Source organism: Grampus griseus, assembly GCF_964374135.1.
Source record: "Grampus griseus genome assembly, chromosome: 9".
In the NCBI taxonomy this organism is placed as follows: Eukaryota; Metazoa; Chordata; class Mammalia; order Artiodactyla; family Delphinidae; genus Grampus; species Grampus griseus.
The window spans coordinates 82038888-82327245 of record NC_139003.1 but is presented as its reverse complement, the minus strand read 5'-3'; the positions used below and the strand labels follow the sequence as shown (position 1 = coordinate 82327245).

The 288358-nt window shown below is 35.5% G+C and overlaps 2 protein-coding genes and 1 pseudogene across 13 annotated transcripts; all 3 read left to right on the top strand.

Moving 5' to 3' along the window:
• The first annotated feature begins 47386 nt into the window (after window positions 1-47386).
• Window positions 47387-133381, top strand: LOC309827046 (platelet glycoprotein 4). Of its 10 annotated transcripts, none has more exons than XM_082661534.1 (16): window positions 47446-47509; window positions 97216-97347; window positions 102169-102257; window positions 102742-102950; window positions 113635-113795; window positions 117903-118050; window positions 118816-118995; window positions 120438-120529; window positions 122620-122666; window positions 125011-125080; window positions 125954-126141; window positions 127164-127282; window positions 128240-128313; window positions 128887-128941; window positions 129761-129925; window positions 132452-133381. In XM_082661534.1, the coding sequence occupies exons 4-15, from the start codon at window positions 102831-102833 to the stop codon at window positions 129923-129925; spliced, it is 1419 nt and encodes a 472-aa protein (XP_082517660.1). In that variant the 5' UTR covers window positions 47446-47509; window positions 97216-97347; window positions 102169-102257; window positions 102742-102830; the 3' UTR covers window positions 132452-133381. The 10 variants fall into 10 exon arrangements, with proteins under 10 accessions (XP_082517658.1, XP_082517660.1, XP_082517659.1 ...); XM_082661533.1 differs by lacking the exon at window positions 47446-47509 and adding an exon at window positions 54885-55106; XM_082661531.1 differs by lacking the exons at window positions 47446-47509; window positions 97216-97347 and adding exons at window positions 87213-87497; window positions 88587-88735.
• A 15773-nt stretch (window positions 133382-149154) lies between these two features.
• Window positions 149155-203563, top strand: LOC309827048 (platelet glycoprotein 4-like). Of its 2 annotated transcripts, XM_082661538.1 has the most exons (14): window positions 149155-149226; window positions 170712-170920; window positions 176907-177067; window positions 183429-183576; window positions 184023-184202; window positions 185491-185582; window positions 187563-187609; window positions 190563-190632; window positions 195838-196025; window positions 197041-197159; window positions 198383-198456; window positions 199022-199076; window positions 199937-200101; window positions 202630-202759. In XM_082661538.1, the coding sequence occupies exons 2-13, from the start codon at window positions 170801-170803 to the stop codon at window positions 200099-200101; spliced, it is 1419 nt and encodes a 472-aa protein (XP_082517664.1). In that variant the 5' UTR covers window positions 149155-149226; window positions 170712-170800; the 3' UTR covers window positions 202630-202759. The 2 variants fall into 2 exon arrangements, with proteins under 2 accessions (XP_082517664.1, XP_082517665.1); XM_082661539.1 differs by lacking the exon at window positions 199937-200101 and having other exon boundaries at window positions 202630-203563.
• Window positions 203564-242048: 38485 nt separating this feature from the next.
• On the top strand, window positions 242049-266971 carry LOC309827171 (platelet glycoprotein 4-like; annotated as a pseudogene). The gene is made up of 9 exons: window positions 242049-242053; window positions 246256-246262; window positions 247269-247429; window positions 251734-251875; window positions 252125-252308; window positions 253560-253650; window positions 264608-264795; window positions 265813-265931; window positions 266951-266971. The product of its transcript is annotated as a platelet glycoprotein 4-like (transcript).
• Window positions 266972-288358: the final 21387 nt, after the last annotated feature.

The window sequence follows — 288358 nt, the reverse complement described above, 5'->3', positions numbered from 1 at the left end:
TTCTCCAGTTTGTGAGTCACCCACCCAGCAGTTATGGCATTTGATTTTATTTTGATTGTGCCCCTCCTACCATCTCATTGTGGCTTCTGCTTTGTCTTTGTATATGGGGCATCTCTTTTGGTGAGTTCCAGTGTCTTCCTGTCAATGATTGTTCAGGAGTTCATTGTGATTATGCTGCTCTCGCAAGAGGGAGTGTGAGCACATGTCCTCGTACTCCACCATCTTCCATAAGAATTATTAATCAAGGCAACATCAGAAAGGGTCAAGGAAAACTATCCTTCTGTGACTTACGAATACATCTTTTCTTCTGTTAAAGAGGATGCATATATTTTTTTTTTCAAGAAGATGTTGGGGGTAGGAGTTTATTAATTAGTTTATTTATTTTTGCTGTGTTGGGTCTTCATTTCTGTGCAAGGGCTTTCTCTAGTTGTGGCAAGTGGAGGCCACTCTTCATCGCGGTGCACGGGCCTCTCACTATCGCGGCCTCTCTTGTTGCGGAGCACAGGCTCCAGACGCGCAGGCTCAGTACTTGTGGCTCACGGGCCTAGTTGCTCCGCGGCATGTGGGATCCTCCCAGACCAGGGCTCGAACCCATGTCCCCTGCATTAGCAGACAGATTCTCAACCACTGCGCCACCAGGGAAGCCCCAGATGCATATATTTCTTAATCCTCATTTTATTCACTTATTTCAAAATCCTCCAGAGATTTTTTTTTCTCTAATTAAGTTGAAGGGTAAGTGGTAGTGGAAGCCACCCAATTCCATTATAATTATTCCCACAGTCTTGCTTAGGAAAGGTTTACTCTCTTGGAGGCAGTGTAAGTATAGAGGAGGATACGGGGCATCAATGTATTGATAAGAATCTCTAACAGAATTTACTTCCTTGATTACATCTGCACTTTGCCTAGAGCCTGATTTTGAGGCTTTCTACCTACTGACTCATCTTGACAACCAGCCAAAAGGAATTTCAAGGCACACACAGGATGTGTGGCGGCTCATTCAGCCTTTTCTGCACTCAGGAGAAACCATTTCCATGCACAAAGTTATTCGGGTTAAAGTCCCACCTAGAAAAGTGCATGGAGTAGAAAATTTGGGGATTTAAAATTTTTGAAAACTTATTATGTTGTCCTGAGGCTCTCTAATCCTTATTTGAACCTCCCCTGCCCCACCTCCTCCTGTCTCCCCATAGACCCCGAAAATTTACTGCTTCCTCCTCAGTTTCCTGGAGGACAAACTATGGAAATCGGGAACTTACCTAGAAGATCTTTCTGACCCGGGGACATGTTTTATTTATCCTTTTATTTTTGTCTCCCTTAGAGTACCTGAGGCATAGAAGACCCTTAAAACTTATGTATTGATTTTCTGACTGCTGTACTGACTAAACGTCTGTGTAAATGAAAGAAAAGCAGTGAATAATCATATTTATCAATACAGATACTTTACTACCTTCCTTGCCCTTCCTCTATTCTTTCAAGTTATTTTAAGAGGACGGTCATTGTAATTAGCTTATTCTTCATTATATTTTGCCTTTTTAAAAATACTTCTTAACACTGTTTTGGTTTATAGCCTGCTAGACTTGTTATTTTAAAGGCCTCAAATTTAAGATGAAAACAAAACAACATGTAAAACTAGTGTGCCTTTGTAAATATTAGAAACCAATATATTTGTTTTTTTCTTGTTTTCTCTCCTTTTGTTTGTGTTTTGGAAACACTAAGCCCAAAGAAAGCACAATTTGTTCAGGTCAAGGAGGTATTCCTCAGAGGGAATATAGTCTGCTTTCTTGTGGTTCTTTATCTTTTCCTGTAAGGCTTTCAAAAAGGTAACGTCAAGAACCTGTAATCCTTAACGACAATTGGGCAAATGCTTTATTTTGCCTGCTGTCTCATACCAGTTCTATGACTCTGTGATAATAAGAAGAAATTAAAGGAGTAAAAATATACCTGTCAGAGGTACAAAAAATAAAAAAGAAAGTGAAAAGGAAGTAGTAAGCAAAATGGAACTCAAAGAGAGTAAGCAAAATGCAAATACAGAGTAATGTAAAGTAGGATATTAATAAATTATTGACATAAAAATCGGAGAAAAGTATGGGAGTTTATGAAATCTGGGTGAAAACAGAATCTGGGAATTTCATGGTGGGTGATATGTAGAGATTATATAATAAAAAGTTTTTATGTCATGAAATAGAGCCCTGGATATTTTTCTCAAAGTAATTCCGCCAGTTCAGGGCCAAGACAAAGTTACGGTACAGTTTTTTCTGCTTGAAGCCATTAAAAAAGTTATTCATGTTATTAATATAAACTCTTTGAGAACAGAGATTTTTATCTGCTTCATTGTGGTGTCTCTATGGTCAAAAACAATGCCTGTCGATATTAGGCACTCAACTAGTATTTGTGGGACACATGAATGTGTACTGAATACATTGATTCATTAAGACAATTTTTGAAGGGTTTGTGAGATAGCTTCTATATTAATAAGGTCCAAGATATGTAAGCCCTGAAATATTTGATATTATTTTCTTAAATACTCTTGAAATTTTAGTAAATAGGTGGAATTATATGTAACTACTGATATTTGAACATTTTTCACCTATAGAGATAGCAATTTCGTGTTTCAATTGAAAAATCACTGACATAAATTCAATAATGTATCATTCTAAGACTATGAAAAAATAATAATTGTATATAGTGTTGGAAAAATAATATATCAGCTATGTTAATGATCTCTGATAATGGCAGAAAGGTTATTTATCTGATTAGGCTGGATGATTTAGGAAGAATCGTCCTGGAAGCTTGTTAAAATGTACATTTCTGAGTCCCTACCAATTGAGATTCTGGACTAGAAAATCAAGCCTAAACTCTTCAGCCTGGCATTCAAGGCCCTCTGAATCAGGTCGTAGCTCTCGTGTGGTGACCATCACCAACTCTTCAGCAGCTCTCTGCTACCCTCTTCACTCTCAGTCACACGTCTTTGCCGTCTGCTCTCTCTATGTAGAATGCTGCACTAGTTGGTCAAATTAATACATTTCCTGACCATTTCTTCACAGATTTACTTAACTGTTTGTTTATCGTCTGTCTCCCTCAGTAGCCAGTAAAATCCCCAGTGGCAGGACCATTCACCAGCATTTACCAAGACCTTGGGAAATTTCTCTGGTAACTAGAATGTGATCAATGAATATTTGTGATATCTATAGTTGAGTGGCATGTGTACACTTTCCTATAGTACAAGGCATAATGCCATAAATATGAAATACAACTATACCAGCCATGCAGTAAGACTGCAGTGGGTGGGTTTATTAGTTCTCCTGGGATTGGGGAGTAGTTTTTGGAATGGCTTCATCAAATTGATGGCAAGTCAGAGTTGCATTTATGATTGAAGGCTAGGGATTTTCTCCATAGGCAAGGACCGACTGGGGGTCTTAGTTCTCTCTGTCTCTCTCTCTTTCTCTAGCTCTCGCTCTTTTTCTTGCTCTCCCTCAAAATGGCACATGTCGTAAGTATTTTTTCATTAATTTCTCATCTGTTGTTTTTTACTATCTACTCCTTATCATAGTTTGAGTATCTTAATTAGTGGCTTTGTCTTTTGTTTAACTGGTTTATTGTTATACTATGAGTGTTTCTCTCTTTCATGGTGAATTCCTATTATTTTTGTATAATTCTGTTGGTATTTGTGCTCAGTGTAAAAGGGAGTTGGCTTTTGGAAGCATTCCAGAAACTTTGACCTATGATTTACAACATTTACTTAATGAGACAAAAGAAAACAAACAAAAGAACATTTTTGAACATCCCCAGAGACTTTCCCCATTAACATATAATTTTAGATTGTTTCAGTTCCTGCTATTGGCAGTCTTAGGAACTGCCAGTTCACACAGTGCCTTCAAATTTACATGAGAAGGCAATGAGAACATATGGGAACAAAGTTCTGTTTTTCATATTCTCCACTTTAACCTTTCCCTTTAAAATTAAGTCAGCATGAGAGGAAATAAACACTTTTTGTCTCCATTGTACAATGGGAGTGATATCCTCCTCCATTTCCCCAATTATAATCAGGTTCCAGATGGCTGCCTTAACATGCGAATTTTCAATCAGGTTGACTCCAAAGAGCAGTTTAGCAAGTATTTTTACCAGGTGGAGGCGAACTGTTTCTACGATTGGAGCCAAAGGGCCAAATAGTAATCCAAAACTGTTCACAGACTTACAACTCAAATTTGGAGCAAGATATCTTGTGTTAAAGAACTATTTGACATTTCACCTGAGAAACGAAAAACAATTATGAGAAGACAACTTAGAATTGATGCAGCACTATGTAGCTGTCAAAAAAACTGGGACTTGTTTTGCAAAATATTTTATGAACAATTATCAAGATGTACAAGTTAAAGGGGAAGTAGAAAGAATGATTAAAAACCACTGCTTTTTCTGAGCTATTTCTCCTGCTTCATGGAAGAAGAAAAGAAAGAAACAAGTGCTTGTGAAAATCCATAGATCTAAGAATTTTACCCATTTTTGTTTTTATAAAAGGGAAACCAAAAAGCATTAAATATCAACTGCTTCAGCCTGGTCATATGTGAAATGGAATTGCATAGATAGATATTTATTCCCTGTAGTGTTCACACTTAATGATTTGACATTTTATTGACTTCAGAATTAAAAACCAAAATTCTCAGTCTTAAACCTTAGAGGGGAAAAATATTCTAAATCTGAAGTTTTACCTTTCCACAATGGTTATACTATTTTATTGAATAACTGAGTCTCTCTCTCTCTTTCTTTTAAGGAAGACTTGACAAATTTATATCAACTTCTAATTCATTAACTCCTCAGGTAGATATCATTATAGTTTTCCTTAATTACTTGTTGAGATATTTCCTTTCTATCAAATATTTTTGTTACGGGTTACATTCTCTTTCTAGATAGTTTCAGCAATTACGAAACTTTGTCATTTAAGAAACTGGTTTTTTCCCCCACAATATAAAATACGTTGGTGATATTTTAAGTAGCAATGATTTTTGTTTATTGAGCTCCATTTGTGTATGAAACATTGGGGCAAGAAATGTGCACATGTTATCTCTAATTTATTAGCATTTTCTCATGTATAACAGAGGGTAGTAATGGTGTTTACCTCTTTGTGCTGTTGTGAAGAGCTGGTAAATGAAAGCACTTAGAATAATGCTGGCCACATGGTAATATCTGTATGTGTTAAGTATTATTTAATATAATACCTATAAAATATAATGTTTATATTTACATGTTACCTAATAGAATTGTCCCATAAGGTTAATATTTAAATGTTGAGAAAATTGAAGCTTAGGAGTTTAAGTAACTGGCCCAATTTTAAGAAGTATAGAAGACAAAATTTCGAACTCCAAAGCCCAAGTTTGTAAGCTCCCTCTCCTGAAGTTGCTTCAGTATTTCCCACACCACATGGAGTTCCCAGTGTATGGAATATAAATGTGAGGGAGAACTGAGACTTAGCACACGTGCCAAGTTATAGAGGTGCCTACCATGTTTATGGGAGAAGCACTTGCCTGAATTCTGCTCTACACATGGGGTCTTTCATTCCATTTTGTGTTTACTGGATGCTACTCCTTTTTTCAAGTCCTACTTTTGTCTTAGGTTTGTTACCTTCTGGCTCTCCCTCTGATTCCATCTTTCATCTCCATGCTAAGAGGAGGAAGGTTACTCTAGTTTAAAGTAAAACCATCCAATCTTTCCTAGTGAAAACCAGAAAGTTTTTCCCCAGCAGCTTCTCAGTAATCAGTAGGCATGGCACATTTGTCTCAATTAGTCCCAAAGACTTTCTTAATTTTAGTTTGCAGTTTTTAATGGTGGCTAGGAATATCTCAAATGACTCTGAAAGGATTAAGGTAGGCTCTCTTAAGTGACTGTGTGGATTTGTATTGAAGAAATGCATTTTTTGGTGAATATGATGCTAGAACCAAACAACGTGATTGCTGTGAGGAAGGAAAGCTTATCTCTCCATAAAAAAAAAAGTCTGACAGAAAATAATTTCATTTCCTTTTTTGATGTATCACATGATCTTTGTAAAAGCAAAACCAGATGGAAATAAAGATGTTTTAGGCAAGAATCCGTAAGTCAGGAAGAAATTGAGAGGGGGAACTACTTTGAGATTTCATTTTCATCTTTGCTAGTATACATATACATGCTTATCTAGGTCAAGAGACCCCTGTGCCTCTTTAATTTATGAATTATAAACATGTAATTACTGGAGTAAAAGTCAAGAAGAAAAGTCATCCTGCAACTTCCTGCCTTTCAGTCAGTAGTATAGGCAGAGCTTCCGTCACTGTTCCTGTCTCTCAGTGTTAGCCTTCATCCTAATGACCCAGAGGTAACCTTTCCTGATTATAAGATTTTCCAGCAAGAATAAATCAATTAGAATTTCTCCTGCAGAGTTGCTGTGGAAATTGGGACTACTTACAATGATATTTCTCAAGATACTACTCTAAAATGGTTACTTTGAATAGTTGCATGCTTTAAGTCTGGCTAAGTAATTTATCAGGACATAGAACTTACATTTATAATTTATGAGACATCCAGAAAATATAGTAAGGTTTCTGTTTTTCTTGCTTTTACTATCTCTGGGCTGCAAATCCTTGAATGAAGGTAGCTGTCACGGCATGTCTAACTTGAGAATAACTGAAGGAGTCAAAATTATCTGTTGAGAATGACTAAACACTTAGTGTGAAGTAAGATATTTGAGAACTAACTTAGGAATACTTATCATGCATACTGAGAAACTGGAAAGTTCTAACAACTTCCAGGTGCTCATCTCTCAATGATAACATTTATTTATGAGACTAAATATATTCTTATATACTTAGTAATTCATTCCTTTTTTGATGAATCAGTATCTCTTCTGTTTAGCCAATTTCCACATCTCTAAAAAACATTTTCTGTTTTGCTTAATTTACCAAATGTTATGACCTTTAATTTTCCTCTTATGACTCAGAATCCTATGACATGCACAAGTTTGAACATGTAATATGTGTGTCTATGGAGGGTGGGGATAAATAAATGTTGATTTCACTTGACTGAAACTCAGGTTCAAGTCTTAATAGATACGTTTTGGATGTAAAAAATGATCTGGTAGGGAATGATCCTAATCATCAGAATTTTTTTGATCATCTAAAAAATTGTCAGTAATTTATGGGGAATTTTAATTTTCTTTTCCAAATTTTTCACTAGTTTATAATGTTGAAAATATTCATTTAAAGTGTTTTATTGTTGCTTTTGCTGTTTATTTGTTTTATTTTTCTTCACTAATTTTTTATGAAGCCAGTTCTACTCACCAAATACATGTACTAGATACATATCTCTCTTTTTAATTCAATTAAAGTATGCGAGACATTAGGTGCTATGGACTGAATGTGTCCTACCAAAATTCAATATGTAGAAGCATTAATTCCCAATGTGTTGGTATTTAGTGATGGGACCTTGGGGAGGTAATTAGGTTTAGATGAGATCATGAGGGCAGAGCCCCTGTGATGGGATTAATACCCTTAAAAGAAGATGGAGGGACCAGAGCTTGTTTTCCTTGCAAGAAGGGAGCTGTCTATAAACCAGGAAGAGAGGCCTCACCAAGAACCTGACCATGCTGATCTTGACTTCCAGCATCCAAAACTGTGAGAAATAACTGTTGTTTAAACCACCCAGTCTGTGATATTTTTATAGCATTATGAACTAAGATATTAGGGTTTATCTCCTGAGTGTTCTTTTTTTGAGTTGTTTATATTGTATGCATAGATGAGTGAGGTGTGCACTAAGCCCACATGGAACTTACAACCTAGAGCAGAAATCAGAATACATATACCAGCTGCTACAATACAAACTGAAAATTAAGTGATAGTATGAGAGCCACATCCCATCTGCCATATAAAGAAGAAAAGAAAAGAAAAGAGAAAGAATATTTCCAGCTTGAGGAGTTGTTTTACCCTTGAGGAACAAATTAGATTAAAATTTTTTTTTTAACATTTATTATCAAAATTTCAAAATTAGGGCTTCCCTGGTGGCGCAGTGGTTCAGAGTCCGCCTGCCGATGCAGGGGACGCGGGTTCGTGCCCCGGTCCAGGAAGATCCCACATGCCGCGGAGCGGCTGGGCCCGTGAGCCATGGCCGCTGAGCCTGCGCGTCCGGAGCCTGTGCTCCGCAACGGGAGAGGCTACAGCAGTGGGAGGCCCGCGTACCGGGAAAAAAAAAAAAAAAATTTCAAAATTATGGAAATGAGAAAGGACAGTATAGTGAAACCTATATACCCAATCCCTTCGATTCAACTGTTATTAACATTTTGCCATATTTGCTTCAAAAAATTAGATTTTGATGGTGGAAAAGCCAGGGTAGACATTTTAGTTAAAAGAAACTTTATAAAGAAAAGCACTGGAGTAAAGTCACTCAGGGATTGCTTAAGAAGAAGACATAAGAGGATAAGAGACAAAAGAGAAACCAAGGTTATCATATAATTTGCATTTGGATCATATGAACATCAAGCTCAAGAACATGTGTAATGGGATGCTGGGGAGAGAAGGGGTCTAACTTCTTTTGTGTAAAGCCCTATGCTGCACGTTCTCATCTGTATTATTTTATATAAGATGTTCTGAACTTTTTCTGTAGATAACGGAGATTTTTTTTTCTTCAGAGGTACTATTTGGAAAGAATTTCTAACGTGTTGAGTTGAATGGCTTTCAGGGAAGAAAGAATGGAAGCATGGAGGTCAGTTTAGAGGGCTAGGTATGTGAGTACTAATGAAAGAAAACTGAGTACAGGACACGGCGAAGGACAAGGAGCACATTTGCTAATACAATTTTAGTTAACTTTCAAGGATGTGGCAACTGACTTGGTGTGGATCATGAAGGGAAAGAAGAGGCAGAATTAAGAAGGGAATAATAATAAGCTGATATTTAATGAAAACTTACTCTGTGTCAAGCACAATGCTAAATATCTTAAATTATATGTTTGTGATTCTCAAAGTCACATGCCATTGGTTTTCCTAGTTTTGAAAAGAAGAAATTGAGGCAGAAAGAAGTTAGAACACTTTTATGGATAAAAAGAACTTGCAAGTAGAGGACTATCTTGCAAGTCCAGTCCTATAGTTTGATTCTACAAGCTCTCACTTTTCTACTTTACCTCCCTAAAATGCAGTTACAAGGAGATTTTGAGTCTTAATGAAGGAAAAAGGGATGATGCTATTAATAATGACAATAGGAAAAACTAGCCACGGAGAATGATAATGAGTTTGGTTTGGATACTGAAGCAGAAACTCGGGCTGTCATGTCCATTTTCCTCTCCTTCCACAATCAGTTTCCTTGCAATTTTTAACTATTACCTGGTTGTCTAGAGTAAAGAATACATTTTCCAGCTTCTCTTGCAAACAGGTGTTGAAATGTGACAAAATTCAGGCCAGTAGGAAGTAAATGAAATGCTACGTTTAGTTTCCAAGAAATGTCATTAAGGAACAAATTTATGCTTCTCTTCCACCCCTTCACCCTGATAGATGGAAGGCAGGGGCCATGGCTGAAGCTTCAGCAGGAATTCTGAAAGATTTATTGTTCGGGTCATGAGACCGGAAGCCACAACCAAACATTAATAAGATAGAAGTCTCCTGGATCCCTGCTACTGTGATATTAGAGGGAGAATAAACTTGTTTAAATTATGATCACTCTAGTATTTTTCCCATGTGAAAAGCATAATCTTGTCCTACCAGACACAAACATACTGATTTTGATTTATGTTGCTTCCTCATTCTTTTTTCCTATTGTGTAAAAGTAATAAGTACCTTCAATGTCTAAATGCCTGTATTTTTATTTACATGTTGTTCTCATTTACCATCTTAGACACACTGAATTGCTATTTTTAGCAATGTGGTTTTGGTTATTATTCCTTTCTTCTGTGAAAACATTTTGTGTAGCTGGAAAGAACTTAGAAGTCAGATATGATTTAGGGCTAAATCTCACCTATGCCATATATTAGCTATATATTCGTGAAAAATTCCTCAATCTTGCCGAAAATTATTTTTCTCAGCTGTAAAAACAAAGATAAGAATATCTGCCACAAAATTTGCTGTATAGATTAAATAAACTAATATATAGAAAATGTTAAGTAAAAACTTAGTTGTCCTCTAGTTCATGAACAGTGCCTGGCACACAATGAGTGATATTTGTTGAGTGAATTCTAGTTTTACAGATGGAAACCCCCAAATAAATGTAGTCCAAGTATTGAACTGAAAACCATATTGTGAAAACTCTGGTCAAGAAAGGCTGAGGAGCTATTACCGTTTTTTTTTTCCTCTTAGAGTTGACTGTTAACAGAATGCCTTATGTAACTTTTTTTTTTTAACATCTTTATTGGGTATAATTGCTTTACAATGGTCTTATGTAACTTTTGATTTAAATTTTTATGAAAGAAAAGAGTTCACAGAGAAGTAAGTTCCTGGATGAAAAAGGGCTTAAATTTGCATGTCAATTTCTCAAAATTTACAGAGTACTTAGGTAATACAAAAGTAATGCGAACATTTGATTTTCATAACATATAGTATCCCTTAATTCTGATTCTTAGTTGAACTCTGGTGACCTAGTCATATAAATTTACGAACTATTCATATGAATTTATCACATTTAAAAGGCAGTAGATGCTAATATTAGAATTGTTTATATAATTATTATCATCATCAAATAAATACTACTACTAATAAATGCATAAATATGGTAATAGTTGGAAAACCTTCAGTGAAAAAGAAATGTTTCTAGAATCAGTCAGGAGTTTTATATGGAGCATCTTCTTTGGTTATCAAATGAATGTTTGATTTCCAAGAAAATTGTGGGAACCTTAAGAAAATATGTGTCTCTTTAGAATGAACTGTTAAGCATCTATCTAGTCCTTATGGGGCTTTGGCTTGTTCCAAGTTACTTCCCTAAATAACTGATAAATGTATAATATAAGATAAATAATTGAAGAAGGGTCTATGTAGTCTGGAATTCAAGGAGAATTTTGGTGTGGGAAAGAAGGGTTTAAGCACAAAAACAGGAAGGGGAATGACTTACTAAGGAATGGCACACCTCAGTGTTGGGAATTATGGATTGGATCTACCTTTGATGTTTTGGGAGATGCAGTTATAGATACGCATATCTTTAAATGACTTGAGTTTTTGGAGTGCGTTCCGTTGAACGTGGCACTTGGTGGAGTTGGAGATAGTGCTTGGCCTGTTATTTATGTCACCTGGTGGTTGTAATATGAAAAGGCTTTCAATTTTTATTTCCTAATAGGTGTCGTTCTAACTGGATATAAAGAGATAATGGAGATATTGAGACGATTCGACTCTTTGGCTCAGATATGCATCTGAAACTGTGTGAAGCAGTCATTCTGGGTGACACAATGTTGGTGTATTAGATGCAGGAACTCTGGAGCTAAGCATAAAGTAGTGATTGATTCTTAGTAACTAATCTCAAACTGGGGCATGTATGTTTTGTATGCATTCCGAATATCCTTTGGAAGAGGAAAAGTAAAAGTACAATAAAAGATGAAATCATGAGGATGCTTATAGGTATAGTTATGCTTCTTCCTTGTTCTGAAATAGAAGGTAGGCTCATTTAGGTGGAGACCAGGTCTGGTTTATTCCTAGCCTTAGGACAGCAGTTATTTATTAAATGAATACAAGTGGAGAATTTAAATGACCATCCCACATTATGCTAAAACAATCTCTCCTTTTGAGTGTGTGTGTTTGTATGCGTATATTATAGACTACAAGTGAGAGTTCATATATATGTATATATGTCATATATATACAAATATGTCATAAAATGTGTATATGTGTATATATATGCAAGATAATAATAGTAATGATAATTATAGTTAACATGTGTTAAACTTTTATTATGTTCTAGACACAGTGCTAGTCACTGAAGTGTTCTGTTTAAGAATAACATAATTCCATTAACTATAAAATTTCTATAAACATTGTACTATTAGGAAAATGAATATGAATAAAATATCGAATGGTTAGTGGTAGTGCAAAATATAAACCCACATATATTTGACTTCAGAGACAATGCTCTTAAGCAGTGTGTGTACATTTGTAAAGATGTCTAAAAGATCAGATGGACAACAAGTATGCTTTTACTGACTTTTTTACTGAATTAAGTATAATTCACTTCTAACAAAATGTTTAAAAATGTTTTCACTTCTATATGCAGTCTCATATACATGCACAGAATAAAGAAAATGCTATTCCAGTTATATCATTCTCTTATTTTTAAGATGATAGTCTAAAGTGGTAAAGTGAACCAGTGAAGCTAGTTAATTGTGAATGTATTCACAGTAAACTATATTATTACTTGCTCTTTTTGAATAAAGCAGGAATCTGATTCATAGTGGTATTCATTACCTACATCTATATAAGCACAAAACAGAATACTATTGATATATAGAACATAATTGTATTATATAAATTATGAAATCAGAATTATTTTTATCTCTACTCTTTTTATTGGTTTGGAATCATAGGTTTGACCTCTGGATAAGCCTTTAGTCTGTGAACCTCTTTGCAGGTTCCTCAGCTCTTAGCCTGGACATTCTCCAGAGCTCTCTCATGTCCTGGACTCTACTCAACGTTGGCAGCCTTCTAAGTCACCTGATAAATTCGTTGGAGCAGTATTCTCAAATGTCATATATGCTGCTTCCGAAATCCAAATAGACTAACCAAACTATGTACTTCTTTCTTAGAGGTAGCATATACAAGGTATAATAACCTGCTCTTTTCCTTTGAGGGGATATCCTAAAAATCACCAGGCTCCTAAGACCCTTTCTGATGATCTGGCCCATGAATCTTGGTAGGTTTATCTTCCACCCTCTAGTTCAAAAGTGTGTAACAAGGCCATCCAGAGTACTTGGGCTTTATATTCACCAGTTCCAATTTGTATGTCATTTTCTATATATATATAGAACCAGAGTGACATTGTGCAGAATATGAAGCATCCTGTGTGCTGTATTACAACAGAGAGCAAGCACTTTAACAAAGCCTAGGACCATGACTGTAAATGCTTATTGATGCCATTCCCATGTAAAGGCAGACTGATTTTTAAAATTCTCTTTATTGATGGGGATGGAAAAAATATATTTGTGAGATCAATGGATACATACTAAGTGCTGTAGGTAGCGTTGATGTGTTCCAGTAAAAATAACACATCCACATTGCAGCTGTAAACGGAGCCACTTTAGTAAGTCCAAGGTATTCCATTGTCATCCATGTGGTTTTTGCAAAATACGGCTGTAATGTATGACAGTAGAGAAGGACCAGGTTAATAACCACATATTTTTGTTTTGTTTGAGGAAATATTCTGAAGACACTCGTTAATGCATATTCCGTTTGTCCTCTTTGGTGCTTTATTTCCCTTGGAATTGATGGGAATAACAAAAATAAAGAGAATTCCTGGCCCCAATTATCCTTAACTATTTTTGGCTGGATAATCCATTTTTTCTGTGTTTAGGATAGATTGTTTCCAGCTGAGTCACAAGATTATTTCAAATGGAAGTAATCTATCCTAAACATAGATATTCTATTAACTAGCTCAGAGCTTTTAGCATCTGGCTGTGGACATGTTGTGTTTTTTTGTTTGTTTTTTCCAGTATCTCTGCTGCACATTTACCCAAGTAAACAGAATTTGCAAGCATTGGTCCAGCCATCTGAACTTTTAGTAAACTCCACAGCTGATTTTTGCACTATTGGGTTGAAAACTTGTTAAAGTCAATTAAGTTTCTCTTTGTCTTAAACCATCTCTTTCAAAGCTCTATTTTGATTATATTTTTCTGCTTTACTCATGCTCACGAGATATATATTGAGATGATGGCCTAGGACCTAAGAAAATACTATACATCTCAATTAACTAATTATTCTTATTTTTAAATAATTATGGGGCTTCTCTGGTGGCGCTGTGGTTGAGAGTCCGCCTGCCGATGCAGGGGACACGGGTTCGTGCCCTGGTCCGGGAAGATCCCACATGCCGCGGAGCGGCTGGGCCCGTGAGCCATGGCCGCTGAGCCTGCGTGTCCGGAGCCTGTGCTCTGCAACGAGAGAGGCAAATAGTGAGAGGCCTGCGCACCGCCAAAAAAAAAAAAGGAAAAAAAATTCATAAATAATTATGGTCTCTCTTTCTAGGACTCTGTGGCCTTCAGTTCCTGGTGTTGGTTATCTTATGTAATGGACTTTTTTCCAAATTTCATTCTTAGAATCTAAGTTCATATGGGAAAAATAAATAACTCTTATGGAGGGTTTGGATTATATCGACTCTGTATTAGTAAGTTATGGCTCTTTAGGCTTAGGCTTTTTCTTCCTTGTACACTTTTATTCATTTATTTAAAAAAAATTTTATTGGTATTATAGTTGATTTAAAATGTTGTGTTAGTTTCAGGTGTACAGCAAAGTGAATCTGTTATACATATACATATATCCACTCTTTTTTAGATTCTTCTCCCATATAGGCTCTTATATAGTATTGAGTAGACTTCCCTGTGCTATATACAGTAGGTCCTTGTACACTTTTAAATATTACAGGGGTGGCCATAGAACTATTTGAAGTTTGAAAATATGAGTCTCTTGATATATGAAGTTGTTGTTGTTGTTGTTGATCCTTAGGATCCTAGCATGGAAACTGAAAAACAGAGAAAACTCTTCATGTGCTCTATGTTAGGGCAATCTGAATATATTCACATTACTCAATACGACTTAATGCTTTTAGAACCCTTGGTTTTAGTTCTTTTTTAAAAATTTTGTTTCTTTACTTTTAAGTAATATTTGCAAATGTTTAAAGATATAGAACCTCTAAAAAGAAAGAGTGCAATCTATGTCCCATTTCTGCCTGGCCCCAGTCCCATTTTTCTGAAATAACCTCTTTAAACTATTTCTAGTTTTAGTTTTTATTGCAGTTCCTCCACAATTGTACGTGCAGTGAGCATAATGTTGTGGCTAAAAGTGTAGAGTCTGGGTTCAAATCCTTGCTTCACCACTTATTAGCTGGATGAGCTTTGGCTTATTAACCTTCAGTGCCTCTGTAAAATAGAGATGGAAGTATCAACTTTATAAGTTGTAATACCTTGAAGTATTTTAGAATAGTGTATGGCATGTAATATCATCTATTCTTTTTTTGAATTTTATTTATTTTTTTATACAGCAGGTTTTTAATAGTTACCCATTTCATACATATTAGTGTGTATATGTCAATCCCAATCTCCCAGTTCATCACACCACCCCCCTGCCGCTTTCCCCCCTTGGGGTCCATACGTTTGTTCTCTACATCTGTGTCTCAATTTCTGCCCTGCAAACCAGTTCATCTGTACTATTTTTCTAGGTTCCATATATATGCGTTAATACACAATATTTGTTTTTCTCTTTCTGACTTACTTCACTCTGTATGACAGTCTCTAGATTCATCCATTTCTCTACAAATGATCCAATTTCGTTCCTTCTCATGGCTGAGTAATATTTCATTGTATATACATACCACATCTTCTTTATCCATTCATGTGTCGATGGGCATTTAGGTTGCTTCCATGACCTGGCTATTGTAAATAGGGCTTCAATGAACATTGGGGTGCATGTGTTTTTTTGAATTATGGTTTTCTCTGGGTATATGTCCAGTAGTGGAATTGCTAAATCATATGGTAATTCTATTTTTAGTTTTTTTAAGGAACCTCCATACTGTTCTCCATAGTGGCTGTATCAATTTACATTCCCACCAATAGTGCAAGAGGGTTCCCTTTTCTCCGCACCCTCTCCAGCATTTGTTGTTTCTAGATTTTGTAATGATGCCAATTCTAACTGGTGTGAGGTAATACCTCATTGTAGTTTTGATTTCCATTTCTCTAATAATTAGTGATGTTGAGCAGCTTTCCATGTGCCTCTTGGCCATCTGTATGTCTTCTTTGGAGAAATGTCTATTTAGGTCTTGTGCTCATTTTTGGATGGGATTGTTTTTTAATATTGAGCTGCATGAGCTGCTTGTAAATTTTGGAGATTAATCCTTTGTCAGTTGTTTCATTTGCAACTATTTTCTCCCATTCTGAGCGTTGTCTTTTCATCTTGTTTTGGTTTCATTTGCTGTGCAAAAGCTTTGAAGTTTCATTAGGTCCCATTTGTTTATTTTTGTTTTTATTTTCATTACTCTAGAAGGTGGATCAAAAAAGTTCTTGCTGTGATTTATGTCAAAGAGTGTTCTTCCTATGTTTTCCTCTAACAGTTTTATAGTGTCCAGTCTTACATTTAGGTCTCGAATCCATTTTGAGTTTATTTTTGTGTATGGTGTTAGGGAGTGTTCTAATCTCATTCTTTTACATGTAGCTGTCCAGTTTTCCCAGCACCACTTACTGAAGAGACTTTCTTTTCTGCATTGTATATCCTTGCCCCCTTTGTCATAGATTAGTTGACCATAGGTGCGTGGGTTTTTCTCTGGGCTTTCTATCCTAGTCCATTGATCTATATTTCTCTTTTTGTGCCAGTACCATATTGTCTTGATTACTGTAGCTTTGTAGTATAGTCTGAAGTCACAGAGCCTGCTTCCTCCAACTCCATATTTTTCCCCCAAGACTGCTTTGGCCATTTGGGGTCTTTTGTGTTTCCATACAAATTGTGAATTTTTTTGTTCTAGTTCTGTGAAAAATGCCAGTGGTAGTTTGATAGGGATTGCATTGAATCTGTAGATTGCTTTGGGTAGTAGACTCATTTTCACAATGTTGATTCTTCCAATCCAAGGACATGGTATATTTCTCAATCTGTTTGTATCATTTTAAATTTCTTTCATCAGTGTCTTATGGTTTTCTGCATTCAGGTCTTTTGTGTCCCTAGATAGGTTTATTCCTAGGTATTTTATTCTGTTTGTTGCAATGGTAAATGGGAGTGTTTGCTTAATTTCTCTTCAAGATTTTTCATCATTAGTGTATAGGAATGCAAGAGATTTCTGTGCATTAATATTGGATCCTGCAACTTTACCAAATTCATTGATTAGGTCTAGTAGTTTTCTGGAGGCCTCTTTAGCATTATCTATATATAGTATCATGTCATCTGCAAACAGTGACAGTTTTACTTATTCTTTTCCAATTTGGATTCCTTTTATTTCTTTTTCTTCTCTGATTGCCATGGCTAGGACTTCCAAAACTATGTTGAATAATAGTGGTGAGAGTGGCCATCCTTGTCTTCTTCCTGATCTTAGAGGAAATGCGTTCAGTTTTTCACCATTGAGAGTGATGTTTGCTGTGGGTTTTGTCATATATGGTCTTTATTATGTTTAGGTAGGTTCCCTCTATGCCTACTTTCTGGAGAGTTTTTGTAATAAATGGGTGTTGAATTTTGTCAAAAGCTTTTTCTGCATCTATTGAGATGATCATATGGTTTTTATTCTTCAATTTGTTCATATGGTGTATCACGTTGATTGATTTGCATATATTGAAGAATCCTTGCATCCTTGGGATAAACCCCACTTGATCATGGTGTATGATCCTTTTAATGTGTTGTTGGATTCTGTTTGCTAGTATTTTGTTGAGGATATTTGTATCTATATTCATCAGGGATATTGGTCTGTAATTTTCTTTTTTTGTAGTATCTTTGTCTGGTTTTGGAATCAGGGTGATGGTGGCCTCATAGAATGAGGTTGGGAGTGTTCCTTCCCCTGCATTTTTTGGGAAGAGCTTGAGAAGGATGGGTGTTAGCTCTTCTCTAATGTTGGAGAGAATTCACCTGTGAAGTGAGCTGGTCCTGGACTTTTGTTTGTTGGAAGTTTTTAAATCACAGTATCAATTTCATTACTTGTGATTGGTCTGTTCAGATTTTCTATTTCTTCATGGTTCAGTCTTGGAAGGGTATACTTTTCTAAGAATTTGTCCATTTCTTCCAGGTTGTCCATTTTATTGGCATAGAGTCACTTGTTTTAGTCTCTCAGGATACTTTGTATTTCTGTGGTGTCTGTTGTAACTTCTCCTTTTTCATTTCTAATTTTATTGATTTGAGTCCTCTCCCTCTTTTTCTTGAGTCTGGCTAATGGTTTATCAATTTTGTTTATCTTCTGAAAGAACCAACTTTTAGTTTTATTGACCTTTGCTCTTGTTTGCTTTGTTTCTATTTCATTTATTTCTGCTCCGACCTTTATGATTTCTTTCCCTCTGCTAACTTTGGGTTTTGTTTTTTCTTCTTTCTCTAGTTCCTTTAGGTGTAAGGTGAGATTGTTTATTTGAGATTTTTCTTCTTTCTTGGGGTAGGATCATATTGCTATAAAATTCCCTCTTAGAACTGCTTTTGGTGCATCCCATAGGTTTGGGATCGTCATGTTTTCATTGTCATTTGTCTCTAGGTATTTTTAGATTTCCTCTCTGATTTCTTCAGTTATCTCTTGGTTATTTAGTAACGTATTGTTTAGCCTCCATGTGTTTGTGTGTTTTACGTTTTTTTCCCTGTATTTGATTTCTAATCTCATAGCATTGTGGTCAGAAAAGATGCTTGATATGATTTCAGTTTTCTTAAATTCACCGAGCCTTGATTTGTGACCCAAGATGTGATCTATCCTGGAGAATGTTCCGTGCACACTTGAGAAGAAAGTGTAATCTGCTGTTTTTGGATGGAATGTCCTATAAATATCAATTAAACCTGTGTGGACTGTTGTGTCATTTAAAGCTTGTGTTTCCTTCCTCTTTGGATGATCTGTCCATTGGTGTAAGTGAGGTGTTAAAGTCCCCCACTATTTTTGTGTTACTGTCGATTTCCTCATTTATAGCCGTTAGCAGTTTCTTTATGTATTGAGGTGCTTCTATGTTGGATGCATATATATTTATAATTGTTATGTCTTCTTCTTGGATTGATCCCTTGATCATTATGTAGTGTCCTTCCTTGTCTCTTATAACATTTTTTGTTTTAAAGTCTATTTCATCTCATATGAGTATTGCTACTCCAGCTTTCTTTTGATTTCCATTTGCATGGAATATCTTTTTTCCATTCCCTTACTTTCTGTCTGTATGTGTCCCTAGGTATGAAGTGGGTCTCTTGTAGACAGCATATATATAGGTCTTGTTTTTGTATCCATTCAGCAAGCCTCTGTCTTTTCATTAGAGCATTTAATCCATTCACGTTTAAGGTAATTATCGATATGTATATTCCTATTACCATTTTCCTAATTGTTCTGGGTTTGTTTTTGTGGTCTTTTCTTCTCTTGTATTTCCCACTTAAAGAAGTTCCTTTAGCATTTGTTGTAGAGCTGGTTTGGCGGTACTGAATTCTCTTAGGTTTTGCTTGTCTGTAAAGCTTTTGGTTTCTCCAACGAATATGAATGAGATCTTTTCTGGGTAGAGTAATCTTGGTTGTAGGTTCTTCCCTTTCATTACTTTAACTATATCGTGCCACTCCCTTCTGGCTTGTAGAGTTTCTGCTGAGAAATCAGCTGTTATCCTTATGGGAGTTCCCTTGTATGTTATTTGTCATTTTTCCCTTGCTACTTTCAATAATTTTTGTCTTTAATTTTTGCCAATTTGATTACTATGTGTCTTGGCGTGTTTCTCCTTGGGTTTATCCTGTATGGGACTCTCTGTGCTTCCTGGACTTGGGTGACTATTTCGTTTCCCATGTTAGGGAAATTTTCGAGTATAACCTCTTCAAATATTTTCTTGGGTCCTTTCTCTCTCCTCCTTCTGGGACCCCTATAATGCACATGTTGTAGAGTTTAATGTTGTCCAAGTGATCTCCTAGGCTGTCTTCATTTATTTTCATTCTTTTTTCTTTATTCTGTTCCACAGCAGTGAATTCCACCATTCTGTCTTCCAGGTCACTTATCCATTCTTCTGCCTCAGTTATTCTGCCATTGATTCCTTCTAGTGTATTTTTTATTTCAGTTATTGTATTGCTCATCTCTGTTTGTTTGTTCTTTAATTCTTCTAGGTCTTTGTTAAACATTTTTTGCATCTTCTTGATCTTTCCTCCATTCTTTTTCTGAAGTCCTGGATCATCTTCACTATCATTATTCTGAATTCTTTTTCTGGAAGGTTGCCTATCTTCACTTCATTTAGTTGTTTTTCCTGGGTTTTATTTTGTTCTTTCATCTGGTACATAGCCCTCTGCCTTTTCATATTGTCTGTCTTTCTGTGAATGTGTTTTTTCCCCCACAAACTGCAGGATTGTAGTTCTTCTTGCCTCTGCTCTCTGCCCTCTGGTGGATGAGGCTTTCTAAGAGGCTTGTGTAAGTTGCATGCTGGGAGGGACTGGTGGTGGGTAGAGCTGACTCTTGCTCTGGAGGGGAGAGCTCAGTAAACTTTAATCTGTTTCTCTGCTCATGGGTGGGATTGGGTTCCCTCCCTGTTGGTTGTTTGGCCTGAGGCAACGCAACACTGTAGCCTACCTGGGCTCTTTGGTGAGGCTAATGACAGTCTCCGGGAGGGCTCACACCAAGGAGTACCTCCCAGAACCTCCGCTGCAAGTGTCCCTGTCCCCATGGTGAGCTATAGCCACCCCCACCTCCGCAGGAGACCCTCCAGCACTAGTAGGTAGGTCTGGTTCAGTCTCTTATGCGGTCACTGCTCCTTCTCCTGAGTCCCAATGCGCACACTACTTTGTGTGTGCCCTCCAAGAGTGGAGTCTTTGTTTCCCCCAGCATGTTGAAGTCCTGCAATCAAATCCCAGTAGCCTTCAAAGTCTGATTCTCTAGGAATTCCTCCTCCTGTTGCCAGACTCCCAGGTTGCGAAGCCTGAGTGGGATTCAGAACCTTCACTCCAGTGTGTGGGCTTCTGTGGTATAAGTGTTCTGCAGTTTGTGAGTCACCCACCTAGCAGTTATAGGATTTGATTTTTTTGTGATTTCACCCCTCCTACCATCTCATTGTGACTTCTCCTTTGTCTTTGGATATGGGATATCTTTTTTGGTGAGTTCCAGAGTCTTCATGTCGATGATTGTTCAACAGTTAATTGTGATTCCAGTGCTCTCGCAAGAGGGAGTGACAGCATGTCCTTCTACTCCGCCATTTTGAACCAATTCAATTCTGTAGGTCAGAAATCCAGCACCGCCTGGCTAGGTTCTTTCCTCAGAGTATCACAAGGCTAAAATCAAGGTATAAGCCAAGCTGAGTTCTTGCGTGTGAGATCTGGGAAAAGCCAATTCATTCTTGGAGCAGACAAAATTCACCTTCTTGCTATGGTAGGCCAAAGCCCTATTTCCTTGATTGCTATCAGCCAGAACCACTCTTAGCTCTTAGAGGCTGCCCACATTCCTTGCCATCCCATCTATTCTTAATACCTCCAAATTTCTAAATACTTTAGTTATATAATTAAAGTATATATATATATATATATATATATATAACTATATATTTAGTTATAAATATCTTAAATATTTTCTGTTGATGAGACAAAGATCTAACTCACAAAAACCAGTTTGTCTGGCTGCTCCTCTGCAACCATTTCTGTTTGTATTTTAGGGCATGACTTCCTTGTTTTTATTTCACCTTTCAGTGATTTTTTTTTTATCCCCTTAGCCTTTTTCAGATATGTGTTGGAATCTCCTGTACTCAAAGTTCTCCTTGCATTCATTTTATTAGTTTATACATTTATTATGTGTTTACTATTATTTGAGTGGAGTTTTGGAGGAAAGGAGGTAAACAGCATGAGCTTAGTTTGTCATATTGTAAGATTAGACAGCTTCTTGAGTTTAAGAATCATATGTATTAAGAAATCAAGAGGGGTATAGAAGAAGGCTAAATGATAGGTACTTTCATGTAAATAGGAAAGACAGAAACTTGTGCAAAATTACTTTGAGTTACCTAATATTTCTGATACTTGATTTCCCATCTGGAAAATAAAGTGGTTGAATAAGATGATTTCTAAGTTCCTTCCAACTTGAACATTTTATTCTTATATTGATTTTCTCTTATGCTGGCTTAATCTGTTTCAATAAAACATAATCTACACATACTGCCTTTCTGTTTGTATCCCCAATATGTTCATGATTGGACACGAGCAGTGAAATTTGATAGATATCATAGAACATTCTGCCACCCTTCATTAATGATCACCTTCTTTCAAGGTTAGCAATTAAAAGGAAAGAATTTATAAACCTTTTATCTTAATTTTTATTGAAATTTACACTCAGTAATGCCCATTTTAGTTAATGTAGTTGGGTAATACTTATTTGTGTATTTGGGGAACATATGCATAATTTGACCAAATAAATCTGGCAGACTATTATGGTCTTCAGGAATGCTTACTTGTTCTCCAATGCTGAGTTTGTTAGCCCTTCAAAGGGAAACATCCAGGATTCATCATGATTTTTCCTGTTCCTCCATATTCAACATCTAATCAATTCATTAGCAAGTATGCTTTACTTCTAATACATATTTATCTAGTCTTTTCTTATCAACTACACCAATACCACCCTCTCTTGGGTCACCCCTATAATTCTAGCCTCCTGTCCCAGTCTCCTAACTGGTTCCCTTGCTTCCACTCTTTCCCCTACATTCCACTATTTTGAAAGGGTTTTCCAACACACATAGAATCAAATCAAAACTCCTACCATGACCTATAAACCTTTCCTAATCTGACGTGACTTCCTCCCATCTCATCTTCTTTTAATCTCTCTCACTCCTTTACTCCATTTGCACAATACTGGCTCTGGTGCTTCTCTAACTGTCAAACCCTTTCCATCTTTTGGCCATTGCACTTGTGGTATCCTCTGCTTAGAATGGTCTCCCAGATCTTTCTATGGCTGATCTACTTCCCATTTACTTCTTTGCTCCAATGCATCACCTCAGAGAGGACTTTGAAAAGAGCCATGCTTGTTGTTCAGACCCAGGCACTCTGTTCGCTTTGCCCTAACTTATTTTCTTCATAGCTTATCATTTTGTGGTATCACATGAATTATTTATGAATATATATTTATTTATATTTTACTTCTCTTTATCTCCACCCCTCTGTCTCTCCATCTCTCTCTCTCTCTTTTTCTTTCTCTTCCTCTTCTTTCCTTCCATAGAAGGGTAGAGGAGAGGTTTTGCCTGCCTCCTTTGCTGATGTACAGCTTTTTCTAGCAGCTTTTTCAGGATAGTGCCTGACAAATAATAGGGACTTACAATATTTTTATTTTGAGAGGGGGCAGAGTCAAGATGGTAGACTAGGAAGACTCTGAGCTCACATCCTCCTGTGAACGTATCAAAACTACAACTAAATACTAAGCAACTCTCACTGAGAATAACCTGAACTAGCAGAATCACTCTTCTGTAAACAAGACTGTAAAGAATGAATCAAATGGAGTCTAGTAGGAGGTGAGAAGATATTTAGTAATGTACAATATATAGCAAATATATAGTAAAGGCAGTGGATTAATCACTTAAATAAGCTAGTATGGGGGATAAAAGACAAAAATTATAAAGTCAACTATAACTACAATAAATGGTTCAGGGACAGACATGAAAATGTAAAAATATGGCATCAAACACACAAAACGTGGGGGAGAGGTGAGTAAAAAATGTAGATCTTTTAGAATGTGTTTGAACTTACATGACTATCAGTTTAAAACACATAGGTACAATTATAGGTAAGCATATATGAACTTCATGGTACTACAAATCCAAAACCTACAAGAGATACACAAAAATTAAAAAGAAAGGAACCCAAACATAACACTAAAGAAAAGCATCAAACCATAATGAGAGTCTAAATGAGCCTAAAAGAAGAAGGAAAGGAAAGAACAGAGAAGAACTACAAAAACACCTACAAAACAAGTAACAAAATGACAGTAAGTACCTGACTATCAGTAATCACTTTAAATGTCAATGGACTAAATGCCCCAATCAAGAGACATAGTGTGGCTGACTGGATAAGAAAAGAAGACCGGTCTATATGCTGCTCACAAGAGACTCACTTAGGAGCTAAAGACAAAGACTGAAAGAGAGAGAATGGAAAAAGATATTCCATGGAAGTGAAAACTAAAAGAAATTGGCTGTAGCAGTACTCATATCAAAAAAGTAGAATTTAGGGGCTTCTCTGGTGGCGCAGTGGTTAAGAATCTGCCTGCCAATGCAGGAGACACGGGTTCGAGCCCTGGTCTGGGAAGATCCCACATGCCGCGGAGCAACTAAGCCCGTGAGCCACAACTACTGATCCTGCGTGTCTGGAGCCTGTGCTCCACAACGGTAGAGGCCATGACAGTGAGAAGCCCGCGCACCGTGATGAAGAGTGGCCTCTGCTCGCCACAACTGGAGAAAGCCCTCGCACAGAAATGAAGACCCAACACAGCCAAAAATAAATTTATTAAAAAAAAATAGGATTTAAACCAAAGTCTATAATAAAAGACAAAGAAGGGCATTATTTAATAATAAAGGGGGTCACTCCATGTAGAGGATATAACATTCATAAACACATATGCACCTGATATAAGAGCACCTAAATATATAAAGTAAATATTAACAGACATAAAGTGAGAAATTGACAGAAATACAATAGTAATAGGTGACTTTAAAACCCACTTCCGTCAATAGATAGATCATTCGGACAGAAAATCAGTAAGGAAAATGTGAACTTATATGTTAAACCAGATGAACTTAAAATATTTCTACAGGACATTCCATCCAGAATCAGAATGTACATTCTCTTCAAGTGCATATTGAATATTCTCCCAGATAGATCTCATGCTAGGCCACAAAACAAGTTTCAGTAAATTTAAGAAGACTGAAATTATATCAGGCATCTTTTTTTGACCACAACAGTATGAAAGTAGAAATCAATTACAGGAAGAAAATTGGGAAAAATACAAACATGTGGAGACTAAATATTTGCTACTAAAATACAAATGGGTCAATGTAGAAATCAAAGAGCAAATGAGAAAATACCTTGAGACAAATGAAAATAATAACACAAACTTCCAAAATCTATGGGATGCAGAAAAAGCAGTTCTAGGAGAGATACCAGCCTACCTCAAAAAATAAGAAAAATGTCAACCTACTTTTCCTTGTAAAGGAATTAAAAATATAAGAACAAACCAACCCCAAAGTCAGTAAAAGGAAGATCAGAGCAGAAATAAATAAAAGAGACCAAAAAAAAAATTAATGAAACTAAGAACTGGTTTTCTGAAAAGATAAACAAAATTGTTAAACCTCTAGCAAAACTAATTTAAAAAAAGAAGTTACAAACAATATCACAGAAATATAAACAATCATAAGACTATACCACTAACACTTATATGCCGACAAATTAGACAACCTGAAAGAAATGGATAAATTCCTAGAAACATACAGTCTTCCAAGACTGAGTCAAGAAGAAATAGATCATCTGAAGACTAATTATTAGTATTGAAATGGAATCAGGAATCAAAATTCTCCAAACTTTTTGTTGGGAGTCTAGGGCTAGATGCTTTCACAGGGGAATTCTACCAAACATATAAAGAAGAACTAATAATTATCCTTCTAAAACTACTCCAAAAAATTGAAGAGGAAGGAACACTTAAAAAGTCACTTTACCAGGTCAGCATTAAATGATACCAAAACCTGACAAAGACGTTACAAAAAAAGAAAGTTACAGGCTAATATCACTGATGAACATAGATACAAAAATTGTCCACAAAATATTAGCAAACCAAGTTCAACAAACACAAAAAGGATCTCACATTGTGAGATCAGGAACAAGACAAGGATGCCCACTATCATAATTTCTATTTAACATAGAATTGGAAGTCCTAGCCACAGCAATATGACAAGATAGAGAAATAAAACACATCCAAATTGGAAAGGAAGAAATAAAATTGCCACTATTTGCAGCTGACATGATACTGCATAGAAAACCCTGAAGACTCCCCCTGAAAAATCTATTAGAATAAACGAATTCAGTAAAGTTGCAGAATACAAGATTAATATACAGAAATCTCTTGCATTTCTACACACTAAAAACAAACTATCATAAAGATAAAACAATCCTATTTACAACCACATAAAAAAATAAAATGTCTAAGAATAAATTTAGGAGATGAAAAGAGGAGATGAAAGACCTATACTCTGAAAACTATAAGATATTGATAAAGAAAACTGAAGATTGTTGAAGGAAATTGAACAAACAAATGGAAAGATATCCATGTTCATGGATTGGAAGAATTAATATTGATAAAATCCGTACTACCCAAAACAGATTTAACGCAATCCCTGTCAAAATACCTATGACATTTTTCACAGAACTAGAACAGATAATCCTAAAATTTGTATGGAACCACAAAAGACCTTGAATAGCCAAAACAATCCTGAGAAAAATGAACAAAGCTGGAGATATCACACTCCCTTACTTCAGACTATACTACAAAGTCATAGTAATCAAAACAGCATGAGACTGGCACAAAAACAGACATGTAGATCAATGAACAGAATAGAGAGCCCAGAAATAAACCCATGCACTTATGGTCACTTAATCTACAACAAACAAGGCAAAAATTTACAATGGGGAAAAGACAGTCTCTTCAATAAGTGGTGATGGGAAAACTGGACAGCTACACATGAAAAATCAAAGTTAGAACAGTTTCTCATACCATATAAAAAAATCAACTTAAAATGGATAAAAGACGTAAATGTAAGACCAGAAACCATAAAACTCCTAGAAGAAAACAGGCAGTATTCTCCTTGACAAAGGTCTTAGCAATATTTCTTTGGATCAAAACACAAAAATAAACAAATGGGACCTAATTAAATGTAAAAGCTTTGCACAGAGAAGGAAACTATCAACCAAACAAAAAGGCAACCTACTGAATGGGAGGAGATATTTGCAAGTGATATGTCTAATAAGGGGTTAATACCCAAAATATATAAAGAGCTCATACAATTCAATATCAAAAAAAGGAAAAAAACCAACTTGATTAAAAATTGGATAGAGGACATGAATAGGCGTTTTTCCAAAGAAGACATACAGATGGTCAACAGGTACATGAAAAGATGCTCAATATCACTTATCATCAGGGTAATGCAAATCGAAACCAAAATGAGATATTACCTCATGCCTGTCAGAATAGCTATTGTCAAAAGGACAAGAAATAGCAAGTGTTGGCAAGGATGTGGAGAAAAGGGAACTCTAGTACTTTGCTGATGGGAATGTAAATTGGTACAGCCACTATCAAAATCAGTTTGGAGGTTCCTCAAAAAATTAAAAATAGAACTACCATATGATCCAGCAATTCCACTCCTGTGTTATATTTGAAGAAAATGAAAACACTAATTGAAAAAGATATATGCACTGGAGTGTTCATAGTGGAATTATTTATAATAGCCAAGATATAGAAGCTACCTAAGTGTCCATTAACAGATGAGTGGATAAAGAAGATGCGGTGTATATACACAATGGAATATTACTCAGCCATAAAAAGAATGAAATTTTGCCATTTGCAACAACATGGATGGACCTGGGGGATATTATGTTCAGTGAAATAAGTCAGACAGAAAAAGACAAATACTGAATACTTTAACATATATGTGGAATCTAAAATATAAAACAAAAAATGAATATAATAAAACCAAACAGACTCTCAGATACAGAGAACAAACTAGTGGTTACCAGTGGGGAGGCAGGGGAGGGGTAAGATAGGTGAAGAGGATTAAGAGTTACAAACTACTAGGTTTAAAATAAATAAAATATAAGCATGTAATGTACAACCCAGAGAGTATAGCCAACATTTTATACTAATTTATATGGAGTATAACCTATAAAAATATTGAATCTCTATGTTATACACCTGAAACTAATATTATACTGTAAGTTAACTATATTTCAAATAAAACAAAAAGGTTTTTACTTTGATTCTAATTGCTTGTTTAATTGCTTCAGATCCCCACTAGTCTTCAAGCAATTACAGAGCAGGAAACATGTCTGCCTTGCCATTTTATCCCCAGTGCTGACTAGAGTGCTTGCAAAAATAACGGTGTTAAAAAAAAAAAAAAAAAAAGAATAATATTTTCTGAACTCAATGGCAAATCTTATTTGGAAGCTACACCCTATGACATTTTTATGAAAGTCTAAAAATTATAATAAATTATTGGCTTCAAGACATTTCTAGGCTGATGAGCTCTTTGAATAATTTTAAAAATGACAGTAAATTTAAAAACCTTTAAATGCATTCAAATTTTATTTATGATGGTCACCTTGCTAGTGTTTGTGGTTTTCTATCTATTCCACATATGCTCCTTGAATCTATCAGTGTCCTACATAGCAACTGGACACTATATTAGAAATGAGGACACCTCCAACTCTATTAAATAACAATATGTATTTATGCAAGTCACTGAATCCTAGGGTATTCCATTTGCTTTGTTTGTAAGCTGAAAAGAATGGTGTACGTGATCTCCAAAATGCTGTTGTTCTTGTCATACCATATATTTTATGTCATATCAATAATACTGGCTTTCCATAAAAGAGTAGATGAGTCATCACTAAACATACAGTCACATTTTAGTATTACTGGAAGATGGGTTTAGTTCTGAATAACTGTTTCAAGAACATTGTTTTAGTGTGCAGGCAATAGTTAACTAGTAGAACGTCCTTTCTTGCTGACCTTTGAGTTTATTTGCCTATTGGATTGTGATGATTTATTAAGGTAGATGATTTTCTTTGAAATGAAAAAAAAAACTAAAACAATTTTAAAAACCATGTTCAATGCTTCATAGTGTTGCTTACCAATGTTTAAGGTAAAACAAATCTATTTGTTTTTTTAGATTAACAAATCATATGTTCATTGATGGTTTCCACTCAACTATGTGGCCTTATGTACTATATTCATATTAGTTCTTTATTCCAACTTTTTTTTTTTTTTTTTGCTTCTCTTTATACCACTAGTCTTCTAGTCATTTTTAGGTCTTTCTCTTGAACTACTTTATGTTCTTCAAATTTCACTTAATGTAGAAGCCAAACTGCAAAGGTGGGACAATGAATATGGTTAATAGGGGCCATAAAGGAATTCCTTTACAATTCATTAATTTTCTGTTCACTAACATTTTAATGTCGTTTAAATTTTTTTTAGAAATAACAAAACATTGGTGATTTAAATCAATTTGAGCTCTATCAGGAGCTTATTAGTAGGCAGAAATAGATGTGATTGGCTACACATGATTAGGGGCATGCACTTTGCTTTAAAACAAATAAAACAAGAAAAAAGGGAGAAATCAATAAAAACAAATACCACCATTATTTTTATATCTTTAAAGTGTTTTGGTTTTATAGAGTCACCAATTAAGTTGAAAACATCCTCATGTCACACTGAGTAATAGGCAGTATGAGGATGTTAGGAAGAGTTGGTGTTTAGTTGTAGTTTCCAAGTTTAGAAAAGAAGACAGAATATGCTGTAGGTCAGTATGAAGGAGATCAGACTGAGTCAAGAGCAAAACACTAGAAAAGACTGGAGAAATGGTAGATTAGACTTACAGTGTTCTCTGTAGGTATAAATCAAGATATGTAAATGAAAATCCTGGCAGCAGAGTAGATTAGGCTCTCAAAAATTGTATAAAGAACAGAACAAGGTAGAGACGGAAGAAAATAGTAAAATTCAGGAAAGGGTAAAGAAGAGGAGTTTTTCTTAGAAACATGAAGTTGAGGAGCTGGGACCCCATCATCAAGAGGCAGAGCCAATGACTAATGTGAGCGGGAGCCTTTATTTCTCTAAGGAAAGGAACTGAGTTCAAAGGGGTAAGAAAGCAGAAGTATTTAAGTTATGAGTGACTGGTGAATGTTCTATCACTCCCTGGCAAGTTCACTTAGTGAATTCTTATCACCAAACCACACGGTAGGAGTTATCAGAAATAGGGCTCGGGGAAATCACCTTCAATATTTGTAGGCATGGTTTGTAGTGGATATGGCTTTAATAGCCACAAGCTGAAGAGTGAGAAATATGTCATATACCTATGCCTTCTTCTTATAAACTTTGAGAACCCAATCAACTGGGAGAATTGAGTCTTTGTTGACTTTGGAGATTCTCTTTCTTCCTGTCAAGGTCATGGATAAATTCTAGAAGGTTAATCTGCATAAAAGCCTCAGAGGCTGTTCATGTACTTTGTTCTCACTGATTATTACTAAAATGTCCAATGACCAAGTCTTCATGGTACCCTGGGTTTCTGGGACTCTGTTGTTTCTGTGTTATGTTTTGGGTACAAAAAACCTTTATGGAAAGTGGGAGATCTGGAGATGCTAGATGCTTCCTCAGGCTCTGCTTACAGCCACTGAAATCCTACCACTCCCCCTGGGGTAATGAAAATGGAGAAAAATCCTCTTTTTTTTTTTTGCCTTTTAGAGTCCTGCCTATCCACCCTCTACCAAAGTCAATTCTTCTCCATGATATCAAGCATAATCTCTTCAAATGTGTTTGAACACTTAAAAAGCTGTAACGTGGAGTTAACTTCAAGTGAGTTCTATTTTCTGCTCTACAGAAATCTTTATGGTAAGAACATTCAAATGGCGCAACAATATGCTTAGAAATAAGGGAAGGAAAAAATGGAGGTCAGTCACATATACATAACTCAATAATTTATCTAGTCACTTTGTACCACTAGAAAACCTTTGTGTCCTCTCAAAGAACACTTGTTTCCCATTCCTGTGTGAACACATACCATTATCACAGTCACCATCTCTACCACCACCAGAAAGCTGAAACATGTACACGTCATCCTGTATGGAGATGTTACCCCAGAGTGTGACATGTACACAAAACAGTGCCTGTCGACATCTCAAGAACTAGGAAGGTGAGCTTGGGTGCCAGGATAATGTTTGACGACCCCTTTCAGGAGCTCACTTTTCTTAATCTTCCTTCTCCCACCACCAGTTCCATCCCACCCAGGGTTTCAGTCTTAGAAGGGTTCTAGGGCCCCACTTATTCTCACGGGTGTTTGTCCTAAACATAAGCACATCTGACCTAAATGCAGTTATATAAAGCTTATATTTATTACTGGCAATTATAGCATTGAATCTTATCTCCACCAATACAATGTCATCTTCCTAATCATCCCTTTTCTTCCGCCATACCTGTATCACGATCTCCTGCTGATGTTTTCCTAGATTAAGTTAGTTTGGCCTCTTTATCTCACCCATTTGAGGATCAGACTTTAAAGGGTGAGAGAAGAATGAAAAGTTATGGTGCAAAATTGCTTAGGAGCAGAGTGGTCTCGCTCTAGCTTACCTGAAAATGTCAGTTGCTCAAAGCAGTATTATGGCTTTATTCCATCAGTGTCAGCTGAGTGTTGTTTTTTTGGGTGGGTGTGGTTCACCCTGACGTTCTTCTTTCCCACAAAGAGTTGTGTATGCTTGCAAAAACTCCTTGCGGTTGCTCTTGGGGGTGTTTCCTCTTTGAGAAGGGCAGGAAAAGAGAGAATATCTTGTTTCCTGACCAAGTGGGAAGGCTGATCACGCAAGGACCCAGCTTCTCAGGTCTGAAGGGAGAGTGCAGAGAGTTTTAAGAGTGTCTTTCACACCACTGTGCTTGGTGCCAGAGGGCAAATATCAAAAAATCAGCCAGGGTGATTTACAAGGACAAGGTATTTGTGCGTGTCTGACTCTAAAGATTAAGGCTAGTGCTCTTAAGAAAAGAATTTGGAGTTGAGGAACCAAGTCAAACGAGGTTAGAATATGGACAGAATAGTGTGATTGGGTGGATCAGAACAATTCTAGAGATGCTGGTTAATGGTCAAGTCTAGATACTTAGATATTTCCCAGTTTCCACAGTAATGCTGATGAAGGCACCAATCCCCATTTAAAAAATTTTTATCATAAAAAAGAAAAAAAAGCCCAAGAATAAGAATACTCTAGATACACTCAGTGCTGATGACATAATTCGGAGTTAAAATAGAGAGTATAAACCATTTGGAGGGCTTCCCTAGTGGTGCAGTGGTTAAGAATCCGCCTGCCAAGGGTCGGCGGAATCCGTCAAGCCCTGGTCCGGGAAGATCCCACATGCCACGGAGCAATTAAGCCCCTGCGCCACAGGAACTGATCCTGTGCTCTAGAGTCCGCGAGCCACAACTACTAAGCCCTTGTGCCACGACAGCTGAAGCCTGCGTGCCTAGAGCCCGTGCTTCGCAACGAGAGAAGCCACTGCAATGAGAAGCCCACGCACCGCAACGAAGAGTAGCCCCCGCTCGCGGCAACTTAGAGAAAGCCCGCATGCAGCAACGAAGACCCAATACAGCCAAAAATAAATAAATAAAAATTTAAAAAAAAAACAACATTTGGATGCCCATGAAGCTATAAGTTCCTCGATGGGACATGTCAAAGAGGAAGGGAGATCAGACTGGTAAATATCAGACTTGAGCCTTGCTGTCTCATGTGTGCGTCTAACACTGACCCCCACCACAAGAGGCCACAAGAAACACTCATTTAGGCTTTGAATGGCATTCAGTGGATAATATCAAGTTTTCTAAATGAAGTGGCCTATGTAAGCACCTTCGTGTCTGGTGCAAATAGATAATCAATATTCTTATATTAAGTACAATAATGTATCAGGGGATAACCATAGCAGCTGCCCAAGGCCCAATTAGGAGAAAACAAGTTTGGGGACTTTAGTTCATTCAAAGCGATTTTTGTGGTTAAAAAATCTAATCCCTAAAAGGATTTATGAAGACAAAATTATGGAGTCAATTATTCAAGAACCAGGGAGCCACAGTATATACTATTCCTGTCTTCCTTACCAGACTTTGAACTTCTTAAGGGCCTGGAATATATATATTGCATCTTCCATGCCTGGAATGTAGAATGTACTAAATAAGTGTTTCTAGAATAAATGTACGATTTCTTTTTCACTTCGCTTATTGCAGTAATGTTCTCCATTTATCTCCATTTCCCCCTATTTCCCAAGCACCTTTTGCCCCTTGGCCTAGATATTGAATATGTTTCATCATATTTTAAATAGACCTAGTCAGAGGTTCCCATGATAATCTCTGCCACAAGCATGTTGGCCAACGTGCCAGGGCGTTAGGAGGTGTGCCAGCACATTGCATAAGTGTCTGGATCATGTAATCAGATACTGTGACATGGAACAAAGTGAGCAGGGGAAGCCAAAGAAGTAAGACAGAGTGAAAGGGGAAAGGAGAAAACCAGAGAACTGCTACCACAATGCACTAGAAGCAGGGGAGGCTGTCGGATTCTTCCGCAGCCATGCTGTCAGGGAGTTTACTGATAGAGAAAGGTTGAAATAAAATCCAGAATCTAACTGTGAGAAGAGTTATTAGACCACTTGATCGAAGATCAAAGACAAGAAATAGACATTTCCTTTTGTGGCACAGAGCTTGTGATCGCCCTAGTATAGCTGGGACACACAAAGCTATGGTAGAGGCCGGGATCACTCACTAATACTGTTTGTACTTCATTTTTCTCTGAAATTTATTACAGATTTTGTTCCAAGGGATTATAGGAGAAATAAGAAAAGTTTTAGAATGTATTTGAATGCAATCTATGAAATGTCATTTGTTTTAAAAATCTGAAAGGAAAGGGATTTCACTTCATAGCGCATTTTCCCCATTTTAGGCACTATTGTTTTCTGCTTACCCTCAAGTGATTGTTTTCTAATACTCTTGCATATTTGGCAAAAAATGGATAACCAATACACTGTAATTTTATATACAGTAAAGATTAGAAAATGATTGTGGTAAGGGCTTCCTGGTGAAGACACTAACATCTCTACATGTTCCTGTAAAAGAGCCTTGAGATGATATTTTTTCAAATCATCTTGTTCAAACTTTGCTCTCAGGAACCTTAATGTCACCACTTAACTGTACCCAAGATTTTCGAAATAGTTTTAACATTACAGAAAGAAATGTTCTGGGAGCAGGTATGTAAGAGATGTCTGGATGTCAGATAATTTAGGATCTGAGCTCATTCTGTTTATTTACAGCTTGATAACTCTAGGGAGGAAATGTATTCCCTTTTTATTTACAGGATCTCCCAGGTGAAAGACAATTGTTCTTAGATCATTCTCCCAGCTCTTTCAATCAAAGTTCTTGGACTTAAAACTGATTTTTTTTTCCCAAAGCTGTATATATCTTGGAGGAGGTAGATGATTTTGGAGAAGAAGGTACAAGATAGAAAAAAGAGTACACAGGCTATGAAGTGATTTGACATGCTATTTCTTGTAAAAGTCCTTAAGGAATCTTCACTTGCATGATCAACTTCCCCAAACTGAATGAATACTAATTTTACACTGAATTAATACTCATAAAGTAGTTATAAAAAACCATAGAATATTGTTTATGAGGCACTGTTGGTTCTATTTCTTATTCTACTATAAGTAAATAAACATTTATATTTTTATTTCTTAGACTCTTACATAAACTAAGAATATAAGTGTAATTCTGGCAGGTAGCATAAAGTGACATTTCCTTGGAAAAATATTTAAACCATAGCCTTCATACTGGTTTTTCATATTTTTTATTTTTTAAAACTAATATTTTGGGGGTTTTTTTGTGTTAAAGATGAACATGTTCCTTAAATGTAATTAGGGAAATACTTAAAAATGAAAAACATATGTATCTATTATTTGTTCCACTAACTAAAGTTGACCACTCTAAAGGTTTTGTATATTTTCTTCCAATGAAAAGCCTATTTCTTATTGCTTAAGAGTAGCACTTAATGATGATCAATTATTGTAAAGTATCAAAAAATTAAGAAATCCAGTATTATTAATTAGGATTTGAAAGAAATGATAGAAATAAAATAGTCATACATATCATGACAACTTAGTTCTCATTCATTTAGGCTTTGCATCTATTGGATTCATTTTTTTCTTCTGATTGTAGTATTTTCTGATGTTCTAAATATCTGTTATTATGGTTCATTTTGACCACTATTCCTAGATATTATAGCAAATATCTATAGAGCATAGTAAAACAAAACAAAACAAGACAAAAAAACACCCTTGATTCTGATTTCAGGCCCTTCACACATCTCAATTTCAAATTTATATAGTGATAAGTCCAAGGCCAAATTTAGAATCCATGTAACCCACAATCTAACCTTCAAGGGCCTAGGATTCATAGCTCTTGCTCAGAGCTGAGGAAAAGTGGTCCTTGGTTTTAAAAGAAGGTGGGTTGGGGCAGCTGAGTATTGGGAAATCACCCAAGTGACAGTGTTTGGAAAACATAGACTCATGGGTGATCCATTAAAAATTCATTTCCTGTTCCAAAACTGTAGTTGTAAGGGTAAAGACAATAAGAACTGACTACTAGCATAAGGATGTTATTATCAAAGTAGATTTTGACACCTGATGAGAGGCTCTTCTAATAGCAATGGTAATGAGCAATGTCTGGCTAATATATAGGATAGTTTCCTCATCTCATAGATTACCTGCACTATAGTGTTCTTTTCAAAGGAGACGTCATGAGGCTTAAGTGAGATGGTTAATGAGTTAGTTCTGTGACTGCTAAGTAGCTTTAAGGTGGGGTGTAGCAGCAGGGGCAGGAGTGGTAAAAGAGTGGTTATAAACTGCACATTGAAGGAACATCAGTCATAAGTTATACCTTGAGACCTAAACTCAGTGTAGTATAGAGACCAGGAGTTAGTGATGGAGTTGTTCACTCATAGCTGTGGAACCTTGAGGAAGGCATTTAAGTTTCCTCCTCTGCCATATGTGACTTGAGTTTGCACTATTAATATGCATTCACCATGAATAAATTGCTTTACGTATATGTGTCCGCCAGTCTGGATTTTATGGTCACAAGTCATCAGAAGAGTTTTTCTTAAAATTCAGCCTTACTCTGCAAAGTGCAAACATAAGAAGTCACTAAGAATGGCTTGACATTGGAGAGAATTCTGAGATCCAAGAGGAGGGATCGTTTAGCTTGATCTTAAAACTAAACTTTAAAATTGCTTGATTGTGCAATAGGAAATCTTTATACATGAGGGAGACTCACTGTGCAGGATTCTGATAGAACAGATGATCAGGATTCAATCAAAGTATTGATTGATAATTGATTATTCCCTTAAAGTATTGATGAATCCATATATTCAAAAATATCATTGAGCATCCACTATGTTCTAGACACAGTGACGACTATGAAGCCACAATCACGTCCTTCCAGAGGCTTCTAATTTAGTGGATAATGATAATTAATAACACAAAACAGCATTCATTAATTTTGAAATGAGTGTCACTGACAGTAAATTCTCCAGGAGTTCATCAGAAGAAACAATCTCTTTGAATAGAGGGGCTCATAAAGTTTCTCTGCTTCTTGACAGTATTTTGTCCAGCCTCATGGGAAGCGAAATGTTCAGCTAAATGTAATTCTTCCCCAAGGAAAACCAGCTGGTGTTTATATAGAATTCCTTTTAGCTTTATTATTGCCATAAGCAACTTCTTCTTTATTTGTGTTTTATAACATGGCTGGGAGCAGCAACAAACAAATGAAGACATTAGTAATATTCCCTGAACATATTTCATTTGTGTCTTTTAAAAACATATTTTTTAGGCCATGATGCAAAATTACCAGAAGTTTCTATTACCTGACTAAATGTGAAAATTTTTCTTGAAAAGGAAACTCTTACATCTCATAATAAATACAGAAAAACATCAAGCCTACTGATAAACTAAATAATGTGAAGGTTTATCTAGGACCTAGGTTCTTGGTGAAAGAAAAACGAAGTTGCTTTGATAATACGTCTTGATCATTCTCTTACATTGCAGTTGTATAAATACATTAAAAAAAAATTTTAAGCCACCAGAACAGATAACCTAACTGTCCTTCCTGAGGGAAACCATGATAGAAAAGCATATGTGTCATGCTGTTTGTAAGGTAGTTATTCAAAGAACTGCAAAAGAAAGTTTTTGAATTCATAGAATGATGAATGGAAAGTTAGATGATGGCAGTAATGTTCATTGACTCCATGAAATCATTCAGAGGCCTACACTGAGATACCTCACATAATGTAGGGATATAATATCTTTTCTAATTTTTATGTACCATATCTAAATGCTTCTTATAGTTTCTAGAGGATATCTAAGTTTTGATCAGTGATTCAAGACAAGTGACATGAGTGTTGATACTCTCCTCAGGATATTTGCAAGCTCCTTACAGATTAGATTGCTGTGCAAGTTACTGATTTTCTCCAGTTTCTTCCTGTGAAGTTGGGAATGAAATCCTGATCATGGGAAAGGAGGAAGGGGATCTAGAAATCTGATTTAGTTGTATGGTCTGGAAAGATTTTCAAAGATGGGGAAGGGAGGCTGGGTTTAGGTAGGAGAAAAGGAAGATGGAGCGGCACTGGTCACATACACCTTTTGTTCTTAGGGCTTCTATAATGCTCATTGGAGCGTGGGAAGGTTTGCTAATGTCATCGGGTGAGCTCAGCTAGTTCACTCATAGAGCCAGTGCTGACATGGCTCAAAGATGTAAAGTGGGTGACTTTTGTCCTCAGAGTATGGCAAGCCTTCCCTTTAATGGCTCTTGTCACCTTGGTAGCACACTAATCTCTCAATTGCCTATTCTGGTCCCCAGGAACACGTATTCTTACATGGCTCATTGAACTAATTTGTGCAGTAAATTTTCATGGAAAGCTTTCAGTGTGACAGGCTCTGTGCTAAACAAGGGTAAACTCACTAACGCTGGCAAAAAAAACTGAACCAAACCTCCAAGGCAATTGTATTACAATGTGACAAACCCCTAGGTGACATTAAGGCAATGGAATAGAATTCTCATTTGAGGTATCATCAAGAAGAGTAGAGTTGACATTTTTAGGTTCAGTGATTTATATCATCTCTCTGATCTTACAGATTCTTAACACTATAGCATACTATTGTGAAATAGATCTACAGTGGCTTCTGGCTTGTGGATTGGCATGCGTACAAAACCAACATACAGTTCATAACTGTTTTTTCCTGGTGACCCCAGACCTTGGTCTTTGTGACTTTAATCTAATCTCTGACTTGGGGTCCAACTCCCAGTATTTACATAACCATTTATTTTGTATGAGTCTTCTATGTTTCCCTTTGTTTTCATCAAGGCCTTTAGGACTGAAGATCCAAAATTATTTGCTGTCCAAATGGCAAAATGGTGATAAACATTGAAGCTGGGGGATGGTCATACAAGGTCGTTATACCCTTATTTCCACTTTTGAAAAGTTCAAGAGAAAGTCAAAAGACAAAGAAAACCATAATAGAAGTGACTTTCAGATATTGTGTATGAGAACCAGATGAGTATGAAATTGATGTTTAACTTTACAGGAAGAGAGAAGTTTAGAGAAAGACTCACAGGCCTAACTGTGCTACCTCTGTCTATCAAAAACCGCAAGGATTTCTGCTTTAAGAAGTTGTGTGCAGTCAAGTCTTTATATGAAAGACTGTCAGTCTCTAATCGTTTCTAAGTTTCCTTGATGGAGTGGTGTCATATAAATCTTGGTCAACAGGCCTTGGAATCTTAACTGCTAAATTCACCAGTTTCTATGTTGTGGTCATTGTTGTTAACTTACATTTAAAATTCTACAGGTCTGCATTTCTTTTTTAACATATCACTAATGTTAGGGACCAGATGTTTCCTCTAGATCAGGGTAGGGCTTCTTAGTTGCTTCCCTTGTTTTTCTTATAATATACGTCTTCCACGAGGTTGTTTTAGAGACATTACAGCGTAGAGTCCTTGAGCTGGAAGCTTGGAATAGTGTCTCAGGGACAAGGAAGGAAGCTCTAAGAGAAAAGTATGGTGGAAAAGGAAGGAAAAAAATGGAAGCAAGCACAGTGTATGGATGTACCAGATGAAGCTAAAAAAAAAAAAAAAAAAAATTCTCACAACTTGTTGAACTGTGATCTTAATGTAGAAGGAAAAAAAAACCTTACGGGGAAACATTCCAATCTGCTTTCTTAGGTTCCTTTAATATTCAGATAAACTTTTAATAATTTTCTTTTAGAATATGACTATTTCCATGGCTTAATGTTCTCATTGTGTCATTAAATTTTATATTATATATCATTTAGTGGGAAAAACAAAATACTGACAATGTCATTCACTATGCTTCTTTTGATGTAACTTTTGTTCCATGTGATCAAATAGAATATATGCACCATCAAAAGGCATTCAGGATTATACTGGCTGCTACAAAAACCAAGTTCCTCAGGTCCTGTAAGTTATTATCTTTCTGTTGCATTTTACAGTTGATAAAATTAACATTTAGAGAGGGTAAGTAGCCTATGCTCACACATCTCGAAGTGGGAGAACTGTACTCCCCTTATAAGCACTCCCAGATCTCCTGATTCAGAACTGTTTAATTTTCAAGGGATCCCATTAGTGAAAAGCACTTTTGTTTCCTTTGACAATAAAAGAAACATAGCAGTTAAAAATATATATTCCAGGTTTTTTTCCCCAGCTTTTCAAAAGTCTTCCACAGAAGATGTAAGTGAATCTCAACCTGGTTGTCATTTGATTTTCAAATGTGTTGAATGGTTGAGTGCTGAATTTTATCTAATCTCATTAGATAAAATTCAGTGGTGGTTACATAATGTTTTTGCCTAAAAAACTACGTTATTTCTTAAGAACCTATTAGATTTAGAAACAGGATATTTCCAAAAGAAAAAAATGACAAGACAGTATCTTTTTTTTTCTTTTTTAAAGTAGGTCTCATTGAAACTGTGATGAGGAACCATGTCACTAGGGAAAAAGAGTCATTAAATTTTGTTTGTTTTGCATACATGCCAGTTCACAACTCAGAGGAAACTGGATTTATTTTGCTATCAAGTAACTTTATAGACATATACACAGTATATAAACAGATTCTTAAAACGACTTTAAATACTCAAATATCTCTTTTGAAATGCATTTTAATAGGTGATAAATGAATTCAGGAGACCTATCTAGACTTCATTTTTAACCCCCAAACTGTACACAAGCTGATCATTTGAAGCACCATCTGAGTGTCGAGAAAGAAGAATGATTTTTCCAAGGTCCAAGACCTCATTGAAAGTATCCCACTCAGAAATCTGGGAAACCCTATTTGCCAATGGCATGAGCCTAAGCAAAGCATAAGATAAAGCTGAGATCAATATTCCAGGCAAAGCACCTATGAACACTACATCCAGTGATGAAGCTTAAAGTTAAAATCAGAGAAGTGTTCAGAGCTGGATGAGAGAACGTCATGAACACAGACTGGAAATGAGCAATGTCATGAACACAGACTAGAAATGAGGAAACAGACTGGAAATGAGCAATGTCATGAACACAGACTGGAAATGAGCAAACAGACTGGAAATGAGCAATGTCGAACACAGGTTGGAAAGGAGCCAACAGGTCTGAGTTTCACAGGCTGTCTGAGCTGAGCAGCAGAGTTCAGGTGCCAGTGATGCAGACTAATTTCTCCCATATTCTGAATGGAAATCTATGCTAGTGATTAGATGCAGTGATTTAGCAAAATTCTCTTTGGTGGGCTTCCCTGGTGGCGCAGTGGTTGAGAGTCCGCCTGGCGATGCAGGATACACGGGTTCGTGCCCCGGTCCGGAAGATCCCACATGCTACGGAGAGGCTGGGCCCGTGGGCCATGGCCGCTGGGCCTGCGCGTCCGGAGCCTGTGCTCCGCAGTGCGAGAGGCCACAGCAGTGAGAGGCCCGCGTACCACACACAAATTCTCTTTGCTTTCTGCTGTGCTCTTTTTCCATCAGAAATAATAACCTATGTTCTCAATGAAGGCCTCAGACCTCCTAACTGCCCCCCCACCTCCACCCCACACACAAATCAGACTATTTAAACTGGAAGTAAAAGGAAAGAAATTACATTATTGCATGTTCAACAATTTCTTAGCAGCTGCCTGCTGGAAGGTTTGTGGCAGTTACATCAGGCGTATCACATAAAGTTTATATTCAATAACTTCTAGTGTCTTCAGTCACTGAAAAATGCATGGTAGGTCCCCACTGAGTGTATTGCCACTCTCTGTGCTAGCTGTTGAAATATTATTTAGGGGAACATTAAAGAAAAAATATTCTCAGGTTTCAGAGTCATGTTGGGTGACAAAAAGTCACCCAAGGAAAAGTTGCAGGGATCCAGGGTTAAAAAACATACTAGTGATTCACATCCAATGCACAGCAGAATGAGCCATCATGGGAAGGATACATTAAGAAAACTGATAGGATCACAAAAAAATGGTTCCACAGTTCCATGGCTACAGGGGATCCATTTAGTTTTCAGACCTTTGACCTTTGCTCAAAAGATGACCTAGTTAGTCTTCTATGCTTTGGCCTTTATATTTTGTCTCTTTGGACTAACAGCCATGTAGTAAATCTACAGTCATTCCATAAAGTTTCCCATTTATATCTGTGCACTTTCAAATATAATTTGATGTGGCCTCCGTTCCGGCAGAATGATCACTGCTTCATTATGCCATTTTAACCACGATCAGCAATTGTAGACAACAGTGTCCTTTGAGTACTGTGTATAAGTTAGTCAATCTATCTATTTGTACTTGAAAAGGCAAAAATAAAAAAAAGCAAATAACTTCTAGAAAAAAAGCAAAATAAAAACCTCATCAGAGATACATGAAATAAAGAACAGAAAGCTGTTGCTGGTGTCATATACCCTTAAAGGTATCTTATCTACAAATGAACAGGCAAAAGTTAAAACTGAATTTAGCTCACGTCTTTCAGGAATGTATTACTGGAGTGCCGAAATTCGATAATAAACAAGTATGATCAGCAAACATACAGGCTTTCATTATCATCTAATAAAAGAGACTATTGTGATATGTTATGTAATTTTTAAACAGTTACTTGAACTTTACCTCATACAAAAATATAAAAACATCCTCTTATATAATATTATTATTAGGTCTTTAGGCTTTATGGCAAAACTGTTTCTTATACCCTTATAGTTATGACTGATTTCTGGCTACTTGTTGAGTCTCCAGCTGAATCATGGACAGGACCAGTGATATGACCTGAACTCAGTAATAAGGTACATAAACTTGACCTGGCTATCCCTTATCTCCCTCTAGTAGTAAGTTGTTACAAACTATTTACTAAAATAAAAATACTCTTTACATGTATGTAGGTGATACTCAGGAAATGGTGTGGCAAAGAATATTCAATTTATATGCTTAGAGTTCTAAGGTAAAAAACAGAAATTTGGTACTTGAATGCCAATATGTGATTAAGGAAATAGAATATCATGGAGAGTAATGGATCGCAAAATTTAGGATAATAATAACAGCAATATCAGGCCAGAAGGTAGTACAGGCATCTTGAATATCATTCTAATGTTCTTTATTACTGTCCTGAGATACTTATAATTTTCAAGGAGAATAATGGGAGTTAAAAATAGCAAAGAAAAAAAAAAGGAAAGCAAAGGGAATGTATGAGCCAAGATAATACAGAGATTAAATTCTACCAACTTCTTTCATAAATCTTTGATATCTCCACAGTCCCTGAATGGATACTTTGGCCAAGCATTGAACTGCTTCTGTGATCAGCAAACATACAGACTTTCTTTTCCTTTTTTTCCCCATTTAAAAATTATCTCCTACTTCTTGAGTTGGCAGAACGTCAGGCAAATTGATTGCCCGTCTATTTTCTGTACACAGCCCACATCTTTAAGGACCTCAGAATTTTTCTTAACACTGTGTGCCCTACCTAGAAGCCATTTTTTCCGCCTTTTCCACTTGTTCAAATCCTACTCATTTTCCAAAGCTTAACATAATGTGCTATCTCTGCATTTCCTTATCTCTCTCTGAGGTCTCAAAGCAAATTAGTTATGCATATCCTATGATTGTAAAACTAGCTACCTATCTATTACTGTAAAGCAGTTTTTCCAACCACTGATTTAAAATATTCATGGATTAACAATGATAAAGATGGTAAATGTGTCTATTTCTATTTCAATTTTAAAATCAAATTGAAATATAACTGCTTAAAAGAGGAAAAAAAAAGTTTGAGGTCTCAAACACTGTCAAATGAATACCCATTCAGTTTATCAAAACTGAACAATGCCAGCTGAAAGGAAGAGCTTTAAACTCTATTCAGTTTTAAACTACCATTATTCTTATTTTTAAAACTATTTTATAAATCATTGATTAAAGATATTGAGAGACCTAAGGGTATTGAAAACCAGAGGTGAAAGGAGAAGTAAGGAAGTTTGTATATCTGCAAATTTGCACCAACACCATCTTTATCAGGTTTGAAAAGTGCATTCAGGCAATTCACATTTCGATAAAGAAGAAAGAGTTGTGTCTGGAAATTCAAGATCAGTAACCAAAGAAAATATATGTGTCACATATATTTAATCTTTTACTTGTTAGGTACAAAAGCAAGACACGTCCAAATAGTGTTATTGATGTAGAAGTGTTTTCATAAAGCAGCCTCTAACCTCCTTTCTTATCTCATAATTAAGAAATTAAATAATTAATATAAATATAAAAAATAGTATGATATATTTAAAAAGTATGAAATACAAAAAGTCAAATATCAATTAAGGAAACCTTGTTTTTGTCCATATTTGATGACAAAAAATTGTTAAATTTCAGGTCATCTTTCACTATATATTTGGTACTGAAATACAATACATTAAAACTTTATGCATTAACAAATTAAGCTTCTTATTAATTATTTGGAGGTAAAATTTCCTTTTTTAGTAGGAAAAATCAAATTTAGTTTTCTATTATGGCTATATTAAAGAATACACAATCCTTAATAATTTCCTAATATAATTAGAAATCTGACTCTTCATTTCATTAAAAATGAATAAAATTTTTTAACATGACAGGCTATAGATATAACTATGAAAATGGGTCACAGGTCTGAAAAGGTTTGGAAATGTTAGTTGATAAATAAAAATAATTAAAAATTGAATATAACAAATTAATACTTTATATTCACTTAGAAATGTGATATATAAATAAATCAATAGATGAATAAATACATGAATTAGAAGGAGGAGGGAAGAGCAAGATTTGTTAGAGAAGAAATTGATTGTAAAGCCAGATAGACCTGGTTTGAATTTTTTAAACTGCCACTTATGAGCTATAGGTCCTTAGGAAAGATATCCCACCAAAAGTCTTTGAGCACAAGTTAATTATAAAAATAATAGATATGGCAGTTCCAGTAATATACCTACCTATGCAGTAGTCCTTATGCAAAGTTTTTATCCCATTCTTTTCTTGCTCTAGTTTGAGTGTAGTTTCAGCCTGCATGTGGTATACACATGGCTTCAACCTGTGTTGAAATGTTCAGGAGAAAGACACAAATCCTAGAAGTTAGTATTTCTTCCCAGCTTTCTTTTGTGTAATCCTCATTTATCCAAATTCAATTGCATTTTTTCCCACTGTTCTTTGATATCATCCATTACTTTCCTAGATGAGATGGAGGACTAAAAGACTAAGACTAATCTTTTAGTCCTCCATCTCATCTACCTTTTATAATACATTGTAACAAATAAAAAATTTATAAAATTCTATCTAATAAACAATAATCATTCATCTAATTAAGGGAGGGAATTAGATATTATCACCTAGATATTTTTCATAAGCTCAGATAATCTTCTTAATTTTCTCATGCCTAAACCTCAAAGTCAGCAGCACCATTCTAGTTTCTTCTGTTATATTTGGCTGGATAGATCTATGGATTGGCCAAGAGATAGTAGAAGTCTCAGTTCTCTCTGTTCTTCTCCATTATTTCCCACAAACATATCTGAGAATGCTGTTCTAAAAAGAGGAAATGGATTGAAGTTACATTTAAATGTTGACTATCAAATAACAAAATATATCTATAATGACTGGAATTTTAGGATCAAAAGTTTCATTAGAATAAGAACGTATGTCTTAAAATTATGCAGTATGAGAGACTCTACTGCTGGCTTTCACGTAGTCATCTGCCATGTTTTGAGAGGATCACATATAGCTAGGACCTGAAGGCAGCCTCTAGTAGCTGTGGACAACACCTAGTCAACAGTAAGCAAGGAAGCAGGAATCTCAGTCCTACAACCACAAGGAACTCACTTTCTCCAGCAAACATACGAGTGTAGAAGATGACCTCAAGCCTCAAATGAGAAAGTAGCCCAGCAGAAACTGTGTGAAACTGTGAGAAGAGAATTCAGCCACTCTATGCTCGAACTACATACAGAACTGTGAGATAATAAATGGGTGTTGCTTTAAGCCACTAAGTTTGTTATGAAGCAATAGAAAATTAATATGATAGCGTTTTTTGTTTTGTTTTTTTTTGTTGTTGCATTAATTCCCATTGTTTCTTATATCAAAACAAATAACCTGAAAGCTATTTCTGGGACTAAAGACTTTCCATTCCCCACAGAAATTCTTTCATGGAATTAAGGGTTCCATGTTAAATCTTAAACATTTTAGTTGCAGGTTAATGCCATAAATAAATATATAAAAATAGTTTATTCAGCTAGTCAGCAAATATTTCTGGTATGCCTTCTACATGTTGGGTACTCTTTTAAGCAATGTGGAATATGGCAGTGAACAAGAGAGTGAAAATTCCCTGGCCCCAAGGGCTTTACATCTTCATATAATATATATTAAAGATTTTAAAAATACCAAAGAAATATATGATAAAATCAAGTAGCATAATAAATGCAACAAAGTGGAGTTAGAAGATAGAGTATGATGAGAGATTGCTGTTTTAAATACATTGGACACTAGAGAGATAACATTTGAGCAGAGAAGCTGAATAAAGAGGGGGAACAGAACCAACACACAAATATCTGGGAGAAGAGGGTTTCAGGTCAAGGGAACAGCCGGTGGAAGGTCCAGAGGTAGGATGTGTTTTGACGTGTTCCAGAAAGGCCAGAGTGGTGTGAGCAGAGTGAATGAAGTAGAAGATAGTAAGAGATAAAGGTGGAGGAGAAGTCAATGGCCAACCATATGAGGTCTTTTAGATTCTGAACCTTTGAAGATATTTTCTACTTCTGAACCTTTTGTTAGAACTCTTTGATGACACTGTCCATTTTAATGTATATCTCTTTTAAAGATCTAGTAATCAAGTTATCTTAAAATTTGGTTCATGAAGAAATTTGATGCCTTCTGAAGGACTGCTAAGTTTTCTTTTATGATGAGAGTTTTAAAACACATAACAGTACCCTTGTGGTCATGGCTGCCAGGAGACACCAAGCTTGGGCTTGAGTGAACGAATGTTCCTCAGCTAAGGTTTTGGGTAAACTCATCTCCGCTCCTTCACGATTTTTTTTATTTGTCTCACATCTTCATTAATTTTCTGTCATTTATTGTTGCTTTAAATACCTTTTGGAAATAGGTATAATACAAAAAAGACCAAATCTGCCAATCAGAGATCTTTCTATCTAAAACTATGATTCATATGACATCCATTTATTAAACAATTGGTTAGTATTTAGAGACTATGGACTAAATTAAATGAATAAGCCCTCGATTCCATCAAAGAGATAAATTTGTATGCTAAGTATAATAAAATAAGATTTAAACTTACAGGGAATTAAAGTCTCATATATAACACTCTGGGCGGTCAGTTCATGAAGAGCTTTTGTTGGCTAAGGGGAATTGAAGAAGAAATCACAGAGAGGAGGAGCTTAAAGGAAGACTCCTGCTGAATATGGTAAGACTCATTATACACTGAACAGTACTAAATGGTGTCATTCACATTGTATACGTGATATATATATATGTGATGTATTATATATGATATAATATATGTACATATATAATGGCAATTTTCTTGTAGGGTACTTCAAAGTATTTTGAAGAAGTGGTTCCTTTCATTTGCACAAAGTAACCACATAGGCCAATAGTAGCACAAACAGTAATTTTTAAACATGAAAGTATCCATTAATTCCAGTTCAATTTGTCTGGGATGAAGAATGAACATGTTATGTTTTTTAAAGCTTTCAGTGTCCACACCATGTTAAGGATCATTGAATTTGGAGAGTAACATTTAGGTAGAGAATTGAAAATTCTAGATAGAGGAAATATTTAAAGCAGTGGAAAATGCAAGAAAAAATGCAGAGAATATTTCATTGAAGAATAGACTTCATGCAGGAATAGGAATAATAGTTGAGAAACTTCTGTGCTGGTCTAAGGAGTTTAAAGTTCATTCTCTAGGAAATGGGTACTATTAATGTTTTATTTTAAATAAATAAATCATAAAATCAAATTTGGGTTTTAGAAAGATTACCCTGAAAGCAGTGAGAAGGATAAATGAGAGGGGAGTATTTCTGCATGCAGAAAAATCGATCAGGAGACCATGGTAATGGTTAAAGGTAGGTGGTGATTGAAACCTGACTTAAGTAGAGGCAGTGAAAACAAAACACAGGAGACAAATGGAAAATATATGGTGAGGTTAGAGTTGTTAGGAATTGGAAGATGATTGGGTGTATGGGGAACAGTTTTAGGCTGGGTAACAGGAGGTATGGTGATGTAATTTTACAGAGATGAAGAACACAGATGTAGAGGTAGGAAAGGGGAGTTGTGTTTACGGCAGCAGGGTAGAGATGTGCACGGAAGGTTGACGTGCAGTTATATCACAGTGAGTCAATCAAAACACGGTGTTTAAGAGCTTAAGACCTGGAGCCATGGAGATCTGGGCCCAAATCTGGCTACTTGGAGCACTGTAACAGTGAAGTAAGTTATTTAGCTTTACTAAACTTTCATTTGAATGTGTAAAATGGTAAATGTTAGTTTTATATCCAGAATTTTGAAAAAGTGAGTTAATAGAGACACTTTACTGGTGTATAGAGAATTCTCAAAAATGCTAAGTAAATTTACTATTAGGGTAGAATTTAGGGGTAAAAAATAGATTTGGGGATTAACTGTGCAGAGGTGCTAAATTGAGCCCATAGAGTAGCATACATTGCCCAGGAAGAGAAGGTACAGGAAGAAGAGAATGGATAGGACTAGAACACAGAAGATACCTATTTTGAGAATGCAGATAGAGCAAGGGGAACACAAAAATGGACAGGGAAAGGACAATCAAGAACATGGTATGAAGAATTTATGCAGAAATAGAGGAATCCTATTTGAAGTATGATCTAAGGGCTGGAAATCTTGGTTCTAGAGCTTTGTTAGTACGTTTTGATTGGTCTCAGTATCCTTCTACTTAATCTTCCCCTGTCTCTCCCAAAGAAAACAGAGCTACAGCACACTAGATAGTGTTTTGTACAATTGCTTACCAAAAAAGTACATAAGAACTGCCTGATTATTAGCTGATTATCACGTGATAACATCAAAACAAAATTTCATAAACAGAAAGTGCTACAACATGTAAGTAATAATTATAAAAAACCAAAGCTCTGTGTCTGATTTAAAAACCAGTGGGACATCTGCTTGGTTGCTACCATAATTGGCCACCAGCCTGTTGTTTTGTTGTACTAGAAGGACTTTATGTCCTGTGGATGTTACTTGCTCCTGGTCCAGGGGGACTCAAGTTTCCATTAGATTACAAGCTTTATACACAGAGCCAGATGTGTGCAAGACTCTTGCACAATTTCTAAGTCACTTAAAATTTTTTTGCTTTTAGTATTAGGTTCATTCAGTTTCCTTTAGTCCTTCCTCCATGAGAATTAATCATCTCCCTGGACTTCCAGTCTCTAAGGTGTCACTTGTGTTGTGACTCTCCCTGTGACTCTCCTTGTGAAAGCTTGGTAGGATAACCCAAACAAAAAAGATAAATTGACATTGCAGTAAGCGTTCACTCCTGTTCACATTGTACTCAGTTCCACTCAGTCATTCATTTATATAATCTGTCATTCAAGAAATGTTGTTTCAGCACCAGCTGAAATATGCCAGTCATTGAGCTAGATGTGTTCTCATATGTTAACTGAAGAGTAAGTGTTCATGTTAGGGTGTAGAATAATTTCTAGAATAGCTGCAATTTAAACAGTTTATCAATTACTCTTTTTCCCCTTTCCTCACATACCACAACAGCAAACTCCGTTGATTTTACCTTCTAAATATTTCACAAATCCATGTTTTTTTCTCCATTTTTTTCAATCATTTTAGGACGTTACTATTAAAGTCAGTAATAGTTGCCTTGATGGTTTCCCCACATCCATCCTTACCTCTCTTTAGTCCATTAACCATGAAGCTATCAGAGAGCTTGTTTTTAAATGTTATTCAGATCCAATCATGTATCTCTCTTGATTAAAATTTTTCAAAGGCTTCCCATTGTTCTTAGGATAAATCCCTACAAATCCCTATGACATCTGGTTCTTCCCCAGCTCTTCTGCCTCATCTCATATTACTCTTCCCTGCCCTCTTTCATCCAGTCACATTGGTCTTCTACCATGCTCCTTCCTGACCATGGCAGCCTCCTTAGAGTTGCTGGACCCCTACCTTTGAATGCTTTCCTAATTCTTTGCCACTTAAAAGCAACTCATTTTTAGATATTTCTGTGTGTGTGTGTGTATGATATATATGATATACATATAAATATATTATATGTCAGTATTTATATATGGTTGAACTAAATGGTAAATAAAGAGCCAAAGTTAATGCTCTCAAGTATCTTATTGTTTAGACAAGCAGTATTTAAGACATCTTAGTATATTATAATAAACTGAGATAAACAAGGATATTTTTTGAAGGAATTTACACTGTGATAAGCTGAGAGGTCAGAGAGAATTCCCTAATATATCTATATATAGGCTTCCCTGTATAATATGTATATTTATATACATATATATAAACAATATCTGCATATATCCATATAGACATATACACACATACGCACATATAAACAAATGCATGCAATAGATGTATACATATATGCACGGGTATATACATATATAAACAAATACAGTGTATATATACATATATGCACACATATATATACATTCAAATGTATATGTATATTAGGGAAAACTCTCTGATCTTTTAGCTTAGCTTATCACAATAAAACTTTCCTTCATTATTTATCCCACTTTATGATAATCCATTATGATTTGTGAAATACTGCTTGTCTCCCTTCACTAAACAATAAGATACTGAGAGGACAAACTTTGGCCCTTTATTCACCATTTTTTCTCAAAGGAGTAGCACAATGCCATACACATAAACAGAATCTCAAAGTGTTTTGCTGTTTGATGGATGAATGATTAAATGATCAACCATCCACCCTAGAAGGGAAGAATGTTGCTTTGGAGCTATAATATTTCATTGCAAATTATATTTTTAATTAATTTTTATTAGAGTATCCTTTACACTGCAAATTATTGGTAAGGCTTTTACAACTAATGAAGATGACACTGGAAGGGAGAAAAAAATAAAGATACACAACTGAGCAGTAATTTTAGATGTCAAAGACAAGAGCACCACTCCATTAGATCATTTTTATTAGTATAGATTTCCATCAATCCTCATTACTTTTGTTTTTTTAAAAAAATTATTTATTTATTTTTGGCTGTGCTGGGTCTTCGTTGTTGCACGTGGGCTTTCTCTAGTTGCCTCGAGTGGGGGTTACTCGTCGTTGCGGTGTGCAGGCTTCTCATTGTGGTGGCTTCTCTTGTTGCGGAGCACAGGCTCTAGGTGCACAGGCTTCAGTAGTTGTGGCACGCGGGATCCAGAGCACAGGCTCAGTAGTTGTGGCACATGGGCTTAATTGCTCCGCGGCATGTGGGATCTTCCCAGACCAGGGCTTGAACTCATGTCCCCTGCATTGGCAGGCAGATTCTTAACCACTGCACCACCAGGGAAGTCCCAATCCTCATTACTTTGGATGACAAACATAAAGCCAGCACTCGCCTCTAAAGTCAGCTTTGAGAGGAAATGGTGGTAAAACATTTACCTCAAGCTGATGTTTGGAATAAAGACATTTCACACATGTATAGATTTGAGGAGAGCAACGTAAGCAGAGAAGATTAATATTAAGACTTTTTCTCCATTGTATATTCTTTTCTCCTTTGTCACAGATTAGGTAAATCTGAAAGAGGAAAACAAATATCGTATATTAACACATATATGTGGAATCTAGAAAAATGGTACAGATGAACTTATTTGCAGGAATAGAGACACAGACGTAGAGAATGGACGTGTGGACATGGAGGGGGGTAAGGGTGGTGGGATGAATTGGGAGATTGGAATTGACATACATACACTACCATGTGAAAAACAGATAGCTAGTGGGAACCTGCGGTATATAGCACAGGGAGCTCAGCTCTGTGCTCTGTGGTGACCTAGATGGGTGGGATCGGGGGAGGTGGGAGGTCCAAGAGGGAGTGGATATATGTGTACATATAGCTTATTCACTTTGTTGTACAGCAGAAACTAAACACAATATTGTAAAGCAACTATACCACAATTTTAAAAAAAAAAGACTTTTCTCTAGCTTTTCTGCAAGAAAATGGTCCTTACAAAGAATGTCTGAGTGAAATTATTTATTCCATGCTAACATGGGAAAGCTAACAGACAAACAGAAAAACCTAGAAAGAAGGGTGTGTTACTAGAATCAGTGAAAAATTAGTCCTGAAAATGTCTTTCAGATCCTAAATATATACTTTACACAAGCTGATGATAATCCAAGGGCGTTTTTCAAATGTGTTTTTCCTAAAAACAAGTTAGCAAGGTTCACATGTTAAAGTATATTGGTGAATATTCTCATTGTTTTCAAGTGTGTACAGGGGTTTATGCCAAAATCTCCTAAGGCCACAACCATTCCTTCCCTGTTATGTTACAGAACCAGGGACTCAAGAACAGATTGCTGTTAACACTTATACAGTGGACAGGAATATAAACAATGGGGTGAATCTCTGATTTAAAACTTGAATTTTTCTGAAGGGAATTTTTTTTTTTTTTTTTTTGGCTGCTTTGGGTCTTCGTTGCTGTGCATGGGCTTTCTCTAGTTGCGGCGAGTGGGGGCTGCTCATTGTGGTGGCTTCTCTTTGTTGCAGAGCATGGGCTCTAGGCGCGTGGGCTTCAGTAGTTGTGGCACGTGGGCTCAGTAGCTGTGGATCGCGGGCTCTAGAGCGCAGGCTCAGTAGCTGTGGCACACGGGCTTAGTTGCTCTGCAGCATGTGGGATCTTCCCGGACCAGGGCTTGAACCCATGTCCCCTGCATCGGCAGGCAGATTCTTAACCACTGCACCACCAGGGAAGTCCTGAAGGGAATTTTTTAAAAGCATCATATTATTCATTGAAAAGGCCTAAACATGTTCCGCAGGACATAGTACTTAGGGGTGAAGTCATTGCTGGTAATAGTATTTGATGAAGCGCCCTAGGTGGTGCTGGTCAGATGGAGAAGAGATATCTGAAAGAGAGATGGCCCCTGAGGGCGTCAGGGAAAGAGGATCTGGGGGTTGGGGCAAGGAAGGACAGAAAATATGATTGTGACTACTGCCACTGTAACCATGATGCTAAGTGTAGGGATGGATTCATTTGATTGCTGTTCTGAGAAAAAAATTTCACATAGAAAGGGGACATTTCGCAATAATGTCCTGTGAAGAACATACTATCGACAGCTGGCAAAAGCTGCTGTTGGCAGCAGGACTGTTGGTTCAACTTTCATGCCTTACAGTTTATGGCACTCATCGTGCAATAAAAACCGGAAGAGGCTTTGAGTTTGCCTAGTTTAATACTTTAGGTTCATAAACACTTGAAAGGCAACGAATTTGGGATGAAAAAGTCCTAGGTTTAATTAACATCCTGTGATGAAATGTTGAATTTTGAAGATAGTTGCTGAAGAATGCCGATTCTTTGGTTGAAGAGGGTCAGAGGTCTTGTCGGAGTTAGTTACCCTAGAGCCCAGTTATTTTATTTTATTTTTTTTTATTTTTATTTTTTGCGGTACGCGGACCTCTCACTGCTGTGGCCTCTCCCTGTGCGGAGCACAGGCTCCGGATGCACAGGCTCAGCGGCCATGGCTCACGGGCCCAGCCGCTCCGCGGCACGTGGGATCTTCCCGGAACGGGGCACAAACCCGCGTCCCCTGCATCGGCAGGCGGACTCTGAACCACGGCGCCACCAGGGAAGCCCAAGCCCAGTTATTTTTTATCTCAATCCATCACTATTCTTCCCTCTCCCTCACCACCCACGCTTCAGAAGTCAATGCCAGCAGGGAATTAAAAATTTAATGATAATGAATACATAACTCATAGAAAGGATATTCCACATTTCCTATTCTTATTTATAGGACATAATCCACATTCAAAGATAATGGTGAGTCAGGTGTGGGCATGCTATGATATTTATTGTGATTCATAGAAAGTGTGTGTGATCCTGAGTTTGCAGAATTTGTGGTTTGTCCTTTGACCTCTTTGATAAAACATTTTGTTTAACAAGTTCCTAGCTCAAGTAATAGCAAAACTTTTTATACATATAGAACATATTTTTTTCCTATAAAGAAAGGGGTCACGTTCTGTGATAGATGAGAACCTGGCCTTCCCTCTCATGCCAAAATCTCTCTGATCTCCTGACCTCACCAGCTGACTCCTTGCCACCTGGATGTCACTCCCCTATGCCAGTTATCCACCCTCCGACTGCCAAACATGATATTAATGGCTGAGAAGGGGCCATGAGACTGACCCTCAAGGCTCTGGTAGGTCAAACTCTGTTTATGCAAACTGACAAGGACAAGTTGAGAAAAGTAAATGCAAGAGATGAGAAATATCTCTGGTAGTAAGGTTGTGCCTTACAGATCTTTGATCTTTTCCTTGTGTTAGGGACATAATGCTTCTGGGGATTTCCTGGTGTCATAGCAATACTCCATAGGGACCATTTCTGTACTTTTCTTAACTTTGTTTGAAAAAAATTAAAGCAGCCTTGGCATTCATTACTCATAGGATGGTTAATCTGACAGATAATGTGTGGATGAAATTCCTTTTTCACCTATAACTATATTTTAGGGTGGGAAAGAAACATGCTTTCAGTCAAAACTGTATGAGTTAGACTCTCATATGAACTACTTATTAGGCATGTGTCCATTGTCAATATTTATCCTTTTGAGTTTGTTTTCTTTTCTGTAAACATTTGGACCTAAAAATATTAACTTGATTTGAAAGGATTTTTGGGGATTAGGAAAAGAGAATGAGATTGTACAATATTTCATTTAGCAAAGTACCAAGCATGTAGACAGTGCTCAGTGCATGGGATCTAGTATCAAGATATGAAAATACAAGGTTTGGTAATTTGAAAAAAGTCATTCTCTTTCCTGGGATGATAGATAATACAGTAGGTAAGATCAGTTCATTTAGAAAGTGGTAACTCCCAAATCCATCATTTTTCTCTAATGCCATTCTGTAAAGACAGTATTAACTGAAAATAATTAATACCTCAAAATCTCAGGAAAGCAGCATGACTTTTCTAGTTTCTCTAGTCACTTTGTTCTAATGTATTATTATAGATCCTTAATGTATGAGTCCCAGGAAGTGACTTATTGTTAGAAATCTTGCCATTATAGCTTCAGGGTAATAACTTTAATCGTGGAGTCTGCTCAGGCTGAGGGTAGAGCCTTATTCATATGCTTACCAACAGGACTAAGCAAAATTCAATTTAAATCTACTACATTATACACCTATACCAAAAGATTAACTTAAAACGAAGCACGATGGCAATGCGTGACGCTTTCTGCCTTGTTAACTGAGGCAAACCAAAATGGACCAAATTACTACTTAACCTATGTAGGATAAAAAATACTAGAAAGTTTACCAAATAGATATTCACGTTTCAAGGACTCATCTGCAAAATTTCCCCCCAAAAGTTTGTTGAATAAATATTTAATATTCACTATTATGTTTTTTTCATACTTCATCAAGGAAAATTCAAACCTATCACAGCAAATGCTAATCATAGAGGGAAGCAAATTGATTAAGATTGATGATCTGAATTCCCATGTTTCATAAGCAAAGCAGCTATATGTTAAGGGGCATAACAGGTTTTAAAAGGAAAAGGATTAAGGGTTTTATTTTCCTCACCTGAGGCACAAAATGAGTGAGATTTTTTTTTTTCAAGTTAATTTTCATTTCATCTGGCTCAGGTGTCAGGGATCTATATTTATCTCGGTTTAGGCATGCGTCTGAAGCACTGGAAGTCTCAGGATGTCAATGGCTTTCACATGTCAGGATAACCTTAAATACAGAGGAGTCGTCAGGACCCTGAGCCTCATTTCTGAGTTCTCAGCTACTGTGCTGTGGAAATCATGTGTTTATTTTCTGCATCTCCTCCTACAAGAGTCACTCTGAAGCCAGTTTTAAGATCCTACCTCTGGGCAAGCAAGCGCCTCTAGAAGTTGGTGAGCACAATTATTTGTTTAGGGGTGTGGCTATAAATGTCTTTGTAGTTGATGGACTATCATCTAGTAAGTATTAGTAATTGTTATTTCTAACTCCTTAAGAAGATAAACATTAACTGGTATAATTAGTTTATGATGCTTCTTTTAACAGAGTTATAAACTTTCAACTAAATGGACAGACTTAACACAAATGTTTCATTTCCACTAGTCTCTCAATTCATCGTATGAAATTCCATTTGCATATTTTCATACCTTTTATTTAGAAAATATCAGAAACTTGAACTAATTATTTTAAAAAGTACAATTTTAGTGGAAATTTTTCTTCCTTCAGATTCTCTTAGTTGATCTGGCATGTCCTAATCTAAACTGATTTCTTATTTTATTTCAATTTCTGTGCATCTTCTTTTAAAAATGTTACTCTTTTGAAAAGGATGCTCTAAAATTCTGACCAGTTCAATTTTTTGCTTCCAAACTGGAAAAACATGTTTTAAATGAGACTAGAAGTTGAATGACCTGTGTTCATGGGAGCTAAAAATGTTTTTTGGTGTGTTGTCAAGACTGATAATTTAAAAGACTCAATCCTTTTTACAAACTGACTCCTAGAAGGAAAAAAAAATCATTCCATACATAAGCTTATTGATCACTAGTGATCACAGAAATTGTATTGACTGTGGGCACCTGATATTTGAGGGGAGGGGATTTTGTTACATAGAAGAATTTTTGTTACATGGTATGTTTCATACAATGGCTATATAAGACCAGGAAACCCTTCAAAGAATGCTAGAGTAATGACTTACTCAGACAGGAAACTTAAGGATATACTTATTTAGAGACAAAATTAAGTGCTGATACAAAAAAAAGCAGTCCCCTCTGACTCTCTATGCTATGCTACGAAGTCTGAGAAATGAATTGGACAGGTTTCTTTACCTTTAAAGAAGGTCATTTCCTTTTATTCTTTGGAGAATGGTTTCTTGGAGCTGTGCTGAATTCAGGGGAAAGCATTCTAGACTGATACTTATAAAAGTATTAACTTTTGTTCACTTCCTGTGAGAGAATTCAGAACTCAGGTAGGATCAGGATCAGATGAAGAGAAATAGGCAACCCGTCTTGTTCTCAGGTATACCTGACTAAGTAATAGAAGTGCGATTTGTGGGGCAATATATGAGACTCCTGCAATCCTGACAAGGGGAAAGGAGAGATATTTTCAGATGACGTACAACACAAACTGTAATTATTTGGAATAGGATCATTTTGTAAAGGACAATCAGGACTTTGCAATGAACTGTTCCCAGAGTTTCAGAAAGAAAACCAACACCTGACGATAATAAAATGATTTTCACCTGGGAAAAGAAGGTTAGCTCCTGAACTCAGAAGAATCATTGTTAGGAAAAAAAAAAGAAAAGGAAAAAGCAAAAGGCTTTAAAGTGCTAACAAATTAGTGAGACTGCAGAGTGGACCAATGAAATGGAAGAATATATTTTTCTTAGAGCGAAAAAATACAGAGTAATATATTGCTGTTGATGTGACTAAGGCTAGTTTTGCTTTTAGCACAGATTGCTGATTGAGATTACTAATTAAGGAATTTAATAGTGTTTACAATCGAAGCTTCACAGTTGAATTCTTTGAAAAAAATTCATAAAATTTTGAAATGAAAAAGAAATGCTTTAAAATGAAAAGTGTTTTTTATTGGTCAGTTGTTTATATGTTTTGATGCTTTTGGATGAAAATTGAAAAGTGTGTCTCCACTTTACTACAACCTAAAAGATCTGGAGTAAGAAGCAGGGCGGTGCTGGTGGAGGAGGGATGCTATTTCCATATCAGGTTCCTGGAATCAGAAATAATGCCTAATCCAAAACGATTCTCTCAGTCACAAACAATGAATTGTCAGGAAAAGGAAATAGTCTAAAGCTAGCTTCAGTGCCCAGGGAATAAAAAGAGAAATATAGTTCAGTAAATAGTTTTACTGTTTCGTGTGTTTTATGTTGAAGTATAGGTATTGGCTAAGCCACTGGAAACTTTTTTCCATTACAAAGGGCAGTTAGTAGGTATGCCAGTGATTCCACAATGAACTTTCCAGCCATTTCTTTATGGAGAAGGGTAAGGTGAATTCTGCTTTGTGTCTTCTGACAAATTTAGTCGTGTGGAGAATAAATAACACTTTTAAATCGGTGCTTGATAGTACACTGTTAATAGTTTAAGATGTTTTGAAATATACCCAGAGACCTTTGTCACACAAACACTAGCATCTGAAGGAGGAAATGACAGAAAACTGGCAAACATTCTGGAGGGGACATAGCAGACAGCTTGGCTACAGTCACCAAGGTCTCCAGAGTGTGCTCGTAATAGAAAAGCATTGTTCACCCTTCAGTGTTTGTGAAGTTTAAAAGTGGAATGAGAACAGTTTTAAAAATGATTAGTTTGATCTCTTAATGTTGGTTTTTTTCTTATTAAATCTTCCAAACTTATATCTTACATTTCTCCCACTTTAATTTTTAGGAAATCAAAAGGGATAGTAGTAGTCATGAGAACGCAGTCTTACTGAAATTCATTTGGAGGCTCACTTTGTTCTATGTGGAACTTCATCATTACTCTATTTGAAATGTAACAGATGCTATTGTAAGGGGTCTTTCTTGTGTCTCACTATAGGAAGCTTTAGAAATAAAGTAATAAAAGGTTATTCAGTACAGTGAGCCCAAAGCATGGACCCTAAACACGCCTTCTCAGAGCAGGCATACATTTTAATAAGTGGGATCTTTTCTACAAGTATTCTTACTTTAAGGCAGAACCCTAAAACAGCAAAAAGCTATTTTGGTTGGATAGATAATGGAGTCACTATCTTTCAGATACACTTATTCACTGACGCATTTGTTGAAAAATATTTATGAGCACTTACTGTGTGTCAGACAATGTTGTAGGCTACAGAGAACATTATTAGAAACCTTATTGTCCTGGACATTTATAAGGATCCAGGATTTTTTTTTCAGGTGGTGGTTCTACATTTTGTTTATATGGAATGAAACCTTTTGATGAAAATTAAAAAAGAAAAAGTTAAGTTAGTAAACGATGAAGACGTAAGTTGAATTCTGTGGATACTTTCCCACCACTGCCCACAAACAGACCCCTTAAGCAGCGGTCAGTCTCCTGAAGAAAATAGGCTAAACAAGTGACTTAAAAATAATGCTATATGTAGAGGAGGAGTAGAAGGAAGATACCGGGCAGAGCTAGCTTCTCGCCATTGCCTTTCCAAATGCATAATTAACTCTTAAAATTCTAATTAACTAACATACAGCACATGGAAATACCTCCAGAAAAAACTAACTGCACTGTAGGCTATGAAGCCTTAGGTTTCATAGCTTCCTAAATTTATTTCTGGTTGAACTATTTTTGTCTGAAATGGGGAACATATATAATCTAAATTGTAGCTGAGTCTCTTGGTTAGGGGGGAAGACCTCTAGTTTGCATGGAAACCTCTAGTTGATATGAGCCCCATCCTTTTAAGAGCTGCTTGGTCAAAAGTCACATCCAAGCAGTCAGGTTAGACAGGCAATTACAGTGCAAGAGAACATGAGCTGTGATAAGGGCAATGCTCAGTGATAAGGGCTCTGTTTACAGAACTTTGCTATTAGGTAGAGTCTATACTTCCTGCTGTGATGTAAGCTCCATGAAGGCAGGAGTCATTTGTAACTTAGTATCAGAAATATCCAATGCCGGACACATAGTAAACACTCAATAGACAGATTGTATCCATTTATTCAAAAATAGGTCTAAATCTTTTTTCTTTTTTTTGCGGTACTTGGGCCTCTCACTACTGTGGCCTCTCCCGTTGTGGAGCACAGGCTCCTGACGCGCAGGCTCAGCGTCCATGGCTCACAGGCCCAGCCGCTCCGCGGCATGTGGGATCCTCCCGGACTGGGGCACGAACCCGTGTCCCCTGCATTGGCAGGCGGACTCCCAACCACTGCACCACCAGGGAGGCCCTAAATCATTTTTTTAATTAATTTTTACTGGCGTAGTTGCTTTAACAATGTTGTGTTAGTTTCTGCTGTACAGCAAAGTGAATCAGTTGTACGTATACATATAGTCATTCTTTTTTAGATTTCCTTCCTATTTAGGTCCCCAGAGATCACTGAGTATGGTTCCCTGTGTTAAACAGTAGGTTCTCATTAGTTATCTATTTTATACATAGTAGTGTATATATGTCAACTAGGTCTAAATCTTTTCTAACGCAAAATGTTCACCTTCCAATGAGGTCTATGAATAGAATTTTAAGAAGTTTTAGTCATTTAAAATAATTTAAAATCTTTGTTTTTTTACCCATCTCTTATGCTTAGCACTTTTTAAAATATCCAAATTGACATAAATCTCTACTCTAAAGTAATATATAGATGTGTGCAGTTTTTTGAGTGAGAAATTCTCAGGTAGGTAGTTTCATGGACAGTCACCATCACTGGCACCAACCCCGCCTTTCCCAGAATGTCTGTTTTTTTTTTTTTTAAATTGGTGGAGGGGGGTGTATAGGGCAATCATCTATTAAAATTAATTACAGGGCTTCCTTGGTGGCACAGTGGTTGAGAGTCCGCCTGCCGATGCAGGGGACGCGGGTTCGTGCCCCGGTCTGGGAAAATCCCACAAGCAGTGGAGCGGCTGGGCCCGTGAGCCATGGCCGCTGAGCCTGCGCGTCCGGAGCCTGTGCTCCACAATGGGAGAGGCCACAACAGTGAGAGGCCCACGTACCACAAAAAAAAAAAAAAATTAATTACAAAATTTAACACAGAAACATTCTATATTTCATATTACACTAAGTATGTAAACTCACAGACAGGGATAATTTCTCAGTGAGTCAAGTCTATGAAGCTCATTCATCTCAGCTAATGCCACTGCAGCTTTAGTCCTTTTCCCCAATCTACATGGAAAGCTTAGGTGCGCTTGCTTGTGTGTTCAGTCTCTTAGGTGTCTTCACTACATGTACCAAGTTTCTGGATAAAGCCAGAGAAGAGCTCTTTGCTCAGTTGTTGCACTCTGGGTCCAATGGTCATCTTTAAGATTTGCTAACAGGCAACGAATAGATTTTGATTTCTCTACTTCTTACTTGTTGGGAAACCACAGTATGTATAGTAGTTGTTCTTTGCTAGCCTGATCACACATACCTCCAAAACCCTCCCTTGGGGTGGATGTAGAAGCCAGTGGGTAGTAGAGATGCAGACATCATTATCTGTTCTCTTCCTCAATTCACCGGTCAGAGTTCCTTCCAGACCTCGTTGAGAGTTTCTTTGCCTCCAGTTAGCCAAACTTCTGTGTTTTGCATTCTTATACTGCAGTCCTATTACAGTATTTCAGCAAAATTCTGTTTTACCAGACGAAGTCAGGAAAAACAGCATTAGGCAAGGAAAAAAGTGAATTCTAATGTTTAGAGGGAAGCAGAAAGGAAGCTTACTATAATGACTCCCACTATCTTCTGTACCCCATTAATATTCCTCCTGAGTTTGAAAGATGCCATTTTGTTTTCTCTCTCACATCTCCCATGCGGAACTCTGTACATAGTAACAGCAAGAGCATTTCTGAAGCTGCAATCCTGTAGAATAAAGAAAAGCAATTGAAACCATCTGAATGGGCTTTTGTGAGGAGAAAACTTGGTTAATAATTATTTACCATGGCAGAGCAGCAGCTATGAAGCTTGGCTTTTTTCTGCGGCTTAAGGCTAGAAGTCAACTTTTAGCAGGTCTCCCGATGTTCACATTTGTTCATGGCAAAAGCTGCAAACATTGGAAGTGGGAATAGTTCTTGGCACAGTCTTAAACCAAGATCCACTCATTTTTATAAGTGAGGACGCTGAGGCCCGTAGAAGTGAAGTGAGCTTTTGTGTCCTGGCCTAGCCGTTGGATTGTCATTCGCATTTCCCTTTCTGCAGTTTTTCTAGGTCCCCCCTTCCCATCAACAGCAACATCTAGTTTTTATGGTTTCAACCTATAAGCTAGATGTTGAAGAGACCCAAATCTGCATTTCATGATCCCATTCTCTTCCCTGGGCTTTAGACTCATCCATTTATGTGCCTGCTGGTCAAGTTTGTAGACATGGATGTCCTACTCTTGAGCTGAAAGTATGTAACCTCTTTCAACACATAACCTTGTTACTCTGTTCTGATTCATGATGTGCATTTTATGCTCAAAATTAAATTGTAAACAAACCCAAGAGTGGTGTGTTTCTTCCTCTGCTTGAATCTCTTATAATGTTCAGTAAAATATGTGCACGTGCATGTACTGTGCAAATACTTTTAAACAAATAGGATGGATTAAATTATATGAGCTAATTATAACCTGCTGGTGGGCTCAGGGCACTCTGATAATAATTATGCAAAATGCCTAGTATTTAATGAGAGGCAGTGTAAATTATTGGTTGAGATGCACTCGCAGCTAGATTGAAAAGGTTTGAAACTTGGGATCTGCCACTTACCAGCTGTGTGACCTTGGGCGAAATAGTAAACCTCTTTGTGTCTCTGCTTCCTTGTCTGTTAAGTAAGAATAATAAAAGTACCGTCTTCATGGCTCAGTAGTTCAAAATAAACAAGTGACTATACGTAAAATACACAAGTGCCTTGCACAAGTGCTATAGAAGGGTTAACTATTATTATTTAATTCTCACAATAATTTTAAATAGGCAGTGTTACCCTCACATAAGACTGAGTAAACAGACTCACAGAGATTAAGATACTGGCCCAGGGTCCTGCAGCTAGTTTGTGAAAATGCTAGATAGAACTATCCTCTCCCACCACCCAAATCTCTTATTTCCTCTCCATTCTTTCCTTTTATCTTGTTACTCCAAGCCTGAAACCTAGAATCCATTTTTGATTTTTTACCTCTCTACCTAGGTCATTAAGATTTGCTAACAGGCAATGAATAGATTTTGATTTCTCTACTTCTTACTTGTTGGGAAACCACAGTATGTATAGTATTTGTTCTTTGCTACAGGCAGTGTAAATCACCAAAGCTTAGCTGTTCATGCTACCTTCTAAATATCTCCTCATCTCTACTAAATATCTCTGAAATCTTTCCCAATGTCTTCTTCCTCAACCACTGCATGAATTCAGACCATATCATTTCCTACCTAGATTATTTCAAAAGACTTTCTCATGCCTTAGCTCCAATCTCTTCTCCATGTTACACCACAGCCATCTTTCTAAATCCAAATTTTACCATATACTCCTTCCCTAAAATGCCTGAGTGATTCTATATTGCTTTCAAGAGAAATTCCTGAGAGAATGAATTCCTAGGTGTTCAAGCACAACCCTCAGTGGTATATTATGCGTGTTAGGGTTTCATGATGTCATTTCTGCCCACCTCTCCAATGTCCTTTCTTGTCTTTTCTAAAATTCGCACATTGAACCAAAGCCATACCAAACTATTTATATTTCCGTAGTTTTATGTTTTCTTATGCATCTGTATTTTGGGGGTATGCCTTTGATCCCTTTGCTGTCCTTTCACATCCTTCCATGACCCACCGTTCTTCTCCCCACCTGCGTGTAGGTGTCACAATGTATTATAATTGTCTGTTTACAAATCTGTCTTCCTAGGCATGCTGTGAGCTACTTGCAGGAAAATATATCAGGTTTTTGTTGTTTTGATTCTCTCATTTTTATCCCAATTAAAAGTCCAGGCTAAGAATGCTTAAGGAATTTATTTTATTTTACTCTTGCAAGGGCAACAGGTTAATGACACATGTGCGAGTGTCATTGGAGGAATAAAAGCATAAATAAATGAAAAGCAAAGTTAATGATTCAAACTGTTCTAGGAAAGTAGCTTCAAAAGTAATCTGAAATTTTCAAAAATGCAAAAGAGTTTGATAGGGGAAACGATCCAATATGAGAACCAGTAAAGATCATTGCAGAAAGACTGCAGACAGAGTTTGCTTCTCTTCTGGGTTGTGATCTGGCTGTGAAGGGAGCCAGATCAGAAGTTGGTTCAGGTTGCAGGCGTGACTGCCTGGCAGGTGCTTGCCATGTAGGCGAGAGGTTGAGGGCAAGGTAAGATTAGGGAAGGACATGTACTATGATGGGTAAGGCGAGTTCCGAGTCTAAATTCTTCCTTCTCTGGGAAAATAAGGACTAGCAAGTGAGTGCTGGAAACTAGAGAGTCAGAAGTAGTATCTCATGGCACTCAGCTCAGTTTTAACAGTTGTTTAAATCAGATTAGATTTTGGCACAGTAGATCTCAAAAAATTGGTGTGCATGAGAATAACCAAGAATGCTTGTATGATCAGGCCACGCAAGATGGCTGTTCTCTTGCTCTCTGTACATCCACTGCTCAACCAGTCCCTGCCCACCTACATCCTACTCACATGACTGACCTTCCCTGTTAATCATTGAGTCTAATCAATAAACGCCTACAAACTTGTCCCAGGCCCCAGCTAGTGATTGTTCTAATCTGTGGATCAGAACATCTCCACCAAGATAGCTTATCAAAGGGGGAAGTGAAGGATGTGCTCCTCTGCTGGTTTCCATGGTAACCAGTGACCCAACCTGATGTCAACTGGTAAGCTTCCTCCCGTGCCACCCCCCCCTCCCCCCGCACCCAGCAAAGACTGCTGTGTGTCCTGCTCATTGTCTGCCGCACTGTCACTCCAGGACCTTGCTTCACACATGTAAGATCCCTCATCCAAGCAGCCGCATAGCACAGGGAGATCAGCTCGGTGCTTTGTGACCGCCTGGAGGGGTGGGATAGGGAGGGTGGGAGGGAGGGAGACGCAAGCGGGAAGAGATATGGGAATATATGTATATATATATAACTGATTCATTTTGTTGTGAAGTTGAAACTAACATACCATTGTAAAGCAATTATACTCCAATAAAGATGTTAAAAAAAAAAAAAAAAAGATCCCTCATCCGCTGAACCACTGATGTCTCTGTCACTGACTCCAGGCTGTTTCTCTAGTCTTGAGGCTGGACAAGCACAGGGCTTGCAGGCCTGCGGGGTGAAGCCCAACAGTGCTTAACTCAGTACTCATAGTGCCTGCTTGTAAGAAACTCATTGTTGTTATAATTATCTTCATCATCATTGTCATCATTACTCTTATTGTTTTCCTAATCTACATTTGTACCCTGTTCTCCCCACCTCACTGATTACCTAAAAAAAATTTTTTTAAATATCAAGTGTTTTTTTGTTTTGTTTATTTATTTATTTATGGCTGTGTTGGGTCTTTGTTTCTGTGCGAGGGCTTTCTCTAGTTGCGGCAAGCGGGGGCCACTCTTCATCACGGTGCACGGGCCTCTCACTATCGCGGCCCCTCTTGTTGCAGAGCACAGGCTCCAGATGCGCAGGTTCAGTGGCCATGGCTCATGGGCCCAGCCGCTCCGCGGCATGTGGGATCCTCCCGGACCGGGTCACAAACCCGTGTCCCCTGCATCGGCAGGCGGACCCTCAACCACTGCGCCACCAGGGAAGCCCTATTGATACTTTTGAAACAGGGTTATAAAGCTCTTTGATGTTTCGTGGTCCTTCGGCTGATGACCTGCCCTTCCCTGTGCCCTGGCCCGTGGTCCTCATCTCAGCAGGATCTTCTACTCCGTACTTGAAACTGCTACTTTTACCTCAAAATCTTTGTCCAGTGTCATTTTGCAAACCCCATAATAATCTCTCCCGTTCCTCATCACTATCTCATCTTCTAATTTTCCTTCTTTGAAGTTCTATTTACTCTGTTCCAAAATTCTAGGCAATTATGCTACCAAATATGTCAGAGCCTCCTGATAACGCTGGCATGAGGAGTCAAGCTTTTTAGCTGCCTTATTACTGTACATGCCTTTCAGCCAGGGACTGCCAGAAAGATGCCTAGAGTTGAAAAAGTTGAATTCATTACTTATTGCAAAGAGGGAGAAGTGTATACCGTATGGAACCAATGGTGACTTGGTCTGAGGTGTTTAGAAAGGATGTCTTATAGAATTTGAACTTCGGTTGAGTGATTTGGGGAGAGGGTTTAAGGAAGTAGAGCATTGCTCTGAATTGAATGTCGTTAGGAAGCAGGGTGATTTTTACAATGTGGTGCCTTGATAAGTCTTATCTAGGAAGAGGAAAGAGGAGACTGGCTGGGTGATGAAGCAGCGGTGACCCATATTAGTTAGGAAAGGGGGACATGTGGTGTCTGTGGCTTAGACAGTGTTCATGATTGGTCTGTATTCAGACACAATTACAGAGTGTCTTGTTTTTGTCTTGATTCTTCATGATCATAGAGTGCCCTCATCTAGCGTCGATGTTCTGTGAAATTGTTTACGTTCAACAAGAGGATACCAAGGCCAGGCTGTGAGTGCCAGGCCAGTGTCCAGAAACAACAAGACCTAACAGATAACACCAGGCCAGGTCCTGGATGTCAGGGGCTGTTTTCTCTATCTCATGATAAAATTTTTTGCTACTTCAGTAATTAAACCTACTTCCATGAAATCCACTTTCCACTACTTTGGCAATAAGATTTTCATACAGTTTCTTTGTAATTTCCTCCGTAAGTGCTACGGTATCCTCAACACATTGGGTATTTTAATACAAAATTTCATTCCCTTATGCTAGCAGTACGATGGTGACCAATAAGAACCACAAGAGAAGATTAATCTGGGTATAATAAAAGTATACAAATTGCTTAGGGAATTGATTAATTTTTTCATACTTATACCATAAACACTGATTTGTTATATAACTGAAAATATATACCATTGGCAGATAGGAAATAGATGGAATAAAATCTTAATTTTATTTAGTGAAAGTTACTCGTGAAGAAATTAGAGGGCCTTTCCACTTACTACAGAGAGAAAGAGCTTAATAATCAGAAACTGTAGAATCTTGGAGCTGGGAATGATCATAAATCAACATATCTCCAGAAATATACATCTAAGTTAAACTAATGTAAATGTGGTTAAAAAACTTTCTACTTAGACATTCTAGATGCCTCCTAAAATAAATGCGATAATCTTACTTTTTCTCTTACATAATAGACTATCATTACCATAAGTTTTGCTTAAAGAAAAGAACATCTTGTGAGTGATTCAAGTTCATGACTGAGTAATATTCAATATTTAAGTAATGTGTGGATTTAAAATAGGTAGAACCATTGACAAATGTCCTGTGCTGATAATTTGCTTTGTAACTTGTCATAGGTCTGTAGAGGCAGTGCTGTGGGGCTCTGAGGAGGGGAGGAGGTGAGATGAGTCTGTATAAACTAGGCTTAGTCATGCATGAGAAAACATCTTTCCATAATGTAATATTTAAGGTATTTAGAATATTGTTAAATATAACACTTTCTTTGACTTACACATATATGCTCTTTAAACATGAGCTATATAATCAATTCGAGGTTACAGTCCCATAAGTAAAATTAAGTTTCTTCATCTTCGAGTTTTTTTGATTGGTTTTAAAATAGAATTAAGGCAGTACAGAAGAAATAGCTATTTATTTTCCAGCTCTGCGTTATTTATCATATTATCTTGTTAATAAGGAGAAGATGTCTTGATTGAACTTCATGGACTTTGCCCTTTAGTTACCCTTGAAGATATGATCTAAACAAAGAAAGATGCTCATTTTTCACTTTCTCCTTACGGTTTACTCTTTTGTATGATTCTATTTCATCTTTCCTGTTTTCGAGTAAAACATGTAGCTACATTTTACGGAGCCAGAAATAATAATTTACTGAACGGGAAACTGAAATTGAGAAGTTAAAGCTCCAGTTAAACATTTTAACTTTCAATTAAACAACAAGGTTTAAATCATTTTAAAGATTACAGATGCCTGTCATGGGCCTAGAGGTGGGTTTATTCAAGCCTTGTACAACCAATGGCAGCACTTTGGATCCTTAAATCTAAATGGTTCAATAATTAGATTACATCCGAATCCTGATAACTGATTTAATTCTTTGTTAACAGTAATAAAGGGGAATAATGCCAATAAATATCCATTGGTTACTTGGGAACTTATTATTCTTGGAGTCGATTTTATGTGCGGTCAGATTTGTATAATGTGCTTTTGGATATGTATATTCTTTAATATTACTGTCTGGAAGTTTGCTGCAGATGAACATTTATTACTGCTTTTTGTCAAAAGGAGTATTTTGTGTACCCGTTTCAGCAGTAGGCACTTATTTGAAATGAAAACAAAAGGATTAGAGTCAGTCAGTTTTCTTACCTGAAATATTCCTGCACATGGTGTGCTTCTGCAAGTTCTTTACACATCACAGATATTCTCAAAATAGTCATCGTACGGCTTAAGCCAGAATAAAATGGCAGCTTTCTCTTTGTTGCTTACATATAATCCTTGCTGCTCGGAGCATATCAGGCTTGGAGGCAAACAGTGGCAATTGTTTTCATCTGCGAAAACCACCCAGATGATTTCTTGGAGAGTCTCCTTTCTTTCTGACTGTCTTTAGGCTTAGATTCTCTTTCTCTCTCATCCTATCCTTTTTGAACTGCCATAATGCATTTACATTTTACACACCTACTGGCCAAACAAGATAAATTATAAATATGTTCAACAAAAAGGAGTTTCATATAATCATTTTATCTTCTTCCTGACAAGGACCAGTTATTGACCCTAGACTAAGTAAATCAAATGATCGATGTCTCCTGCTTACTGTTCCGTGGCCGTTTGCATCAGAGCTCTCCATCTCCTGACCTTTGTTCCTCACCCCCTACATATTTCCCCCAACTCGGGAAAAGATGTCGAACACGACCCTAATTCCACAAACCTCAGCCTGGAATGTGAAGTGGGGAAATTGAGAAATTAGGACATTAAATACTTCTTAATGTCAACTGAAGTCTGTGCTTGCTCTTGTTATCTGGTCTGCTGTTTGTAGAGCAGATACTATGTTTGTCGCTTCAACCAGAGCCAGTATAAGAGAAGTGCTAAGTCCCTCAGTTCCTTTGATCTTTAGTGTATTGTCTCTGCTTGTACCAGGACTGTTACTTCAGTTTTTAGCCAGTTTTCATTACTTCGCCTCTTTGTACCCCTGCTGTTATGCTCCAGAGTGCCATCGAAAAAAAAGCAAAAACCCTTAGCAAGCGCATTTCTCCCACTCATGATGATGGCTGTAAGGGCTTGCTTTTTATTTTTACAGCCCTCTTTCCAACGGCTGCTGCCATAAACTGCGCCCATTTTCCCACTAATCCAAACTCTGAAGGTGGACACCTTCTCTTCATTAGACTGAACACAAGTCTTAGTTCAGGGCTATATGTCTTTCCAGTATTATTTTATTAGTCTTCTATGTAGATTCTCATCCCAATTTACTGCTTTTAATTGGACCCTTTAAAAGTGAAAACACTTATCCTGTCCCTTTCCCTAATTACAATTACTTAACGATTCTGTTCTGCTCCCAGAATAAAGTTCAAGCTCCTTGGAATATTATACAAGGAGCTTCAACATCTGGTCTTCAGCCATTTGTCTCACTTTTTGCTATTGCCCTAAAAATCAAGGTTTATGATTTTCCAAATATGTCATTCCCTCCCGCCTCTGAATTTAGGCATGCTGTTCTTTCTGCTTGTACTGACCTTTCTCCCTCCTGTGTGATTAGAAAATGTCTTTTGTCACTGAAGCCCTTCCATTATTTTATAGTCTAACTTCTCTCAACAAAACCACAATCTATTAAAGACCCTATGTTATTCATCTTAGTGTCCCAGTGCCAAGTTCAAAGTCTATATATAGTTGATGGTCAGTAAGTGTTCAGATGAATAAATTAGTTCCTGAACACCTTTCCTTTGTTTTAACCCAAAGCTTGGAATTCTGTTTACTTCTACTTTTTATAATTTCTCCCATGAAGGCTTAGTGAGGAAGCGTCAGTGGTTTTTCCTGATAGTAGTTCCCAAATGTAAAAACTAGAGGTTACATGGCATTGGATAGACTTGAGTTCAAGTGTTAGCTACCACATATTAGTTTTGTGACCTTGAATCAATTATGTAACCTCTCAGTGTCTCAGATTTCCCATCTGTAAAATGGCTACAAAATTATCTTATGGTTAAGATTTTAAATCAAACTATATATGAACAATTAGGAACACTCTTGTTTCCTCATCAGAAAAGTAAATCATTTAATTATTTTTAATACCCCTTTCAGCGTTCAGAATTGGGAGACATTAACTTGGTCTCTGTTCTCTTACTATCTGTGACACTGAAAAAGTAATTTCTAACATCTTATCTCTGCCTCTTAGCTAAAATGAAGCAGTTGTTCCAGATGATCTATAAAGAATCTTCCAATGCTAGGTTTATTTGATTATTTATTATGTGAATCTGTGTTTCCATTTCCTTCCTTTTGTGTATATACTATTACACTAAAGTTTCCCAAGTACTTTTTTTTTTTTAATTATTGACAAATGAACATAATTTCAACAGGAGAAAGTGTTCTAGATTTACAGGGCCGGTGACTGGGAGCTAGTAAGCAACTGGCAATAATATCTTGGCCAAATTCCAAAGAAAGAATTGCGTTTTTGGTGTTGACTTTCTGATTATAGAATTATATAGCAACTGTTTGTGAAGACTTCAATAACATTTTTAGACTAAACAGAAATGATGTAAGCAAAATGGCCGTTACAGGAATTTCGACACCCATCCCCTACCAGAAACATGAATTTAAAGAACTATCCATGCACAAAAATACCTTCACAAGAGCTCAGGATTCCAGGTGAGGGATTATAGTTTCTGGGTGAAGGAGGTACTGTGTTTTAGAGAGATGTTAAGAGATACACAGTAGATGGCCTCAAACTTTTCAGTAAAGTAGAAAATAAAGCTGTATCCTGAGAACATAGGTTTCCAGGGAAATTCTTAGGAAAATGAAGAAGCCACAGCAAAGCCAAGAGAGTGAAGATAAGAGTCACAAGATAGGAAAAAAAGTAAAGGATTGGTAAGCGTGGCTCAGTTCAAATATAATTTGTTCAAAAATGTATGTGGTTGTCAAATGAACGTTTGCTATTAAAAAAAAAACGGTCAAATAGTATTTCAAAGCTTGAAGAAAAATAAAAAGACAATTGCCCTATTTTTCCCACCGTCTCCCATTCCCCATGTTTTTTTCCAAGGAGGACACTGAACTATTTCTAGATAACATACTTAAAGTGTTACTCCTTGATTTAAAAAAACAAATTGCTTTGCTTTACACAATTTCCTCCTGTGGAAGAGAAGGATCTAACTTTTATAGTTATCACACACAATACCACACCACCCACCACATCCATATACATGCTTCCCATCTTCCACCCAATCAGTGTAGTTATTTTTTAATATTATTATACTACGATAAAATGATATTGTGAGGTATTAATCCATATAGTTTTGTTCCTCCCACTTCATTCTCTTTTTTAACTGCAAGATATAAAGCAGCAAATTGAGGGAGGACTTTTAGTGGAGACAAGGAACTGACATTATGTTACTATTCGGTTTTAATAAAGACTTGGAAAATAGTTATGGTCAACTTGAAACCGCTGTTTTCCAACACTGTCCTAAAAAAGATAAAATGGCCATAAGCTTGGATAGAAGTGAGAACGTGGGAGCCTAGATGTGAATAAATCCCAGAGAGCTGCTGTGATCTGCCCCGCTGCAGACTCACTCCTGAAGGCAAGTTCTTTCTCCCCTTTCACCCCACAAGTGTGAGGATCTCAGAGTGGAAGTGTCGCTCAGAGAGAAGCCTCAGAAAACACTGCATCAGTCATGGCACCAGAGCAGTGGAGTATCCTGGGCTGTGTGTGGTGTGTAGGCAGTTATGTGTTATGGAGCCCCTGGGACCCCAACACTGAGCTTAAGACCCTTGACGTTTGTGCAAGTCAGCTGAGAAAAAGAGAGCCATCACCTGCAAAGTGCTCAAGGCCAGGATGAGGGAAAGTTATAGCCACAAATTTAGAGAGGACATGCTCTGTGTTCTCATCTCCTCCTCTGAAAATAGCACCTATTGAGAAAAATATAACACAGTTTTAAACTTGAAATGACTGAGAAATATCAAAAATGAAAAGTTTCTTAAAAGTGACTAAATTATGCTGGATCAGGCAGAATGGAGGCTTGAGGTAAAATGAAATTTCATTTTTGCAGACCTGAGTCTATATGACTATAACACTCATTTCCATTTCAGTAATATACAGCCATCCCCAAAGTTTCTTTCTTGCCAAAACAAATGGAAAACCCTTCCATGGGTTTTCATGGTTTATCAGGTAACCATGATAACTTTTCTTTGTTTTAGATTAGTTAATTTTATATTTCACATTCCCTTTGTCAGGATAGACAATTCTGTTTTCTGGGAGTGATGGAAACTTCGACTTGATTTTTGTTTTGAACTTTGATTTGATTTTGAAAACTTAACATGTAATTTTTTTCTCCCTTTAAAGAAATATACCCCTCTAGGTGACAGGAGAGGTGGTGGCATTTCTACGGTCTTTGTTTAGCATTGGTTGCATATACATACACATGTATGTGCAATTTGAGCGAATAACTGTATTATCAAGATGGTATGACAGCCCAATATTGTAAAATGGCTGCTTTGGAGAAAAGCTAGCATTTTGGAAGCTGATAATTATTTCCTAATATTTATTACTTGACAAGTAGAGTAGTTCCCACTATGTTCTGATCTACTTTATTGGAGTATTATGTTACTTGCAGACAAAAGCATCCTAATTGATGCAACCATAGTAGCTCAGCACTCTTTGACCTTGAGCAGTTTACTTAACCTCTCAGTCCTTTTGCCTCTCAGTGCTTTAGTATTTTTGCCAGTTGTAATATTAGCAAAACAGTAATTCTTATTTCAAGTCATTTTTATGAAGATTAATTTAGATAATCCATATAGAGTCCTTAGAATGGCGTCTGGCCTATGGTAAGCACCCTCAGTGTCAGCCGTATGTATAACATGACATAATTTGGGTTTTTCAAAAAATGAGCTTCTAATAAGATTATCATTTCACACATTAAATGCCAAGTGATATTCCAAGGAATAAAAATGGTGATGTGGTTATTTTAAAAGTCAGTCAACACGCAACAAGTGTGTCAACTGCCCTCCAGACAGATTCTGGAGATAAGTTCAATGACTTTTAAAAGTACTCGCCAGAAATAGCTTTGGTTACACTTAGCCTAAAGGAGGAAATGACACAAGATACCATTTAGGTTGTATTTACAGTTAGACTTAAATAATTATTTGACCTGTTGTCTCAGTCTACGAGGTTGCCCATGTACCTGAACATTGATTTGTGAGTTTAGACATTGAAGCTCAGTGAATTTCAAGGCAAGAAGAGTCCACTCCCTGCCCCCAGGGACTCTGGGAGTTACCTATTAGATAGGCAAGAGCAAACCTCTGCTGCTTCTTACTTAATCCAGTTGAGCAATAGAGAAGAGGGAGAGACTCCAGGACAAACTGCCTAACAGATGCCAGAGAGAGGGTTACACATGGAGAGAGTGTGCTGTCCTCATGTTGCCTCTGAGTCTGGTAAGGTTAGTAGAGTTTGGAAGTGAATATAATCAGAAAGCATTATAATTGGGTGGTACCTGTAGAGCCCATTTTAAAATGAGTGATCTGAGATTGTGAAAAAACTTTTAAAGTGAGGGGAATAAAGGAGATTAGAGGAAAAGCAGTACTTCTAAATAGCCAACTTCCATGACATAGTGCTACAATCTAGGCTCTACATATTTTCAGAAAGTTTTATGGTGAAAAATAGAAGAAGCAAGAAATTTTTATTTTAAAATATTTTTCCTCTGTGCTTTCAAATGGAAATAAATTTCCCCCAGGTTTATTTTTTTTTAAATAAGAATGCATTATTAATTTTCTATCTTATTGTGAATTAGTATTTATACAACCTCAGGTTTCTTATTTCCTTAGCCCTGAGTATGAATGTTTGCTTTCTCTAATCCCTAACATTCATAGTAAGGTGATAAGTTTTATCTATAATAAGAGACATAGAGACATACTAAGATCTTTTTTAAAATTTACATTACTTAATACAGCAAAGAAATCTGTAACTACCTTAAACACTTACCATTGATACATTTAGTCTGACTAGTTTTCAATTTAAAAATCATTGAAGTGCTTCCAAAGTTATGTATACACCTTTACTTTTAATCTCCATCATTTTCAAATTAAACTGGTAGGTTTTTTTTATAACAGTCAACATATTTGCTTTCATTTTCTAAATTTAAATGAGCCTTTCTTTATCTATATAGGCACCAGATAGTAACATAACAAAGATGCTTGTAAAATGCATCCAGTATCGTTTTCTTCTTTTTTCCGTATGCGGTAAAATTTTTGTGCTTTGAAGCAGAATTTTTAGTTCTTACTTGTACTGTTTTTATGCAATAAAAGATTATAACTTTTGGTAGTTTAATACAAATTTCTTTTAAATTTTAAGGTGAAACTACATTTTTTTCCCTAACAGTGCCTGGACATAGCAGACACTCAATTCATTTGCATTGAATTTCCTCTAATCTTATATATTTTGATGTTGCCACAGCAACTTTTCACATTTTCTTCCTTGAAGTCACTGGCTTCTGGTAGAAACTCCTGTATCCTTCAAAAGATGGAGAAATATTCTCTGCCTTTATGTTAGCCAGTGTGTTCTCTGTGTTAACCAATACATGGTTAATTGTTCTCTGACTCATGCTTGAGGAAGAAGCTGGAATATCAGGTTCTCTGAGAAGTTTGTCATCTCTCCTTCTAAAACCTCCCCGCTCTGTAGGTTTTCCACTGTACCATAAACCTTCCATTAGACCATCTGTTGTTTGATTTTATAATAATTTTTCTATATGTCTATCTGTCATTCCATGAAGCTAGAGTTTTATTTATTTTATTTTCATAATTTCTGGACCCAGAAATATCTAGTACAAGGAGGAATAGTTTATTAAATTGAGTAATTTTGTGAACAAATGAGTTATTTTAACTATAATCTGCATATGAAAAAAATGAAAATAATTCTGAAACATCACAGTAGCATAGCACAATGCATTTGCTGGGAGATTTATATTGACACAAGGTAAGGATTTAGATATGGGCAAGAAAATGCCTTACATGATCATGCATCCTTATGTCTTCTGACTAATCTTTGATATTACTTGTCACCTGGATACATAAACCCAAGGTGACCTATTTCATACAAATCCTGGAAATCTTAGCATTTATCTAATTTTTCTAATTTTCTTTGTCAGTTATGCCCTCTGTAAAAATGTGGTTAACAATACCTAATTATAGAATTTTTTTTTTTTTTTTTTGCTGTACGCGGTCCTCTCACTGTTATGGCCTCTCCCGTTGCGGAGCACAGGCTCCAGATGTGCAGGCCCAGCGGCCACGGCTCACGGGCCCAGCTGCTCCGCGGCATGTGGGATCTTCCCGGACCGGGGCACGAACCCGTGTCCCCTGCATTGGCAGGCGGACTCTAAACCACTGCACCACCAAGGAAGCCCTACAGAATTTTTTGTAGACTTAAATAATGACATGGAAGCATTTAGCATGATAATATGTTAACAAATATTTGTCCTCCCCCTTATCCTTTCTTAGAACTTTTCAAGTTGTCCTTATAAGGGAGAAGAAATAGTATTCTACTTTTATATTTAATAATTTAATTTAAATAATTTTAAAAACGTATTTAAAACAAAGTAAAATTTAAAAAGCCAAAAGAGCATTGGAACCAGAATAATTTAAAAAAACTAACTTCACTCTAGTAACAGGGTACAGTGTGTGGGAATCGAAGAGTTGTAAATTATTCCAATTATCCAGGAAATTAATATTAAACTGACTAACACTGCTGAAGAAGAACAGAGTACAATGACATACACAAAAAAACTAAAGTAATACATTAGCAAATATCAGGCCAGATCCTGGGACAAGATATGTGAAAAGGAGAAAAAGAGATCAATATTCTAGCTGAGGAGTCTTTTTTTTTAACTGCCACTAGGGCAGTGTAAAAAGAGCATTTCCCCAGACCTCTGAAGCTTCATCTGCTAAGTGATTAAGACTAGATGATTCTTAAAATTCCTTCACATTTTGTAGCATAAAGGTCACAAACGAGAGAGAGAAAAAATGTGTCATACATGGAAGTGGGTAAAAGGTCTTTGAACTAACAGTCACAGCTATTTATATCTGAGTAAATGTGAATGTCCTGTGAGCCTGGAGACTTGTGGCTGTTTACACTGGAATCTTTATGTAGAATTGTCCTCTGTGTCTGAGCTACACCTCTAAACTATGACCTCCTTGAAGGTAAGCGTTGCTAAACTATCCAAGCCAATTAGGGCACACGCTGTTATTGGGTTATCTTGGTAAATATTGGTAGCTTCCAATAAACAACAGTAGGGTGAGCTATAGATCTCTTCGAAAGACAGCTACAGAGAAACCTTCTCAGAATTGGCTTCTGATGGAAGGAGTTAAGTAGCCAGCAGGAACCCAACCTGCTCCATGTGCTCTGTGAAGTCCCCACCCAGTCCTTTTAAGTATCCCAGTAGTTCTTGCATGGAAGATTCCTCAGAGGCACAGACTTAACATTACTAACTACAGAATTCAGCTAACCATCCAGTCCCAGTCAGGCAACCAGGAATGCCCTGAAATCAAGAGCTGGACAATGGGCCATTTCTGAACTGGGCTTAGTGGGTTTTTATAGCCTATAATGTAAGGGTAGAGACTTAGGCCAGTAATATTTCTAGCCAATTCGTAAATCTTTGAGACCATTAATTCCAGCAGTAAAAACCTCATTGTTACATTTATTATGAAAATTTCCAGATTTTAGGAGATAAAGATAACTAAATTACAGATTTTGATTACACACTAAGTAAACAGTTCTAGAATGAATATTCACAACTAGGGTAGCTGCCCATTTCGAGATGGTAGATTAAAAGTATTCAGTACTCCCTCATTGCATTTTATATGCGAGTATTTGAAGTTCATTACAGAAAACCTTCCTGTAGGGATCATGCTTTCTTCTTCTTTGTGACAGGATTCTAGGCACACAGTGGCCACATCATGAATATTCATTGAGTATGTGTGTGTGTGTGTGTGTGTGTGTGTGTGTGTGTGTGTGTGTGTGTGTGTGTGTGTGTGTGTGTGTGTGTGTGTATGAGGATGCATGTCATCAACTTTAACCTTTACAGAATTATTACCTTAAGAGATATGGAGAAAATCATACATTTTTTGGTCTAATGTAGCATATACTGTAATGGCTTGATTTGCTTTTAGAATATCTTTATTTTTGTCTTAGTTTCTTTATTCTAATGAGTTGCAAATATAATAGCATACTCACCAAATATTGCTAATCTTACATGGCAAAAGAATGTCATAACTATCATAAACTTGAACTTGCTCATTTTGCAAGACCGTGCCCAACGTTCCTAGCATCTCCAGCTTTCCACAAACTAGAATATTCCCTGATGCTTTGTTTCTTATCCTAAAGACCAGTGTGCATGTTGTTATGTGGTTCCTAGGAAGACTGTAATGTCCTAAACAAAGACGAAGGATGAAAAGAGTCAAGGGAATTGCTATGAGAAAATAAGTAGGGATATCCCTGGAGAAGGAGTTGCTTCTGTGTTCTTTTAAATGTCACAGAGTAATTGTTTCTTTTTTTAAGGAAAGAACCAGGGGGAAGAGCAGCTTATTTTCAAGCTGGAGAGCTTGGCAAATATAGGCTGCAGGGTTTACTTTGGTTTAGGAATCCCACTGCCTCACTGGAGGGTCAATCAAAGTTCCACAGCCATTCTTGGATACTTGGAGGTGGGGCTGATTGATGTACAGCGGTGACCTGACCCAGCACTTAAGGCAAACACAACCAGAGTCATCAGTGTTAATTCCGTATCCTCCAACCAGCATTTTGAAAGTGCGTTGACATCGGTGGCCTTGCACTTTTTCATCGGACTTCTAACTGGTAATTACACCTATATAATCACTGTGAAGTTATCTAGCCTAACAGTGTAGGACTCAAGACCAGTGCCTGCAATACTAAAATCTCTTGCTTTGCTCTGAGTTTTGCTTTGTTCTTGTCCAGTTTAAGCTATACGTGCATTTTTCTCTTCTCTTAAGGAATAGAATATATGAGATGGTATAGACATTCAGGCACCCTGTCCCAAGCTTTTAGATAAGAAATTGTGTCTAAAAGAAAATGGAAGGAGTTGGTCAGGTGTTGTAATTTTACTATGATCTTGTCAGTAATAACTACAATACTAAGTGATAAGATGACATTCAAAAATATTTGAAATTGTCCAAACCCTCCAACTTACCTATGCTTGTATATGTGCAACGATGGAATATCTTAATAGAGCACCATATTAAAAGGGCAAATTCATGTGCGGCTACCTTTTATTCTTAAGAAGATATATGCCCAGGAAGACTGTTAAATTATAGATGGCCACTTTTACCCGAAGAGGCACTTAGAATGAATATTATTATATATGTTTTGGAGTTTCTTATATTAAGATTGTAAGGCAGAGTGGTTGTCTTCCCAGTCGTGGAGAAAGAAGAATCTATCCTCCCCCATCTCTTATAGTCAACAGTACCAGTAGAGGTCACAGGCAGTTTCTACTGGGGCCTTCCTGGAATGGATCTAGTCAGCAAGTGGTCACTGTGACTTGCTAGAGAGGTGACTTTGCAATTTTATTTTACCCTCAGGTTAGGGAAACTTAGTCATCATCTTGTATACCTGACTTGGGCTACTGAATCTTTTTTTTTTTTTTTTTGCGGTACGCGGGCCTCTCACTGTTGTGGCCTCTCCCGTTGCGGAGCACAGGCTCTGGACGCGCAGGCCCAGTAGCCATGGCTCACGGGCCCAGCCGCTCCGCGGCATGTGGGATCTTCCCGAACCGGGGCACGAACCCGTGTCCCCTGCATCGGCAGGCGGACTCTGAACCACTGCGCCACCAGGGAAGCCCTGGAGGTAGCTTTTGAAGCTTTCCTTCTGTACTCAGTATTGAGGCGCATCTCTGAAAGCAAAGTCAGCTGCTTGTGGCTTCCGGAACACTAGTTGCTTCTCACTACACAGGATGTACTAAGGATCTGAGGATAAGTTCTTGAAGAAACATTACTATCTTCCTTTCCTCTGGGAAATTCTTAAGCATGTAGAAATGTCCCATCGAGATTATGACTTAGTCAATCAAAATGGATGAATTTAGTTATATTTATTCATTATGTTTCATCTTTAAAAAATTGAAGCCAATCTCCTAAAACATGTCTTAACACATGCATGTTGGAATTTTTCAAAAAACAGATATTGTCTATTTTCAATTTTAATTTTATTCACCTAAGATTGGAGGAAGATTGCCTGAAAGGTGACATCTTCAATGATAGAATGTTTTATAGAAAGAAAAGTTTTTCCCTGTAATTAATTGGCACCAAAAGACTTAAAAAGGCAAATCACCACAGCATTTTTTCCCTAACCTAAATGACATGGCAGATAAGCCAGAGAAAGTTTAGTAAACAGTACAAATTTAGTTTAATCTTTATTTTTTTTAGTTTCATAGCTTGAAGAATTTAAATATTTTCTACTACACAGGATGGTAAATAAATATGAGCTTAAAAGGTTAAGTGGCAGAATAAGGTTCAGTTATAACTAAAATATTTTTTGGTAATATTTGGAAACCCATGGTTATGTATTGAACTGCCATCAGGAGGTAGGTGTCTTTCAAAACAGAAATACCCATTAAGTGGATAATGTGAGTGTATCAATAAAAGGAGTGAAGGAATCATCTCACACCGGTCAGAATGGCCATCATCAAAAAAATCTAGAAACAATAAGTGCTGGAGAGGGTGTGGAGAAAAGGGAACACTCTTGCACTGTTGGTGGGAATGTAAATTGATACAGCCACTATGGAGAACAGTATGGAGGTTCCTTAAAAAACTAAAAGTAGAACTACATATGATCCAGCAATCCCACTACTGGGCATATACCCAGAGAAAACCATAATTCAAAGAGAATCATGTACCAAAATGTTCATTGCAGCTCTATTTACAATAGCCAGGAGATGGAAGCAACCTAAGTGTCCATCGACAGATGAATGGATAAAGAATATGTGGCACATATATACAATGGGATATTACTCAGCCATAAAAAGAAACGAAATTGAGTTATTTGTAATGAGGTGGATGGACCTAGAGTCTGTCATACAGATTGAAGTAAGTCAGAAAGACAAAAACAAATACCGTATGCTAGCACATATATATGGAATCTAAGAAAGAAAATTAAAAAGGTCATGAAGAACCTAAGGGTAAGACGGGAATAAAGATACAGACCTACTAGAGAATGGACTTGAGGATATGGGGAGGGGCAAGGGTAAGCTGTGACAAAGTGAGAGAGGGGCATGGACATATATACACTACCAAATGTAAATTAGATAGCTAGTGGGAAGCAGCCGCATAGCACAGGGAGATCAGCTCAGTGCTTTGTGACCACCTAGAGGGGTGGGATAGGGAGGGTGGGAGGGAGGGAGACGCAGAGGGAAGAGATATGGGAACTTATGTATATGTATAACTGATTCACTTTGTTATAAAGCAGAAGCCAACACACAATTGTAAAGCAATTGTACTCCAATAAAGATGTTTAAGAAAAAAAAAAGAGTGAAGGAACAAAAGAATTCATGGTTTCTGCAAACTTAGGAATAGCTGTGATTTTGTAAGTATAATTGCAGTAAGTTAATTTGGATGCAATTTCAAACTTACATACCTAAAACCACATTTAATTTTGAAAAACTATTAGAAAGATAAAAATGAGATGTCAAATAAAAATCAACTAGGACAGATAAATGCAACGTAAACCAAGGAAGAAAAGAAGGAAAAATGAAAACTGGAATCTTGTGGAGGAGAGAAGTCTATACTGAAACTTATAAAAATAATATTTTGGGACAGACTTATTTATAACATGGGAAATATTTAGTGATTTTTAATTTTGAGTTGCATGAAATGGTATGGTTTCCATGTTTTTATGGGCTTATTTCACCTCCAGATATTAATCACTGTAGTCCTCATTTCTTCAACCTACTGTGATTATCCAGTTTTCCCTGAGGAGTTGTAGAAAATGAAAGGAAAAACAGGCCTGCAGCAGTCTTGGATCATGTCCAGAAAATGTTTTTAGTCCTTGGACTACATGGAGGATGGTGCCCCAAGCCTTGTACACACAGATTGGGAAAACAATGAGGATCTCAGCGTATTCACTCTCAACAGGAAAGCCCTGTGTCCTTAACAAAAGGTGTACTACAGAGTACACTGAAACACACTTGGATAACATAAACATCTCGATTCACATTTGTATCTTTACCCATGAACAGGAAGCAATGTGGAGTAAGACAGTTTGCTTGCTAAATACCACAACTGAGGGCCCTGGGCCCTGAAAGCCAGGAAAACAGTTGTGTTAGCAATCTCTGAGGATAAATGTACTAATCAGCCAGTGCAAAACTAGGAGGACCAGTAGAGTCATTTAGGGTGACATTCCCTAGCAATTCAGATTCCATAACCTGCTACTGTTTACTTAAGTCACAACCTCCGGAGAAAAGAGAAGAGCAACTTTCCGGAATCTGAAAGGGGATGGTGAGAATGAACATGATTTGAGTGCTTGGTCGCTTGTTCGAGAACGATGAGGATGACAGACACTTGCATAAAGACACGGCTGATGTTATTTAAACCTACTTCAGAATAGAAGATTTCTTTCTACTTAACCATAAGGTAAATTCCTTTATCAAGTCCATTGTCAGTGCCCCCTAATGTGAAACAAACTTTAATGGTGCTACTAAAAACGTTAGGGCTAAAATGAAGTTTAATAGGTAAATTGAACTTCTCTATTATTCAAAGTTTAAGTGTGCAGATACTAAAGGGAAGGTTTTACTGTACCCCTGACTAGTTGTCATTTCTTTCATTCAAGCAGATAACCAGCTGTCACAGAGAAACATGCAGAACAGTTGCAGGGTTCTGATATTTTAGAATTCTGAATTTTTATGATATCTACCTTATGCATGATAGTATAGTAGTCTGTCACTTTTATTCTGTTTGGATTTTAATGTTTATGATTTATAGAATATAGTCATGAAAATAAGATATATAGAAAGAAATTTAAATGATGTATAACATTTCCAGGAAAATATTTGCTTCTGGAAGTTTTATTTGATATATTAGATAGATATATAGCCACACACACTCATACACTCTATATGTGGGTATGTATGTGTGTTACACAGGTTTTTGTTTTGTTTTTACAGACTATTACACGAGACTTTGTTCAAACTGAAAAATACATTTAGAGCAGGATGTTCCCACTTTGAATCCTTATGGATTCTTGGAAATCTTAAGAATTTATTTCAAGTTCTTCTAAGGAGTTCATTTCAGAAGCAGAACTCTAAACCAAACACTTTGGTTTCTTGGAAGACAGAAAACTCTGGCTTATCCACAAGCAAATCCTTCCCTTAAGCCCACTGAGAACCAACCTGGAAAATGATGATTTGATTTCACTATAGGGTTTGATAGGCTGTTTAATATTTCTTTAAAGCTTCTAGCAGAAGCTGCTGTGCCACTCAAATGCAAGGTTTGTGCCAAATGTTTCTTCAAAGTGTCAGGGCAGAAGGATCAAACTTTTCCATTTTCAAGCAAACAAACAGAAAAAGAAAGGCATCAGAAATATCTCATTTCCCGTGTGGTGATTTCTAAGATAAATTACTGTTACGTGACATACTTCTTAGAAAGTATTTTATTTCTAAGCTTTAAAAAAGAATTTAATTAGGTATGCTTCCATGTCCCTGGAAAAGTGTCTGTGTGTGTGTGTGTGTGTGTGCGTGCCTGTGCATGCATGTATGTGAGTTTAACTCTTTCAGGAATTTGACACCCAAGTGCTGTGTATCTCCGAACTTAACAGATTGTCAGATGGCATAGATGTCAATATAATTGTTTAAAAGACAGACTAGAGAGTATGGTTAGTATGTCTGTTTATTTACTACATGGAACAAAATCACTTTAAGTCTCATTATCCCTCTGATTTCTTTTCTGGTTTTATACATTCATCACAATGAAAGCTTCTTAGCCTTTTATAGCATATCACCTTGATCAAGCCATCAGCTAATGTGAATGTGTAAATTGATTTCTGTAACCCTTAAAATTATTTTATTGATTTCCTTTTTAAGACCCCACTTCAGGGACTATTTATAGTGTAGATGACATTTCTCAACACAAAACTCTGTTGTACCCTCAATTCAATGAATTTTATATTTCTGCCATGTGAAATTATAAATTAATTGCTCACATAATTTTTTTCAACCTTTTTCTGGTATTTGGTTAGCTAAATGCTTATTTTTGTAATTGATTATTGATTTTTTCTTATTATTTCATAACAACATGCTTTGAGGTCTAGTTATTCTTTTACCTGAAGATTTCTGTTTTTTCCCCCTAATAATTTCCTTTCTAATGTATGAAGACAAATTGTCCTGACAACTATGCTGATCTTAACACTTCCTTAAAGTTCATAGTATTGCTTAAATGTTGACTTTTCCCCACTCTCCTTAGAGAGTTAAGTCTGTTTTGCAAACAGTTCAAGTAAAGATAGGTGCCGCCAACATATTTAGAAGGCCTGTGAAATTTACATATTGATCTGGGCCAGCCCACATGAGACTATCCGCATATACAGAGGTGCTCTCTCTTTAATCTGTCTTTTACACACAGCTCCTACCATGACTTCTATGAGACATATGGGGAAGTTTACTTTATATCACTAATGCAGTAAGTTTACTTTCATTGTGTGCTCTATTCATTAGACGACATAGCTTAAGTCTAAACTTTAATGACCCTGATATTCTGCATTTTACCTTTAATGATGTCCTTTCAATTTTTCCTTTAAACGTGATATTAAAAACTTCCATTTTAATCTCTCAAGCTTTCGCTGGCATTACCGTGTACTGCTATGTCTTGTGAATTTAATATTCTCTTTTAAAATTATGTACGTATATATTTATTTTTATTCCTGCATGTGAAGGCCCTCCTCACCACATGAAGCAGGTAGAACCTGCCATTGGTTTAATACTTCCATAAATGTAAGGCAGCAATTGAAAAACTAGGTATTTGTTTATATAACACACACAGTCAGGTGCCGTATGCATGTGCATAAATATGTGTGTGTGTATAGATCTTCATGGTTAGTTAGCCCAAGGATTAAAGTGATAAGACGAATTTTGCCTCATGGTTTTACACTGGTGACTAATGTTTTGAGATACTTTACAGTGTTATGTGTTACAGGTCTTCAGAATGAATTTTGTTTTAGCTAATCTCAAAATAATTGTTAACTGCCACTTACAGAATATGTTCACTGTTCATTCCTTGGTTATTATACTTAGATATCATTTTCTAAGAGGAGGTTATTTATAATTGTTATTCAATTTGAACAAATGTGTTGAAAAGAATACGTAAATGAGGTATTGATCAAGAACTTATTTATATATATATTTTTTTATTTCAGAAAAGAGTATAGGCTCTTCAGTCAGTCTTTCAGGGTTTTAATCCTTGTTTTGGCACATGTTAGCTGTGTGACCTCAACTAGTTGTCTAAAGAAAATAGTAAGGTGGTGTGGTGGGTCAATGAGATAACTTATGTGAAACACTTATTTCAACAACTGGCAGACAGTAAGCCCCCAATACATGTTAACTCTGTTACCTTATCATCATCATAATTTATAGGTCTTTGATTGCCCATACAATATAGAATTGCAAAGCATATGATACCAAAATTCTTTTCATTTGCTAGACTGTAAAAAAAAATGAATCACTTAAAAATTTTTATCTACTATATAGAATCTGCATACATCTTTACGTTTTAAATTTAAATCTAACATAGGATTTGATCTTCAGCTTGAGGCTGTAGGTAGGCTCTGTAGTTATTCTCTTTGACAAGAAAGGAAATCAGGAATATGAGTATGAGGACTGTGTGCTGCCCAGTTCACAAAACCTATTATTATTAAAAGAGCTGTAGTCAGGACTTGGGCTGTGTGATTCCTCTTCTAGAACTCTTACTATGCCTGCATTGTCTGCTTCTCACATATGTTGCAATGTTTATAATTACTCAACATACTTTACTCTTCCTCTTTTATTTCACAAGTGTTAAATTCCATGAATCAGCTCATCTAGAAATACTGTTCTAAAGGATTTTTTGAAACCATACAAATGCTAGAAGAAAGTTTATTATTTTTTATATTCTTGGAGAAAGACTTTCAAAGCATGACACAATACCTAAAAGGAATTGCTGTGAAAGTTAATGACATAAAAATTGAAATTGTCAGTAATTTAAAAATGCAATAAAAATAAAGTTTAAAATAGTCAAAAAAGTTTTAAAAACTGTCAAATGTCAGAAGACTGGCTATTGCCTTACTAGCTAATAAGGAAGGACAAACAAACCCACAGGGGAATAAAAAAGATGAACAAAGGTATTATCACAAATATTTAAAAATATAAATGCCAATACGCTTAAGAAAATAGGTGAACCTTCACTCAATTAAATATTTACCGATAAAATAAGTACTTGTTAAAAACAAAGTTTAGTGTAAACAAGTGTGAGACAGGCATTTTCACACATTGCTGTGTAAATGTATAACAGAAATTTGGTAAAACTCCCCCTGCCAAAAAAAGTACATACTTTTAAATTTCACTTTCTGCTATTTACTAGTGTCCTAGCACAGTAAACAAAACTATATGGGAACTTCCCTGGTGGTCCAGTGGTTAAGACTTCACCTTCCAATTCAGGGGGTGTGGGTTTGATCCCTGGTCAGGGAGATAAGATCCCACATGCCTCGCGGCCAGAAAACCACAACATAAAACAGAAGCAATATTGTAACAAATTCAATAAAGACTTCATTCTCCATTTTCTGATTAAGAAAATAGGAGTAAGTAGTTATTTAACTCCTAATCCCCAGTCAATATAGCTAGCAATGGTAACATCAGAAGTCATGGATGTCTGTCTGATTCCAAATTCTAAGTGGTCTTCCAGAAAAAAAAAGACTTCCCAAAGCACTGTGCCTAAGCTGACTTAAGCATATTGACAGTTTTATCTTTCATTCTACTAAATTTTGTCTAGTGCTGTAGTGGATTTACAGAAGGCAAGGTATATAGCCTCATATAAAAATACCACTTCAGAATATTGCACATACATTATATTTTTAAAATGAAAACCCCAACACGCATTACTCAGAAATGGGTGTGGCAGTTTTCTGCCTTGTTCAAGGTGAATATTTTGCTCAAAATATAGATATATGGTTGCAGATTTTACTTAGCTCTAGATTTCCTGGGTGTTGTGTGCCAAGCTACTCAGAACGGTTGCCTATGGGATTGAACACTTAACAGCTGCCTCTGGGAATGTAAATTTGATTCTTTGGGCTGCTCATGGGAGGGTGTGACATTTTCCTCTCCAGAGAGAGAGGATTTGGATGGCATTAGGCTACTGAGTAAATAGTGATCCAAGTAAGTTCAGTGTCAGCCTAGGCATCTATTTAACACGTATTTTTTCTGAATCATCTTTCTCTAACAGTGTTCAAATTTTCATTATAATTTAACTATCCTTGACTTCCCTGGTGGTCCAGTGGTTAAGAATCCGCCTTCCAATGCAGGTGATGTGGGTTCAGTCCCTGGTCAGGGAACTAAGATCCCACATGCTGCAGGGCAACTAAGCCCGCGTGCCACAACTACTGAGCCCATGCGCCACAACGAAGAGCCCACACACTGCAATGAAACATCCCGCATGCTGCAACCAAGACCTGACACAACCAAAATTTAAAAAAATAATAATTTAACTAGCCTTTCAATATATTTAAGATATGCTGTTTAAAATGGCATCTGAACTCCTATGTTGGTGGACTCTTTCTGAATTGTCACACTGGAGGGTGTGTGTATGTGTGTGTATCTGTGAGAAGGCTGAGAAGTAAAGGTATCAAAGTAGCTTAAATACAATAAAATAGATACTCTTAATCAAAATAATTATTAAATTAGCTTTTATACTACCTTTTTATTAATACCACAAAGTTAAAAGGTCACAATTATAAGGGAATCATCTTTTTAAATTATCTGAAATCTCTGTAAGTTATTCTTTTTAAATGAAAAGCATCAATCATAATGAGATTACACAAGGCCATTTCTACTTTATTGTAATTAAATGATCAGATATTTTTTTAAAATTCTAATATACCTGAAGACTTTTATAACTTATTATTAATTTTTAAATAAATGTGTCTGTAAAAATATCCTGGAGAAAGAAAGCAATGCTAGAGGAAAAAAAGTGCTTTGGATTCCTTTCCAGTTGTATTGCACAGCTAGCAAATGAGAGGATCCAACACATGCCCAGAAGTGACAGCACAAGCAATCCAATGAGGACTGGTTTAAATACAATCTGATGAACTAAATGTATTTCTGCCTATTACTGTTAGGTTGTTGTCTTTCAAGGCTGACTTAGAGGCATTTATTTAGCTGATCTGTCTGATAGATGACAGTTTAACCTTCTGAAGATTTTGATTTTTGCCTGTATGTTTCTAAGAATTTCTTTGTAAAAATGTATTTTTAATATTGAGGGTCTTTTTTATCCTCCCAAAGTGCAAGATTTGGTCAGATTTTAAAATAATTACTTTCTTTTAAAGTAACTTTAGTATATGCTTTTTATTAAAAGGTCATCCTAAATAGTAGAATTATTTAAATGTTATGTAACAGTTGTCTTTTTATCTGAAGAGATCTAAGAGAAATTTAATTTTGGGCGTTTTCGTAGAAGGATTTTGCTGTGCTCATGAAACTTCTATAAAACTAAGAGAAAATAATAAATAGTGAAGAACTTCCAGTTAGAACAATAGGCTATTTCCTTTTTTAAACGTCTGTTTGTTATCCTTGTTGATTGACAGAGTCTCCAGTCGTTTTCGCAATTATTAGGCTCAACACACTTTAGATTTATGAAAAGTGCATTTTGTTTAAACTTTATGAAATGAGGTTTTCAAGCAGGAAGTTAGACTCTGATAATTCTGCCCAATCTACACTTTCCACCCCTGGGCCCAGTTTATCATCTGGAATAATGATTCTGTAGTAAAAGAGTATATTAGAGGCCACTCAACAAGTTAGTTCCTTTTGTCTCTCTGGCCTCTAACTTACTTGGATGGGAAAATGGCCAAAAGAAAAAAAAAAAAGTACTGCAGAGGATCTCAGATATAGGTAATGGGTCCTTACCAGAACATAAAAATAGACCTGTAGGAGCCATATCAGTGGTGGGATGTGTGTGGGGTTTTTGTTTGTTTGTTTGTTGTTTTAATTACTCTTGCAACAGAACACTCACTGGGATCTGACGTCTGTCTGTCTGTCTCTCTCTTTTTTTTTTTCTTAAAGCATATTTAAACTCACTTTTTATAATGGGGATTTCAGTGTAGGGTTTTCTGCAGAATACCATTTGGTCCTACTAAGAATTGACTGTTCAAATGTTGGAGCATTGGATTGAAAAATCCTTCTTAGCCTTTTTAAAGGTAAGTCATAATGATTTTTTTTTAAATAAAAAGATTTCTATCTCCCAAATGATAGGAGATAACACTACTATATAAACACCCATTAGAAGTTATAGAACAGCAACAGCAAGCAGAAACTGTTTTCTTGAAGTCATTAGGCTTTTTTTAAAACATAGGTTTGTGTTGTTTTCCAAGTTATCAATCTTCTTACCTTTTATGTTTAAAAAAATATTGAAACCTTGTCCACCAGCCTATGACATTTTGTTTCTTGATGTTTAAAATCTTATGTTTATTTGTAAATATTTATTTGTTAATATTTAAAATGATGTACTATCCAATTTGATTATTGCAGAACTTTCATTATCTACTTAGGCTATTTATACATGATTTTTAATTTAAATTATGAATGAAAATCAACATAAATAAAAACCAGTATAGTAGGATTAGTTCTTATAAATGACTTGCCACTCTATGCCAACATGCTTTCTAATATGCAATTGTTAACTACCTATTATTTTAGAGAGTCATTATTTTGTTTAATCTTCTATCTTAATTTCACAACTTTTAGTGAACCTGACTTTGTCTACATGGTTAAATGCAGTGCATGTTTTGGATATATTCTTATTAAGCATTTTTTTTAAATGAACAAAGATATTGTAATTGCTACTGGGGATGGTTAATTGTATTAATTCCAAATAATGATTCTGATTTATATAAATGTTTATAAATTATATAAAATTTGGTAATAGAATAAAAAAACAAAATTAAAGTTTTTGGATATTTAGGAAGCTTATTACAAATATCAGCAAATTATTTTCTTGAATGATGATACAAAGTTTAAAGGACAAATCATTCTAGAGAAATTAAAAGTTTTAATTTATAGTAATTTATAGTAAGTGAATTCATACATAACTGTAAATGGCATAAATTCTCTAGAGTAAATTTCTAACAGTTTCTAGAATTGTAACATATTGAAAGATGTTTTTGAAATCTTTTCATGTACTTTTCAGTCCTTGACTGTGTAGTTTTAAATTAGGAAAAGAAACAGTGCTTTTAGTATTCGTTCAAAAAATAACCAAAATAATAATTTTTAAAAATTTTCTTATGTAGAGAGTCCAGTGGTGGACTGGATTTTATGAGAGGAAAAATACATAGAAATTTTTTCATTTACCAAAATCATTATGAGACCGGAACAATAAATCCAATACAAACTCATCAGAAGTTAAGCTGGGAGGAATAACATAATTACAACTGGAGAGGTATTGGACAGAGTGTACTAAAAATTTTGGAATTTATTTTGGGAGTTATAGTTGCTACGCTTAATTTTTAAGAAAATGTTAGCAAAAAATACTTGTGGATTTTTCTTTTCTTCCTGAAGGAATGGATTCTGTAACTATTTTCTGATTTAATCCAAACGTGTTTTAATTCACTGGCCCAAGTCATGGCTGAAAGTTTCAAGGAGCATTAGTCTAACCTAGAAGCTGCCTTTTCATTTGCATAATATTCTAAATCCTGGTATACATAAGAATAAACGATTTCATCAGATTTTACTGTAACCTAAGAGTTTTGGAAATAATCATTCTTCTTTGTGTAACTTATACACATTTATTAGATTTTTTAAAAATAATACTTGGCCAATTTGCAATAACATTTTACTATTAGGTTATTGTTCAAAATAATATTCCATAATATTTCAAATAACATAACATGTGCTATGATAGGAATTTTTATTCATTACCTCATTGAATTTTATTTGACATTTTAAACCATATATGATGTATTTATACACATTTTAGAGAAAACTGAGCCACAGAAAACTATAATGTTAGACTGTGAATTGAACCTAATTATTTGAATTCAAAGCTCAGAATAATTGCAAATCTTATAGTATTCTACTGTTTACAGTAAGAGTTGGGCTGGGAAAAAAGAGATAATAGCATTTCTATCTAGGACTCAACAATCAAGAATGGCTCTAGGGCTTCCCTGGTGGCGCAGTGGTTGAGAGTCCGCCTGCCGATGCAGGGGACGCGGGTTCGTGCCGCGGTTCGGGAAGATCCCACATGCCGCGGAGCGGCTGGGCCCGTGAGCCATGGCCGCTGAGCCTGCGCGCGTCCGGAGCCTGTGCTCCCCAACGGGAGAGGCTACAACAGTGAGAGGCCCGCATACCGCAAAAACAAACAAACAAACAAAAGAATGGCTCTAGATAATCCTATTTAAACGGACATGACTCTAAGAGAATCATTTCAAACCTATAGTAATCTCTATACTCAAGTACTCCAAAAACTACTCCAAAAAGGTTGGTTTGCTTCTAGAAGAACATTTAGTGTAATAATGAAGTCAATGTAATTATTGTTTTAATTTTCTAAGACTACCACCAAAACAAGTTTTAACTTGTTATACTTGAAAGGCATAATTTAGTAAAGTATATTATTGTTTTGTATTATAGATGTCTATAAACTTTTTTCTGTTATGTATGTTTAGCTCCATATATTCTGATAGGATGGAAATGCCTATATAAATTAAAAGGATTATGGTAACTTGAATAAGAGAAGGTGTCGGAGATCTCCTAATCTGGTTAAATATTTTCCACATAGCCGTTGGGTTCTGTGGGGATGACTCAGAGCCCAAATGAGATGTGACTGGAAAGGGGAAAGGGCCACAGTTCTTGCCAACTTTGACCACAATAGCTATTCTTTTAACTATCTTTATATGTTGGGATTGTGTGTAAAATAAGTACTAGTCTAATTCCCTTCTGTTTCCACATGATGAAACACAACCAGATTTAAATGATTGACTTAACTAGTTTGATGTGAATCTGCATCTTCCTCATGGCTAGGGAATCATGGCTTTTTAAACACACCTAGGTATCATATAAAGTAAGAGTGTGAACAGGAACTTAATTTGGAAAGCTAATTTTCATCATTCATATTCAACCTGTTGTTTTTTTTTTTTTTTTTTCAACCTGTTGTTGAATTAATCACCCCCAGAACTCTAAAACTGCATTTTGTGGGCAGATACTGTATTTATTAGGTGAGGAAGACTGTGTATCAAAAGAATCACAGTGTGTGTCTAGTGGAAAACAGAGGTGTGTGATCTGGTTTCCTATTCCAAGGAAAAGTGGAAGGAAGACTTACGGAGAGAATAGGAAATTTCTAACTCACTCATGAGTTAGAAAATGTCATCCAGGTCCTGGCACTCATTTATGGTACAAGTACATACTCTTATAATCTGAAAATGTTAAAGTTTCGTAGTTCACATCCCAGGAAACTCTGGGCCATGCCTTTTCTGAGTGGAGTTTCCCAGGAAACACAGCTCTATCTGCACATGGGAATAATTACAGATTCTCTGGGAACTTTATTTTTCTGACCTACTAATGGAGACGCTTCTTATAGCTCAGTCTCAGTTCCTGTCACCAGGTTTCCAACATAGTAGAATTGCATAAATCTCGTAAGTTCATCTGGAAACATTTCGTAGATATGACAGCAAAAAAAGAAACAGCCACGTGTACATATACTCAGGAATTCTACAAAAGGAATAGGACTTAATGTCTGTGAACTGATAGGATACAGCTGATCTCCATATAGACTGAAGAAAGTTATGGGATTAGTGATATCTTAAAACATTTCTTTTTATTTTCTCTTCCTTCTTCTTATTGGTCTCAAAAATATGTTTTCTTCCCTGTACCTTTGATTATTTTTTGTTTTCCAAATTTAAGTACTTTAAGCAAGCAAGAAGTTATTACAGATATCAATATCTTAGTTTTTGTTTATGTTTGAGTAAAATGTGCTTTCTTTTTTTCTTTTTCTACATCTCTATTGGAGTATAATTGCTTTACAATGGTGTGTTAGTTTCCACTTTACAACAAGGTGAATCAGTTATACATATACATGTGTTCCCATATCTCTTCCCTCTTGTGTCTCCCTCCCTCCCACCCTCCATATCCCACCCCTCGAGGTGGTCACAAAGCACCGAGCTGATCTCCCTGTGCTATGCAGCTGCTTCCCACCAGCTATCTATTCTACGTTTGGTAGTGTGTATATGTGCATGCCACTCTCTCACTTTGTCACAGCTTACCCTTCCCCCTCGCCATATCCTCAAGTCCATTCTCCAGTAGGTCTGTATCTTTATTCCTGTCTTACCCCTAGGTTCTTCATGACATTGTTATTTTTTCTTAGATTCCATATATATGTGTTAGCATACGGTATTTGTCTTTCTCTTTCTGACTTACTTCACTCTGTATGACAGACTCGAGGTCCATCCACCTCAATTTCGTTTCTTTTTATGGTTGAGTAATATTCCATTGTATATATATGCCACATCTTCTTTATCCATTCATCTAATGATGGACATGTAGGTTGCTTCCATCTCCAGGCTATTGTAAATAGAGCTGCAATGAACATTTTGGTACATGACTCTTTTCGAATTATGGTTTTCTCAGGGTATATGCCCAGGAGTGGATTTGCTGGGTCGTATGGTAGTTCTATTTGCAGGTTTTTAAGGAACCTCCATACTGTTCTCCATAGTGGCTGTACCAATTCACGTTCCCACCAGCAGTGCAAGAGTGTTCCCTTTTCTCCACACCCTCTCCATCATTTATTGTTTCTAGGTTTTTTGATGATGGCCATTCTGACCAGTGTGAGATGATATCTCATTGTAGTTTTGATTTGCATTTCTCTAATGATTAATGATGTGGAGCATTCTTTCATGTGTTTGTTGGCAATCTGTATATCTTCTTTGGAGAAATGTCTATGTAGGTCTTCTGCCCATTTTTGGATTGGGTTGTTTGTTGTTTTGTTATTGAGCTGCATGAGCTGCTTGTAAATTTGGAGATTAATCCTTTGTCAGTTGCTTCATTTGCAAATATTTTCTCCCATTCTGAGGGTTGTCTTTTGGTCTTGTTTATGGTTTCCTTTGCTGTGCAAAAGCTTTTAAGTTTCATTAAGTCCCATTTATTTTTGTTTTTATTTCCATTTCTCTAGGAGGTGGGTCAAAAAGGATCTTGCTGTGATTTATGTCACAGAGTGTTCTGCCTATGTTTTCCTCTAAGAGTTTGATAGTTTCTGGCCTTACATTTAGGTCTTTAATCAATTTTGAGGTTTTTTTGTGTATGGAGTTAGGGAGTGTTCTAATCTCATACTTTTACATGTACCCGTCCAGTTTTCCCAGCACCACTTATTGGAGAGGCTGTCCTTTCTCCACTGTACATTCCTGCCTCCTTTATCAAAGATAAGGTGACCATATGTGTGTGGATTTATCATTGGGCTTTCTATCCTTCTCCATTGATCTATATTTCTGTTTTTGTGCCCGTACCATACTATCTTGATTGCAGTAGCTTTGCAGTATAGTCTGAAGTCAGGGAGCCTGATACCTCCAGCTCCGTTTTTCGTTCTCAAGATTGCTTTGGCTATTCGGGGTCTTTTGTGTTTCCATACAAATTGTGAAATTTTTTGTTCCAGTTCTGTGAAAAATGCCAGTGGTAGGTTGATAGGGATTGCATTGAATCTGTAGGTTGCTTTGGGTAGTAGAGTCATTTTCACAATGTTAATTCTTCCTATCCAAGAACATGGTATATCTCTCCATCTATTTGTATCATCTTTAATTTCTTTCATCAGTGTCTTACAATTTTCTGCATATAGGTCTTTGGTCTCCTTAGTTAGGTTTATTCCTAGATATTTTATTCTTTTTGTTGCAATGGTAAATGGGAGTGTTTTCTTGGTTTCACTTTCAGATTTTTCATCATTAGTGTATAGGAATGCCAGAGATTTCTGTGCATTAATTTTGTATCCTGCAACTTTACCAAATTCATTGATTAGCTCTAGTAGTTTTCTGGTAGCATCTTTAGGATTCTCTATGTATAGTATCATGTCATCTGCAAAGAGTGACAGCTTTACTTCTTCTTTTCTGATTTGGATTCCTTTTTTTTCCTTTTCTTCTCTGATTGCTGTGGCTAAAACTTCCAAACCTATGTTGAATAAGAGTGGTGAGAGTGGGCAACCTTGTTTTGTTCCTGATGTTAGTGGAAATTCTTTCAGTTTTTCACCATTGAGGACGATGTTGGCTGTAGGTTTGTCATATATGGCCTTTATTATGTTGAGGAAAGTTCCCTCTATGCCTACATTCTGCAGGGTTTTTATCATAAATGGGTGTTGAATTTTGTCGAAAGCTTTCTCTGCATCTGTTGAGATGATCATATGGTTTTTCTCCTTCAGTTTGTTAATATAGTGTATCACGTTGTTCAGTTTGCATATATTGAAGAATCCTTGCATTCCTGGAATAAACCCAACTTGATCATGGTGTATGATCCTTTTAATGTGCTGTTGGATTATGTTTGCTAGTATTTTGTTGAGGATTTTTGCATCTATGTTCATCAGTGATAGTGGCCTGTAGTTTTCTTTCTTTGTGACATCCTTGTCTGGTTTTGGTATCAGGGTGACTGTGGCCTCCTAGAATGAGTTTGGGAGTGTTCCTCCCTCTGTTATATTTTGGAAGAGTTTGAGAAGGATAGGTGTTAGCTCTTCTCTAAATGTTTGATAGAATTCACCTGTGAAGCCATCTGGTCCTGGGCTTTTCTTTGTTGGAAGATTTTTAATCACAGTTTCAATTTCATCACTTTTGATTGGTCTGCTCATATTTTCTATTTCTTCCTGATTCAGTCTTGGCAGGTTGTGCATTTCTAAGAATTTGTCCATTTCTTCCAGGTTGTCCATTTTATTGGCATAGAGTTGCTTGTAGTAATCTCTCATGATCTTTTGTATTTCTGCAGTGTCAGTTGTTACTTCTCCTTTTTCATTTCTAATTCTATTGATCTGAGTCTTCTCCCTTTTTTTCTTGATGAGTCTGGCTAATGGTTTATCCATTTTGTTTATCTTCTCCAGGAACCAGCTTTTACTCTTATAGTTCTTTGCTGTCATTTCCTTCATTTCTTATTCATTTATTTCTGATCTGATCGTTATGATTTCTTTCCTTCTGCTAACTTTGGGGTTTTTTTGTTCTTCTTTCTCTAATTGCTTTAGGTGCAAGGTTAGGTTGTTTATTCAAGATGTTTCTTGTTTCTTAAGGTAGGATTTTATTGATATAAACTTCCCTCTTAGAACTGCTTTTGCTGCATCCCATAGGTTTTGGGTCGTCGTGTCTCCATTGTCATTTGTTTCTAGGTACTTTTTGACTTCCTCTTTGATTTCTTCAGTGATCTCTTGGTTATTAAGTAGTCTATTGTTTAGCCTCCATGTGTTTGTATTTTTTACAGATCTTTTCCTGTAATTGATATCTAGTCTCATAGCGTTGTGCTCGGAAAAGATACTTGATACAATTTCAATTTTCTTAAATTTACCAAGGCTTGATTTGTGACCCAAGATATGATCTATCCTGGAGAATGTTCCATGAGCACCTGAGAAAAATGTGTATTCTGTTGTTTTTGGATGGAATGTCCTATAAATATCAATTAAGTCCATCTTCTTTAATGTATCATTTAAAGCTTGTGTTTCCTTATTTATTTTCATTTTGGATGATCTGTCCATTGGTGAAAGTGGGGTGTTAAAGTCCCCTACTATGAATGTGTTACTGTCAATTTCCCCTTTTATGGTTGTTAGTATTTACCTTATGTATTGAGGTGCTCCTATGTTGGGTGCATAAATATTTACAATTGTTATATCTTCTTCTTGGATCGATCCCTTGATCACATGTAGTGTCCTTCTTTGTCTCTTGTAATAGTCTATGTTTTAAAGTCTATTGTGTCTGATATGAGAATTGCTACTCCAGCTTTCTTTTGGTTTCCATTTGCATGGAATATCTTTTTCCATCCCCTCACTTTCAGTCTCTATGTGTCCCTAGGTCTGAAGTGGGTCTCTTGTCGACAGCATATATATGTGTCTTGTTTTTGTATCCATTCAGCCAATCTGTGTCTTTTGGTGGGAGCATTTAATCCATCTACATTTAAGGTAATTATCGATATGTATGTTCCTATTCCCATTTTCTTAATTGTTTTGGGTTCATTATTGTAGGTCTTTTCCTTCTCTTGTGTTTTTTGCCTAGAGAAGTTCCTTTAGCATTTGATGTAAGGCTGGTTTGGTGGTGCTGAACTCTCTCAGCTTTAGCTTGTCTGTAAAGGTTTTAATTTCTCCATCAAATCCGAATGAGATCCTTGCTGTGTAGAGTAATCTTGGTTGCAGGTTTTTCTCCTTCATCACTTTAAATATGTCCTGCCAGTCCCTTCTGGCTTGCAGAGTTTCTGCTGAAAGATCAGATGTTAACCTTATGGGGATTCCCTTGTGTGTTATTTGTTGTTTTTCACTTGCTGCTTTTAATATGTTTTCTTTATATTTAATTTTTGACAGTTTGATTAATATGTGTTTTGCCATGTTTCTCCTTGGATTTATCCTGTATGGGACTCTCTGTGCTTCCTGGACTTGATTAACTATTTCCTTTCCCATATTACGTACGTTTTCAACTATAATCTCTTCAAATATTTTCTCAGTCCCTTTCTTTTTCTCTTCTTCTTCTGGGACCCCTATACTTTGAATGTTGGTGCATTTAATGTTGTCCCAGAGGTCTCTGAGACTGTCCTCAGTTCTTTTCATTCTTTTTTCTTTATTCTGATCTGCAGTAGTTATTTCCACTATTTATTCTTCCAGGTCACTTATCCGTTCTTCTGCCTCAGTTGTTCTGCTATTGATCCCATCTAGAGTATTTTTAATTTCATTTATTGTGTTGTTCATCGTTGCTTGTTTCCTCTTTAGTTCTTCTAGGTCCTTGCTAAATGTTTCTTGCATTTTCTCTATTCTATTTCCAAGATTTTGGATCTACTTTACTATCATTATTCTGAATTCTTTTTCAGGTAGACTGCCTATTTCCTCTTCATTTGTTAGGTCTGGTGGGTTTTTATCTTGCTCCTTCATCTGCTGTGTGTTTTTCTGTCTTCTCATTTTGCTTCTCTGACTGTGTTTGGGGTCTCCTTTTCGCAGGCTGCAGGTTCGTAGTTCCCATTGTTTTTGGTGTCTGTCCCCAGTGACTAAAGTTGGTTCAGTGGGTTGTGTAGGCTTCCTGGTGGTGGGGACTAGTGCCTGTGTTCTGGTGGATGAGGCTGGATCTTTTCTTTCTGGTGGGCAGGTCCACGTCTGGTGGTGTGTTTTGGGGTGTCTGTGGCCTTATTATGATTTTAGGCAGCCTCTCTGCTAATGGGTGGGGTTGTGTTCCTGTTTTGCTAGTTGTTTGGAATAGGGTTTCCAGCACTGTAGCTTGCTGGTCATTAAGTGAAGCTGGGTGTTGGTGTTGAGATGGAGATCTCTGGGAAATTTTCGCCGTTTGATATTATGTGGAGCTGGGGGGTCTCTTGTGGACCAGTGTCCTGAAGTTGGCTCTCCCACCTCAGAGGCACAGCACTGACTCCTGGCTGCAGCGCCAAGAACCTTTCATCCACACGGCTCAGAATAAAAGGGAGAAAAAGTAGAAAGAAAGAAAAAGAAAGAAAGAAGAGAAAATAAAATAATGTAAGATAAAATAAAATAAAGTTATAAAAATAAAAAATAATTATTAAGAAAAAAATTTTTTTAAGTTAAAAAAAAGGGACGGACAGAACGCTAGGACAAAAGGTGAAAGCAATGCTGTACAGACAAAATCTCACAGAGAAGCATACACATAGACACTCACAAAAAGAGGAAAAGGGGAAAAAATCATAAATCTTGCTCTCAAAGTCCACCTCCTCAATTTGGGATGATTCGTTGTCTATTCATGTATTCCACAGATGCAGGGTACGTCAAGTTGATTGTGGAGATTTAATCCGCTGCTCCTGAGGCTGCTGGGAGAGATTTCCCTTTCTCTTCTTTGTTCTCTCAGCTCCCGGGGCTCAGCTTTGGATCTGGACCCGCCTCTGCATGTAGGTCGCCGGAGGGCGTGTGTTCTTTGCTCAGACAGGACGGGGTTAAAGGAGCCGCTGATTCGGGGGCTCTGGCTCACTCAGGCTGGGGGGAGGGAGGGGTATGGATGCGGGGCGAGCCTGTGGTGGCAGAGGCCGGTGTGACGTTGCACCAGCCTGAGGCGCGCCGTGCATTCTCCCGGGGAAGTTGTTCCTGGCATTGGGACCCTGGCAGTGGCGGGCGGCACAGCTCCCCGGAAGGGGGGTGTGGATAGTGACCTGTGCTCGCACACAGGCTTCTTGGTGGCGGCAGCAGCGGCCTTAGCGTCTCATGCCTGTCTCTGGGGTCTGCGCTTTTAGCCGCGGCTCGCGCCCGTCTCTGGAGCTCCTTTAAGCAGCGCTCTTAATCCCCTCTCCTCTTGCACCCGGAAACAAAGAGGGAAGGAAAAGTCTCTTGCCTCTTCGGCAGCTCCAGGCCTTTTCCCGGACTCCCTCCCGGCTAGCCGTGGTGCACTAACCCCCTGCAGGCTGTGTTCACACCGCCAGTCCTCTCCTCAATGTCTTATTATGAAGAAGAAATAACAGTAAAGAATAAAACTTAATCTAATATTAGCAAGTAAAATAAATTTTATTATGTAAGAAGCTGTACTACTGAGAAAACCATGTGTGCAAAACACAAATTTTATGTGCTCTAAATGGCTACATGTGAGAGGAGAGTGGGGAATAACTACACTTTTTTTATGAAGCTCTTGAATAGAATGTCCTGAGTAACCTGAACTTTTATGTATTCAATTCATGTCCTACTTAATTTGTTAGTCCCTCCTTTGCTTCAGGTGAATAAAACTACAGTTGACCCTTGAACAGAACAGGTTTGAACTTTGTGGGTCCACTTTGACACAGAATTTTTTCAGTAGATACTACAGTACTACCTGATCCACAGTGTGTAGTTGGTTGGATCCACAGATGCAGAACTACAGATAAGGAGGGCTGACTGTATAGTTATATGTGGATTTTCCACTGCCCGCAGGGTCCATAACCCCTCTGCGTTGTTCAAGGGTCACCTTGTATTTGTAATTTTGTAGTATGAAGCATAAGGTTAAAGTATGATTATAATAGCAATACTTAACTTATGGTGACAGGGCACTGAAGCATAATAAATGAATGCAAGTAAGTAGTTCCCCCATATTCACGGGTGTGGAGGATACCTTCTAAGACCCTCATTGGGTGCCTGAACCCAGAAATAGCACCAAACCCTAAGTAGTCCCCCTGTAGCCAAGATTTTGCTTTCTACAGGTTCAGTTACCTTCACCTGACCACTTTTGACCATGGGTAAGTGAAACTGTGGAAAGCAAAGCCATTGATAAAGGAGGACTACACTACACATGTGAAATATCTTGCCTATTCTTAGAGAGAAAAAAAAAAAAGGAAACTTACATCAAGGTAACAAAAGTATGTCGGCCAATAGAAAATGTGAAAAATTAGATAAACTCAATCTTTTTCTGTTGAAAATATCAGTACACATATGCAGGAATGTTAGAGTAACTCTTGTATCTTTGCTTATGCATCATCCAGACAGTGTCAGACTAGGAACTGTCTAACCATGCAATTCAACCCAAAAAATTATTGACACTTTTGTTTTCTGATGAACTTGACTCAACAGCAGTGGGCTGTGTATACTATCTCACTTCAGTTTTAAATTCAAAGCAGACAGAGCCTAGGCAGTACCCATGTCTGCCCATGACTTCACATCTCTGGGCTCAGGGTCCTTGGAAGTCATAATAATGAGTTTTCATGTTTAGAGAGGCATTGAATAACCTGTTGCCCCCTGGGTCGTCCAGTGGACTTTCTTGAGACTCTTTGCCCCTTGCAGAAACTCTTTCCTGTAGTCCGTGGGGCTGCTTGAATAAAGGAGAATGATTCTGGGAAAGGTCAGGTAGATTCTTAACTAGGTGATGGCATAGATCTGGAAAGGGGCAAATAATACACACCTCTGTCCATCTCAGAAACCATAGAATTGTAATGTTTAACTCATTTTATATTCCATCTGTCAGAATTGCAAATAACATTAATATTGAATAATTTTTAGTGGTGTTTATATAGAAAATACAATATCTTTCGGAAAGAGATGATTTTATCTTTGAGTTGTATTTTTTAATAGATTCATGATGTTATAGAAACAAAACTAGAATTTGACTCTCGGGATTTCGTGTCCCAATTTTTTAACGAATTGCAGTCCATTTGTTTCTACAGAGATTCTCCTCAAGTTTCCTAAACATGGGATAGGATAGTGTTAGTTGGGAGTGGGGAGACCAAGTTGGGAATCAGGGTCTTGGAGTTCCCACCACTGCTGCCACTGCTGTAATCAAAGTCACTCTGCCTGGTCTTCCATGTAAGAATTTGAGTGAAGAACCAGTTCAGCTGCCTAAATTAAAAACTGGGGATCTCATCTTAGCATCTTATTTTACACATGAGGAAACTGAGGAATAGAGCTATTAAGTGACTTGCCCAAGGTCAGCTGGCAAGAGAGTAGCCCATCACGCTTCAGTTTATTCTCCAGTCTCTCAGTTACAGCAGGCTCGATCCCTGTATTTTGATGACTACCTTAAGTATAACTTGCAGATTTTGAACTGGGGAATGGTCTATGAAATGGGCATTCAGTAAAATATTACTTGATAAGCTCCCCTGAATATGATCACTTGTATACAGTACAGAACACCTGGGTGACATTCTCTACTCAGCAATTACAATGATCGTTTAAAAGATGATGTTTCAGGGCTTCCCTGGTGACGCAGTGGTTGAGACTCCACCTGCCAGTGCAGGGGACACGGGTTCGTGCCCCGGTCCGGGAAGATCCCACATGCCTCGGAGCGGCTGGGCCCGTGAGCCATGGCCGCTGAGCCTGCGCATCCGGAGCCTGTGCTCCGCAACGGGAGAGGACACAACAGTGAGAGGCCCGCGTACTGCAAAAATAAAAAAAAAAAAAAAAAAAAGGATGATGCTTCACAAAAATTTTAAGGTGCTGTACAATTATCCTTTGCAGAGGAGATTCTACTTGTGAATATCTAGTCATTATTATCAGATTTAAATAATTTGTTCCACTGCATTATGACAATCCTGGCCAAAGCCATAGGAGGTAGCGTATATTCTTCCCCCTCCACCCCCAAGCAATTAATAAAAAGCCGACTCTACTTGCTCAGGGACACATAAAATTCCACAGGGAAAATAAATCACTTGTTTAGGCTTGTGTGTTTTGTTTACATTGGAAAAAAACATGTGACACTCATGACTATTCAAGCTTCTTAGCCATGAGGACCTCAGTGTGAATCAGTTTGCTCATCCTGATTTACAGTGGAAGTATCCTAGCTATAAGGCATTGGTAAAGGGAAATCCTAAAGGATGAAAAATAAATAAATTGCCATGAAAAAATTTTATAACATCTTTTTCCATTTTGGGGAAAAGTCTTATTTTCTTAACATTAGTCTTAACACTATTTTCTTAGCTATGCAATTAATATTTTAAAAAAACTAAATGTTTCCTCAAGTGGAAAGAACTACTAATAAAATCATCAGAGTGGTACTTCAACCACAACAAAGCTATGGAGGGAAAATCTGAGACCATAACAAAATATAATTATTATTCTACTTACAAGGTTGAGAAAAATATTATGTGTGCCTCTTTTTTGTCTGTAGCCTCCATTCTGTTGGCATTTTTGTTTTCCTTGGCCAGGGGCATTTTGAAGTAGGGAATATTTGTTTATAAGCTACAAAGCACATTCTGTTTATTGATGTCAGGTCAACCCCATTATAAAAAATGCGATTGCAACCAAAATAGCTCAAATGAGTATGTTTTCAATATTTGAATAATAAAGTCTTATTAACCTTGTTACAATAGGATCTACTTATTCCACTAAGAGTTTTCTTCCAAAGATAAGACTGACTAAGTGAAATACATATTGACACAATCTAGTTGCTTTTAACAGAACTGGCATGAGTCAGTTGCCCATGACAGAATGAACAATATTGCCCTTGAATATGTTAAAAAATATATATGTGAGACCAGCAAGAAAGCAATGACTATCACAGAAACTAGACATCCTCTACATATTTTCTTTAAAGTCTTTTCACCTTTAGACTACCTAAAAATCAGTTATTAAAAAAAGAAATTGACTAAATTTTGTTTCTTTTTATGGCTGAGTAATATTCCATTGTATATATGTGCCACATCTTTATCCATTCATCTGTCGATGGACATACATATGGAATCTAAGAAAAAAAAAAAAGGTCATGAAGAACCTAGGGGCAAGACGGGAATAAAGACACAGACCTACTAGAGCATGGACTTCCTTGAGGATATGGGGAGGGGGAGGGGGAGGTTGTGACGAGGTGAGAGAGTGGCATGGACATATATACACTACCAAGCGTGAAGTGGATAGCTAGTGGGAAGCAGCCGCATAAAACAGGGAGATCAGCTCGGTGCTTTGTGACCACCTAGAGGGGTGGGATAGAGAGGGTGGGAGGGAGGAAGATGCAGGAGGGAAGAGAGATGGGAACGTGTATATGTATAACTGATTCACTTTGTTATAAAGCAGAAACTAACACACCATTGTAAAGCAATTATGTTCCAATAAAGATGTTAAAAAAAAAAGAAGTGAAGTACTCTTCTTTAAAATATTTCAATGTTTTCAACACCATGTATAAGAAAGAATGCAGGCATGAACTCAATATTGATGAAAGTGGAATTTTCTTTTAATAATTATAATTTTGATGTTATTAGGGAGTAGTCTAGTGCTAATTTTCTGGCAATGTATTTTCCCAATTTACTCATGCTTTTTTGTTTTAACAGATAGCTTACAATTGATTACAAGAATTGATTCCTCTGAGACTCATCAGATCATTTCCTGTAAAATCCGTATCTCTCTATTTGTGAAAAAGGTAAAGAAAACACCTGTCACCAAACTTGCTTAGCATTTAGATGTGATAGACATCAGTCCACCCACATTCAGTTTGCAGGAGAACTCCAGTTAGGGTGCAGATGGTTGTGTTGGGGTGGAGAAGCCAGATAGAGGGTGAAGATGCCCATAAGTGTCCCAGGCTGATGCAAGGTAAGCAGAGGGCGAGAGTACAGTAAGCATATTCTCCTTAGATAAGATTTCAGAATGTTAATCATCCATAGAAAGAAAATTTTAAAGAGGAGAACTTTGAAGAACTGCTCTATGTGACATTATTTATTACTTCTACCACTGGTAGGTAGGTCAAATCAAGAAAGGACAAGACCTAGAAAGTTTTATTTTTTTTTTAAAAAAAGCATCTGTTTATAACTGGCAGAATGATCTGTTTCAGTTGCGTGTTTTCCTTGTACTTTGATCTTTTTGTTTGATACTTATGCTTCTGTTTTATGATCTCCTTCTAATGATAGAACCAGACCTCTTGGAAACCACCTTCATCAGACCTGGGAGTTTGAAGGAAGCAGGTGCTGAACCTTAGTTTTTTCCCAGAACAAGAAAAATGGGCTGCGATCGAAACTGTGGGCTCATCACTGGTGCTGTCATTGGTGCAGCCCTGGCTGTGTTTGGAGGTATTCTAATGCCAGTTGGAGACATGCTTATTGAGAAGACAATTAAAAAGGTACAAGTAATTTCAAGAATATTTCTTGCTGTCCTGATTCATTCTATCTTCCATCCCTTTTTGGCTTAGGGTGGCTGTTTGATATTTCATTGTAACTGGCAATAATGTGTCTCCAACACAAACGTGATTGTGAACTACTGAAACTACATGATAGAGAAGTGGTCACAGTATGATGTATATTCTACAATTCATATTCTATATGAATGCACTGTCATCTTAGGTCTAAATATTTAATTTCTGATAAACTATTATAGGTATGCAGGTAAGTAGAAATAATTACATTTAATTATGTCAATAGAGTATGCTGATAAGCTTTTGAATGAGAAATGAGTGTTATTTTGTGAGGGTACATTTATAAAATAGGTGCAGTTTGATTAATGTTGAGAAAAGTAAAATCATATTTAATATATATATAACTTAAACAAAATTGTGTTTAATATTGATGTAGGAATATTTGGTAAAACTGGTAAAAATTATTTCTGTTTGGTAGACTGCTCTATATGATATGTGTAATAATATATGATTGTCTTATGAACATTTCTTATTGATGAAGTTTCATAATTGACTTTTAGAAGATACTTCCAGAAATGTAATTTAGGACATATCCTAGTATATATGTAACAAGTTGACTATAGTTTTAACAAAACTAAAAATAAAAGTGACTAAAATATATTTAGTCACCTATGTGTTAAGTCACTAAAAATAAAGTGACTTAATATATAGGCTTTGTACAACAAACTAGAATTTATCTCCCACCCTAGTTCCTTCTAATTCACTTTCATACTCACCAACTTTAATTGATAAAGAGAAGGAAGACTAGAATAAAGGAAAGTAGATCTGCTGAAGTCCTAAATCAGGGATGGCAAATTCAAATGGCTTCAGGGGTTTGGAGACAAGGTTTAAAAAAAAAAAAAAAAAAAAAATGGGGAACTACCAAGAACAAGGTAAAAACAAGACAAGGACTATTGTGAATTTAAAAGTGTGTGCTCTGCCCAAAGGCATGTATGTTCATTTTTAAAATACAATGCTACACTGCTTTTACACAAAGAGAAGATGGAGACAGTGAAGCAAAACCATGAAAAAGTGTGTGGAGCTAGTTGATGAGCAATTAGCATGCAACATTTGTGGATATTTTGTTGGTTCCTCTGATTGTGTAAAAAAAAATCTGTTGTACATATGTTTGGAAGTATATACCCTTTTTGTAAAATCTTACAAGGTGAAGCAGGTTAGGCTTTTTTTTTTACCATTGATGAAAAATGAAGTACATATGTGAAAGAAAAAAAAAAGATGAAATTTTGATATTCTTATTAAAAGGTTTGGGGCTTCCCTGGTGGCGCAGTGGTTGAGAGTCCGCCTGCCAATGCAGGGGACACGGGTTCGTGCCCCGGTCCGGGAAGATCCCACATGCCGCGGAGCCTGCGCGTCCGGAGCCCGTGCTCCACAACGGGAGAGGCCACAACAGTGAGAGGCTCGTGTACTGCAAAAAAAAAAAAAAAAAAAAAAAAGTTTGATTCTTTTGGTTTTTTTTTTTTTTTTTTTTTTTTTTTACTATTTCAATGCTATAGACAAAATGAGTTTGTGTATAAATACATTGAAAATCTAAGAAAACTGAAAAACAAATATAAAGTGAAATGGAGCTATGAGGGCAGTCTTGCTGACAAAATTTCTTTCATTCATTGTATATTAGGTATCCTGTATTTGTGGCAACTTACACAAAGTTATGTGATGCATCATATCATGTATAGTGAGGCTGAATAGAAGCCTAGTTCATTGTATGAACATTGAAAGTAAACACTGAAAGATTAATTTCCAAATTATTCTCTCGAATATCTCAAATTCAATTGTTCTCTATTCCTTTACCTCTTAATCAAAATTATAAAGTATTATTTCATTCACTAAAAATAAATAAATAAATAAATAAATAAAATACAGTGCTAGCCAAATAAAACATATCTGAATGCTGGCCTCAGCTCTCAGCCTGATTCAGATGTCAGCGGTCTAGACGTTAGTAAGCACAGTGCACATGGAGAACAACAAGAACTGAATCTGAAAATGGGCTAGACTACCAACTCATACTGAAGTTTCTGTTCCTGCTAAGACCTTGATCTGTCTCATCCATTCATCCATGTTTAACATCTTACTCTTACTAGGAGTATAAACATATACAATTATATTTCACTAAAGCACTGACCTAATTGACAAATAAATATGAACATTTAATTTCAAATCTAGTTACCCAGGACAAGAAGTTACTATTTTCCAGTGTTTTTTTGGTTTAGCTAAAATGCTTAGTCTTTAAATTTAAAAACTTTTCTCACTGTACCATTACAGCTCTTGTCTTAGTATAACAGATTTTTAAAAAATAGGACATTTTTAGGTACAGTTTCTATACTTGCATGCTATATTTGCTTAATAACAGTATAGTCATTTCTATCCTTTCTCTTGCTAACAGACTGCAAAAATTTCAACCTCATGCATTTAACTGAAAATATACATTAAATTCCATCTCCTTCCTTGGAATTCCCAGTTTTCTTGATATTATTGTTATTATATTTTATATATTTATTTATTTTTGGCTGTATTGGGTCTTTGTTGCTGCACGTGGGCTTTCTCTAGCTGTGGTGAGCAGGGGCTACGCTTCGTTGCGGTGCACGGGCTTCTCATTGTGGTGGCTTCTCTTGCTGTGGAGCACGGGCTCTAGGCGCATCGGCTTCAGTAGTTGTGGCTCGCGGGCTCTCGAGCGCAGGCTCAGTAGTTGTGGCGCACGCGTTTAGTTGCTCTGCAGCACGTGGGATCTTCCTGGACCAGGGCTCGAACCCATGTCCCCTACATGGGCAGGTGGATTCTTAACCACTGTGCCACGAGGGAAGCCCTATTTTTAATACAGTTCAATAGAGACAGACAGGTGATGGTGAGGTGGGGAGAATCTAATAGTGCGAGAGGGAATTGCCATTGTTCAACACCCTTTCTGCTCTATAAACTTTCTTCTCTTCTGTATATTCTGGGGCGAGAGAACAGGATCAGTTCTAACACAGAGACTATAACTTATTTTGTGGAAAAATCTTCAGAATAGAAAAGTGACAATAATCTTCTAGTGCACAGCATTTTAGACTAAGACTTTTTTGATACATAATTGATCATCTGTAGCTTAATAGTGGTCATCTGTTCTTTCTTATTATTCAACAATATTATTCGTTTAGACCCTGTTAGATGGCATGAGGGGTGCCAGCATCTATTTTAATTGTTTACTGTTTATCTCTAAGTTCACAATGGCTAATCCTGAGGAAATAAGTGTTTTCAGACATCAGAAATTTGCTTTTGTATAGAGGCCAAGAGAGAATAAAATAAATATTTATCTCAAGAAATATAAGTTTTAACTGGGGAAAGCATATTGTAAAAACTACAGAGACCTGTGAAACGCTATAATTGAATTCTAAAGCATATACTGTAGAAAATAAATATTATTTAGAAAGAGAACTTTCTCAGAGTATTCAATAACTTCAGGAAGAAGGTGAGATTTGAATTGGATTTTGAAGTACAAAATTTTGAAAGTCCAAAGAAGGCTCCAATAAAAGTGTCAAAGGACTGTTTAATACTATGGGAAAAGTTGTGGAAATGCAAGTAAATGTTGTGACGAGGGAAGGAGGAATATTAAAAAATGTGCCAAAAATATAGGATTAACAGGAGAGACAATTAGAAAAATAATAACATGGGGTAAGATTTAGGAAGCTTTGAACATCAGTTAGAAGACTAATTAATGAAATGATAGGCAATAGTAGATGGTTTATGTTTTCTGGTAGGTGTTAGATATAACAAAATCTGCATTCAGAGATTGATATCAAATATACTATATACTAATATGCTATATACCATACATACTAATATACCATACTATATACTAATAAAGCATTTATTTAGTCCTACTAAGAGCTGCATATATACTAATTCATTTAATCTTCAGAAATATCTATGAGAAGGTACTACTATTTTACCCATTTTACAGTCACAAGACCCTAAATCAACTTGCCAACTCACCTAGCCAAAAGGAGGACGAGTTAGTTTCCATACCTAGGCAATCTAAAGGGAGAGACTAGATGATTTACACAGTTTTGTACTCTATAATTCTACAATAGAATGTACTGGAAAGTGAGGAGACCAAAAACAGGAAGCGCTATGTAGGACATGACCACTTTCAAGGAGAATTTAAGACTCCCTTTAGAAAGATCTTTGCAGAGTCTGCACATAACAAAAGGCACTCTGGTTTAGTGTGGTGGAGTACCTAGAACTGATGGGTGATGGGATACAATGGGATAGAGGGACTAAACAGGGAGAGAGAGGAGTAAAAAGAACAAACTGCAAGATGTCCAGTTGTTATTGATAGAACTGTATACCTTAGAAGAATAAAAAACAGACATTTTATAAGCGATTTGATATGAACATCAGTGTATATTTCAGAGGTCAGAGCTCAAGAGATTTGATCATTATTATAGAGAATACAGATAAAACTAAACAGTAGATTTGCTTAAGGAGAATTTGAATATAGAGACAAAAGGGCAGAGAAATTACTATAGGATATGTGCATTCTGAGGTAGGTAGGAAGACAAAAACAGAAAAGGGTAAAATTATTTTATATGGAGCAATGAAAACAATAGAGTGCATTTTTTGGGAAGTTAATAGGAAGCCAATTTTCAGGGAAAGAATAAAATGATCTCAGGCAGATGAAAATTAAGGAAATAATGGTTAGAACATCGTCAGTAATGACTTTGAAAGTATAATTTCACTAGGGCAGGGTAACAAAGCAGGGATAAAATAAATAAATAGAGTGTTTTCCCTTCTTGTTTTTGAAATGAGGGTTATCTGCAATCTTTGATTTACATTGTAACCCAGCTCAATATCCACAGACTAAGACATCATCAGAATACCTTCAATGGTTAGGGGCTGTGTGGTACATTTAAGACTAAGCCTGAGTTTGCTCTCGGATGTTCATATATCCATGATGATCTTGCCCATTTGAATCATGTAAAGATGCTGGGACTTTTTCTTTATTTAAATAAAACTGTTTCTTTTTTATTTAGTTTGAAAAATTATTATTATTAATTTTTTTTTTTTTTTTTTTTTTTTTTTGCGGTACACGGGCCTCTCACCACTGTGGCCTCTCCCATTGCGGAGCACAGGCTCCAGACCCGCAGGCTCAGCGGCCACAGCTCACGGGCCCAGCCACTCCGCGGCATGTGGGATCTTCCCAGACCGGGGCACGAACCCGTGTCCCCCGCATCGGCAGGCGGACTCTCAACCACTGCGCCACCAGGGAAGCCCTAAAAAATTATTTTTTAAATGAGATTGGCATATGTATCTGTTCGGCATGCAATATAAGTCAAATCTTTGAATTATGTGTAATCCCAGAGAGCCAAGTATCTTACCACTGACTCAGAGCACTTAGGTTAATTCTGTTATTTTACAAATATATACAAGTTTTACTACTGGTCAGTTTTGTCTACAATTGAAACTCATTGCAGATTACTTGCTGTATTTAATGGACTAGTAGCAACTTGGCAAAGTTATTACCTGTATACAAGCACCATAAAAAAAAAGAAGTGCTTAATTTAAAAAGATCAGAAAATCATATCCTGTTGTTACCTAAGTTTTAAATATAGAATTGGGACTCTATGATGCCTTCCAGTTCTAAAAGATGGCACCAGACACCAGCCTTTGAAATGGCCTAAACTAGTCCATACATTTTACTTCATGTGTATATGTGTGTGTGTGTATATGTATATATATATGTATTTCTTTACTCGTTATTTCCAAGGGATATTTTTTAGGGACTTTGTGCTTTTTATGCATTATAACTGGAAACTTTTTTTACCAGTATTTTAGACTTTGATTCCTAATAGATTTGTGTGGGCCCAGCAGGTTTATGCACTCTTGCTAGACACACTAAAAGTCAATGGCATGAGCTGCCATGAATGTGGAAAGTAGAAATTACCAAAGGACTTCAGAAAAAGGTCAAAGTTCTGCCACCATTTACAAAGATTAACTTATCACTTGACACTGTTAATGTCACTTGATATATGTTTGGTGAATATTATATAACAGGCAATTTAAAATAATTTCAATTTAATTTCCCTATGATAGTAACTGTAGAACACCAAGAAGGAAATTAAAGATACCTTTATTTCCAATTAAAAACTAATGTTCAATTATACCATCATTCAATTATACCATCATTTCCTTCCCCCATTCTTGAAAAGAATGATCCTTCAGTAGCCAAAAAAGTGCTTCCAGATAAAATAAATTGAAATAACAATTATTTATGTTCATTAAAATGACTAGAATTTCAAATCAACAGTACATATTTAATAGTAAAATTAATTTCATAATATATGCTTAGAGCATTTCCAGATATGATAAAATAGTTTTTACATTATTATAGTATCTAAAAAGCTAAAAAAAAGTGCCAGAAGTATAGGTTGTTAAAGATGGTAGCATTTGTTTTAAATTTAATGATAATATATGAGAACATGAAATACTCAAACAAATTATAAATTTAAAGAGCAGAATAACATGGTTTAAACACATATATTTGCATATTAGCTCCAATAATAAAATCACTTTAAAATGTTTTAAGAAAAAGCAGATCAGCATGTGTAATTTTCTTCCTCTAACCCAATTTAATATCAACATAGTTTACTTTTCATGCCAAATACAAAATCTCCCATTTTAGGTTCTTCCATAAACTCTTGACAGCTGATTTCTGAGTTTCAGAAACACATTAAATCTGATCCATTTCACCAAATATTATTCTGTGGTTTAACTGTTGACTTGATAACCTGAGACTGAAACCACTTTTTGACTCTCAACACAACTGGTACTAATATTCTAATTCATTCTCTCTCAGCACGCACACACACACATATGCATCATGTACACACATAGGAGAATATTTTTTGAAATGGGAAGACTGCTTGTAACTGGTCCTAAACAGAAAAAATTGTAGTAGTGAGTGGAGAGGATAAAGACTCTTTTCAGCATGTTTCTGCTTTCTAGGGAAGTTTTGATTTCACTGGATGGACAATAAATAGAAGAGTGATTAAATAGAAGAAGTAGTGTCACAGGATTTTACATGAGTTCTTGCCAGATGACTGGTTTAGATAGGAATCCTATGAACGAAGTAGTTAAAGCAATCTGGAAAGTAAGTGAGATGAGAGTTCTCCCTCTAAGGGGTGGAGGATATTTGTATAATAATAATAGTCAATGTTTACTGAATGTGCTAACACTGTTCTGAGTGCTCACATTTATTCATTATTACAATAACCTATGAGGATAAATATTTAATTACACCATATTCCACTTATTTTGACTTTCAAAAATACTAATTTCATATAGTTCAATCTAATGTTATTATTAGTATCCCTATTTTACAGATAAGGAAACTGAGGTGCAAAGAAATTAAATAACCTGCCCAGGTTTAATTGGTTAGCATGTGACCAAACTGGGAATCAAACTCATAGCATCTATTTCATTGTTAACCACTTCACTCTAGGCTTTGAGTGAAGAAGCCAATATACTTGGTCAGGCTGGGAGTAGGCTAAGAAAATCTACTCATAGATTAAAATCTCTTGGACTTCCCCAGTGGTCCAGTGGTTAGGACTCTGCGCGCTTCCACTGCAGGGGGCGCAGGTTTGATTCCTGGTCAGGGAACTGGGATCTGCGTGCCACGTGACGTGGCCAAAAAAAAAAAAAAGATCTGCTATATACGATTCCGTCTCTTGGTACTCTGTAAGAGCCCTGAGAAATGGGACAATATATTTTCTACATATGTATTCTATATACTTCAGGCATAGGAAGATATCAAGGACATTTTAATAGTTACACTAAAGTTGATGAGTACTATTTTCCCGTAACAGCAATAATCAAGTGACCAGGTGACTAGATAGAGGGCATTACAGTCCCATATATCTACCTTTAAATTAATGTAGCAAAATAGAAGTTTCAAGGTAAGTGGTTTTAAACCCAGCTGGAGACCCTGTCATGTGGCAGTCATCAGGCTGGTATCCACTCATTACTAGGACTGGATAGTCTGAACACTTAAAGTCAGGGACAGATACTGATGTACATATTAGCCAAGTGAGAGGATGTTAAATTATATTACTTTTTCTGTACACATAATTATCACCTTTGTACTTCAAATTTAGTAAAAGATCTGCAAAATGGGGTAGAGAGTCCAAAGTCAACTTAAAATCAAGGCCTCCTAAATTCACAAAGAACATAAAAACTTTTGCTCCTTTTACAGGAACTTATGATATATTTAGCCTTGGTAGTCAAAGAGGCCTCTACAACTTTTTAGTACATTTGATAATGTTAGGATCAGAAGAAATTCATTCCTATTGTGACTGCTTCAATATTTTTCTCTGTGTCTCTGAACAAACCATGGTGTTACGGAAACCACACAAGATTGGAGTGAAATGCCAGATTCTCCATTATCTACTACTAAATTGTCATACAACATTGAATCAGACATCTGCTTCTCTAGGACCCACTTCTATTTCTAAAAACTGGATAGGGTTAGATGACCCTAATTCTAAAGCTAGTAATTCAATGCATTCATTTCAACTCTTTGTGTTTCAATTTCCCCATTAAAAAAAATCTCTAGGTCAACAAATAAGACAAAGTAATTCATGGCGTTAGAAGAAAGGCATGATACAGTTACAATGTCTTTTGATATGAAATGCACAAGCATCAGAGTTAGGGAGTTTTCTGTCCTGCCAAGTACATTACTGAGTTCCTTTCATTAAGAACTGAAATAAAGTATGTGCCTTGAGAGGTACATGATAAACAATTGATACTATATATATTAGTCCTTAACATTCTATAGGGTGAGAGTAATTATGTGTATGTGTGTATGTTCGTGTGTGTTTTCCCCTCCTAAAGTCTCTTGAAATGGGTAAATTAACAGAGCTTTCAGCTTCCATATAGATTTCAGCTTCAAAAGCCCCATCATTTAGGGTAAACACCTTAACATTTAAAAGAATAGCATTAATACTTTATCTGTATACAATTTTGTCTTAATTTTGAGCTTGCTATGGAAATAGACTTTTTAGGAGCAAATAAAAAGATTTTCAAGGACAATTGCTTGTAAAAAGTAAGAAGATCTAACATCGCTTTAGCAGCTCCAATTGCATTGCAACAGCAATGATTGCAACAGCACAGGGTTTTGCAAAGGCATTTTAGCTGATGTCCTGTTCTTCTCTAAGGAATTCCCTTATTCTGTCCACTAAGTAATAAGTAAAGTTTCCTGAAGATATGAAACTTAACTTGACTTCTACCAACTAAGTGCAGAGGTGACAGGAACAAAAACTAGTAAAACACGGTGTAAAAGAGGACCAGCCTAAGGGTCAGAGACTAGGATCCTCGTCATGATTCTACTTCTAGGTATTTGCCTCAGTTACCCTTGAGCCAGACACCTGGTTTCTCAGAGCCTCAGCACGCTCTCCTAGAAAATGTGCTAATGTCCAATGTCCTTTCCTGATCCATCATTCTATGAATTGATGCTTCCAGGTGACAGAAACAAAGAAGTCAGATTGTCCCTGTATTCCTAGGTCTTATTAGGCTCATTTTGTGTGAAATACTTTCCTTCCTCTTCCTCTGGCAGCAAGGTAAGTTGGAACTTGACACCTGGGCATTCCTCCCAAGGTGCTTACTTGGAAACACTGCCTGCTACAAAGTCACCTTTGTCTGCGTTAGCTACTAGAGCTTCATAGGCTTCCTGCCCAGAGAGTGAAAGCCTTGGGAGGAATCCAGGAGAGCATCTATGATAATTCCCTCGTTTTACAGATACTGAAATTGACCCAAGGGCTTTGGTGACTTTCTACTCAGTCCCAACTCCTGAAGCACAAGAGAGATTTCTAATGTAGGGTTTTCTGATTCTGTCATTGGTATTTTTCCTATCTGTCTATCTTTATTACAAGGATCATCAAAGATTTTCAATGGATTTCACAAAAGGATAACATGAAAACTTCCTTATTTCATCCTTTTTTAAAAAAAAGTATTAACCTAATAATAATGAATTAAACTTGTAATTTTTGGAAACATGTACTAGTAGGTTTCTGCAAATGTACTGAGAGTTGGGAAAGCCTCATTTAGCAGGGTTTTGAAGGAGAGAAGTCAAATTTGTGTTTTTCTTAATTTAAAAGATATTAAGTGATGTTCCCCTGAAGTATCCAACTTTTGAAGAAAGTGAAAAAGCTTCCAATACCACTAGAATTTTCTCTCAGTTTTTCGGTTTTGCCTCTTCAATCCATCTCACTGAGGGCAGAAGAGAAGTTATTATTCAACCTGATAATAAATTTTTGGAAAAGCTTTAAATTAGCTTAATAAATTGTGTTATAAACTGTTGCAATGTTGCCATAAGGTCACTCTAAAGCTTGCTAATGGTTGGCCTTACAATCGACAGACATGGTCTGCAATATTAGACACTGATTCTCTTTGTAAAGGGTTGACGAAAAGAGATTGCTATCAAATGTGTTGAAAACATTTCTGCCGCAACCTGTGGCAGGTTGCAGAGGTTCTCACAAACAAGATACTTGAGCTTGGTTCTTTCACTAACTCATTAATGGTTTTAAACTCCCACAAGTGCCCGTATTTACTACAAAGAAATAACCCAAACTTGTTTTCTTTTTCATAGGAAACTGTCCTTGAAGAAGGTACAATTGCTTTTAAAAATTGGGTTAAAACAGGCACAACAGTTTACAGACAGTTTTGGATCTTTGATGTGCAGAATCCAGAGGAGGTGGCAGTTAACAGCAGCAAAATTAAAGTTAAGCAAAGAGGTCCTTACACGTACAGGTGAGCGAGTCCCCATAAAAAGTGGCACTCTTTCCTTGACCATATGTATTTCTGAAAAAGCTTCCACTTGACAACTGCCATTATATTGGAATATACTTGTTATTTTCTTGCCATTAATATACACTGAAATTTTTGTTTCTGCCTATATAAAACCCTAATCTAAGGATTTAATGATGATAAGAAATATATATTTTATTATGAATTTACCAGCATCAATTAACTGCCCTACATTTAGGAAGTTACAGGAGTTTTACACTTGTGGCATATATTTTCAACAAGTCTAAAATATGCATGCTAAATAAAAAACCATCTATCACAATTTTAAAACCAGAGCACTTTGAAATCCTAAAATTGAAAGTGTAGGTTATATGAGTGGTTCTCCAAGGGTGGCTCCTGAACCAGCCACATCAGCATCTCCTGGGAACTAAGTAGAAATGTGAATTCTCAGGCTCCACCTTAGACCAAATGAATCAGAGACACTTGGTTTAGACCCCAGTAATGAGTTTTACAAGTACTCTGGGGGACTGCAATACACACTCAATTCTGAGAACCGCAGCATTAAACTGTTTCTACCTAACTACAATACCTGCTAAGGACTTCTATTCAAACTAATTTCCAGGTCATGTGGGTGTTTGTATTTATTCAGTAGTTTCATTCTTATGTTTTCTTCAGTACTGAGACTGAATAAGCTATACCTTTATCTACATGCCTTAACATACTTTGGAATAGAATCATAGCCTATTGGAAGTAGGGGGAAATAATTAGCCAGAACTTTTCATTTTGTAAATTTAAAAACAAACTGATACCAGGGTAAGTGAAATGATTTGTCCCTGTTCACACAAACCTACGAACAGGTAACTCTTAGATATTTGTGTACATTTTCTCCTATGTAAATTATAGACTATGTGTATTTTCTAACTATCAAAGTAGGAAAAGGGGAGATTGAGGTGCTAAAAACACTAACCTTATCCAGGTATCAGGAATATATTTATGGTGCCCATATGTGAAGATAGCTAATCCTGCTGTATCATTTGTTATACACATGAGTGGTTTTTCCTCAAGAATAATACAACTACTCATATGCCATGATCAAGTATTATTACAAAATTTCATATTTGTAATGATTTCTTCTAATTCATAGTTTTACTTTCTTATCTGTTTCAGATAGTCTATGATTATATAATTTCTTTCCTTTCCGTGCATTAATATATTTCTAGATTGACAGCTCACACGCAAATATAATGAAATAACAGTAGTTGGGAGGGTGATGCCTGCTGCCGCAGCACATGATACATAAGCTGCAGAGCACCTTGGTGCCTATTCTGTCCTAATAATTATCCCCACGTCTCCTGTCTCCCGGCACAGGTCTGTGACTATTCACAGCTCTGTCAAAGAAGACATGGTTTTCATTGTTACAAAAAAAAAAAACCCAGAAAACAAAACAAAACAAAACAACACCTCACCTTGGAAAATATTTTTATTTTTTCATGGTCTTATAGTTCTTATGTTGTTATGAAAAGCTGTATGAATACCTTCGCCCAAAAACTGTTGTTAGCTGTGATGTGTACCTATGAAAATGTAGAATTCACATATGACCTAGTAAGAATCTATGCATAACTGATTAAAAATCATACCCTGAGAGAACCGAATACATGTGATAAAAGAGAATACTTAGAATTTGGGAACTCATCACAGTTTTTAATTTTTTGTTTGTTTGGAGGGGTTATGTTTTTACTTTTAAAGATATTAATTGGGGTGTGGAAAACATAAACATAATATTGAATCCTGCCCTAGTCCTGCTCTGATAGTTGATAGTTAATACATATTTTATTCTTAGAGGCTTAAACCTTGCTCTTGAAGGGATGAAAGGGGGTGGGTTAGATATAATTGATTTACCTGGAGAAGAGAAGTTGGATTTGCAGCTAAAGTACATAAACAATAAACTCCTATTTATATAACAATGTTAAACGAATTTGTGATTAACTACAAGTCATCTTGTCTCATGATGTCAACAAAACGGTCCTTAGTGTCTGCTTGGATGCCTTAAATGATGGGAAAATGACATTTACCTTTCCGAAAAAGTTAATAGTTTGAGAGTCTTCCACGTGTTGAGGTGATCCTGCCTCCCCATCAATTACACCCTGAACTCAGTTGAAATTCTAAGTGGAGGAGGATGTCTCTCCTCAAACCACAGGCTTATTTGGCTTTCGGCTGCTAAAGTGAGCTTGATGAAACTTTGACAAGATGTGACATGGGTCAAAGCATAAAATTGCCTGGATAGAGATCTGAATTATATATGTTCCAACCTACACCATCTCTATGAAGACCTGGTAACTCCTTCAGAATATTCTCAGATCCAATCTTTTTTTTTTTTTTAATTACTTTGTTTTGGCGGGAGTACATAGCAAAATCAGAGGCAAATTCCTCCCTTTGGCCTTATTAACCAACACTTTCTGAAACCTGTATACATTCTAATTTTTAAACAAAAACTTTAGTGATTCATGTTCTCTTTTTAAAAGTACGTTCTAAACACAGGCCTCAGTTTAAAGGATTTTTCTGTTAGTCAGTGCCATCTACTGGTACAATGTAAGTACAACTAAGTAAACTAGAATTTGGGTCACAATTATTTTTCTATTTCAATTATTTTATATATATATATATACATATATATATATATAATCCTGAAAATTAAAGTATTTTCATTTTAAAAGTTAATATGTAATCTAATTTTAATATACAGTTATCTAATAGAAAAGAGTAATTGACTAGTAATAGACTCTCCAGGGAGATGTTCCAGATTTTTATATTCTTTGCATGTCTACAGTACTCCAAGAAGAATAAATAATAAAGCTTGATGAAATTACATTAGAAATAAAATCTATTTCAATTTTTTGTGAATTCTCTTTTTAAAGAATGTGAACAATAAATTTATTCATTCAAAAATATTTACGAAGAACTTACCATGTACCAGACACTGCTTGGGGATACAAAACACACATACTACCTATGTTATAGCAATTTACATTTTTATTATACCTGATTAAAATCAGGTCAGGTGTTTTTGGTTTATTTTTTCCATTTCAGTCCCATGCTTTTTCAGTCTTTACCTTAGTTAGATAACAACAGATAACTATTAGAACCTCACATAATAGACATTCAGATATATAATAGAGCAATGAATAATGTCTACCTTATTGCATCTCAGTAAATATCTTATACTTGCAAAAGATTTTTTTCCATATATAACCTTTCACCACATTCCTAAAAAGTAGTTGGTACTTTGCCTAGAGATTTTAGAGCCAGGAGCTTAGAACTCGTAAGTATACAATACATGAGGCAGAGATGGAGGGGAATGGTCTCTAAAGTGGAAATTATATTCCATTAGTTATTTTAATTCTGATTAAAATACCAGAGATTATGAAAAAGCCAGTACTGGAAAGGCTGTGTACTTTGAACATTCTTTCTAATGTACGGAAACGTGCTTTTACTGTTCCTTTCCTTCAGCCTCTCTGCTGTCTCCTCCCGACCCTCAGGATAAAAAGCTAAATATCTGAGTACAGGACACAACCCTTTTATGTTTGAGATCTTGTTTCTTTTAGTGGCTTTATTTCCACCACTCTCCTTACTCTAACTCTGTAAACCAACCATAGTGAAAAGTTTGCGTATCTAAAATTACACCATGTTCTTACTCCTTAATCTTCTACATGTTATTTTCTACCCTATTTTACCTAACTAAACTTCTCCTTGTCATTCAGACCACTTGTGTGGAACTGTATCTTGTCCATTATCCCCCCCGTAACCATCCCAAGCCTGGGTTTGTACCTGTTCTGTGTTTTCCCACAGACACTGTGTAAACTCCTATAATAACGCGTACTCCTTCTCCCCTGCTCTGCACCTCTAAGACACCTCCCCACCCACCCCTCCCCACCTTCTCTGATTTGCTAGAAACTCAGCATTTGCTTATATATCATTTTAACCCACCTGTTTAGCCTAATTTCTGACATAGTCTGTGCACTCAAAAATTACTTGTTGCATGAATGAACGGCATTTGAGACTTAATGTTCACTTGCAACAATTATTTTGAATTTTATTTACTTTTTTTTCCAGAGTTCGTTATCTAGCCAAGGAAAATATAACCCATGACTCTGAGACCCACACGGTCTCTTTCCTACAGCCCAACGGTGCCATCTTTGAACCCTCACTATCAGTTGGAACCGAGAATGACACTTTCACTGTTCTCAATCTGGCTGTAGCAGTGAGTAGACAAACAGCGAAATTACTGGTTTTGAAATACTCTAGAATCCTCTGTAATTAATCTCATGATTAGAACTACTATTAGATATCATTTATTTTGTTACGTTTATGAAAATGTGTTCTTACGGCATTATTTTGAATTACACTCATTTGGAAAGATAACAAGATTATAGAATAATCAACTGAATTAGAAAACTATTTAAAGTGTATTATTTAGGACTTCCCTGGTGGCGCAGTAGTTAATAATCCACCTGCTAATGCAGGGGACACGGGTTCGAGTCCTGGTCAGAGAAGATCCCACATGCTACGGAGCAACTAAGCCTGTATGCCACAACTACTGAGCCTGTGAGCCACAACTACTGAAGCCCATGCGCCTAGAGCCCATACTCCACAACAAGAGAAGCCACCACAATGAGAAGCCCGCACACAGCAAAGAAGACTAGCCCCCGCTCTCTGTAACTAGAGAAAGCCCACGTGCGGCAAAAAAGACCCAACACAGCCAAAAATAAATAAATAAATAAAATTTTATTTCTTAAAAAGTAGGATTTAACTTTGACAGTCTTCTTCCTGTGGCTCACACTGAGGCAGAGAAATGTAATCATTCAGAGATGAAGAAAAAATACACTTTTAGTCTTGGCAAGATTTGGCAGTCATTTTAAAGATACAGTTGAAAACTTTTATCAAGCTTAATTCTAGTATTTTCCATTTATTTGTTTAAAATCTGATACTACAATTGGTGTCTTAAACAGTGATTTTTTTTTTGCAGGCTGCACCCCACCTCTACCCAAACGTATTTATTCAAGGAGTACTCAATTCACTTATCAAAAAGTCAAAATCTTCTATGTTTCAAAAGAGAACTTTGAAAGAACTATTGTGGGGCTATAAGGATCCATTCTTGAGTTTGGTTCCATACCCTATTCCCACTACAGTTGGTGTGTTTTATCCTGTGAGTACGAAGTATGAATGTTGATACTGTTAGACTTTAATTGGATAAATATACTGGCACTGACAATTCATAATTTTATCATTTAGTGTGTTAACCCTATTTCTGATATGGGAATAAATGTTCTAAGTTTTTAAAAAGTCTCTACCTACATGGATTTAGTTTTCCTAGTTGGGAGAATTTACTTATCTGAATTTAGCACATTTAATCAAGTTTCCACTCTTAGATAAATATACAATTGTCAAAAATAAGGTTATAAGCTGGTAAGACTTTGAGCATTGTTTTTGGTTTTGATTTCCTGTCTGATAAATCAAGTTTAGGGGCTTCCCTGGTGGCGCAGTAGGTTGAGAGTCCGCCTGCTGATGCAGGGGACACAGGTTCATGCCCCGGTCTGGGAAGATCCCACATGCCGCAGACCGGCTAGGCCTGTGAGCCATGGCCACTGAGCCTGCGTGTCCGGAGCCTGTGCTCCGCAACGGGAGAGGCCACAACAGTGAGGCCCGCGTACCGAAAAAAAAAAAAATCAAGTTTAATACCATATTTTTATTTTTGTTAATTGTATTCATCATATCATTCTTCCTTTTCTAGACCTGTTACAAATTTATTTCAATGTAAATTTAAAAGTCACCAGAAATTGCACAGCAGATTGATAAGTCAGCAATGTCATATTTTCACAGAATTAGTTGATAAGAACTTCTAGGAATCTACAAATGTCATGAAATGGCAGTTTGGAGATAAAGAAAAATGTGAACTTGGTTATGTACTTAGTTATAGCATAATGTTTTGAATTATAAATAGGACAAGGTGACTATTGCATTGAAAATATGACGGTGATTTCATTTGGCACTATATGACGTATTAGTTATATTCTCCAGTTCGTGGTTGTTATTTTACTTTAGATGGTTTTTAGGATTGCAAGTTCATAGATCAATCAAATATGAATATAGAAAGCCTTAAGGGATAATAAATTCAGTTACTATTATTTAACACAAATATTCTTAATTCTTTCCTTGGCTAATTCTGCTTTAAATTTTGTAAGCACTTATTATCTTATTAAAGATCATAACATTGAGAATACTTCTAGAAATCTGTCACAGTTCTCATAGGTTTTGTTCATTATCCCCTCACCTCAATAAAATAGGAGTAGTGATTAAGATGGCCTTTCTGGCTTAATTATGAAAAGTGTGCTAGAGTGGGATGTCAGCTTTGCTATTTGTTTCCTTCTGTCTGAGGATCTAGCGCTTACTTCTAGGCACCTTTTATATTATATCTTTTTAAAATGTTAAAGACCAAAAATTTAAAAACTTTATTGCATATATATATTTCAAATCATATTAAAAAATTATGAACAACCACTGAGAAATGTGTAAGTTATTTACATATTTTATAACTTAGAAAATGTGGCTTGTTGTAGAAGTAATTTTTTCTTGTACGTATCTTTTCAGTACAACAATACTGCAGATGGAGTTTATAAAGTTTTCAGCGGAAAGGACGACATAAGCAAAGTTGCCATAATCGACACATATAAAGGCAAAAAGTAAGTATTCACACAAAGTGTGTGTGTGTGTGTCACTAAGGTACTCTAAGGCAGGCAAGAAACTTATTTAACAACTGGTAATGCATAGACACCAACCTGTGGAACAGACCTGCCTGTATCTCAGCCCTAGAAACTCCTGTTCTGCCAGGCGTTAACCCTTTAGTTGTGACGACTGGTCACACTAGTGCATAGGTGCTGAGTGTCAGACCCACTGAGGGTTGACCTTTATACATAGGTTCTCTTACATAAAGAAATCTAAAGAAACTACTTCCATCTCTGCTGCATAACCAGCGTTATCGTGCACTCATACAATTACATAACCACAAATGAAAAGGAAGAAAATCAATACATTAACTCATCTAGTAAGTAGGAAAATACATCTTTCTGCTTTTTTTATTTTAACCGAGCATGTCAAATAAAAATTGTTCATTCCAAGGACATGACTAAATGTGTCTATAAAGGTGGAAGCTTAATGAATCCATGCCAACACTTTCATGACTTTCCCCTTCAAAATTTTCTTGAAATATTTTCTATATTGGTAACTTAGCTTTTAAAAACTTTATCAATGCAATAAGGGAAGTAGTATTTCAAGTGCTAAGACTGACATATTAAACTTGAAAATAAGGAGCATGCCTCCTGGGAAGCAGTAGTAGAATGACATATGTTCATATAGCCATGATTTCCTACTTTCCCCTAGCTTGTGCCTGTTTATCTGGAGTACACCTAATTTATTCATCATATGTCTAAAATAGGACGAACCCCAATAAATATCAAGGGAAAAGCCTTTTCTCCTCAAAGTTAAAATGACTTTTAAGTCAGTGATTTTCTGACAAAGAATAGTCAAAATCAAAAGAGGTGAAATATTTTTATTAAGTAAACATTACCTCACACTGCATTCCTATCTAAAAGTTGCTTAAAACAGTTAAACACTCGTGTAGTCCTTTTTCTTCTACAGAGTTCATAGTCACGTATTTTTGTTGAAAATTCTAATGGAGGAAAATGAACACATCTAAATGCTCATTTTAGGGGAAATCACTATATATTGAGGCAAGTGAGCATTTCCTCTATTTCAATATTACAGAGAGTTTTTGAGGAGTGTTACTAAATGCTCCAAATTGGAGTAAGAATTTCCCATGAGTTTTAAGATTATGACAAGGTTAATTTAACTGACCATGGCAAGACTGAGCATGATTAAGTTTACTCTGTTTAAAAAAGCAGGAGCAGTGGAGGTGATGGTGGTTGGATGAATTGGGAGATTGGGATTGACATATATACACTAATATGTATAAAACAGATAACTAATAAGAACCTGCTGTATAAAAATAAATTAATTAAATTAAAAACAACAACAACAACAAAGAATCAACAGCTTGCCTTGACATCTTATTGGATGGTATGTTGGGAGTGTGAAAAACCCACTTTCCATCACCAAAAAGTGGCTGAGTGTGCAGAGAAACTATCACTACTGTTGTTTTTATTGTTTCCAGATATATATGTTGATACATATATCTTATGTAGATACCAGAGTACAAATTAATAAACTCCATCCTACTTTAATGCCCACTCACGTAAGAGGTAAAAGAGAGGAAAAGTTTAAATTGATTATCTACATGTTTCTAATCTCTACTGATCAAACATCTGCTTCTTTCTGTCCTCCTCCACACTTCCCTCTTCCCTCATACTGAGTTTATACCAGTTATCTGGTTAATATTTTCCTCCTATTCAGCTGAACACACAAAACAAAAAAAACTTTCCCCTAAGTAGAGAGCTAAATTTCTGATAAGTGCTTCTCAATTTCCTTTTTGCAGAACTCTGTTCCAAGTTGTTTCTAACTACCAACTTCTGGCAGCTTTTATTGTATAATCTGGCCACTTAATGGCATCAGGCGCTTCACTTATCTCAACAAGATGCAAACTTCAAACAAAACATAGACCAAATGACTTAGAACATTTCTTAAACCTAGCATTTGATACATCTAGTCTAATCAATATTATTTTTGCAGGAGTACTGACTCATAATAGACAATGTAATGTGAAAACGTGCTCTTGAAATGAGACTGATCATTTTCTTTTTTTTTTTTTATTCCTAAGGAATCTCTCCTATTGGCCAAGTTATTGTGACATGATTAATGGTACAGGTAAGGGCATTTGTTTTGTGGTAATAATCACAGCGAAACCAACTCCTTTCTCCCACAAATCCACCAGGGTACCTACAGTGTTCTGGAGTTTGAGGGTATGCGTTTACCTATCTTTGTATCCCTGCAACATAATTCAGAGTCTCTGTTCTTACGTAGGCTTAGTAAATGTCTGTCTAATGTGATGGGATTTCTGAAGATCAACCATTGAAGATGAGCCTTTACTGCATTCCTGGGGAAATGTTTGCTTCATAAAAGCTTTACTTAATTGAACTCCCTCCCTGGCCACAGAAGTCAGGGGTTAGAAAGTTTTAGAGTAGTCGTCACTGTCTGCATCTTTTGTTAAGTACTGTGTACATAATGGTTTAAAACTGAAAGAATTAAAAAATCAAGATAAGTACAAAAGTAAAACATGCATCCAAATTGAGGTTTCAATATGAGGTAGAATCAGTGAAGCTGTTAAGACAGAGCCACGGATTTTTGAATGAGGTGATCAGAAATGAGAGAGAAAACAGCAACAAAACAAGGTTATAAGTGTACTAACCATGAAAAATGTATGCAGAAATGCACATTCTGAATTAGAGTTGTGAAGAAAGAAGGTACTATGAATTTAGATTTAGTGTGTGGTAGATCCAGCTTATTATTCTCCTTAAAAAAAAACAAAGTACACATATGCCTATTATTTTAAGAATTAAGATTGTAGGGCTTCCCTGGTGGCGCAGTGGTTGGGAATCCGCCTGCCAATGCAGGGGACACAGGTTCGTGCCCTGGTGGGGGAAGATTCCCACATGCCACGGAGTGGCAGGGCCCATGAGCCATGGCCGCTGAGCCTGCGCGTCCGGAGCCTGTGCTCCGCAACGGGAGAGGCCACAACAGTGAGAGGCCCGCGTACTGCAAAAAAATAAAAAAATAAAGGAATTAGAGGGTTCGTTAATGACTATAATATAAATACATGTGTATCGGGCATGAAGCTAAAAGTATCTAAGAATAAAAAAGCAGTGAAACAAACTAGGAGCAAAGGTAGACTGAATAGGCCAGAGGACTCTGATGGAATCCCTGTGAGAGAGATTCTTAGTTATGGCACTAGGGAAAAGAGACTAATGAAATGGAAAATGTTCAAAGGTGTTTTTTATCATGATTTAGATGTACCTCTTCTACCTTCTTCAGTAAGTTTAAAGAGACAGAAAATGAAAATATTGATTTACAGTTGAATGTATTACAAAAAAGAGCCCTGCTAATATCAGCTATCTTATGGTCATGGCCCATGGTAATTGCTGGTGTCATTATGACACAATTTTCGATGATATTTCAGATCATTTTTAAAGCTTTTCAAGGTATTCTTTTCCTTTTATGGCTACGATGTTGGGACAGCAGTTGTCCCAACATTCTCTCAATGGCAGTATCAAGTTCATTGAGATCTTCTGTTACATTTCACTTATCACAAAAATATAAATGAAATGTAATAAGATCCCAAGGTTAGTGCAGTTACCAGAAGAAGAGCGTGGTATTCATAGTTGAAGGATAGGTCTTACTGTTTTGAACAGACACATTCAGTGGTGGCTCATTTTGGTGATATTCATTTGTGGAGCAAATGGGGGAATAATCTCATTTTTTCTGCTTATATCCAGTGTGTGCCATGGGTCATAACCATAGGAGAGATTCAATAAACTCAACAAATGCCCTTTTTATTTTGATGTGTACATTTTCCAAACATTTGCATGAAATTCTGTTTAGTGAGAGAACTTCAATAAGTGACTTAAAAAATATTAATCAGACGTTAGGATAGGTGAATGAATCGTTACTAAAAGTAAGAACAACATTTACCAAAATGAGTTCTAACGGAACCTCAAGGTAAGAAAAGTGCTACTCTACTGATAGGTGGAGGATTTCAAAACACACAATCACAGTTTTAACAACGTGCGATTTTGCCATTGTTTTTTAACTTTCATTAATTTTTAAGGAGTGGGAAAATTTAGTATGAAATTGAATACCAGTGATTGTACAGACTGGTTCAATGTGGTAACTGCTAGCACATGCCACAATTCGGCACTTGAAATGCAGCTAGTACAAACTGAAATGTGCTGTAAGTATACAGTACACACTGGATTTTCAGATTTTTGTTAATTTTTATATTGATTGTATTTAAAATGGTATTTTGGATATATTGGGTTAAATAAAATATACCAGATACTTTTTTCATTTTTAAAATGTGGCTACCGGAGAATTTTAATATTATATATACAGTTTGCATTTTATGTCTCTTAACCCTGCTGGAATCGAGATTTCTAGATTTGTCTAGGACACACATTACACCTAATCCCTTGCCACTGGCTTGGTTTTTAAACAGACGCAGCATCATTTCCACCTTTCATTGAGAAGACCCAGGTATTGCAGTTCTTCTCCTCTGACATTTGCAGGTAAGACAAAGACATTGATGTATTTCTCGAAGTCACAGTTCTTTACCTAAGAGATAAAACACAGACCAAGAAGCTCATACTTAATAATCGTGTTATTTGAGAAAAATAAAGTACATTTAGGGAAGTCTTTTCTTGATGTATTAAGAAGAAATATAATATGGAATTCATAATGTGTTCATAAGTCTTTAAAAAATTGAAAGATGTAGGAGGATATTTTGCATAATGCAAATCACTTTCTTCTTTGTTATTTCTAAGCGAGAACTATATTTTCATTCTTTTACTAAACTAGTAGTATGTGTAGTAACAGTCAACTCTAGAAAGGCATGTTCAGTCTTTGTAAAGATGTCCAAAGAGGATGATACCACAGTCACAGGGCTATGTTAATGTGCTCTACAGACAGTATAGCATCTTTTCAAATTGATGGGGCCTAGCAGCTATTACAAAAGCATTGGCACACACACACGGATATCCTTGAATCCTAGCCCTGTTTCTAAACGCTTGTGGTGTGGGTAAGCATTTAATATCTCTGAATTTTTCCTTATCTGTAAAACTGAAAAGAGCAGCATTTCTTCAACTAGAATTAACAGGGGATTAGAAAACATGTATTGAGTCCCGGTATGTTGCCGGGGTTATGGTGGACACTTGGTAAATGCAGGAGTGTAGGAGACATATATCAAAACCTATATGCACACACCCCAGCATGTGAGCAGCCTTTCTCTCCAGGATTAAGTTGTAGAAGATTGAAATTTTATTTTTCTTTAATTTAACTTGGGCACAAATAGAGGACTTGAGGGAGTCATATAAATATTTAATCTATAAAGGAAACTCTGAGAAATGTCCTCAGTATAAATGAAGATCTTTATCTGTGTTTAGGTCAATCTATGCTGTGTTTGGAGCCGAAATTAATCTGAAAGGAATACCTGTGTATAGATTTGGTCTTCCATCCTTGGCTTTCGCATCTCCAGTTCTAAATCCAGACAATCACTGTTTCTGCACAGAAAAAATTATCTCCAAAAATTGTACTTCATATGGTGTGCTAGATATTGGCAAATGCAAAGACGGTGAGTAAAAGTTCTCAACGGCACAATCCATGCCATAATTTGTAGTTTTCTTTAAACTTCACCCAGGAATCCTTTCCAGCAAAAATTTAAAGTGTGAAAGCAATGAGGGCAGAAAGTAAAGGTGGTGGTAGGATATTTTTGTTTTGATTTTTGTACCGCTGTCAAGGTCCCAATCGTTTCAGTGTTGCAAAACTTAGTTATTATTAGGTAAAGCCCTACTGATATTTCCGAGTGCTACTTTGGAAAATGTCTCTTCAGGTCCTTTGCTCATTTTTTAATTGGGTTATTTATTTTTTTGAGTGGTGTGAATTTTTTATATATTTTGGATGTTAATCACTTACGGGATATGCATTTTTCAAATATTTTTTTCCCATCCCATAGATACCCTTTTCATTTTTTGATGGTTTTCTTTGCTGTGCAGAATCCCTGTTGCTCCTTATAGATTTAGGGTAAAATGAAAATAGTTCCCAGAATATTCTGAGCATCCTAACTTACCCATCTGACGTTTTTCTAACCTTTTCTACCCTAGAAAATGGTAAATTAAAATAAGTATATTTCAGGGTGTCTGAGACAAGAATTGATTCAAACATGAAATTTGGAGTCTATCTTATTTTGCTCACCTTCTTCATATTGGAATGGGTGAGAATAAAGAAACAAAAGCCTCTTAAATAAATTCTCAGTCCATAGACATACTACTGCCTGAAACATGAAGGTATATGGTTGTAACTTTGCGTTCAGCAGCTAAGCATTACATATTGAAAATAAACACCTAAGGGATAAACGACAGACATCAACTGAATGGTTAGTAGGATGATGCAGAAATTTATATTTTATTTTTGATCAAAAAGCAATCAGATATAATAATTTTCCCTCACCCTCATCCCCCAGTTAGTATTCAAAGCCAACTTTATGCATTTCTCTTTCTAACTTAAAAAGCTTTATTTTCAAGGAAGTCTTTCCTAAGTGGTATATGAAATGAGGAAAACAATTTATCCCAATTGTCTCTTAAACCTTGTTTTCAGGAAAACCTGTGTATATTTCACTTCCTCATTTTCTATATGCAAGTCCTGATATTTCACAACCTATTGAAGGCTTAAGTCCAAATGAAGAAGAACACAGCACGTACTTAGATGTTGAACCTGTAAGCAAATACATTATTTATCTCATTTGTTTTTTTAAAATGAAGGAAAAATTAAATTCTCTCCTTTTGTCAGTCACATTTATTGATATTTATTGTATCACAATCTTGATAAATTACTTCTATTTCAATGAAAATTATGTTGATTTCTTCCTATTGTTGCTTATGAAATGTCAAGGTAATTCAATTTTAGTTTTTCAGCAAAGGTCAGGAATAGCAATGATGGAAATGATTCTAATCAGTTTAAAACAATTTGGTATAAGGTACTCTCTTATGCTTCTTTCATACTTATCTGCAAGTATTGCTTACATGAAGGGACACTAGACTATGAGGGATTTAAAAAGTTTTATGGGTATATGTGCATTTGAGGCAAGATCTATGATATACTTAGTGTAAAAAAAATCTACTAAATTTCCTATAGTGTAACAGTTTTAACTTTTATTTTAATATTCCCTTGTCAACAGTTAAATGAAATGCCAGGATTTTAGTAGTCATGTTTCAGTTTAAATAATGACAGAAGTAGCATTATAATTATACGGATGATACATGGATTCTGACTGAATATATATTTGACAATATATAGTTCAGGATTTAAACTGACTACATGAGTTCTACGTTTCACTACTGTTGTTGTTGATTCGCCAAAACCAGTTCAGATAAAAATCAAAAATCTAACTAAAACCTTGACAGTAGTTTGGGCAAAAAATTGTGCGCGCGTGCACATATATATGCATGTGTGTATACATCTGTATACATACAGGCATATACACATAAAATGTAATTATGGACAGTTTTGTATGTAATATTTAATAAGTCCAATTAATTTTTTAATAAATTTCACAAGTTTTAAGTACAACAGTTTCACCTTAGGTTCTATATAACAGTAAAAATAAGTTTTGGATATTATAAAAGAATGTTTTTAAAATAAGTTGGTAATTTTTTAGTTTGTTCTCTTTTTAGATAACTGGATTTACCTTACGATTTGCAAAACGGCTGCAGATCAACATATTGGTCAAGCCAGCAAGAAAAATTGAGTGAGTCCCTTGGAAAAAGTTTCATTATGATTTTTACTACCTCCTTGTAAGAATGTGGGTATATCTATGACAGGAAGTGGAAATAATAAAACTTTCACCTTCTATTTGGCTTTACGTCATTAAATGATTACTAAATGCTTATAACTTTCATTTGTAATTTAGAATTATATCTAGTGTGTATTGTAATGGTATTTACACATATTTTGGAATGAGTATTTGTGGCACTGCTCATTTTGCTAGCTGTCCAAATATTTTCAAGAGAATAGTTTCTAGCATTCATATTTTAGTTTCCTGCATATAATTTTTTGAAAGGACAAAACATGTGCTTAGAAAAAGTCAGTCTAATTAGAAATGTGTATTAGATTTATAAGAGTGAAAGATGTCTGAGAAACAGCCATATTAAAATTTAAATGATTGATTCACTACAGGGAACAAACATCAAGGTACTTAACCAAGTTTCAAGAGCAGCTAATTTCTGAAAATTTATTTTCACTAATAATTATTAACATTTCTGTCATATATGGGTAGTATATTATTATATATATTCATAATTATTTTCAATGTTTATTACAGAGCATTAAAGGGTCTGAAGCAGAACTATTTTGTGCCTATTCTTTGGCTTAATGAGGTTAGTATTTTTATTTCTTAGTCACTAAAAACAGTAAACTTCTTGGTAGATAGAAAAAGTTTTTGCTGTTTGAAAACTGAATACACATATATAGTATTTGAACTTGTGTTTCCATTGCATATATGGGAGATTTATATATTATTAATTATATAATAATTATTTTGAGAGTACCAAATCACACAGAAGTATCACGCTTATGTTAGATTTCAGTGTTATTTTCATAATGTTTATTAAACAATTTTTCCTGTCATAATGCATATGTTAGGAAAGAGTCATGTAAACGTGTAACTCCAAATAACTCCATGTGAATGTTGTAGTGCTAATAAAAGCCAACCAAACTTATAAAAACCAGGTTAGAGTAGATGTAGGCAGTCTATCTAGTGCCTGACAAGATATTTTAGTACAAATCAGGGAACTGATTAGCCACAGGATTAGGAAATGAACTGTATAAGCCTTTAGAGGAAGAAAACTGTTGACCCTTGGCATTTTCCTCTGCCACTAGGAAACAACCTTCAGAAAACTGGAGAATATTCCAGTAAAACCATTGTATTTATCAATGAAATCAGTATATTGAAGAATGCTAGCTGACATGTTTCAAGGGAGGAAGATTATATTTCTCTCTCTAAATATTCTACCTTGGCATTTATTGCCTTCTTTGACATGCATGCAAAGGGAATTCCATTGGCTTGTCTTACAGATAAAGATGACTAACATCTATGCGGTGTTTCCAAAAAAAAGTGATACACTTAAGTGGAGAGTTGAGTATTTTGTTCCCAAATCTAACCAAATAAATAACGTTATTTATTAACTTGATTACAGACTGGTACCATTGGTGATGAGAAGGCAGAAATGTTCAGAAATCAAGTGACTGGAAAAATAAACCTCCTTGGCCTGGTAGAAATTACCTTACTCAGTGTTGGTGTGGTGATGTTTATTTTTTTTATGATTTCATACTGTGCATGCAGATCAAAGAGAGTAAATTAAGTAAGTATATAACAAAAATTATATACGGCTTTAATAACATTAGTTTATATATTACTTGTTTTCATTTTATCAAAAAGAGGTTATAAACTAGGCTTCAAATATTTCTGGATATGTCTAGTCATCTAGCATTTTTAGCACATCCTTGAAGTTTTGAGATGCTTAATGTAAATTATAAACAAAGCCTGAATGAGTAATAAGGCCTATTAATATTAAGCAGATCACTACATTTCATCTTTATTCTGGGAGGACTGGGCTAAATTATGAAATTGTCACCTTTGAAAAGTTAGAATGTTGCACAAAAGCTATACATACACTAAATTTTATTTCTTGATTATTTCTAGCTAGTTATTTTAAAAAATCACAAATAATTAAATATCTCTCTGACTAGGAAAGGGTATGTGAAACTGAAAATGGTAGATATTAGGGGAGACTGAAATTTACAAAGGAAAAGAAAATAAAAGGGAAAATTTAGATTAGCTAAGCTAAAAATTAATGAGAACTAAAAACTCAATAAATGATATAGATAAGATAAAAATATGCTGTTTTAAAATGAAGATAGCATATTAAAACAGAGTTGCTGCATATAGATATGCTGTCCAAAATCATGATGTGGAAGCCCTGATGAATGATTACAATTCGGGAGCTAGAACTGAATACAACAGTACAAGAAAATAGAGACAAAAAATGTTCAACATAGTAAAACCAAATTACTCAGAGTTTACAGGAAAAATCAGGTAAATGTGGACAGATAGGAGTTTTAGCAAAACTGAAGAGACGGTTCAGGCCTCTGTGTTTTAGACATTAGTGCCTGTGCCCCCTTGTACATAGAGGAATGAATGTCTGACCCTATCTTTCCTAAATGGAAGCCTTTCTTTAATGATCATACGTGGCGTTGGTATGGCCTGAGCGGGGGGCGGGGGTGATTTTCCACTTACCCATAGCTTCCATCCACCCTTCCTTTCCGGGAACATCAAAAAAAAAATGTGGAATCTAAATAAAAGCAATATACTTACTATGAAAAATTACAATTTCAAAACAAGTCTTCTTACTCTACTTTCAATCAGGTTGTTGACCGTAAGCTGTCTTATATAGAAATTCTGGAGCTGCCACTGATAATTATTGACCTTCTTAATGTGCCAAAATCATGCTAAATATTTTACATGAATATCACAACTAATCCCTAATAAAATTTTATGAGTTTCCAATCGCCATGGAGCCATCATCATCCTTCTGTCTTTTGGAGACGTTCCAGAAAATTGTAAATTTTAACTGCAAAATTATCCATTTTCAAAATGGGAATCAGTCAAATTGAACATTAAAAAAAATGAAGTGGCATTTTGGAACCAATATTTTTTGTGTGTGAGATTGAGAGCTTGGGCCTAGGAAGGCAACTCTATCTTTTGTTCTGATGTTTTCAGCCTATATTTATTCCCTGAAAAGAAGACTGAACAATTCTGCCTACAATCATTTTGGACAGAATGTATTCCAAATGCTGACTTAATACATTCACATTATAATAAATAAAGGAAATACGGCATCACCATTAAGACCTGTCATCAGTCCAGTAACAAATGAGTTATGATTAAACAAAGTACTTCATATGACCATTTATATAATAGATAGAAGAGATCATTCACTGAAAAGCCAATTTACAACAAAACCTTGTTGTAGTGGGAGAATATGCTTTTCAAAATGAAGTATATAGTAGTTGTAAAAATTTTCTGATACTATTCTCTATTATTAAAATTATATGATCTATTTCATCAGTGCTTAATGAGCCCTGAATGTCCAATATCTTGGGTCTCTATGTGGCTAAATTAAGGTGAAAGATTGAAAACTTTCTAGAGTGTCTTGATCAACAAGTATATTGACTTGGCTTAAACATTTGACTGTTACAAGGAAAAGTTACTGCTCTTTACACAATGATATGTCTGTTTTCTTTTCTATACAAATAGAGAAGAACACTGTTCTCTGTAGATTACCTGATTTACTAGGTTTAGAAGAATCACAGATATAGATTTCCTTAAACAAGCTTCAGTTTCGAATATTATAATAATTATGCCTCTGGGAAGATTTATAAACAATTGAAAAATAAGGAGATGGATGTACAAGAGGGAGTAAAGCAAAGATGGTGGAGCTAAGGTGTGATTTTGCTCAATGCATCACAAAGAGAGTAAGCCAATAGTCCTTTCGAAAGTAGCAGTATATACACCGCTAAATGGAGGATGGTCTGAAGGGACAGCAAAGAGTGGAAATGCTCATCCAGAGCAGATTTAACGAGCTACCCCTCCTTATCTGGCCACGCGCAGCTCTTGAGAGCTGGGAAGCAGCCTTCCATGTATCCTGGAATGGGAAAATAATTGCCTTATCCATGAAGTTCATCAGAGAATTTTTCTCTGCAGCTTGAGAAATTGGGCTAATTACTAGAAAACATGACATCCTCAGTATTTAGAATTTGAATATTACCTGTTTTATTTTTCCACGACTTTCTGGTAAGTACTTACTTACCTTTCTTCTGCTTTCCAGGAAGCAAATGAGTCGACATTTATGCACCAGCTACATGAGGACCTTTCTTAATATCGACCTACAAAATGAAGATTTAATATGCTTTATGTTTGCAAAACACACCTTATCTTACAGTTGAAGAACTGGCGGCACTTTTGTTCTCTGCACTGAGCAGCAGCACGTTTCTAAAGGATTATTAAGATGTCATTAAAATCCACACTTTGAACAAAAAGCAGTAACTTTTAAAATTCAACATGTTCACAATGGAATGGATTTCAGTTTCTACAGATGTGGCTTCAGCATGATCCAGTTATTTTTATTTGGTACTGATTCACTGATTGGTTCCCTTTTGCTAAATTCAGAAAAGGGGTGGATGTTCTAAACAAATCCTGGACCCTGAACTCTTGTCGTCCTCATCAAAGGGAAAAACATCGCTACCCTCATCAGTGTCCCTGCAATACACAGACCCCAGGACTGCCAGGACATTGCATTTCATGAGCATGAGCCATTTTGAAAGACGTTTAAAAATGGAAACTAAATGACTGGCCTATGAACCATTTATTATACATTACTTAAGTTTCTTTCTCTATGGAATCCTTTGTACAGCATCAGTAGGCACTATAACCATGCTGTTTATAACAATATGGGCGTATATTTTTATCAATGATCATACAAATGGACATTTTTGGGACTGTCATTTTCCATGTTCTGCAGTTCTTTTGGAAATCTGAGTAGATTTTGATCTTTTCACTCAGTTGTATACAACTTATGCTTGGCAACTTCAGAATGCTGTGCTAGTATTAAGAGATGTAAATGATAATACAGAAATTATTGTGTGGGAGATTACAAAGAGTAGAATGTCCATTCATAGTTATTTGTTGTAGTATTTCTTGCTTTTATAGTCACCACAGAAAGACTGGTTTCAAACATTAAAAGATGTTCTTCCTTAAATTCCTGTGCTTTGCCTAGTTCCTGTTGTGTCACAAAATATTTACTCTAGTTTTCTGACTGATGCATTCTATCTGAATTTTTAATTCTTTATGCATCTACATTTCCTTCTGAAACATTTCTAAATTCAACCTTGACTACTTTTTCCTTAGGTAATTTTTTGAGCTAGTTGGGGGAAAAGGAAATAAAAAGATACTTGGTCATGCTTTAGAGTTGTAGTACTTAAAGTCTAGACTATGAAGGATCTTTCCTTTTTATTAGAAGATATATTGTTACGTAACCCCTTTCGTTAGCAGGGGTTCACTTATGGCAGAGAGCACTAGGCCCCCTAAAAAGGCTCCCCATAGAAAGGAAATGTGGACCACATTCTGTTTGTGTTTCATACACAGAGGTTTCTAGGATAAATTATTAGTAACTCGTTTGTTGAGATACTAAAATCAAAAATAATTAATCTCCTCATGTTAGCTGCCAGGGTAAATACTGAAAACCCCAAACCAAGATACCACCAGTTCCGAAGGATCTTTTGAAAATCTGAAGCTACTCAAAACATACTGATGTAATAATGTCCTCTCATTTATTGGCAACAGAAAAAAGTATCCCCCTAAGATATAGACAGATGAGATCCTAAACATCCTCTTCTGATACTTGAGACTACTCTTGCTGCATTAGGGTATTTGTGGACATGTTGATCAAGGAGGAATATAAAGGATACTTCTTTAAATCTTAAACTAAGTAGGGCTGAATGATGTAAAGTAGAAACTGTTCAAAAGAATTGGTTGAGAAATTACATATCCACCTCATGGTAGAATTGCATAACCAGTCAGTGACTCAGATTTTAACTCTTCATAAAGGAATGCACCTCCATAGTATTTGGGTATCAGTAAAAAAGTTTTGACTTATATGTCTTTAGTACCGTTCAACTAAATACATGTATATTCTAATCATTATCATTCCTCACCGTATTTTCCCTGAATTCTATAAATTATGCAGAGGAAAAAAATCCATACACAGAGATAAGTGAAACACATTAAAAATGCCCAGTAGAAAGTATAATACTTGCTTTAAAAAAATGGGAGATAGATTTATTTATGTGAAAAATGGGTTTGGATATGTGTGTGTGTGCCCATGTGCACATGCTGAGGTGGGAGTGGAGCACTTTTTGGGAATGCATTAAACGTTGACCTGCTGATTGCCCCAGAGAAAGTGTAATTGTACACAAGGATGAATTTGTTTTGTAGAAAAACTACCCCATATTTTAGACAGGCATATATTCATTCAAAATTGTTTAATCACCACAAAACTATTGGTGTTCAAAACTTAAGTTTGAAAATGTATAGCATCTACAAACGGGTTAACATAAATTAGAGAGTCTACAGCATCTTAAAATGGGTTGAGGCTTATTGTTGCTGACAAGTACATGAAGAAAGAGAACAATCTATAAAGCTTTTAGTTCTCAGAAAGAGGTAAAGGGGGTATCATTTCAGGAAAAAAAAACCTAGCTATACATTAGATTTTTACATATGCAATAATCTGTCAATCTTAACCCATTATCAATGTCTGAGCTACATAATAATTATCTTTGGAGCAGGAATTTGTTGCAGGTGTGTTCCACCTCTTACTTCAGTGTTTCTGGTTGAAGTTCTATGTATTAGAGACACAGTGGCTGCTCTCTCTTCATCTGCCTTTTCTGGCCCGTCTACAACTCCACTTAAAGAATCACTGGACTTCAGACTATACTACAAAGCTACAGTAATCAAGACAGTATGCTACTGGCACAAAAACAGAAATATAGATCAATGGAACAGGACAGAAAGCCCAGAGACAAACCCGGGTATATATGGTCACCTTATTTTTGATAAAGGAGGCAAGAATATACAATGGAGAAAAGACAGTCTCTTCAATAATTGATGCTGGGAAAACTGGACAGCTACATGTAAAAGAATTAAATTAGAACACTCCCTAACACCATACACAAAAAAAACCTCAAAATGGATTAAAGACCTAAATGTAAGACCAGACACTGTTAGAGGAAAACATAGGCCGAACACGCTATGTCATCAATCACAGCAAGATCCTTTTGGACCCACCACCTAGAAAAATGGAAATAAAAACAAAAATAAACAAATGGGACCTAATGAAACTTTTTGCACAACAAAGGAAACCATAAACAAGACCAAAAGACAACCCTCAGAATGGGAGAAAATATTTGCAAATGAAGCAACTGACAAAGGATTAATCTCCAAAATTTACAAGCAGCTCATGCAGCTCAATATTAAAGAAACAAACAACCCAATCCAAAAATGGGCAGAAGACCTAAATAGACATTTCTTCAAAGAAGATATACAGATTGCCAACAAACACATGAAAGGACGCTCAACATCACTAATCATTAGAGAAATGCAAATCAAAACTACAATGATGTATCACCTCACACCAGTCAGAATGGCCATCATCAAAAAATCTAGAAACAATAAATGCTGGAGAGGGTGTGGAGACAAGGGAACCCTCTTGCAGTGTTCGTGGGAATGTAAATTGATACAGCCACTATGGAGAACATTATGGAGGTTCCTTAAAAAACTAAAAATAGAACTACCACATGACCCAGCAATCCCACTACTGGGCATATACCCTGAGAAAACCGTAATTTAAAAAGAGTCATGTACCATAATGTTCATTTCAGCACTACTAACAATAGCCGGGACATGGAAGCAACCTAAGTGTCCATCTACAGATGAACGGATAAAGAAGATGTGGCACATATATATAATGGAATATTACTCAGCCATAAATAGAAACAAAATTGAGTTATTTGTAGTGAGGTGGATGGACCCAGAGTCTGTCATAAAGAGTGAAGTAAGTCAGAAAGAAGAAAACAAATACCATATGCTAACACACATATATATTTACGGAATCTAAAGAAAAAAGTTGGTTATGAAGAACCTAGGGGCAGGACAGGAATAAAGATGCAGAGAATGCACTTGAGGACACGGGGACTGGGAAGGGTAAGATGGGACAAAGTGAGAGATTGGCATGGACTTATATATACTACCAAATGTAAAATAGATAGCTAGTGGGAAGCAGCTGCATAGCACAGGGAGATCAGCTCGGTGCTTTGTGACCATGTAGAGGGGTGGGATAGGGAGGGGGGGAGGGAGACACAAGAGGGTGGAGATATGGGGATATATGTTTAGCTGATTAACTTTGTTATAAAGCAGAAACTAACACACCATTGTAAAGCAATTATACCCCAATAAAGGTGTTAAAAATAAATAAATAAAATAAAATAAAATGAAGGCCCCTTCCCAAAAAATAAATTAAATACTTTGTAGAAAAAAAGTCACAGAGCTGAAGAATACAATAATTGGACTGAAAAATACACTAAGAGGGGTTTAACATCAGAGCAGATGAAGCAAAAGAAAAAGTCAATGAACTCAAAGACAAGGCAGTAGAACTCACCCAACCAGAACATCAAAAAGAATGAGAAAAAGTGAAGATAATTTAACGGAATTATGAGACAACATCAAGTGGAGTAACATTCTCATTACAGTGGTCCTAGAAGGAGAAGAGAGAAAGGAAGGAAAAGAGAACTTATTCAAAGGAATAATGGCTGAAAACTTCCCTAACTTGGGGAAGCACACAGACATCCAGCTCCAGGAGTACAGAGAGTGCAAAATAAGACGAACCCAAAGATTTCCACATCAAGAGATATTATAATTAAAAAATCAAAAGTAAAAGAGGACAGAATCTTAAAAGCAGCAAGAGAGAAATAACTTGGTCTATACGAAGAAACTCCATATGACTACCAGCAGAATTTGCAGCAGAAATTTTGCAGGCCTGAAGGGGGAGGCATGATACATTCAAAATGCTGGAAAAAAACAAAAACAGAAATGAAAACAAAATACTTTCAACCAAGAATATTCTACCTGGAAAAGTCATCATTGAAAATCCTAACGATGCAACTGGAAAACTACTAGAGCTCATCAATGAATTCAGTAAAGTTTCAGGATAAAAATTAATGTATAGGAATCTGTTGCATTTCTGTACACTAACAATGAAATATCAGGAAGAAAAATTAAAGAAACAATCCCATTTACCATCACATCAAAAAGAGTGACCTACCTACGAATAAAACTTCGTAATGAGGCAAAAGAGCTGCACTCAGAAAATATAAACACTGATGAAAGAAACTGAATACCACACAAACAGATGCAAAGATATATCATGTTTTTTGATTGGAAGAATCAGTATTGTTAAAATGATCATACTACCCAAGGCAATCTACAGGTTCATTGCGATCCCTATCAAATTACCAGTGGCCTTTTTCACAGAAGTGGAACAAAAATTTTGAAATTTGTATGGAAAAACCAAAGACCCCAAATAGTCAAAACAATCTTAAGAAGAATGGAGCTGGGGAATCACATGCCCTGACTTTACACTGTAATATGAAGCTACAGTAATCAAAAGAGTATAGTGCTGGCACAAAAACAGACACATAGCTCAATGGAACAGGATAGGAAGCCCAGAAATAAACCCACCCCCAAATGGTCAAATAATCTACAACAACAGAGGCAAGAATATGCAATGGAGAAAAGACAGTCTCTTCAATAAGTGGTGCTAGGAAAACTGAACAGCTACATGTAAAAGAATGAAATTACATCATTCTCTAACACCATATACAAAAATAAACTCAAAATGGATTAAAGACCTAAATGTAAGACTGGAAAATATAAAGCGCCTAGAGGAAAACATAGGCACAACATGCTTTCACATAAATTGCAGCAATATGTTTTTGGATCTGTCTCCTAGAGTAGTGGAAACAAAAGCAAAAATAAACAAATGGGACCTAATTAAACTTAAAAGCTTTTGCACAGCAAAAGAAATCATAAATAAAAAGAAAAAACCTAGGAACTGGGAGAAAATATGCAAATGATGCAACCGACAAGCTCTTAATTTCCAAATTATACAAATAACTTATACAGTTTAACATCTAAAAGACAAATAACCCAATTAAAAATGGGCGGGAGATCTAAATAGACATTCCTCCAAAGAAGACATACAGATGACCAACAGCCACATGAAAAGATGTTAAACATCATTAATTATTGGAGAAATGCAAATCAAAACTACAATGAGGCACCACCTCACACCAGGTAGAATGGCCATCATCAAAAAGTCTACAAATAAGAAATATTGGAGAGGGTGTGGAGAAAAGGGAACCATCCTACACTGTTGGTAGGAATGTAAATTGGTGCAGCCACTATGGAAAAGCTGTCTGGAGGTTGCTTTTAAAACTAAAACTAGAGTTACCATTCCCACTCTTGGACATATATCAAGAAAAGATGAAAACTCTAATTAGAAAAGATATATGCACCCCAGTGTTCATAGCAGTACTATTTACTATAGCCAAGGCATGGAAGCAACCTAAATGTCCATTGCCAGATGAATGGATAAAGAAGATGTGGTGTGTGTGTATATATATATGTATTGTGTTGGCCAAAAAGTTCATTTTGATTTTTCTGTAAGATGTTACAGAAATATATATATATATATATATATATATATATATTTATAATGGAGTATTACTCAGCCATACAAAAAGAATGAAATAATTCTATTTGAAGGAAAATGGATGGACCTAGAGATTATCATACTAAGAGAAGTAAGTCAGACAAAAACAAATGTCATACAATATTACTTATATGGGGAATCTAAAAAAAAGATACAAATGAACTTATTTACAAAAGAGAAATAGACTCACAGACATAGAAAACAAATTTATGATTACCAAAGGGGAAAGGGCGGAGGAATAACTGGGAATTTGGGATTAACAGATACACACTACTATATATAAAATAAACAACAAGGTCCTAGTTTATAGCACAGGGAACTATATTCAATATCTTGTAATAAACTATAATGGCAAAGCATCTGAAAAAATAATATATGTGTGTGTGTGTATAATTAAATCACTTTGCTGTACACCTGAAACATTGTAAATCAACTATACTTCAATAAAAAAATAAGTAAAAATCAGAAAAAAAGAAAATAGACGCTAAAAAAGCTAGAAGAATAAATTACCACTAAACCAACCTTACAAGAAATGTTAAAGGGTTTTTTTATAAAATGAAAAAAGGGTTCTAATTAGTAACAAAAAAAATATGAAAATATAAATCTCACTGGTAAAACGAAATATACTAAAGGTAGTATGAAGGTTAAAAGTCAAAAGTAGTAAAAACAGGGGCTTACCTGGTGGTGCAGTGGTTGAGAGTCCGCCTGCCGATGCAGGGGACATGGGTTCCTGCCCCGGTCCAGGAGGATCCCGCATGCCATGGAGCAGCTAGGCCCGTGAGCCATGGCCGCTGAGCCTGCGTGTCAGGAGCCTGTGGTCCACAATGGGAGAGGCCACAACAGTGAGAGGCCCGCATACTGCAAAAAAAAAAAAAAAAAAAAGTAGTAAAAACAACTAACTACAATAATTACTTAAGGGATTTACAACATAAAAACATGTAAATTTGACATCAAAAACATAAAACATGTGGGAGAGTAAAAATGTAGAGCTTTAAAATGTATTCAAACTTAAGTAGTTATGAACTAATAGACTGTTATAAATGCGCTGTTATATGTAAGCCTTTATGTGCATGTTATAATGTTATTATATATAAGATTCATGAGAACCACAAAGCAGAAACCTGTAATAGATGCACAAAAGATAGAGAGAAAGGAATCTAAGCACACCACAAAAAATGTTATGAAACCAAAAAGGAAGAGAAGAAAGGAACAGAGGGAAACTATAAAACAGACAAATAACAATTAACAAAATGGTAATAAGAACATATATGTCAATAACTACATTAAATGTAAATGGATTAAATTCTCCAATCAAAAGACAAAGATTGGCTGAATGGACTTTTTTTTAAAGATGCATCTATCTGCTGCCAACAAAAGACTCATTTCAGATGTAAGAACGCATACACACTGAAAGTTAAGGGATAGAAAATTATATTTCATGGAAATGGAAACCAAAAGAAAGCTGGGGTAGCTATACTTACATCAGACAAAAAGACTTTAAACAAAGACTGTAATAAGAGAAAGAGGAGAGCATTGCAAAATGGTAAGAGTCAATCTAATAAAAGGATGTAACATTTGTACATATTTATGTACCCAACACAGGAGCACAAAATATATAAAGCAAATATTAACAGACCTAAAGGGAGAAATAGGAATACAATACTACAAGAAGACTTTAATGCCCCAGTTATATCAATGGATATATCATCCAGACAGAAAATCAATAGGGAAACTTTGGCCTTAAATGATAAATTAGGCCAGATGGACTTAAGAGATATATATACACCATTCCATCCCAAAGCGACAGAATTCACATTCTTTTGAAGTGCACATGGATCTCCAGAATAGATTATATGTTAAACCAAATAACAAGTTTTAATAGCTTTACAAAGACTAAAATCATATCAAGCAACTATTACAACCACAATGCTCTGAATCTAGAGGTCAATTTCAAGAAGAAAACTGGAAAATTCACAAATATGTGCCAATTCCACAACATGCTACTGTGCTACTGAATAGCCAATGGGTCAGAAAGTAAAACAAAAGAGAAATCAAAAGACATTTTGAGACAAATGAGAATGGAAATACAAAATACCAAAAGTTATTGGATGCAGCAAAAGCAGTTTTAAGAGGGAGTTCATAATGATAAATTCCACCTCAAGAAACAAGAAAAATCTCAAACAACCTACCTTCACACTTCAAGGAACTAGAAAAAGAAAAAAAAAATGAGGTCTAAAGTTAGCAGAAGGAAGGAAATAAAAACAGAGCAGAAATAAATGGAGGCTAGAAGACAGTAGAAAAGATCAGTGAAACTAAGCGCTGATTCTTTGAAAAGAGAAATAAAATTGACAAACTTCTAGCTACATGCACCAAGAAAAAAGAGGACTCAAATAAATAAAATCACAAGAGAAAGAGAAAACATTAGAACTGATACCACAGAAGTACAAAGGTTTAAGGTTCATAAGAGACTACTATTGACAAATACACATCAACAAATTTGACAACCTAGAAGAAAAGGATAAATTCCTGGAAACATACAACCTACCAAGACTGAATCATGAAGAAACAGAAAACCTGAATAAATCAATTACTTGTAAAGAGATTGAATTAGTAATCTAAAACCTCTCACCAAACAGAAGTTCAGGACCTGACAACTTCATTGTTGTTTTCCACTAAACATTCAAAGAGAATTGAAACCAATGCTTCTCGAACTCTTTCAAAAAACAGAAGAGGAGGAAACACTTCAAACTCACTTTATGAGGCCTGTAAAACCATGATACCAACAGTAGACAAGGAAGTCACAGGAAAAAAAATTACAGGTCAATATCCCTGGTGAACATAGACACAAAAATCTCAACAAAATATTAGCAAATGAAATTCAACAACACTTTAAAAGGATCATACACCATGATCAAGTGGAATTTATTCCAAGGACACAAGGATGGTTCAACATGTGCAAATCAATCCATGTTAGACAGCAAATTAACAAAATGAAAGATTAAAAAATCATGTGATCATCTCAATAGATACAGAAAAAGTATTTTAAAATTCAACATCCATTTATGATAAAAACTCTCAACAAAGTTAGAGGGAATGTATCTCAATATAATAAAGGCCATTTATGACAAACCCACAGCTATCATCATACTCAATGGTGAAAAGCTGAATGCATTTCCTCCAAGATCAAGAGTGTCTACTCTCTCCACTTTTATTCAACATAGTATTGGAAGCACTGGCCATAGCAGTCATAAAAGAAAAAGAAATGAAAGATATCTAAGTTGGAAATGAAGAAGTAAAACTGTCACTGTTTGTAGATGACATGATATTATGTATAAAAACCCTAAAGACTTTTATTAAAAAAGCTGTTGGAACTAATAAATAAATTCAGTAAAGTGGCATGATACAAAATCAAAATACAAAAATGTTGTGTTTCTGCATGCTAATAAAGAACTCTCAGAAAGAGAAATTAAGAAAACAATCCTATTTGCAATTCCATCAAGATGAACCAAATACCTAGGAATAATTTAACCAAGGAGATGAAAGACCTGTACACTGAAAAATATGAGACACTGATGAAATAAATTGAAGACGTCACAAAAAAAGAACTTCCATGCTCATGAGTTGGAAGAATTAATATTGTAAAAATGTCCATACTACCCCAAGCAAATTACAGATTCTTCCAATGGTATTTTTCACAGAAATAGAGCAAATCGTCCTAAAATTTCTATTGAACCATAAAAGACCCTGAATACCGAAAGCAATTTTGAGAAATAAGAGCAAAGCTGGAGGCATCATGCACCCTGATTTCAAACTATATTACAAAGTAATATAAAGCAAAACAGGATGTTATTAGTGTAAAACAGACACATATTAATGGAACAGAATAAGAGAGTGCAGCAATAAACCTATGCATATATGATCAATTAATTTACAAGAAAGTAGCTCAAAATATACAATTGGGAAAGAACAGTCTCTACAACAAATGTTGCTACAAAAACTGGACAGCCACATGCAAATGAATGAAACTAGACCACTATCTTACACCATACACAAAAATTAACTCAACATGCATTAAAGACTTGAATGTTAGGCCTGAAACCATAAAACTCTTGGAAGCAAAGATATGCAGTAAACTCTTTGACATCAATCTTGGTGATAATTTTTCAAATTTTACAACAAAAGTAAAAATGAGCAAATAGAACTACATCAAACTCAAAAGTTTCTGCACAGCAAAGGAAACCAATAAAATAAAAAGGCAAATTATGGAATACGAGAAAATATTTGCAAATCATATATGTGATAATGGGTTAATATGTGAAATATGTAAAGAATAAAAAACTCATAACATTGAATAGCAAAAAAAAAAAGAAAAAAAAATCTTATTACAAAAGTGGCAGAAGATCTGAATAGATATTTTTCAAAAGAAGAGATACAAATGGCCTAATAGGTACATTCAGAGATGCTCAACATCACTAATCATCAGGAAAATGCAAATCAAAACCACATTGAGATCTTACCACACCTGTTAGAATGGCTGTTATCAAAAAGACAAGAAATAACAAGTTTTGGCTAGGATATGGAGAAAAGGAAACCATTGTGCACTGTTGTTGGAAATGTAAATTGGAACATCCACCATGGAAAAACAGCTGGAGGTTCCTCAAAAAATTAAAAATAAAAATGCCTTAAGATCCAGCAATTACACTTCTGGGCATTTTTTGAAGAAAACAAAAACACTAATTTTGAAAGATATATACATTCCCCATATTGCTGCAGCATTACTGACAATAGCCAAGATCTCGAAACAACCTAAGTGTTGATTAAGAAATGGATGGATAGAGAAATTGTGATAGATAGACAAGCAGACATACAATGGAATATTATTCAACCATGAAAAGTGAATTCTTGCCATTTGTGACAACATGAACGAATCTTGAGGGCATTATGCTAAGTGAAATAAGTCAAACAGAGAAATGCAAACACAGTATGATCTCATTTATACACAGAATCCAAAAGAAAAAAGAAAAATCAAGGTCATAAATACAGAAAATAGATTGGTGTTGCCAGCGGCAAGGGGTGGAGGTAGGTGAAGTCAGTAGGGGAATCAAAAAGTACAAACCTCCAGTTATAAAGTAAGTAAGTCTTGGGCATGTATTGTACAGCATGATGACTCTAGTTAGTAACACTCTATTGCACATTTGAAAGCTGCTGAGACAGTACATCTCAAGAGTCTTTATAACAAGAAATAAATTGTAACTATTTACAGTGATAGTTGTTCACTCTACTTATTGTGGTGATCAGTGCACAGTGTATAAAAACATCGAATCATTATGTTGTACACCTGAAACTAAGGTAATGTGATACAGTCATCCCTAGGTATCTGCAGGGGATTGGTCCAGGACCTCCTCGGATACCAACATCCAGGGATGCTCAAGTCCCTTATATAAAGTGGCATAGGGCCATCGGTCCTCCATGTCGACCATCCACATTCCCAGATTCAACCAACCACAGACTAAACTCCAAGTTTGGTTGAATCTGTGGATGGGGAACCCCTAGATATGGAGAGATGACTGTGTGTCAATTATACAATTTTTTAAAAAGTGTACTCAGCTCTGCTAATCAGAGAACAAATAACAAGGACAGATGAAACTAAGTGTAAAAGCTAGTGTGACTCATTAGATATAAAGTAGAGCATTTGCTGAAAACAGAAGGGTGGAAATACCAAATATACATGAGTCAGTCAATGTGTAAGACATTACATTTATAGGAGGCATAAAGATATCCCATTTGTCCCCTGTGAGTAGCAAGTAAAAAACAGAAACAAAAACTATGCTGTCCATCAGGTCACTAATTGTCTAGAGCTGGGGCTATACTTGTCCTTGTGTCTCTCCAATACAACAAGGGTAGCATTTGACACCAAGCACCTTCTGTATTTTGGACTCCCTTGCTCCTGAATCATGTACCTCAGGATTCAGGTACAGTGAGGCTTTCACCCTGCTTGCAACCTGTCCTACATTTGTAAACCTACCCCACCTCTCTCTCCTAACTTCTCACTGTGTATTTTAAATTGACTTTAAAATTATAGAATTCGAGCATCTAAAGTTCTCTGAGATTTTTTGTTCTAAGACCTCTGGGAGAGTGCCGGGACGTGTACTTGGAGGACACTATTGCCTCAAGGTAATTTTCTACACAACTCTATAGTTCTTACGTTGGGATCAAAAACAAGTGTCTGTTTATTTGGAATAATTTAGCATGCAAAATGTGAAGAAAATGTTCAACAGGCTTGCTAAATAAACAAAAAGTTACAAATAGTGTATGCAGTATAAGGCACAGATGGCAAATAAGTTTCTTTCAACATCTATTTGATAGTAGTTACCTGAAATCATTTGGTGGAGAAAGACTGAAACTGGTTGAGAAAGTTAAACAGCCCAGATCTGTGTAGACCAAAGGCCATGAACACTTAGTAAGGTCTATTATGAGAAAGTTAAGTGAGAAAATTCATGGATCCCTAGGGGAAGGAAAATATCCCTAAAGGTAACTATGAAATGGGCAACTTGATGTCTGGCTTTAACCACTAACATTGTTAAATGGAATAAATATTTATGGTCAACTAGTTTAATTCACTGTCACATTGTAGAAATACAAACAAAAACACTCAAAGTTCAGAGTATATTGATAGTAGGGTTCACTTCGAAACATTAAAGCTCCATGTTTCACTACACAAAATAGATATTCTTCAACTGACTGAACTGCTTTGCCACACCAACAATGAACTCTGGACTTTGGAGATTAGAGGCCCATGTTACCATCTGAATGGGGCTGTTCTGCTTGATACGATCTGAATGATTAAATAAGGAGTATTAACCGTATCTTGACTTGTGAGGCCCTCCCTTCTAGCTCAAAACTCACTTGCTCTCTTCGCATGTGTTCTTTACACTTGTTGGACAATAAAATCTTGATTTGCTTTTTTTATGGGTAGACATTTGCAAACTCAGGTTTTTAATATTTAAAAAAATCCTTCTTTAATTGGGTTTTTATTATGTTTTGTGACAATTGTTCTTTGTTTCTATTGTGAATAAATTTAAAATTCCTATATCTCCTCTCTCTAAATGTGATGGATAGAAATTTGGTTCTGGTGCCTGGGGTTTGAATTCCAGGCCCACAACTTACTGTGTGACCTTATGAAATAATTAAGCCCTCTGTGTCTTAGTTTCCTCATCTGTAAAATGAAGGTACTGATACCTCCATCATACAGTGGCTTAGAGGATTAAACAAGTTAATGCATATAAAGTTCTTTCCACAGTGAATAAAAGAGTAAGCACTCAAATGTTAATTAAGACCTTGTAACTTTGGTAGATCATAGCATCTGTGAGTTGATTATCTCGTAACTCATACTTCTCCTCTGTCAAAATTAGTAGCCCTGGAAAGATTATTCAAATTAATCAATTTATGGAAAGAGCTGAAAGTTTATTATTACCACTTTGTACTGTTACATCCTGGATTTGAAGTTATCCTACTTACAAGCTAATAAATTAGCCTAAATTGTTCATAGATGTTGGCAAAAGACTTTATTACAGTTCAGTAAAAAGCACGCGTCAGTTCCCCTGGACCTCAAGTCTCACAGGGGAGATGCAACAAGGTCAAAGGGATGCTGTGCACATCGTGAGATTGTACTGCAGCTCAGGAAGACTGAGTTTCAGGGATCCACCACTTTGAGAGCAAGCAGTAAGCAAGGCCTCTTATGGTTTGGGGGCAGGAGCGAGACATTACATCATTCCTCCAGGTTCACCACTGCAAACATAAGCCCAAGTAAAGGCTCATGTAACGAGCAGTTAGCACCTTTCCTTCTTGGCATACCCAGCAAGACACGTAGGAAAACAAGAAGCCCCATGGCTACTACTTCTTTCAGTTCTACACCAGGCCCAGCAGTGTGTGATAGGTTAATTTTTCTTTACTCTTTTTAGCTCTATGATAAAAAAATTTGGTAAACTTGGGTTTAATAACATTAAACTAACTTCTTCTGGGGAGGCTTTTCAGAGTGATTAATGTGCTGTAAATCTCCAAGAGGAAAAAAAATTTTTTAAGTTCTTTTTAATTGACTTACGGTTGACTTATAATGTTATGTTAGTTTCATGTGTATAGCAAAGTGATTCAGTTATACACATATATTATCTGAATTTTCAGATTCCAGGAGGTAAAAAAAAAATCTGAATTTTCAGATTCCAGGAGGTAAAATTTACTGAACACTGTTTCCCAAAGTTTTATGACCATGGATTCCTTTCACTTAAGAATAATTACTTACAAATACAAAGTGTATTTTTCAAAAGTACTGCTGGACGTTGCTATGTTGCTTGCTTCACACAATTTATTTCCTGGTCGTTTAAGAAAAATCACTATAATACCCTTAATCTGTGCAGGAATATAAAGCACCTAGGGCAGAAAGAGGTACATATAAAGTGCTCAGTATTTGAAATTGTTGCCCTCCCTCTTCTGTGGCTTTCACTGGCATGCTAACCTTAAGCATCTGATCATGGTAGTAACTGCATTGTTTTATTAACTTTTTGTACCATATAACACATTCCTGGACTACACAGCTACCATTTTTAAGTGAATGCTAAACATTCCTTTAATTCCCTGCTATAACTTTCTGAAATTCTTCTCTTGCTCTTACATGTGGGATATCTTACTAATGATTATTCTTCCTTTACCTTCAACACATTGTCACTCTGTGGCAAACTCTATTCACCATTGTACAATATTTAGATTACTCTATCATGACGTTCAGGAGACATCAATCGGTTAACACCATGGCAATTTTGCTCATAAAAAGAAGTTAAGGAGTGTTATTAGCTGTGGCAGATACAGTGGTAGCCCCAAATACTTTGTCCACTCCCCTGCATCTGTCAGACCCCTACAATTAGGAGCAGTTATGCAATAAATTCTGGCTGACTGTCCATGGATGGAAGCGCCACAGAATACTTCCTCAGAAGCACTGCAGAGCATTCAGGTTCTTATCAGCTGCTGCTACACCTGACCACGTGCAGATGAGATGGTGGACTCCCATCAGCTTGACTTCCTGGGTGACTGTGTAGAGCACAGTCTCACCAGCTCTCAAGTGTGAGGCATGTGTTATGAGAAAGAAATCAACTGTTGCTGTGTTAAGCCATGCAGATTTTGTTAAGTTATATTATCATGAAAACAAAACCAGTTTTGAATAATAAAAGATCCCCCAAAAGCTGGAAGTTTTTCGAGTTCTCTTCGAAGCCACCAACAGCCTATATACTACCTGTTTGATAATATGGAAACCTTGAAGATCCTTGTATTTGAGAATTGAGATATCCTGTAGTAATGTTAACTAAATGGTATCCCTTAGAACACTAATTCTGGAATATAATAATACATACTATATGGGAAAATTTGGTCCTCTGGGGAAATATTTGGGAAATATGGCAAACTAAATAGCCCTCTTGGAGAGTCACTAAACATATAAGCATGATATATGTTCCAAGACACCAATATTCCTTTAATCCAATTTTCTAAACATAAGAATGGAACACAGTTTTTTCCATTAAATATATGGGGTAGTAACTTACAGAATTCCAATGTGGGAAAGCCAACATAAATAAATGTTTAGTACTTCTTTTCAATAGGACTGCTAAGTGATGGAGGGATTATGTATATTTTATATAGTTCAAGAGCTCCAGATAAATGGGTGCAATATAGGGAAGATAAAGAAGACATATGTTAGCTCAAAAAAGAAGCCTCTTTACTCCTAAGAAAGTGCTTGGATGGAAATAAATGAGGACAACCCTCAACTTCAGCAGGCAGCCGTCAAGCTCCAAATGCAAATAGATTATTTGTGTGGGTCCCTAAAGTACCCGAACCTTAACTTCTCAGTCATGACAAAAATTTCCTGTTACATATAAAATTTTGAAGCAGATAAACAAAGGGAAGTACAAGAGGCACACATACACACAAACATACATGTGCGTGCACATATGTGCATATGTGAGTGCGTGTATATATATGTGTGTATATACACATATATCGTGCATATAGATAAGAACATAAAAATGATTTTTTCCCCTCTCCTTAGAGAGTTGAGTCAGCTTTGCAAACAAGTCAAGTAAAAATTAGGTCTGCCAAGATTTTTAGGAGGCCTTTGACATTTACGTATTGATCTAGCCCTGCTCACATGAGAACTACCCACATATACAGAGGCGCTCTCAATTTAACCTGTCTTTTATACACAGTTCCTACCACGGCTTCTATGAAACATATGTGTAAGTTTATTTTATATCTTTGATGCAGTAGGTTTACTTTCATCCTGTGCTTTCGTTAATTAGACAACATGGCTTAAGTCTAAACTTTAATGACGTTGATATTCTACATTTTATCTTTAATGATGTCCTTGAAAATTTCTTTTAAAAGTGATATTAAAACCTCAGTTTTAATCTCTCAAACTTTCACTGGCATTGCTGTATACTGTTATGTCTTGTGCATTTAATATTCTCTTTTTAAACTATGTATGTGTATATTTATTCCTGCATGTGAAGCCCCTCCTCACTATATAAAGCAGATAGAACCTGCCTTTGGTTTACTACTTCTGTAAATGAACAAGGCACCGATTGAAAAAATAGATGTTTGTTTATGTATATATATATACACAAACACAAGCATGTGTGTTATGCATGTGCACAAATATGTGTGTGTAAATTTCCATGATTAGTTATCCCAAGGATTAAAGTGATAAGATGAATTTTACCTTATTGTTTTGCAGTGGTAACTAATGTTTTGAGGTACTTTACAGTGTATGTGTTACAGGTCTTTAGAATGAGTTTTATTTAATCTCAAAATAATTCTATTATTTGCCACATACAGAATATGTTCATTGTCATTCCTTGTTTGTTGAATTTAGATATAATTTTCTAACATAGCATTATTTAAAATTGTTATTCTGTTTATACAAATGTCTTAAAAAGAATATGGAAAGTTAGGTATTGATCAAAAACTCATTTATGTATATTTTTTTCTTTCGGGAAAGAGTATAGGCTCTTCAGTCAGTCTATCAGGGTTTTAATCCTTGTTTTGGCACATGTTAGCTGTGTGACCTCAACTAGTTGTCTAAAGAACATAGTAAGGTGATGTGGTGGGTCAACGAGATAACCTATGTGAAACACTTATTTCAACAACTGGCAGACAGTAAGCCCCCAGTACATGTTAACTCTGTTACCTTATCATCATCATAATTTATAGGTTTTGATTGCTCATACAATCTAGAATTGCAAAGCATATGACACTAAAATTCTTTTCATTTGTTAGACTGCAAAAAAAAAAATGAATGAAACATTTTCGTCTACTATATAGAATCTGCATACACCTGTACATTTTAAATTTAAATCTACCATATAATGATCTTTAGCTTGAGGCTGTAGGTAGGCTCTGTAGTTATTCTCTTTGACAAGAAAGGAAATCAGGAATGTGATGACTGTGTGCTGCCCAGTTCACAAAACCTATTATTATTAAAAGAGCTGTGGTCAGGACTTGGGCTGTGTGATTCCTCTTCTAGAACACTTATTATGCATCCATTGTCTGCTTCTCACATATGTTGTAATATTTACAATTACTCAATGTACTTTACTCTTCCTCTTTTACTTCACAAGTGATAAAGTCCATGAATGTTTATTTAGAAATACTGTTTTAAAGGATTTTTTGAAAACATACAAATGCTAGAAGAAAGTCTGTCTGTTATTTTTTATATTCTTGGAGAAAACCTTTCAAAGCATGACACAATATTTAAAAGTGAAAGTTAATGGCATAAAAATTGAAATTTTCAGTCATTTAAAAATACAATAAAAATAAAGTTTAACATAGTCAAAAAAATTTTTAAGTGTCAAATGTAAGAAGAGAGGCTATTTCATTATTAGTTAATAAGGAAAGGACAAACAAACCCACTAGAAAAAAAAAAGATGAGCAAGTATATTCTCAGAAATATTTTTAAATATACATGTCAATATACTTAATAGGTTAAAACTTCACTCAATTAAATATTTACCAATAAAATAAGCACTTGTTAAAAATTTAAATTTCAGTATAAACCAGTGTGTGTGATGTATGGAAACAGGCATTTTCACACATTGCTGTGTACATGTAGGAACAGAAATTAGATAAAACTCTTCCTACCAAAAAAATAAGTACGAATTTTTGACCCAGAAATTTCACTTTCTCTGTTTACTAGTGCCCAAGCACATAAACAAAACTATACAGACATGAATTTTTAGCATCATTTTTGTAAGATCGGAGAACTAGAAGGCACCTGATATTAAAAGAGGCAAGTCGCAGAAAGTATGATTCAGTGTATGTACTAGTCCATATACATATGTATATAAGTTTAAAATCTTAAAATTAATGGAGGGTATGAGGACACACCTGACATTGGTCACTTCTGAGGAATAGAACTGGTGGGTGAACGAGACTTCTCATTTTATACCCCTCTATAATTTTCAGTATTTTTTACTTGTCCATATTACTTTAATGAATTTCCTAACATAAAAATTTGCCAATGATCACATAACAATTATTTATTCAACAAATACTGTATGTCAGGGTCTGTGCTAAGTCCTTCATATTACCACTCTCGATCTTTACAACAATGCTGAGAGGGAGCTATTTCCACTATGACTAAGAGAGGTAAGGTAGTTAGCAACAAGTCACACACTGTAGGAAGGGAAGAATTCCAAATCCCACTTAGGTCCATTCACTTCCATAGCAGATGCCCTTCACCTCAAAGCCCTGCCTATTTGTGTTACAAACTAGCAATATAATAACCTCTAATTTCTGGTCATTCTCACTCCTTTCAAAATATTATTGTGGTTGTGATAATCATATGTGTGTCCATTCATTCAACTGATTACCAGCTATGAGGCTGCTCTGTGCTCTGGGGATTCAGCAGTGCACTAAACAGATAAAACTGTCTCCCCTCCCATGAAGCCAACATTCTAGTAGATGCAGAGACAGGACCAAAAAATAGGTCAAATGTAGGTCTGATGAAGATATGTAATCTCCAGGAAGCAGCAGAGAAGGGAGAAAAGGGGCAGGGGCCCGATGGGAAGGGAAGCATTTTGTTGCCTCATAATCAGGTACCTGTCAAGTGTTGCACACAACTCGCCTTAGTTAGTTCTTATTGTGATGCTCTGATTTATTTTCCTCCATTTTTTGATTAAGAAAATAAGAATGAGTTGTTAGTTAACTCCTAATCCCCAGTCAATATAGCTAGGGCCTGGTAACATCTGATTCCAAACCCTAAGTGGTCTTTCAGAGGAAAAGCGTTCCGAAAGCACTGTGCCTAAGGTGACTTTAGCATGTGGACAATTTTAGCTTTCATTTTGTCTAGAGCTCTAGCGGATTTACATAAGGCAAGGTATACCCTCATAAAGAATATCCCTTCAAAATACTGCACATGCATAATCTTTTTAACGTGGAAACACCAACATACGTTAGAAATGGGTATATTTTTCTGCCTTATTGCTCAAGCAGAATATTTTGCTCGAAATATAAAAATACGGTTGCAGATTTTACATAGCTCTACATTTTCAGAGTCTTGTGTGCTAAGCTACTCAGGAACTGTTGTCTATGGGACTGAACACTTAACAGCTGCCTCTGAGAATGTAAATTTGATTCTCTGGTTTGCTCATGGGAGGGTGTGACATTTTCCTCTCCAGAAACAGAGGATTTGGATGGCATTAAGCTACTGATTAAATAGTGATCCAAGTAAGTCCAGTGTCAACTTAGGCATCTATTTTACATGTATTTTTTTCTGAAATATCTTTCTCTAACAGTGTTCATATTTTAATTATAATTTAACTATCCTTTCAATACATTTAAGATATGCTGTATAAAATACCATCTGAACTCCTGTGTTAGTAGGCTATTTCTGAATTGTTACACAGGAGGGTGTGCATATTTGTGAGAATTAAGACTGAGAAGGAAATGTATCAAAGCAGTTTAACTACAAGAAAATACATATTCTTAATTAAAATATTTATTAAATTAGCCTTTATACTACCTTTTTACTAATACAACAAAGAAAAAGGTCACAGGTATAAGGGAACCATCTCCTTAAATTACCTGAAATCCCTGTAAGTTATTCTTTTTACATGAAAAGCATAAATCATAATGAGATTACACAAGCCCGTTTCTACTTTATCATAATTAAGTGATCTGACATTTGAAAAAGCCCCAATATACCTAAAGAATTTTATAACTTATTAATTGTTAAATAAGTGTGTCAGTCAAAAAACCCTGGAGAAAGAAAGCAATGCTCGAGGAAAAAGAGTGCTTTGGTACGCGGGCCTCTCACTGTTGCGGCCTCTCCCGTTGCGGAGCACAGGCTCCAGACGCGCAGGCTCAGCAGCCATGGCTCACGGGCCTAGCTGCTCCGCGGCATGTGGGATCTTCCCAGACTGGGGCACGAACCCGTGTCCCCTGCATCGGCAGGCGGACTCTCAACCACTGCGCCACCAGGGAAGCCCTAAAAATGTATTTTTAATATTGAGGGTCTTTTTTATCCTCCCCAAGTGCAAGATTTGGTTAGATTTTAAAATAATGACTTTCTTTTAAACTAACTTATGATTATGCTTTTTTATATTAAAGGGTCATCATAAATAGAATTATTTAAATGTTATCTAACAGTTGTCTTTTTATCTGAAGAGATAAGAGAAATTTAATTTTTTTGGTTTTCATAGAAGGATTTTGTTGTGCTCATGAAACTTCTGTACAACTAACAGAAAATGATAGTGAAGAACTCCCAGTTAGAAAAATAGCCTATTTCCTTTTTAAAGTCTGTTTGTCACCCTTGTTGACTGACAGTCTCCAGTCATTTTCACAATTATTAGCCTCAATACCCTTTAGATTAATGCTGTATAGAAAAGTACGCTTTATTTAAATATCATGAAATGAGTTTTTCAAGCTCAATCATGCAGGAAAATGAGACTGATAATTCTCTTTAATTATTCACTTTAATTCCTCAGACCCAGTTTATCATCTGGAGTAATGACTGTGTAGTAAAACAGAGTATATTAGAGGCTACTCAGCAAGTTAGTTCCTTTTGTCTCTCTGGCATCTGATATACTTAGATAGAAAATGGCCAAAAAAAAAAAAAAAGTGCTGCAGAGGATCTCAGATATAGGTAATGGGTCCTTACCAGAACATAAAAATATACCCGGGCTTCCCTGGTGGCGCAGTGGTTGAGAGTCCGCCTGCCGATGCAGGGGACGCGGGTTCGTGCCCCGGTCCGGGAGGATCCCACATGCCGCGGAGCGGCTGGGCCCGTGAGCCATGGCCGCTGGGCCTGCGCGTCCGGAGCCTGTGCTCTGCAACGGGAGAGGCCACAGCAGTGAGAGGCCGCGTACCACACAAAAAAATATATATATATACCCATAGGAGTCATATCAGTGGTGGGATGTGTGTGGGTTTTGTTTTTTTTAAATTCCTCTTGTACCAAACCAGTCACTGGGATCTGACGTCTTCATTTTTTTTCCTGAAAGCATATTTAAACTCTCACACATTATGTAATGAGGATTTCAGTGTAGGGTTTTTCTGCAGAATACCATTTGGTCCTACTAAGAATTGACTGTTCAGATGTTGGAGCATTTGACTGAAAAATCCTTCTTAGCCTTTTTAAAAGTGAATCATAATGGGTTTTTTTTAATAAAAAGATTTCTATTTCCCAAATTAATAGGAGATGACACTACTATATAAACACTCTTAAGAAGTTATAGAACAACAGCAAGCAGGAATTGTTTTCTTGAAGTTATTAGGCTTTTTTAAAAAATTAGGTTTCTGTTGTTTTCCAAGTTAGTAATCTTCTTACCTTTTATGTTTAAAAAAATATTAAAACCTTGTCCACTAGTCTATGGCATTTTGCTTCTTGATGTTTAAAATCTTATGTTTATCTGTACATATTTATCAATATTTAAAACGAGGTACTATCCAATTTGATTACTGCAGAACTTTCATTGTCTACTTAGGCTATTTATACATAATTTCTAATTTAAATTATGAATAAAAGTCAACATTAATAAAAATTAGTATAGTGGAATTAGTTCTTATAAATGATTTGACACTTTTATGCCAACATGCTTCCTAATATGCAATTATTAACTAATTATTTTAGAGAGTTATTAGTTTAACTTTCTATCTGAATTTCACAACTTTTGGTGAAACTTTGTCTACATGGCTACATGCAATGTCTTCTTTGGATATGTTCTTTTTAAGTGAACAAAGATACTGTAGTTGCTACTGGGAATGGTAAATTATATTATAAGGATTATAATTATAATATAATTATAATAATAATAAGGATTATTAATAAGGATTATTAATAAGGATTATAATATCCTTATATTATAAGGATTCTAGATTTAATAATTTTGTATAAATTATATAAAATTCGGTAGCAGAATAAAAACAACCCAGAATTAATGATTTTGGCTATTTAGGAAGCTTATTACAAATATCAGTGAATTATTTTCCTGAATGATGATACCAAGTTTAGATAACAAAAATAATTCTGAAGAAATTTAAAGTTTTAATTTAATTAGTAAGTGAATTCATACATAAATGTAAATGGCATAAATTTTCTATATCTCAGTTTCTGGAATTATCAAGTTACATATTGAAAGATGTTTTCTAAAATCTTTTGCATGCACTTTTCAGTCCTTTCTTTACTATGTAGTTTTAAATTAGTACAAGAAACATTGTTTTTAATATTCGTTCAAAAAATAATCCAAAAAATTTACAAAAATTGTTATGTAGATAGTCCAGTGGTTGACTGGATTTTATGAGAGAAAAAAATACATAGAATTTTTTTTTCATTTATCAGAATCATTAAGAGACTGGAAAAATAAATCCAATACACAATCATCAGATAGCAGGTTAACCTGGGAAGAATCTCAAATTACAATTGGAAAGGTACTTGGACAGAGTATACTGAAAATTTTGAAATTTACCTTGAAACTTATAGTTGCTACCCATATTTTTTACGAAAATATTTGGTGAAGTTTACTCAAACATATTTGAATCTTGTGGATTTTTTGGTCCTGAAGGAACTGATTCTGTAACTATTATCTGATTTAACCACAAGGTGTTTTAGTTCAAGTGGGTGTTTTAGGCCCAAGTCATAGCTGAAAATTTCAAGGAGCACTGTTCTAAGCCAGAAGCTTCCTTTTTATTTGCATTATAGTCTTAGTTCCTGTATACATAAATAACAAATCATCTCATCAGATTTTATGGTAATCTAAGTGTTTTGCAAATAATCATTCCTACTTGTATAAACTATATATATTTATTGGATTTTTAAAAAATAATACTTGGCCAGTATGCGATAATATTTTACTGTTATGATTGTTCAAAATAACACATCATAATAACATTTGAAATAAAAATAACATGTGCTATGATAGGAATCTTTATTCACTATCTCATTTAATTTGATCTGACATTTGCAATCTTATATGATGTATCCTATCTCCAGTTAGAGAAAATTGAGCCACAGAGAAATTATAATATTAAGACCCAGAATTGACCTAAATTACTTAACTTCAAAGGCCAGAATCATAACTGTTGAAAATTGTATAGTATCTTATTATTTACAGTAAAACTTGAGTTAGAAAAAAAACAGAGAATAGCATTTCTGTCTTGGATTCATGAAGAATGGCTCTAGATAATCCTATTTGAACCAACATGACACTAAGAGAATAATTTCAAACTTATAGTAATCCCTGTAAATCAAGTACTGCAAAAAGTACTCTAAAAGATAGGCTTATTTCTAGAAGAATCCTTAGTATAACAATATAACAATAAATATAGTATTTATTGTTTTAATTTTTTAAGACTGTGACCAAAACAAGTTGTAAGTTGTAATATTTGAGAGGCATAATTTAGTGAAGTGTATTACTTTATATTATAGATGTCTATAAATGTTTTTCTATTATATATTTTTAGCTCCACATATTCTGATAGGATGGAAATGCAGAAGTAAATTAGAAGGATTATGGTAACTTCAATAAGAAAAGGTGTTGGAGATCTCCTAATCTAATTATTTAAATATTTTCTACAGAGCCCTTGGGTTCTGTGGGGATGACTCAGAGCCCAAATGAGATGTGACTGGAAAGGGCAAGGGCCACAGTTCTTGCTAACTTTGACCAGAATAGCTGTTCTTTTAACTATCTTTATGTATTGAAATTGCACGTAAAATAAGTACTAGTCTAATGACCTTTTGTTTCCACATAATGAAACACAACCAGATTTAAATGATTGATTTAACTAGCTTGAATGTGAATCTGCATATTACTCATGTCTGGGGAATCATGGCTTTGTAAACACACCTAGATATCGTGTAAAGTAAGAGTGTGAAAAGGAACTTAATTTTAAAAGTTAACTTTCATCATTCATATTCTACCTGTTGTTGCATTAATCATAACCAAAACTCTAAACCTGGGTTTTGTGGGTAGATACTGTATTTATCAGGTGAGGAAGACTGTGTATCAAAAGAATCACAGCATGTGTCTAGTGGAAAACAGACGTGTGTGATCTGGCTTCCTATTCCAAGGAAAAGTGGAAGGAAGGTTTATGGATAGAATAGGAAATGTGAGATACTCACTCATGAGTACAAAAATGTCATACAGGTCCTGGCATTCATTTGTGGTACAAGTATGTACTCTTGTCATCTGAAACTGTTTTAAAGTTTTGTAGTTCACATCCCAGGAAATTTTACCTCTGGCCAAGCCTTTCCTTCGGGGGGGTTTCCCAGGGAACACTCTATCCACACATCTGAATAATTACAGATTCTCTGGGAAAGTTCTCTGATTTTCTGACCTATTTACTGGACATACATCTTATAGCTCAGTCTCAGTTCCTACCACCAGGTTTCCAACATAGTGGAAAGGCATAACGCTTATAAGTTCATCCTAGAAACACTCCGTAGATATGACAGCAAAAAAAGAAACAGAAAAATTCTATTTCCTCTTTCAAAGATAGCCCACATGTAGATATACTCATGAGTTCTACAAATGAGAATAATCTATGAGCTGACACAGCTAATCTCCCTATAGACTCAAGAAAGATACGCAATAAGTGGTATCTTAAAACATGCTTTCTTATTTTCTCTTCTTGACCTAAGTTCCAATAATTAGTTTTCTTTCCTGTACCTGTGATTATTCTTTGTTTTCTAAATTTAAGTACTTTAAGCAAGCAGTAAATTACTACAGATATCAATGTCTTATCTATTTTTTATGATGAAGAAATAACAATAAAAAATAAAATTTAATCTAATTAGTAGGTAAAATCGATTTTAATATGTAAAAGCTACACTATTAAGAAAACCAAGCATGCAAGGCAAAAATTTTATATGCTCTAAATAGCTGCATTTGAGAGAAGAGTGGGGACAAACAACACTGGTTTCCAAAGATAAACATAAGTGGAAAAGCTAAGTAAAACATACTGAGTAACCTGAACTTTTCTCTTATGTACTCAGTGCATGTCTTACATAATGTGTTTGTCCCTCTTTTGCTTCAGGTGAATAAAACTACAGTTGACCCTTGAACAAAACAGTTTTGAACTTTGTGAGTCCACTTTTACACAGAATTTTTTTCAATAAGTACTACAGTACTACCTGATCCACAATGTGTAGTTGGTTGGATCCATGGATGCAGAATCACAGATAAGGAGGACTTACTGTATAGTTAGTTATATATGGTTCTTCCACTGTGCACAGTGTCCATGCCTGTAATCCCTCTGTGTTGTTCAAGGGTCAAATGTATTTGGAATTTTGTAGTGTGAAGCATAAGGTTAAAGCACGATTATAATAGCAATACTTAATCATGCTGACAAGACACTGAAGCATAATTAATGGACTCACGGTCCCCCCTTATCCACAGGTGTTAGGGGATACCTTTTAAGACCCTCAGCATGTGCCTGAAACCATGGATAGCAGGATAGCACCAAACCCTAAGTAGTCCCCCCTTATACATGATTTTGCTTTCTACATGTTCAGTTACCCTCAGTTGGCCTTGTTTGACCATGGGTAAGTAAAACTATAGAAAGCAAAGCTGCTGATAAAGCAGGACTACACTCATGTGAAATATCTTGCCTGTTCTTACAGGAAAACGTGGAAATTTACATCAAGGTAATGAAAGTGAGTCAGGCAGTTCAAAATTTGAAAAAGGAGGTAAAGTCAATCTTTTTCTGTTGAAAATATCAGTACACGTATGCAGGAATGTTAGAGTAACTCTTGTATCTTTGCTTATGCATCATCCAGACAGTGTTAGACTAAGAACTGTCTAACCATGCAATTCAACACAATAAATTATTGACACTTCTGTTTTCTGATGAGCTTGACTCAACAGCAGTGGGCTGTGTAAACTATCTCACTTCAGTTTTAAGTTCAAAGCAGACAGAGCCTAGGCAGTACCCAGGTCTGCCCATAACTTGACACCTTTGGACTCAGGGTCCTTGCAAGTCATAATAATGAGTTTTAAGGTTTAGAGAGTAAAGCACTGAAGAATATGTTGCCCCCTGGGTTTTCTAATGTACTTTCTTGGGACTCTTTGCCCTTTGGGACCCTTCCCTGTAGTCCATGGGGCTGCCTGAATAAAGGAGAATGATTCTGGGAAAGGTCAGGTAAATTCTAAACTTAATGATGGCACAGAATCTGAAAAATGGCAGATATACACACATATATCCATTTTAGAAACAGTAGTTCTGTAAATTTTAGAACAATTTGGTACAGTCTCCCAAGACTGAACTAGGAAGAAATAGAAAACATGAACAGACCAAGCACTGAAATTGAAACTGTAATTTTAAAACTCCCAACAAACAAAAGTCCAGGACCTGATGGCTTCACAGGAAAATTCTATCAAACATTTAGAGAAGAGCTAACATCTATCCTTCTGAAACTATTCCAAAAAATTGCAGAGTAAGGAAAACTCCCAAACTCATTCTATGAGGCCACCATCACCTTGATACCAAAACCAGACAAAGATACCACAAAAAAAGAAAATTACAGGCCAATATCACTGATGAATATAGATGCAAAAATCCTCAACAAAATACTAGCAATACCAATCCAACAATACATTAAACGAATTATACACCATGATCAAGTGGGATATACCCCAGGGATGCAAGGATTTTTCAATATCCACAAATCAATTGGTGTGATATACCACATCAACAAATTTAAGAATAAAAACCATATGATCATCTCAATAGATGCAGAAAAAGCTTTTGACAAAATTCAGCACTCATTTATGATAAAAACTCTCCAGAAAGGGGGCACAGAGGGAACCTACCTCAACATAATAAAGGCCATATATGACAAAGCCACAGTAAACGTCATAATGGTGAAAAGCTGAAAGCGTTTCCTCTACGATCAGGAGCAAGACAAGGATGTCCACTCTTGCCACTTTTATTCAACATAGTTTTGGAAGTCCTAGCTACGGCAATCAGAAAAGAAAAAGAAATAAAATGAATCCAAATTGGAAAAGAAGTTAAACTGTCACTGTTTGCAGGTGACATGGTACTATACATAGAAAATCCTAAAGCTGCTACCAGAAAACTACTAAGCTCATCAATGAATTTGGTAAAGTTGAAGGTTACGAAATTAATACACAAAAATCTGTTGCATTTCTATACATTAACAATGAAAGCTCAGAAAGAGAAATTCAAGAAATAATCCCACCTACCATCGCATCAAAAAGAATAAAATAGCTATGAATAAACCTACCTAAGGAGACAAAAGACCTGTACTCAGAAAACTATAAGGTGCTGATGAAAGAAATCAAAGATGACACAAACAGATGGAAACATATACCATGTTCCTGGATTGGATGAATCAATATTGTCAAAATGACTATACTACCCACAGCAATCTACAGATTCAGTGGAATCCCTATCAAATTATCAATGCCATTTTTCACAGAACCAGCACAAAAAAAATCTTAAAATTTGTATGGAGAAACAAAAGACCCTGAATAGCCATGGCAATCTTGAGAAAGAAAAAAGGAGCTGGAGGAATCAGGCTCCCTGACTTCAGACTATACTACAAAGGTATAGTTATCAAAACAGTATGGTACTGGCACAAAAATAGAAATATAGATCAATGGAACAGGATTGGAAGTCCAGAGATAAACTCACACACCTATGCTCAATTAATCTATGGCAAAGGAGGCAAGACTGTACAATGGAGAAAAGACAGTCTCTTCAATAAATGGTGCTGGAAAACTGGACAGCTACATGTAGAAAAATAAAATTAGATCATTCTTTAACACCGTATAAAAAAAATAAGTTCAAAATGGATTAAAGACCTAAATGTGAGACTGAACACTATAAAACTCCTAGAGGAAAACACAGGCAGAACACTCTCTGACATAAATTGCAGCAATATCTTTTTCAATCCATCTCCCACAGTAATGGAGATAAGAACAAAAATAAACAAATGGTACCTAGTTAAAATCAAAAGCTTTTGCACAGCAAAGGAAACCATAAACAAAATGAATAGAACAATTTTTATTCCACCTGTCAGAATTGCAAAGGACATTGATATTGTATAATTTTTAGTGGTGCTTATACAGAAAATAAAATATCTTTCCAAAAGAGATGACTTTATCTTTGAGTTATATTTTTTTTTGTTATGTAAACAAAACTGGAATTTGACCCTGGGGATTTTCTGTCCCAACTTTTTAATGAGTTGGAACCATAGGTTTCTACAGAGATTCTCCTTTAGTTTCCTAAAGATGGGACAGGATAGTGTTAGCTGGGAGGTGGGAGATCAAGTTAGGAATTGGGGTCAGGGTTCCCACCACTGTTGTAATCATAGTCACTCTGCCTGGTCTTCCATGTAAGAAACTGAGTGAAAAACTGGTTCAGCTGCTTAAAATAAAAACTGCTTAAATTAAAAAATGCAGACCTCATCTTAGCATCTTTTTTTATACATGAGGAAATTGAGGAAAAGTGTGATTAAGGGGCTTGCCCATGGTCACCTGGCAAGAGAGTGGCAAGACTTTGGTTTAATCTCCAGTCTACCAGACTCAATTACACCAGGTTGGATCCCTGTATTCTGATAACCTACAGGTGAGAATTGGGGAATGGTCTATGACAGCGGTCCCCAACCTTTTGGCACCAGGGACCAGTTTCGTGGAAGACAATTTTTCCATGGGTCGGGGAGGGGGGATGGTTTTGGGATGATTCAAGGGCATTACATTTATTGTGCACTTTATTTCTATTATTACATTGTAATATATAATGAAATAATTATACAACTAACCATAATGCAGAATCAGTGGGAGCCCTGAGCTTGTTTTCACTTGCCACTCACCGAGATAATGAGTTTTGATATGAGTCTGCAAGCAGTTGATTTATTATGGTCTCTCTGCAGTCAAACCTCTCTGCCAATGATAATCTGTATTTGCAGCCACTCCCTAGTGCTAGCATCACCACCTTAGCTACACCTCAGATCATCAGGCATTAGATTCTCATAAGGAGCACGCAATCTAGATCCCTTGCATGTGCAGTTCATGAACAGTAGGGTTCGTGCTCCTATGAGAATCTAATGCCCCCACTGATCTGACAGGAGGTGGAGCTCAGGCAGTAATGCGAGCGATAGGGAGCGGCTATAAATACAGATGAAGCTTTGCTTGCTTACCCGCCACTCACCTCTTGCTGTGAAGCCCAGTTCATAAGAGGCCATGGACCAGTACTTGTCCATGGCCTGGCGGTTGGGGACCTCTGGCCTATGAAATGGGCAGTCAGTAAAATATTACTTAATCAGCTCACCTGAATAAGATCACTTGTATATACTACAGAACACCTGGATGATAGTTTCTACTTAGCAATTACAATGATCGTTTAACAGATGATGTTTCACAAAATTTTTAAGGGGCTGTGCAATTATCCTTTGCATAGGAGATCCTACTAGAGACTATCTAGTCATTACTATCAGGTTTAAATAACTTGTTCCATTGCATTATGACAACCTTGGTCAAAGCCATAGGAGGTAGTATGTTATTTTTCACCCTCCATCCCCAAGCAATTAATAAAAATCCTATCCTACTTGCTCAGGGACATATAAAATTCCATAGGAAAAGTAAATCACTTGTTTAGGCTTCTGATTTCTCCAATATAAACATTTTGTTTACATTGGGAAATCATGTGACACTAATGACTATACAAGTTACCTCGCCACCAAGACCTCAGTGTGAATCAGTTTGTTCATCCTGATTTACAGTGGAAGTATCCTAGGTATTAGGCATAGGTAAAGGGAAATCCTAAAGGATATAAAACAAATAAACTGCCATGAAAGGAGGAACCAAGATGGCAGAGTAGAAGGACAGGCTCTCACTCCCTCCTGCGAGAACACCAGAATCACGACTAGCTTCTGGACAATCATCAATAGAAAGACACGGGAACTCACCAAAAAAGATACCCAACATCCAAAGACAAAGGAGAAGCCACAATGAGATGGTAGGAGGGGTGCAATCACAATAAAATCAAATACCTCAACTGCTAGGTGGGTGACTCACAGACTGGAGAACACTTATACCACAGAACTCCACTCACTGAAGTGAAAGTTCTGAGCCCCACGTCAGGCTCCCCAACCTGGGGGTCCAGCAACGGGAGGAGGAATTCCTAGCGAATCAGACTTTGAGGCGTACTGGGAGTTGATTGCAGGACTTTGACAGGACTGGGGGAAACAAAGACTCCACTCTTAGAGGGCACACACAAAGTAGTGTGCGCATCGGGACCCACGGTAAGGAGCAGTGACCCCAGGGGAGACTGAACCAGACCTACCTGTTAGTGTTGTAGGGTCTCCTGCAGAGGCAGGGTGTGGCTGTGGCTCACCGTGGGGACAAGGACACTGGCAGTACAAGTTCTGGCAAGTACTCCTTGGCATGAGCCCTCCCAGAGTCTGTCATTAGAGGCAACAAAGAGCCCAGGTAGGCTACAGTGTTGGGTTGCCTCTGGCCAAGAAACCAACAGGGAAGGAACCCAGCCCCATTCATCAACAGTCAAGTGGATTAAAGTTTAACTGAGCTCTGCCCACCAGAGCAACAGTCAGCTCTACCCACCACCAGTTCCTCCAATCAGGAAACTTACACAAACCTCTTAGATAGACTCATCCACCAGAGGGCAGACAGCAGAAGCAAGAAGAACTATAATCCTGAAGCCTCTGGAACAAAAACCGCATTCACAGAGACATAGACAATATGAAAAGGCAGAGGGCTATGTACCAGATGAAGGAACAAGGTAAAACCCCAGAAAAACAACAAAATGAAGTGGAGATAGTCAACCTTCCAGAAAAAGAATTCAGAATAATGATAGTGAAGATGATCCAGGACCTCAGAAAAAGAATGGAGGCAAAGATTGAGAAGATGCAAAGAATGTTTAACAAAGACCTAGAAGAATTAAAGAACAAACAAACAGAGATGTAGAATACAATAACTGAAATGAAAACTATACTAGAAGGAATCAATAGCAGAATACCTGAGGCAGAAGAACGGATAAGTGACCTGGAAGACAGAATGGTGGAACTCACTGCTGCAGAACAGAATAAAGGAAAAAGCATGAAAAGAAGTGAAGACAGCCTAAGAGACCTCTGGGACAACATTAAAACCAACAAAATTCACATTATAGGGGTCCCAGAAGGAGAAGAGACAGAGAAAGGACCAGAGAAAATATTTGAAGAGATTACAGTCAAAAACTTCCCTAACATGGGAAAGGAAATAGCCACCCAAGTCCAGGAAGTGCAGTGAGGGCCATACAGGATAAACCCAAGTAGAAACATGCTGAGACACATAGTAATCAAATTGGCAAAAGTTAAAGACAAAGAAAAATTATTGAAAGCAGCACGGGAAAAATGACAAATAACGTGCAAGGGAACTCCCATAAGGTTAACAGCTGATTTGTCAGCAGAAACGCTACAAGCCAGAAGGGAGTGACATGATACACTTAAAGTGATGAAAGGGAAGAACTACAACCAAGAGTACTCTACCCAGCAAGGATCTCATTCAGATTCGATGGAGAAACCAAAAGCTTTACAGACAAGCAAAACCTAAGAGAATTCAGCACCACAAAACCAGCTCTATAACAAACGCTAAAGAAATTTCTCTAAGTGGGAAACACAAGAGAAGAAAAGGACCTAGAAAAACAAACCCAAAACAATTAAGAAAATGGTCATAGGAACATACATATCGATAATTACCTTAAACGTGAACGGATTAAATGCTCCAACCAAAAGACACAGGCTTGCTGAATGGATACAAAAACAAGACACATATATATGCTGGCTACAAGAGACCCACTTCAGACCTAGGGACACATACAGACTGAAAGTGAGGGGATGGAAAAAGATATTCCATGCAAATGGAAATCAAAAGAAAGCTGGAGTAGCTATACTCATATCAGATAAAATAGACTTTAAAATAAAGAATGTTACAAGAGACAAGGAAGGACACTACATAATGATCAAGGGATCAATCCAAGAAGAAGATATAATAATTATAAATACATACACACCCAACATAGGAGCACCTCAATACATAAGGCAACTGCTAACAGCTATAAAAGAGGAAATAGACAGTAACACAATAATAGTGGAGGACTTTAACACCTCACTTACACCAATGGACAGATCATTCAAAATGAAAATAAATAAGGAAACAGAAGCTTTAAATGACACAACAGACCAGATAGATTTAATTGATATTTATAGGACATTGCATCCAAAAACAACAGATTACACTTCCTTCTCAAGTGCGCAGAGAATGTTCTCCAGGATAGATCGCATCTTGGGTCACAAATCAAGTCTCAGTTAATTTAAGAAAATGGAAATCACATCAAGCATCTTTTCTGACCACAATGCTATGGGATTAGAAATTAAATACAGGGAAAAACACATAAAAAACACAAACAAATGGAGGCTAAACAATACGTTACTAAATAACCAAGAGATCACTGAAGAAATCAAAGAGGAAATAAAAAAAATACTTAGAGACAAATGACAATGAAAACACGATGATTCAAAACCTATAGGATGCAAAAAAGCAGTTCTAAGAGGGAAGTTTATAGCTATACAAGCCTATCTCAAGAAACAAGAAATATCTGAAATAAAAAATCTAACCTTACACCTAAAGGAACTAGAGAAAGAAGAACAAACAAAACCTAAAGTTAGCAGAAGGAAAGAAATCATAACGATCAAGCAGAAATAAATGAAATAGAAACAAAGAAAACAAGAGCAAAGATCAATAAAACTAAAAGCTGGTTCTTTGAGAAGATAAACAAAATTGATAAACCATTAGCCAGATCATCAAGAAAAAGAGGGAGAGGACTCAAATCAATAAAATTTGAAATGAAAAAGGAGAAGTTACAACAGACACCACAGAAATACAAAGCATCCTAAGAGACTACTACAAGCAACTCTATGCCAATAAAATGGACAACCTCGAAGAAATGGACAAATTTTTAGAAAGGGATAACCTTCCAAGACTGAACCAGGAAGAAATAGAAAATATGAACAGACCAATCACAAGTAATGAAATTGAAACCATGATTAAAAATCTTCCAACAAACAAAAATGCAGAACCAGATGGCTTCACAGGTGAATTCTACCAAACATTTAGAGAAGAGCTAACACCCATCCTTCTCAAACTCTTCCAAAAAATTGTGTAGGAAGGAACACTCCCAACCTCATTCTATGAGGCCACCATCACCCTGATACCAAAACCAGACAAAGATACTACAAAAAAAGAAAATTACAGACCAGTATCACTGATGAATATAGATGCAAAAATCCTCAACAAAATACTAGCAAACAGAATGCAACAACACATTAAAAGGATTATACACCATGATCAAGTGGGATTTATCCCAGGGATGCAAGAATTCTTCAATATATGCAAATCAATCAATCTGATATACCACATTAACAAATTGAAGAATGAAAACCATATGGTCATCTCAATAGATGCAGAAAAACCTTTTGACAGAATTCAACACCCATTTATGATAAAAACTCTCCAGAAAGTGGGCATAGAGGGAGCCTACCTCAACATAATAAAAGCCATATATGACAAACCCACAGCAAACATCATTCTCAGTGGTGAAAAACTGAAAGCATTTCCTCTAAGATCAGGAACAAGACAAGGATATCCACTCTCACCACTATTATTCAACATAGTCTTGGAAGTCCTAGCCACGGCAATCAGAGGAGAAAAAGAAATAAAAGGAATACAAATTGCAAAAGAAGAAGTAAGACTGTCTCTGTTTGCAGATGACATGATACTATACATAGAGAATCCTATAAATGCCACCAAAAAACTACTAGAGCTAATCAATAAATTTGGTAAAGTTGCAGGATACAAAATTAATGCACAGAAATCCCTTGCAATCCTATACACTAATGATGAAAAATCTGAAAGATAAATTAAGGAAACACTCCCATTTACCATTGCAAAAAAAGAATAAAATACCTAGGAATAAACCTACCTAGGGAGACAAAAGACCTGAAAGCAGAAAACTATAAGACACTGATGAAAGAAATTAAATATGATACCAACAAGTGGAGAGATATACCATGTTCTTGGATTGGAAGAATCAATATTGTGAAAATGACTATACTACCCAAAGCACTGTACAGATTCAATGCAATCCCTATCAAATTACCAATGGCATTTTTTACGGAACTAGAACAAATAATCTTAAAATTTGTATGGAGACACAAAAGACCCCCCATAGCCAAAGTAGTCTTGAGGGAAATAAATGGCGCTGGAGGAATCAGACTCCCTGACTTCAGACTATACTACAAAGCAACAGTAATCAAGACAATATGGTACTGGCACAAAAACAGAAACATTGATCAATGGAACAAGATAGAAAGCCCAGAGATAAACCCACGCACCTATGGTCAACTAATCTATGACAAAGGAGGCAAAGATATACAATGGAGAAAAGACAGTCTCTTCAATAAGTGGTGCTGGGAAAACTGGACAGGTACATGTAAAAGAATGAAATTAGAACACTCCCTAACACCATACACAAAAATAAACTCAAAATGAATTAGAGACCTAAATGTAAGAGCAGACACTATAAATCTCTTAGAGAAAACATAGGAAGAACACTCTTTGACATAAATCACAGCAAGATCTTTTTGATCCACCTCCTAGAGTACTGGAAATAAAGACAAAAATAAACAAATGGGACCTAATGAAACTTCAAAGTTTTTGCACAGCAAAGTAAACCATAAACAAGATGAAAAGACAACCCTCAGAATGGCAGAAAATATTTGCAAACGAATCAACAGACAAAGGATTAATCTCCAAAATATATAAACAGGTCATGCAGCTCAATATTAAAGAAACAAACAACCCAATCCAAAAATGGGCAAAAGAACTAAATAGACATTTCTCCAAAGAAGACATACAGATGGCCAAGAAGCACATGAAAAGCTGCTCAACATTACTAATAATTAGAGAAATGCAAATCAAAACAACAATGAGGTATCACCTCACACCAGTTAGAATGGGCATCAGCAGAAAATCTACAAACAACAAATGCTGGAGAGGGTGTGGAGAAAAGGGAACCCTCTTGCACGGTTGGTGGGAATGTAAATTTATACAGCCACTGTGGAGAACAGAATGGAGGTTCTTTAAAAAACTAAAAATAGATTTACCATATGATCCAGCAATCCCACTACTGGGCATATTCCAGAGAAAACCATAATTCAAAAAGACACATGCACCACAATGCTCATTGCAGCATTGTTTACAATAGCCAGGTCATGGAAGCAACCTAAATGCCCATTGACAGATGAATGGTAAAGAAGTTGTGGTACATATATACAATGGATTATTACTCAGCCATAAAAAGGAACAAAATTGAGTCATTTGTTGAGACGTGGATGGATCTAGAGACTGTCATACAGAGTGAAGTATGTCAGAAGAAGAAAAACAAATATCGTATATTAACGCATGTATGTGAAACCTAGAAAAATGGTATAGATGAACTGGTTTTCAGGGCAGAAGTTGAGACACAGATGTAGAGAACAAACGTATGGACACCAAGGGAGGAAAGCCGCAGTGGGGTGGGGATGGTGGTGTGCTGAATTGGGCGATTGGGATTGACATGTATACACTGATGTGTATAAAATTGATGACTAATAAGAACCTGGTGTATAAAAAAAATGCCATGAAAAATGGTTATAATTTTGTTATACATTTGGGGGAAAACCTAACTTTCCTTATTTTCTTAAAGAATTAATTAATATCAAGACTTTAAAAGAATTAAATGGTTCCTCAAGTGAAGAGAAATACTAATAAAATCATCAGAGCGGTATTTCTACCACTACAAAGCTAGGGAGGGAAAAACTGAGACCATAACAAAATATAAGTTTTATTATTATAGTCATGAGGATGACAAAAATACTGTTTGTGTGTCTTTTCTGTCTATAGCCTCCATTCTGTTGGCATTTTTGTTTTCCTTTGCCAGGGGCATTTTGAAGCAGGGAATAATTTTTTATAAGTACAAAGCACATTCCATTTATCAATGTCAGGTCAACCCCATTTTAAAAAATGCTGTTGCAAACAAAATATCTCAAATGAACAGGTTTTTGAACACTAGAATAGCAAATTCTTACTAACTTTGTTACAGAAGGATCTACCAATTCCACTAAGAGTTTTCTTTCAATCTTTAAGAAAGGAACATATATTATATGAAGATACCAAAGATAAGACTGACTAGGTGAAATACATACTGACACAATCTACATATTTTAACAGAATTGGCATGAGTCAGCTGTCCATGACAAAATGAACAATATTGCATTTGAATATGTTAAAAAATTCATTTGAGACTAGTAAGAAACCAATGCTGTGACAGAAACTATGTATCCTCTACCTTACATATTTTCTTCAAATCTTTTTTACCTCACAATTATCTAAAAGTCAGTTACTAAAAATTAAATTGAAAATACTCTTCTTTAAAATATTTCAATGTTTTCAACACTGTGCATAAGAAAGAATTCAGGCATGAACTCAATATTCCTGACAGTGGAATTTTCTTTTAATGGTGCTTATAATTTTGATGATATTAGAGACTATTCTAGTATTATTTTCCCAACTTACCCATGCTTTTCTGTTTTAACAGATAGCTTATAAATGATTAGAAAAAATGATTTCTTCACAGACTCATCAGATCATTTCCTATAAAATCCCTATCTTTCTATTTGTGAAAAAGGAATAGTAAAGAAAACATCTGTCACTGTACTTGCTTAGGATTTGGATGGAAAAGACATCAGTCCACCCACATTCAGTTTGCAGGAGAACTCCAGGTAGGGTGCAGACAGATGGTTGTGTTTGAGTGGAGAAGTCAGATAGAGGATAAAGATGCCCGTAAGTGTCCCAAGCTGATGGAAGGTAGGCAGGGTGTGAGAGTACAGTAAGCATATTCTCCTTAGTTAATATTTCAGTGTGTTAATCATCCATAGAAAGAAAATTTAAGAGGAGAAATTTAAAGAAATGCTCTATGTGACAATATGTATTACTTCTACTACTGGTAGGTAGTTCAAATTAAGAAAGGACAAAACCTAGAAAGTTTGTATATTAAAAAAAGCATCTGTTTATTTATAACTGGCAAAATGATCTGTTTCAGTTGCATGTTTACTTTGATCTTTTTCTACTGGTATTTAAGTTTCTGCTTTATGATCTCCTTCCAATGATAGAACCAGACCTCCTGGAAACCACGTTCATCAGACCTGGGAGTTTGAAAGAAGCAGGCGCTGAACCTTAGTTTTTTCCCAGAACAAGAAAAATGGGCTGCGATCGAAACTGTGGGCTCATCGCTGGTGCTGTCACTGGTGCACTCATGGCTGTGTTTGGAGGTATTCTAATGCCAGTTGGAGACATACTTATTGAGAAGACAGTTAAAAAGGTACAAGTATTATCAAGACTGTTTCTTGTCATCCTGATTCATTCTATCTTCCATCCCTTTTTGGCTTAGGGTGCCTGTTTTATATTTCATTGTAACTGGCAATTCTGTGTCTTCGAGACAAAGGTGATAATGAACAATTGAAACTCTACATGATAGAGAAATGGTCAAAGCATGATGTATATTCTATATGAATGCACTGTCATCTTAAGTCTAAATATCCAAATTTTGATAAAAAACTATATTAGGTATGCATATTAAAAGAAATAATTGCTTTTAATTATGTCCAAGAGTATGTTGATATGCTTTTTTTGCATAAATATATACCATTTTTTATTGAAAGAAATATTCTTTAAATTTATTGGCACACAGTTGTTCACAGCAGTCTCATGATTTTTTGCATTTCTGTGGTGTTGGTTGTAACTTCTTTTTCATTTCTGATTTTATTGGTTTGGGCCATTTCTCTTTTTTTTCTGATGAGTCTGGCTAAAGGTTTATCAATTTTATTTATCTTTTCCAAGAACTAGTTTTTAGTTTTGTTGATGTTTATTTTTTGTATCTATTTCATTTATTTCTACTCTTATCTTTATGATCTCTTTCCTTCTACTAACTTTGGATTTCTTTTTGTTCTTCTTTCTCTAGTTCCTTTAGGTGTGAGGTTAGGTTGTTTAACTGAGATTTTTCTTGTTTCCTGAGGTAAACTTGTATAGCTATAAATTACCCTGTTAGAACTACTTTTGCTGCATCCCATAGGTTTTGGATCATCATGTTTTCATTTTCATTTGTCTCTAGGTAATTTTTGATTTCCTCTTTGATTTCTTCAGAGATCCATTGGCTGTTTAGAAGTACGTTATATAGCCTCCACGTGTTTTCTTTTTCCAGCTTTTTTTTCGTGTCGTTTAAGACTCCCTTTTAATAAGATTATTGCACAGTCTGCACATAATAAAAGGCACTCTGGTCTAGTGTGGTGGAGTACATATAACTGATGGGTGATGGGATACAATGGAATAAAAGGACTAAATAGGGAGAGGAGTGAAAGTTGCAAACTGTAAGATAACCAGTTGAGTTATTGAAGGAGATGTATTCCTTAGAAGAATAAAAAACAGAGGTTTTAGAAGTGATTTGATATGAACATCAGATGTATTTCAAAGGTCAGTGCTCAGAGAGATTTGATCATTACTATAGAGATTACAGATAAAACTAAGCAATAGGTTCACTTTCTAGAGAGTCTGAATGTAGAGACAAAAAGACAGAGAAACTGGCCAACAGTAGGAGTCACATCTCTGAATTATGTGTAAACCCAGTGAGCCAAGTGTCTTACCCCTACCTCAAGAGCACTTAAGCTAATGCTGTTATTTCACAAATATATACAAGTTTTAGTACTGGTCAGTTTTTGTTTACCATTGAAATCATTGCAGATTACTTGCTTCATTTAATGGACTACTACCAAATTGGGAACGTTATTACCTGCATACAAACACTATTTAAAAAAAAAAAGAAGAATTAAAGTGCTTAATTTTAACAGATGAGAAAATCATCTCATGATGTTATCTAATTTTTAAAGTATAGATTTGGTACTCTACGATACCTTTCAATTCTAAAAGATGGTCCCCAGACTCCAGCATTTGAAATGGCCTAAAATAGTCCATACAGTTTACTTCTCATATATATATATATATATATATATATATATTCATATTTCTTTACTGTTTATTTCCAAGGGATTTTTTTTTTCTTTTTGCGGCACACGGGCCTCTCACCGCTGTGGCCTCTCCCGCCGCGGAGCACAGGCTCCGGACGCGCAGGCCCAGCGGCCACGGCTCATGGGCCCAGCTGCTCCGTGGCATGTGGGATCCTCCCGGACCGGGCCACGAACCCGCATCCCCTGCATCGGCAGGCGGACTCCCAACCACTGCGCCCCACCAGGGAAGCCCCAGGGATGTTTTTTAAGGACTTCATGATTTTTATGCGTTATAGCTGAAAACTATTTTTTTTTTTTTTTTTTTTACCAGTAATTTAGACTATGATTCCTGCTAGATTTGTCTGGGCCAGCAGGTTTATGCAATCTTGCTAGACAGACTAAAAGTCAATGGCATGAGCTGCCATGTATGTGGAGAGTAGAAACTACCAAAGGACTTCAGAAAAAGGACAAAGTTTTGCCACTATTTACAAAGGATAATTTGTCACCTTGACATTCTTCATATCACTTGATAAATGCTTAGTGAATACTGTATAACATAGGTAATTTAAAATAAATTTTAATTTAATTTCCCTATGATATTAACTGCAGAACACCAAGAAGCAAATTAAAGATTTCTTTCTCTCAGCCTGTACACACATGCATGTGCATAATGCATTCATATATTAGAAAAATTTTTGGACGTGGAAACTGCTTGTAATTGGTCCCAAATAGAACAGATTTTGGTAGTGAGTGGAGAAGATGAAAACTATTTTCAGTATGTTTCTGCTTTTTAAGGAAGTTTTGATTTCACTGGATGGAGAATAAATATATAAATAATTAAATAGCAGAAAAGGAAGTGCTACAGGATTTTACATGTTATTGCCACATAACTGGTTTAGACAGTAATGCTAAGAGCAAAGTAGTTAAAGCAAGATGGGAAGCAAGTGAGATGAGAGTTCTCCTTCTAAGGGGTGGATAGGATTTGTATAACAGTAGCCAACATTTATTGAATGCCTGCTATGTGCTAACACTGTTCTAAATGCTCACATTTAATAAATCCTATAACAACCCATGAGGATAAATATTTAATTACACCATGTTCTACTTATTTTGACTTTGAAAAATACTAATTTCGTATAGTTCAACTTAATATTATTATTACCCCATTTTACAGATAAGGAAACTGAGGTACAAAAAAATTAAATAACCTGCCCAAGTTTAAATGGTTAGCACATGACCAAACTGGGGATCAAACTCATAGCATCTTGTTTCATTGTTAACCACTTCACTCTAGGCTTTGAGTAAAGAAGCCAATGGACTTGGTCAGGCTGGAAGTAGGGTAAGGAAATCAACTCATAGATTAAAATATGCTACACATGATACTGTCTCCTGTACACTATAAGAGCCTTGAGAAATGGGACAATATATTTTTGACATATGTGCTCTACATACTTCACGCATAGGAAGATATCAAGGACATTTTAATAGTTATACTGAAGTTGCCAGTCATGTGGATGAGTACTGTTTTCCTGTAACAGCAATAATCAAATGACCATGTGACTAGATAAAAACTATTACTCTTCCCAACGTCTGCTTTCAAATTAGCAAATGTAGCAAAATAGAAGTTTCAAGGTAAACAAAATGTAGCAAATGTAGAAGTTTCAAGGTAAATGTCTTTCAACTCAGCTGGAGACCAAGCCATGTGAGAGTCATCAGGCTGGAATCCAGTCATTACTAGGGCTGAATCAGCCAAGTGCAAGGAGCTTAAATTATATTACTTTTTCTATACACATAATTAACACCTTTGTACTTCAAATTTAGCAAAAGATTTGCAAAATAGACAGATAGTCGAAAGTCAATTTAAAATCAAGGCCTCTTAAATTCACAAAGGACATAAAAACTTTTGCTCCCTTTAAAATTAGAGGAACTGATGATAAAATAATCTTAGTAGTCAATGAGGTCTATACAATTTTCTAGTACATATAGTAGTGTTAGGATCAGAAGAAATGCATTCCTATTCTGACTGTTTCAGTATTTTTTTCTTTGTGAACAAATCGTGGTGTTATGCAAACCACACAAAATTGTAGTAAAAGACCTGATTCTCCATTATCTACTACTAAACTGTCATACAATATTGAATCAGACATCTGTTTTCTGTAGGACCTAACTCTACCCCTAAAAAATGGATGGAATTAGATGACCCTAACTTTAATAGCTGATAATTCAATGCATTCATTTCAACTCTTTGCGTTTCAGCTTTCCCAGTTGAAAAAATATCTCCAGATGAACAAATAAGGCAAAGTGATTCATGGCTTTTAGAAAAAAGACATGATATGCTTACAATGCCTTTTGATATTAAATGCATAACCATTAGAATGAGGAAGTTTTCTGTCCTGCCAAGTACATTCTGTCACAGTCCCTTTGCAATTCTTTAAGTACTTATAGAGTTCCTTTCATTAAGAACTGAAATAAAATATGTGCCTTGAGAGGTACATGGTAAACAATTGATATTATATTAGTCCTTAAGATTCTTACATCACTATTGTGAGAGTAATAATGTGTAGGTTCGTGTGTTTTCTTGAAATGGGTAAATTAACACAGATTTCAACTTCAGTATAGATTTCAGCTTCAACACCCTCATAAACACCTTTACATTTAGAGGAACAGCCGTAATACTTTATCTATGTGCAATATTGTCTTAATTTTCAGCTTACTATGGAAATAAGATTTTTAGGAGCACTAAAGCATTTTTTAAGGATAATTGGTTGTAAAAAAGTAAGATCTAACATCACTTTAGCAGCTCCAATGTACCCAGTGTAAAAGGATGGCAACAGCACAGGGTTTTGTAAAGGCATTATACCTGATGCCCTGTTCTTCTCTAAGGAATTCCCTTATTTCTCCACTAAGTAATAAGTAAAGTTTCCTGAAGATATGAAACTTAACTTGACTTCTACCAACTAAGTGCAGAGGTGACAGGAACAAAAAATAGTAAAAACACGGTGTAAAAGAGGACCAGCCTAAGGGTCAGAGACTAGGATCCTCGTCATGATTCTACTTCTAGGTATTTGCCTCAGTTACCCTTGAGCCAGACACCTGGTTTCTCAGAGCCTCAGCACGCTCTCCTAGAAAATGTACTAATGTCCAATGTCCTTTCCTGATCCATCATTCTATGAAAGCAGGTGAAGGAAACAAACAGGTCAGACTGTCCCTGTATTCATGGGTCTTGTTAGGCTCATTTTGTGTGAAATACTTTTCTCCCTCTTCCTCTAGCACTAAGGTAAGTTGGAGTTTTACACCTGGGCATTCCTCGCAAGGTGCTTACTTGGAAACACTGCCTGCTACAAGGTCACCTTTGTCTGCGTTAGCTACTAGAGCTCCAGAGGCTTGCTGCTCAGAGAGTGAAAGCCTTGGAAGGAAACCACGAGACCATCTATAATTCCCTCGTTTTACAGATACTGAAATTGACCCAAGGAATCTGGTGACTTTCTACTCAGTCCCAGCTCCTAAAGCACAGGAGCCAATTTCTAATGTTGGGCTTTCTGATCTGTCATTGGTATTTTTTCTGTATCTGTCTTTACTACAAGGAGCATCAAAGATTTTTAATGGATTTCACAAAAGAATAATAGGACATGTCCTTTTTTCATTCTTTTATCTAAAATGTAGTAACCTAATAGTAACGAATCAGACTGTTGTAATTTTTGGAAACATGTACTAATAGATTTCTGCAGATGTACTGAGAGTTAGGAAAGCCTCATTGAGCAGGGTTTGGAAGGGGAGAAGCGAAATTTGTGTTTTTCTTAGTCTGACAAATGTTAAGTGATAATCTTCCCTGGAACTGTCCAAGATTTGAAGAAAATGAAAAAGCTTCCAATACCACTACACTTTTCTCTCAGTTTTTCTGTTTTGCCTCCTCAGTCTAACTCACTGAAGGCAGAGGAGAGGTTAAAGTTTGACCTGATAAGAATTTTTTGGAAAAAGTTTAATAAAATTTGCTTAATAAATTGTGTTACGAACTGTCGCAATATTGCCATAGGGTCACTCCAAAGCTTGCCAGTGGCTGGCCTTACAATCGACAGACATGTCTACAATATTACACACTGATTCTCTTTGTAAAAGGTTAACTAAAAGAGATTGCTATCGTAACGTGTTGAAAACATTTCTGTTCCAAGCGTGTGGCAGGCTGCAAGGGTTCTCATGAGCAACGTACTTGAGCTTATTGCTTTCGGTGACTAACTAAAGGTTTTCAACTCCCACAAGTGCCCATATTGACTACAAGTAAATAACCCAAACTTGTTTTCTTTTTCATAGGAAGCTGTCCTTGAAGAAGGTACAATTGCTTTTAAAAGTTGGGTTAAAACAGGCACAGAAGTTTACAGACAGGTTTGGATCTTTGATGTACAGAATCCAGAGGAGGTGGCAGTCAACAGCAGCAAAATTAAAGTTAAGCAAAGAGGTCCTTACACGTACAGGTGAGCGAGTCCCCATAAAAAGTGGCACTCTTTCCTTGACCATATGTGTTTCTGAAAAAGCTTCCACTTGACAACTGCCATTGTATTGAAATGTACTTATTATTTTCTTGCCATTAACATACATTGAAATATTCTGTTTCTGCCTATACAAAAGCCTAATCTAAGGATTTAATGATTATAAGAAATACAGACTTTATTATGAATTTACCAGCGTCAATTAACTGCTCTACATTTAAGAAGTTACAGGTGCTTTACACTTGTAGCATATATTCTCAACAACTCTAGCAGTGTGTACATGTCAATCCCAAACTCCCAATCTCTCCACACTGCTATATTTAAAATAAACAAGGACCTACTGTACAGCACAGGGAACTCTGCTCAATACTATGTAATAACCTAAATGGGAAAAGAATTTGAAAAAGAATAGATATGTGTGTGCGTATATAAATATATATATATATATCAATCGCTTTGCTGTACACCTGAAACTAACACATTGTTAATCAGCTATGCTCCAATATAAAATAAATATTAAAAAATAATAGTAATAAATAGAATTTAAAAAACAAGTCTAAAATATACATGCTAAATAAAAAACCATCTATCACAATTTTAAAACCAGAGCACTTTAAAATCCTAAAATTGAAAGTGTAGGTTATATGAGTGGTTCTCCAAGGGTGGCTCCTGAACCAGCCACATCAGCATCTCCTGGGAACTAAGTAGAAATGCAAATTCTCAGGCCCCACCTTAGACCAAATGAATCAGAGACTCTTGGTTTAGACCCCAGTAATGAGTTTTACAAGTACTCTGGGGGATTGCAATACACACTCAAATTTGAGAACAACATTAAACTGATTTTATGTAATTACAAGGCTGCTAAGGATTTCTATTCAAACTATTTTCCAGGTCTTAAGGGTGTTTTTATTCATCCAGTAGTTTCATTCTTATATTTTCTCCAGTACTTAGACTGAATAAGCTATACCTTTATCTACATTCCTTAACAGTTTAACACATTCTTGAATAGAATCTTAGACATTAGCACTGGGGGAAATAATTAGCCAGAACCTTTCATTTTGTAAATTTTGAAAACTCATTCCAGGGGATATGAAGTGATTTACCAAGTTCACACATACCTAGGGACTGGTAACTCTTAGATTTTTGTGTCCATTTTCTCCTAAGTTATAGACTATGTGTCTTTTCTAACTATTAAAGTAAGAAAAAGAGAGACTGAGGTGCTAAAGACACTAAACTTAACCAAGGATTAGAAATACACTTATGGTGCCCATATGGGAACAGAATTAAGTCCTGCTGTATGATTTGTTATAAAAATGTGTGATTTTCCTCAAGAATAATTACAACTAGTTATATGCCATGATCAAGTATTATCACAAAATTTCATATTTGTAATGATTTCTTCTAACTCATAGTTTTACTTTCTTATCTGTTTCAGATGGTCTATAATTATATAATTTCTTTCCTCTCCATTCATTAATATATTTCTAGATTGACAACTCACACTCAAATATAATGAAATAACAGTAGTTGGGAGGGTGATGCCTGCTGCCGCAACACATGAGCATGCCTGTGAGCGTAAGCACGCATGCCGAGCGCCTGGGTGCCTATTCTGTCCTAGTAATTATCCCCACGTCTCCTGTCTCCAGGCACATCTGTGACTATTCACAACTCTGTCAAAGATGGCTTGGTTTTCACTGTTACAAAAACAAAAATAACCCTCACCTTGGAAAATATTTTTATTTTTTCATGGTCTATAGTTCTTATGTTATTATCAAAAGCCTATGTGAGTATTATCTTGGTCCAAAAAAAAGTTGTAGCTATGATGTGTACCTATGAAAATCTAGAATTCCCACATGACCAAATAAGAATCTAAGCACGGTTGTTTAAATATTCCTATCCTGGCCTGAGAGGGCAGGGAGCGCAGCTGCGGGGTCCAAGCAGCGGGGGGCGAGCCCGGAGACCCCGGCCCTGGGAGCCTTCACACAGCCTCTGCACAGATAATGCTGTGCAGTTAATCAGTCAATAAATAAATATACTCTAAGAGAACTCAGTATGTGTGAGAATAGTTGTTAGAATTTGAGAGCTGATCAAGTTTTTTGTTTAATTTTTTATTTGTTTGGAAGGGGTTATGTTTTTACTTTTAAAGATATTAACTGGAGTATCAGAAAACATAAACATAATATTGAATCCTGTGCTAGTCCTGCTCTGATAGGTGACAGTTAATATAAATTTTATTTTTAGAGGCTTTAACCTATCTCTCTAAGGGATGAAAGGGGGTGGGTTAGATATAATTGATTTACTTGGAGAAGCAATATGGGGAGGATTGGAGAAGAGAAGTTAGATTTGCAGCTAAAGTATGTAAACAATAAACTCCTATTTATATAACAATGTTAAAGGAATTTATGATCAACTGTGAGTCATCTTTTCTCATGATGTCGACAAAACAGAGTCCTTAGTGTCTGCTTGGATGCCTTAAATGATGGGAAAACGACTGGTCACCTTTCAGAAAAAGTTAATAATTTGAGAGTCTTCCATGTGTTGAGTTGAACCTGCCTCCCCATCAATTACACCCTGAACTCAACTGAAATTGGAAGTGGAGGAGGATGTCCCTCCTTAAACAGAATGGCTGCTAATGTGAGCTTGATGAAACTTTGACAAGGTGTGACATGGGTCAAAGCATGAAATTACCTGGATAGACATCTTAATTATTATTCCAACCTACACCATCTCTATGAAGACCCAGCAACTCCTTCTGAATATTCTCAGATCCAACATAAGTCTTTTTTTTTAATTACTTTGCTTTGGCAGGAGTACATAGAAAGCAAAACCTGAGGCAGATTCCTCCCTTTGACCTTATTAATACAAATTTTACAATTTGTATGGAAACACTAAAGACCTTGAATAGCCAAAGCAGTCTTGAGAAAGAAAAATGGAGCTGGAGGAATCAGGCGCCCTGACTTCAGACTATACTACTGTAAGATTACTACTTACAGTAATCAAAACTGTATGGTACTGGCACCAAAATAGAAATATAGATCAATGGAACAGGATAGAAAGTCCATAGATAAACCCACTCACCTATGGTCACCTAATCTATGACAAAGGAGGCAAGAATATACAATGGAGAAAAGACAGTCTCTTCAATAAGTGGTGTTGGGAAAACTGGACAGCTACATGTAAGCAAATGAAATTAGAACACTCCCTAACACCATACAAAAAAATAAACTCAAAATGGATTAAAGACCTAAATATAAGGCCAGAAACTATAAAACTCTTAGAGGAAAACAGGCAGAACACTCTTTGACATAAATTGCAGCAATATCTTTTTTGATCCACCTCCTAGAATAGTGAAAATAAAAACAAAAATAAACAAATGGGACCTAATTAAACTTAAAAACTTTTTGCACAACAAAGTAAACCATAAACAAAATGAAAAGACAACCTTCAGAATGGGAAAAAAATATTTGCAAATGAAGCAAACAACAGGGATTAATCTCCAAATATATAAACAGCTCATGCAGCTCAGTTAAAAAAAAAAACCACCAACAGCCCAATCAAAAAATGGGCAGAAGATATAAATAGACATTTCTCCAAAGAAGACATACAGATGGCTAAAACGTACACGAAAAGACACTCAACATCACTAATAATTAGAGAAATGCAAATCAAAACTACAATGAGGTATTGCCTCACACCAGTCAGATTGGCCACCATCAAAAAATCTACAGACAATAAATGTTAGAGAGGGTGTGGAAAAAAGGGAACCCTCCTACACTGTTGGTGGGAATGTAAATTGGTGCAGCCACTATGGAGAACAGTACGGAGGTTCCTTAAAAAACTAAAAACAGAGCTACCATATGATCCAGCAATCCCACTCCTGGGCATATATGTGGAGAAAACCATAATTCAAAAAGATACATGCACCCCAGTGTTCACTGCAGCACTATTTACAATAGCTTGGACATGGAAGCAACCTAAATGCCCATCAACAGAGGAATGGATAAAGAAGATATGGTACAGATATACAATTGAATATTACTCACCCATAAAAAAGAATGAAACAGTGCCATTTGCAGAAACATGGATGGACCTAGAGATTGTCATACTGAGTGAAGTAAGTCAGACACAGAAAGACAAATATTGTATGATATCACTTATATGTGGAATCTGTAAAAAGGGTACAAATGAACTTATCTACAAAACAGAAATAGAGTCACAGATATAGAAAACAAAGTTATGGTTACCAGGGGATAAGGGGAGGGGGGAAGGGATAAATTGGGATTGACATATACACACTACTATATATAAAACAGATAACTAATAATGGCCTATATGGAAAAAGAAGTAAAAAAGATTGGATATATGTATAACTAATTCACTTTGTTGTACACCTGAAACTAACACAACACTGTAAGTCAACTATGCCCCAATAAAAATTTTTAAAAAAACCACCTTTCTAAAACCTGTATATATTCTTCTTTTTTTTTCTTTTGGCTGCACCCTGCACGGCATGCAGGATCTTAGTTCTGCAACCACGGATAGAACCCATGCCCCCCGGCAATGGAAGCGTGGGGTCCTAACCACTGGACCGCCAGGAAATTCCTTATACTCTAATTTTTAAACCAAAAATTCAGTGATTATGTTCTCTTTTTAAAAGTACATTCTAAACACAGGCCTCAGTTTAAAGGATTTTTTTTCTCTTAGTGAGTGCCATCTACTGGTATAGTATTGTAAGTACAACTAAGTAAACTAGAATTGGGTCACAATTATTTTGCTGTTATCTCAATTATTATATACACATAAATGTTCCTGAAAATTAGAGCATTTTAATTTTAAATGTTAATAATATGTAATATAAGTTTAAAATACAATTATCTAAGAGGAAATAGTAATTGACTATTAATAGACTGTACTGGCTGCTGTTTCAGATTTTTATATTCTTTGTATGTCTACAGTACTCAGAGAAAAGTAAATAATAAAGCTTTGAAGAAATTATATTAAAAGTAAAACATATTTATATCTTTTTTGAATTCTCTTTTGAGATATTAATGTGAGGTATTAATTAATTTATTCATTCAAAATTTTTTGTTGAGAACTTACCAAGTAGCAGGCACTGTGATTGGGAATAAAAAAAACACTCATAATACCAACCCTACAGGTATTGTACCTGATTGAAATGTGTGGCTTTTTTGGTTTGTTATGTTGTATACATTTCAGTCCCATTTTTTTCCAGTCTTTATCTTAGTTAAATAATAATAGATAACTACTGTAGCCTCAAATAATAGACATTCAAATATATGATAATGCAATGTCTACCTTATTTCATCTCAGTAAATATCTTGTACTGGCAAAAGATTTTTTTTTCCATAATATGACCTTTCACCACATTCCTAAAAAGTAGTTGGTACTTTGCCTAGAGATTTTAGAGCCAGGAGCTTAGAGCTAATAAGTATACAATATATGAGGCAGAGATGGAGGGGAATTGATCTCTTAAGTGGAAATTATATTCCATTAGTTATCCTTCTCATTAAAATACTGGAAATTATGAAAAAAACAGTGCTGGCAAGGCTGTGCACTTTGAACAGTCTTTCTAATGTAAGAAGACATGCTTTTACTGTTCCCTTCCTTAAACCTCTCTGCTGTCTCCTCCTGACCCTCAGGATAAAAAGCTAAATATCTGAGTACAGGACACAACCCTTTTGTGTTTGAGATCTTGTTTATTTTAGTGGCTTTATTTCCACCACTCTCCTTACTCTAACTCTGTAAACCAACCATAGTAAAATGTTTGCAGATACATGTGTTAGCATATGGTATTTGTTTTTCTTTCCGACTTACAAAGCAGAAACTAAGAACCATTGTAAAGCAATTATACTCCAATACAGATATTAAAAAAAAGTTTGCATATCTAAAATTATACCATGTTCTTACTCCTTAATGTTCTACATGCTACTTTCTACCCTATTTTACCTAACTAAACTTCTCCTTGTCATTCAGACCACTTATGTGGAATTGTATCTTGTCCATTATCCCCCCATAACCATCCCAAGCCTGGATTTGTACGTGTTCTGTGTTTTCCCACAGACTCTGTGTAAACTCCTATAATAACGCGTACTCCTTCTCCCCTGCTCTGCCCCTCTAAGACACCTCCCCACCCACCCCTCCCCACCTTCTCTGATTTGCTAGAAACTCAGCATTTGCTTATATATCATTTTAACCCACCTGTTTAGCCTGATTTCTGACATAGTCTGTGCACTCAAAAATTATTTGTTGCATGAATGAACGGCATTTGAGACTTAATGTTCACTTGCAACAATTATTTTGAATTTTATTTACTTTTTTTTTCCAGAGTTCGTTATTTAGCCAAGGAAAATATAACCCATGACTCTGAGACCCACACGGTCTCTTTCCTACAGCCCAACGGTGCCATCTTTGAACCCTCACTATCAGTTGGAACCGAGAATGACACTTTCACTGTTCTCAATCTGGCTGTAGCAGTGAGTAGACAAACAGCGAAATTACTGGTTTTGAAATACTCTAGAATCCTCTGTAATTAATCTCATGATTAGAGCTATCATTAAATATTATTTTTGTCATTTTTATGAAAATGTGTTCATTTGGCATTATCTTGAATTACGGTCATTTGGAAAGATGACAAGATCATAGAATAATCAACTGAATTGAGAAGACCACTTAAAGTGTATCATTTTTAAAAAGTAGGATTTAACTTTGAAATCTTCTTCCTGTGGCTCACACTGAGACAGAGAAAAGTAATCATTCAGAGATGAAGAAAATTACACTTTTAGCCCTGGAAAGATTTGGCAGTAATTTTAAAGAAACAGTTGAAAGTTGTTTTATTAAACTTAATTGTACTATTTATCCATTTCTTCTTAAAAATCTGATATAGCTATTGGTGTCTTAAACAGTGGGTTTTTTTTTATAGGCTGTGCCCCATCTCTATCCAAGCGCATTTGTTCAAATAATAGTCAATATCTTTATCAAAAAATCAAACTCTTCTATGTTTCAAAAGAGAACTTTGAAAGAACTATTATGGGGCTATAAGGATCCATTCTTGAGCTTGATTCCATACCCGGTTCCTACTACAGTTGGTGTGTTTTACCCTGTGAGTACCAAATATGAATGTCAATATTGTTAAACTTTAATTGGATAAATATAATGGCATTGTTAATTCATAATTTTATCATTTAGTGTGTTAACCCTATTTCTGATCTGGGAATACATATTCTAAGTTTTTTAAGTCTCCATCTCACATGGGTTTAGCTTTCCTGGTTGGGAAAATTTACTTATCTGAATTTAACAATTAAATTTTTTTTAACAATTTAATTTAAAATTAAGAAACTGAACATTTAATCAAGTTTCCACTCTTTGATAAATATACAACTGTCTAAAATTAGATTGTAAGCTGGCAAGGCTTTGAGCACTGTTTTTGGTTTTGATTTCCTGTCTAAAAAAATCAAGTTTAATGCCACATTTTTATTTATTTATGTTAAATATATTCGTCATGTCATTCTTCCTTCTCTAGACATCCTACAAATTTGTTGTACTGAATATTTAAAACTTAGCCAAAATTGCACACAATGAGACTGATACATCAGCAATGTCATATTTTCATAGAATTAGTTGAAAAGAATTTCTATAATCTACAAAAGTTATGAAATGGCAGTTTGGAGATTAAGAAAAATGTGAACTTGCTGATGTACTTAGTTATACCTTAATGTTTCAAGTTATAAATAGGATAATCTGACTAGTGAATTGAAATTTTGACCATGATTTCACTTGGCATTGTATGTGACATTAGTTATGTTCTCCAGTTCACTGTTGTTATTTTACTGTAGATGGTTTTTTAGGATTGCAAGGTTATATATCAATTAAGAAAGCATTAAGGGATAAAAAATTCAGTTACTAGTATTAACTAAATACTCTGAATTCTTTCGTTGGCTAATTCTGTTTTTAATTCTGTGTACCTAATCTTTAGTAACCACTTATTAGAAATAATAACGTTGAGAAAACTTCTAGAAATCTGTCACAGTTCTCATAGGTTTTGTTCACTATCCCGTCACCTCAATATAATAGGAGGAGTGATCAAAATGGCCTTTCTGGCTTAATTACGGCAAAGAGTGGTAGAGTTGGATCACATCAACTTCTTGTATTTGTTTTCTTCCTTTGCTCAGCATCTAGCACTTATTTCTAGGTACCTTTCATATTCTGTCTTTTTAAAATGTGAAAGACCAATAATTTTAAAACTTTATTGCATATATATTTCAAATTACATAAAATAATTATAAACAACCAGTGTTTGAGAAATGCAAAAGTGAGTTAATTACATATTTTATAACTTGGAAAATATGGCTTGTTCTAGAAGTAATTTTTTCTTGTATGCATCTTTTCAGTACCACAATACTGCAGATGGAGTTTATAAAGTTTTCAATGGAAAAGATGACATAAGCAAAGTTGCCATAATTGACACATATAAAGGCAAAAAGTAAGTATCCAGGCAAAGTGTGTATGTGTATGTGTGTGTGTCACTAGGATACTCTAAGGCAGGTAAGAAACTTATGTAACAACTGGTAATGCACAGGCACCAACCTATGGAACAGACCTGCCTGTATCTCAGCCCTAGAAACTCCTGTTCTGCCAGGTGTTAACCCTTTAGTTGTGATGACTAGTCACACTAGTGCATAGGTGCTGAGTATCAGCCCCACTTGAGGGTTGACGTTTATGCACAGGGTCTCTTACATAAAGAAATCTAAAGGGACTACTTCCATCTCTGCTGCATAACAGGCACTATCAAGCACCCGTACAACTACATAACCACAAATAAAAAGGAAGAAAATCAACTCGGTGTCTAGCAGGTTGAAAGTATATATTACTGGGTGTTTTTGTTTTTGTTTTTTGTTTTTTTAACTGAGCATGGAATATAAAAATTGCTCATTCCAGTAACGTGACTAAATGTGCCATAAGGTGGAAGCTCAATGTATCCATGCCAATGCTTTCATGACCTTCCCTTTCAACATTTTCTTGAAATAATTTTCTATATTGATAACTCAGCTTTTTTAAACCTTTATCAATGAAAAAATGGAATTAGTATTTCAAGTTCTAAAATTGACATATTAAACTTGAAGACAAGGAGCACGCCTCCTGTGAAATAGTAGTAAAATGAGATATGTTCACATAGCCATGATTTCCTATCTTTCCCTAGCTCCTGCCTGTTTATCTGGAGTATACCAAATTCATCATATGTCTAAAATAGGAAGAACCCCAATAAATATCAAGGGAGAAAGTCTTTCCTCCTTAAAGTTAAAATGAGTTTTAGATCAGTGATTTCCTGACAAAGAATAAAGTAATCAAAATCAAGAGATGAAATATTTTAAGTAACTCTTGCCTCACACTGAGTTCCTATCTAAAAATTGCTTAAAACAGTTAAACGCTCACTCGTGTAGTCCTTTTTCTTCCACAGAGTCCACAGTCACATATTTTTTATAGAAAAGTCTAATGGAGGAAAACAAACACTTCTAAATGCTCACTTCAGGGGAATCACATCTCTGTATTGAGGAAAATGAGCATTTCCTCTATTTCAATATTACAGATAGGTTTTAAGGAGACTTTAAGATTATGACAAGGTTAATTTAACTGATCATGGCAAGACTAAGCATGATTAATCGCTTATTCTGTTTAAAAAAGAAGCAATAGCTTGCCTTGACATCTTACTGGATGGTATGTTAGGAGTGTGAAAAACCCATTTTCCATCACCAAAAAGTGGCTGAGTGTGCAGAGAAACTATCACTACTGTTGTCTTTATTGCTTCCATATATATATATATATATATATATATATATATACTGAATATATATATATATATATATCTTTTGTAGATGCCAGAGCATAAATTAATAAACTCTGTCCTACTTAAATGCCAGTTATTGCAAGAGTTAAAAGAAAAGGAAAAGTATAAATTATCTATGTTTCCAATCTCGATTGATCCAACATCTGCTTCTCTTTCTTTCCTCCTCCACACTCCCCTCTTCTCCCTCATACTGAGTTTACATCAGTTATCCATTTACTATCTTCCTCCTATTCAGTTTGAATGCAACATACTATGAAATAATCCCACTGGGAAAAAAAAACTTTCCCCTAAAAGATCTAAGTGTCTGATAAATGTTTCTCAATTTTCTTTTCTGCAGAACTGTTTCTGTTCCATGTTGTTTCTAACAACATTTGGCAGTTTTTATTTTATAATCTGATCACTTAATGGTTTCAGGCACTTCATTTAACTCAACAAAATGGAAACTTCAAACAAAACATGGATCAAATGATTTAGAACATTTCTTAAACTTAGCCTGTCACATCTAGTCTAATCAATATTTATTATTTTAGCAGAAGTACTGAATCATAATAGACAAAGTGATGTGAGAAAGGTGCCCTTGAAATAAGAATATCATTTTCTATTTTTTTTATTCCTAAGGCATCTCTCCTATTGGCCAAGTTATTGTGACATGATTAATGGTACAGGTAAGGGCATATGTTTTTTTGTTGTTGTTGTTGTTGTTTTGTGTGTGGTACGCGGGCCTCTCACTGTTGTGGCCTCTCCCGTTGCGGAGCACAGGCTCCGGACGCGCAGGCTCAGCGGCCATGGCTCACGGGAGCAGCCGCTCCGCGGCATGTGGGATCTTCCTGGACCGGGGCACGAACCCGTGTCCCCTGCATCGGCAGGTGGACTCTCAACCACTGCGCCACCAGGGAAGCCCAAGGGCATATGTTTTGTGGTAATAATCACAATGAAACCAACTCCTTTCTCCCACAAATCCACCTCCATACCTACAATGTTCTGGGGGTTGAGTGTATGTGTTTGCCTATCTTTGTATTCCTGCAACATAATTCAGAGTCTCTGTTCTTATGTAGGTTTAGTAAATGTCTGTCTAATGTGATGGAATTTCTCAAGATTAACCATCGAGGATGAGCCTTTACTGCATTTCTGGGGAAACGTTTGCTTTGTACTAACTTAACGAACTCCTTCCTGACCACAGAAGTAAAGGGTTAGAAAACCTTAGAGTAGTGGTTACTGTTCACATCTTTTGTAAATACTATAAAGATAATAATTTAAAATTAAAGGAATTAAAATATCAGGATAATTACAAAAGGTAAGACATACCTCCAAAGATTTCAGGCTGAGTTAGAATCAGTGAACTTGTAAGCAGAGCCACCTATTTAGAAGAAGATGGTCAGAAAGAGAGAGAAAAGAACAACAACAGCAACAAAAACAAGGTTACATGTGTACTAACCATGAAAAATGTATGCAAAAATGAACATTCTGAATTAGAGTTAGGAAGAAAGTACTGTGTACTTAGATTTAAGCGTGGTTAGATCCAGCTTATTATTCTTCTTGAAGTAAAGTAAAGAAGTAAAGCATAGGCATAAAGTCATATATGCCTGTGAGTTTAAGAATTAAGATTGTAAAAAGCAATGGGAATTGAATACCAGGAGGTGAGCTCTCAGATGCTAAAAAGCAGAAGCAGAGCATGATGTTTACAAAGCTAGTTAGGCAACACTTCATAGGAAAGTAATATAATGAAAGTGAAAAATGTTAAATACAAAGTTATGCAAAAGGTAGGGAATAAAAAGCAAACATGGGGAATGTTTACTTTTCCAAAGGTATTACTGAGTTTTGCATGTTGATTTAATTTTTTAATACTCTCTTGAAGAAAAAACAGCAAAACCACGGTTGAGTTTGCTTTGTAGTGCTTTGAGTCATGGAATTGGGTGAAGAAATTCCTTTCTAAGTAGTTCATTTCTGCCAATAAATTGTCAAGTGTCCCAATACCACTAACTCTAGTAATTTCATAACCATAAACTTCATACTGTATCCTTAGATACAGAGAGAAATATATTGTGCTTCTCCTAAATAGTAAAGGAGTCTTTATGGGTTTAAGAAAAAAAAAAATTCAACACTTTTGTCCAAAACTGAGAAGAAAGAAGTTTTAAAAATGAGGTAGAGGATTTATTAATGACAATAACATAACTACATGAGTATCATGCATGAAGTTAAAAGTATCTAAGAAGAAAATAGATGTAAAACAAACTAGGAACAGAGGTAGACTGAACAGGCCAGAGGACTCTGATGGCATCCCTGTGAGAGAGATTTCTGGTTATGGCACTAGGGAAAAGAGACTAATGAAATGGAAAAGGTTCCAAGGAGTTTTAACCATGATTTAGAAGTACTTCCTCTATCTTCTTCAACAAACTTAAAGAGACAGGAAAGGAAAACACTGATTTACATTTGAATGCATTTAAAAAAGAGCCCTGTTAATATCAGCTATCTTATGATCATGACCCATGGTAATTGCTGGTGTCATTAATACATAACCTTCGATGATATTTCAAATGATTTTTTAAAGCTTTTCAATGTATTCTTTTCTTTTACGGCTAAGATGTTGGGAAGACAGTTGTAGGCAACGCCCATTCAGGGACCTGTTTGGGGAGTTTAAGCTAATCTTTAATATCTCATTCTCTCAATGCTGATTTACTGTGATCATCTGTTGTATTTCACTTATCACAAGAGTATAAGTGAAATGTAATAAGATCACAATGTTAGTGCAGTTATAAGAAAAAGAGTGTGGTATTCATAACTGAAGGATGGGTCTTACTGTTTTGAACAAACACATTCAGTAGTGGCTCATTTTGGTAATATTGATTTGTGGAGCAAATGGAGGAATTACCTAACTATTTCTTCTTATATCCAGTGTGTGCATGGATCATAACCATAGTAGAGATTCAATAAACTCAACAAATGCCCTTTTTAGTTTGATGTGTATATTTTTCCAACCATTTTCAGGAAATTCTATTTAGTGAGAGAACTTCAATAAATGATTTAAAAAATATGAATCAGCCATTAGGGCAGATGAATAAATCACTATTAAAAGTAAGAAGACCATTTACCAAACAGGAGTTCTAAATGAACCTCATGGTAAGAAAAGTGCTACTCTATAGATAGGGTGGGGATTTCAAAAACAAACACAATCACAGTTTTAACAACGTGTGGTTTTGCCATTGTTTTTTTAAACTTTCATTTATTTTTAAGGAGTAGGAAAATTTAATATGAATGGATACCAGTGAATGTGTATAGTATATAGACTTGTTGAATACGGTAGCTACTAGCCATGTGCCACAATTAAGCACTTGAAATGTGGCTAGTAAAAATTGAAATAGGCTGTAAATACACACTGGATCTTGAGATTTGTTAGTTTTTATATTGGTTACATGTTAAAATGATATTTTGGATATGGTGGGTTAGATAAAATATACCTGATACTTATTTTATTTTTAAAATGTGGCTACTGGAGAATTTTAATGTTATATATACAGTTTGTATTCTATTTCTCTTAACTATGCTGGAATTAAGATTTCTAGATTTTTCTAGGACACATATTTCACCTAATCCCTTGCCACTTGCTTGATTTTTAAACAGATGGAGCCTCATTTCCACCTTTCATTGAGAAGACCCGGGTATTGCAGTTCTTTTCCTCTGACATTTGCAGGTAAGACAAAGAAACGGATATGTTCCTATATATCAGAATTCCTTCTCCAAGTCAAAAAACACAGGCATAGAAGATCATACTTGATAATCATATTATTTGAGAAAAATAAAATACATTTAGGCAAGTTTTTCTTGACATATTAAGAATAAATACAATATGGAATTCATAATATGTTTATTAAGTCTTTAAAAAATTGAAGGTTGCAGAAGGATACTTTGCATAACGAAAATCATTTTCTCCTTCTTCATTTCTAAGCAAGAACATTTCTTTTCTCTTACTAAACTAGTAAAACAGTGAGGCGTGGCTCCACCTGAGCAACCTCATTCTCAATGTGCTCACAGAGTCCTCACAGACGTCAATGGACAGACGACAGAATATCAATAAGGCAACAGAGATCCTAAATGACACAATAGAACAGTTAGACTTAATTGATATTGTCAAAACATTACACCCAAAATAACCAGACTACACATTGTTTTCAAGTGTACATGGAATATTCTCTAAGGTAGACCACATACTAGGACACAAAATAAGCCTCAACAAATTTAAGAGGTTAGAAATTATTTCAGGCATCTTTTCTGACCACAATGGCATGAAACTAGAAATCAACCACAGAAAGAGAAATGAGAAAGTAATGATTACATGGAGACTAAACAACATGCTACTAAAAATACAATGGGTCAACAATGAAATCAAAGAGGAAATTAAAAATACCTTGAGACAAACAACTATGAAAATACAACCATACAAAATCTATGGGACACAGCAAACGCAGTCATAAGAGGGAAGTTTACAGCAATATAGGTCTTCCTCAGAAAACAAGAGAAATCTCAAATAAACTAACTTACCACCTAAAAGAATTAGAAAAAGAAGAAGAAACAAAGCCTAAAATGCACAGAAGGAAGGAAATAATAAAGATCAGAGAGGAAATAAATACAATAGATATTAAAAAAATAATAGAAAAAAAAATCAAGAGCTGGTGTTTTGAATGGATAAACAAAAGCGACAAAATTCTGCCCAAGCTCACCAAGAAGAAAAAAGAGAGGACTCAGATAAACAAAATAAGAAAGGTACAAGGAGAAATAACAACTGACACCACAGAAACACAAAAAATCATAAGAGAACACTGTGAACAATTAAATGCCAACAGATTGGACAACTGAGAAGAAATGGACAAGTTTCTAGAAATATACAGCCCACCAAAACTGAATCAAGAAGAAATAGATAATTTGAACAGATTGATCACTAGAAGTAAAATAGAATTGGAAATAAAACAAACAACCAAACAAAAAACCTCCCTGCAAACAAAAGTCTAGGACTGAATGGCTTCACTAGGGAATTCTGCTAAACATACAAAGAAAAACTTATACCGATCCTTCTCAAACTCTTCCAAACATTGAAGAGGAGGGAACACTCACAAAGTTATTCTATAAAGTCACCTCCATCCTGATAACAAAACCAGACAAAGGCATTACCAAGAAAGAAATTACAGGCCAATATCTTTGATGAATATAGATGAAAAAATCCTCAACAATATATTAGCAAACTGAATCCAACAATATATAAGAAGAATCATACACTATGATCAATTGGATTCATTCTGGGGCCACAAGGATAGTTCAACGTAGGCAAACAATCAATGAGATACACCACATCAGCAAAAGAAAAGACAAAATGTCACAATAGATATGATTATCTCAATAGATACAGAAATATCATTTGATAAAATTCAACATCAATTCATGATAAAAATTCTCACCAAAGTGGATATACAGAGAACATATCTCAGCATAATAAAAGCTATTTATTAGAAACCCACAGCCAACATAATACTCAAAAATGAGAAGCTGAAAGCCTTCCTGTTAAATTCTGGAACAAGACAAGCATGCCCACTGTCACCACTTATATTCAACACAGTATTGGAAGTCCCCATCACAGCAATCAGACAAGAAAAAGAATCAAAGGTATCCAAATTGGAAGGGAAGAGGTAAAACTCTCATTATACGTAGATCACATGATACTCTATATAGAAAAAGCCTAAAGACTCCACACAAAAGCAAGGTAGCAGGATACGAGATTAACATACAGAAATCTGTTGCATTTCTTTACACTAACAATGAAATATGAGAACAAGAAAGTAAAAAACCAATTTCTTTCAAAATCACATCCAAAAAATGCTTAGGAATAAACCTGACCTAGGAGGTGAAAGACCTACACTGAGAACTATAAAACATTGATAAAGGAAACTGAAGATGATTCAAATAAATGACTATATCTCATGCACTTGGCTTGGAAGAATTAATGCAGTAAGTCCCCTACATTCGAACGAGTTCCATTCCAAGAGTATATTCGTAAGTCCAATTTGTTTGTAAGTCCAACAAAGTTAGCCAAGGTACCCAACTAACACAATTGGCTATACAGGACTGTACTGTAATAGGTTTATAATACTTTTCACAGAAATAACACATAAAAAACAAACACAAAAAATAAAGAAAACATTTTCAATCTTACAGTACAGTACAGTAGTACCAGCTACATACCACCGCCACTTTTACTCTTACTTTTGGACATCCTGGGCTTGAAATACAGATACTGCACTACTGTACTCTATACAGTAGTGTACAGTAAAGTACACAAAAGCACAACCACTTGTGGAGGATGCACACACATGACAATGTATGCCACACAGGTGAACTACCTTATGTGATTGGACATATGAATGCATGTTCGCATCTTTGAAAGTTCACAACTTGAAGGTTTGTATGTAGGGGACTTATTGTATTGTAAAAATGGCCACACTACCCAAAGCAGTCTACAGACTTAATGTGATCCCTAACAAATTACCCATGACATTTTTCACAGAAATAGAACAAATAATCATCAAATTTATATGGAAACACAAAAGACCCAGAATTGCCAAAGCAATTGTGAGGAAAAAGAACAAAGCTGGAGGCATAACCCTTCCAGACTTCAGAAAGCTACAGTAATCAAAACAGTGTGGTATTGGCAGAAAAACAGACATATGGATCAATGGAACAGCACAGAGAGTCCAGAAAGAAGCCCACGTATCTACGGACAATTCACCTTCAACGAAGGAGACAAGAATATACAACGGAGTAAAGAGTCTCTTCAGCAAGTGGTATTGAGAAAGCTGGAGAGGTGCATGTAAATCAACGAAGTTAGTACACACCCACACAACATATACAAAAATAAACACAAAATGGCTAAAAGACCTAAATATAAGACACAACACCATAAAACTGCTAGAAGAGGACCTAGGCAAAACATTCTCTGACATAAATCGTAGCAGTGGTTTCTAAGGTCAGTCTCCCAGGACAATAGAAATAAAAACAAAAATAAACAGATGGGACCTAATCAAACTTATAAGCTTCTACACAGCAAAGGAAAACATAAACAAACTGTAAAGAGAACATAAAGACTGGGAGAAATTATTCACAAACAATGTGACCCAAAAGGGCTTAATTTCCAAGATATACACACAGCTCATACAGTTCAGTGTCAAAACAAACAAACAAACAACCCAATCAAAAAATGGGCAAAAGACCTAAATAGACATTTCTCCAGAGAAGACATACAGATGGAGAACAGCCACTTGAAAAGATGCTCAAAACTGCGAATTATTAGAGAAATGCAAATCAAAACTGCAGTGAGGTATCACCTCACACCCGCCAGAATGACCATCGTCAAAACGTCTAAAAATAATAAATGCTGGAGAGCGTGTGGAGAAAAGGGAACCCTCCTACACTGTTGGTGAGAATGTAAATTGGTGCAGCAATTATGGAAAACAGAATGGAGGGTCCTTAAAATATAAAACTACGGTTACCAGCAATCTCACTCCTGGACATATATCTGGAAAAGACAAAAACTCTAATTAAAAAATATATATGCACCCCAATGTTCATAGCAGCACTATTTACAATAGCCAAGATATGGAAGCAATCTAAATGTCCATCAACAGATGAATGGATAAAGAAGATCTGGTATATATACACAATGGAATATTACTCAGCCATAAAAAACTGAAATAATGACATTTACAGCAACACAGATGAATCTACTGATTATCATAGTGAGTGAAGTAAGACAGAGAAAGACAAATAGTGTATGATATCACTTATAGGTGGAATCTAAAAAAATTGTATGAACAAACTTATTTACAAAACAGATTCATAGACACAGAAAACAAACCTACAGTTACCGAAGGGGAAAGTGGGAGAGAGAGAAACTAGGAGTTTGGGATTAACATATACACACACTACTATATAAACAAGGTCCTAGTTTATAGCACAGGGGACTATATTCAATATCTTGTAATAAGCTATAATGAAAAAGAATCTGAAAAAGAATATATATGCATATATTTGAATCATTTTGCTGTACACCAGAAACTAACAGAACACTGTAAATCGACTATACTTCAATTTTAAAAAATGTCCAAGATGGTGATACCACAGTCACAGAACTATGTTCATGTGCTCTGCTGACACTACAGCATCTTTTCAAATTGATGGGGTCCAGTAGCTATCACACAAGCACTGGCACCCACACTGGTATGCTTGCATCCTAGCTCTGTTTCTAGACACTGTGTGGTGTGGGCAAGTATTTAATATCTCTGAATATTTTCCTTATCTATAAAATTGAAGAGAGTAGCATTTCTTCATACAGAATTATCTGGCCATTAGAAATATTATGTATTGAGTTCCAGTACGTTGCTGAGGTTATGGTGGACACTTGGTAAATGATGGCGCATAGGAGACATGTATCAAAACCCACATGCACACACCCTAGGAAGTGAGCAGCACTTCTCTCCAGGATTAAGTTGTGGAAGATTGAAATTTTATTTTCTTTCATTTAAACTGGGCACAAATAGAGGACTTGAGGAAGTTATATATTTACTCTATAAAGGAAACTAACTCTGAGAAATGTCCTCAGTATAAATACTCCACGGTAGTTCACAAGCAAAAATTATTCTCAGAAGCTTTTGAAAACAAAGGTAAGAAGAGCTCATACTCAGGTACTGAGTTCTGGTGTGTCTTAAAATATCACAAGAACATTTTTCCTAAGACTTAAGCAAGAATTCTAACAAGATTATATCCAGTTTTTCTAATTTAAAAATAAGAAAAACAGAATCTCCATAATGAAGTTCAGTTTTCCAGAATGAAGGTCTTTCTTATCTGTGTTTAGATCATTCTATGCTGTGTTTGGAGCTGAAATTAATCTGAAAGGAATCCCTGTGTATAGATTTATCCTTCCATCCTTGGCTTTTGCATCTCCACTTCAAAATCCAGACAACCACTGTTTCTGCACAGAAAAAATTATCTCCAAAAATTGTACCTTATATGGTGTGCTAGATATTGGCAAATGCAAAGACGGTGAGTAAAAGGTCTTGATGTCACAATCCATGGCATAATATGCATTTTTCTTTAAAATGTAAATTTCACCTAGGTTTCCTTTCCACCAGAAATTTAAAGTGAGAAAGTAAAAAGGGCAGAAAGTAAAGGTGATGATAAGATATTTTTGTTCTGATTTTTGTACCGCTTTCAAGCTCCCAGTTGTTTCAGTGTTGCAAAGCTTAGTTATTATTAGGTAAAACCCTACTGATATTTCCCTGTGCTACTTTGGAAAATGTCTCTTTAGGTCCTTTGCTCACTTTTTAATTGGGTTATTTACGTTCTTGAGTTGTGTGAATTCCTTGCATATTTTAGATTTTAATCACTTATGGGATATGTGTTTTGCAAATATTTTCTCCCATTCCATAGGTAGGTTTTTCATTTTTTGATGGCTTTCTTTGTTGTGCAGAATCCCTGTGCTCCTTTTAGATTTAGGGTAAAATGAAAATAATTCTCAGAATACTCTGAGCATCCCAACTCACCCATCTGACGTTTTTCTAACTTTTTCTACCCTAGAAAATGGTAAATAAAAATAAATATATTTCAGGATGTCTCTGAAAGAAGAATTGACTCAAACACGAAATTTGGAGTCTATCTTATTTTGCTCACCTTTTTCATATTGGAGTGGGTGAGAATAATGAAAGAAAAGCCTCTTAAATTCTCAGTCCACAGACATATTACTCCCTAAAACATGAAGGTATGTGGTTGTAAATTTGTGTTCAGCAGCTAAGCTTTACATATTGAAAATAAACACCTAAGAGATAAATGGCAGACATCAACTGAATGGTTAGTAGGATGATGCAGAAGCTTATATTTTATTTTTGCTCAAAAGTGATTAGATGTAATAATTTTCCCTCACCCTCATTCCCCATTTAGTATTCAAAGCCAACTTTGCATTTCTTTTAACTTAAAAATCTATTTTCAAGGAAATCTTTTGAGTGCTACGCGTAATGAGGAAAATGATTTATCCCAATTGTCTCTTAAAACTTGTTTTCAGGAAAACCTGTGTACATTTCACTTCCTCATTTTCTACATGCAAGTCCTGAAATTGCAGAACCTGTTGAAGGCTTAAGTCCAAATGAAGAGGAACATAGCACGTACTTAGATGTTGAACCTGTAAGCAAATACATTATTGATCTGATTGGTTTAGCATTTTTTTAAATGAAAGAAAAATTAAGTTCTTGCCTTTCTGTCAATCACATTTATTGATGATATTTACTGCATCACAATCTTGACAAATTACTTAAAATTTTTTATTGAAGTATAGTTGATTTACAATGTTGTGTTAATTTCAGGTGTACAGCAAAGTGATTTAGTTATATTTATATGTATTTTTTTCAGATTTTTTTTCCCTTATAGGTTATTACAAAATACTGAGTATAGTTCCCTGTGCTACATAGTAGGTCCTTGTTAGTTATCTATTTTATATAGAGTAATGTGTATATAATTACCTACTTTTATTTCAAGGAAAATCTCATTGGTTTCTTCCTGTTGTTGCTTATGAAATGTCGAGGTAATTCTATTTTAGTTTTTTCAGCATATGGAACTTTATAATCCTTTTTAATTGTTTGTAGGTCAGGGATAGTAATGATGGGTACGATTCTAATTGGCTTAAAACAATTTGGTATAAATTACAATTTTACTGTCATTTTATACTTAACTGTAAGTATTGCTTATATGAAGGGACACTGTAGATCATGAGGGATTAAAAGATTTTATGGGTATATGCGCATTTGAGGCAAGATCTATTATACTTAGCGTCAGGAAAAATCTATTAAATTTCCTATAGTGTAACAGTTTCAACTTTTAATTTATTTTAATATTCTCCTTTTCAAAAGTTAAACGTGCCAGACATGGCACGTTTGTGCCAGACATGCCAGAATTTTAGTAGTCACATTTAATTTTAACTAATGATAGAAGTATTATAATTATACTGATGACACATGGGTTCTGACTGAATATATATTTGACCATATATAATTTGGGATTTAAATTGACTATATGAGTTCTAAGTTTCACTGCTGTTGTTGTTGATTCCCCAAAACCAATTCAGATAAATATCACCTTGACAGTAGGTTGGGCAAAGAAATTGTGTGTGTGTGCATATATACATGTGTGTATAGGTCTGTATACACACATGCATATACACATAAAATGTAATTATGAAGAGTTATGTACATAATATTTAATATGTCTAATTAATTATTTAATAAATTTCACAAGTTTCAAGTACTACAGTTTTCCCTTAGGTTCTATATAACAGTAAAAATAAGTTTTAGATATTATAAATGAATTATTTAAAGGAAGTTGGTAATTATTTTAGTTTGTTCTCTTTTTAGATAACTGGATTCACTTTACAATTTGCAAAACGCCTGCAGATCAATGTACTGGTTAAGCCAGGAAAAAGCATTGGGTGAGTCTCTTGAACAGGTTCATTATGATTTTTAGTATTTTCTTGCCAGAAAGTGAGTATATGTATGAAATTAAGTGGAAATAATATAAAATTTCAACTTTTCTTTGACTTAATATCATGAAATAATTACTGTTTATAACTTTCATCTGTAATTTAGAATTATATCTAGTGTGTATTGAAATTGTATTTACACATATTCTGGAATTAGTGTATGATGGCGTTTCTCATTTTGCTAGCTGTCCAAATATTTCCAGGACAATTGTTTCTAAAATTCAATTTTAGTTTCCTGGGTATAAATTGTCGAAAGGGAAAACACATGCTTAGAAAAAGTCAATCTAATTAGAAATATGTATTAGAAAGATTTATAAGAGTGAAAGATGTCTGATAAACAGCCATAGTAATATTTAAATGATTCATTACAAGGAACAAAAATCAAGGAACTTAGCAAGTTTAAGAGCAACTAATTTCTGAACATTTATTTACACTAGTAATTACTAACATTTCTGTTATATATGGGTATTATATTAGTATATATTGTTATAATTATTTTCAATGTTTATTACAGAGCATTAAAGGGTCTGAAGCAGAATTATATGGTGCCTGTTCTTTGGCTTAATGAGGTTAGTATTCTTATCTCTTAGTCACCAAAAACTGTAAACTTCCTTGTATATAGAAACAGCTTTTAGTGTTTGAAAATTGAATACATATGTATAGAATTTGAAGTTGTATGTGTTTCCATTACCTATATAGGTGAATTTATATATTATTAATTATATAATTAATTATTCTGAGAGAACGAAGCCACACAGAAATATCAGGTTTATGTTAGTTTTCAGTGTTTTTATTTCAGAAGGATGAAGTACTTCCTATAATTTTACATTATTTTCATAATACAACTAGTAAACACTTTTTCTTGTCATAGTGCTTGTGTTAGGAAAGAGTCATACATACACGTAACTCCAAGTAACTCAATGTGAATACTGTAGTGCTAATAAAAGCAAACCAAACTTATAAAGACCAGGTAAGAGTAGGTGTCTGCAGTCTATCCGAGTGCCTAACAAGATATTTTTAGTACAAATCACAGAATTGATTAGCCACAGAATGAGGAAATGCACTACAGAAGTCTTCAGAGGAAAGAAACTGTTGGCCTTTCCAATTTCCCTCTGTCACTAGGAAACATCCTTTGGAAAACTGGAAAATATTTCAGTAAGACCTTTGTATAGATCAATGAAGTCAGTGTATTGGAGAGGGCTACATAACATGTTTCAAAGGAAGATTATATTTGTCTCTCTAAATATTCTACCTTGGCATTTACTGCCTTCTTTGACATGAAAAGGGAATTACACTGTCTTTTCTTATAGATAAAGATGACTAACATCTATGCAGTGTTTCGAAAAAAGAGTGATACATAAATGGAGAGTTTTGAGTAATTTGCTCCACTAATCAACTGAAAAAATGCTAATTGTTAACTTGATTACAGACTGGCACAATCGGTGATGAGAAGGCAGAAATGTTCAGAAATCAAGTGACTGGAAAAATAGAACTCCTTGGCCTGGTAGAAATGATCTTAATCAGTGTTGGTGCGGTGATGTTTCCTGCTTTTATGATTTCATACTGTGCATGCAGATTGAAGAGTGTAGAATAAGTAAGTATATAACAAAATATATATATGGCTTCAGTAATGTTAGTTTATATATTACTGTTTCCATTTTATCAAACAGGAGTTATAAATTAGGCTGCAAATATTTCTGGACATGTCTGGCCAACTATCATTGTTAATACATCCTCGAAGTTTTGAGATACTAAATGTAAATTAAAACATAAATGAAACCTGAATGAGTAATAAGGCCTACTAATATCAAGCAGATCACTATATTTCATCTTTATTATTGGAGGAATGGGCTAAAATATGAAATTGTCACTTTTCAAAGTTAGAATGTTGCACAAAAGCTATATATGTACTAACTTTTCTTTTCCTAATTATTTCTAGCTAGTTAATTATTTTAAAATTACAAATAATTAATTTAATAGATCAATGACCAGGAAAGTTTATGTAAAACTGAAAATGGTAGCTATTTGGGGAAATTAGAATTTACAAGAGAAAAGAAAATAAAAAGGAAAATTAAATAAGCTAGAAATTAATGAGAAATGAAAACTCAATCAATGATAGAACTAAAATTAGGTAAAAATATGCTATTTTTAAATGAAGATAGCATATTAATATAGAAACAGGATTGTTGCATATAGTCATGCTGTCCAAAATCACAGTGTGCACTCTAGATGTTTAGTGTGGAAGCCCTGATGAATTATTACAATTCAGGAGCTAGAACTGAATACAACAATACAAGAAAACAGAAGACAAAAATGTTCACACAGTAAAACCAAATTACTCAGAGTTTACAGGAAAATTAGCTAAATGTAGACAGATTTGAGTTTTGACAAAACTGTAGAGGTGTTTCAGGCCTCTGTGTTTTAGGTATTACTGCACAAGCCCCCTTGTACATAGAGGAATGAATGCCTGACCCTATCTTCCCTAAGCCTTTCTTTACTAATCATACTTGGCATAGGTATGGCCTGTGGGGGGTAGGGGGGGAATTTGTCACTTACCCATAGTTTCTGTCCCCCCTCCCTTCCCAGGAACCTCAAAAAATAAACACAATCAAAATAAAAGCAATATACTTGGTATGAAAAAATCACAACTTCAAAACAAAAGTCTTCTTGTTCTACTTCCAATCAGCCTGTTGACTGTAACCTGTCATGTAGAAATTCTGGAACTGCCACTGATAATTACTGAGCTTTTATTATGTGCCAAAATCATGCTAAATATTTTACATGATTTATCACAACTAATCCGTAATAATATTTCATGAGTTTCCAATAATCAGGGATTCATTAGCATCCATTCTATCTTATGGAGTCATCCCAGAAAGTTATAAATTTAAACTGTGCAAAATTGTCCATTTTCACAGTGTGAATCAGTCAAACTGAAGATGAAGAAAAATGAAGTGGAATTTTTGGACAATATTTTTTTGGATATGAAATTGAGAGCTTGAGACTAGGAAGGCAACTCCATTTTTTGTTCTGATTATTTCTGTCACTATTCACTCAAAAGAGGACTGAATAATTCTGCCTACAATCCATTTGAATAGGTATTCAAAACGCTAACCTAATATATTCACATTATAACACATAAAGGAAATATTGCATCACCTTTAAGACCTGTCATTAGTCCAGTAACAAATAAGTTATGATTAAACAAAGTAATTCATATGAACACATACAATAGACAAAAAGATCATCCACTGATAAGCCAAATTACAACAAAAACTTCTTCTAGTGGGAAAATATGCTTTTCAAAATGAAGTATGAGTCATAAATTTTTTCTGTATAGTTCTCTACTGAAATTACATGAACAATTTCATCAGTGCTTAATGAGCCCTGAATGCCAATTATCTTGGGTCTGTACATGGCTCTATTAAGATGAAAGACTGAAAACTTTCTAGAGTGGCTTTGTCAACAAGTATATTGGTTTGGCTTAACATCTGACTGTTACAGGGAAAAGCTACTGCTCTTTACACAACGATACGTCTTTTTTCTTTACAAATAGAGAAGAACACTGTTCTCTGTAGATTACTTGATTTACTAGATTTAGAAGAATTACAGATATAGATTTCCTTAAAGAAGCTTCAGTTTTGAATATTATAATAATTATGCCTTTGGGAAGATTTATAAACAATTGAAAAATAAAGAGATGGATGTACAAGAGGGAGTAAAGCAAAGATGGTGGAGCTAAGGTGTGATTTTGCTCAATGGATCACAAAGAGAATAAGCCAATAGTCCTTTCGAAAGTAGTAGTATATACACCGCTAAATGGAGGATGGTCTGAAGGGACAGCAAAGAGTGAAAATGCTCATCCAGAGCAGATTTAACGAGCTACCCCTCCTTATCTGGCCACACGCAGCTCTTGAGAGCTGGGAAGCAGCCTTCCATGTATCCTGGAATGGGAAAATAATTGCCTTATCCATGAAGTTCATCAGAGAATTTTTTCTGCAGCTTGAGAAATTGGGCTAATTACTAGAAAACATGACATCTGCAGTAATTAGAATTTGAATATTACCTGTTTTATTTTTCCACGAGTTTTTGATAAGTACTTACCTTTCTTCTGCTTTCCAGGAAGCAAATGAGTCTTTACATTTATGCACCAGCTACATCAGGATCTTTCTTAATATCGACCTACAAAATAAAGATTTAATATGCTTTATGTTTGCAAAACACACCTTATCTTATAGTTGAAGAACTGGTGGCACTTTTTTTTTTTTTTGTACTGAGAAGCAGCACATTTCTAAAGGATTATTAAGATGTCATTAAAATCCATACTTTGAATAAAACAGCACCTTTTAAAATTCAACATGTTCACAATGGAATGGATTTCAGTTTCTACAGATGTGGCTTCAGCATTATCCAGTTATTTTTATTTGGTACTGATTCACTGATTGGTTCCAGTTTGCTAAATTCAGCAGATGGGTGGATGTTCTAAACAAATCCTGGACCCTGAACTCTTGTCTTCCTCATCAAAGGGAAAACATCACTACCCTCATCAGTGCCCCTGCAATACAAAGACCCCAGGACTGTCAGGACATTGCATTTCATGAGTATCAACTATTTTGAAAGACATTTAAGAATGGAAACTGAATGACTGGCCTATGAACCATTTATTAAACATTATTTAATTTTCTTTCTCTATTAAATCCTTCACACAGCATGAGCAAGCCTTATCACCACGCTCTTTATAACAATATGGCTCACATTTTTGTCAGTGATAATGCAAATGAACATGTTTAGGGACTTTGTCATTTTCCACATTCTGCAGCTCTTCTGGAAATCTGAGTAGATTTTGATCTTTTCACTCAGTTGCATATAACTTATGCTTGGCAACTTCAGAATGCTGTGCTAGTATTAAGAGATGTAAATGATAATAAAGAAATTATTGTGTGGGAGATTACAAAGAGTAGAATGTCCATTCATAGTTATTTGTTGTAATAATTCTTGCTTTCATAGTCGCCTCAGAAAGACTGGTTTCAAACATTAAAAAATGTTGCTCCTTAAATTCCTGTGCTTTTGTCCAGTTCCTGTTGTGTCACAAAACATTTACTCTGGTTTTCTGACCGATGAATTCTATCTGAATTTTTATTTCTTTATGCATCTATATTTCCTCATGAAACATTTCTGAATTCAATCTTGACCACTTTTTCCTTTGCTTATTTTTTGAGCCAGTTGGGGGAAAAGGAAATAAAAAGATACTTGGTCATGCTTTAGAGTTACAGTATTTAAATTCTAGACTATGAAGTATATTTCCTTTTTATTAGAAGACATATTGTTAGGTAACCCTGCTTTCTTTAGCAGGGGTTCACTTATGGCAGAGAGCACTAGGCCCCCTAAAAAGGCCCCCCATAGAAAGAGAAGATGGATCACATTCTGCCTATGTTTACACACAGAGGTTTCTAGGATAAATTATTAGTAACTGGTTTGTCTAGATACTAAAATCAAGAATAATTAATCTCCTCATGCTAGCTGCCAGGGTAAATACTGAAAACCCCAAACTAAGATACCACCAGTTTGGAAGGATTGTTGGAAAATCTTGAAGATACTCAAAACATACTGATGTAATAATGTCCTCTAATTTATTGGGAACAGAAAAAAAGTATCCCCCTAAGATATGGACATATGAAATCCTAAACATCCTCTTCTGATACTTGAGTCTACTTTCGCCATATTAGGATATTTGTGGACATGTTGATCTAGGAGGAATATAAAGGATACTTCTTTAAATCTTAAACTAAGTAGGGCTGAATGATGTAAAGTAGAAACTGTTCAGAAGAATTGGTTGAGAAATTACATATCCACCTCATGGCAGAACTGTATAACCAATCAATTTTAAATCTTCATACAAAAATGCATCTCATAGTATATAGATATCAGGAAAAAGGCTTTGATTTATGTGTCTATAACTAAATACATGAATATTCTAATCTTTACCATTCCTCACCATGTTTTCTCTAAATTCTATATATTATGTATGAGGAAGGATAATTCATACTCAAAGATAAGTGAAATACATTAAAAATACCCAGTAGAAAAAAATAATACTTCATTTAATAAATGGGAGATAGATTTTTCATATAAAAAATGGATTTGGATGTGTGTGTGTTTCCGTGTGCATGTGCGTATGCTGAATTGGGAGTGGGCGCTTTTGGGAATGTGTTAAACGTGACTTGTTTGACTTAGAGAAAGTGTCATTGTACATGTGAATGAATTTGTATGTTTTATTCCATAGAAAACTTGCACCATTTTGTAAAGTGGCACATTTTCATTCCAAGGTATGTTTAATCACCACAAAACTATAGTTGTTCAAAACTTAAGTTTGAAAATGTATAGCATATGCAAAAGAGTTAACATAAGTTAGAGAATCTATAGCATCTTAAAATGGGTGAAGGCTTACTGTTGCTGACAAGTACATGAAAAGAGCTATACAGTTTTCAGTTCTCAGAAAAAGAGAAGAAAAGGGGGTATCATTTCAGGAAAAAAATGTACTAATAAGGCAAATTGGTTATCCCTGAAAATTTGTTCTTGTGAAAGTGCTGGATATTTGTATTTGGATTTTTACATGTGAAATAATCTGTCAATCTTAACCCATTTTCAATGTCTGAGCTACACATTAATTATCTTTGGAGCTCGAGTTTGTTGCAGCTGTGTTCCACCTGTCAGTTCAGTGTTTCCGGTTGAAGTTCAATGTATTAGAGACACTGTGGCTGCTCTCTCTTTGTCTGCCTCTTCTGGCCCGTCTACAACTCTAAATAACCACTCCACTCACTCCACTTAAACGATCACTGTCCCTTACCCTTTTCTGCATACACTAACAGAACTACCTATGATTGTTTTTCTGAGTTATTTGCAGTGAGCTGAGCTAATGAACTAAGAATGAGTCAGTGTTGAATATCTGTATCAAATACATATAGGCATACTCTGCTTCTTCCTTTCCTGGCTCAAAGGAAGCTACGTTTTTAAATATTTGTGAAAATAAAAACTTTATTAGATAAATGATTTGCTTTTCATTTATAATTTTTGAATGTGCTTGACTTCAATATTGTTTGATATTGCTACTATAATTGTATATTAGCTGTTTTTGTCTATGAGTTATTGACATATTAACTCCCATTTTCTTTTCCCAACTGTTCTCAGATGCTAGTAAGCTTATGTGTACATACTTCAGAAATGTTCCATTCTACACACTCATGAAGGAGAACTGTGACATACCTAGGAAAACATAAATGTTTTAAAGTTTTGTTTCTTTAATTGTGTGAAATCTGAGTCGGGTGCCTCAGCATAACCTGTGAACTTGTTAAAAATGCAGAATCTCAGATGCTAACCCAGATTTACTGAATCAGAATCTGTAGTTTAATAGGATACCAAAGCGATTTCTATACGCAAGAAATTGAAAAAGCCCTGATTTAAGTCATACTGAAATTGGACCACTGTGTAACAGTTTTATTTGACCTGTTGCTGGTAATAGTTTGATATATCAGCAGAATAACTTAAGAGAACAAAGTTATATAAGCATACTGAGATGAGAAGAAATCCATCAGACTTTAAAATTTGCTATAAATATTCTACCAAGTTTTGTCATTTGACTGTTGAACTTGTAAATGCTATTTTCAGATGGTAACAGAACTATGTATGTGGCAGAGTAGAGGGTGAGATAGTACTAACTTTATACTCTCTAAATTTTCTAGAATGTGTTCTTTGATCTGCTTGACAATATTCATGACAAATATTCATATTTACTGCATGTAAAGTAGCAGATAGGTCAGGGGCAAGTAAGAGATATTAACACTGGAGATATTCCCCAGAATCAGTCTACATAGTTGAGGACTATGGTCATTATGAAAAGATGGGTCTACATGAAAGGATAGGAAATAAGTGGTGGGGTCGTTTTATAAACTCCACCTCCTAAATATTAAAGAGGAGAATTTAGTTATTGGAGACTTCTGAGGAACTGTCTTAAAATAGAAATCTGGATTGTGAGAAAGTATTAAATATCTTCAGATTTTGATAGAGACCAGGGAGCAGGATTCTAAAAATTTTCTTTCTTCTGGAACTTTTTTGAAATATTAACATACGTTAGTGTTGCACATTTTTCCATAGATATCTGAATAATCATTTAAAATTAAAGGTCCTATAAGATTGTGAGAATTATCTGTATTGATCATCAGCCACTTCCTTTTGCCCATCCCCATTCCCTTCCCACCCCAGCCTGCCACCAGTACACATGTAGCATGTTTCTAGAAGTATAAGGAGGGGTATCAGTGGAGTAACCAACTCAGTGGGCAGTTGAGTCACTAGGATTCAGAAATTTCTTCTACAAATAATTTCTTGCTGAAATGTGTTATTTTTCTGTATTATTTATATTTGCTGTGTTATTAATGAATATTTAGCTCTGGTTCCAGTTGAAGATGGCAACATAGGAAGATCCTGAACTCAACTTCTCCCACACACACTTCAAATCCACAGCAGCATAAGGAACAATTTTCTCTGAATAAACTAAAAACTAGCTGATCAATTCCACGAGACCCACAAGGGCACAGAAAAACTGAGAAATGACTCTGTTAAAGGGCTCACATGCTCAGGCTCACCTCCCCCAGGGTTAGGTACAGAAGCAGCAGAACAAGAGGCACCCAGACTGTATATGAAAGAGGCTCATTTGCTAACTTTAAAATGTCAGACTGAGGTGCAGGCATCTCATTTAGTACACATATAGGCGCCTGCTGGGATACTTTTGTGGGACAGAGGCTGGTGACACCATCTTCACACTCTTCCTCTGCCCTGTTCCAGCAGGTGGGTGCCACCTCCCCCTCCCTCCATGAGCACCATGCTTATGCACCTCCTCTGCCCCATTCCAGCCAGAAGATGCCGATTTCACACTCTCCCTCTGCAGTGCTAAGAAAAACCACTATCTTCCATAATGGAGTTTTACATGAATTTAATAATTCAGTTTTTATACCTGATGCCCTGGGTTTAGAGGATGATTCCCAGGGGATACCCCTCACCTGGCTCTAGAGGCCAGAGGGCCTTGTGCTCCTGAGTCTCATGGGACTCTAACAATCAGAGTGACAGTTCTTGGCAGACTACCATGCCGAGGACACTGCACAAACAAGAGACTGAAACACTCCCATTCTTTCTGTGATAGAGGTGTATTTGCTTGCCCTGGATCTTTGACCTGAGGGGCATAGGACCTGAGTCCTATGGACATACTCTCAGGGAAGATAGGCTGGTGAACACCAACTCAGTTTTCTCCCTCTGCCTCACTATAGCTCACTGGTAACTTCCAGAAAAGAACTATTTTACTTGTCTGGAGCCCTGATTTTTGCAACTTCCATTCAGAGCACATCTCCAGAACACTTGGTTTTGGAGGCCAAATTGGCATAAAACTATGATCCCACCAGACAGTATAAATCTGCATAATTTAAGAGCTGCAGCATAATTTAAGAGCTTCCAATCAGCCTGAATCTAAGTCCTTGGTGAGTTCCTCCTATTTGGGATGCTGACAGGTCTTGCACACGTGCAACTACTTTGAGCTATTAAAAATAAAATAGGCTGCTTGAACAATCATAAATGTGTCAGAGAAAACCAAGAGCTAGGGCACAGATGAATGATATGGTTCATTTCCTACACAAGTCCCCTCCTTTAAGACTGAGAAGGAGGGCTATTACATCTCATGCACAGAAACCAGCACAGAGAAAAAAGCAAAATAAAGGAATATGTTCCCCCCAAAAGAACAAGATAGAACCTCAGAAAAAATCTTCATGAAATGGAGATAAGTAATTTACCTGATAAAGAGTTCAAAGTAATGATCATAAAGATGCTCCTTTAACTCAGGAGAACACAATGAGAACTTCAACACATAGAAAATGTAAGAAAGTACAAAATAAAAGTCACAGAGCTGAAGAATACAATAATTAAAAATACACTAAGGAAAATTTAACATCAAAATAGACAAAGCAGAAGAAAGGATCTGTGAACTCAAAGACAGGGCAGTGGAACTTACCCATCAGAATACCAAAAAGAAAAAAGAATGAAAAAAAAACTGAAGACAGTTAAAGGAACTTATAGGACAACATCAAGTAGACTAACATTTGCATTACAGTAGTCCCAAAAGGAGAAGAGAGAAAGAAAGGAGCACATACCTTATTTGAAGAAATAATGACTGAAAACTTGCCTAAGTTTGGGAAGGACACAGACATCCAAATCCAGGTATACAGAGAGCTCCAAAAAAGATGAATCCAAAAAGATGCTGATCAAGACACATTTTAATTAAAATATTAAAAGTAAAAGATAAGGAGAGAATCTTAAAAGCAGCAAGAGAGAAACACCTTGTTCCATACAACAGAACCCCCATAAGACCATCAGCAGAATTTTCAGCAGAAACTTTGCAGGCCTGAAGGGATAACCATGATATATTCAAAGCGCTGAAAGAAAAAAAAAATTTCCAACTAAGAATACTCTACCTGAAAAAGTTATCATTCAGAGGTGAAAGAGATAAAAAGTTCACAGACAAGAAAAACCTAAAGGAGTAATTTGCAGATGATATAATACTCTACTTAGAAAATCCTAAAGCTGCCTCCAGAAAACTACTAGAGCACATCAATGAATTCAGTAAAGCTGCAGGATACAAAATTAATATACAGAAGTCTGCTGCATTTCTATACACTAACAATGAAATAGCAGAAAGAGAAATTAAGAAAACAATCCCATTTACTATCACATCATAAAGAATAAAATATCTAGGAATAAACCTAGCTAAGGAGGCCAAAGACCTATGCTTGGAAAATATAAGACATCAATGAAAGAAACTGAATACCACACAAACAGATGGAAAGATACACCGTGTTCCTAGATTGGAAGAACCAACACTCTTAAAATGACCATACTACCCAAAACAATCTAAGATTCAATGTAATTCAATTCAATTTGATAGATTAATTCTATCAAATTACCTATAGCATTTTTCACACAACTGGAACAAAAGATTTTGAAATTTGCATGGAAACACAAAAGACCCCGAATAGCTAAAATAATCTTGAGAAAGAAGAACTGAGCTGGAGAAACCATGTTCCCTGACTTCACACTATATTACAAAGCTACAGTCATTAAAACAGTATGGTACTGGCACCAGACACATAGATCAGTGGAGCAGGATAGAGAGCACAGATATAAATCCACGCAATTATGGTCAATTACTCTACAAAAAAAAGGAGGCAAGAATATACAATGGAGACAAGACAGTTTCTTCAACATGTAGTGCTTGGAAAACTGGACAGTTACATATAAAAGAATGAAATTAGATCATTCTCTAACACCATATACAAAAATAAATTCAAAATGGATTAAAGAGCTAAATGTTACATCAGAATCTATAAAGCTCCTCAAGGAAAACATAGGCAGATCAAACTTTGACATAAATCATGGCAATTGTTTGTGGATCCATCTCCTAGAGTAATGGAAACAAAAACAAAAGTTAAAAAAAGGGGACCCAATTAAACTTAAAAGCATTTGCACAGCAAAGGAAGCCATAAACAAAAGGAAAAGACAAACCATGGACTAGGAGAAAATATTTGCAAACGATGTGACTGACAAGGGCTTAAATTCCAAAATATAAACAGCTTATACAGCTCAATACCAAAACAAAAACAAAAAAAACAATCAAAAAATGCACAGAAGACCTATACAGACATTTCACCAAAGATGACATTCAAATGGCCAACATCCAGATGAAAAGATGTTCAACATCGTTAATTATTAGATAAATGCAAATCAAAATTACACTGAGGTACCACCTCACACCAGTCAGAACAGACATCACTAAAAAGTCTACAAATAATAAATGCTGGAAAGAGTGTGGAGAAAAGGGAACCCTCCTACATTGTTGGTCAGCATGTAAGTTGGTGCAGCTACTGTGGAAAACAGTATGGAGGTTCCTCAGAAAACTAAAAATAGAATTACCATATGATCCAGCAATCCCACTCCTGGACATATATCTGGAAAAGACAAAAACTCTAATCAGAAACAATATGTGTTTCTGATAGCCCAATGTTCATGGCAGCACTATTTATCATAGCTAAGACATAGAAGCCACCTAAATGTCCATCGACAGATGAATGGAGAAAGAAGATACACACACACACACACTGAAATATTATTCAGTCATAAAAAAGAATGAAATAATGCCATCTGCAGCAACACGGATGGACCTAGAGATTATCATACTAAGAGAAGTAAATCAGACAGAGAAAGACAAATACCATAAGATACCACATGTGGAATCAAAGAAATTATACAAATAAACTTATTTACAAAACAGAAATAGACTCACAGACATAGAAAACAAACTTATAATGACCAAAGTGGAAAGGGATGGGGAGGAATAAACTGGGAATTTGGGATTAACAGATACACAATACTATACATAAAATAGATTAAAAAACAAGGACCTACTGTATAGCACAAGCAACTATATTCAATATCTTGTAATAACCTAAAATGAAAAAGAATCTGAAAAGAATTTATATATATACGTAGGTGTGTGTGTTTGTGTATAACTGAATCACTTTGATGTAATGTGAAACATTGGTAAATCAACTATACTTCAATAAAAAATAAAAACAAATAAAAATAAAACCAGAAAAAAATAGACTGAAAAAAAAAGTCAAAAGAATAAATTATCACTAAACCAGTCTTACAAGAAATGTTAAAGAAATTTTTTAACTGAAAAACGGGTGCTAACTAGTAACAAAAAAACTTATGAAAATATGAACCCCACTGGTAAAGGTAAATATTTACTGAAGATAGTATAAAGGTTGAAAGTCAAAAGTAGTAAAAATAACTGTAGCTACAATAATTACTTAAGGGATATACAAGATAAAGACGTAAATATGACATCAAAAACATAAAGCCAGTGGGGAGAGTAAAAATGTAGAGCTTTAAAATGTGTTCAAACTTAAGCAGTTATCAACTTAATATAGACTGTTATAAATATGTTGTTATATGTGAACCTTTATAGGTATGTTATAATGCTATTGTATATAAGACTCATGGGAACCACAAAACAAAAACCTGTAATAAGTTAGGCCAGTATACTGCCTAACTTAGGTATATACTTAACAGGTGTATATAGAACATTCCATCCCAAAGCAACAGAATTCACATTCTTCTCAAGTGCACATGATCTCGAGAATAGATCATATGATAAACCACAAAACAAATTTTAATAATTTTATGAAGACTAAAATCATATCAAGCATCTTTTACAACAATGGTATGAAATTAGAAATCAATTTCAAGAAGAAAACTGGAAAATTCACAAATATGTGCCAATTCCCCAACATGCTACTGTGCTACTGAACAAGCAATGGGTCAGAAAGTAAAACAAAAGAGAAATCAAAAGACATCTTGAGACAAATGAGAATGGAAATACAAAATACCAAAACTTATTGGATGCAGCAAAAGCAGTTTTAAGAGGGAGTAAATAATGATAAATGCCTACTTCAAGAAATAAGAAAAATCTCAAACAACCTACCTTCACACTTCAAGGAACTAGAAAAAGGAAAAAAAAATGAGGTTCAAAGTTAGCAGAAGGAAGGAAATAAAAACAGAGCAGAAATAAATGGAGACCAAAAGACAGTAGAAAAGATCAGTAAAACTAAGAGCTATGAAATCAGTAATCTAAAACCTCTCACTAAACAGAAATTCAGGACCTGACAACTTCATCAGTGATTTCTATCAAGCATTCAAACAAGAATTGATACCAATACTTCTCAAACTCCTTTAAAAAATAGAAGAGGAGGAAACACTCCTAACTCATATTACAAGGCCAGCAAAACCATCATACCAACACTAGACAAAGAAGCCACAAGAAAAGAAAATTACAGGCCAATATCTCTGGTGAATATGGATGCAAAAATCCTCAACAAGATATTAACAAATCAAATTCAACAACACACTGAGAGAATTATGCACCATGATCAAGTGGAATATATTCCAAGGACACAAGGATGGTTCAACCTGTGCAAATCAATCCACGTAATACACCACATTAACAAAATGAAAGATAAAAAATCATGATTATCTCAATAGATACAGAAAAAGCATTTGACGAAATTCAACATTTATTTATGATAAAAACCCTTAACAAGGTTAGAGTAAATACACCTCCAACATAATAAAGGCCATTTATGACAAACACACAGCTAACATCATACCCCATGGTGAAAAGCTGAAAGACTTTCCTCTAAGATCAGTTACACGACAGGAGTGCCCACTCACACAACTTTTATTCAACATAGTGTTGGAAGTCCTATCCATAGCAATCAGAAAGAAAAAGAAATGAAAGATACCTACGGTGGAAAGGAAGAAGTAAAACTGTCACTGTTTGCAGATGACTTGATATTACATAATATCAAGTCCTAAAGACCCTACAAAAATCTGTTAGAACTAGTAAACAAATTCAGTAAAGTTGCATGATACAAAATCAATATCAAAACTGTTCATTCCTTGGGCTTCCCTGGTGGCGCAGTGGTTGAGAGTCCACCTGCCGATGCAGGGGACACGGGTTCATGCCCCGGTCCGGGAAGATCCCACATGCCGCAGAGCGGCTAGGCCCGTGAGCATGGCCGCTGAGCCTGCGCGTCCGGAGCCTGTGCCCCGCAACGGGAGAGGCCACAACAGTGAGAGGCCCGCGTACCACAAAAAACAAACAAACAAAAAAACCCTGTTCATTTCTATACACTAATAACAAACTCTCAGAAAGAGAAATTAAGAAAACAATCCTATTTGCAATTGCTTCAATTCCTACATAGGGATAACTTAAACAAGGAGGTGAGAGACCTGTACACTGAAAAATATGAGACACTGATGAAATAAATTGAAGACGTCACAAAGAAAGATCTTCCATGCTCATTAATTGGAAGAATTAATATTGTTAAACTGTTTATACTACTCAGCAAATTATAGATTCAATGCAATCCCTAACAAAATTCCAATGGCATTTTTCACAGAAATAGAGCAAGTCATCCTAAAATTCCTACTGAACCATAAAAGAGCCCGAATAGCCGAAGCAATTTTGAGAAAGAAGAACAAGGCTGGAGGCACCATACACCCTGATTTCAAACTATACCACAAAGTTATAGTAAGCAAAACAGTACATCATTAGCATAAAAACAGACACATTATTAATGGAACAGAATAGAGAGTACAGCAATAAACCTATGCATATATGATCAATTACTTATAACAAAGTAGCTCAGAATATACAATTGGGAAAGAATAGTCTCTTCAACAAATGTTGCTGTAAAAACTGGACAGCCACATGCAAATGAATGAAACTAGACCACTGCCTTACACCATACACAAAAATTTACGCAACATGCATTAAAGACTTGAATATTAGGCCTTAAACCATAAAACTCTTGGAAGAAAACATATGCAGTAAACTCTTTGATGTCAATCTTGGTGATAATTTTTCGAATTTTACAACAAAAGCGAAAACAAAAGAGTAGAACTACATCAAACTCAAAAGTTCCTTCAGAGCAAAGGAAACCAATAAAATAAAGGGCAAATTATGGAATAACAGAAAATATTTGCAAATCATATGTGTGATAAGGGGTAAATATGCAAAATACATAAAGAATAAAGAACTCGTAACACTGAATAGCAAAAAACAAAAACCAATCTTGTTAAAAAAGTGGCAGAAGATCTGAATAGACATTTTTCAAAAGAGATACAAATGGCCTAACAGGTACATGCAAAGATGCTCAACATCACTGATCATCAGGGAAATGCAAATCGAAACCACAATGAGATCTTGCCACACACCTATTAGAATGGCTGTCATCAAAAAGACAAGAAATAACAAGTTTGGGCAAGGATATGAAGGAAAGGAAACCATTGTGCACTGTTGTTGGAAATGTAAATTGAAGCACCCACTATGGAAAAACAGTTGGAGGTTTTTCCAAAAATTAAAAATAAAAATGCCGTAAGATCCAGCAATTCAACTTCTAGGTATTTATCTGAAGAAAACAAAACCACTAATTTTGAAAGATATATACATTTCCCATATTGTTGCAGTATTACTGACAATATCCAAGATCAAGAAACAGCCTAAGTGTTCATTAATGAATGAATACAAAAAGAAATTGTGATAGAAATATACATATAGATAGATAGATGTATCTATCTATCATCTATCTATCTATCTATATATGGAATGGACTATTATTCAGCCATAAAAACTGAAATATTTCCATTTGTGATACCATGGATGGACCTTAAGCACATTATGCTAAGTGAAATAAGTCAAACAGATGAAGACAAACAGAGGATGATCTCATTTACATGCAGAATCCAAAAGGAAAAAAAAAAAAAGCTCATAAATACAGAAAACAGACTGGTGGTTTCCAGAGGCAAGGGGTGGGGGTAGACGAAATCAGTGAAGTGTGTCAGAAGGTACAAACTTCCAATAATAAAGTAAATAAATCCTGGGGATGTATTGTACATGATGATTCTAGTAAATAATACTGTATTGCACATTAGAAAGCTGCTAAGATAGTAAATCTTAAAAGTGTTTATCACAAGAATAAAGAATTATAACTATTTACAGTGATAGTTGTTAACTAGACTTACTGTGGTGATCATTTCACAGTGTATAATAACATCAAATCTTTATGTAGTACACCTGTAACTAAGGTAATGTTATAATGTCATCCCTAGGTATCTGCAGGGGATTGGTCCAGGACCTCTATGGATACCAATTCCCCAGGGATGCTCAAGTCAATTATATAAACTGGCATAGGGCCATTGGTCTTCCATGTCTACCATTCGTATCTTCCGATTCAACCAACCACAGACTGAACTCCAAGTTTGGTTGAATCTGTGGATGGGGAACCCATGGATATGGAGAGACAACTGTGTGTCAATTATACCATTTACATAAAAAGTGTATTTAGTGCTGCTAATCAGAGAACAAATAACAAGGACAGATGAAACTAAGTGTAGAAGCTAATGTAACTAATTAAAGTAAAGCATTTGTCAAAAATAGGAAGGGATGGAAATGTCAAGTATACATGAGGCAGTATGTGTAAAGTGTTACATTTATAGGAGGTATAGAGGTACCACATTTGTGCCGTCAGTATCACACTGAAAAAACAAAAACAAAATCCATGCTCTCCATCAAGTCACTGGTTGTCTACAGCTCTGGCGATACTCGCCCCTGTGTCTCTCCAATACAATGAGAGAAGATTTTGACACCAAGCACCTTCTGTATTTTTGGCTCCCTTGTTCCTGAGTCATGTACTTCAGGATTAAGGTATAATAGGGCTTTCACCCTGCTTGCATGCACCCTGTCCTAAATTTGTAAACCTACCCCACATTTCTCACCTAACTTATCACTGTGTATTTTAAATTTCAGTTTAAAATTATGGTATTTAATCATCTAAAGCTCTGAGATTTGTTTGTTCTAAGACCACTGGGATAGTGATTGGAAGTGTACTTGGAGGACACCGTTGCATCAAGGTAATTTCCTACACAGCTCTGTAGTTCCTATTTCAGGATCAAAAACAAGTTTCTATTTATTTATCAATAGAATAATTTATCATGCAAAATATGAAGAAAATATTCAACAGACTTGTTACGTAAACAAAAAGTTACAAACAGTATATTCAGTCTAAGGCCCAGATGGCAAATAATTTCTTTCAACAACCATTTGATAGTAATTGCCTGAAATCATTTGGATGAGAATGATTTAAACTTGTTGAGAAAGATACAGTCTCCAAGATCTATGCAGATCAAAGGCTGTGAAGAGTTAGCAAGGTCTATCATGAGAAATGTTAAGTGAAAAAATTCATGGATCCCTTGGGGAAGGAAAAACCGCTAAAGGTAACTATGAAATGGGCAAGATGATGTGTGGCTTTAACCATTAACATCATTAAGTGGAATAAAAATTTATGGTCAACTAGTTTAATTCACTGTCACACTGTAGAAATATTTACAAACAAAAACTATCGAAGTTCAGCGTATACTGATAGTAGGGTTCATTTCTAAACATTAAAGCTCCATGTTTGACTCACTTTTACATACACGCTGAATAAAATATTTATTATTGATGAAAATGTGCATAAGGTACTAAAACAGGAATCAGCCAACTTTTTCTCTAAAGGACAAGATACGAAATATTGCAGGCTTTGCAGATCATATGGCCTCAGTGGCAGTTGCCCTACTCATCTCTGTCACTGCAGCACAAAGCAGTCATAGACAATACCAAACAAATGGGTGTGACTGTGTTCCAAGAAACATCTATTTATAAAACAGAGGGTGGATTAGAATTGGCCCACCTGCCACAGTTTGTTGATCCCTATACCAGAAGGTGCTTAAAATTTGTAAATCTTCATATCGTGAATAATCATTTTGTGTGGCTTGGTTAGCCCCAAAGTTTCCTATAACACTACAGTTGTACTAACCTATCATAGCTATGTAAAGTGTATGTCATGAAGAATTGGGGCTACATGAAATAGGTACTTTTCAACTGACTGAATTGCTTTGCCACACCAACAAAGGAACTCTTGACTTTCAGGATTAGGGACCAGTGTTACCATCTGAACGGGGCTGCTCTGCTTGATACAATCTGAATGATTAAATAAGGAGTGTTAACCATATCTTGAATTGGTGGGGCTCTCCTAGTTCAAAACTCATTTGCTCTCTTCTCATATATTCTTTATACTTGTTTGACAATAAGATTTTGATCTGCTTTTCTCTTTCTGGGTAGACATTTGCAAATTCAGGCTTTTAATATTTCAAAAAATTGTTCTTCAATAAAGTATTTTATTATTTTTTTTCTTGTTTCTATTGTGAATAAATTTAAAACTCCAAATCTCCTTTCTCTAAATGTGATGGATAGAAATTTGGTTCTGGTGCCTGGGGTTTGAATTCCAAGTCCACTGCTTACTGTTTGACCTTAGGAAAATTAATTAACCCCTCTATGTCTTAGTGCCCTTATCTGTAAAATGAAGATACTGGTACCTAAATCATGGAGCGGCTTTGAAGACTAAACAAGTTAATTCATGTCAAGTGCTTTCCACAGTAAATGAAAGAGTAAGCACTCAAATGCTAATTAAGACCTTGTAACTGTGGTAGATCATAGCATCTATGAATTGATTGTCTAGTAACTCATATTTCTCCTCTGTCAAAATTGGTAGCCCTGGAAAAATTACTCAAATTAATCAACTTATGGAAAAAGCTGAAAGTTTATTATTACTACATTATACTATTATATCCTGGATTTGAATTTACCCTAGTTATAAGCTAGTAAGCTACCTTAAAATGTACATGGATGTTGGCAGAAGAGACATGACACTCCTGGGAGAGAGACAAAAATTCTCTTATAGCTCAGTAAAAAGCCTGAATATCAGCCTATTTGCTTTCACTTCCCTTGGACCTCAAGTCTCACATGGGAGGTGCAACAAGGTCAAATGGTTATTGTGCACATAGTGGGATTGTACTGCAGATCAGGAAGACTGAGTTTCAGGGATCTACCACTTGCACAGCAAGCAGTAAGCAAGGCCTCTTATGGTTTGGAGGGCAGGAGTGAGACATTATATCATCCCTCCAGGTTCACCACTGAAAACATAAGCCCAAGGAAAGGCCCACATAATGAGCAGTTAGGTCCTGTCTTTCTTGGCACACCCAGAAAGACATGTAGGAAAACAATAAGCTCAACAACTACTATTTCTTTCATTTGTACACCAGGCCCAGCAGTGTGTGATACATTAATTTTTCTTTACTCTTTTTAGCTCTATGATAAACAGCTTGGTAAACTTGGGTTTAATGGCTTTAAACTGATTTCTTCTTGGAATGTTTTTCAAGCTCTTAATGTGCTATAAATCTCCAAAAAGAAAAATTTACTGTTCAGTGTTTCCCAAACTTTTATGACCATGGGTTTCTTTTACTTAGGAAGAATTACTTACAAATACCAAGTGCATTTTTCAAAAGTACTGTTGCTGTTGCTATTCTGCTTGCTTCTCACTATTTCCTGATATTTTAAGAAAAATCACTGTAATACACTTAATCTGTTCATGAATATACAGTGTCAAGGTCTAGTAGTTTTCTGGTGACATCCTTAAGATTTTCTATGAATAATATCCTGTCATCTGCATCAATTAATTTGGTAAACTTACAGTTACAAAATTAATATAAAGAAATTTGTTGCATTTCTATACACTAACAACAAAATAACAGATAGAAATAAAGGACATAATCCTGTTTACCATAACATCAGAAAGAATAAACACCTATGAATAAACCTAGTTAAGAAGGCAAAAGACCTGTACTTGGAAAACTATAAGACTCTGATGAAAGAAATGGAAGATGAAACAAACAGTTGGAAAGATATGCCTTGTTCTTGGATTGGAAGAATTAATATTGTTAAAAAGACCAAACTACCCAAGGCAGTCTAGAGATTCAGTGTAATCCCTATCAAATTATCAATGGCATTTTTCACAGAAATAGTAAAAAAAAATTTTTTTTAATTTCTGTGGAAACACAAAAGACCCCAAATAGCCAAAGCAACCTTGAGAAAGAAGAATACAGCTGGAAGAATCAGGCACCCTGACTTCAGACTATACTACAAATCTACAGTCATCAAAACAGTACGGTACTGGCACAAAAATAGACACTTAGATCAATGGAACCGGACAGAAAGCTCAGAAATAAACCCACCCACCTATGTTCAATTAATCTACAGAAAAGGAGGCAAGAATATACAATGAAGAAAAGGCACTCTCCATAATAAGTGGTACTGGGAAAACTGGACAGCTACATGTAAAAGAATGAAATTAGAACACTCCTTAACACCATACACAAAAATAAACTCAAAATGGATTAAAGACCTAAATGTAGGACTGGATACTATAAAACTCCTAGAAGAAAACATAGGCAGAACACTTTTACATAAATCACAGCAGTACCTTTTTGGATCCACCTCCTAGAGTAATGGAAATAAAAACAAAAATAAACAAATGGGACTTAATTAAAGTTAAAAGCATTTGCACAGCAAAGGAAACCATAAACAAAACAAAAATACAGCCTACCAAATGGAAGAAAATATTTGCAAACAATGCAATTGACAAGGGATTAATTTCCAAATATACAAATAGCTCACACAGTTCAATATCCAAAAAAAAAAAAAAAAATACATAAAACAAACAACCACCACCACCCAATCAAAAAATGTGCAGAAGATCTAAACAGACATTTTTCCAAAGAGGACATACAGATGGCCAACAGGCACATGAAAAGATACTCAATATTGCTAATTACTAGAGAAAAGCAAATCAAAACTGCAGTGAGGGATCACCTCACACAGTCCAGAATGACCACCATGAAAAAGTCTACAACTAATAAATGCTGGAGAGGGTGTGGAGAAAGGGAACCCTCCTCCACTGTTGGTGGGAATGTAAATTGGTGCAGCAATTATGGAAAACAGAATGGAAGTTTATTTTAAAAAGTAAAAATAGAAATGCCATATGATCCAGAGATCCCACTGCTGGGCTTACACCCAGAGAAAACTATAATTTGAAAAGACACAAGTACCTCAATGTTCTTAGCAGCACTGCTTACAACAGCCAAGACATGGAAGTAGCCTAAGTGTCCATCAACAGATGAATGGATAAAGAAGATGTGGTATGAACACACAATGGAATATTACTCTGCCATAAAAAAGAATGAAATAATGCCATCTGAAGTAACATGGATGGACATAGAGATTAACATACTAAGTGAGGCCAGGCAGACAGAGAAAGACAAATATCACATGACATCACTTGTATGTGGAATATAAAAAATTGATACAAATGAACTTATTTATAAAACATAAATAGACTTACACACACAGAAAACAAACTTATGGTTACCAAAGGGGAAAGTGGGGGAAGGGAGAAATTAGGAGTTTGGGATTAAAATATACATACTACTATATATAAAATAGATAACCAACAAGGACCTACTGTATAGCACAGGAACTATACGCAATATCTTCTAAGAACATATAATGGATAAGAATCTTAAAAAGAACATATATATGCATAGATATAACTGAATCACTTTGCTGTACACCTGAAACTAACACAGCATTGTAAATCAACTATATTTCAATAAAAATTATAAAATTAAAATTAAAAAGGGAAAACAAAACTTATAAAATAAAGTGCCTAAGGCAGAAAGAGGTACATGTAAAGTGCTCAGTATTTGAAATAGTTGCCTTTCCTATTCTGTGGCTTTCACTGACATGCTAACCTTAATCATCTGATCATGGTAGTAACTGCATTGTTTTATTAACTTTTTGTACCATATAACACATTCCTGGACTACACAGCTACCATTCTTAAGTGAATGCTAAACATTCCTTTAATTCCCTGCTGTAACTTTCTGAAATTCTTCTCTTGCTCTTACATGTGGGATATCTTACTAATGATTATTCTTCCTTTACATTCAATACAACCTCATTCTGTGGCAAACTCTATTCACCATTGTACAATATTTAGATTACTCTATCATGACATTCAGGAGACATCAATCGGTTAACATCATGGCAATTTTGCTCATAAAAAGAAGTTAAGGAGTGTTATTTGCTGTGACAGATACAGTGGTAGCCCCAAGTATTTTGTCCACTTCCCTGCATCTGTCAGACCCCTACAATTAGGAGCAGTCATGCAATAAATGCTGGCTGATTGTCCATGGATGGAAGTGCCACAGAATACTTCTGAGGCACAGGAAGTACCTCAGAAGCACTGCAGAGCATTCAGGTTCTTATCAGCTGCTGCTACACCTGACCACGTGCAGACGAGATGGTGGGTTCCCATCAGCTTGACTTCCTGGGTGACCGTGTAGAGCACAGCCCCACCAGCTCTCAAGTGTGAGGCATGTGTTATGAGAAAGAAATCAACTGTTGTGTTAAGCCATGGAGATTTTATTAAGTTATATTACCATGAAAAGAAAACCAGTTTTGAATAATAAAAGGGCCCCCCCAAAGCTAGAAATTTTTAAATCCACCAACAGCCTATATACTCCCTGTGTTAATAAATTTGGAAACCTTGAAGGTGCTTGTTATTGAGAATTAAGATATCCTGTAGTAACGTTTACTAAATGGTGTCCCTTAGAACACTAATTCTTAGGTATAATAGATACTATATGTAAAAAATTGGTCTGCTGGAGAAATATTTGGGAAATACTGCAAACTAAATAGCCCCCTTGAAGAGTCACTAAACATATAAGCATGATATATGTTCCAAGACACCAATATTTCTTTAATCCAATTTTCTAAATGTAAGCACGGAAGACAGTGTTTTCTATTAAAAATTTGGGGTATCCAAGTGAAATAAAATCTATATTCACACAGAAACCTGAATGTAATGTTTATAACAGCTTTTTTCTTCTGTAACCACCAAACACTGGAAACAACCAAGTGTTCCTCCCCTGGGAAATGGATAAACCAACTGTGGTCTATCCACACCATGAAAGAGCACTCAGCCACAGAAAGGAAAAAAGTGCTGATACACCCAACAATATGGGTAAACTTCAAATGTGTTACGCTAAGTGAAAGAAGCCATTCTCAAGAGGCCACATACTGTATAACAACATCCACTTGCATGACATCCTAGAAGAGGCAAAAAATACAAGCATAGCGAACAGATCTGGGTTCACCGGGTTAGCACTGGGGTGGGCTGGGGGGGTGGGGGGCACAAAGAAATTACACGCGTGCTGGAAATTTTCTGCACGCTGTCTGTGCACGAGACTGTAAGAACCTAGTCTATGCATGTGTAAAAATTCATCAAACTGTATACCAAAAAAGTGATTTTAACTGTACGTAAATGTGAAATGTCTAATTCCTATCAAAAAACTTAAAATACTAAAAAAATTATTTGGGGTAGTAACTTACAGAATTCCAGTTTGGAAAAGCCAGCATGAGGAAATGTTTAGTACTTCTTTTCAACAGGGCTGCTAAGTGATAGAGGGACTATGCATCTTTCATATATTTCAGGAGCTCCAGATAAATGGGTACAATATAAGGAAGATAAAGAACATACATGTTGGCTCAAAAAAGAACCCTCTTTACTCCCTAAGAAAATGCTTGGATGGAAATTAATGAGGACAACCTTCAACTTCTGCTGGCAGCAGTCAAGTTCCAAACTATAATAGATTATTTGTGGGAGTGCCTAAGGCACCTGAACCTTAACTTCCTAGTCATGACAAAAATTTCCTGTTACATATAAAATTTTGAAGCAGGTGAGCAAAGGGAAGTACAAGGTGCAACACACAAAAACACACATGTGCATGAATACACGTGCATATGTACATACAAGGATACATATGAGTGTGAGTTTACATAGGTATGTGTATATAGATAAGATCATAAAAATGACTCCTTCCCCCTTCTTGTAGAGAGTTGAGTCAGCTTTGCAAAAGTTCAAGTCAAGATTAGGTCTGCCAACATTTTCAGCAGGCCCATGAAATTTACATATTAATCTGGCCCTGCCCACATGAGAGCTATACACATATACAAAAGTGCTCTCTCTTTAATCTGTCTTTTACACACAGCTCCTACTGCGGCTTCTATAAAACATGTGGATAAGTTTATTTTATATCTTTAATGCAGTAGGTTTACTTTCATTCTGTGGTTTGATTCATTAAACTACATCGTTTAAGTCTAAATTTTAATGACCCTGATAGTCTACATTTCATCTTTAATGGTGTCTTTTAAATTTTCTTTTAAAGGTGATATCAGTAACCTCCATTTTAATCACTCAAGCTTTCACTGGCATTACCATACCCTGCTATGTCTTGTGCATTCAATATTCTCTTCTTAAATTATGTACATATGTTTTTATTTTTACCCTTGCATGTGAAGACCCTGCTCACGATACAAAGCAGGTATAACCTCCCATTGGTGTAATATTTCTATTAATGAACAAAGCAGCGATTGAAGAAATATGTTTGCTTATGTATATATGCACACAGACACACAATCATGTGTATTATGTATGTGCATAAATACCTGTGTGTAAATCTCTATGGTTAGTTACCCAAAGGATTAAAGTGATGAAACATATTTTACCTCATGGTTTTACACTGGTAACTAATGTTTTGAGATACTTTACAGTGTATGTGTACAGGGTATGTGTTACAGGTCTTTAGAATGAATTTTATTTGTTTTATTTAATCTCAAAATAATTCTATTACTTGCCACTTACAGAATGCTGTCATTGTTCATTCCTTCTTTGTTGTATATAGATATCATTTTCTTTTCTAATATCAGGTTATTTAAAATTGTTATTCAATGTGTACAAATGTCTTGAAAACAATATGTAAAGTTGGTATTGATCAAGAACTTGTTTATATATATACATATTTTTCTTTTAGAATAGAGTATAGGTTCCTCAGTCAGTCTATCTGGGTTTCAGTCCTTTTGCAAATATTAGCTGTGTGACCTCAACTAGTTCTCTAAAGAACATAGTAAGTGGTATAATAGGTCAATGAGATAACATATGTGAAACACTTATTTGGACAAATGGCAGATAGCAAGGTCCCAATACATATTCACTCTGTTACTGTATCATCACTGTAATTTATAGGTCTTTGCTTACCCATGTAATTCATAGGTCTTTGTTAGAATTGCAATGCATATAATATTAAAATCCTTTTCATTTGCTGGACTGTAAAAAAAGAAATGAATCTCTTTATAGACTTTATCTACTACATAGAATCTATTGGGTTGGCCCAAAAGTTCATTCGGGTTTCTCTGTAAGATGTATGGAAAAAAATAAACAGAGCACTCTATGACATAAATCACAGCAAGATCCTTTTTGACCCACCTCCTAGAGAAATGGAAATAAAAACAAAAATAAAAAAATGGGACCTAATGAAACTTAAAAGCTTTTGCACAGCAATGGAAACCATAAACAAGACCAAAAGACAACCCTCAGAATGGGAGAAAATATTTGCAAATGAAGCAACTGACAAAGGATTAATCTCCAAAATTTACAAGCAGCTCATGCAGCTCAATATCAAAAAAACAAGCAACCCAACCCAAAAATGGGCAGAAGACCTAAATAGACATTTCTCCAAAGAAGATATACAGATTGCCAACAAACACATGAAAGAATGCTCAACATCCGTAATCATTAGAGAAATACAAATCATAACTACAATGAGATATCATCTCACACTGGTCAGAATGGCCATCATCAAAAAATCTAGAAACAATAAATGCTGGAGAGGCTGTGGAGAAAAGGGAGCCGTTTTCCACTGTTGGTGGGAATGTAAATTGATACAGCCACTGTGGAGAACAGTATGGAGGTTCCTTAAAAAACTAAAAATAGAACTACCATACGACCCAGCAATCCCACTCCTGGGCATATACCCTGAGAAAACCAAAATTCAAAAAGAGTCATGTACCAAAATATTCATTGCAGTTCTATTTACAATAGCCAGGACATGGAAGCAACCTAAGTGTCCATCATCGGATGAATGGATAAAGAAGTTGTGTATACAATGGAATATTACTCAGCCATAAAAAGAAACGAAATAGAGTTATTTGTAGTGATGTGGATGGACCTAGAGTCTGTCATACAGAGTAAAGTAAGTCAGAAAGAGAAAAATAAATACCGTATGCTAACACATATATATAGAATCTAAAAAAAAAATGGTCATGAAGAACGTAGGGGCAAGATGGGAATAAAGACACAGACCTACTAGAGAATGGACTTGAGGATATGGGGAGGGGGAAGGGTACGCTGGGACAAAGTGAGAGAGTGGCATGGACTTATATACACTACCAGACCTAAAATAGATAGCTAATGGGAAGCAGCCGCATAGCACAGGGAGATCAGCTCAGTGCTTTGTGACCACCTAGAGGGGTGGGATAGCGAGGGTGGGAGGGAGGGAGACGCAAGAGGGAAGAGATATGGGAACATATATATATGTATAACTGATTCACTTTGTTATAAAGCAGAAACTAACACACCATTGTAAAGCAATTACACTCCAATAAAGATGTTTAAAAAAAAAAAGATGTTATGGAAAAAGCCGAACGAACTTTTGGGCCAACCCAATACATATAGCTTTACGTTTTAAAATTTAAATCTACCATATGGCTTGGTTTTCAGCTTAAGGCTTGTAGTTATTCTCTTTGACAAAAGAGGAAATCAGGAATATGATGACTGTGTGCTGCCCAGTTCACAAAACCCATTATTATTAATAAAGCTGTGGTCAGAACTTGGGCCATGTGATTCTTCTTCTAGAACTCTTATTATGTATCTGTCATCTGCTACTCAAATATGTTGGGATATTTACAATTACTCAACTTACTCTTTTACCTCCTTTACTTCACAAGTGTTAAATTCCATGAATCAGCTTATCTAGAAATAATGTTATAAAGGATTTTCTGAAACCATACAAATGCTAGACGAAAGTTTGTTCACTATTTTTCATATTCTTGGAGAAAGACTTTCAAAACATGACACAATACTTAAAAGGAATTACTGTGAAAATTAATGGCATAAAACTTGAAAATTTCAGTAATTTATAAAAATACAATAAAAATAAACTTTGAAATAGTCAAAAAATTTTTTACTTGTCAACTGTAAGAAGGCTTACTAATTAATAAGGAAGGGATAAACCCGCAAGGGGAAAAAAGATATTATCATTAATATTTTAAAATGTAAATGCCAATATAATTAAGAAAATACGTTAAACTTCACTTAATTAAATATTTACCAATAAATGCTAAAAACTTAAAGTGCAGTATAAACCAGTGTGAGTGATGTGTGGAGAGAGGCATTTTCACACATTGTTGTTTACCTGTATGAACTGAAATTTGGTAAAACTCTCCCTATCAAAAAAAAGTACATACTTTCAACCCAGAAATTTCACTTTCTGCTTACTAGTGCCCAAGCACATAAACAAAACTATACAGGCATGAATTTTTAGCATTGTTTTTGTAAGATCAGAGAACTAGAAAAATCAAAAGTTTCATTAAAAATGATACTGGTCATTTAAAAGACTACTACATTTATTATGGACTATTTTTTAATAATGGAAAAAAAGAGAGTTAACACTATCAATGATATGAGAATATCTCCAAGGTACTTGATATTAAAAGAGGCAAGTTGCAGAAAGTATGATTCAGTGTATGTAATAGTCCATACACATATGTATATAAGTTTAAAATTCTTAAAATTAATGGAGGGTATGAGGACACACCTGACATCAGTCACTTCTGAGGAACAGAACTGGTGGTTGAACAAGACTTCTCATTTTATACCTCTAAACAGATAAAACTATCTCCCCTCCCATGAAGCCAACATTCTAGTAGATGCAGAGACAGGACAAAAAAAATAGGTCAAATATATGTCTGATAGAGAGACGTAATCTCCAGGAGCTATAGCAAAGAGAGAAAAGGGGAAAGGGACCTATGGAAAGGGAAGCACTGTGTTGCCTCATGATCAGGCCCCTGTCAAGTGTTGCACACAGCTCACCTCAATTAATTCCTATTATGATTCTCTTATTTAGTTTTCTCCATTTTCTGATTAAGAAAATATGAATAGTTATTTAACTCCTAATCCCCAATCAATATAACTAGTGTTGGTAACATCAGGAGTCACTTATGTCTGTCTGTTTCCAAATTCTAAGTGGTCTTTCAGAAAAAAAAGAAGAGCTGCCAAAGCACTGTGCCTAAGCTGACTTTAGCACATTGACAGTTTCAGCTTTCACTCCACTGAATTTGTCTAGTGCTCTAGTGGATTTACATAAGGCAAGCTACACCCTCATAAAAAATATCCTTTCAAAATATTGCACATACACAATCTTTTTAAAGTGGAAACCCCAACATACATTAGAAATGGGTACAGCATTTTTCTGCCTTATTGCTCAAGCTGAATGTTTTGCTCAAAATGTAAATATATGGTTGCAGACTATACTAGCTCTGCATTTTCCGGGTCTTGTGTGCTAAGCTACTCAGGAACTGTTGTCTATGGGACTGAACACTTAACAGCTGCCTTTGGGAATGTAAATTTGATTCTTTGGGCTGCTCATGGGAGGGTGTGACATTTTCCTCTTCAGAGACAGAGGACTGGATGGCATTAGGCCATTGATTAAATAGTGATCCAAGTAAATTCAGTGTCAACTTATGCATCTATTTTACATGTATTTTCTTCTGAATCACCTTTCTCTAATAGTCTTCATATTTTCATTATCATTTAACTATCCTTTCAATATGTTTAAGATATGCTGTTTAAAATGGCATCTGAACTCCTGTGTTGGTGGGCTATTTCTGAATTGTCACACTGGAGGGTCTGCATATGTGTATTTGTGAGAATTAAGGCTGAGAAGGAAATGTATCAAAGCAGATTAAATACAATAAAATAGACATTCTTAATCAAAATAATTATTAAATTAGCCTTTATACAACCGTTTTTACTAATACAACAAAGATAAAAGGTCACAGATATAAGGAAATCATCTCTTTAGATTACCTAAAATGTCCATAAGTTACTCTTCTTAAATGAAAAGCATAATGAGATTACACAGGTCATTTCTACTTTATCGTAATTAAGTGGTCTGACATTGGAAAAAAGAATCTCAATATACCTAAAATTTTTTTATAACTTATTAATTTTACAATAAATGTGTCATTCAAACTACTCTGGAAAAATAATGCAATGCTTGAGGAAGAAGAGTGCTTTGGATTCCTTTCCAGTTGTATTGCACAGCTAGAAAATTGCACAGCTAGCAAATGAGGATCCAACACATGCCCAGAAGGGACAGCACAAGCAATCCAATGAGGACTGGTTTAAATATGACCTAATGAACTAAATGTATTTCTGCCTGTTACTGTTAGGTTGTCTTTCAAGGCTGACTTAGAGGTATTTATTCAGCTGGTCAGAATAAATACAGAAATATCAATTCAAATAAATTCAGAAATATCAATTCAATCTATCTGGTCTATTGTGTCATTTAGAGCTTCTGTTTCCTTATTTATGTTCATTTTGGATGATCTGTCCATTGGTGTAAGTGAGGTGTAAAGTCCCCCACTATTACTGTGTTACTGTTGATTTCCTCTTTTACAGCTGTTTGCAGTTGCCTTATGTATTGAGGTGCTCCTATTTTGGGTACATATACATTTATAATTGTTGTATCTTCTTCTTGGATTGATCCCTTGATCATTGTGTCATGTCCTTCCTTGTCTCTTGTAACATTCTTTTTTTAAAGTCTATTTTATCTGATATGAGTATTGCTACTCCAGCTTTCTTTTGATTTCTATTTGCATGGAATATCTTTTTCCATACCCTCACTTTCAGTCTGTATGTGTTCCTAGGTCTGAAGTGGGTCTCTTGTAGACAGCATATATATGGGTCTTCTTTTTGTGTCCATTCAGCAAGCCTGTGTCTTTTGGTTGGAGCATTTAATCCATTCATGTTTAAGGTAATTATCAATATGTATGTTCCTATGACCATTTTCTTAATTGTTTTGGGTTTGTTTTTGTAGGTCCTTTTCTTCTCTTGTGTTTCTTGCCTAGAGAAGTTCCTTTAGCATTTTTTGTAGAGCTGGTTTAGTGTGCTGAATTCTTTTAGCTTTTCTTTAGCTTTTGTCTGTAAAGCTTTTGATCCCTTGAATCTGAATGAGATCCTTGCTGGGGTAGAGTATTCTTGGTTGTAGATCCTTCCCTTTCATCACTTTAAGTGTATCATGTCACTCCCTTCTGGCTTGTAGCGTTTCTGCTGACAAATCAGCTGTTAACCTTATGGGAGTTTCCTTGTATGTTATTTGTCATTATTCCCTTGCTGTTTTCAATAATTTTTCTTTATCTTTAATTTTTGCCAATTTGATTACTATGTGTCTCGGCGTGTTTCTACTTGTGTTTACCCTGCATGGGACTCTCTGTGCTTCCTGAACTTGGTTGGCTATTTCCTTTCCCATGTTAGGGAAGTTTCTGACTATAATCTCTTCAAATATTTTCTCTGGTCCTTTCTCTGTCTCTTCTCCTTCTGGGACCCCTATAATGAGAATGTTGTTGTGTTTAATATTGTCCCAGAGGTTTCTTAGGCTGTCTTCATTTCTTTCATGCTTTTTTCTTTATTCTGTTCCGCAGCAGTGAGTTCCACCATTCTGTCTTCCAGGTCACTTATCCGTTCTTCTGCCTCAGGTATTCTGCTATTGATTCCTTCTAGTATAGTTTTCATTTCAGTTATTGTATTCTACATCTCTGTTTGTTTGTTACTTAATTCTTCTGGGTATTTGTTAAAACATTTCTTGCATCTTCTCGATCTTTGCCTCCATTCTTTTTTTGAGGTCCTGGATCATCTTTACTATCATTATTCTGAATTCTTTTTCTGGAAGGTTGCCTATATCCCCTTCATTTAGTTGTTTTTCTGGTGTTTTATCTTGTTCCTTCATCTGGTACATAGCCCTCTGCCTTTTCATATTGTCTATCTTTCTGTGAATGTGGTTTTTGTTCCACAGGCTGCAGGATTGTCATTCTTCTTGCTTCTGCTGTCTGCCCTTTGGTGGATGAGGCTATCTAAGAGGTTTGTGCAAGTTTCCTGATGGGAGGGACTGGTGGTGGGTAGAGCTGACTGTTGCTCTGGTGGGCAGAGCTCAGTTAAACTTTAATCCACTTGTCTGCTGATAGATGGGGCTGGGTTCCCTCCCTGTTGGTTGTTTGGCCTGAGGCAACCCAACACTGGAGTCTACCTGGGCTCTTTGTTGGGTATAATGACAGACTCTGGGAGGGCTCATGCCAAGGAGTACTTGCCAGAACTTCTGCTGCCAGTGTCCTTGTCCCCACGGTGAGCCACAGCCACCTCCTGCCTCTGCAGGAGACCCTCCAATACTAGCAGGTAGGTCTGGTTCATTCTCCCCTGGGGTCACTGCTCCTTCCCATGGGTCCCGATGCGCACACTTTGTGTGTGCCCTCCAAGAGTGGACTTTGTTTCCCCCAGTCCTGTCAAAGTCCTGCAATCAAATCCCACTAGCCTTCGAAGTCTGATTCTCTAGGAATTCCTCCTCCAGTTGCCGGATCCCTAGGTTGGGAAGCCTGATGTGGGGCTCAGAACCTTCACTCCAGTGGGTGGACTTCTGTGGTATAAGTGTTCTCCAGTCTGTGAGTCACTCACCCAACAGTTATGGGATTTGATTTACTGTGATTGCACCCCTCCTACCGTCTCATTGTGGCTTCTCCTTTGTCTTTGGCTGTGGGGTATCTTTTTTGGTGAGTTCCAGTGTCTTCCTGTCGATTACTGTCCAGCAGCTAGTTGTGATTCTGGTGTTCTCACAAGAGGGAGTGAGAGCACATCCTTCTACTCTGCCATCTTGGTTCAGGGCCCATCCAAAACAAGTTTTAAGTTGTTATATTTGAAAAACATAATTTAGTGATGTATATTATTTTTTTATATTATAGATATCTATAAACTTTTTTCTATTACATATTTTTACCTCCATATATTCTGATAGGTTGGAAACGCACAAGTATATTAAAAGGATTATGGTAAGTTCAAGAAAAAAAATGTGTTGGAGATCTCCTAATCTAGTTATTTAAACATTTTCCACAGAGCCCTTGGGTTCTGTGGGGATGACTCAGAGCCCAAATGAGATGTGACTGGAAGGGGAATGGGCCATAGTTCCCACTTTGACCAGAATAGCTGTTCTTTTAACTATCTTTACATATTGGGATCACATGTAAAATATGTACTAGTCTAATGACCTTCTGTTTCCACATGATGAAACACAACCAGATTTAAATGACTGGTTTAACTAGCTTGGATGTGTATCTGCATTTTACTCATGTCTAGGGAATCATGGCTTTATAAACACACCTAGATATCGTGTAAAGTAAGAGTGTGAAAAGGAACTTAATTAATTTTGAAAGCTAAATTTCACCACTCATATTCAACCTGTTGTTGTGTTAATTACACTCAAAACTCTAAAACTGAGTTTTATGGGCAGATACTGTATTTATTAGGTGAGGAAGATTGAGTATCAAAAGAATAATAGTGTGTGTCTAGTGGAAAACAGAGGTGTCTGATCTGGTTCCCTATTCTAAGGAAAAATGGAAAGAAGACTTATGGATAGAATAGGAAATTTGTGATACTCACTCATGAGTTAGAAAATGTCATCCAGGTCTTGGCATTCATTTATGGTACAAGTATATATTCTTGTAATCTGAAACTGTTTTAAAGTTTCGTAGTTCACATCCCAGGAAATTTTACCTCTGGGTGATGGCTTTTATTTTTTTATTTTATTTTTTTTAATTAGTTTATTTTTGGCTGTTTTGGGTCTTCATTGCTGCATGCGGGTTTCTCTAGTTGCAGCGAGTGGGGGCTACTTTTCATTGTGGTGCACAGGCTTCTCATTGCGGTGGCTTCTCTTGTTGTGGAGCATGGGCTCTATGTGCGCAGGCTTCAGTAGCTGTGGCACGCAGGCTCAGTAGTTGTAGCGCATGGGCTTAGCTGCTCCGTGGCATGTGCGATCTTCCCGGACCAGGGATCGAACCCATGTCCCCTGCATTGGCAGGCAGATTCTTAACCAAAGAGCCATCAGGGAAGTCCCTGGGTGATGCCTTTTCTAGGTGGGGTTTCCCAGGAAACACAGCTCTATCCACACATGAGAATAATTACAGATTCCCTGGGAACTTTCTCTGTTGTTCTGAACTACGTATTGGAGATGCTTTTTAGAGCTCAGCCTCAGTTCCAACCACCAGTGCAACATAATGCAAAGGCATACTGCTCATTCTAGAAACACTATGTAAATATGACAACAAAAAAAGAAACAGAAAAATTCTATTCTTCCTTCTTTCAAAGAAAGCCCACATGTAGATATACTCACGAATTCTACAGAAGAAATAGAATTTATGATCTATGAACTGATAGGATACAGCTGATATCCCTACAGACTCAAGAAAAGTATGTGATTAGTGATATCTTAAAACATACTTTTTACTTTCTCTACTTGACATAAGTCTTAATAATTAATTTTCTTTCCAGCACCTTTGTTTTCTAAATTTAAGTACTTTAAACAAGCAGTAAATTACTACAGACATCAATATCTTGTCTATTTCTACGAAGAAGAAACAATAAAGAAAAAAGTTTAATCTAAAATTAGCAAATAAATTTTAATATGTAAGATGCTGCATTGTTAAGAAAACCAAGTAAGCAAGAAAAAATTTTACTTGCTATAAATAACTGCATTTGAGAGAAAAGTGGGGACAAACCACATGTTTTGGGTTTTTTTGTTTGAAGATAAACATAAATGGAAAAGCTGTTGAATAGGATGTGCTGAGTAACCTGAACTTTCTTCTTATGTACTCAGTGCATGCCTTACATAATGTGTTTGTCCCTCTTTTGCTTCAGGTGAATAAAACTACAGGTGACCCTTGAACAAAACAGGTTGAAACTTCAAGGGTCCATTTTTATGCAGATTTTTTTCAATAAAAACTACAGTACTGCCCAATCCACAATGGGTGGTTGGTTGAATCCATGCAGAACCACAGATAAGGAAGGCTGACTATATAGTCATAATGTGGTTTTTCCACTGTGTACAGGGTCCGTGCCTATAACCCCTCTGTGTTATTCAAGGGCCAACTGTATTTATAATTTTGTAGTATGAAGCATAAGGTTAAAGTATGATTATGATAGCAATACTTATTCATGGTGACAAGGCACTGAAGCATAATAAATGTACCCAAGTACGGTAATCACTCCCTTATCCATGGGTGTCGTGGGGTACCTTCCAAGACTTTCAGCATGGCCCTGAAACCATGGATAGCACCAAACCCTAAGCAGTACCCCTTATTCAAGATTTTGCTTTGGACAGTTTTAGTTGCCCTCAGTTGACCTTATGTGACTGTGGGTAACTGAAACCACAGAAAGCAAAGCTGCTGATAAAGCAGGACTACACTCATGTGAAATATGTTCCCTATTCTTAGAGGGAAAAATCTGGAAACTTACATCAAGGTAACAAAAGTGAGTCATGCAGTTAAAAACTTGAAAAAGTAGATAAACTCAATCTTTTTCTGTTGAAAATATCAGTACACATGTGCAGGAATGTTAGAGTAACTCTTGTATCATTGCTTATGCATCATCCAGAGTTAGACTAGGAACTGCCTAACCATGTGATTCAACACAATAAATTATTGACACTTCTGTTTTCTGATGAACTTGACTCAACAGCAGTGGGCTGTGTACACTATGTCACTTTAGTTTTAACTTTAAAGCAGACAGAGTCTAGGCAGTACGCAGGTCTGCCGATGATTTGATGTCTCTCAGCTCAGGGTTCTTAGAAGTCATAATAATGAGTTTTCAGGTTTAAAGAGGGAGGCACTGAAGAACGTGTTGCCCCCTAGGTTCTCCAGTGGACTTTCTTGGGACTCTTTGCCCCTTGGGACTCTTCCCTATAGTCCATGGGGATGCTTGAATAAAGGAGAATGATTCTGGTAAAGGTCAGATAGATTGTCAACTAGGTGATGGCATAGAATCTGAAAAGTAGCAAATATACACATGTATATCCACTTTAGCAACAACCAAATTATAATTTTTAAATCATTTTATATTCCATCTGTCAGAACTGCAAAGGACATCGGGGTCTCAGGGTTGCCACCACTGTTGTAATCATAGTCACTCTGCTTGGTCTTCCGTGTAAGAATTTGAGTGAAGAGCCAGTTCAGCTGCTTAAATTAAAAACTACAGATCTCATCTTAGCATCTTGTGTTACACATGAGGAATTTGAGGTATAGAGCCATTAAGTGGCAGCATATCAGGCTTTGGTTTCATCTTCAGTCTACCAGTCTCAATTACACCAGGTTGGATCCCTTTATTTTAATGACCACCTTAGGTACAACTTGCAGGTGAAAACTGGGGAATGTTCTATGAAATGGCATTCAGTAAAATATTACTTGATAAGCTCCCCTGAATATGATCACTTGTATACAGTACAGGACACCTGGGTGACATTCTCTACTTAGCAATTACAATGATCGTTTAAAAGATTATGTTCCACGAAAATTTTCAGGTGCTGTACAATTATCTACCTGAGAATATCTAGTCATTATTATCAGGTTTACATAACTTGTTCCATCGCATTATGACAACCCTGGCCAAAGCCATAGGAGGTAGCCTGTTATTCTTCCCCCTCCACCCCCAAGCAATTAATAAAAAGCCCACCCTACTTGCTCAGTGACACATAAAATTCCACAGGAAAAATAAGTCACTTGTTTAGGCTTGTGAGTTTTTCACTTACAATGGAAAAAAAAAAAAAACATGTGACACTCATGACTATTCAACCAGGACCTCAGTGTGAATCAGTTTGTTTATCCTGACTTACAGTGAAACAGGTAAAGGGAAATCCTAATAGATAAAAAGAGTAAAATATTAATAAATTGCCATGAAAATTTTTTATAACATTTGTCTTTCTGCATTTTGGGGAAACTCTAATTTCCCTTATTTTCTTAGCTATGCTGGTAATAATTCTGAAAAACTAAGTGGTTCCTAAAGTGGAAATACTAATAAATTCATAAGAGTGGTGTTTCTACCACAACAAAGCTATGGAGGGAAAATCTGAGACCATAACAAAATATAATTTTTATTACTATATTTACAAGGTTGACAAAAATATTATGTGTGCCTCTTTTTTGTCTATAGCCTCCATTCTGCTGGGATTTTTGTTTTTCCTGGCCAGGGGCATTTTGAAGTAGGGAATATTTGATTAAAAGCTACAAAGCACAATCTGCTTATCAATGTCAGGTCAACTCCATTTTAAAAAAATCCTGTTGCAACCAAAATAGCTCAAATGAGTATATTTTCAAATATTAGAATAATAAATTCTTTGTTACAATAGGATCTACTCATTCCACTAAAAGTTTTCTTGCCATCTTTATGAAATAAGCATATATCATATAAAGATACCAAAGATAAGATTGACTAGGTGAAATACATACTGACACCATCTGGTTGATTTTAACAGAATTGTCATTAATCAGTTGTCCATGACAAAATGAACAATACTGCACTAGAATATGTTAAAATATATATATTTGAGATTAGTAAGAAAACAAGGCCTATCACAGAAACTAGGCATCCACTACCTTAAATATTTTCTTCACCATTTATCCCCTAGGCCTATATTGTCCCTCCCTCCTCTCCTCTCCTCTCCTCACAGGTAACCACTAGTTTGTTGTCTATATCTATGAGCCTGCTGCTTTTCTTTTTTCACTACTTTGTTGTATATTTTAGATTCCACATATAAGTGATATCATACAGTATTTGCCTTTTCCGTCTGTCTTATTTCACTTAACACAATGCCCTCCAAGTCCATCTATATCACTGCAAATAGCTAAAAAAATTCTCATGGCTGAGTATTTATTCCTTTGTGAAAATATACCACTTCTTTATCCATTCATCTGTTGATGGACACTGAAGATGCTTCCGTATCTTGGCAACTGAAAATAATGCAGCTATGAATACTAGGGTGCACGTATCTTTTCACATTAGTGTTTTTGTTTTTTTCACATATATAGCCAGGAGTGGAATTTCTGAGTCATATGGTAGTTCTATTTTCAGTTTTTTTGAGAAACCTTCACACTATTTTCCACAGTGGCTGCACCAATTTACATTACTACCAACAATGAATCAGGGCTCCCTTTTCTCCACATCCTCACCAACATTTCTTATTTGTCATGTTTTTAATGATAGCCATTCTGACAGGTGTGAGTGATATCTCATTGTGGTTTTGATTTGCATTTTCCTAATGATTAGCAATGTTGTATATCTTGTCATGTGCCCATTGGCCATCTGATATCCTCTTTTAAAAATGTCTAGTAAGTTCTTCTGCCCATTTTTAAAATAGGTTGTTAGGTTTGGATTTTCTTTTGATGTTGAGTTGGATGAGATGTTTATATATTTTTGATATTAACCTCTTATCCATGGTCATAGCATTTACAAATATTTTCTTCCATTCAGTAAGTTGTCTTTTTGTGTTGTCAATCTTTCCTTTGTTCTGCAAAAGCTTTTAAGTTTCATTAGGTCCCATTTGTTTATTTTTGCTTTTATTTCCTTTGCTTTTTGAGACAGAGCTAAAAAAATATTGCTGCGATTTATGTCACAGAGCGTTCTGCCTATGTTTTCCTCTAGGAGTTTTATGATATCCAGTTTTAAATTTAGGTCTTTAATCCATTTTGAGTATATTTTTGTATATGGTATGAGGGAGTGTTTAGTTTCATTGATTCTCATGAGGTTGTCCAGCTTTTGCAACACAACTTGCTGAAGAGAATGTCTTTTCTCCATTGTATGTTCTTGTCTCCTTTGTTGAAGTTTAATTGATCATAGGTATGGGTTTATTTCTGGGCTCCCTATTCTGCTCCATTGATCTATGTATCTGTTTTTGTGCTAATACAATACTGTTTTGATTACTGTAACTTTGTATAATTCTCTGAAGTCAGGAAGCTTGATTCCTCTAGCTCCATTTTTTTTTTTCTCAAGATTGTTTTGGTTATTTGGTGTCTTTTGTGTTTCCATAGAGATTTTTAAATTATTTATTCTAGTTTGTGGAAAATGCCATTGGTATTTTGATAGGGATTGCACCAAATCTCTAGTTTGCTTTAGGTGGTATTCTCATTTTAATAATATTAATTCATCCAATCCATGAACACAGTATATCTTTGCATCTGTTTGTGTTGTCTAATTTCTTTCATCAGTGTCGTATAGTTTTCCAAGTACAGGTCTGTTACCTCCCTAGGTAGGTTTATTTCTAGGTACTACATTCTTTTTGACGCAATGGTAAATGGGATTGTTTCCTTAATTTCTCTTTCTGATAGTTCCTTGTTAGTGTATAGAAATGCAACAGATGTCTATATTAATTTTGTATCCTGCAAGTTTACTGTATTCATTGATGAACTTTAGTAGTTTTCTGGTGGCATATTTAGGATTTTCTATGTATAATATATGTCATTTGCAAACAGTGACAGTTTTACTTCTTCCTTTCCAATTTAGATTCCTTTTATTTCTTTTTCTTCTCTGATTGGTGAGGCTAGGACTTCCAAAACCATGTTGAAGAAAAGTGGAAAGAGTGTACATCCTTGTCTTTTTCCTTATCTTAGAGGAAATACTTTCAGCTTCTCACCATTGAGTATGATGTTAGCTGTGGTTTGTTATGCATGGCCTTCATTATTCTGAGGTATGTTACCTCTGTGCCCACCTCCTGGAGAATTTTTATCATAAATGGATGTTGAGTTTTATCAAAAGCTTTTTCTGCATCTATTAAGATGATCATACGGTTTTTATTCTTCATTTTGTTAATGTGGTGTATCACACTGTTTGATTTGCAGATACTGAAAAATCCTTCCATCCCTGGAATAAATCCCACTTGATCATGATGTATGATCCTTTTAACATATTGTTGGATTTGGTTTGCTAACATATTGTTAAGAATTTCTGCATCTATGTTCATCAGTGATATTGGCTTTTAGTTTTCTTTTTCTGTACTATGTCTGGTTTTGGTATCAGGATGACACTGGCCTCGTAGAATGAGTTCGAAAGTATTCCTTCCTTTGCAAATTTTTGGAATAGTTTCAGAAGGATAGGTGTCAATTATTCTCTAAATATTTAGTAGAATTCACCTGTAAAGCCATCTGATCCTGTACTTTTATTTATTCGGAGTTTTTAAATTACTGATTGAATTTCATTACTCATAATTGGTCTGTTCATATTTTCTATTTCTTCCTGGTTCAGTCTTGGGAGACTGTATCTTAGAACTTGTCCATTTCTTAGTCTAGTTTGTCCATTTTACTGGCACACAGTTGTTCATAGTAGTCTCTTATGATCTTTTGTACATCTGTGGTGTCAGTTATAACTTATGCTTTTTCATTTCTGATTTTACTGATTTGGGCTATTTCTTTTTTTTCTTGATGAGTCTGGCTAAAGCTTTATCAAGTTTGTTTATCTTTTCAAAGAACCAGCTTTTAGTTTTATTGATTTTCTTTTAGTTTCTATTTCATTGTTGTCTGCTCTGATGTTTATGATTTCTTTCTTTCTACTAACTGCAGGTTTCTTTCTGTTCTTCTTTCTCTCGTTCCTTTAGGTGTAAGTTAAGATTGTTTAACTGAGATTTTTCTTGTTTCCTGAGGTAAACTTGTATCACAGGAAACTTCTCTCTTAGAACTGCCTTTGCTGCAAAGCACTGGTTTTGGATCATCATGTTTCATTTTCATTTCTCTCTAGGTAATTTTTTGATTTCCTTTTTGATTTCTTTAGTGATCCATTGGTTGTTTAGTAACATATTGTTTAGCCTCCACGTGTTTTGTTTTGTTTTGTTGCAGTTTTTTTCTTGCAGTTTATTTCAAGTCTCATTGCACTGTGGTCAGAAAAGGTGCTTAATATAATTTCAATTTTCTTAAATTCACCAAGGCTTCTTTTGTGGCCTAGCATGTGATCTGTCCTGGAGAATGTTCCAGGTGCACTTGGAATGAATGTGTATTCTGCTGCTCTCAAGTGGAATGTTCCATATAATCAATTAAGTCCATTTGGCCTAATGTGTCACTTAAGGCCAGTGTTTCCTTACTGATTTTATATGTGGATGATCTATATGGTGTAAGAGGGGTGTTAAAAATCCTCTATTATTATTGTGTTATTGTCAATTTCTCCTTTTATGTCCATTATTATGTGCCTTATATGTTTAGGTGCTCCTATTTTGGGTGCATATATATTTACAAGTATTATATCTTCTTCTTGGTTTGATCCCTTGATCATTATGGAGTGTCTTTCTCTGTCTCTTATAACTGTTTTTATTTTAAAATCTATTTTGTCTTATATAAGTATTGCTACTCTGGCTTTCTTCTGAATTCCTTTTGCATGGAATACCTTTTTCCACCCCTCACTTTCAGTCTGTGTCTTTAGATCTGAAGTGAGTCTCTTGTTCACAGCATATATATGGGTCTGTTTTTGTATCCATTCAGCCATTCTGTCTTTTGGTTGGAGCATTTAGTCCATTTATATTTCATGTAATTATTGATATTTATTTATATTGATATTTATGTTCTTATTGACATTTTATTAATATTTTTGGATTCATTTTTGTAGGTCTTTTTCCTTCCCTTCCTCTTTTGTTCTCTTCTCTTGTAATTTGATGGCTATCTTTAGTGTTATGATTTATTCTGTTTTCTTTTTTGTGTGTATATGTATTATAGACTTTTGATTTGTGGTTACCATGTGGTTTTTGTATAGCAGTGTATATATACATGTATGACTGTTTTAAGTTGTTGATCTCAATTTCAAATGCATTTTTAAAAACCTGCATTTGTATTCTCCTCCTCTCGTGATGACTTTTTGATATTATATTTTAATCTAGTTATTTTTTGTATTCCTTAACTGCTTATTATTAATTGCTTTTAATTATTTCCAAACCATATATTGATATGCTTTTGAATAAGAAATAAGTAACTGTATTTTGTGAGAGTATATTTACAGAAGTAGTTGCACTCTGGTTAATATTCAGAAAAGTAAAATGATATTTCTTATACATAACTTAAACATAATTGTTTAATACTGATACAGGAATATTTGGCAAAACTGGTAAAAAATATTTTTTTGTTTGCTAAACTGCTTTTTAAAATATGTGTAATAATATATGATTGTCTTATAAATATTGATATTTCCTATTGATAAAGTTTTATACTTGACTCTTAAAAAATATTTTCAGAAATGATATATAGGACATACCCCAGTATATGCATAATAAGTTGACTATAGTTTTAACTAAAAATAAAATGACTTGGTATATAGACTTTGCACAACAAGCCAAAATTTATCTCAATCCTAGTTCTTTCTAATTCAGCTTCACACTCACCAACTTTAATTGATAAAGAGACAGAAAACTAGGATAAGGAGTAGCAGATCTGCTGAAGTCCTAAACCAGGGATGGAAAATTCAAATTTCAAGTGGCTTCAAGGGTTTGAAGACAAACTTAACAAAAACTTTTGAAGATGCCAAGAATAAGATAAAGTGAAGAGAGGGACTACTGGAATTTAAAAGTGTGTGCCCTGCCTAAAGGCATGTGTGTTCATTTTCTAAACCTAATGCTGGCCAAATAAAACATATCTGAGTGCTTGCCTCAGCTCTCAGCGTGGTTCAGATGTCAATGGTCTAGATGTTAGTAAGCACAGTGCACACTGGAGAACAAGAACTGGTTCATAAAATGGGCTAGACTACCAACTCACACTGCAATTTCTGTTCCTGCCAAGACCATTATCTGTCTCATCCATGTTTGACAAATAAATATGTAGATTTAATTTCAAATCAAGTTTCTTAGGACAAGAAGTTATTATTTTCCAATGCTTTGTTTTTGTTGCTTAGCTAAAATGCTTATGTTTTACAGTTTAAATAAATTGTCTCATTGTACCATTACAGCTGTTGTCTCAGTATAAAAGACAGAAAAATAGGACATTTTAAGGTACACTTTCTATACTTGCCTGCTAGATTGGCTTAGTAATAATATAGTAATTTCTATCTTTTCTGTTACTAACAGATTGCCTATCTTCAACTGCATACATTTAATTGAAAAAAATATTATAAGTTGAATGCCATCTCCTTCCTTGGAATTGCCAGATTTCTTGATACCATTTTTTATACAGTTCAACAGAGACATACAGGTGATGGTGAGGTGACGGTTATCTAATGGTGTGACAGAGAATTGTCATTGCTCAACACACTTCTTATTCTATAAACTGTGCTTCCCTTCTGAATTTTCTGTGTAGAGAGAACAGGGTCAGTTCTAACACACAGACTATAACTTATATTATGGAAAAGTTTTCAGAATAGAAAAGTCACAACAATCTTCCAGTGCATAGCATTTTACATTAAGACTATTTTTTTCTGATACATAATTGATGATCAATAGCTGAATAGTGAACAACTATATTTTTTATTATTATTAAACAATATTATACATATAGATTCTGTTAGATGGCAGGAGAGGTGCTAGCATCTATTTTAATTGTTTAATACTTATCTCTAAATTCACAATGGCTAATCCTGAGGAAATAAGAGTTTTCAGACATCAGAAATTTGCTTTTGTATGGAGGCTAAGAGAGAATAAAATAAATATTTATCTCAAGAAATATAAGTTTTAACTGGGGAAAAGCAAATTGTAAAAACATATAGAGACCTATGAAACTCTATAATTGAATTCTAAAGTATAGAATATGGAAAAATAAATGTTATTTAGAAAGAGAACTTTCTCAGAGTACTCAATAACTTCAGGAAGAAGGAGAGACTTGAGTTGCATTTTGAAGAATAAAACTTTGAGTGTCCAAAGTAGACTGCAGTAAAAGTGTCAAAGAACTGGTTAATACGATGGATAAAGTTGTGGAAATGCAACTAAATGTGATGAGGGAAGGAACAATGTAGAAAATGTGCCAGAAATACAGGATTAACAAGAGAGATGATTAGAAAGACAACATGTGGTAAGATTTAGGTAGTTTTGAACATTACGCAGAAGACTTTAATTAATGACATGATAGACAATAGTAGTTGGTGTATGTTTTCTGGTAGGGGTTAGATATAACAAAATCTGCATTTAGAGATTGATATCAAATATACTATATACTAATATACTATATACTAAATAATTAATTTAGTGTTATTTAGTGTTACTAAGAGCTTCATATATACAAATTCATTTAATCTTCACAAGTATCTATGAGAAGGTACTATTATTTTACCCATTTTACAGTCACACGACCTTAAATCAACTTGTCAACTCACCTAGCCAAAAAGAGGACGAGTCAGTTTCCAAACCTAGGCAATATGAAAGGAGGGACTTGCTGATTTACACAGCTTTGTACTCTGTAATTCTACAATAGAAAGTGTTGGAAAGTGAGGAGACCAAAAACGGGAAACACCAATATAGGACATGACCACTTTCAAGGAGAATTTAAGACTCCCTTTAGAAAGATCTTTGCACAGTCTGCACATAACAAAAGGCACTCTGGTCTGGTGTGATGGAGTACATAGAACTGATGGGTGATGGGATGCAGTGGGATAGAGGGACTAAACAGGGAGAGAGAGGAGTAAAAAGAACAAACTGCAAAATGTCCAACTGAATTATTGATAGAACTGTATACCTTAGGAGAAAAAGAGAGAGGTTTTATAAGTGATTTGATATGAACATCAGTGTATATATCAAAGATCAGAGCTCAGATTTAATCTTTACTATAGAGATTACAGATAAAACTAAACAGTAGATTTGCTTTCTAAAGAGTTTGAATGTAGAGACAAAGGACTGAGAAATTGGCACACATCTCTGAGTTATGTGTAATCCCAGAGAGCAAAGTGTCTTACCCCTGCCTCAGCAGCACTTAGGTTACTGCTGTTATTTTTACAAATGTATACAAGTTTTAGTACTGAGCAGATTTTGTTTACCACTGAAATCATTGCAGATTACTTGCTTCATTTTATGGACTAATACCAAACTGAGAACGTTATTACCTTTATAAATGTGCCATTAAAAAAGAAGAATTAAATTGCTTAATTTTAAAAGATCAGAAAATCATCTCATGTTGTTATCTAATTTTTAAAGTATAGAGTTGGGACTCTATGATGCCCTCTCATTCTAAAAGATGGCACCTTGACACTGGCAGTTGGAATAGCCTAAAATGGTCCATATATTTTACTTCATATATATATGTATTTCTTTATTTCCAAGGAATGTTTTTTTAGGGACTTCGTGATTTTTATGCATTGTATGTGAAAATTTCTTTACCAGTATTTTAGACTATGATTCCTACTAGATTTGTATGGACGCAGCAGGTTTATGCAATCTTGCTAGATAGACTAAAAGTCAATGGTATGAGCTATCACGAATGTGGAAAGTAGAAACTACTAAAGGACTTCAGAAAAAGGACAAAGAAGGGAATTAAAGATTTCTTTCTCTCAACATGCACAGACATACATATACATAATTCACACACGAGAAAATTTTTTGAACATGGAAAAACTGCTTGTAATTGGTCCAAATCAGAACAAATTTTAGTAGTGAGAGGAGAGGATGAATACTGTTTTCAGTATGTTTCTACTTTTTTAAGGAAGTTTTGATTTCACTAGATGGGGAGTAAATATTAAAATGATTAAATGACAGAAAAAGAAGTGTCATAAGATTTTACATGAGCTATTTCCACAGGACTGGTTTAGACAGTAATGTTAAGAACAAACTAGTGAAAGCAATCTGGGAAGTAAATGAGATGAGAGTTCTCCCTAGAAAGGGTGGATAGAATTTGTATAATAATAGTAGCCAATGTTTATTGAATGCTTATTATATGCTAACACTATTCTCAGTGTTCACATTTGTTAATTCTTATAACAACCTATGAGGATAAATATTTAATTACTCCATATTCTGCTTATTTTGACTTTCAAAAATACTAATTTTATACAGTTCAACCTAATATTAATATTTTTATTATACCCATTGTACAGATAAGGAAACAGAGGTACCAAGAAATTAAATAACCTGCCCAAGTTTAAATGGTCAGCATGTGACCAAACTGGGGATCAAACTCATAGCAACTAGTTTCATTGTTAACCACTTCACTCTAGGCTTTGAGTAAAGAAGCCAATGTATTTGATCAGGCTGGAACTAGGACAAGGAAATCTACTCAAAGATTAAAATCTGCTGTGTATCATTCTGTTTCTTGGAACTCTATAAGAGCCTTGAGAAATGGGATATATATATATTTTTACAAATGTATTCTATACACTTCACGCATAAGAAGCTATTAAATTTAATAGTTACACTAAAGTTGACCATCATGTTGATGAGTACTGTTTCCCTGTAACAGCAATAATGAAGTGACCATGTGACTAGATAGAAGATACTATTCTCCCAAACATCTGCTTTCAAATTAATGTAGCAAAGAGAAGTTTCAAGGTAAATGGCTTTCAATGCAGCTGCAGACCTTGCCACATAAGAGTCATCAGGCTGGAATCCAGTTATTACTAGGGCTGGATAATCTGAACATTTAAAGTCAGGGACACATACTGATGTACTTCTCAGGCAAGTGAGAGGATCTTAAATTATATTACTTTTTCTGTACACATATTTATCACCTTTGTACTTCAAATTTAGTGAAAGATGTGCAAAATAGACCAGATAGCCCAAGGTCAATTTAAAATCAAGGCCTCTTAAATTCACAAAGGACATAAAAACTTTTCCTCCTTTTAAAACTAAAGGAACTGGAGATAAAATTAGTCTTAGTACTCAAGTAGGCCAATACAATTTTCTAATACATACGGTAGTGTTACGATCAGAAGAAATTTATTTCTGTTCTGACTGCTTCAATATTATTTTCTTTGTCTCTGAACAAATCATGGTATTATGGAAACTACACAAGATTGGAGTAAAAGGCCTGATTCTCCATTACCTACTACTAAATTGTCATACAACACTGAATCAGACATCTGTTTCTCTAGGACCCACTTCAACCTGTAAAAAAAAATGGATGGGGTTAGATGACCCTATCTCTAACAGCTGATAATTCATGCACTGATTTCAACTCTTTGTGTTTCAACTTTCCCATTTAAAAAAAAAATATCTATCTATCTATCTATCTATCTATCTATCTATCTATCTATCTATGTCTCCAGATGAACAAACAAGGCAAAATGATTCATGGCATTTAGAAGAAAAAGCATGATACACTTACGATGCCTTTTGATATTAAATGCACAAGCATGATAGTTAGGGAGTTTTCTGTCCTGCCAAGTACATTCTATCACAGTGCCTTTTCAATATAAACATATACTGTGTTCCTCTCATTAAAAACTGAAATAAATATATACCTTCAGAGGCACATGATAAACACTTAATATTGTATTAGTCCTTAAGATTCTATAGTGTGAGAGTAATCATGTGTATGTGTGTATGCTCATGTGTGTTTTCCCCTCATAAAGTCTCTTGAAATGGGTAAATTAACATAGCTTTCAGCTTCCATATAGATTTCAGCTATAACACTCTGATCATTTAGGGTAAACATCTTTACATTTAGAGGAATAGCAATAATACTTTATCTATGTGCAATTCTGTCTTAATTTTGGGCTTGCTATGGAAATAAGACATTTTAGGAGCAAATAAAAAGATTTCCAAGGACAATTGCTTGTAAAAATTAAGAAGGTCTCACATTGCTTTAGCAGCTCCAATGTACCCAGTGTAAAAGGATCACAACAGCACAGGTTTTCGTAAAGGCATTATACCCAATGCCCTGTTCTTCTCTAAGGATTCCCCTTATTTTCTACATTAAGCAATAAGTAAAGTATCCTGAAGACAGCTAACTCAATTTGAGTTCTACCAACTAAGTGCAGAGATGACAGAAACAAAAAAATTAGTAAAAACACGGTGTAAAAGAGGACCAGCCTAAGGGTCAGAGACTAGGATCCTCATCATGATTCTACTTCTAGGTATTTGCCTGGTTACCTTGGGCCAGACAACTGGTTTCTCAGAGCCTCAGCACACTCTCCTAGAAAATGTGCTAATGTTCAATGTCCTTTCCTGATCCATCATTCTATGAATTGATGCTTGCAGGTGAAGGAAACAAAGAAATCAGATTGTCCCTGTATCATGGGTCTGATTAGGTTCATTTTGTGTGAAATACTTTCCTCCCTCTTCTTCTAGCACTAAGGTAAGTTGGAACTTTATACCTGGGCATCCCTCCCAAGGTACTTACTTGGAAACACTGCCTGCTACAAAGTCACCTTTGTCTGCGTTAGCTACTAGAGCTCCAGAGGCTTCCTGCACAGAGAGTGAAAGCCTTGGAAGGAATCCAGGAGAGCATCTATGATAACTCCCTCGTTTTACAGATACTGAAATTGACCCAAGGGGTTTGGTGACTTTCCACTCAGTGCCAGCTCCTGAAGCACAGGAGAGATTTCTAATGTAGGGTTTTCTGATTCTGTCATAGGTATTTTTTTGTTTGTCTATCATTACTACAAGGGGCATCAATTATTTTAATGGATTTCACAAAAGAATAAAAGGAAAATTTCCTTCATCCTTTTATCTAAAAAGTAGTAACTTAATTGTACTGAATTAGACTGTTGTAATTTTTGGAAACATGTACTAACAGGTTGCTGTAAATATAATGAGAATTAGGGAAGCCACACTGAGCAGGATTTTGAAGGAGAAAAGTCAAATTTGTATTTTTCTTAATCTAACAAATGTTAAGTGACTTCCCCCTGAAGTATCCAACTTTTGAAAAAAGAGAAAAAGCTTCCAATACCACTAGATTTTTCTCTGTTTTTCTGTTTTCCCTTCTCAGTCCAACTCACTGAGGGCAGAAGTTAATGTTCAACCTGATAAGAACTTTTTGGAAAAGGTTTAATAAAATTTCCTTAGTAAATTGTGAACTCTTACATAAAGTCACTCTAAAGCTTGCCAACGGTTGGCCTTACAATCAACAGACATGTCTGCAATATTACACACAGATTCTCTTTGTAAAAGATTAACTAAAAGAGATTGCTATCATAATTTGTTGAAAACATTTCTGTTGCAAACATATGGCAGGTTACAAAGGTTCTCATGAGCAAGATACTTGAGCTTAGTCCTTTTATTGAATAATTAAAGGTTTTAACTCCAATAAGTGCCCGTACCTACTACAAAGAAATAACCCAAACTTGTTTTCTTTTTCATAGGAAGCTGTCCTTGATGAAGGTACAATTGCTTTTAAAAATTGGGTTAAAACAGGCACAGAAGTTTATAGACAGTTCTGAATCTTCGATGTGCAGAATCCAGAGGGAGTGGCAGTTAACAGCAGCAAAATTAAAGTTAAGCAAAGAGGTCCTTACACGTACAGGTGAACGAGTCCCTATAATAAGTGGCACTCTTTCCTTGACCATATGTATTTCTGAAAAAGCTTCCACTTGACAACTGCCATTATATTGGAATATACTTGTTATTTTCTTGCCATTAATATACACTGAAATTTTTGTTTCTGCCTATATAAAACCCTAATCTAAGGATTTAATGATGATAAGAAATATATATTTTATTATGAATTTACCAGCATCAATTAACTGCCCTACATTTAGGAAGTTACAGGAGTTTTACACTTGTGGCATATATTCTCAACAACTCTAAAATATGCATGCTAAATAGAAAAAAACCTATCACAATTTTAAAACCAGAGCACTTTAAAGTCCTAAAATTGAAAGTGTAGGTTATATGAGTGGTTCTCCAAGGGTGGCTCCTGAACCAGCCACATCAGCATCTCCTGGGAACTAAGTAGAAATGCAAATTCTCAGGCCCCACCTTAGACCAAATGAATCAGAGACTCTTGCTTTGGAGCTCAGCAATGAGTTTTACAAATACTCTGGGGGATTTCAATACACACTCAGTTCTGAGAACCACAGCATTAAACTGATTCTACCTAACTACAATACCTGCTAAGGACTTCTATTCAAACTATTTTCCAGGTCTTAAGGGTATTTGTATTTATTCAATAGTTTCATTCTTATATTTTCTTCAGTACTGAGACTAAATAAGCTATACCTTTATCTTACATGCCTTAACAGTTTAATAGACTTTTGAACTCATTCTTAAACTATAAGAACTAAGGGAAAATAATTAGCCAGAACTTTTCAATTGTAAATTTAGAAAACTGATACCAGGGGATTTGAAGTGATTTACCATATTCATACAAACTTAGGACTGATATCTCTTAGACTGTTGAGTACATTTTCTTCTATCTAAATTTTAGACTATGTGTCTTTTCTAACTATCAGAGTAAGGAAAGGAAAGATTGAGGTGCTAAAAACACTAAACCTAACCAAGGATTAGGAATACATTTATGGTGCCCATATGGGAACAGAGTTAAATCCTGCTATATCATTTGTTATACAAATGTGTGACTTTTTCCTCAAGAATAATTACAACTAGTTATACACTATGATCAAGCATTATTACAAAATTTCATATTTATAATGGTTTCCTCTAATTTATAGTTTAACTTTCTTATCTGTTTCAGATATTCTACAATTATATGATTTCTTTCTTCTCCATGCATTAATATGTTTCTAGATTGACAACTCACACTCAAATATAATGAAATAACAGTAGTTGGAAGGGTGATGCCTGCTGCCGCAGCACATGATATATAAGCTGCAGAGCACCTTGGTACCTATTCTGTTCTAGTAATTATCCCCACATCTCCTTGTCTTCAGGCACAGGTCTGCGACTATTCACAACTCTGTCAAAGAAGACTTGGTTTTCATTGTTACAGAAAAAAATCTTACCTTCAAAAATATTTTTATTTTTTCAGGGTCTTATAGTTCTATGTTATTATCAAAAGCCTATATGAATATCTTGTTCAAAAAATGTTGTAGCTACGATGTGTACCTATGAAAATCTAGAATTCACATATGACCTAATAAGAATCTAGGCGTAACTGTTTAGAAATCACAACTCTGTGAACTGACCACATGCAAGAAAAGAGAATAGTTTCTAGAATTTGAGAACTCATCACAGTTTTTGTTTAATTTTTTTTTGTTTGGAGGGGTTATGATTTTACCTTTAAGGATATTAATTGGAGTATGGGAAAACATAAACATAATATTGAATCCTGTCCTAGTCCTGCTTGATAGGTTATATAAATTGTATTCTTAGAGGCTTTAACCTATCTCTATCTGGGATGAAAGCAGGGTGGGTTAGATATAATTGATTTACTTGGAGAAGCAATGAACTGAGGGTTAGAGAAGTTGGATTTGCAGCTGAAGTACATGAACAATAAACTCCTATTTACATGACAATGTTAAAGGAAATTATGATCAACTATGAGTCATCTCTCGTGATGTCAACAAAACAGAGTCCTTAAGTGTCTGCTTGGATGCCTTAAATAATGGGAAAACGACTGTTTACTTTTCAGAAAAAGTTAATAGTTTGAGAGTCTTCCACGTGTTGAGGTGATCCTGCCTCTCCAACAGTTACACCCTGAACTCAGTTGAAATTCTAAGTGGAGGAGGACGTCTCTCCTCAAACAGAACCACAGGCTTATTTGGCTTTTGGCTGCTAAAGTGAGCTTGATGAAACTTTGATTGACAAGATGTGACATGGGTCAAAGCATAAAATTGCCTGGATTGAGATCTTAATGATATATATTCCAACCTAGACCATTTCTGTGAAGACCTGGTACCTCCTTCAGAATATTCTCAGATCCAACATAAAAAATAATAATAATTTAAGTTGCTTTGCTTTGACAGGCGTACATAAAAAGCAATACTGGGCTAAATCTGAGGCAAATTCCTCCCTTTGACCTTATTAACCAACACTTTCTAAAAGCTGTATATATTCTCATTTTTAAACCAAAAATTGAGTGATGATGTTCTCTCTTTAAAAGTACATTCTAAGCACAGGCCTCAGTTTGAAGGATTTTTCCCTTAGTGAGTGCCATCTACTGGTATAGCGTTGTAAGTACAACCAAGTAAACTAGAACTTGGGTCACAATTATTTTTGCTATTATTTCAACTACTACATATATATCAATCTTCCTGAAAATTACCGTATTTTAATTTTAAATGTTAATAATATGTAACCTAAGTTTAAAATACAATTATCTAAGAGAAAAGAGTAACTGACTACTAATAGACTGTCCTGGTTGCTGTTTCAGATTTTTATACTCTTTGTATGTCTACAGTACTCCAAGAATAGTAAATAATAAAGCTTTGATGAAATTATATTAGAAATAAGATATTTCTATCTTTTTGTGAATTCCCTTTTTAAAGAATATGAACAATTAATTTATTTATTTATTCAAAAATATTTACCATATACCAGACAGTGCTTGGGGATACAAAACACACATAATACCTATCCTATAGGAATTTACTTTTTTATTATACCTGATTGAAATCAGGTCAGGTTTTCTTTGGTTTGCTTTGGTTTTTACACTTCAGTTTCATGTTTTTTCAGTCTTTACCTTCGCTAGATAACAACAGATATCTACTGTAGCCTCACAAAGCAGACATTCAAATATATGATAGAGCAATGAATACCCTATTTCATCTCAGTAAATATCTTGTACTTGCAAAAGATTTTTTTCCATAATAATCACCCTTCACCTCATTCCTAAAAAGTAGTTGGTATTTTCCAGGAGCTTAGAACTAGTGAGTATACAGTATATGGGGCAGGGATGGAGATGAACTGATCTCCAAAGTGGAAATTGTATTCCATTAGCTATCTTTAATTCTCATTAAAATACTGGAAATTATGGAAAAGCCAGTACAGGAAAGTCTGTGCACTTTGAACAGTCTTTCTAATATAAGAAAACGTGCTCTTACTGTTCCCCTGTTTAAACCTCTCTGCTGTCTCCTCCTGACTCTCAGGATAAAAGCTAAACATTTAAGTATGGGATGCAACCCTTTTACGTTCCAGATGTTGCCTATTACAGTCGCTTTATTTCCACCACTCTCCTTACTCCTTAAACCAACTATATTGAAACATCTGCATTTCTAAAATTACACCTGGTTCCTACTTCTTACCTAATACATGCTATTTTCTACGCTATTTTACCCAACTAAACTTCTCTTTGTCATTCAGGCCACTTATGTGGAATTGTATCTTTTTTTTTTAATTTTTATTGGAGTATGGCTGCTTTACAATGCTGTGTTAGCCTCCACTGCACAACAAAATGAACCAGCCATGCACATACAGATACCCTCCCTTTTGGACTTCCCTCCCATTTAGGTTACCACAGTGCATTAGGTAGAGTTCCTTGTGCTGTACAGTAAGTTCCTATCAGTTGTCTATTTTATACATAGTATCAATAATGCATACATGTCAATCCCAGTCTATCTTGTCCCTTATCCCCACCACAACCAACCCAAGCCTGGGTTTGTTCCTGTTCTGTGTTTTCCCACAGAATCTGTGTAACCCACTATAATAACACGTATTCCCTCTCCTCTGCTATGCACATCTAAGATTCCTCTTCTCAACTTTGCTAGAGGCTCAGCATTGGCCTACTGATCATTTTAACCTACTTGTTTAGCCTAATTTCTGACATAGTCTATGCACTCAAAAATTATTTGTTGCATGAATAAACAGCATTTGAGACTTAATGTTCACTTGCAACAATTATTTTGAATTTTATTTACTTTTGTTTTTCAGAGTTTGTTATCTAGCCAAGGAAAATATAACGTGGGACTCCGAGACCCACACAGTCTCTTTTCGGCAGCCCAATGGTACCATCTTTGAACCCTCACTGTCAGTTGGAAATGAGAATGACACTTTCACTGTTCTCAATCTGGCTGTAGCAGCGAGTAGACAAACAGCGAAATTACTGGTTTTGAAATACTCTAGAATCCACTGTAATTAATCTCATGATTAGAGCTATCATTAGATATCATTTATTTTGTCATTTTTATGACAATGTGTTCTTATGGCATTATTTTGAATTATGGCCCTTTCTTTTATTAAGCTAAATTCTAGTATTTTCCATTTATTTGTTAAAAGTCTGATACTGCAATTGGTGTCTTAAACCGTGATTTCATTTTTGGAGACTGCACCCCATCTCTATCCAAATGTATTTATTCAAGGAGTACTCAATTTACTTATCAAAAGATCAAGCTCTTCTATGTTTCAAAAGAGAAGTTTGAAAGAACTATTGCGGGGCTATAAGGATCCATTCTTGAGCTCGATTCCACACCCTATTACTACTACAGTTGGTGTGTTTTATCCTGTGAGTACCAAATATGAATGTCGATATTGTTAGACTTTAACTGGATAAATATGGTGGCATTGGCAATTCATAATTTTATTATTTAGTGTGTATTTCTGATCTGGGAATACATATTCTAATTACTTAAAAGTCTCTATCTCACATGAACTCAGCTATACTAGTTGGGAAAATTTACGTATCTGAATTTAACAATTAAAATTAAGAAGCTGACATTTAATCAAGTTTCCATTCTTTGACAAATACATAAATTGTCTAAAATTAGATGGTAAGCTGGTAAGGCTTTGAATACAGTTTTGGCTTTGATTTCCTATCTATAAATAATCAAGCTTAATGCCATATATTTGTGTTAAATGTATTTATCATATCATTCCTCCTTCTCTAGACCTCTTACAAATTTGTTTTAATGTAAACTTAAAAGTTACTCAAAATTTACATGAGAATGATAACTCAGCAATGTCATATGTTCATAAAATTAGTTGATATGAACTCCTAGTAATCTACAAATGTCATGAAATGGCAGTTAGGAGATTTTTAAAAATGTGAACTTGGTGATGTATTTAGTTATAGCTTAACATTATGAGTCACGAATAGAACAAGATGACTACTGAACTGAAAAACTGAGTATGATTTCACTTGTCACTATATGAGATATTTGTTATATTTTCTAATTCATTGCTGTTATTATATTTTAGATGGTTTTTAGGATTGCAAGCTTATATATCAATTAAATATAAGTATAGAAAGCCTTGAGGAATAATTAATTCAGTTACTATTATTTAACTCAAATACTCTTCTTTCCTTGGCTAATTCTGTTTTTAATTCTATGTACCTAATCTTTAGTAACCACTTATTAGAGATCATAACATTGAGAAAACTTCTAGAAATCTGTCATTGTTCTCGTAGGTTTTGTTCACTATCCTCTCATCTCAATATAATAGGAATAGTGATCACAATGGCCTTTCTGGCTTAATTACAACAAAGAGTGCTGGAGTTCGATCACGTCAGTTTCTGATATTTATTTTCTACCTTTGTCTCAGCATCTACAGCTATTTCTAGGCACCTTTTACATTCTGTCTTTTTAAAATGTGAAAGACCAATAATTTTAAAACTTTATTGCATATATATTTCAAATCACATAAAATAATTATGAACAACCAGTGTTTGAGAAATGCAAAAGTGAGTTAATTACATATTTTATAACTTGGAAAATACGGCTTGCTCTAGAAGTAATTTTTTCTTGTACATATCTTTTCAGACCACAACACTTCAGATGGAGTTTATAAAGTTTTCAATGGAAAAGACTACATAAGCCATATTGCCATAATTGACACATTTAAAGGCATAAAGTAAGTATTCACACAAAGTGTGTGTGTGTCACTAGGATACTCTAAGGCAGGCAAGAAACTTGTTTAACAACTGGTAAGGCACAGGCACCAACCTATGGAACAGATCTGCCTGTATCTCAGTCCTAGAAACTCCCGTTCTGCCAGGCGTTAACCCTTTAGTTGCGACAACCGGTCCTACTAGTGCATAGGTGCTGAGTATCAGCCCCACTTGAGGGTTGACCTTTATGCACAGGGTCTCTTACATAAAGAAATCTAAAGGGACTACTTCCATCTCTGCTGCATAACCAGCGTTATTGTGCACTCATACAATTACATAACTGCAAATGAAAAGGAAGAAAGTCAAAATGTCAACTTATCATCCAACAGGTAGGAAAATACATCTTACTGTTGTTTTATTTCTTTACTGAGCATGAAATATAAAAATTGTTCATTCCAGGGACATGACTAAATATGTCTATAAAGATGGAAGCTAAATGAATCCATGCCAATGCTTTCATGACTTTCCCCTTCAAATTTTTCTTGAAATAATTTTATATATTGATAACTCAGCTTTTTAAAACTTTATCAATATGAAAATGGAATTACTATGTCCTGCTCTAACATTGACATATTAAACTTGATAGAGAGCACGCCTCCTGTGAAGTAGCAGTAGAATGAGATATGTTCATATAGCCATGATTTCCTACTTTTCCCTAGCTCCTGACTGTTTATCTGGAGACACCTAATTCATATATCTAAAATAGGAAGAATCCCAATAAATATCAAGAAAAAGCCTTTTCTCCTCAAAGTTAAAATGAGTTTTACATCAGTGATTTCTTGATGAAGAATAAAGTAATCAAAATCAAAAGAGATGAAATCTTTTCATTAATTAAGTAACCATTACCTCACACTGAGTTCCTATCTAAAATTTGCATAAAACAGTTAAATACTAACTCATGTAACCCTTTTTCTTCTACAGAGTCCGTAGTCACATTTTTTTTTATAGAAAAGTCTAATGGAGGAAAACAAACACTTCTAAATGCTCATTTTAGGGGATATCACATAGTGTTTGTATACTGACGAAAGTGAGCATTTCTTCCATTTCAATATCACAGAGAGGTTTTGAGGAGAGTTACTATATGCTCCTAATTGGAGTAAGAATTTCACATGAGTTTAAGATTATGATAAGGTTAATTTAACTGACCATGGCAAGACTGAGCATGATTAATAGCTTACTCTGTTTAAAAAAGAAGCAACAGCTTGCCTTGACATCTTACTGGATGGTATGTTAGGAGTTTGAAAAACCTGTTTTCCATCATCAAAAAGTGGCAAACTATCTCTACTGTTATATGTATATATACCAGGAAACAATACAAACATCTTAAGTAGATACCAAAGTATAAATTAATAAACTTTGTCCTACTTTAATGTCAGTTCATGCAAGAGTTAAAAGAGGGGAAAAGTATAAATTGATTATCTGCATGTTTCCAATAGCTATTGATCAAACATCTGCTTCTTTCTGTCCTCCTCCACACTGCCCTCTTCTCCCTCATACTGAATTTGCATCAGTTATCCACTTAATATTTTCCTATTCAGTTGAACACTCAACATACTATGATACAATCCACTTCTCCCATTGCAACAAAAAAAACTTAACCTAAGAAGAGATCTAAATTTCTGATAAATATTTCTCAACCTTTTTTGAAGAACTCTGGCTGCTCCAAATTGTTTCTAACTAACATTTGGCAGTTTGTATTGTATAATCTGGCCACTTAATGGTAACAGGCACTTCATTTATCTCAACAAGATGAAAACTTGAAACAAAACATAGACCAAATGATTTAGAATATTTCTTAAACTTAGCATTTGTCACATCTAGTCTAATCAATATTTATTATTTTAGCAGAAGTACTGAATTATAATAGACAAAGTAATGTGATATGGTGTTCTTGGAATGACAATGTTCATTTCCTTTTTTTTTTTTTTTAATTTTTTATTCCTAAGGCATGTCTCTTAGCGGGCAAGCGATTGTGACATGATTAATGGTACAGGTAAGGGCATTTCTTTTGTGGTAATAATCACAGTGAAATTACCTCCTTTCTCCCATAAATCCACCATCGTACCTACAATGTTCTGGAGGGGTATGCATTTACCTGTCTTTATATCCCTACAACATAATTCAGAATCTCTGTTCTTATACAGGCTTAGTAAATGTCTGTCTAATGTGACTGAATTTCTCAAGATTAACCACTGAGGATAAACCTTTACTGCATTCCTAGGGAAATGTTTGCTTTGTAAAAACTTTACTTAATTAACTGCCTTCCTGGCCGCAGAAGTAAGGGGTTAGAAAAACTTAGAGTAGTAGTTACTGTTCACATGTTTTGTATATACTGTATAGATAATAATTTAAAACTGAAAGAATTTAAAAATCAGTATAATTACAAAAGGTAAACATACATCCAAGGGGAGGTTTCAATATGAAGTAGAATCAGTGAATTTCCAAGTAGAGCCATCTATTTTGAATAAGATGATCAGAATTACAGAGAAAAGAACAACAGAAGCAACAAAAACAAGGTTACATACATACTAACCAAGGTACTAACCATGAAAAATGTATGCACAAATGAACATTCTGAATTAGAGTTGGGAAGAAAGAAGGTGCTATGAACTTAGATTTAAAGTATAGTTAGATCCAACTTATTATTCTCCTTGAAGAAAAGCAAAGTACACATATGCCTATTAGTTTAAGAATTAAGGTTTAAAAAGCAAGGGGAATCAAAATGAGGTAATTAAAATCAGAGGCGAGCTTTCAGCTACTAAGAAATATCAACAGAAGCAGAGCATAATGTTTACAAAGCTGGTGAGGCAATACTTTATAGGAAAATATATAATGAAGATGAAAAATGTTAAAACAAAGTTATGTAAAAGGTAGGGAATAAAAAGGAAACACAGGGAATGTTCATTTTCACAAAGGTATTGCTGAGTTTTGCATGTTTAATTTTGTTAACACTCTTCTAGGAAAAAAAACAACAACAGCAAAACCACTGATTGATTGATTTGCAGAGCTTTGAGCCATGGGGATGGGTGAAGAAATTCCTTTCCAAGTGATGCATTTCTGTGAATAATGTCCCAATACCAATAAAGGTGTCCCAATACCACTAACTTTAGTAATTTCCTAAGAATAAACTTCAATCCTTCGATACAGAGAAAAATATACTGTGCTTCTTTTAAATAGTATTTATTATGAGTTTAAAAAATGTATTTAAAAACTTTGTCCAAAACTAAGAAGTAGTGAAGTTTTAAAACAGGAATTGGAGGATTCATTAATGACCATAATATAAATATATGAGCATCAGGCATGAAGTTAAAGGTATCTAAGAGGAAAACAGAAGTAAAACAAACAAGGAGCAGGGGTAGTTTGGACAGGCCAGGGACTCAGACAGAATCTGTGTGAGAGAGACTGTTGGTTATAGCACTAGGAAAATAGACTGATAAAATGGAAAAATTCCAACATTTTTATCATGATTTAGAAGTACTTCCTATACCTTCTTTAATAAGCTTAAAGAGACATAAAATGAAAATATTGATTTACATTTGAATGTATTTTTTTAAAAAAAGAGTCCTGCTAGTATCCACTATCTTACGGTCATGACCTTTATGGTGTCATTATGACATACTTTATGGTGTCATTATGACACCATCTTCGATAATACTTCAGATGATTTTTAAGGCTTTTTGATGTATTATTTTCCCTTAATGGCTAAGGTGTTGGAAGGCAGTTGTAGACAATGCCCTTCTTACTGTTTTGAACAAACACATTCAGTGGTGGCTCATTTTACTGATATTCATTTGTGGAGTAAATGGAGGAATTATCTAGTTATGTCTTCTTATATCCAGTGTGTGCCATGGATCTTAACAATTGTAGAGGTTCAATAAACTAAAAAAATGCCCTTTTTATTTTGATGTATACATTTTCAAACTATTTGCATAAAATTCTGTTTAGTGAGAGAACTTCAATAAATGATTTAAAAAACATTAATCAGCATAAGGTTAGGTGAATGAATCACAATCGACAGTAAGAACATTTACCAAAAGAACTTGTAAAGGAAGCTCAATGTAAGGAAATTGCCACTCTACTGATTGGATAGAAAAACACAATCACAGTTTTAACAACATGTGATTTTGCCATTGTTTTTTTTTAAACTTTCATTTATTTTTAAGGAGTGGGAAAATTTAATACAAAATTGAATACCATTGAATAGTATAGTATACAGACTTGCTGAATATGGTAGCAGTTAGTAACCTGTCACTATTAAGTACCTGAAATGTGACTGGTACAAACTGAAATGTGCTATAAGTATAAAGTACACACTGGATCTTTAGATTTTGTTAATTCTTATATTAATTATACATTAAATGATATTATTTTGGATATACGGGGTTAAATAAAATATAACTGATATTTTTATCAGTTTTAAATGTGGCTACTGGAGGATTTAAAAATTACATGTGTACAAATTTCTGGGTTGATTGGCTGGTAAGATTGCAGGATAGAAGGACGTGAGCTCACCCCTTCTTTCAAAAACACCCAAATCACAACTAACTGCTGAACAACCACCATCAAAAAAAAAAAAACAAAAAAAAACACTAGAGACTTCCAAAAAAGATACCCTACATCCACAGACAAAGAAGAAGCCACAACAAGACAGTAGGAGGGGCACAATTGCTATAAAACTGAATCCCATACCTGTCAGCTGGGCAACCCACAAACTGGAAAATAATAATGCCAGAGAAGTTCTCCCTCAGGATTGAAAGTCCTGAGCCCCATGCCAGGCTTCCCAGCCTGGGGGTCTGGCAAAGGGAGGAGGAGATCCCAGAGAATCTGGCTTTGAAGGGCCATGGTGTTTGACTGCAGGAATTCCACAGGACTGGGGGAAACAGAAGCTCCACTCTTGGAGGGCACACACAAGGTCCCAGGCATACCAGGACCTACAGAAAAAAGCAGTGACATCATATGACTCTGGGCCAGACCTACCTGTTAGTATTGGAGGGCCTCCTGCTGAGGTGGGGGGCAGCTGTGGCTCATGGTGGAAACAAAGACACTGGCAGTGGCAATTCTGGTGAGTACTCATTGGCATGAACCCTCCTGGAGGCTGCCATTTCCTCCCCAAGGCCTAACCTGATCCAACAGCCTGTAAGCTCCAGTGCTGGGATGCCTCAAGCAAAACAATGAAGAAGGCAGGAACACAGCCGCAACCATCAGCAGACAGGCTGCTTGACGTCTTCATGAGCATGGCCCTGCCCACCAGAGGGACAAAACCCAGCTCAACCCACCAGTGGGCAGGAACAAGACCCTTCCACCAGGAAGCCTGCATAAGCTGCTTAGACAGCCTCATACACCAAGGGGCAGAGAGCAGAAGCAAGAACTACAATCCTGCATCCTGCAGAATGGAAATTGCAATCACAGAAAATTAGACAAATGAAATGGCAGAGAAGTATGTCCCAGATGAAGGGACGAGATAAAACCCCAGAAGAACAACTAAGTGAAATGGAGATAGGCAATCTACCCAAAAAAGAATTCAGAGTAGTGACAGTGAACATGATCCAATATCTTGGAAAAAGAATGGAGGCACAGATCAAGAAGATGCAAGAAATGTTTAACAAAGAACTAGAAGAACTAAAGAACAAACAAACAGAGATGAACAATACAATAACTGAAATGAAAACTACACTAGATGGAATGAATAGCAGAGTAACTGAGGGAGAAGTACGGGTAACTGAGCTGAAAGCCAGAATGGTGGAAATCACTGCTGCAGAACAAAGAAAAAAGAATGAAAAGAAATGAAGACAGTCTAAGAGACCTCTGGGACAACATTAAACACACCAACGTTCACATTATAGTGGCCTCAGAAGGAGAAGAGAGAGAGAAAGGACCCAAAAAATTACTGGAAGAGATAATAACTGGAAAATTCCCTAACATGGGAAAGGAAACAGTCACCCAAGTACAGGAAGCACAGAGTCCAAGGCAGGATAAACCCAAGGAGGAACACACTGAGACACATAGTAATCATATTGACAAAAATTAAAGACAAAGAAAAAATATTAAAAGCAGCAAGGGGAAAACAACATATAACATACAAGGTAACTCCCATAAGATTATCAGCTGATTTCTCAGCAGAAACTGATTGAGCTGATTTCTCAGCTGCTTTCTCTGCAGGCCAGAAAGGAGAGGCATGACATATTTAAAGTGATAAAAGGGAAGAACCTACAACGAAGAATACTCTACCCAGCAAGGCTCACATTCAGATGCAAGAGAGAAATCAAAAGCTTTACAGACAAGCAAAAGCTAAGAGAATTCAGCATCACCAGACCAGCTTTGCAACAAATGCTAAAGGAACTTCTCTAAGTGGGAAACACAAGAGAAGAAAAGGACCTACAAAAACAAACCCAAAACAATTAAGAAAATGGTCATAGGAACATACATATCAATAATTACCTTAAATGTGAATGGATTAAATGCTCCAACCAAAAGACAGAGGCTTGCTGAATGGATACAACAACAAGACCCATATATATGCTGTCTACAAGAGACACACTTCAGGCTGGAGTAGCAATACTCATATCAGACAAAATAGACATTAAAGACTGTTACAAGAGACAAGGAAGGACACTACATAATGATCAAGGGATCAATCCAAAAAGATAAAACAATTGTAAATATATATGCACCCAAAATAGGAGCACCCTAATATATAAGGCAAATACTAACAGCCATAAAAGGAGAAATTGACAGTAACACAATAACAGTGGGGGACTTTAATACCCCACGTTCATCAATGGACAGATCATCCAGAAAGAAGACCAAAGGAAACACAGGCTTTAAAACACAAATGAGACCAGATGGACTTAATTGATATTTAGAGAGCATTCCATCCAAAAGCAGCAGAATATACTGTTCCAAGTGCACATGGAACATTTTCCAGGATTGATCACACACTGGGCCACAAAATGAGCCTCGGTAAGCTTAAGAAAACTGATATTATATCAAGCATCTTTTCCAGCCACAATGCTATGAGATTAGAAATCAACTATAACAAAATAAAAAACTGTAAAAAAAACACAGTTTGAGGCTAAACAACATGCTACTAAACAACCAATGGATCACTGAAGAAATCAAAGAGGAAATAAAAAAAATACCTAGAGACAAATGAAAATGAAAACCTGACAAGCCAAAAGCTATGGGAAGCAGCAAAAGCAGTTCTAAGAGGGAAGTTTATAGCAATACAATCTTACCTCAGGAAACAAGAAAAATGTCAAATAAACAACCTAACCTTACACCTAAAGCAATTGGAGAAAGAATAAACAAAACCTGAAGTTAGTAGAAGGAAATAAATCATAAAAATCAGAGCAGAAAGAAATGAAATAGAAATGAAGAAAACAATAGAAAAGATCAATAAAACTAAAAGTTGGTTCTTTGAAAAGGTAAACAAAATTGATAAACCTTTAGCCAGACTCATAAAGTAAAAAAAGGGAGAGGGCTTAAATCAATAAGATTAGAAGTGAAAAAGCAGAAAATTTACAACAAACACCACAGAAATACAAAGAATTATAAGAGACAACTACAAGCAAATATATGTCACTAACTGGACAATCTGGAAGAAATGGACAAATCCTTAGAAGGGTACAATCTCCCAAGACTGCACCAAAAAGAAATAGAAATATGAAAAGACCAATCACAAGTACTGAAATTGAAACTGATTAAAAACTTGCAAGAAACAAAAGTCCAGGATCAGATGACTTCACAAGCAAATTCTATCAAACATTTAGAGAAGAGTTAACACCTCTCTTTCTCAAACTATTCAGAAAGTTGCAGAGGAAGGAATACTCCCAAACTCATTCTATGAGGATACCATCAACCTGATACTAAAACCAGACAAAAGCACCACAAAAAAAGAAAATTACAAGCCAATATCACTGATGAACATAGACACAAAATTCCTAAACAAAATACAAGCAAACCAAATCCAACAATACATTAAAAGGACAACACAACATGCTAAAGTGGGATTTATCCCAGGGATGCAAGGATTTTTCAATATCTGCAAATCAATCTGTGTGATACACCATGTTAACAAATGGAAGAATAAAACCATATGATCATCTCAACAGATGCAGAAAAGTTTTTGACAAAATTCAACATGCACTTATGATAAAAAAAAAAACAACTCTCCAGGAAGTGGCTATAGAGGTAACCTATCTGAACATAATAAAGGCTATATATGACAAAAATACAGTTAACATCATACTCAATGGTGAAAAGATGAATGCATTTCCTCTAAGATCAGGAACAAGACAAGGATGTCCACTCTTGCCACTATTATTCAACATAGTTGTGGAAGGCCTAGTCATGGCAATCAGAGAAGAAAAATAAATAAAAGGAGTCCAAATTGGAAAAGAAGTAAAACTGTCACTGTTTGCAGATGACATGACACTACACATAAAAAATCCTAAAGATGCTACCAGAAAACTACTAGAGCTCATTAATGAATCTGGTAAAGTTGCAAGATACAAAATTAATACACAGAAATCTCTTGCATTTGTATACACTAACAAGGAAAGATCATAAAGAGAAATTAAGGAAACAATGCCATTTACCATTTCATCAAAAAGAATAAAATACCTAGGAATAAACCTACTGAAGGAGACAAAAGACCTATACTCTGAAACTATAAGATGCTGATGAAAGAAATTGAAGATGACACAAACTGATGGAAAGATATACCATGTTCTTGTATTCAAAGAACGAATATTGTCAAAATGACTATACTACATAAGGCAATCTACAGATTCAATGCAATCCCTATCAAATTACCAATGGCATTTTTCACAGAACTAGGACAAAAATTTCAAAATGTGTATGGAGACACAAAAAACCCTGAGTAGCTAAAGCAATCTTGAGAAAGAAAAACGAAGCTGGAGGATCAGGCTCCCTGACTTCAGACTATACTACAAAGCTACAGTCATCAAAACAGTATGGTACTGGCACAAAAACAGAAATATAGATCAATGGAACAGGCTAGAAAGCCCAGAAATAAACCCACAGACCTGTGGTCAATTAATCTATGACAAAGGAAGCAAGACTGCACAATGGAGAAAAGACAGTATCTTCAATAAATAGTGCTGGGAAAACTGGACAGCTACATGTTAAAAAAAAAAAGTGAAATTAGAGCATCCTTTAACACCATAGACAAAAATAAACTCAAAATGGATTAAAGACCTAAATGTAAGACTGGATACTATAAAACTCTCAGAGGAAAACATAGGCAGAACACTCTCTGATGTAAATTACAGCAATATCTTTTCTGAGCCATCTCCTACAGTAATGGAAATCACAAGAAAAATAAATAAATCCTAACTGAACTCAGAAGCTTTTGCACAGCAAAGTAAACCATAAACAAAACAAAAAGACAACTCACAGAATGGGAGAAGATATTTGCAAACAATGCAACCAACAAGGGATTAATGTCCAAAATCTTCCACAGCTCATGCAGCTCAATATCAAAAAAACAGGGCTTCCCTGGTGGCGCAGTGGTTGAGAGTCCACCTGCCGATGCAGGGGACACGGGTTCGTGCCCCAGTCCGGGAAAATCCCACATGCCACGGAGCAGCTGGGCCCGTGAGCCATGGCTGCTGAGCCTGTGCGTCCGGAGCCTGTGCTCCGCAAAGGGAGAGGCCACAACAGTGAGAGGCCCGCGTACCGCAAAAAAAAAAACCCATTAAATATCAAAAAAACAAACAACCCAATCAAAAATTGGGCAGAAGATATAAATAGACATTTCTCCAAAGAAGACAAACAGATGGTCAAGAGGCACATCAAAAGATGCTCAACATCGTCAACTATGAGAGAAATGCAAATCAAAACTACAATGAGATATCACTTCATACTGATAGGAATGGTCATCATCAAAAAATCCACAAATAAAGCCTGGGGAGGTTGTGGAGAAAAGGAAATCTTCCTACACTCTTGGTTGGACTATAAACTGGTACAGCCACAATGGAGAACAGTATGGAGGTTCCTTAAGAAACTAAAAATAAAGCCACCATATGATCCAGCAATCCCCCTCCTGGGCATATATCCGGAGAAAAACGTGGTTCAAAAGGATACATGAACCCCAATATTCATTGCAGCGCTGTTGACAATAGCCAAGACATGGAAGCAACCTAAATGTCCATGGACAGATGAATGGATAAAGAAGATGTGGTACATATATACAGTGGAATATTACTCGGCCATTAGAAAGTATGAAATAATGACATTTGCAGCAACATGGATGGACTTGGAGATATCATACTAAGTGAAATAAGCCAGACAGATAAAGACAAATACCATGTGATATTGCTTATATGTAGAATCTAAAAAAAAATGATACAAATGAATTTATTTACAAAACAGAAACAGACTCACAGCTTAGAAAACAAACTTAGGGGTTATGGTGGACACGTAGTAAACAATGGAGCGTAGGAGACATACAATAAACACCCACATGCATGGACCCCAGCAAGTGAGCAGCCTTTCTCTCCAGGATTAAGCTTTGGAAGATTGAAACTTTATGTTTATTTCATTTAAATTGGGCAAAAATAAAGGATTTGAGGGAGTCATATAAATATTTAGTCCATAGAGGAAACTAACTATGAGAAATGTCTTCAATATAAATACTCTCTGGTAGTTCATAAGCAAAAAATAATCTGAGAAGCTTTTGAAAACAAAGATAAGAATAGCTCATACTCAAGTACAGTTCTGCTAAGCCTTAAAATTTCCCAAGATTTTTTTTCCCTAAGATTTAAGCATGAATTCTAGCAAGATTATATCTAATTTTTGTAAGTTAAAGCAATGATATAAATTTAAAAATAGGAAAAGATGGATCTCCAGAATGAAGTTCAGTTTCCCAGAATGAAGCTCTTTCTTATCTGTGTTTAGATCATTCTATGCTGTGTTTGAAGGCAAAATTGATCTGATAGGAATCCCTGTGTGTAGATTCATTTTTCCATCCAGGGCTTTTGCATCTCCACTTCAAAATCCAGGCAACCATTGTTTCTGCACAGAAACAATTACCTCCAAAGACTATACCTTATATGGTGTGCTAGATGTTAGCAAATGCAAAGAAGGTGAGTACAAGTTCTCAGTGTCACTATCCATGGCATAATTTGCATTATTCTTTAAAATGTAAACTTCACCCGGGATTCCTTTCCACTAGAAATTTAAAGTGAGAAAGCAATAAGGGCAGAAAGTTAGGGTGATGGTAGGATATTTTTTTTCTGATTTTTGTACCGCTTTCAAGCTCCCAGTTGTTTCAGTGTTGCAAAACTTAGTTACTATTAGGTAAAACCATACTGATATTTCCCTGTGCTACTTTGGATAATATAACTTTAGGTCCTTCATGCATTTTTTAATTGGATTATTTATTTTTTTGAGTTGTGTGAATGCCTTGTATATTTTGGATGTTAATCACTAATGGGATATGTGGTTTGCAAATATTTTGTCCCATCCCATAGGTAGCCTTTTCATTTTTGATGGTTTCCTTTGCTGTGCAGAAACCCTGTGCTCCTTTTAGATTTAGGATAAAATGAAAATAGTTCCCAGAATACTTTTTGCATCCCAATTTATCCAGCTGACATTTTTCTAACTTTTTCTACCCTAGAAAATGGTAAATAAAAATAAGTATATTTCAGGATGTCTCTGAAAGAAGAATTGACTCAAACACGAAATTTGGAGTCTATCTTATTTTGCTCACCTCCTTCATGTTGGAGTTAGTGTGACTAAAGAGAGAAAAACCTCTTCAATAAATTCTCAGTCCATAGACATATTACTGCCTGAAACATGAAGGTATATGGTTGTAACTTTGTGTTCAACAGCTAAGCTTTGCATATTTAAAATAAACACCAAAGCGATGAACAACAGACATCAATTGACTGGTTACTAGGAGAAGTTTAAACTTTATTTTTGTTCAAAAGTGATTAGATGTTATAATCTTCCCTTACCCTGACCCTCCAATTAGTATTCAAAGCCAAATTTGCATTTCTTTTTTAACTTAAAAAGCTTTATTTTCAAGGAAATCTTTTCTGAGAGGTATGTGTAATGAGGAAAATGATTTATCCCGATTGTCTGTTAAAACTTGTTTTCAGGAAAACCTGTGTACATTTCACTTCCTCATTTTCTACATGCAAGTCCTGAAATTACAGAATCTTTTGAAGGCTTAAGTCCAAATGAAGAAGAACATAGTATGTACTTAGATGCTGAACCTGTAAGCAACTACATTATTGATCTGATTGGTTTAATACTGTTTTCTAAAAATGAAGGAAAAATTATATTATCTCCATTTTCTCAATCATATTTATTGATCATATTTATTACATCAAAATCTTGATAAATTACTTACTTTTACCTCAATGAAAATTACATTGATCTCTTCCTATTGTTGCTTATGAAATGTCACAGTAATTCTAGCCTAGTTTTTTAGCATGTGGAATTTTATAGACTTTTTAATTGTTCACAGGTCAGGGAAAGCAATGATGGAATGATTCTAACTGGCTTAAAACAATTTGGTATAAATTACAATTTTATGCTCATTTTATACTTAACTACAAGCATTGCTTTTATGAATTGACACTGTAGATTACAAAGGATTAAAAGAGATTTTATGGGTATATGTGTATTTGAGGCAAGATCTATTATACTTAGTGTCAGGAAAAAAATCTATTAAATTTCCAATAGTGTAACAGTTTCACCTTTTAATTTATTTTAATATTCTCCTTTTCAAAATTTAAACGACATGCCAGAATTTTAGCAGGCATGTTTCAGTTTAAATAATGATACAAGTAGTATTATAATTATACTGATAATACACAGGTTCTGGCTGATATATAGTTGAACATGCATAGCTCAGGATTTAAATTGACTGTATGGGTTCTAGGTATCAGTATTGTTGTTGTTGTTGTTGATCCTCCAAAACCAGATCAGAAAAATATCACAAATCTAACTAAAGCTCAGACACGAGGCTGGGAAAAGGAATTGTGTGTGTGCATGTATACGCATATGCGTATACATCTGTATATGCACAGGCATATACAAATAAAATTTAATTATGGAGAGTTATGTATGTGATATTTAATATGTTCAATTAATTATTTAATAAATTTCATAAGTTTCAAGTAGTACAGTTTCACCTTAGGTTCTACATAACAGTAAAAATAAATTTCGGATTTATAAAAGACTTTTTTTTTTAAAGAAGTGGGTAATTATTTTAGTTTGTTCTCTTTTTAGGTATCTGGATTTACTTTATGATTTGAAAAACAGCTGCAGATCAATATACTGGTTAAGCCAGCAAGAAAAATTGAGTGAGTCTCTTGAACGAGCTTCATTATGATTTTTAGTATTTTCTTGTAAGAATATGAGTATATCTATGAAAGGAAGGGGAAAGAACATAAAATGTCAACTTCTCTTTGGCTTAATGTCATTAAATAATTATTAAGTGCTTGTAACTTTCATTTGTAATTTAGAATTATATATATTTTCTATTGAAATGGTATTTACACACATTTTGGAATGAGTATATGGTGGCATTGCTCATTTTGCTAGCTGTCCAAATATTTCCATGACAATAGTTTCTAGAATTCATATTTTAGTTTCCTGGCATAATTTGTGAAAGGGAAAATATAAGCTTAGAAAAAGTTAATTTAATTAGAAATCTGTATTAGAAAGATTTATAAGAGTGAAAGATGTCTGAGAAACATCCATATTAAAATTTAAATGATTTATTACAGGGAACAAAAATTAGTTGCCAGAGCAACTAATTTCTGAACATTCATTTACACTAGTAATTACTAACATTTCTGTTATACATGTGTAATGTATTAGTATAAATTTTCATAATTATTTTCAGTGTATATAACAGAGCATTAAGGGGTCTGACACAGACTATATGATGCCTGTTCTTTGGCTTAATGAGGTTAGTATTTTTTAATCTATTAGTCACTAAAAACAGTAAACTTCTTTGTATATAGAAAAAGCTTTTGATGTTTGAAAATTGAATAAGTATGTATAGTATTTGAAGTATGAGTTTCCATTACCCATATGGACAAGTTCATACATTATTAATTATATAATTAATTATTTTGAGAGAACCAAGACACACAGAAATGTCAGGATTATGTTAGATTTCAGTGTTTTTATTTTAGAAAGACAAAGTACTTCCTATCACTTAAGATTATTTTCATAATGCATCTATTAAACACTATTTCTTGTCATACTGCCTGTGATGGGAAAGAGTCAGGCAAACGTGAAACTCCACATAACTCAATGTGAATTCTGAACTGCTAATAAAAGCCAACCAAGTTTATAAAGACCAGGTCTGAGTAGGTATAGGCAGTTTATCTATTACCTGACAAGATATTTTTAGTGTGAATCATGGAACTGATTAGGCACAGAATTAGGAAATGCATTTCATAAGACTTTAGAGGAAGGAAACTGTTGATATTTGCCATTTCCCTCTGTCACTAGGAAACATCATTTGGAAAACTGGAAAATATTTCTGTAAGACCATTGTTTTGATCAGTGAAGGCAGTGTATTGAAAACTGCTATATAACATGTTTAAAGGGAAGAGGATTATATTTCTCTCTCTAAATATTCCACCTTGGCATTTATTACCTTGTTTGACATGCAAAAGGACTTCCACTGGTTTGTCTTACAGATAAAGACGACTAAAATGTATGCAGTGTTTTGAAAAAAGACTGATACATAAGTGGAGGGTTTTGACTATTTTGCTCCACTCAACTCCCCAAATAATGCTAAAAATTATTAACTTGATTACAGACTGGCACCATTTGGTGATGAGAAGAGAGCAATGTTCATAAATCAAGTGACTGGAAAAATAAACCTCCTTGGTCTGGTAGAAATGATCTTAATGAGTGTTGGTGTGGTGATGTTTACTGCTTTTACGATTTCATACTGTGCATGAAGATCAAAGTAAAATAAGTATATAACAAAAATTATATAGAGCTTCAATAACATTAGTTTATATATTAGCTGTTTTCATTTTATCAAAAAAGAGGTTATAAATGAGGCTGCAAATATTTCTGAACATATCTGGTCAACTAATGTTTTTAATACATCCTTGAAGTTTTGAGATGCTTAATGAGAGTTAAAATATAAATGAAGGCTGAATGAGTAATAAGGCCTATTAATATCAAGCATATCACTATATTACATGTTTATTCTGGGAGGAATGGGCTAAAATATGAAATTGTCTCCCTTGAAAAGTTAGAATGTTGCACAAAAGCTATATATGTGCTAACTTTTCATTTCTTGATTATTTCTAGCTAATTATTTTAGAATTCACAAACAATTTATTATGTCACTGACTAGGAAAGGTTATGTAAAAATGAAAATGGTAGATATTTCGGGAGACTGAAATTTACAAGAGAAAAGAAAATAAAAAGCAAAATTAAATAACCTAGAAATTAATGAGAAATAAAAACTCAGTAAATGATAGAGATAAAATAGGATAAATATGCTATTTTAAAATGAAGATAACATATTAATACAGAAACAGGATTTTAGCATATAGACATGCCGTCCAAAATCACGGCGTGTACCCTATATGTTTAAATGTGGATGCCCTGATGAATGATTACAATTCATGAACTAAAACTGAATACAACAGTACAAGAAAATTGAAGAAAAACAATGTTCAACGCAGGAAAACTGAATTACTCAGAGTTTACAGGAAAAAATCAGGTAAATGTGGACAGTAGGAGTTTTAGCAAAACTGTAGAGGCGGTTCAGACCTCTGTGTTTTAGACATTACTGCCTGTGGCCCCTTGTACATAGAGGAATGACTGTCTGACCTTACCTCCCCTAAATGGAAGCCTTTCTTTAATAAACATACGTGGAATAAGTATGGCCTGCGGGGGGTAATTTTCCACTTAACCATAGTTTCCATCCTCCCTCCCTTCCTAGGAACCTCAAAAAATATATACAAAAAAATATATATATATATATACAATCAAAATAAAAGCAATATACTTAGTATGAAAATCACAACTTCAAAACAAGTCTTACCCTACTTCCAATCAGATTACTGACTGTAAGCTGTCTTATACAGAAATTCTGGAGCTGCCACTGATAATTACTGACCTTCTTTTATGCACCAAAATTATGCTGTTTTACATGAATTATCACAACTAATCTCTAATAAAATTTTATGTTTCCAATAGCCAGGGATTCATCAGCAACCATTCTATTTGAGACATTCCAGAAAATTTAAAATTTTAACAGTGAAAAACTGTCCATTTTCAAAATGTGAATCTAATCTAATATTAAAAAAGTAAAGTGGAACATTTGGAACAATATGTGTGAGTATGTGAGACTGAGAGCTCAGGCCTAGGAAGGCAACTCAATCTTTTGTTCTGATGCTTTCTGCCTATATTTATTCACTAAAAAAGTACTGAACAATTCTGCCTACAATCCTTTGAACAGAATATATTCAAAATGCTAATCTAATATATTCACATTATAATGAAGGAAATACTGCATCACCTTTAAAACCTGTCATTAGTCAATTAACAGATAAGTTATGATTAAACAAAGTAATTCATATGACTGTTTATATAATAGATAGAAAAGATTATCCACTTAAAAGCCAAATTACAACAAAACCTTGTTCTAGTGGGAAAATATGTTTTTCAAAATGAAGTATAGTAGTTGTAAAAATTTTCTGATACTATTCTCTACTAAAATTATACGATCTATTTCATCAGTGCTTAATGAGCCCTGAATGTCCAATATCTTGGGTCTCTGTGGCTAAATTAAGGTGAAAGATTGAAAACGTTCTAGAGTGTCTTTGTCAACAAGTACATTGACTTGGCTTAAACATTTGACAGTTACAAGGAAAAGTTACTGCTCTTTACACAATGATTTGTCTCTTTTTTTCTTTACAAATAGAGAAGAACACTGTTCTCTGTAGATTACATGATTTACTAGATTTAGAAGAATCACAGGTATAGATTTCCTTAAACAAGCCTCAGTTTTAGTATTGTTATAATTGTGCCTTTGGGCAGACTTACACACAATTGAAAATATAAGGAAATGGGTGTACAAGAGGGAATAAAGCAAAGATAGTGGAGCTAAGGTGTGCTTTTACTCAATGAATCACAAAGAGAGTAAGCCAATAGTCCTTTCGAAAGTAGCAGTATATACACCGCTAAATGGAGGATGGTCTGAAGGGACAGCAAAGAGTGGAAATGCTCATCCAGAGCAGATTTAACGAGCTACCCCTCCTTATCTGGCCATGCGCAGCTCTTGAGAGCTGGGAAGCAGCCTTCCATGTATCCTGGAATGGGAAAATAACTGCCTTATCCATGAAGTTCATCAGAATTTTTCTCTGTAGCTTGAGAAACTGGGCTAACTTATAGAAAATATGATATCTTATATATGTATAGAATTTGAGTATTACCTGTTTTATTTTTTCACAACTTTCTGATAAGTACTAAGTACTTACCTCTCTTCTACTTTCCAGGAAGCAAATGAGTCTTTACATTCACGCACCAAATACGTCAGGACCATTCTTAATATCGACCTACAAAATGAAGATTTGTATGCTTTATTTTTGCAAAACACACCTTATCTTATAGTTGAAGAACTGGGGGCACTTTTTTTTGCACTAAGCATCAGCACATTTCTAAAGGATTATTAGGATGCCAGTGAAGTCCATACTTTAAACAAAAATAGGTACCTTTTAAAATTCAACAGGTAAACACAATCGAATTGATTTAAGTTGCTACAGACTTCACTTTTTCATGATCCCATTATTCTTACTTGGTATTGATTCACTAATTAATTCCCTGGTGGCAAATTTGGCAGAGGAGTAGGCAATATAAAGAAATCCTGGACCCTGAACTCTTGTCTTCCTCATCAAAGAGGAAATACCATTACCTTCATCAGTGCCCCTGCAACACACAGACCCCAGGACTGTCAGGACATTGCATTTCACAAGCATCAACTATTTTGAAAGACATTTAAGAATGGTAACCAAATGTTTGGCCTATGAACCATTTATTATACATTACTTAAGTTTCCTTCTCTATGGAATCCTTTGTACAGCATCAGTAGGCACTATAACCATGCTCTTTACAAGAATATGGCTTATATTTTTGTCAATGATTCTGCAAATGGACATGTATAAGGACTTTGTCATTTTCCATGTTCTGCAGCTCTTCTGGAAAACTGAGTAGATTTTGATCTTTTCATTCAGTTGCATACAACTCATGCTTGGCAACTTCAGAATGCTGTGCTAGTATTAAGAGATATAAATGATAATAAAGAAATTATTGTGTGGAAGAGTACAAAGTGTAGAATGTGCATTCATAGTTATTTGTTGTAATATTTCTTTCTTTCATAGTAACTGCAGAAAGACTGGTTTCAATCATTAAAAGATGTCCTTTCTTAAATCCCTGTGCTTTGCCTAGTTCCTGTTATGTCACAAAACAGTCTAATTTTATGTCTGAAGTAGTCTATTTGAACTTTTATTTCTTTATGCATCTATATTCTTTTCTGAAACATTTTCTTCTGAAACATTCTTTCTAAATTCACTCTTGACCACTAAGCTAATTTTTAAAGCAAGTTGGGGGAAAAGGAATAAAAGATACTTGGTTACAGCTTACCAACCAAGTATCTTTTATCCCTTGGTTTCATCCTTTTCAGCAGCAGGACTTAAGCTCTAGACTGTGAAGGATAACCCTACTTTCTTCAGCAGGGGTTCACTTTTGGCAGAGAGCACGAGTTCTCCTAAAAAGCTCCCCATAGAAAGGGAAGATGGACCACATTCTGTCTTATGTTTTACAAACAGAAATTTATAGGACAAAGTATTTGTAACTGATTTGTTTGGCTACTAAAATCAAGAATAATTCAGTCTCCTCATATTAGGTGCCACAGTAAATACTGAAAACCCCAAACCAAGATACCACCATTTCCGAAGGATCTTTGGAAAATCTGAAGATACTCAAAATATACTGATATAATGTCCTTTCATTTAATTGGGAGGGGAAAAAAAGTATCCTCCTAAGATATGGACATGTGAAATCCTAGACATCCTCTTCTGATACTTGAAAGTCTACTCCCTTTGCATTAGGATATTTGTGGACATGTTGATCTAGCAGGAATATAAAGGATACTTTTTAAATTCTTAAAATAAGTAGGGCTGAATGATGTAAAGTAGAAACTCTTCAAAAGGAGTGAGAAATTGCATATCCACCTCATGGTAGAACCATATAACCAATCAATGACTCAGATTTTTAAATCTTCATACAGAAATGAATCTCATAGTATTTATACATCAGGAAAAAGATTTTGACATATGTGTCTTTAGTATTATTTAACTAAATATATGTATATTCTAATCTTCATCATTCCTCACCATATTTTCTTTAAACTCTATAAATTATGAACAAGATGAAAGAAAATCCATACACAAACATTAGTGAAATACATTAAAAACACCCAGTAGAAAATATGATACTTTCTTTAAAAAATGATAGATTTTTTAATGAAAAATATATTTGGACGTGTGTGCATGTGAGTGAGAGTGTGTGTTTGTGTGTGTGTGTGCACGCACTGAGATGGGATGAGGCACTTTTGGGAATGCATTCAATGTATGACTTGTAGTTTGCCCTAAAGAAAGTGTAATATAGCATCTGCAAAGGCGTTAACACAAATTAGAGAATCTATAGCATATTAAAATGGGTTAATGTTTACTCTTGCTGACAAGTACATGAAGAAAGAGAATAATGTACACAGCTTTCAGTTCTCAGAAAAAAAGAGGATTTCATTTCAGGAAAAAATGTAGCTATAGGCAAACTAGCTATCCCTGAAATTTTACACTTGTGAAGGTGCTGGATATTTGTGTTTAGATATAATCTGTCCCATTATCAATGTCTGATCTACACATTAATTATCTTTGGAGCCTCAGTTTGTTGCAGGTGTGTTACAACTCTCAGTTCAGTGTTTCCGGTTGAAGTTCAATGTATGAGAGACACTGTGGCTGCTCTCTCTTCATCTGCCTCTTCTGGCCCGTCTACAACTCTAAATAACCACTCCACTCACTCCACTTAAATGATCACTGTCCCTTACCCTTTTCTGCATACACTAACAGAACTACCTATGATTGTTTTTCTGGGTTATTTGCAGTGAGCTGAGCTAATGAACTAAAAATGAATTAGCGTTGAATATTGTTATGAAATACATACAGGCATACTCTGCTTTCTCCTTTCCTGACTTAAAGGTAGCTGCATTTTTAAATATTTGTGAACATAAAGACTTCCATGATTAGAATAATGATTTACTTTTCCTTTATAATTTTTGAATGTGTTTGACTTCAAAGTTGTTTGATATTGCTACTATAATTCTATATTAGCTGCTTTTGTGTATGCATGAATTATTGACATATTAACTCCTATTTTCTTTTCCCAACTGTTCTCAGATGCTAGTAAGCTTATGTGTGCATATTTCAGAAATGCTCTGTTCTACACACTCATGAAGAGGAATTGTGACATAGCTAGGAAAACATAAATGTTTTAAAGTTTGGTTTCTTTAATTCTGTGAAATCTGAGTCAGCAGCCTCAGAACACCTGAGAACTTTTTTAAAAACAGAATCTCAGATGCTAACCCAGACCTACTGAATCAGAATCTGTAGTTTAATAGGATCCTCAAGTGATTCACATATACAAAAAAAAATTGGAAAAGTCCTGATTTTAAGTCATACAGAAATTGGACCACCTATGTAACCGTTTTATTTGACTTGTTGCTGCTATTACTTTGATTTATCAAGGACTTAAGAGAGCAAAGCTATATAAGCCTACTGAGACAAAAGGAAACCCATCAGACTTGAAAATCTGCTATACGTATTCCACTGTTTTGTCGTTTGCCTTGTTGAGCCTGTAGATGGTATTTTCAGATAGTATTAGAGCTAATCTATATGGCAGGGTAGAAGATGAAGTGCTACTAACTTTATTGTCTCAATTTTCTGGAATATCTTATTTGATCTGCTTGACAATATTTATGACAAACATTTATACTGACCGCATGTAAAGTAGGAGATAGTATCTCTTACCTGCCTCTGACCTAACACTGGAGATAGTCCCCAGAATTTATCTGAGATGGAAATTATCCACTGGAATAAAGGGACTCTTCAGCATCCAGGAGTTTTACATATTATATAAGTTATAAGGAATATATTAACAGCTATAGAGCTTTACTCTGGGCAAGATAATGGGCAGGATTGCTAGTTTGGAGGATGTCAAGAGTGGGATAAGGAGTGGGAGAAAAGGAGAAGCATACAAAGATGAGGGCTTATTTCTAGAGAAGAATGAGTGTCTATACAGTTATAGAAGAATAAATAAGGCCAGTGTGGAGGAGAGAACTATCTAGGCTCAAAGAGCCAAGTTGACAGCTACTGTTCTTCTCTAATCCTACCCTCAGTCTACATAGTTGAGGACCACGGTCATTATGAAAAGATGGGTCTACATGAAAGGATAGGAAATAAGTGGTGGGTCGTTTTATAAACTCCACCTCCTAAATATTAAAGAGGAGAATTTAGTTATTGGAGACTTTGAGGAACCATCTTAAAATAGAAATCTGGATTGTGAGAAAGTATTAAATATCTTCAGATTTTGATAGAGACCAGGGAGCAGGATTCTAAAACTTTTCTTATTTCTGAAACTTTTTGGAAATATTAACATACGTTAGTGTTGCACATTTTTCCATAGATATCTGAATAATCATTTAAAATTAAAGGTCCTATAAGATTGTGAGAATTATCTGTATTGATAGTCAGCCACTTCCTTTTGCCCATCCCCATTCCCTTCCCACCCCAGCCTGCCACCAGCACACATGTAGCATGTTTCTAGAAGTATAAGGAGGGGTATCAGAGGAGTAACCAACTGAATGGGCAGTTGAGTCACTAGGATTCAGAAATTTCTTCTACAAATAATTTCTTGCTGAAATGTGTTATTTTTCTGTATTATTTATATTTGTTGTGTTATTACTGAATATTTAGCTCTGGTTCCAGTTGAAGATGGCAACATAGGAAGATCCTGAACTCACCTTAACTCACAGACACTTCAAATCTACAACTATGTAAGAAACAATTTTCTCTGAATAAACTAAACGCTAGCTGAGCAATTCCTGCACATAGAGCAAGTGAGAAAAATCCACATCAAAGCAGGCAGGAGAGGCTGAGACACAATCTTGTCAAAAATTCCACCCCCAGCATGGCAACCAACATTCAGGAGGAGACTTAAAACCCATATCTCTTCCCAGAGGAGCAAAGAGTTTGAACCCTACATTGAGCACCTTAGCTTTTAATATCTGCACCTGAAAGATGAGCCCCCAGAACATCCAGCTTTCTAAGCCAACACGTCTTGCATCCACGAGACCCACAAGGGTATAACAAACTGAGAAATGACTCTTAAAGGGCTCACACGCTCAGGTTCACCTGCCCCAGGAGCAGGTACAAAAGTAGCAGAACAAGAGGCACCCAGATTATATATGAAAGAGGATCATTTGCTAACCTTAAAATGTCAGACTGAGGGGCAGGCATCTCACTTAACACACATACAGAGGCCTTCTAGGATACTTTCTGGGGACAGGGGCTGGTGACACCATCTTCACACTCTTCCTCTTCCTTGTTCCCTACCCCCACCGTGGACACCATGCTTATGCTCTCCCTCTGCCTCACTCCAGCCAGCAGATGCCAATTTCACATTCTCCCTCTGCAGTGCTAAGGAGAACCTGTATCTCAGAGACGGGAGCAAATTTACACGAATTTGGTGATTCTGCTTTTATATGTGGTGCCGTGATTTTGAAGGCTACTTCCCAGGGGATACCCCTTAACTGCCTGACTCTAGAGGCCAGATGGCCTTGTGTTCCCAAGTCTCATGGGACTGTGACAAATTGGAGAGACAGTTCTTGGTTGACTACCACCCCCAGGCCACTGCACAGAAAACAGACTGAAATACCCCCATTCTTTCTGTGACAGAGGCCTATTTGTTTATCCTGGAGCTTTGCTGAGGGGCAGACCTCAGGACTGGCACACATTTAGAGGCCTACGGAAATACTCTCATGGAACATAGGCTGGTGAATGCCAGCTCAGTTCTCTCTCTTTGTCTCACCACAGCTCACTGGTATCTCCCAGAAAGGAGCTTATTCACTTGGCTGAAGCCCTGATTTTTGCAACCGCCACCCAGGGGAACACCTCTGGAATATCTGTCTTTGGTAGCCAATGGTGCTTACAATTGTGGTCCCACAGGATAGTATGAATTTGCATATTTTAAAAGCTGCAGCCTGAGGTCTGGCTTCCAGTCAGCTTGAATCTAGGTGCTCACTGAACTCCTCTTCTTTGGGACACTATAGGTCTTGTACACCCTCAAATACTTGCAGCTATTAAAAATAAAACAGGCTGCTTGGACAATCACAGATATGTGAGAGACAAACAAGAGCTAGGGCATGAATGAGTGATATGCTTCATTTCCTGCACAAGATCACTCCTTCAAGAGTGGAAGAGGTGGCTATTTCATCTAATGCACATAAACCAGCACAGAGAGTCAAGCAAAATAAAGAATTAAAGGAATATGTTTCACAAAAAGAACAAGATAAAACCTCAGGAAAAAAAACCTTAATGAAATGGAGATAAGTAATTTACCTGATAAAGAGTTCAAGGTAATGGTTGTAAAGATGCTCACCGAACTCAGGAGAACACAATGAGAACTTCAACACAGAGAGAGAAAATGTAAGAAAGTATGAAATAGCAGTCACAGAGCTGCAGAATACAATAACTGAACTGAAAAATACACTAGATGTGTTAAATATTATAGTAAATGAAGCAGAAGAAAGAATCAATGAACTCAAAGACAGGGCAGTGGAACTCATCCAGTCAGAACACCAAAAAGAAAACACAATGAAAAAACTGAAGATAGTTTAAGGGACTTACGGAGCAATATCAAGTGGACTAACAGTTGCATTATAGTGGTCCCAGAAGGAGAAGAGAGAAAGGCGCAGAGACTTTATTTGAAGAAATAGTGGATGAAAACTTTCTTAACTAGGTGAAGGAAAGAGACATCCAGATCCAGGAGCACACAGAGCTCCAAATAAGATGAACCCAAACAGACCCACACAAACACACATTATAAAACATCAAAAGTAAAAGACAAAGAGAGAATCTTAAAAGCATTAAGAGAGAAACATCTTGATCCATACAACAGAATCCCCATAAGACCATCAGCAGAATTTTCAGCAGAAACTTTGCAGTACTGATGGGAGAGGCATAATATATTCAAAGTGCAGAAAGAAAACAAAAAATCTTCCAAACAAGAATACTCTACCTGGCAAAGTTATTATTCAGAATTGAAAGAGAGATTTAAAATTTCCAGGCAAGCAAAAGCTAAAGGAAGAAATTACCTTTGAACCAGCCTTACAAGAAATGTTAAAAGGGAACTTTTAAAATGAAAGAAGGGTGCTAATTAGTAACAGGTAAACATATGAAAGTATAAATCTCACTGGCAAAGGTAAACATTATATATGGTAAAGCTAGTATGAAGTTTAAAAGTCTAAAGTAGTAAAAATAACCATAACTACAATAATTACTTAACGGATCTATAAGATAAAAACATGTAAAATGTGACATCAAAAACAAAATATTAGGGAGAGAGTGAAAATGTAGACCTGTAGGATGTGTTCAAACTTAAGTAGTTATCAAGATAAAATAGACCAGTATAAACATAAGTTGTTATATGTAAGCCTCATGGGAACCACAAAGCAAAAACCTATAATAGATGGACAAGAGAAAGAGAAAAAAAGCTAAGCTTACCACTAAAAATGTCATTAAAACAAAAAGGAAGGGAACAAGAGAAGAAAGAGAGAGAAACTACAAAATAGTCAGAAAACAATTTACAAAGTGACAGTAAGTACATATCTATCAATAATTACTATAAATTTAAATAGACTAAATTCTCCAATCAAAAGCAAAGAGTGGCTGAATGGATTAAAAAGAAAAAGGTTCATCCATATGCTGCCAGCAAAAAACTTACTTCAAACATAAGAATGTATACAGACTAAAAGTGAAGGAATAGAAAAACATATTTCATGCAACTGGAAACCGAAAGAAAGCTGGGGTAGTTATGCTTATAGCAGACAAAAGAGACTTTAAAACAAAGACTGATAGAGACAAAGGAGAGCATTACATAATAATAAAGGGGTCAATCTAAAAAGGATGAAGCATTGTAAATATTTATGCATCCAATACAGGAACACCTAAATATATAAACTAAATATTAACAAAAGTAAATGGAGAAATAGTCAGGTATACAATACTAGTAGGAGACTTTAATATCCTAGTTACATCAATGTATAGATCATCCAGACAGAAAATCAATAAGGAAACATTGGGCTTAAGTGATAAGTCAGGCAAGATGGACTTATATATAGATATGGATATGGATATACATATAGATATAGATAGATGTAGATAGAACATTCCGTCCAAAAGCAGAATACACATTCTTCTCAAGTGTACATGGATCTCCAGGATAGATCATATGTTAAACCACAAAACAAATTTTAATAAATTTAATAATACTTTAAGAAGATTAAAATAATATCAAGCATCTTTTCTGATCACAATGGTATGAAACTAGAAATCAATTTCAAGAACAAAACTGGGAAATTCACAAATATGTTCAGATTCCACGACATGCTACTATCCCAATGAACAACCAATGGGTCAAAGAAGAAATCAAAAGAGAAATCAAAAAATATCTTGAGGCAAATGAGAATGTTTCAAAATATGTACAAAATACCAAAATTTATTGGACAGCAAAAGCAGTTTTAAGAGGGAGTTCACAGTGATAAATTTCTACCTCAAGAAACAAGAAAAATCTCAAACAACCTACCCTCACACTTCAAGGAACTAAAAAAAGAAAAAAAAAAAGAACTCTTAAGTTAGTAGAAAGAAGGAAATAAAATCAGAGCAGAAATAAATGGAGACTAAAAGAAAATAGAAAAGTTCAATGAAACTAAGAGCTGATTTTCTGAAAAGAGAAATAAAATTGACGAATATTTAGCTACATACACCAAGAAAAAAAGAGGATCCAAAAAAAAAAAAAAAAACTAGAAATGAAAGAGAAGACATTACAGCTGATACCACAGAAATACAAATGTTCCTAAGAGACAACTATTGACAATCATATGTCAAGAAATTTGAATACTGAGAAGAAATGGATAAAGTCCTAGAAACATACAAACTGCTAAGACTGAATAATGAAGAAACAGAAAAACTTAATAGACCAATTACTAGTAAAGAGATTGAATCGGTAATCTAAGACCTCTCGCCAAACAAAAGTTCAGGACCTGACAACTTCATTGGTGATTTCCACCAAACACTGAAAGAAGAAATGACACCAATCCTTCTAAGATTTTTTCAAAAAATAAAAGAGGAGGGAACACTCCAAGCTCATTTTATGAGGCCAGCATTACCATGATACCAATACTAGATAAGGAAGCCACAACAAAAGAAAATTACAGGCCAATATCCCTGATGAACATAGATGCAAAAATCCTCAATAAAATATTAGCATAGCAAATTCAACAACACACTAAAAGGATCATACATCATGTTCAGTGGTATTTATTCCAGGTGTCCAAGGATGGTTCAAAATATTCAAATCAAACCCTGTGATATACCACACTGACAAAATGAAAGATAAAAATCATATCACCATCTCAATAGATACTGAAAAACATTCACAAAAGTCAACATCCATGTATGATAAAAACTCTTTAAGTTAGAGGGAACTTACCTCAACATAATAAAGGCCATATATGACAAGCCCACAGCTAAAATGAAACTCAATAGTGTAAACATAAAAGCCTTTCCTCCAAGACTGGTAATAAGACTAGGGTGCCAACTCTTACCTCTTTTATTCAACATAGTATTCAAAGTCTTAGCCACAGCAATCAGACAAGAAATAAAAGGTGCAAAAAGGAGGTGAAAAACCTGCACACTGAAAACTGTAAGACAATGAAGAATGAAATTGAAGAAGGCAGAAAGAAATGGAAAGATATTCCATCCTCATGAATTGGAAGAATTAATATTGTTAAAATGTCTGTAGTACCCAAAGCAAACTACAGATTCAACACAATCCCTATCAAAATTCCAATGGCGTTTTTCACAGCAATAAAGCAAATAATCCTAAAATTTGTATGGAACCATAAAAGATCCTGAATAGCCAAAGCAATTTTGAGAAATAAGAGCAAAGCTGGAGATATCATGAACCCTGATTTCAAACTATATTACAAAGTTATAGTAATCAATGCAATATGGTATTAGCATAAAACAGACACATATATCAATGGAACAAAATAGAGAGCCCAGCAATTAACTCATGCATATATGATTGTCTAATTTACAACAAAGGAGACAAAAATATACAATGGGGAAAGGAGAGTCTCCTCAGTAAATAGTGCTAGAAAAATTGGAGAGCCACATGCAAATGAATCAAATTAGCCCACCATCTTACAGCATACACAAAAATTAACTTAAAATGGATTGAAGACTTGAATGTAAGCCCTGAAACCATAAAATGTAAGCCCTGAAACCATAAAACTCCTAGAAGAAAACATAGGCTGAGAACATTGGTGAAGATTTCTTTAATTTGGCAACAAAAACAAAGGCAACAAAAGCCGAAACAAACAAATAGAACTATATCAAACTCTACATCTTCTGCAAGGCAAAGGAAACCAATAAAATTAAAAGGCAACCCTCATAATGGGAGAACATATTTGCAAACCATATATGTAACAAGGGATTAATACCCAAAATATATATAGAACTCATGAAACTGAATAGCAAAAAAAGCAACCTGATTTAAAAATAAGCAGAAGATCTGAATAGACATTTTTCAAAAGAAGACATAAGGATAGCCAACAGGTACATGCAAAGATGCTCAAACATCACTAACCATAAGGGAAATGCAAATCAAAACTACAGTGAGATCTCACCTCACACCTGTTAGAATACCAACCACGAAAATGAAAAGAGACAACAAGTGTTGGCACGAATATGGACAAAAGGGAACCCCTGTGTCCCGTTTTTGGAAATGTAAATTGTGCAGCCACTTGGGAAACAGTTGAAGGTTCCTAAAAAAATTAAAAATAGAACTACCATACTATCCAGCAATTCCACTTCTGGCTATTTATCCAAGGAAAACAAAAACACTGATTTGAAAGATATATGCACTCCTCATGCTCATTGCAGCATTACATACAAAAGCCAAAATCTGGAAATAACCTAAGGGTTCATCAGTGAATGAATGGATAAAGAATCTGATACACACACACACACACACACACACACACACACACACACACACAATGGAATATTATTCAGCCGTGAAACTTGAAATCCTGCCATTTATGATAACACAGATGGACCTTGCGGGCATTATGCTAAATAAAATAAGTCAAACAGAGAATGACAAATACCATATGCTCTCACTTACATGTGGAATCCAAAAGAAAAAAGAAAACAACAAATTCATGAGTACAGAAAACACGTCAGTGGCTGTCAGAAGCAAGGGATGGGTGTGGGGGAAATGTGTGAAGGGAGTCTAAAGGTACAAACCTCCAGTTATAAAATAAATAAATCCTGAGCATGTAATGTACAACATTATGACTCTAGTTAATAATAATGTATTGCATATTTGAAAGCTGCTAATATAGTAAATCTTAAAAGTCTATCATAAGAAAAAATATTTGTAACCATTTACAGTGATAGCTGTTAACTAGACTGATTGTGGTGATCATTTTGCAGCATATACAAATATCAAATCATTATGTTATACACCTGAAACTAAGGTAATGTTAGACAGTCATCCTTAGGTATCTGCAGGGGACTGGTCCAGGACACCTACAGACACCAAAATTCAGGGATGCTCAAGTCCCTTATATATAAAATGGTATATAGTACAGTTGCTCCTCTATGTCCACCGTCCACACCCCCAGATTCAACCAACCACAGACTGAACTCCAAGTCTGATTGAATCTGTGGGTGGGAAGCCTGTGGATATGGAGCAGTGACTGTCTTCAATTATACAAGTTTTTAAAAGTTTATTCAGCTATGCTAATAAGAGTAACAAATAACAAGAATAGATGAAACTAAGTGTGAAAGGAAGAAGCTAGTGTGACTCATTAAAGTTTAACATTTTTTGAAAAAAGGAAGGGGTGGAAATGTCAAGTACACAAGAGTCAATAAATCTGTAAGACATTACATTTGTAGGAGACACAGAGGTATCCTATTTGCCCCCTGTCCGTATCACACAGGGAAAAAAAAAAAGTAAAAACTATGCTGTCCATCAGGTCACTGGTTGTCTGCTGCTGTGGCAATACTTGCTCCTGTGTCTCTCCAACACAACAGGGGTAGAATTAGACACCAAGCACCTTCTGTATTTTGGACTCCCCTGCTCTTGAATCATGTACCTCAGGATTCAGGTGTAGTGAGTCTTCTGCCTTGCTTGCACCCTGTCCAAAGTTTGGAAACCTACCCCATCTCTCTCTCCTAATTTCTCACTATGTATTTTAAACTGATTTTAAAATTACGGTATTCAACTATCTAAAGTTCTCTGAGATTTTTTGTTCTAAGACCTCTGGGAAAGTGCCTCAAAGTGTATTTGGAGGCCACTACTGTGTCAAGGTAATTTCCTACCCAACTCTATAGTTATGTTGGGATCAAAAACAAATTTCTGTTTATTTAGAGTAAGCCAGCATGCAAAATACAAGGAAAATATTCAACACACTTGCTTAATAAACAAAAATTACAAATAGTGTATGCAGTATAAAGCCCAGATGGCAAATAAGTTTCTTTTAGCAATGGTTTGATTGTAGTTGCCTGAAATCATTTGGTTGAGAAAGACTGAAACTGGCTGAGAAAGATAAATAGACAGTCCAAGATCTGTGTAGACCAAAGGCCACGAACAGATAGTAAGCTCTATCGTGAGAAATGTTAAGAGAAAAATCCCTGGACCTCTAGGGAAAGGAAGAGTCCCTAAAGGTAACTATGAAATGGGCAAGTTAATGTGTAGGTTTAACCACTGACATCAGTAAATCAGATAAACATTTATGGTCAAATAATTTAATTCACTGTCACACTGTAGAAATATTTACAAATAAAAATTCTCAAAGTTCAGCATATACTAATAGTAAGGTTCACTTTTAGATATTAAAGCTGCATGTTTGACTCACTTTTATATACACGCTGGAGAAGATATTTATTATTGATGAAAATGTGCTTAAAGGACTAAAACAGGAGCCAGCGAACTTTTTCTGTAAAGGACGCGATAGGAAATATTGCAGGTTTTGCAGGTCATATGGCCTCTGTGGCAGTTGCCCCTACTCAGCTCTGTCATTGTAGCACAAAGCAGTCATAGACAATACCCAACAAATGGGTGTGACTGTGTCACAATAAAAATTTATTCACAAAACAAAGGGTGAACTAGAATTGGCCCACATGCCAGTTTGTTGACCCCTGTAGCAGAAGGTGCTTCAATTTTGTAGCTCTTGGTATCATGAGTAATCATTTTGAGTGGCTTGGTTAACCTGAAAGTTTCCTACAACACTACAATTATGCTAACCAATCACAGCTATGTAAAGTATATGTTATGTTGAATTCGGACTACATAAAACAGCTATTCTTCAGGTGACTGAATTGCTTTGCCACACCAACAATGAACTCTGGACTTTAGGGATTAGAGGCCCATGTTACCATCTGAATGGGGCTGCCTGCTTGATATGATCTGAATGATTAAATAAGAAGTGTTAACCATATCTTCAATCAGTAGAGCCCTCTCTTTTAGTTCAAAACTCATTTGCTCTCTTCTCAGGTATTCCTTACACTTGTTGGACAATTAAATTTTGATTTGCTTTTCTTTTAATGGGTAGAAATTTACAAATTCAAGTTTTTAATATTTCAAAAAATCTTTCTTCAATGAGATCTTTTATTATTATTTTTGTAACAACTGTTCTGGTTTCTACTGTGAATAAATTTAAAATTCCTATATCTCCTTTCTCTTTATGTGATGGATAGAAATTTGGTTCTGATACCTAGGTTTGAATTCCAGGCCTACCACATACTGTGCGACCTTGAGAAAATTAACTCTTCTGTGTCTTAGTTTCCTCATCTGTAAAATGAAGATACTGGCACCTCCATCATGGAATGCCTTTGAGTAGTAAACAAGTTAGTGCATATAAAGTCATTTCCACAGTAAATGAAAGAGAGCAACCACTCAAATGTTAATTAAGACCTTGCCTATCAAACATTTAAAGAAGAATTAATACCTATCCTTCTGAAACTATTCCAAAAAATTGCAAAGGAAGAAATATTCTCAAACTATTGCTATGAGGCCACCATCACCCCAATACCAAAATCAGACAAAGATACTACAAAAAAAGAAAATTACAGGTCAATATCACTGATGAACATAGATGCAAAAATCCTGAACAAAATACTAGCAAACTGAATCCAACAGCACATTAAAAGGATAATACACCATGACCAAGTGGGATTTATCCCAGGCATGCAAGGATTTTTCAATATTCACAATCAGTGTGATACACCACATTAACAAATTGAAGAATAAAAACCATATGATCATCTCAACAGATGCAGAAAAAGCTTTTGACAAAATTCAACACCCATTTATGAGAAAAAGTCTCCAGAAAGTGGGCATAGAGGGAACCTACCTCAACATAATAAAAGCCATATACATCAAAAATACAGTTAACAACATACTCAATGGTGAAAAGATGAAAGCATTTCCTCTAAGTTCAGGAACAAGACAAAGAGGTCCACTCTCACCACTTTTATTCAAAATAGTTTTGGAAGTCCTAGCCATGGCAATCAGAGAAGAAAAAGAAATAAAAGGAATCTAAAACTGTCACTGTTTCCAGATGACATGATACTATACACAGAAAATCCTAAACATGCTACCAGAAAACTACTAGAGCTCATCCAGAAAATCAGTAAAGTTGAAGGATACAGAATTAATACACAGAAATCTCTTGCATTTGTATACACTAACAAGGAAAGATCAGAAAGAGAAATTAAGGAAACAACCCCATTTACCATGGCATCAAAAGAATAAAATACCTAGAAATAAACCTACCTAAGGAGGCAAAAGACCTGTACTCTGAACACTATAAGATACTAATGAAAGAACTTGAAGATGGCACAAACAGATGGAAACATATACCATGTTCTTTGGTTCAAAAAACCAATATTGTCAAAATGACTAAACTACTCAAGGCAATCTACAGATTCAATGCAATCCCTATTAAATTACAATGACATTTTTCACAGAACTAGAACAAAAACTCCTAAATTTGCATGGAAACACAAAAGACCCTGAATACCCAAACCAATCCTGAGGGGGAAAAAAAAGGACCTGGAGGAATCAGGCTCCCTGACTTCAGACTGCACTACAAAGTCACAGTCATCAAAACAGTATGGTACTGGCACAAAAACAGAAATACAGATCAATGGAACAGGATAGAAAGCCCAGAAATAACACCACACAACTATGGTCAATTAATCTACAACAAAGGATGCAAGAATATACAATGGAGAAAAGACAGTCTCTTCAATAAGTGGTGCTGGGAAAACAGGACAGGTACATGTAAAAGAATGAAACTAGAACATTCTCTAACACCATACACAAAAATAAAATCAAAATGGATTAAAGACCTAAATGTAAGACTAGATACTATAAAACTCTTAGAGAAAAACATAGGCAGATCACTCTTTGACGTAAATCACAGCAATGTCTTTTCTGAACTGTCTCCTAGAGTAATAAAAATAAAAACAAAAATAAACAAATGGGACCTAATTAAACTTAAAAGATTTGCACAGCAAAGGAAACCATAAACAAAACAAGAAGACAACCGACAGAACAGAAAAAAATATTTGCAAACAAAGTGATCGACAAGGGATTAATTTCCAAAATATACAAACAGCTCAATATCACATAAAAAACAAACAACCCAATCAAAAAATGGGCAGAAGATCTAAATAGACATTTCTCCAAAAAAGACATACAGATGGCCAAAAAGCACTAAAAGATGCTCAACATCACTAATGATTAGAGAAATACAAATCAAAACCACAATGATGTGTCATCTCACACTGGTCAGAATGGCCATCATCTAAATGTCTACAAAAAATGATTGCTGGAGAGTGTATGGAGAAAAGGGAACACTTCTGCTCTGCTGGTGGGAATGTAAATTGGTACAACCATTATGGAGAACAGTATGGAGGTTTCTTAAAAAATTAAAAATAGAACTACCATAAAATCCAGTAATCCCACTCCTGGACATATATCCAGAGAAAAGTCTAATTCAAAAAGATATATGCACCCCTGTGTTCACTGCAGCACTATTTACAATACTCAAGACAAGGAAGCAAACTAAATATCCATCAACAGAAGAATGGATAAAGAAAACATTGTACATATATACAAAGGAGTATTACTCAGCCATAAAAAGAATGAAATAATGCCATTTGCAGCAACATGGTTGAACCTAGAGATTATTTTACTAAGTGAAGTAAGTCAGATAGAGAAAGATAAATATCATATGATATCCCTTATATGTAGAATCTAAAAAAATGATACAAATGAACTTATTTACAAAACAGAAACAGACTCACAGACTTCAAAAACAAACTTATAGTTACCAAAGGGGAATGGTGGGGGGAGGAATAAATTAGCAGTTTGGGATTAACATATACATACTACTATATATAAAATCAATAATCAACAAGGACCTACTGTATAGCACAGGGCACTACAGTCAATATTCTGTAATAACCTATATGGGAAAAGAATCCGAAAAAGAATGTATACATGTATATGTATGACTGAATCACTTTGCTATACACCTGAAACTAACACAACATTGTAAATCAACTATGCTCTAATATAAAAAATTAAATTAAAAAAATTAATAAAATGTGATATTGACACACACATTAAAAAAGGCCTTGTAACTCTGTTAGAACATAGCATCTGTGAGTTGGTTGTCTAGTAATTCATATTTCTCCTCTGTCAAAATTAGTAGCCCAGGAAAAATTACTCAAATTAATCAACTTATGGAAAGAGGAAAAATTTTATTATTACTACATTGCAGTATTGTATCCTGGATTTGAATTTACCCTACTTACAGGCTAATAAGTTAGCCTAAACTGTTCAGGGATGTTGGCAGAAGGCACTTGATACTCCTGGGACAGAGACAAAAGACTTTGTTACAGCTCAGTAAAAAAGCATGAGTATTAGCCTATTGGCTGTCAGTTCCCCTTGACCTCAAATCTCACAGGGGAGATGTAACAAGGTCAAATGGACTGTGCACATAGTAAGTTTATATCATAGCTGAGGAAGACTGAATATCAGGAATCTACCACTTTGAAAGCAAGCAGTAAGCAAGGCCTCTTTTTGTTTCTTTCAGTTGTATGCCAGGCTGAGCAGGGTATATATAATAGGTTAGTTTTTCTTTATTCTTTCTGGCTATATGATAAAAAGTTTGGTAAACGTGGGTAAAAGACACTAAAGTGATTTCTTCTGGGAAGATTTCTCAGAGCGCTT

Excerpts from the sequence above, each read along its gene's own strand:
- LOC309827046 (XM_082661532.1), top strand. The coding sequence starts at position 102,831 with ATGGGCTGCGATCGAAACTGTGGGCTCATCACTGGTGCTGTCATTGGT. Across the intron at positions 126,142-127,163 it reads TATTGGCAAATGCAAAGACG|GAAAACCTGTGTATATTTCA; the intron begins GTGAGTAAAAGT and ends CCTTGTTTTCAG. Across the intron at positions 128,942-129,760 it reads CTATTCTTTGGCTTAATGAG|ACTGGTACCATTGGTGATGA; the intron begins GTTAGTATTTTT and ends ACTTGATTACAG.
- LOC309827048 (XM_082661538.1), top strand. The coding sequence starts at position 170,801 with ATGGGCTGCGATCGAAACTGTGGGCTCATCGCTGGTGCTGTCACTGGT. Across the intron at positions 177,068-183,428 it reads AGAGGTCCTTACACGTACAG|AGTTCGTTATTTAGCCAAGG; the intron begins GTGAGCGAGTCC and ends TTTTTTTTCCAG. Across the intron at positions 197,160-198,382 it reads CGTACTTAGATGTTGAACCT|ATAACTGGATTCACTTTACA; the intron begins GTAAGCAAATAC and ends TTCTCTTTTTAG.